This window comes from Myotis myotis, unplaced genomic scaffold (genome assembly GCF_014108235.1).
Source record: "Myotis myotis isolate mMyoMyo1 unplaced genomic scaffold, mMyoMyo1.p scaffold_m19_p_15, whole genome shotgun sequence".
Classification (NCBI taxonomy): Eukaryota; Metazoa; Chordata; class Mammalia; order Chiroptera; family Vespertilionidae; genus Myotis; species Myotis myotis.
The window spans coordinates 23521012-23763563 of NW_023416319.1; the positions used below are offsets into that span (position 1 = coordinate 23521012).

Here is a 242552-nt window from a genome sequence, read left to right on the forward strand (position 1 = left end):
GTCTTCTTTTACTGCCTTTAGTATTTACTTACCAGACAACAATTCCTTATATTACATTTTCCCTGTTCAAATAACATGATTTCTCTCCTGACATATTACATGTGATCATTTTGCAAAAATACATCAAGATTTGCACTTTAAAATAGTGCGCTTTTCCAGGTCTTATTTTTGGTGTACAATTATCTGAATTGATAAATAGATACATTTGAATACTGATAAATGAGTATCAGAAGGCCATGGAGACGTTACCTCTCAGTTTCTGTAATAGGTTCTTGCTAATATTAAATGAGAGACAGTCCTATTTAAGAAGGGCACATCTTCTACTGGCTCGAAATATTCCAAGATGGCCCATGAGTTTGGTTCATTTGTGGAATATAGTAAAAAGTAAAAAAATTCCCACTCTTGCTTCAGCCAGTGTGGCATCCTGTGCACTGGAAGGTCATGGGTTTGATTCCCGGTCAGGGCACATACCTAGGTTGTGGGTTCTATCCCTTGTCAGGGCACATACAGGAGGCAGCCAACTGGTGTATCTCTTTTTCCCTTTGTAAAAAAAATAAAAATAAAAAAATTCTCCCTATATGTATTTAACGTTCTTGTGGTGGTAATACCACAGTAAGACTTAGATCTGTTTGTGTTAAGACTGAACATCTCAAAGCAGGCTCATTCCTCATTTTATCCCGGGGCCCAGGTACTCAACAAATATCTGATAAAGTAGTACATGCTGATTATCCTACAACCACTCGGCTGCAAACCTTCCCTCTGCTCAGGGTATTTGTTCCAGGAAGTTAACAAAACCGTTCATCACTCCAGTTCCAATGGGTATTTGGGGTAGCGGGTAGTAGAGGAGGTAACCTAGAGAAAGGGTTATAGGCAAACAAACCTCTGCTTAAATTGGCACAGATTGAGTTTCTCTGCCTATCAAACTGTCCTTAAATGTTACCTCCCAATAAGCTAGGAGACAGATCTCAATTTTCACTAGAGGCCTGGTGCGTGAAATTCATGCATGGATGGGGTCCCTAGGCCTGGCTGGCGATCAGGACCTATTGGGGCCTTCTTGCTCAGTCCCGATAGGGGCTGGGCTGGCCAGGGCCTGCCGCTGGCTGGGGGAAGGGACAGGGGAGGTTATAGCAGGAGGTTTGCTGGGGGGGAGGGAGGAGGGGGGGGCAGGCGGCGACCGGGGAAGGTTGGCTGGCTGTGGGAGTGCACTGACCACCAGGGGGCAGCTCCTGTGTTGAGTGTCTGCCCCCTGGAGGTCAGTGCACATCATAGCGACTGGACAACTGTTTTTTCTGGTTGTTCGGTTGTAACAGTCATTTAGACTTTTATATATATAGATTTTATTGATAAGGAAACTCATGGTTTTTTTAAGGTAAAGTAACTTGTGCTACAACTAATTTAAAGTATCAGCTAGAGTATGCATCCAGGACTGTCCAACTATGCTGTTTCTCCTCTACTAGTATTAATAAAGTGACCTAGAGACAAAACAATGCCCATGGATGGAAGGGTCTGTATTTGATGTCCTCATTCTAGAAGATTCTCACCTTCTAGAATGAAACTGAAGTTCTTAGTATCTCAGGAAACAAATTGTGTGTGTGCTTCCAATTCACTTAAATATACTTTAAGATATCCCATGGCATGAGACTACCCAGATTTTGTCTAGTTGCTTGTCTAATCATAGTCCATGTAGCTCTGGAGGTAGGTAAGAGGTGATACATTAAAAATATTAGAACATATTTAACATTTAAGCTAGCCTAATTAAAAAATTATGACAAATTCCTCTAATAATTTCTTTAAAAATTCAGACTTTTACTAAAAGAAAAATCTAACTACTGTGTCTATAACTATTATTTAGAAAAAGAATTACGTAGGTACAGAATTAATAATATTTTGGCAGTTGTTCAACAAAGTACACCTAGAGAACAGAAATATTCTTTATTTACCCTAATCCAGCCAGTATTGAGATCATCTATATTAAAAACAAGATGTTTAAAAAAATTACAGCAGTTAGCATGGCAGTGACTAATTAAGTCACTAAGTTTAATTATAAATTCTTCACAGTCATTTGATAATCATGTAATGATGAACAATATTTTCAGCCACTTTGGAGATAAGTTAATTTCTGCAAAGAATTCTAGTTGTCACTGAATTTCATATAAGAGGTTTAAAACAGTAATTTATAGAAATTACACAGTAAAGCAATGTGAAAATAAATTGAAAAACACAAAATATACCCACCTATCCCCAAAGTCTACAGCATCCGTTTAATCTGTCCCCCAATGCCTGCCTTTTATTTCATTCCCTCTTCCTAGAGAGGGAACAGACTATTTAGCAATTAAGAACGGCTGCTCTATAGGTGCTATTTCAAGCCTAAAGTGCCTGTTCCTTTAATTTCTCTTACTCCTAGAAATATCTTTTGAGGATGAGTATTACTTGCATTTCAGTGATGAAAACTGTAGCTGAGAGAAAGATAAGTCATTTAGCCAAGGTCAAGTTATTAAAAGCAGAATTAGCATTTGAACCAGGTCTACCCAACATGAGTCAGCTCATGCTTTTGTTGCTTCATGGCAGTGCAGGCCACCTTGCTAAAGGGAATAGGACATGGTACTTCTCAAGCTAATAAGGCTCTTTAGATTTAAGTGCTTAATTCCAGGGCTAGAGGTCACTCTTGGTCCCCAGGCACTTGCAATTCCCTCCCCACAGCCCTAGAAACCCCACTTCCCTGCCCCCAAAAGATTAGTTATTTCTCTCACCCTCACAAGCCCTGATGCCAATAAGTCTAAGCAGCTACTTCCCCAATTTGGACATTAAAGTAGTAAATGGGGAACTGTGTGCTTTTATAATTTTAGTAAAGGCTGCCTTAAAAACTGTTCTATATAACAAAATTATACAGGAAATATCTAGTGTCTTTTTACCTTAAAAACGAAAGAAAAGCCAATATATTTTATAATCATAGTTATGTAATCTAAGTTACTTTTATATATGATCATAGATTTTTATTTCCCATTCAGAACTATAGCAGTGTTCTTAATAAGGCCCACTGTCAGTCAAATATTCCCTTCCTCCCCAAAGAATGGCAACTTTGAATGTTCAATAGCCATTCACATCAACTTCATATTATAACTCGAAACATTCATACTATAAAGATTCCAGTTTTAAATTACTAAAGTTAACATACATGATTGCAGTCTAATAGAGCTCAATCTCTATTTGCTACACTTCTAAAGAGAAGTGGCCACTCCTCAGTAAGAGGAAATTTATCATCATCATGCATTAGATACTGTAAACAAGAAAGTAAACAGGGTTTTTAGAACTAACTTTTAAAAACTTAATTTTAATTAATGAAAATAACTGCAAAATCATTCAGATTGCTGAATAACATTAAAAGGGCCACTATTAAAAATGGCTTAAAATAAATAATTGCTTCTTAAAAATTAATATAAAACTAGATAAACAGTGATTATTAAGATACTACCCTCATCAATATGACAAGCAATTAAAATCTAAAAACATTAGTATTGGTTTTTAAAATAATAAAATAAATTGTCTTATGCCAAAACCAATGACCTCAGTACTTACTCAAGACTTATTTTCATAATTATCTCTTCACTGACTGGTGTAAAAACAAAGAGCTCCAGGCCTCACCTTGGTTCACCACTGTTGGTTTTCTCTATGTTGAAATTAGACCGTAAACTACATAGAACCAAGTCTGTCGTGTTCGCCATTGTATCCCACAGCACTCAGCATAGTGCCTGGGCAAACAGGAGGTGATCAGCAAATACCTGAATAACTGAATCAATGGAAGAGAAGAGTAAAATAACTTTATTGAATTTTTTGCAAATCGTTCTCTATGCTCAAACTACTATAATCTGGCAGCTCTAATTTCTAGAAATATGGATTTAAAAACCTTACTCCAGTGATGGAAGGACCTGTCATCTCTCTCTCTCTCTCTCTCTCTCTCTCTCTCTCTCTCTCTCTCTCTCACACACACACACACACACACACACACACATACATACACACACAGTAATTAAGACTGCATGAGTCAAAATTACATTTAGAACTATGAGATGTCAACATTATATAAATAATATTTAATAGTGAAAAAGTGATCTGGAAGCCCTGTGAACTTTTACCTTACACATTTTGGAGGACATCACATGGGTTAAAAAAAAAAACAACAAAATCGCATTTGTTCAGATAATCATTTAAATGTTTACATACATTTTTGGTTTGTTATTTATTTATAAGTAATTTAATTTACATTTCCTCATATTAACATGTACTCCTGTTTACAACATGTAATCCAATTATGCCAGTGAGAAAAGTCCTCAGTACCTTCATTGAGTTGCCAATTCTAAGAAAACACTGAACATGAACATGTACAAAAGAGGCCTTTGAGTAAAATAGCATGTGCATTTAATATTTGCACAGGTTGATCCTTACATTTCTGTCTGAAGAAAATATGAACAAAGCCAGGTTTCCCATGCTAATGTAATGGTTCAGACGACTGCCATAAAAGAAGTACATACAGAATAATGAGAACGAATCACATCCTTAGGTTCCGTGATTACTGAGAGGAGTTCTCCGGCCCTAAGTGCTTTCTTTATTTTATTTCTTAAAAATACGAGAGCAGCAGCTTATCACAAGTCTCCACTACTGTGCATTAATGATGGAATCAAAACAACACAACAGACTCATAAGGATGAGAGGACTGCAGAACGATAGGAAGTCACAGTTTTATGCTTCTTCTTGCTCTGGATAATTTAGAATTTTGCGGTGTGCCTGACGTAAATATTGCTGCTGTTTGAAGTAAACCTTGAATGCTCCTTTTATGGCAACAAAAGCAATTCCACCCTAAAATAAAAAGGAAAATTAGCTTTTTCTAATGCACATTTAGAGAAACAAAATAAAAATAAATTTACTGAGGTAGCTACCATTACTATCTTTATTCTACAGGCACAGAGAAGTCAAGAAACTTGTTTCTCAGCAAGACAATATCTGTGATAGGGTTGAACCAGGCAGCCTGACCGAGAGCAGAAAATAACCTTGCTGCAAGAGGGATGGTGTGAGGATTCCTGCATAGCCCGGGAGAGAAGTCACCCACAGCACAGTTCTGGAAGGCCAGCGCTACTGCCGTGGACTCTTTCCATTTTACTGCTATTACATGACCGTGAGGGTCAAATTGAGGAGCCCCAGAATATTTATATAGTCTCATTGGTTTTTTAAAAACAACAACAAATATACAATTCATTCTCTTTCATATAGTTACTTTAAAAAGGTAATATTAAAGCCATCTTACCAAGATTGTCCTTTGTAAATTAGAGTTAACACTACTAAACATCAGTTTACCAACTATAGTCGCAATAGTAGGAAAGACAAGGGCTCCACATAAAATTCGGGTGGCAGAGACATGATCTGCTAAAGGATTAGCCTCAGCTGGAATTCGAGGAACAGGACAGCCAATCCCTAGAGGGGAAAAAATGTAGGGTATAAGTGCCAAAAAATTAGCATAGCGAAAATACCTTTGTATACAGGGTTTCTTCCATAGGATTAATTTGGCATGCTTGTTACCACCACAATTCAGGGCCTTACCTGGAAATATACTGTTCAAAATTTGTAGTTTATTTGAGTATTTGCGCCATAGTCTAAGCACATAATCCTCCCAGCGAATCATCTTGCCTAATATCAGCATGACAGGAATAGTAGGAAGTCCAATTAAAAGGAATAAAGGATCAGCTCTCTCCATAACATCCAGACCTTCTTTATGGCCTACAACCTGTGAAACAGACAGCATTTGCTAGAATCATTTCCTTAGCTAATGAAGGGATGTGGCATGCTCGAGCTCAATTCATTTTAGAGGAAATGCTAAATGTCTAAAGAATACAGAAATAAAAAGCTTAAAAAATAAGCTGGAAAGCTATCAGTCCGGATTTATTTATAATAATTGTCTCGTTCAAGGTGTGGGGGGGCACCTCCCAAGTGATTTCATATTACATAGCAACAAGTTTTAAAAACGGTTGACCCACATTGATTACATTTGAATGGAGGGAGGGGACTTCTGGTTCTTGCTTCCATTCCTCTTAATTGATTTGGTTTGCCTGGGCTATTTTAGGCTGTATTTGTCTTCTAGCAGAGGATCTGTTTTCCTGTTCTTCCTACCTAGGAGGTAGGCATAGCTAGGCAAGGGGCAGGACCTTAGGACAGTGATGGCAAACCTATGACATGTGTGTCAGAGGTGACACGCGAACTCATTTTTTTTTGGTTGATTTTTCTTTGTTAAATGGCATTTAAATATATAAAATAAATATCAAAAATATAAGTCTTTGTTTTACTATGGTTGCAAATATCAAAAAATTTCTATATGGGACACGGCACCAGAGTTAAGTTAGGGTTTTTCAAAATGCTGACACACCGAGCTCAAAAGGTTTGCCATCACTGCCTTAGGAGATAGCCTGAAAACTCACTTCTCTTTGGCTCTTTCTTCCTACTGGTGATGTCTGGAATAGTGAAATCTCTGTGGTTGGCTAAATGCTTGTTCTCCACACCTAACTCTCCTAAAAATGCAATTCCAAGGTCTAGGTTTGGGGGACTGCTGTAAGGAGTTTTGGCTACAGGTTCCAGTCATTATTTCCAATCTAGAACTTCCAGTGCCCTCTTTATGGGAAATGAAACTAAAACAATACTTCCCATCTCCTCTGGATCTTAGGGCTATTTCTCAATTGGTGTAGATGCCATGGGGCAAGAAGTACATGATTAATTGGCATGTGTGAATCTCCATACTTCCCCTCACAGCAGAATCCTTTCCACTTGCTGATCAATCAGCCTTACACTTCTCTCAACACCACCACTTTGTTGGCGAGCTTATTTTTAACTAGACGATTTCCCTGGCAATTCTCTTTTAAAGGTCTCAAATGATGTCCCTTTAGCCAAAATTTTCAATTGCTCACAAATTAAAAATATTTATCTGAGGGATTATTCTTGGCAGTTAATAGGGGAAGGAGGGAGACTACTTCAGAAGCCCACCCAGGTAACACACTGTGAGGCCAACAGCCTGATAGGAGGACACAACTATAAAGGACTCTATGTAAGTTTTTCTGATCACACTTGAGGAAGAAAGGATCAGAAAGGACTCAGTCTGTATTTTTTTATAGGAAGGAGGGAAAAGGGACAGGCAAAGAGGAAGAGGAAAAGAGGTAGGGAGGGCTAGAAACTACTCAGAAAAGAAAGCTCATGAGATTTTTTTCAAAAATGACATGCCCTTTATGTCAGCTATTATAGCACTTTTTTTCAGGTGGACTACAAGATGTGAAATAAAGTCAAGCTGAGAATGATCAGGGAAAATTGAAATTCTGGAAGACAGTCTCCATCCAGGTAAAAATACTTTATAAAAGTATGTGGAGAGAATCGAAATAGGTGCCTTTAAAATTTCAGTCAGGGATAAATCCAGACTTGCACTTGGTTAAGTTCTCTAAGATATAATATTAAAGAGCAGGAGGCTAGCCTCTTCCAAATGGTCAAAAACCATGGCATCAGTACCTGATACTCTTCAGTGTCTCCAGGTAGAAACTTAGCAACTTCACATCTTGCATGTAAAGGGTGATTGTCTTGAGTTGCTCTAAAATGAAATAGTCTGGCTCGAAATATTTCATAAACCTAATCCAATACTGGCAGCAAAAGTAGATTAGCCAAGAGACCATCTTTATCTATAATGCTTTTCTAGGACATTCCATTTTTATACCATCTTATTATTTTCAATATAATGATCACTTTAAAGTTATAACTGAACGTGATTTAAATACTCTCAAAGTGTTAGCAAACACATGTGAAAATTCGTTTGCTGGGTTATGTATTCTGTTTAGAATTTAGGGTTTAAAACACAAAGCAACTTTACAAAGGGAAGATCAACAATCCAATCAAAAAAATGGGCAAAGGACCTAAATAGACACTTTTCAAAAGAGGACATTCAGAAAGCCAAGAGACATATGAAAACATGCTCAAAGTCACTAATCAGCCAAGAGTTGCAGATCAAAACAACAACTAGGTACCATCTCACACCTGCCAGAATGACTATCAACAACAAATCAACAAACGAAAAGTGCTGGAGAGGATGCAGAGAAAAAGGAACCCTCCTTCACTGCTGGTGGGAATGCAGACTGGTGCAGCCACTGTGAAAAACAGTATGGTGTTTCCTTAAAAAATAAAAAATGGAACTGCCATTTGACCCAGTAATGCCACTTCTAGGAATATATCCCAAGAAGGCAGAAACACAATTCAGAAAGGATATATCCATCCCTATGTTCATAGCAGCACAATTTACAATAGCTAAGATTTGGAAACAGCCTAAATGCCCATCAGCAGATGAGTGGATTAGAAAACTGTGGTACATCTACACAATGGAATACTTCGCTGCTGTAAAATAGAAGGAATTCTTACCATTTGCAACAGCATGGATGGAACTGCAGAGCATTATGCTAAGTGAAATAAGCCAGTCGTGAAAGATAAATACCACATAATCTCACTCATTTGTGGAATATAAAGGACATTATAAACTGTTGTACAAAAATAGATACAGAGGCAAAGAAGCATTGAACAGTGTCAAACTACAGCAGAAGACAGGGGAGGGTTGGGGGAGTAAGAGATCAACTGAAGGACTTGCATGTATGCATATAAGCACAACCAGTGGATACAAGACATGGCGGGGGAGTTAATGGGGGGAAAAAAGACATATGTACTATTTGTAATACCTTAAATAATAAAATTAAAAAACAAAACACAAAGCAGAGTGAATATTCAGGTATGTTTATTCTTCATGGATAGCAGTTAAAACCTTACAACCAATTGTCTAAAAATGAGGAAACAAAAAAGGAAACAGGGCAGTGAGCAAAGCCCCATCGTCCCACCTGTTACAGCTAAAGCAGAGAGATGCTTTGTGCTCAAGCTAAGGCTCACCATGCAGGCGCAGTTGCATGCATGCATTCATTCATTCAACTGAACTCTGATTATGTGCCAGAGACAGGCCTTGGTATTGGGGGTTAAGTGGTGAGCTAAACGGATGTCTTCTGGAGGTGAGAGACAACCAAATCAAACAAGGGGGCAAATATAAATGCCGTAAAGAAAACAGAATAGTGTTAACACCTGTAGTACACTACCTACTACTGTCAGACTCAAGGGCAATAAATGAAAAGATGAATTAAGCAATGAGGCTCATTTAACTTTGCTCAATAGAAAACCAGCAAACTTTGTGTATGATCATGTACATTCTGGTTTTATGCTGGAAGATTTAAAAACATAATTTTTTTTGAAACAGACTTAGAAATAACAGTACAGTCTGATGGCTGCCAGAGGGGAGGAGGGAGAAGGACTGGGTGAAAAAGGTGAAGGGATTAAGAAGTATAAATTGGGCCTTGCAGGCGTGGCTCAGTGTTTGGGCTTTGACCTATGAACTGGGAGGTCACTGTTGGGTTGCAGCCTCGATCCACAGTGGGGGATGTGCAGGGGATGTGGGTGGAGCGGCTGATTCTCTCTCATCATTGATGTTTCTATTTCTCTCCCTCTCCTTTCCTCTCTCTGAAATCAATAAAAATATGTTAAGAAAAAAAGTACAAATTGGTAGTAACAAAACAGTCATGGGGATGTAAAGTACAGCATAGGGAATATAGTCAGTAATATTGCAATAACTATGTATGGTGCCAGGTGGGTACTGAAAATGTCAGGGTGGGTGGGAACACCACTCTCTAAACTTTAGAGTCTAAAGTATATGATCATCCAGCCACTATGCTGTACACCTGAAACTTATAAAAATAACATTGAATGTAAATTATAATTGAGAAATAACATTTTAAAAAATATAAGCAGATTATTATTATTTTAAATCCTTACTCAAGGATATGTTTTTACTGATTTAGAGAGAGAGAAGGAATAAGGGGAGGGAGGGAGAAAAGGGGGGGAGATGGAGAGGAGGAGGGAGAGAGAGAGAAACATCAATGTGAGAAACATCGATTAGTTGCCTCCCATATACACCCTGACCAGGGATGGAACCTGCAACTTGGGTATGTGCCCTGACCAGCAATCAAACCCATGACCCTTCAGTGCACAGGACAACACTCTAACCAACTGGGCCACACCAGCAAGGGCAAAAACAGTTAAGACTTCTATTTTGGAGTGAGATTCAGGAATTATAGAATGCCTTCTCTAAGACTTTGTTATCCACGTCTATATATATAAAAGCCTAAGCAACCGAACAATTAAACAACTGGTCGACTGGTCGCTATGATGTGCACCAACCACCAGGGGGCCGACGCTCAATGCAGGAGCTATCTCCTGGTGGTCAGTGCACTCCCACAGCTGGAGTGCCGCTCAGCTGACTGACAGGTGCCAGATGCTGGGCTCAGGGCGGACGAGCACCGGTGGTGCTGCGGCTGCATGAGCCTCTCCCTATCGGGACTGACTGGGCGTGAGCCCACAGCAGACGCAGTGGGGCCAGAATGAGCGGGAGCAGCAGGCAGGAGTGGCAGTTGTACTGCCATTTTCGGCCGATCCCCACAGGCCACACTGAGGGACCCCCACTGGTGCATGAATCTGTGCACCGGGCCTCTAGTATAAAATAAAGGCCTAAGGGGTTGGAGGTTTAGAGAAAAATTTTGTTTTTCTTTTCATTTTTCTGCTAAAGAGCTACAACCTAGATCTTCGTATACAGTTAGGTCTACAGTTCACCAATGCTGAAAGGCCAAGAGTTTTAATTAAAGCCTGGTCTTTTTTTTTTTTTAATATTTTTATTGATTTCTTACAGAGAGGAAGGGAGAGGGATAGAGAGTGAGAAACATCGATCAGCTGCCTCCTGCACACTCCCCACTGGGGATGTGCCTGCAACCAAGGTACATGCCCTTGACCAGAATTGAACCTGGGACCCTTGAATCCGCGGGCCGACGCTCTATCCACTGAGCCAAACCGGTCAGGGCAAGCCTGATCTTTTAAAGCACCGCCTATTAGAACCCTACTTTCAAATGAAAGGGTGGAACAGTGATGAATAGGTTTTCTTAGTTAGAATTTAGGATAATTAAGTGTAGTGTAATTAAGAATGGACAATGCTTATGTGGGATGTCTTTATACTAAATGCAAAAGTGGAACTAGGTTGGATATTAAGGTTCCATTGTTCCAGAATAAATGCTCCAACTGCCTTTGCAACCAGATTTCACTTAAGGAGCCCAAGATTAGGGACAGAAAATGCTCCAACTGCCTTTGCAACCAGATTTCACTTAAGGAGCCCAAGATTAGGAACAGAAGTCTGTTTTTTTTGTGTGTGTATTTTTTAAAAAATATATTTTATTGATTTTTTACAGAGAGGAAGGGAGAGGGATAGAGAGTTAGAAACATCAATGAGAGAGAAACATCGATCAGCTGCCTCCTGCACACCCCCCACTGGGGATGTGCCCACAACCAAGGTACATGCCCTTGACTGGAATCGAACCCGAGACCCTTCAGTCCCCAGGCCGACGCTCTATCCACTGAGCCAAACCGGTGCTGGCTGTGTGTATTTTTTTTTTTAAGTAACTTTTTTTTTTAAATTTCAGAGAGGAAGGGAGAGGGAGAAAAAGATAGAAACATCAATGATAAGAGAGAACCATTGACTGGCTGCTTCCTGCACACCCCCTACTGGGGACTGAGCCCGAAACCTGGGCATGTGCCCATGACTGGAATTGAACCCGGAACCCTTCAGTCCGCAGGCCGACACTCTATCCACTGAGCCAAACCGGCTAGGGCAGGGACAGGAGTCTTAATGCTTTCTCTTGCTGTGTGGTTCTGGACATGTAAACTCTTTGAACCTGTAAACAAGGAATAATTGATAGTATCTATGACACAAGATTCTTGCAAGGATTAAATGCATCAGTGCTTGAAAGGTCTTCAGGCCAGTGCTAGGGAAAAATGAACTATTGTCTTTTCAATAAAAATATAAGTGAAGTTCCTATTTAAGTTCCTCACAATTAACAGAGATTGAACCTATGACTTGTTCATGAAAAAATAAATGGGAATATCTCCAAAATGGACATACAGAGGGTAAAGTCATATGAAAAAATGCTCAAAGTCACTAATCATCAGAGATGCAAATCAAAATGACAATGAGGTACCACCTCACATCTGTTAGAATGACTATCATCAACAAATCAACTAACGACAAGTGTTGGTGAGGATGTGGAGAAAAGGGAACCCTAGTACACTGCTAGTGGGAATGCAGACTAGTGCAGCCACTGTGGAAAACAGTTTTCAGATTCCTCAAAAAATTAAAAATGGAACTACCATTTGACCCAGTGAACCCCCTTCTAGGAATATATCCCAAGAAACTAGAAACACCCATCAGAAAGAATATATGCACTCCTATGTTCATAGCAGCGCAATTTACAATAGCTAAGATTTGAAAACGGCCTAAGTGCCCATCAGCAGATGAGTGGATTAAAAAGCTGTGGTACATCTACACAACAGAATACTACACAGCTGTAAAAAAGAAAGAACCCTTACCATTTGCAACAGCACTAATGGACCTAGAGAGCATTATGCTAAGCAAAATAAGCCAGTCAGAAAAAGATTAAGTATCACATGATCTCACTCATATGTCAAATCTAATGAACAACATAAACTGATGAACAAAAATAGACCCAGAGACCTAGAAACGTTGAACAGACTGTCAAACCTCAGAGGGAAGAAGGCAGGGATGGTGGAAGGTGTGTGTGTGTGTGTGTGTGTGTGTGTGGCGGGGGGGGGGGGGGGGAGATCAACCAATGAACTCATATGTGTATATGCATAACCCATAGTCACAGACAATAGGGTGGTGAAGGCTTGGGGGTAGGGGGTTCAGAGGGCAAGGGGGGAAATAAAGGGACATATGTAATACTTTCAACAATAAAGAGAATAGTTGTGCTGAAACCGGTTTGGCTCAGTGGATAGAGCGTCGGCCTGGGGACTGAGGGGTCCCAGGTTCGATTCTGGTCAAGGGCATGTACCTGGGTTGCGGGCACATCCCCAGTGGGAGATGTGCAGGAGGCAGCTGATCGATGTTTCTCTCCCATTGATGTTTCTAACTCTCTATATCTCTCCCTTCCTCTCTGTAAAAAATCAATAACATATATATATATATAAAAAGAATAGTTGTAATTCCTTAATCTGATTTACTTCATAGTAATAAGAGAACAGAAGGAAAAGTAACAGGAAAGTGTTAAAGAGAAAACCCTAAATACTGCTGATGGCACATTCCCTAACAAATATGCTCAAGTAGGTAAAAGTCTTCCTAATGCTCTTCAGTAACACATAGTACTACCTACTGTCCACAGTAATCTCTCTCATTTCTGAGCTTAAAAAAAAAATGTTTTCATGTGAGATAGTACATGTAAAGTTTATTTCTAAATGGTAACACCTAATATATATGTATTATCATAATTTTAAGATTTTTTTCTTTACTGTCACGATTAACCATCATGTTCATTTTAATCTCTGTACTTATATCATTTCTTCTCTCTATTAATCCAAATTATTTCCTTCAAGGGTCAGCTCAAGACTTAGCTTTTTCATAACTTCAAATGATTTTTTACTTTTACTGAATACAATACTGCTTATGTAGTTTCTACGCTCATCACAATTGTTTATGAAACCATATAACTGTTCTCCAGTTGTTCATTTTGTCCATCTTGTCTTAGACTATGTTCCTTGAGGCTGGGGATCAGGGCTTTCAATTTGTTTTATATTTTACGCAGACTCAGTGTTAACTTTTTGACTGAATCATACCAATATTGTTCAAAATATCATGATACAACTAGTAGCCCTTTTTGGAGGATACAAACTATATTCCTTAATTGACTCCTGTTGAAGTGTTGCATTAATTATCAAAAATCTTTTAAGATTGAGTTAAAGTCTTTTTCTCAAAAAGAGCCATCCCATTTCTTATAGTCATGTAGGTCTTAAGAGAAATCAGTCTCAGAGGGCCTAGTTTTCTCATCTGTAACGAATATACAGTTGTAATGTATTTGTACATTAAATAATGTAAAATCTGCTCTAAGTTTTCTCAGTCCTAGAATTGTCCTGAACTTCCTTGATCTAATGATGTAATGATAATCATTATTAGAAACGATCTATTGGTTAGCTAATAAGTAATCCTGTGACACCTGATAGAACTGATCATATAAAAAAATCAATATTCATGAAAACGTTAAAGTGTTAGTCTCTGTTATATGCTACACAGGAATACATGAGTGCAAGATAGTCTCTACTTTCAAGCAAATTACCTTCTAACAGGAAAAGTAAGGCCTGAATATAGGAAAAGTTAAATAACTTAGGTAATCTATATAAGAAATATATAAACTTTATGTAGGTCAGCACAAAATTACCTGCCATTTGAGGAATAAAAAATGTCACCAATGCAGAGGAAGAAGAAACCACAGTGGGCAAATTTTATGGAGGAAAAGTGGCTGAACTAAGCCTGAAAGGAGGGTTTAGATTTGAATTAGTAGAGAGGGAACTGGAAGCACAGGTATGAGGCAGGGACATAAGCCCAAAACAACAACTACTAAACACATAAGGATGGGTTGGAGGAGACAACCCAACAGGCTCTCAAAGCAGCATGAAGTAAGACTATGGAGGACTCTGCATAACAAAGCAGGTTAAGAAAATGGGATCTTTTTCAAATCAGTGGTTCTCAATCTTTATCCACCACACTCACCACAAATGACATCTTACTATCTGTGATTCATTCCAGTGACTATATCCAGATTTTTGGGTGTCATCAAGATTTTATGAAGAAGCCTTTTAATACTGTCTCACCATGGCTATTGATGGAGCAACTTCAGAAAGGTTGCTTACTATGGACCCTTACATATACAGATTATGTGCAATTTTTGGAATATTACATATATACAGTAAGTCCTCACTTTAATGGTGTCAACAGGATCTGTAACTTTTAAAAATATATATTTTTACTGATTTCAGAGAGGAAGGAAGAGGGAGAGACAGAAACATCAATGATGAGAGAATCATCTATTGGCTGCCTCCTGCACACCCCCTACTGGGGATCAAGTCCACAATCCAGGCATGTGTCCTTGACCAGAATCAAACCTGGGACCCTTCAGTCTGCAGGCCGACGCTCTATCCACTGAGCCAAACCAGATAGGGCAGGTTCTGTGACTTTAAAAAAAAAAAAAAATATATATATATTTTATTGATTTTTTTACAGAGAGGAAGGGAGAGGGATAGAGAGTTGGAAACATCCATGAGAGAGAAACATGGATGAGCTGACTCCTGCACACCCCCCACTGGGGATGTGTCCGCAACCAAGGTACATGCCCTTGACCAGAATCGAACCTGGGACTCTTCAGTCCACAGGCTGACGTACTAGCCACTGAGCCAAACTGGTCAGGGCGGTTCTGTGACTTTTAACTGAAATGATGAATAATGAAACTAACTTTACCATACGATAATTGATATAAACAAGAGTTAAGTTCCTACAGTATCTTTTTTTTTTTTTTAAATATATATTTTATTGATTTTTTACAGAGAGGAAGGGAGAGAGATAGAGAGCTAGAAACATCGATGAGAGAGAAACATCGATCAGCTGCCTCCTGCACATCTCCTACTGGGGATGTGCCCGCAACCCAGGTACATGCCCTTGACCGGAATCGAACCTGGGACCTTTCAGTCCGCAGGCCAACGCTCTATCCACTGAGCCAAACCGGCCTTGGCCCTATAGTATCTTATCAACATAACAAAATGATGTTGAATGAAACACTATTTGAGGACTTGCTTTAACTCCCTTTTTCTTCCATGCACTAATTTGTATGAAAGAAAAACAAATTATAGCATTTATAAACATAAGTGTGTTTATTAAGTTACTTATGAAATGCTTAACCAATCTAGGTGCTACTTTTAAGAAGCAGTACTTAAGACAGAAGAGATGGTAAGCTTGAAGTAAGATGTTGAAGGTATTATTTTAGGAAGATTCATTTGAAAGGACAGGTTGATAAAAGAAAATGCAGTTAGAAAACTAATCAAGAGGCTCCTTTAGTCGCCCAGGTTATGATGGGAGAATGACAAGAAATCATGAGGTAAAAACTGTGGAAAGGAAGCCACAGAGGTAAGATATCAAAATGAAAACTGCTTGGACTTGGTCAGTGGACTGCATATAGGGAGGGCTATGTAGTAGAAAGTTAAAAGCTAAGAATGTAGGCTGTAAATTGAGTAGGTGAAAAAATAACAATAGGAATAAAAAGTATAAATAAATTATAATAGGAACTAAATTTAGGTTTTAAATTGAGAAAGACAAGTTTGATTTCATAATATTGACAGTGAGGTCATAAGAAGTCCTTTTTAAGGAGAAGGGTCATGCTGCTATTGTAGAAGTGGATATGAGGAAAGATGAGGGCAAAAGACATAGATCAGAACACAAAAAATCAGAGATGATAGCTGAAAATCTTTAAGGACGAGGTATAGAGAGAAGAGTCAAGGGCCTGGGACTAAACCTTAAAATGTAAGTCTCTAATCTTCATCAACAGTTACTGGAAGCAACAAATTTTCTAATCAATACGACACTGGTTATAAACTGTGGCAATTCTGGACACTAAACAGCTTTTTATATACTTTCTTATTTTTAGATCACAAGAAAGTTATTACTTGTTCAAAATAAAATTTAAAACTCCTTGCCCTGGCTGGTGTTGCTCACTGGTTGAGCACTGACCTATGAACCAGAAGGTCATGGTTTGATTCTCAGTCAGGGCACATGACCAGGTTTTGGGCTTGATCCCCAGTAGGGAGCATGCAGAAGGCAGCTAATCAATGATTCTCTCTCATTGATGTTTCTCTAGCCCTCTCTCTTCCTCTTTGAAATTAAAAAAAAAAAGAAAAAGAAAGAAAAAAGAGGTAATGTAATTGAATAAAGTAAAATAGTGAACCTGCATTACTGTCACTGCTCCGTAAGTCACAGCTGTCCAATAGATAGAGCCAACCATGATTCCCGCTGCAGCAAATGGACAGGCTTTTGAGATCAGTCTGTCTGCAAGGTCCAAGACGTACACAACTGGACCTATGATACAAAGAAAACAAGCAAAATTTCAACACAGGACAGATTTTTTAAAATTACTTTTTCAGAAAAGGGGAGGGGGGGCGGCGGGGCATAAAATAAATAAATAAATAAATAAAAAATAAATTAAAAAAATTACTTTTTCAATATTTCCCATATATCTGATGGTTGTTCTGATGTTTTGGAAATAACTTTTATAAATGTGATGGAAATCCAGATTTGAATAGATTTAGAATTTCTCAGTCTTTTGCATGAATAGCTAAATGTTACTTCCTGAATTTAAATATAGCCCCTTTAAACTTTTTCTTTAGCAGCAACCCGATTAAAGCCCCATAGTTGCTGCTTATAAAAGAAGTAGTTCTCTCACTTCTCTTAATAATTACATTGGCTACTACAGAATGAAATAGCTGTTTCAGCTTGCCCTTCCCAAACAGTTCTTGGCCACAATTAGATTCTCTAGTATTTGCTAAGAGTATCATTTCTTTGACTTCAATCATTACTTTCTTGATACAGCCAGTGAAAGTAACTAAGGCTATTTTCTCATAGTTACACAAAGTCAATCTATCTTACTTTGATTTTCAATATGCTATAATTAGTTGAGTATTATTCTCTAATAACTTCTTTTAATTATCATAACACCAGTTTTTATGGCATTTCAACAGCTGTGTGCGCCAATTGTGCTTCTATTATTATGTGCTTAACTGTGAAATTTGACTACTACCTCCCTCTGGAATTTATTTGGGATAGCTACATTTGGAGGTATTCTAATTAACAACCATTTAGCACAATAACAAAATTTGGCTCCAGAATTTTCCAGAGCAGTGGAAGGGTTTTAGTCCTGAATTGGAGCAAGGCCTAAATTTAGAACTGAATATCTAAGTTTAATCACAGGATTATGAAACCTTGATTTAGTAATCAGAAGTTACTGAATACCATCTACATACAATCTATTACTTGAGTCATTTTCTTAGAAATGTACAAGTGTTATTACCTACCTTCCGGGAACTTACAATCTATAGGAGGATACTATACACAGAAATAGTTTATTTGCACTGTACAAAGAAATTAACATAGCAAAATGATAAAATAATGACCGCATAAGAACAAGCATTCATCTTTGGAGCCTCTGATCAATACTTCCCCCTGATGACTGGAGCCAATAATATCACTAAGTCACAAAGAAAGACCACACTGTAAAGTAGAAGGAACATTTGGAGAGACGCCAAAGGATCTATTGATTTAAATTTAGCATATTTATTTTACTATTGTCAAATTCTAACTTACCAAACATTTAAAATTATAAGATTATCTTTTGGGACCAAATAGATAAAGTAAGCCTAGTTTAGTGCATTCAGTACATACGGATTCTACGTCCTCTAATGATAGCTATCATTTCTTGAGTGTCTACATGATACCAAATGTTGTGCCACAGGCATTACATGCATGATTATTTAATCTCACAATGTAAGGTTTAATCCTTAAAATATGCAAATTTGCTGGGTTAAGTTTAAAATTCCCTCAGAAGGCACAATAGAAGTCATTTTAGCTCTGGCCAGTGTGGGTCAGTTGGTTGGGCATCATCCCATGTACTAAAATGTTGCTGGTTTGATTCCCAGACAGGGGAGATGCCCAGGTTTCGTGCTTGATTCCCATGCAGGTGGCAGCCGATAGATGTTCGGCTCTCACATCGATGTTTTTCTCTCTCTCAAAATCAATAAAAAAATATTTTTAAAAGTTATTTTAGTGAGTCACCAAAGATCCCTCAAATGCTGGTATTAAAAATGAAAGATAATGCCGAAACCGGTTTGGCTCAGTGGATAGAGCGTCGGCTTGCGGACTGAAAGGTCCCAGGTTCGATTCCGGTCAAGGGCATGTACCTGGGTTGCGGGCACATCCCCCAGTGGGAGATGTGCAGGAGGCAGCTGATCGATGTTCCTCTCTCATCGATGTTTCTAACTATCTCTCTCCCTTCCTCTCTGTGAAAAATCAATAAAATATATTAAAAAAAAATGAAAGATAATACTTCAACTTTCCTATTCTCTGATAATTTTTTTAATTAGAAAACTAAAGCCACATGAGAACATCATCAGATGCTACAGCACATGTACTCATCTACCAGATCCCATCCTCTCTCCAACTCAAATCCACAGCTCCTTCAATTCTCTCCTTTCCCACATCATTTCCCCCTACTATTTGTTGGATGATTTCCAAACAAACGTCATTATTTCTTCTATCTTAAAGAAACTCACTTGATTCCCCCCCGCCCCCCCTTCTCCATGTACAACAAAATTCTTCAAAAGACTTTGTTTTCACTTATTCAATTCTTTCTTGAACCCATTTACCAAAATTGCTCATCAAGGTCACTAATAACCTGTGCACAGCTAAATCCAATCTCAGCTTTCCTCTTATTTAGCCTATAAGCAACAGCTGACAGATATTCCCCTCTTCTTCTTCCTACTACTAGTATATGGTTCTTCACTGCATTTCCAGGGTATCACCATCTCTTGGTTTTCTTTCCATCTTACCAGTCACTAACTTTTTAGTCTCCTTTACTGATTCTTCTTCTTCTTCTTGATCTCAGTGAGGCCCGCCCACCCTGCCAACATACACCTCACTATACTACCTATTTGATTACTCTGCTCTAGTTTTTTTTCCCCAAAGCACTTATCACTAACATACTCTAATGTACTTATTAACTGTTTCCACATATTACAACAGGGGCTGGAGACTATGGCCCAGCTGGCTGCCTGTTTTTGTAAATAAAGTTTTATTGGAGCATGGCTGTATATTCTTTAACAGAAAAAAGTTCAGTGACTCCTGAATTAGAACAAAAGCTCAAAAAAGAAAATCTTTAGATCTTCCTTTTTCATTATTCTCTCCAGAGCCCGTTACAAAACTATTTCCTACCAGTCAGAATCAGAATTTATATGGAAAGAGGTTTTTACATGCTTCCAATGTAACTTCTTTCCTTCCTCTTTTTTAACAGTATACTTGGAATTATCTACTGATGTAGTAAAGCAATTTAATTCCTAAGAAACAATCAACCATTTGGACAAAAACATAATTCTAAAAAGTAATCCATCACTACCACTTTTATCTATCATGAACACAGACAATTTAGAGAGATTTGAATATCTTTCCTTTAACGATTTCAGGTTCTAACAAAATGAGCTCAATTTTCTTGCTGAATCATTAGGCGTGAATTCTTTTTGCACATGCAAAAGCAAACAAAATCTTCACTCTTCATTTTGGAAAATTTCTACTCATCCTTTGGTTCATAAGCAAAAGATATGCTGGATTAAATGAAGACACTGGCTGGATTTTATGGCCCTTAGTTTTTCTGACAAAATTCTATCTAGGCTTTGTCTTAAGTTTATTTTGTCTAAACTTCTCAAGGCTCTTCCAGATAGACTAGTCCAAGATTAGTTCAATAATTAAAAGAAAGATTAAATGTCTAATGGTATATTTACCATTAGACATTAATGGTAAATTACCATTAGAATAATAAGCTGCCACGCAGAGGAGGTATTTCTGAGAACTTAAGATTATCTAAATAAGATATTTGGTGAATAACAACAATCACTGAAGTCCTCTGGATGACAGTCCCTAAAATCATACCCTGCCTATTAGGAAGCTTATGATGTGCTACTACCCCATGATTTGGGGTCACAAAAGGAAACTAATAATAGCAACTAGATTCTTACTGTCATATTACAACACAAAGAGTTATTGCAAGTAAGGAAAGGCATAACTCCAGTCCTTAAAAACCTTAATTCTAATGGGGAGGAAAAAATATGAATACACATACTTTATAAATTAAATATGTGAGGGCATAAAAAGGTTTCAATATTTTAAAAAGGCACATTGAATTTTTAATGCCTTAGTGGGCTTTGCTACTTATGTTTTCAATAGTATTGTAATTACACATGGATGACAATTAAAAGGAAATCCATTGTGAATTCTTTCATACAATAAAAATACTTTTGGCCTGGCTGGATGGTTCAGTTGGTTGGAGTGTTGTCCCATGCACCAACAGGTTGTAGGTTTGATTCTGGGTCGGGGTGCGTATGGGGAGGCAACCGATTGTTTATCTCTCCCTTTCTCTCTAAAATCAATTAAACAACGTATCCTCAGGTGAGGATTAAAAAGAAAACTTTTGTAAAGAAAATAACCACTAATATTTTGGGTAAATTCAAATTTTCACATTTCATATATGAATGACAGCAAATAGTGAGCTGAGAACTACTGGGGAAACTCCTAAGTTCATGTCTACTGAAAAAGTAGTAGTGCAGCGGTTCTCAACCTGTGGGTTGCAACCCCTTTGGCAGTCGAACGACCCTTTCACAGGGGTCGCCTAAGACCGTCCTGCATATCAGATATTTACATTACAATTCATAACAGTAGCAACATTACAGTTATGAAGTAGCAACAAAAATAATTTTATGGTTGGGTCACAACATGAGGAACTGTATTTAAAGGGCCAGAAGGTTGAGAACCACTGTAGTAGTGAGTTTTATTGGACAGACACTATGAACACAGATTTGCTACAGCTGCGATTAAAATTCAAGTCTATGTGTATGAATGGTATTAAAGGCATATCTTGGAAGATACAAAATTAATGAACTAAGGGCAGGCAATACTTAGCATTCAACATCTGCTGGCACTACTTACAATAATACCCAGAATTCCTAGGACCTTTTTCAAGGACAGATACCCTGACCAATTCCTGCAAAATAATTTCTATGTTATGAGTGCTATAGTTTCTAACACAGAACATAATTTAATGAGAATTTTTAGGTAATTCATAAAGTAATTAAGAAGATTATAGCTCCTATGAACTCCAAGATTTCTATTAAGTGGCCAATGATTTAAAGAGAATCAACAAGCAAAAAGTTACTCAAGTTTTCAGGTTTTTATTGTGTTGTTTTTTCCTTTGCATTGAAAAAACAATTTTGCCCTGACCCAACTTAAATGCCAACTTGCTAAGTCAAAACATCAGCCCTACTTTCAGATTCAGAACTACAAGTTTGGGAGGCCAAGAGTCCAACAACATAGGTTTAAACTTCTCTTCTTGCTCCAAGTCTTCTTTTTGTTGCACTCTGTTTCTGGAATGTCCTGTCTCTATTTTGATTGAGTCTGTATGCAAACCCAACTACCCAGTGAAAACTAACCTAACCTGATAGAGGTTGATTGACTTAATTGCTCTACCCACCCTGTTCATGTCCCAAGAGGCTTCCTTTACACACTATTCCACAAAATGCACTTACCCCTTTGCTTGTGCATAATGTTAGTACTTTATGTTCTTGTTCAATGTTTGCTCAGTTGTCTCAATATCCTTTATGTCTGTCCATGCCAGCATCATCTTAGACTGAAAACTCCCAGGGGGCAGGGGCCATGTCTGTTTAACTCGTTTTGTACAGTGCCTAGGATAGAACCATGTACAGATAGGTGCTTAAAAATTGCTTTTTGATGATGATTGGCATCACTCTCAGGACTCTCTAGGCCACAGCTATCTCAGCACATGGTACTTGGCAGTACATCAGGACATTGGTCTGTTCTACAGAGCACCAGAATATAATGGCATAGGAACTAGTTGTAGCACTGGGGCAAGTCTTTGACTCAATCCATTGTTAAAAAAGAATTTTTTAAAAAAGGTATTAATTATATGGTCCCAAATCAACAAATGTGGATTTCATTGAGGACGAAATAATATCACAGCAACCAACTCAATTGAAAGTATGTGGGAATCCTCATGGGACAGTAAAGAGTTTTAACTCTTTCCCTAGCATTCAACACTGTTTTTAAACTTGACTTTGGAGGTGAGGTCTAAGAAGCCTCAGACAAGCTTATGTAAGTTTCATCTTTGACTGCTCTACTTGTAGGTTGAGAGTTGACCATTTTTATGTAAGAACAAACACCCTGCTAAGTTACATTGCTTGATAACAAGTTAGTCATCAGACTGTAAAAAGGAAGAAAGGATATGTTGTTCTTGGACAATTTTTTAGAAAACTAATCTAATAATTGATCAAAAATCTCCCAAAACAAAACAAAAACCAAACAAGCTTGAAGAATAAAAGATCCAGAGTCAAAGCAAATGAGTACTATTCCTCCATGTGAATATACATAGCTTATCACCATGAACAGTAACTAAAGACCATCATAGCAGTTCTTTTATAATTACAGTTTGTGCCAAGGGAAAACTTAAATTTATCCTTAGAGTAGAATAGCCCATAGCATATTTGTGGGTTATAAGGTCAACTACTAAGTACTTATTAAGCACCTATTGTACACATAATATTTTACTGTGTATTAAAATAAAGGCCTCTGCCTCCAAGGAGCCTATAATCTAGTTAGGGACAAACAATAAATTCACATTAAACAACTGAAAAATTTTAAGGCAAAGTTAATAATGTATGATAGTATGGTACAAACTATACAGATACATGTTAATGAAATATTAAGATTAAAGAGTTTTTAAATTGCCATATGTATTTACTAATGAACAGAAGTGAATCTTAACCTAGACTTGAAGTTGATAATCTGAGGAGGGAGAATGCTAAAAGACCTTTAACTAGCTAAACGACTTTATTCAAAAGGCTTATATATTTTTTAAAAGGTGGTATACCAGTAAGGTGGGGTTATTTGATAGAAACCTTGACCAGATTTTTGAAGAACAAGACACAATATAAAAGAGCTAGTTAGAGAAAACTAATCTTATAACAGATTTAAAGTCAGAATAAACTAGAATAGAATCCACAAGATTTCGTATCCAAAGCGGAATACAAAGAAAGAAAAAGTATCAAATCTAGAGAAGCTTAATATAGGAGTTAAGTTAGGAAAGGATCAAAAAACATTAAAACTTATTAGAAGAAAGACAAGTTTCGTCTGCTTTTTGTAGAAAACCATACCTAAGATATTCAATTCTTTGAACTTCAAAATAAAAAGCTGAAAAAGTTCAAAGTGTAATGAAAGAAACACCAAAAAAAGATGATAATATTAATTACTACATAAAAAAATTAGACATTTTCTTTAAACATACCTACAGTTTTCAAGTTTTCCATTATGATAATTACTTTTATTAGTAAGGAAAACTACTTTTTAGAGAATAACCAAGGGTATCATAAAGTTCAGCTTAACCATAACCTCAAGGAAAGTGAACCTGACATTATGGTTTCATTTTCATTACAGGAGCACCTATTAGACTCCTTAGAAGGCAACATAACAAGGTGGGTAAGCATTATGTAGGGTCTGCTGTGTGAATCTGGACAAACTGGTATTTCCAGACCTCAATTTCTGCATCTGTTCAACGAAGATATCTACCCGTTTTTGTGAAAATTAACATAAAGTAAAGAAGCTCTTAATAGAGTACTTAGTGTTATGCAGTAACAATCAAGATTTCCTGGCTCCATGAATTTTCCTCCCCTTTCTTGTCCCAGACCTTTAAGCAAAAAGGATCTATCCTTTATTTCCTACATGAAAATTTCCCCAAAGTTTTGTTTTTATACCAGAGCCATATACCAGTTTTTTTCTCAAACATACATCTTAGATCAGAGTTCTATCATGCTTATTAACTTAGTTTACTGTTTTTGAAAGAGTAGCTGATGTGCATTTTTCTGATGATTAGTAATGTTGAGCATCTTTTCATACACTGGTTGGCAATCTGTATGACTTCTTTGGAAAAAATGTTTAGTCAAGTCCTTTGTCCATTTTTTAATGATTGTGTGTGTGTGTGTGTTTGCTATTGAGTTATATGAGTTGCTTAGATGGTTTGAAAATATCTTTACCTATTTCATAGGGTGCCTTTTTATTTTGCTGGTTGCTTATTTTGCTGTGCAGAAGCTTTTCAGTTTGACGTAGTCCCACTTATTTATTTTTGCTTTTGGTACTTGTATTTTTGGTGTATCTCCAACACTCATTACTAAGACCAATGTCAAAAGCTTCTCTCTTTTTTTTCTAGAAGTTTTACAGTTTCATGTCTTAAATTTAAGTCATTAATCCATTCTTAATTTTTATGAGTGGTGTAAGACAGAGGTCCAATTTCATTCTTTTGTATGTGAATAGCCAGTTTGCCCAACACCATTTATTGAAGAGACTTTCTTTCCTCACCGAGTATTCTTGGCTCCCTTTTCAAATATTAGTTGAACACATATGCACAGGTTTATTTCTTGGCTCTCGATACTGCTCCACTGGCCTTTGTATCTGTTTTTATACCAGTACCACACTGTTTTGATTACTAGAGATTTGTAATATCTTATATAATAAAGAGGTAATATGAAAATTAAACCTCACGCCCTCACAAGATGGCTGCCTACGAACAGGCTGGCAGGGGGGGTTAGTGAGGGACGACCAAATGACTGAACAAGCAGGCTGCGTGGGGTGACTAGGCTGGCAGGGGGGGCACAGTTGGGGGCGACCAGGCCGGCATGCAGAGGCAGTGAGGGGCAACCAGGCTGGCCAGGCAGGTGAGTGATTAGGAACCAGCGGTCCAGGATTGTGAGAGGAATGTCCGACTGCCGGTTTAGGCCCAATAAACCAGCAGCTGGACATCCCCCAAGGGGTCCCAGATTGGAAAGGGTGCAGACTGGGCTGAAGGGAACCCTCCCCCCCAACGAATTTTGTGCACCAGGCCTCTAGTAGTTTTATAGTTTGAAATGAGAAAGTGTCATGCCTCCAGCTTTGTTCTTTTTTCTCTAGATTGGTTGGGCTAATAGAGTTCTTTTGTGGTTCCATATAAATTTTAGGATTTATTTTTACTACTTCTGTGAAAAATGCCATTGGAATTTCAATAGGGGTTATATTGAATCTATATATGACTTTGGGAAAAATGAACATTTTAACATTAATTTTTCCTAATCCATGAATATGGGGTATCTGTCCATTTGTGTCTTCTTCATTTCTTGTATCAATGTCTTATAACTTTGTTTTATTCCTAAGCATTTTATTTCTTTTGATATTATGTGAACTGGCTTTATTTTATTTTTCAGATAACTTATTGTTAGTATATAGAAATACAACTGATTTTTGTATGTTGATTTTGTACTTGCAACTTTACTAAATTAGCTTATTGGTTCTAACAAGTTTTTTTTTTTAATGTGAAAGACACCTTTTTTTAAAAGATGTTTTTACTGATTTTTAGAGAGAGAAAGGGAGGGAGATATGGAAACATCAATGATGAGAATCATTGATTGGCTGCCTCCTGCAGGTCCCCTACTGGGAATCGAGCCCACAACCCGGGCATGTGCCCTGACCAGGAATCGAACAGATGACCCCTTGGTTCATAGGTTGTCGCTCAACCACTGAGCCACCACAGCCAGGCTAACAAGTTTGTTGTTTTTTTGTTTTTTTGTTTTTTTTTTTTTTTTTGGGGGGGGGGATAGTCTTTAGGATTTTCTACATATAAGGTCATATTATTTGCAAAGACAATTTTACTTCATTCTCTCTGATTTGGATGCTTTTTATATCTTTTTCTTGCCTAGTTGATCTGGCTAGGACTTCCAGTACTATGTTGAATAGGAGTGTGAAAATGGATGCCCCTTGTCTTATTGATCTTGGCGGAGAAGCTTTTGATTTTTCAATGTTGGGTATGATGTTTAGCCATGGATTTATCGTATGTGGCCATTATTATGTTGAAGTGTTCCTTTTATTCCCAATTTGTTGCTTTTTCTGCATCTATTAGATTATGATATAATTTTCATCTTTCATTCTGTTAATGTGGTGTATCACATTCATTCATTTGTAGTAAATCATTTTTTTAAAAAATATATTTTTATTGATTTCAGAGAGGAAGGGAGAGGGAGAAAGAGATAGAAACATCAATGATGAGAGAGAATCATTGATCTGCTGCCTCCTGCATGCCCCCCACTGGGGATCGAGCCCGCAACCCAGGCATATGCCCTTGACCGGAATCGAACCTGCAACCCTTCAGTCCACAGGCTGACACTCTATCCACTGAGCCAAGCCGGCTAGGGCTGTAGTAAACCATTTTTGCATTCTAGGTATAAATTCCACCTCACCATGATGTATGATCCTTTTAATGTGCTGTTGAATTTGGTTTACTAGTATTTTGTTGAGAATTCCCATCTGTATTCATCAGGGATATTGGCTTGTAGTTTTCTTGTAGTGTCCTTATCTGGTTTTGGTATCAGGTTAATGCTGGACTTATAAAATAAGTTTTGCAGTATTTTCTCCTCTTCAATTTTTAAAGAGTTTGAGAAGAACTGGCATTTGTTCTTCCTTAAAACTTTGGTAGAATTCACCAGTGAAACCATCTGGTCCTGGGCTTTTCATTGTTGGAGGTTTATGACCTCCTTATTTGTTATTGTTTTGTTCACATTTTCGATTTCTTCATGATTTAGTCTTGGCAGGTTGTATGTTTCTAGGAATTTATTCTTTACCTCTAGGTTATTCAATTTGTTGGCAAATAATTGTTAAAAAAAAGTCTCTTATGATCCTTTGTATTTCTTTTCTTTTTTTAAAAAAAAATATATTTTTACTGATTTTTTTACAGAGAGGAAGGGAGAGAGACAGAGAGCCAGAAACATCGATGAGAGAGAAACATCGATCAGCTGCCTCCTGCACATCTCCCACTGGGGATGCGCCCGCAACTAAGGCACATGCCCTCGACCGGAATCGAACCTGGGACCCCTCAGTCCACAGGCCGATGCTCCATCCACTGAGCCAAACTGGTTTCGGCGATCCTTTGTATTTCTGAGGTGTTAATTATAATGTCTCTTCTTTGTATGACAAGTGTACATTATATGCTTCATGTTGTGATGTAATAAGTACATAGGACCATCTATGAAATATTCTGCAAAAACCACACAACCAATTCAAAACCTCATCAATGAGACCTAACCAATCTCTGGGTATTTCCCTGTCCACTGTTTGTTCTTTTAACTCTACCCTAAAGTTTGCAGATTGTGTGTGTGTGTGTGTGTAGGGAGAGAGGGAGGAAGACAGGGGAGGAGGGGAGGGAGAGAGAAAAGAGAAACACCCTAGAATAAAACACCAGAGATTTGTAACAAGAAAAGTACTTGGCATCATGGCTGGAAGGCCTGGTAAAAAGACTTTTCATTGAATTTTGGTCCATGTGAATGCATTATCTGGAGGGAAAATACATAAAGTAAACTCAAACATTTAAAATAGTTAAAGGAAATACTGATTATGAGATATTGTAGTTGCTGCACATTTTGTTTCACATATTTGTTATTCCTTTCCATTTCCAGCAGGGCAAATATCAAGACAAAAGAGTACACCGTCCATGTTATTCATTAATAGTATCTAAAAGATATTCAAATTAACATTATCCCTATTTCCTTTTATGGTACATAAAACTACTTCTTATTCATATGTGGCCTGGTAGCAGTCTCACTGAGTGACAGTAACAAGAAATTTAGCAATTTAAAATCCTGGCTCCTTCACTTACTTGCTAAAAGCCCATGGGCTTCCATTAAATAAATTTGGTGACTCTGTTTTTCTTATCTGTAAAATAAGAAACAATATCTACTATGCTTTTGAGAGGCTTAAATAAAGCAATATAGGCAAAGTGACCAACATATAGTGTCTGCCAAATAGTAGTGAACTGTTAGAAAATAATAGCTATTGATATCACTATTATTATTTTTTAATTGGTTTTAGAGAGAGAGGAAGGGGAAGAGAGAGAGAGAGAGAGAGAGAGAGAGAGAGAGAGAGAGAGAGCCTCTGCACATGCTCCAACAGGGGACTGAATCTGCAATCTGGGTATGTGCCCTGGCCAGGAATGGAATCCGGAACCCTCTGGTCCACAGGATGACGCTCTAACCAACTAAGTCACACTAGGTGGAGCTCCCTGTTAATATTATTAATATTATTGTAAAATAAAATAAATAAAATTATAACTATTATTTCTGTTTGCTAAACTTTTAGTTTCTCCTAAGAACCACTCCTCATTATCCCTAGTGAGTATCTTTCCTTTCCAAGCTTTACACTCCACTTAACATTTTACAACCATTTAAAATATCTACAGTAATAAAAGAGAAATATGTAAATTGGTTGTCACTCCGCTATGCCCCAAAGCCAATCAGGATGAGTATGCAAATTAACCCAACAAAGATGGCGGTTAATTTGCATACACAGGCACAGAGCGAAGACTTAAGACTGAAGAGGCTTGGCTTCTCTGCTGCGGCTACAGCGGAGAAGCCAAGCCTCACTACGGCCGGAGCAGAGAAGCCTAGCCTCGAGACTTGGCTTCTCTGCTGCAGCCGAACCAAAGGCCTGGGTCCCAGGTGCAAGAGGAAAACCGGTGCCGGCAGCAGGGAGGGAAGGCCTATTGCGCGAATCTTTGTGCAACGGGCCTCAAGTATATATATTTTTGTAGTGATTTCGGAGAGGAGAGGGGGAGAGCAAGAAAGAGAGAGAGAGATCAACGATGAGAGGGAATCATTGATCTACTGCCTCCTGCAGGCCCCCACTGGAGATTGAGCCTACAACCCAGGTATGTGCCCTGACCGTGAATCAAATTGTGACCTCTTGGTTCTTAGGTCAATGCTCAACCACTGAGCCACGCCGGCTGGGCTTACAACCATTTTTTGAGGGTGATTGTTAGTTATTTTCAACTCTATACATAATTTTAAATTGATGCTTTGTTGAGAACAACAATAAAGAAATAACAAAACTGTAATAAAAACTTCACTTGAAAGTAACCTAAGAATTTACCACTAATGTATTAAGACATGAGAGGGGGGGGGGCCTACACTTAAAGTCAATTTTACAGTTAAAATCGACTCAAAGACAAAAACTGTTAGTAGAAACAAAGAAGGACATTTTATATTGGTAAAAGGGACAATCCATCAAGATAGAACTAAAAAAATAAATAAATAATTAAATAAAAGATAAAACAATTAGGAAAATATATGCACCTAACAACAAAGCCCAAAATGAATGAAGCAAAAAATGGGAGGAATTGGAGAAATAGGTAATTAACTAAAGTGGAAGACTTCATATCCCACTTTCAACAAAGGATTGGTGAAAGAGCCACAAGAAAATACAGGACTTGAAAATACTATGAACCAACTAGATATTTATAAAACACTCCTTCCAACAATAGCAGAATACATCTTCTTCTCAAGCACACATGGAACATTCATCATGTTAGACCAATAAAACAAGCCTTAATATATTTAAAAGGACAGAAGAAGTATGTTCTTTGATCACAATGGAGTGAAATTAGAAATCAAACAGAATGACATTTGGGAAATTTATCAACAGGTTAAAAAAGAAATCTAAGCGGTCCTTAGAAATTTAGAGCTGTAAAGGACTACATTAAAAAAGAAGAAAGATCAAGAAAATGAGAAGAAATGCTACTGACTGGGAGAAAATATTTACAAAAGATATACCAGATCAAAGGCTGTTATACAAAATATACAAAGAACATGTAAAACTCAACAAGAAAATAACCTGATTTTTAAAAATTTCAAAAGATTTAACAGACACCTCATTAAAGAAGACAGATATCACCAAATGTCTAAAATCCAAAACACTGACACCACCAAATGCTGACAAAGATATAAAGCAACAGGAACTCATTGCTGGTGGGAATGCAAAATATACAACTGCTTTAAAAGACATTTTGATAATTTTTTTTTTACGAAACTAGACATATTCATACCATATGATCCAGCAATCATGTTCCTTGGTATTTATAAGTTGAAAACTTAAGTCCACACAAAAACCTGCACACGTGCCCTGGCAGGTTTGGCTTTGTGGTTGGAGCATTGGCCTGCAGACCAAAGGGTCTCGGGTTTGATTCCCAGCCCTGGTCAGGGAACATGTGGGGGGAACCAGTTGATGTGTCTCTCTCACATCTATATTTCTCTCTCTCTCTCTCCCTCCCTCCCTCTCTCTCTAAAATATCAATGAAAAAAATATCCTCAGGTGAGGACTGACAACAAAAAACACAAAAACTTTGCACACAGATGTTTACTGCAGCTTTTTTCGTAACTGTAAAAATTTGGAAGAGACTAAGTTGTCCTTCAGTAGGTGAATGGATAAATAAACTGTGGTACATCCAAATAATGGAATATTGTTCTGTGCTAAAAAGAAACGAACTATCAAGACATGGAGAAACTTTAAATATTTATTACTAACTGAAAGAAGCCAATCTGAAAAGGCTATACACTATATGATTCCAACTGTATGACATTCTGAAAAAGGCAAAAAATATGAAGACAATGAAAACACTATGTATTATACTTTAAAAGCAGATACATGTCATTACACATGTGTCCAAATCCATAGAATGTACAATACCAATAATGAATCTTAATATAAACAATGGACTAATAATGACGTGCCAATATAGGTTCATCAATTGCAACACATGTATCACTCTGGCGAAAAGGGTTGATAATGGAGGAGGCTATGAATGTGAGGAAGCAGAGAGTATCCTATATAATAAAACCCTAATATGCAAATCAACCAAATGGCACAACGACTGGTCGCTATGATGCACACTGACCACTGGGGGCAAACGCTCAACACAAGAGCTGCCGCCCCTGGTGGTCAGTGCACTCCCACAGGGGGAGTGCTGCTTAGCCAGAAGCCGGGCTCACAGCTGGTGAGTACAACAGCAGTGGCAGGAGCCTCTCCTGCCTCCGCTGCAGGCGGGTGGTAAGGAGTGAGGAGTCGCGGGCTGCGAGAGAATGCAGGCTGGGCTGAGGGACCCTTCCCCCCAGTGCATGAAATTTCATGCACCAGGCCTCTAGTATAGGATATCTCTGTACCTTCATCTCAATTTGCTGTGAACCTAAAATTGCTCTAAAAAAATAAAATCTATTAAAAAAAAATCAAACCAATAATCTAAACTCCCACCTTTAAAAAACTAGAAAAAGAAGAGCAAACTAACCCCAAACCAAGCAGGAGGAAGGAAACTATCAGAGTGGAAATAAATGAAATAGAAAATAAAAAAAGAGAAAATCAATAAAACCAAAGTTGAGTCTGAAAAGATCAATAAAATTGACAAAACTTTAGCTAGGTTGACCAAGAAAAAAAGACAGAAGATTCAAATTACTAAAACCATGAACTAAAGAGGGAACATTAATACAGTACCAACCTTACAGAAATAAAAAGGATTATAAAGGAATACTATGAGCCATTATATTCCAACAAGTTAGATAAGCTAAATAAAACGGACATATTCCTAGAAAGACACAAACTACCAAACCAGACTCAAGAAGATATAGAAAATCTGAATAGACCTATAAGTAAAAAGATTAAACTAGTAATAATAATAATAAAAAAAACCAACACCTTATAAAGAATGACCAGGACCAGAGAGCTTCACTGTCATCAAACATTTAAAGAATTAACACCAATCCTTCACACACTCTTCACAAAAAATGTGAGATCACTTCCCAACTTGTTCTATGAGGCCATTATTATTACCCCCATACCAAAACCAGTTAAAGACACCTAATTTGGTAGAACTACAGACTAAGAAAAGACACAGTTAAATATGAAACCTTAACTTTGACTTTAGTGAGTGAGATATCAATGTAGTTAAAGATTGCAGCAGTAATTGTTTTCCCCAATAAATTATTTAAAACACTGCTCTGATATTATAATAAAAATTTTTGGATTACTCTTGAGATTACTTTCTCTAAATCAGTGGTATGCACGAAGACACATCTAAATGTCTGAGAAACACTACTTTCTCTACTATGCTACTTTCCTTTCATAGGAAGCTAGCCTTTCTTCTTATGCATTATTCTAGAGAAATAGACAATAATGGAAATTTTGTTTGCCCTTATTATTAAACTTCTCACATTATAAAAGCACTTCATTTTTATTGCCCCATTAAAAAAAATGGGTCTGGCCATAACCTGTTTGGCTCAGTGGATAGAGCGTCGGCCTGCGAACTGAAAGGTCCCGGATTCAATTCCGGTCAGGGGCATGTACCTTGGTTGCGGACACATCCCCAGTGGGGGGTGTGCAGGAGGCAGCTGATCGATGTTTCTCTCTCATTGATGTTTCTAACTCTCTATCCCTCTCCCTTCCTCTCTGTAAAAAATCAATAAAATATATTAAAAAAAAATAAATGGGTCTGATTTCAATATGTACAGCACCTAGAAAAAGCAACATATCTAATAATTCCAATTTCTCCTTGAACTTACTCCCCCAAACGTCATTATTTTCTTCTGACTTTCTCAGAACCAAATTGTCTTCATATACCTCTTGATTACAACCAAGGATATTAAAAATGTTTACAATTGGCATGGCATTAACATCAAACGAGGAAAAAGATATCAGTTCATAAACACATGGCTGGAATGGAACATGCTAACTAAATATCAGTGTTAGTTACTGCTTCCTTTCAACAGTCTGCTATACTTTTTTTCAATGCTAGAACGACTTTTGGTTGTTCCCTGCTCACCAATTTACAGAAAAAGGAAAGCGCTTTCATGCAAGATAACCACATAAATAGATTCCAAAGATGAGTTTAACATTGTCGTTTATTAAATCTTTAATTTCTCTGCTTTTATTCCTTAATATTGAATTAAGAATAAGTATTAGAAAAAAACACGATTGTTTTCTTTTTCTACATCAATAGTTTCCAGAGAATGAGGCTCTTTAGTCAGCTTTTTATTATAGCTTTGTTATTTGATTTTATCCACAAGGTTAAGGTCCAAGTTCTTTATCCACTCAACCAAATGAAAACATTTAATGCACAAACTAATGAATGGATCTGGGGATATATTAAGGATAATGTAAACTGTTAACAAAACAAATAAATACCTGACATTTAGAGGAAACAATAGAAAAAGAATAAGAAATTCACAAAAAAGCAGAGATGGCTCACTTTAAAATAAACCCGAGAGCACAGAATTATGTATAATAACATCATTTATATCTGCATTGCTTTTAAGGATCTTCTTACCCAACTTTGGAAAAACTATTAAGTATTCAGCATTGCACTGAGGACATGCCACTCTGGCGGTACTGTTTCCTCTTTGTTTTTCATCCACCCAGCGCTGTAGACAAGCCTGGTGCACCCATTTTGTAGATCCTCTGCACCTGCATGGTCTCACCCATTCAGCAGTTCTATCATCTTCATCAGTGGCAAAACACACCCAGCAACTTCTGTAAATTAAGAGAAAATAATGACATTATCTTTAAGACCCCAACTTTCTCTCCACTGCAGCCCTCACTTAATGGGATGACCCTACTATGGTATTATAGAACCTCTATTCTACATTAAAAGACTGAGGAGACAAAACCATCAATACATTTCCAGTAAGAAAAGCTTCTTTTTCTGGTTTTCCTTGTATTCATCTGCAGAATCATTGTTTTCTGAATTTTGTTTTTATGTAATTCCCTCCATCTTTCTAGTAATTTATCTTCTGTCATGAACCAGTGGAAGCAAAGCCACAGGCTGCTTTTGTGTTATAAGACTTAATAATTCTTTGATGAGTGGTAAGCACAGAAGTATGTGAAATTCAGTTTTCCCCCCATTTCAACACTAACCTTTTAACCTCTTGAACTTGGAAAACTAAAGTATTGTACAAGTGATTTCACACATGGTCTCATTCAATTTTCAACTGAGGGAAAACCCCCGCCCATTTCTTTCTGGTAAAGCATAACTATAAGAAAAGAGAAAGATGGTTAAATTAAAAAAACAAACAAACAAACAAACACCACACACACACACACACACACACACACACACAAAGCAAAAGGGAAGAAGAAATGAAGACATCAGGATAAATTGTTTTAGGATAATGACATGATAAATTTGGGCCTACATGATTCCATTATAGGTATGATTTGGTTTTCCTTTTGAGTTATATTTATTACACTTGAAGTTTAGAAGCCTCAAGTATGAGATGTTTTCTTTTTTAAAGGTTCAATCACATATGCCAATCAGAGAAGTCCATTTTTTAAATCCTCACCTGAGGATATGTTTATTGATTTAGAGAGATAGGATGGGAGGCGGGGAAGAGAGAGAGGGGGAGAGTGAGAAGGAAGAAACATCGCTTGCTTGCCTCCGGAATGAGTCCCGAAACCTAGGTATATGCCCTGACTTGACTCTAACCTGTAACCTTTTAGTGTATGGGACGATGCTCCAACCAACTGAGCCACTGAGCCAGGGCTGAGATGTTTCTTATGTTAAGAAAAAATTCTAGGGAGATGGTTAAATTTATAACATTTTTCCATTTTGCTTTTATAGGTACTTCAAGAGGTCTAATTTGTTCTTGTGGAACTAGGTTGCCAATTCCTTATTTTTCTCCCAATTAATACAAGTTTCAACACCAAGTTCTATTAGGGCAAATATAATTTAACTCAGTGAGACCATTCACCCTCCACCCTATTAAAGTATGAATGTACAATTGAAAACAACGGCTAATTAAAGCTTCTTACCTACTGTGCATTTTTCACTTAATTAGATAAGTGACTTCTGTCAGAATAACTAGCCTAACTATGCTCAGTGGGAAAGATGATATAGTCAGGTACTATAGATGGGTGAGATCTTCAGTTACTGTAGAACATGAATTTTAATTGTGTGCTCCAATTAAAACTTCTCAATTAGAATAGAGGAAAAAACGGGACTGTATTCATGGCAAAATATCCAAAATTATGATTTTACTCAGCTTTCAAATTCAGTCAGGTTTCAAACAAGCAAGATAAGAATGGGAGGTAGGCAGCCTTTATTTAGCATGCTGATTCTCTAGGACCCACCTCAGCCACACTGTCAGGACCTTCACACTATCTTATGGTTATCCAAAAATGCCTCCTTCTCCTTTATCTTTTTAAAAATTGTATTATGGTAAAATATACATAACAAAATTTATTACTTAACCATTTTTAAGAATATAATTAAGTATACTGACATTTGCAACTATCATCACTATCCATAATTTGAGTTTTAACCTTCAATTTTTGCATAAAATTTCAATTGACAGGTATATAGCAAACAGACCAGTTAATTAAAGTGTTATATATTTTCCCCACAACTGAGGTGATTTTGTAATTATATTTGTGTACACCTGGGAAATGAGATGTATCACTTTGGTAACAAAACATAGGAAGACTATGTAGAAACTCTCTAGCTTTGTATAAATTTTTCTTTTCAACAATGTAATATATATGTAGCTAAGTACAGTTGGACTAGCATAATTAATCAGTATTAAGATTAAACAAATTTTAAATTAAGCCAATTTTAGTCATCAGGAAAAAAATGTAAAAAAATATCTACTAAAACTATCCTATTTAGTAGCATTTTAGGTAGACTTGGAAAACACACACACACACACACACACACACACACACACACACATCTACTCAATCTTAATAATAGGTTGTACCAAATGAAATTGCCTATATTTGTGTTTTTACTTACATCAATGGCAATTTCATATTTCAATCTAACAGGAATATTTGTATGTATATTCCCCATAAATTCTGGATAAGTGTAAGTTATTTTCCCCCAACATTATATTATGAAAAATGTCCAAGTGTCAAAAAGAGGTTGAAAATCTCTGTGAATACCCATATTCCCAATATCTAGATTCTGTAATTCTTATCATTAAAAAAAAATATATATGTTTCTATTGATTTCAGAGAGAGGATGGGAGAGGGAGAATCAATGATTTGTCTCTTGAATGCCCCCTACAGGGGATCAAGCCCATAATCTTCTGGTTTATGGGTTAATACTCAACCACTGAGCTACATTGGCTGGGCTGTCCATTTATTTATTTATTTTTTTTTTGGTAATTCTTACCATTTTAATATATGTGTGGTTTACCACATATTAATTCATCAATCCATTTTATTTTTTGATGCATTTTGATGCATTTTTTGATGCATTTCAAAGTTGCGGGTGTAAGTATAGTTCACCCCTAAATATTTTCACAGTTTACTTTTTAGAAGGTATTCAACTGCTATGTAAAGCAGGCACTTTCAGATTTTTTTTAAGTTCACAATTATGGATTGGTTAGATGAACTATAATTTACAGTGGAAACTTATTAGGAGTCAAGCCTGATGTACAATACAATTTGAGAACTGCTGGTGTGGAGTAATGGCAGGTAAAAAAAAAAAAAATCAAGAGATTGGAGAAAGCCATCTGTATGAAGGAGACAATTATTTGATTTGCTTATGTTATAAATAATTGCTTCTGGTGACTAAATTTTTTTTTAGGAGGAGGAAAGGGAGAAGGGAGAGGATGAAGGGGAAAGGGAGAGAGGGGGAGCGGGAGAGGGGCAGAGAGATGGAAGCATTGATTGGTTGCCTCCCATAGGCACCCTAACCAGAGGTAGAACCTGAAATCTAGGAATTGAATCCACCACACCTTTCTGTGTATGGGACCATGCTCCAACCAACTGAGTAATACTGGCCAGGGCTAAATATTCTTTAACATAAATAACAGTTCAAAAAATGTTAAGTTCTAAAGAATTTATGAATTTATTTACTACCTTACTAGGTATGAGTTTAATCTACCTAATATGGAAACATTAGTCTGTGAAATAGGGCCAAGGAAAATTAACTTGAAGCATATAAAAATGGTCACATAAATGTTTTAGGCAAATAGCCTATAAGACAAAATTATTAGTCTTCAGGGCTGCAGAAAAGGAAGGAAAGGAGCAAATAATGTATATGAACCCTTACTTTCCTCATTAAAAAACAAACAACAAAACAAAAAACTTTTGACAGACTGACCAGGAACATACCTGAGAAGTCTGATATAATTATGCTTCCCTTCTTTGTTTCCCCATACCCTTCTCCCTCCTTTTAAGGAGAAAATAGGTGTTTGAAAATAATGGGTTTACAGTTTCTCCAAACTTAGAATTGAGGGGAGAGTAGAAACTTGTGCTTTAATGCATCAACTTTCCCAGCAAAAAAATCTAAGGTTAACTATGACAAAACCAGCTTTATGTGCTCAGCCTCCCTCCCAATCATTGTAATCTGGGGGATAGGATACTCCTCAAACCACTCTAAGGATTACCCTTTCTAGAGGTGGGGATGGGGAAGGACTAGCTGCCTAAACTACACACAAAGATGATGTTGCAGGGAAGAGTAGTTTTCCCTAAAAAGCATGGGGTACTATTTGTTCCTTAAAAAGAGGAGAAATTGGCATGTGCCCTGACCGAGAATCAAACTGTGACCTCCTGGTTCATAGGTCAATGCTCAACCACTGGGCCATGCTGGCTGGGGTGTGTGTGTGTGTGTGTTAGGTTAACTAGTTTGGGGCAGATTTCCCATCATATATAACCCAAACAATTTTGTTACACGGTGTGAGAAATTGAATATAAGAGATGGCCCCTTTCCTAGCTGGTTTGGCTCAGTTGGTCTGCAGACTGAAGGGTCCTGGGTTCAATTCTAGTCAAGGGCACATGCCTGGGTTGTGGGTACAATCCCCAGTGGGGGGCATGCAGGAGACAGCTATTCAATAATCCTCTCTCATCACTGATGTTTCTATCTCTCTCTCTCCCTCTCCCTTCCTCTCTGAAATTAAAAAATATATTGGGGGAGAAAAAAGAGATGGCCCTAAAACAATCATATAAATAGACCTTGTATTTCAGTGTGTTAAAGCGCATATTACTACGTCAGATTTTTAATATTTTAATAGCTGTGTTTCAACATACTTTGTTTAATTTCAGATCCTATACATTTTGTTTAATTCTTTCAAAACATTCTGAGAAAGATCCCATAGATTTAACTAGACTGCCAAAGCTGTTTGCAGCATAACAAAACATTCCGTTAAGATCCCGTATTATAAAGAATTAACACATAAAGCAATTCTGCTCAGCACCCTGGTATTTAGTGGAGAAAGTCCTGGTTTCCTGCTCTCAACCCCACGTTTTCAATAGGCCGCCACCACTGGTTAAGTCACAGCGGTTCTCAACCTGTGGGTCGCGACCCCTTTGGCGGTCGAACGACCCTTTCACAGGGGTCACCTAAGACCATCCTGCATATCAGATATTTACATTACGATTCATAACAGTAGCAACATTACAGTCATGAAGTAGCAACGAAAATAATTTTATGGTTGGGTCACAACATGAGGAACTGTATTTAAAGGGCCAGAAGGTTGAGAATCACTGGCTTAAGATATTCACTCAAATCCTCTCAATTCATTTTCTTTCAAGCCTCCTGCTTGCTGATGTACACACTATTTTAGTTCCACACCTTCCTACAAGCCAAGCTGGGGCATATTAGTTTACAATGTATGTAAATGGAGATCTGGAAATTACCACGGTAGGTTCAGTGATCAAAGAACAAATTACTATTATACTGTAAAACAGAACTAAACTAAACAAATCTAAAAACATTACTTATTCCTTAAAATAAATGTACAGCCTTACAGTATTGGCCATATCATTAATGTGTATGTATAAAATGCTACTCTATAAAAGATCAGTCACTTGATTCTACATGACTTAAATATAACTTTTTCCAGTTATATATCCATCCTAATAGTAAAATTTGTGAACAATTCAAAGAATGGCTAGTTCGCCTTAAATCTAAGACTACTCAAGATCTCCTAAATCAACTTGAGTAACTATTAAGTTCATCATTTGATGCCACAAGGAACAAATATATGTATAGAATATAGATAGACATACATTTAAACCCACCACATAAAACATTAAGTGCCAAGAAAAGATGTTAGATGCTATATGTAATGCAGAAATGTTATGACAATAAGAAACACAGGGTGAAATAGCTGAGATTTCATGAAAAGGAGAGAACTACAGATGACAATTCAAGTTGGATTGGGGAATGAAAAGGATAAGGGTAAATGGAAGAAATGCAGCATAACCAAGTTTAGAGATGGAAATGAACATATAATGATGGACAATGAGAAGACCAAAGTGTTGAAGTAGAGGTTTTAAGACATAGATATTACAAACCAGTTGCGAAAGGATGGATGACAAAGATAACCTCACTTCATAGGGTTTACTTGTGAGTCATTCCCTCTTTATATGATTAATTAAGTTAACCATTTAAAAAGTATGTGAAAAAAGGGCCAGAAACATCAATAAAATAGTTTCTCACTGGAACATAAGTTAACTAAGCAAGATAGGTAATCTAACAAAACAGCTGGCAGTACAGCCTATCTTTGCAGACTCAAATTGCAGTTGTTTATCTTGGACTAGAGGCCCAGTGCATGGATTTGTGCACCGGTGGGGTACCTCAGCCTGGCCTGTGCCCTCTTGTAATCTGGGACCCCTTGGGGGATGTGGGACTGCCCGTTTCGACCTGATCCAACATCTCCCAAGGGATGTAACAGTGCACAAAGTGGCTTGCCAGCCACGAGCCTGGCTCTTGGCTGAGTGGCACTCCCGCTGTGGGAGTGCACTGACCACCAAGGGGCAGCTCCTGCACTGAGCATCTGCCCCCTGGTGGTCAGTGTGCGTCACAATGACCAGTCATAACAGTCGCTTAGGATTTTATATATATAGATTATTAGAAACATCTAGGAAATCAGACTCCTGCCCTAGAGATCACTGATAAAAACTGGAGTGTACCATAACAGAATAGAACAATTCCAGGATGTAGGAGAGAGAGCAACGAAAGAAGCTTTAAATTGCCGCTCTCTTATTATATGTAGTTCCTTAATGTATTTGCATGGCTGTTTATGGAACAGAACGAACCCCTTAAAATTCAGAACAAGTTTAGAGATCCATACTCTGGTTAATGGAAGGAAGGCCCAACTTGACAATAGAAAAAACTGCACACTGCTTGCTTTGTCTAAGGACTAAAAGCGTCATATCCCATGTATTCTGGAATAGGAACTATACCAACAGGACTAAAAATCTCTTTATGTCTGTTCACTCAAGTGGAATGGAAGTTAAAGTTTCTGGATTCATCAAAGAGATATAACCACAATCATGACACATTACCAAAGGGCAAAGTTAAAGAGAAATACATCACAATGAAAGAAGTCATTTATTGAGCATATACCAGTATTCATACTATACCCTTTGTCTGACCTTCATAAACTCTGAAAGCATAATTATTTCCATCTTATCTAAGGAATCAAAAGCCCAGAAAGGTAATCTGCCCAAGACTTCACAGTTAAGCAGAGAGGTATTGATGCAACCTAGGCCTTGACTCACTCAGCTTTTTTCACTGCACCATGCTGCCATATGTTTAGTGTATTCTGATAAAATTTTCCATTTCTCAATTCTTAGGAAATCGTAGCCAGTACAAGAAATGCTGTTTCATTTTTGCTGCCATAAGGAGGTTTCACCAGAAATCTAAAACCCTTCTAATTGACTCTAATGGGCCATATAAATATTATCTTTTATCTTATGAATTATGGCATGTAAAGAATTGGGAGGCATGCAGGTATGTATGGCAAGTAAAGAATTGCTACATAAGTCTGGATAAGAGGTGAAAAATATTTCTGGCTGAAATGTTCAGAAAAGCTTTATAAATGAGGCAGAACCTAAAGTGGGTCTTAAAGAATGGGTAGAACTTTGAAAGACAAGATTGAAAAGAAAACCTGTTCCAAGGACAATGCGCAAATCAGTTTGGCTTGGGCAAAAGACATGTACTTATGTACTCTTCTTTTTCTTCTTCTTACGTATTCATTCTTAAAGAGAAGCAACACTTTAAAAAGACAGCTAGTGCCAACCATATACCCTGTGTCTTAAACATAATAGGAAACACAATCAATGTGATTACGGAGGGTCCTGAAGGCCAGGCTCAATAATTGATACTCAAGCTTAATAAGCAATAAGAAAACAAATGGTTTTGAACAAATAAGACAATTGTTTAAACAGTGCCTATGAGAATATTCTAAGCACTAGTATGTCATAAATAATGGGGGGAAAAGACATTGATTCAACAGTGTTTTCTTGTAGAGAAATGGGAATTTCTCTTACTAAGGGAATAGTTTCTGTTTTCAATGAACTTCCAGTTGAATGTGCATGCTGGTGGTGGTAAAGGGTGAGTGTAGAAGGCTCTGAGACACATAATAGGTGCATTAAAAAATTTACAGCTCTAGCTGGTTTGGCTCAGTGGATAAGAGCATCGGCCTGTGGACCAAAAGGTCCCGGGTTCGATTCTGGTCAAGGGCACGTACTTCTGTTGCAGGCTACTCTCTGGCCGGGCCCTGGTTGGGGCTTGTTCAGGAGGCAACCACAATGGTTCTCTCTATCTTTCCCTCTCTCTTCCAATCTTCCTAAGAATCAAAGGAAAAATATCCTTAGGTGATGATTAACAACAACAAAATAATAATAATAATAATAATAATAATAATTTATAATACAATGTGACATACTAGAATGAATGCATAAAAGGTTCTATGGAAACAAGAAAGGAGTAACTCACTCTGCCTGAAGGAATTATGCAATGCTTCAAGATGATATATGAGCTTAATTATAAAGATGGGTAAGAGTTAGCCAGGTGTTAAAAGGGAAGAAGTAATTTAAGCAAAAACAAGGAGATGAAGGTGCAGGATATATTCAGAAGACAATGAAGTGGAATGCAGAAAATATCCTTAAGATAGGTTGGGGCTGGATTATATTAGTAGGTTTAAACTCCTTCACTGGGGTCTTGAAAGTTTAGATTTTATCCTATAGACGACATAAAGACTGACAATTTTTAGAGCATGGAAATGACATGATTAAAATTGTGCCATGGCTAATTCTGATACCACTCTGAAAGTCAAAATAGAAGGGAAAAACTGAGTCAGAGAAAGTAGAACCCACAATATTTGATAAAGCAAGTGGATTTGAAGGGAAAGATGCAAAAAAGAAGAAAAAAAAAAAGGACTTAGGTTTTATGGCTGGTAGACTAGAAGAATGGTCTTAATAAAGACCAAACATTAGGAAGTCAAGATAGGTAAAAAGGCAGGGAAATATCAGTTTAGATAGGTTAAGGTGATAGTAATAAGTATACACAAGTAGCAGTATCTATTGAGCAGCTAGAAATGAGACACTAAAATATGGAAAGAGATCAGGAATAAAGACACACATGTGAGAGTCAGTCACTCAAATAGAGGTGAAAATGAGATAGTGAGTATACTTTTCAGAGAAGACTGACAAGTGCTGAGGATTGAACCATACTTAAGTGATTGAAGGGAGTAAAAAGATGATATATGAGGAAGAAAAAAGCAAAAGGTAAATAGTCTGATATAACATAGTTTTAAGAAGTTAGGGGGTGGTGGATTGGTTTCATCTTCATTACATATATTGGTGGGTGACCTTTAGTATACTTTTAGTAGAGCTACGACAAGAAAGGAAAGTGAAAGTCAAATTATAAAGAGAGATAATAAAGAGAAAATAAAAACTAAATGTCATAGGGGAATGAATTAAAAAGAAAATGGTATGTTAAGATAGGTATTTTATATATATATTATTCTTTATTGCTGTATATCACAGCTCAAAACAAGATTTTAAAAAGCAAATGTAGATTTAAATTTTAGAAACAAAAACAAAACTATTTGTTATATATGGTATATAAGCATTAAACAAAGAATACTGGAAAAATATAAATCCATTTATGATAGTATAGTGGGGATGGGGAGACAATACCGGACTGGGGTTAATGGTCAAAGAGGACTTAGTGAAGTTTCTACTTTTTACATACAGATGGAAGTAAATATATAGGAGGCAGGTAGGGAGAAGATTATTCTCCTTGCTTTTCCTTCATCTGACTATTATGGGGACACTGACTACATTCCCTGCTTACTCACCAGGTGCAAGTCAGTGATGCAAAACAACCTCAACACATTCCTGAGTGTTTACTGTGAGACAGGGTACACGAAAGTCAAGTTTCCAGAAGCATTTCTCAGCAGGCCCAGACTTTGAACCTGAGGTCCATTCCTGCAGTTTGTTACCATATTCTTAGTATTCTCTATACATTTAATTCTAATTTTGAGGAACATTAGAGAAAGTAGATGGTGATAGAATAATATATGACAGACACCTCCTTAAAAAAGTGTGGCAATGAAGGAAAGAAAAATTGACCAAGGTTCAGAGAGCTTAATATAAAGGGTTTGAATTTATAAATGGTTATCACTTCAGGGCAATGATTTGTGAACCTAAATCATTCATGACACTAAAAAATGACCCCTTTCCCCCTACCCTCAATTTAAAAGACTCAAATAATAAGTTTACATAAAGTTGTTTATTGTTTATAAAATGAAAGGCAAAAAAATGAAAGGCAAAAAATCTATATCTATCATCTGCCTATCTATCTATTTACCTACCTATCCTTACCACCTACAAATACTGCAATTGCTAAACTAAATTTAGTTACTCACAAAAGACAAAGCAATTCAACTTCAGATATAAATTGCCACTGGTTTAAAAACCCCAAAAGACTGATTGGTATAAACTGAACATACCATTCATGCTACAATTAAACGCCATCTTAATTTTATTTGACAGTTATGGGACACAAATCCCACTAGAATTTAAGTTCCATATGAGCATTTTTTGGTTATGGTTACTACCATATACAAGGGCCTAGAACAGCGGTTCTCAATCTGTGGGTCGCGACCCTTTGGGGGTCGAATGACCCTTTCACAGGGGTCGCCTAAGACCATCGGAAAACACATATATAATTACATATTGTTTTTGTGGTTAATCACTATGCTTTATGTTCAATTTGTAACAATGAAATTGGAGGTCACCACAACATGAGGAACTGTATTAAAGGGTCGCGGCATTAGGAAGGTTGAGAACCACTGGCCTAGAATGATACCGAACATATGTAGGCACTTGAAGAAATCAACATATGGATAAGTTTAGGAGATAAATTGTGCCCCTCAAAAACTGCCACCCAAAGAAACTGGGGGGAAGCCAAAGTCAAGGCAAGAATTATGGGCCCCAACAGGCTGACATTTTAATCTGTTGGGCCTGTCAGTATTCCTCAAACGAACCCATCAAGTATCTTTGTGTTCAACCTGCATACTGAGTCTGCCCAGATTAATATAGTAACTATGAGACAGATGGGGAGAAAATTGCCACACTGGTTTGTTATATTAGAATCTTAAGTAACTTATGTGCGTCTAATATATTAATAACACTTTATTGTTTTGTTTTTTTAAAAATATATTTTATTGATTTTTTACAGAGAGGAAGGAAGAGGGATAGAGAGTTAGAAACATCAATGAGAGAAAAACATCGATCAGCTGCCTCCTGCACACTCCCTACTGGGTATGTGCCCGCAACCAAGGTACATGCCCTTGACCGGAATCGAACCTGGGACCTTTGAGTCCACAGGCCAACACTCTATGCACTGAGCCAAACCGGTTAGGGCAACACTTTATTGTTTTATAAAGTTCTTACACCTCTTCTCATTTGTTACCATCCTGTGAGAAAGAATATTCCCATTTTATAAATGAGATGTATAGCCTCAGAACTTAACCCCAAACTCACATAGCTAGTAAGTAGCAAAATGAGAATTTCAAGATTTTGGTCTCTAAATTAACCCAAGTTTTTCTCACTAACCTGTTACTATCTCTTATGAAAGAATCCCTTATGGTTTAAGGTTTAAGGTAGGTTTTCAACCACATCAGAAACACCTGGAAAGCTTTTGAAACTATAAATGCTCAGAACCCATCCTCCAGAAATTTGTGATCTAATTGGTCTTGAGCCATCCATCCATCCATACTTTAAAATGCTCCCCAGGTGAATCTAATGTGGAGGCAGATTGCCAACTACTGATTTAATAACATAATAAGTCTTTGAATGCCATCTTAAGAATCTACCTTGAGGTATGTCTAAAAGGTAAAGGTTAGGGCAAGCCCGTATTACAGTCACCTGCTTTAGTAAGTGCAGCCAGAATTTCTGTTTCTGTTGAGATGCTTTAAAGGCCTCACTAGCGCTCCTTGGCTTTTTACTTTTATGGAAATCTCCAAAGAGCATATGAAAACCACGTCAGCTTTTGGACACACAAACGCTTCTAAAGTCACTCACATAAGTCAAAGGCCCTCAGTGGGGAAAAAATTTAATTACAAAATACCCTGCACCAGAATAGAATATTATCTGATTGGAATTGGCAGTGATAGAAGGTGGTCTCCTGGGGGCATATTTGCCATTTTCTAAATTGCAATGAAACACACAAACTAAAAACTGGTAAATTATCAGACCCCTAGACACCTGAGGGGGAAAAAAATCACGTAGTATTTTGTTCATAAAACAAATATGTATTGATGACCCGTGGAGTACAAGGCTCCGTTCTAGCTTTCAAAATAAATAATGATGACTACGTTTCTGCCTTCCTGGAGCCTGTAGATTATTTACACACACACAAAAACAAAGTTGTCAATAAATTTGACCTGAATGCTGACCTCATGGTCAGCTGAAGAGACCATTGGGTAATCCCAGCTGGAAAAAAAAGTCAGCAACATGATTTCTATGAACTTTAGATGCCTCAACATTCTCAGCTCCAAAGGAAATGTCCCATTCTGGGGGGAGATGCTCTCTCTCTCTCTCTCTCTCTCTCTCTCTCTCTCTCTCTCTCTCTCTCTTTCTCGGGTGATCTGGGGTCCGGATGCGGTGGATCCAAACAGCGCTTAGCCAGACAGAATCTCCACGGAGGCAGGCCTCTCACCGGACACCTTACGGCGGGACCTTTGCTCGGCGCAAAGAGCAGTGCAGCGCCGCTGGCTGAACTGGGTGGCAAGCGGCCCCTGAGAGCTGTCACCATCAACACGGCACTGGCTGTGCCAGGAAGTTAAGCCCAGACTAGGGGGAAACTGTGGACCCAGGCTCCAAAAATCTCAAGGTAGCGCCCAAGGACTAAGCATTTGAACAGCAGAGGGCGATGCATCCGATGTCACAAAAAGTTTTAGGTACGGGACCCACCCCCGCCCCCGGCCCCCCAGAAATGGGCAAGTGGCCCCAACAGAAGATGACCCTTTCCCGCGAACTCCACGAAATCGTCAGATACGCTCAGTGTTCGGTGCGGGGCACCGGCGGCTGTTTCCCGTCACCTCGACCCTTTGGCGTGACCGTTACAGCTCCCGGGCGGGTCCTCCTGACGGACCTCACCGCCCGGGAGCGGGGATGGGTGAGGGGGGCGGAGGGCGGAAGCCAGCCTATCCGGCTGATCCTGAGGTTTTGGGAAGAGCCTGGAAATTCACTGTAAGAGGATCATTCCCTTTTCTAAGAAGATAGCCTGGTTCTTCTCGCCAGTGACATCGCTGACAAATACGTTACAGCACAGTTAGTGGGGCGGGGGGGAGGAGAGTACAGAATAGAAAAAAGAAAACTCCTTCTGTGGGTTAAAACGACTGCCTCCCCTTTCAGAACGGCGTCCCCACCATCCGAGACGCTCCTCGTTAACTAAGTTTCGCTGTAGGTCCGCGCACCCCGGCCGCCGGCTCGGCCCCCCCGGGTACGGACGCCAAACTTTCTACCCCTCAGCCGGCCCCAGGCCCGGGGACTCCTCCCCGCCCGCCCGGCTCCGCGGACGGTCGAAGCGCCTCGAGGCCGGCGCGGGCAGGGAGGGCCGGGCTCCCCGCGGCTCGCGTGCGCCCCCCAAAGCTGCCCCTACCTGTCCAGCATCTGCTGTAGGGCTTGGTCCGGCATCTTCCGCGGAGCCGGAGCACTCGCCTCTCCGGGGCACCCGGTCGGGGCCGGGCCCAGGGACAATAGCACTGAGAGGCGGCGGAGTAGGCCTCAGTCCCGCGGCGGCCACGAACCCGCCTCCCAGCCTCCGGGGTCAGCTCTGCGAGCCGGGCGGCGGCGCTGCGCGGCCTGCGGGCGTCCGGAGGCGGCGGCGGGGAGCGAGGAGGAGGAGCTTGGGACAAGGAGGCGACGATCGCAGTCCGGGTTCCTGCCCGTCGGCCCGGGGTTCCGGTCCATGGACCGCGGGCGCCGAGTTGCTGCCGGCGGAGGAGCTACCTCTGTGAGGTAAGAGTCCCCGCCTCCGTGCGCGCCGGGGTCACGACGCAGGGCGGCCCAGAGCAGCCTGGGAGATGTAGTCCTCGGACCGTCCCCGCCGGAGGCTGCACAGCCCGCCCCGACCACCGCCGCCGCGCCCATCGCCGCCCGGCCGGCGCCCTCCCGTTTCCTTCCTCCAGGGGGGAAAATGTGCTTTGGGCCGCTTTCCAGGAAGCAGCAGGATGCGCCGCTCCGCTGTCAGTAGCCACAAGGTCAGCCCCCCCAACTCCCCCGTCCCCCGCCCCCCGCCTCTTTCTTCTCAGCTCTTGCCTTCAGGTGGGACCGAGCCAGGTGAGGGGAGGGGGCTCCCGGGCCATTTCTCGGGTCTCCAGCTCCGGCCGCGGCATCGGTCATCGTGGCGGGGGTTGGGGCGGCACGACTGACTGCTGAAGCCCTCGGCGCAGGGGCCGGTCCCTGCCGCGTCGGAGCTCATGTGGGGGAGTTACACAAGCCCCGCCAGGGATCGGATGCTCTAATGCCGATGCTATTCCTGCGGGGCGGGTGGGCAGGGACTGCCTCGACCAGCCGGCTCCCACCCGAATCGGCGTGTGTTTGGGGCTGGGGGGTGGGGAGAAAATATGACCTCTCCCTCTCTACGAGCCTCCTAAAAGGTGCCTGGGCTTTCAAGCGCCCGCCGACGGTCTCCAAAGGGAACACGTTGGTGAATCAACAGCTCTTGCTTACTCAGCTGTGGGTTGTCAGGGGCGTTTATTTCTCTCTCCGCTGCTGGTCACTGTTAACCATTTCTAGTCGCCTTGACACCTCCACGCAGGTGGATGTGTGTGTGTGTGTGTGTGTGTGTGTGTGTGTGTGTGTGTGTGTGTGTCTCGGGGTGGGGGTGATCAAAAGGGAAAAATAATAATAAATCACCGGTCGGGTGATGATCTGACGCTCTAGGGGCAGCTTTGGCGGGAGGAAAGAGCTGTTGGCTAAGACGAATGAGTCTTTTGGACGACCTGTGGCGTTCTCTGGTGCTGTGCTTGGTAGGGCATCTGGTGGTTTTCCCTTGGTTATGCCTCATTTCTGCTGCAAGATATTTGATTTTTCTTTAAGTTAAAAAGTCTGTTTTAAACTTTCCCCCCCTTTTAAGCCCCCCCTTTTTTATGTAGAATTTTAAAATCAACTGCTAATTCTCTGTTTAAAGTTTGCTTCCTGAATATATTTGACTTAGAGTGTACATTGCCAGCGAGGGAAAAATAACTTGTGTCCAGAAGTTTATTTGGCTTCCAGTTTCTGAAAGATGCTTTTATGAAAGGCTTTGAGAATTTACATGACGAATTATAATTAATGCTTCACTTTTTTTCTTATGAGAAACAGGCCCCGCTAGGGGATGGACTGTGTTTAATTTAATCAGGGTGTTTGATATTTTAAATTCCTATTTATTGCTCCTCCTACTGTATAAGCCTTCTCTTACTGTGTATTTATCTCTTAAGCAATTGTTAGCCACAAGAGATGGATATATGCATTCCGTTCAAAAAATAGAATTTGATCCTACTTTGTTAATTAAATAGGCCAGTGCAAGCTCCATTTAGTTTTATGATTTACACTAAATGTAAAGGAGTTCTCACCTCATCTTAGAATATCTATATGAACCCCAAATTGGAAAGTAATATGACACAGTTATTTTGATAGCAAAGCTGTGTGCAGATTAACATTTTTTTGTTTCAAAAAGGTTTTGATATTAGCATTTGCATGAAAATGCTGTTCCCTGGCTATGTCACAAATCCTTTGAAATAGAAAAAAAGGAAAAGCTGTTTTTCATTTTAGGAGTGATTAGCACCTGACCTAGTAATTTCACTCCTTGGTATCTATCCATGAGAAATAGAAACATATGTCTACACAAAGACCTCTATGCAATTGTTTATAGCAGCATTATTCCCAATAGCCAAAAGTGGAAACAACCGAAATACCCTACAACCGATGAATGAATAAACCAAATGTGGTATATCCATGCAATAGATTATTATCAGGTGTTAACAAGGAATGAAGTTCTGATACACGTGACAACATGGATGAATTTTGAAAACATTATGTTAAGTGAAAGGAGCCAGTCACAAAAAAACACATATTGTACAATTCCATTTATGCTAAATGTTAAGAATAAACAAGTTCAGAGATAGAGATTAGTGGTTGCCTAGGGCTGTAAAGGTTGGAGAGAAATGGGAATAGACTACCAATGGATATGAGGTTTCTTATTGGGGTGATGAAACTATTTCAGACTTAAAGTTGTAATGGTAATACACATGGTAAATTCTATTTCAGTTTTAAAAACAAAACAAATTAGATTCTGGTGATGGTGGCACAGCTCTGAAAGTATACTAAAAGAAATTGAATTGTACACTTAAGATGAGTGAATTATATAGTATGTAAATTACATCTCAATAAAGCTGTTAACAGATGTAATTAGCTACATATAAAATGTTCATAGGACAGCTAAGGAGGAACAGATAACTGATAATTCTTCATTATCAAACTTTAATTTTTTAATATTTCTAAATTAGTATGGGAAAAATAATGGTTAATAAGACTCATGAAATAAATTAATTCCTTGCATTTGAAATGAGTGACACATATACCCTGAATTTCAGTATTGTCTGTCAATACTGTCTTGGCTCTTGCATTTTCAAATAAGACTCAGCATAATAGGAATTACAATTTACTTTCTGATTTTGAAGGAAAAGAAGTCTTAATTACTTGAATCTTAGTCTGACCAAAAAAAAGTTAAAATGCACTCCTGCATTTTACATGGGGTTTAGGTTTATGGTAAACTAGAGGCCCAGTACATGAATTCGTGCACCAGTGGGATCCCTCGGCCAAGCCTGCGGGATCGGGCCGAAACCGACTCTCTGACCCCCCAAGGGGTCCCAGATTGGGAGAGGGCACAGGCCAGGCTGAGGGACCTCGCCAGTGCATGATCAGGGCCTGGGGAGGGACGTGGGAGGCTGGCCATCTGGGGAGGGACCATGGGAGGGCTCCAGGGTGTGTCTAGCCTGTGTCACTCAGTCTCCATCAGCCGGACTCCAGCAGCAAGCTAACCTACTGGTCGGAGCGTCTGCCCCCTGGTGGTCAGTGCATGTCATAGTGAGCAGTTGAGTGGCCTTAGCATATCATTAGCATATTATGCTTTGTTTTTATTTTTTGTTTTTAAATATATTTTATTGATTTTTTACAGAGAGGAAGGGAGAGAGATAGAGAGTTAGAAACATCGATGAGAGAGAAACATCGATCAGCTGCCTCCTGCAAATCTCCCACTGGGGATATGCCAGCAACCCAGGAACATGCCCTTGACCGGAATCGAACCCGGGACCCTTCAGTCCTCAGGCCGACACTCTATCCACTGAGCCAAACCGGTTTCAGCAGCATATTATGCTTTGATTGAACGGCTGACCAGACTGATGACCGGACACTTAACATATTAGGCTTTTATTATATAGGATGATATTCAACCAAGAGAGTAACATGACCACAGCCAAAAATATATTTCCCTAAATGATATATTTTGAAATATAAATTAATCTACTGAAAATATTTAAACATTCTTCCAACTTCCGAGGACAAGAACAAGGATTGACAAGGTAGAATTATCCTAAAGAGTTATGGAATATAATATTAATAATTCAGTAATGGATTTAGAATGGAACTGCTCTAAATATGTCAGGAAATTTAAGATAGTATGTTACTTTAATCTTCTGTCACATTTGTTTTGAACTGTCTGCCAAAAGGGGGCCCTGAAGGTATTCCATAAAGATAGTATCAAGTATCCAGGTGCCTCCAAGGAGAATTGTCAATTACCAAATTTGAAAATAAACTGCAGCCTGAGTCCACATTGCTGGCCACAAAAAGTTCTTCATAAATTCATTCAGCAGATATTTCCAGAGAACTTATGATGTGCCTGGGTACTCCTGTAGCAAATTAAATTATAACTACCCTTTAAGCAGTGGTTCTCAACCTGTGGTCGCGACCCCTTTGGTGGTTGAACGACCCTTTCACAGGGGTCGCCTAAGACCATCCTGCATATCAGATATTTACATTACGATTCATAACAGTAGCAACACTACAGTTATGAAGTAGCAACGAAAATAATGTTATGGTTGGGTCACAACATGAGGAACTGTATTTAAAGGGCCAGAAGGTTGAGAACCACTGCTTTAAGGGCATACAAATTACCTAATACTGCTTAAATTTAAAGAATAATAATAAAACAAGGCACTCACATATGAAATATTTCATAATGATACATGGCAGTATATGATGAAGTGCCAAATGATTGGCGTAGAAAGTGATACAGCAGTTTAGAGGAGAATGTTATGGGCTCGTGAATTACAGATAGCTTTGTGAGCCTGGCTGGTGTGGCTCAGTGAACCAGGAAGTCATAGTTCGATCCTGGTCAGGGCACATGCCCGGGTTACAGTCTCGATCCCTCATAGGAGGAGGTAGGCAATCAATGATTCTCTCTCATCATTGATACTTCTATCTCTCTCTCCTTCTCCCTTCCCCTCTGAAATCAATAAAAAAAAAATAGTTTAAAAATTATATATAAAAAAAAGAGCTTTGTGAAACAAGGGAAATATAGGCTCTACCTAGTAGCAATTTAGGTGAAGAGGTGGAGAAAGGTCTAGAGTCTGGATAAAGATGAAAAGATATAGATAAAGGAGTTAACCTTTGTAACTGTAGGTCTCTGTTGAGTAAGAATGGACAATAGGTTGGCCGGTTAAATAGGGAATAGTTAAAAAGCCTTGAATTTATTTCTTTTAACAAATATTTATTGAATAGGCACCATTTATGTGACAGTCACTAAGCTAGACACTGAGGAAACAATAATGAGCAAAAACCTTTGTGGAGTTTATGGTTTATAGTGGGAGATAGGAAATCACATGAATACATTTTTATTTATTTATTTTCTTTATATTTTATTGATTTTTTACAGAGAGGAAGGGAGAGAGATAGAGAGTTAGATGAGATGAGAGAGAAACATCGACCAGCTGCCTCCTGCACACCCCCCACTGGGGATGTGCCCACAACCAAGGTACATGCCCCTGACCGGAATCGAACCTGGGACCCTTCAGTCCCCAGGCCGAGGCTCCATCCACTAAGCCAAACCGGCTAGAGCACATGAATACATTTTTAAAATTACAAATGTGGTACACAGTGTTATGAGAGGTTAAGAGGTAGGGATTTCATCTAGGCAGAGAGTTCAGAAAAGGTTCTCTCAGCAAATGTCCATTGTGCTGAGGCCTGAAGGTGAGCGGAAGTTAACCAGATTAAGGAGGGAAGAGCTTCTTAGGCCAAAGAACAGTATATGCAAATACCCTATGAAGGAAACCTTTGTGATGAATAGGAGTAACTGACACAGAGAGGGGACTTGGGGCAAGATGGGACCAAAAAGGTCAATCGAGTGATAGACTCTGAAGAGCTTCGTAGGCCGATTTTAGGAATTTTGCCCTTCTCCTAGAATCCTGCTAGGAGGAGTTTAGCTGTAAGAAATCAACTTCATTCTGTAGGAAGTATGAAGTTAACTTATAGGTGTTCCTAAACCTGCTGTGATTCAGAGAAATCCGACCCACATGCCTTTAGTTGTGCCCAATAAACTGTTGTTGTTGTTTTTTAAAGCAAGTGTCCGAAGTGATTATTAGGCCAATGGTATCTCTGCAGAAATACTGCAGTGGGTTGAGAGCTTTAACGCAAGCCTAGGTTGAAATCTTAGCATTGCCACTCAGAAGCTCAGCAACTTTGGGTAGGTTATTATATCTCTTTAAGCCAGTTTTCTCGTCTCCGGGGAGAACTACAGAACGTACCTCATTGAGTTACTGGGAGGATTGAATAAGAAATTTCATTTTAATTGTTCAGTATAATGCTGAGTACCTGGTTAAGAATTCCATTGGTGTTAGCTCTTAATTATTACTAAAAATTCTTGAGCAAAATGAGAATGATTTAGGGGGATTAATCTTGGCAGTGATGTGCATGTGTGGATTGGAAACAAAGACAAGTTAGGGCTGGGCTAGGTTTCAGTAACTTGACTATGGTCTGCAACTGTTGTCAAGTTTGCTTTAACACAGCTATAAGTTTTTGAAGATCCTTAGATAAGCTAACTAATTCTCAAATGTATAATGTACAAGTGCTTCTCTGAAGGAATTTTTTGGGGATACCTTGTTCCCCAGAATACATTTTACTGGATTAGCATCTATACATTTTACTGGATTACTTTGATCTGTTTGAAAAAATTACTCCTCTGCCCTGACCAGTTTGGCTCAGTGGATAGAGTGTTGGCCTGCAGACTCAAGGGTTCCGGGTTCGATTCTGGTCAAGGGCATGTGCCTCGGTTGCGGGCACATCCCCGGGGATGTGCAGGAGGCAGCTGATCGATGTTTCTCTCTCATCGATGTTTCTAACTCTCTATCCCTCTCCCTTCCTCTCTGTAAAAAATCAATAAAATATATTTAAAAAAAAAATTACTCCTCATCCGAGGATACATTTTTATTAATTTTAGAGAGGAAGAGAGAGAAAGATAGAGAAATATCAATCAGTTGCTTCCTCTACTTGTCTCAACTTGGGATGGAATCTGTGACCTGGGTATGTGACTTGACAAGGAATCGAACCTGTAACATATTGGTGTACAGTAGCGGTTCTCAACCTGTGGGTCGCGACCCCTTTGGGGGTCAAATGACCCTTTCACAGGGGTCGCCTAAGACCATCGGAAAACACATATATAATTACATATTGTTTTTGTGATTAATCACTATGCTTTAATTATGTTCAATTTGTAACAATGAACTTGGGGGTCACCACAACATGAGGAACTGTGTTAAAGGGTCGCGGCATTAGGAAGGTTGAGAACCACTGGTGTACAGGATGGTGCTCCAACCAACTGAGCTACTTAGCCAGGGTTGAATAGACGTTTAACTCTGGCCAGAGGCTTCACTGCCACTTGTAGAGGACAGTCTAAAACTGTCTTACTTGCTACTCACAAAATAGAAGCCTTTACAAAGAATAAATAATTTTTACTAAAAAATGATCATTTACTAATTTGCCTTTTCTGCCTCCTCATCCATATGTTGGAAGACCCGTTTCTTCACATAATCCTTGCTTAAATTCCTCCCTCCTGCTTGTTTCCCTGGGATACGCAGTGGTGTGTCAAGGATAGGCAAAAATCACAGGATAACATGCCACATCTTCTTGTATCTTGTTCCAGGAGTATTTGTGAGAAAATGTATATGGAAATAATTATTGAGAGTAATATAAAAATAATATTGAATGCCAACTGTAATTGAAAAATAAATTTTTTATCTACTATGTTTATGTTTATTTATTGAATTTTGGGGGGTGACATTGGTTAATAGAATTATATAGGTTTCAGGTGTAGAATTTTATAATACATCATCTATACATTATATTGTGTGTTCACCACCCCAAGTTAAATTCTCCTTTGAAAAATAAAATTAAAAAAAATAATTATTTTTCTTTTAAAACAAACATGGATGTCATAGAGCAGCAGTTCTCAAAATGTGGTCTATCAGACCCCCTCAGGCTCCTTGAGAACTTTTCCAGGGCGGTATGTGAGATCAAGACTATTTTCATAAGAATACTAAAACATTATTTGCTTTTTTTCACTATGTTGGCATTTACACTGATGGTGGAGGAAATTGCTTGTACCTTAGTACTATTAAAGGCATTGGCACCAGACTGTGCTAATGGTTATATATTCTTCACCACTATGCACACGCAGTCAAAATAGAACAAAAGTTCACTTAAGAATCCGTGATTAAGCCACAACCAGTTTGGCTCAGTGGATGGAGCGTTGGCCCGCGGACTGTAAGGTCCCAGGTTCGATTCTGGTCAAGGGCAAGTACCTTGGTTGCGGGCACATCCCCAGTAGGGGGTGTGCAGGAGGCAGCTGATTGATGTTTCTCTCTCATCGATGTTTCTAACTCTCTATCCCTCTCCCTTCCTCTCTAAAAAATAAATTATATATATATAAAAGAATCCTTAATTAAGCAATAATTTTTTTATTTTATTAAATCTTGACCCTTGAATACAGGTGTTTTTAATATTCTGTGTGATGAAATGAAAATATGCACACTTCTGCTGCATCCAAACTATAATACTTGTCTCAAAGAAAAACATATGATTAAGATGCAGGCCAAACTGGCTGCTCATGGCACACTATTTTTACCTCAAAGACTGACAATCAAAATCTAAACTTTTGAGCTGCAAAGGATACTGTTAAGAAAGTGAAAAGACATCCCACAGAATGGGAGAAAATTTTTGGAAATTATGTATTTGAAAAGGGATTGGTATCTAGAATATATAAAGATTTAAAAAATATATATATATATATATATATATATATTTATTTCAGAGAGGAAGGGAGAGGGAGAGAGAGATAGAAACATCAATGATGAGAGAGAATCATTGGTTGGCAGCCCCCTGCATGCCCTCAACACTGGGGATAGAGCCGGTAACCTAGGCATGTGTCCTGACCTGGATTAGAACTGTGATTTCCTGGTGCAGAGCTCCATGCTCACCCACGAGCCATGCCTGTTGGGCTATAAAGATTTTTTACAACTCTATAATAGAAAGGCAAATAACCCAATTGAAAAATGGATAAAGAATCTGGAATAGACATTTCTCCAAAGATATGCAAATGGCAAGTAAGCACCTCCAACATTAGCCGCCAGGGAAATGCAAATCAAAACCACAGTGAGATGCCACTTCACTCTCAGGAGGATGACTATAATAAAAAGATGAATAATAACACATGGTGAGACTGAAGAAATTGGAGCTGTAGTACACTGCTGTTGGGAAGGGGAAATGGCGTGGCTCCTTTGGAAATGGTCTGGCACTTCCTCAAAATGTTAAGCATGAAGTTTTCATATAACCCAGCAATTCTACCCCCAGGTATAGACCAAAGAGAAATGAAAACATATGTCTACACAAAAACTTGTTCATGAATGTTCATAGCTGCATTATTCATGATAGCCAAAAAGTGGAGCAAACCAAATGTTCACCAACTGATGAATGGATAGATAAAATGTGGTATGTTCATACAATGGACTATTATCTCTCTATATAAAAGGCTAATATGTAAAGAGACTGGGAGTACGCTCGCTCACTATGACATGGACTGACCACCAGGGGGTGGCGCGGGACAAAGGGAGGCCCCGGCCGGCAGCCTGAAGGCCCCGATTGGCCCTGATCCCCGGCCAGGCCTAGGGACCCTACCCTTGCACGAATTTTGTGCACCGGGCCTCTAGTTCAATAATAAAAAGGAATGAAGTACTTATAAATGCTACAACATGAATGAACCTTGTAAACATTGTGCTAAGTGAAACAAGTCAGCACATGCTATGATTTCCTTTGTATGAAATTTTCAGGATAAGTAAATCTACAGAGTTAGAAAGAAGAATAGTGGTTGCCAAGGACTGGGGAGATGGAGTTTAGATGGGTGACAACTTAGGAGAGTATTCTAAATTGATTAGAGTGATGATTGAACAACTCTGTGAATATACTAAAAGCCATTGAATTGCACGCTTTAATTGGTTGAATTTTATGGTGTTTGAATTATATCTTCATAAATCTATTTAAAGTAACATCAGATAAAACCTTAAAATCCATAATTAGTACACTGACTCAATAACTAATGACATAGCCATACAGCATAATACTATGGAGCTGAGCTATTGAAACAAATGAGATATTTCTATGAAATTCATAATGAAAAGTTGCCAAAGATACAGTAGCCATCTGTTAGGATTTTTTGTTTGTTTGTTTCACAGACATCAAATCTAGCTAATTCAGGCCCCCTGTCCTCCGCCCCCCCCCCCCCCCACACACACACACATTTGTTTATTTCTGGTGGTGTTTTTGAGTGTTATACTAGGGGATGCTGCTGGCCTCTGGTAGGTAGAGACCAGGGATGCTGCTAAAAATATTATAATGCACAGAATACCTCCTCACAGTAAAGAATTATGTAGCCCAAATGTCCACTGAGCTGAGATTGAGAAACCCTGAGCTAATTTAGGCAAATGATATGCGTGCACTCACAGAATTGAAAATCAGGCAGGAGAACCAGGCTGGAAACCATTAAGTGGCAGCCACCATAGAGAATCTTGGTAGCAGGCATGTTCCATGCTCATATGGGTTCAGCACCAAAAAGAATAAACGTCAATGTTTTTATTCTTCTCACAGTTCAAAATCAGAGGAAGGCGCATCTATCTAATCAATCTCCCTTGCCACTTGACTAAGGCAGGGCAGTATACCTTGAATGAAGGCGATTCCTCAAAAGGAAGAACATTCATTAGCAAACACTTACTGACCATGCACTATGTTCCAGGTGCTTTTTAGTGGAAGGTGAAAGATTTGTATGCTGTGAAAAGAAACAACAGAGTACTTTTTGGATGCTAGGGATGGAATAGGGCAAAAGAGACAAAAATAACCTCATGAACCTTAGATTCATGTGATGCTAAGTCAGGTCAAATCTTTAAGGAATAACTTAAAGAAATTAGAATAGTTGCCAAATACCAAAACCAATAAATACTACCTACATGTTAAGGGGAAAAAGCAGGGAGTAGATTATACCTATAGTAGTATCCCATTTGTTTTATTTAAAAAATTTTGGCATGTACACAAAGGGGACATCTGTAATACTTTCAACAATAAAGATAAATTTTAAAAAGTAGCATGTACATGTGAAGAGATTGCTAGGATACATAGGAAATTGTTTTGGTTTGTTTTAAAATATTACTTCTGGATATGGGGAGAGGCAGTGTCAACCTCTACTGAATGCCTGCCTGAGGCTAGAAGTATCTCACCTAATCTCCACAGCCCCATTTGAGAGACCAGGAAACAGGACTTCTCTTACTCCCACCCCTGCCAGGGATAGGTAGTTAATAGGCATTTATTTTTGGTGAGCTGATAGGTGCAAAGTGAAATTTCATTGTTACAGTCCAGTGATTTTCAACCCATGTGCTGCAAGAGGCACAATGGTGTGCCACAAGAATTTTTAAAACATGCAATACCTGACTGTTTAGTCAGGGGCACTGACCTCTTTTAACTTAGGTTGTCAAAAAAAAAAAAATGACAATGGCCAATAGCCATACTATGTGAATGAATTAAAATCATATCTCCTTTTGTCAAATCGGCAAAAAAAACAATATATATATTTTTTTAGTGTGCCACAGATTTTTTGTAATTAGTTTATATGTACCATGGCATGAAAAAGGTTGAAAATCGCTGTTTGAGTCAAATGTTTACCTTTATTTTATACCATCTGAGTTTTACCTCTTGGGTAAGATGAATTAATGATAGAAGAGAATGTATAGTATAAACTAAAAGAGTAGGACACAGTCTTTTGGAAGTATAGATATTCAGCATAAATTGTTTTCCTCTACTTAGGAAGGTTTAGGCCTTTATGGGACATTATATCTAATTTGACACCCTACAGCTGAAATCTCAACTTGGTAAGTCTGAGGAAGATACCCTTTCAATAATTTATTCAACATAATTTCTTGAGTTCCAACTATGTACCTTTAACACTATAGAGTAACTAATTATGAAGATACGTGTATAATACATTGTTATACTGTTCTTTCCCTCATGTTGTTTACAATTTAATGGAAGCGACATGTCATATATTTACAATATATGGAAATCTGAGCCAATTCTATATAATAAAAGGCTAATAAGCAAATCGACGGAATGGCAGAACGACCAGTTGCTATGATGCGCACTGACCACCAGGGGGCAGACGCTCAATGCAGGAGCTGCCACTTGGTGATCAGTGCACTCCCACAGGGGAAGCGTCGCTCAGCCACGAGCTGGGCTCACGGCTGGCGAGCGCAGCGGCAGTGGCAGGAGCCTCTCCCACCTCCGAGGCAGCACTAAGGATGTCCAACTGACGGCTCCGGATTGCAAGAGGGCACAGGCCAAGCTGAGGGACCCCCCCCCCCCCATGAATTTCGTGCACCGGGCCTCTAGTATATACATATACTACCAAAAACCTGGGAGTCCTCCTTGAGTCATCCTCTCCCTTACCTCATATCCCTATCCTTACTCTTTAGTCAATCACCAGGTATGGTCTATTCATCTCCTAAATATCTCTCAACTCCATTTATTTGTCTCCATTCCCCTGCCTTCACCCCAGTCCTGTTGACTGTCATCTCTTACCTTGGACTACTTACCAGTGCCATAATTGGTCTCCCCACATTCACGTTCACTCCCTTCAAATGATTTGACAAGTGGCCTCTCCTTGTCTTCTTTTGATTTATTAGTAGAATGACTATTTAAGAAATGTAGAACTGATCACGCTACCTGCTTCAAATCCTTCAGTGGTCTGTTTAAATCCTGGTGAGAAGGAGCCAGCAGAAAGCATACATTTAGCAATTTGGAGAAAAGGGGAATAATCCGTAAATGATGACTTTTATAATTTAAGCTTCGTGAGAGCAGGGATTGAACTATATCTGTTTTGTTCACTATTATATATACCCAATGCATAGCACAGTGTCTTGCCCATGGCAAGTGTTGAGTAAATATTTAGTAAATTTTAAAAAGAGAGACACTTCTAAGGCTAGAATGAACCCTGTGATGTTTGATTGGAATTGGAGGTGTCAATACAAACTCGTGATTTTATAGATATGTAAGCACACGGATGGGTGCCTACATACACTTTCTAGCTCTTTTTGCTGAGAGGGACTCCCTCCCCCCCACCCCACCAGAATCAATGACTATACCAACTGCTGTCTCCAATGAAGGGGAACCAGGGCTCTTTGGAGAAATTGCTAATGCCAGAAAATAGGGATGTGCTCAAAAATGATAGGGCCATGTCAAAAGAACCTAGATGTCAACTTGTAGAGACCCCAATGGCCAAATTAGGGAGTAACATAATAAATAATAATAGTAATGAATTATACCCATAGAGTAAAATATGGATTTGTGAGTCCATACTGATAAAAAAAAACACACAAATGAATAAATCAAGCAGAAGGAAAGACTCTTCCTTACAGTAACATTCCAATTAATGTCGAAGGGTTGGTGAAAATAGCAAATCACCACTTGCAAACCCCATAGGAATAATTGATGCAGGCAAGAGTCATCAAACTAGTGGGCAGAAGTATGTTGAGAAACAGTATATTCACATAGAAAGTATTTCCTAAAGATATCTGAGTCAAAAGGGAAAAAGAGCAGCTTTGCAGTGTAATGTGGCAGACACTACCTTAACCAAGCGATCGAAGTTAACATCACCACAATAGGACAAATCCATGTCATGCTCCTTCTAAAATGATGCACTGCAGAGGACACAACATCACTTCTGTGCTGTGGTGGCCAAATATGTCTGACCTGAATTTATGCACGAGGAAACATCAGATGCATCAAGACGGAGGGACATTCTACGAAGTAACTCGCCACCCCCAACAACTTGGATGCAATTGGATATGGGAGACAGTTTAAGTTTGAGGAGATGGGGACCAGCATTGGTGGCAGTGACAGAAAAGGATAGATGAGGGAGTCTTATTACAGAATGAGCCGTAGGATTTGATAAGGGAAAAGGAACAGTAAAAAATGACTGAGGTTTAATCATCAGCTGCATAAAGGCACACAGTAGAAGAGGCAATTGTGTCACTTTTCCAGCAGTATTTTTTTTTAAATTTTTTATTTATTTATTTTTAATATATTTTATTGATTTTTTACAGAGAGGAAGAGAGAGGGATAGAGAGTTAGAAACATTGATGAGAGAGAAACATCAATCAGCTGCCTTTTGCACACCTCCTACTGGGGATGTGCCTGCAAGCAAAGTACATGCCCTTGGCTGGAATCGAACCTGGGACCTTTCAGTCTGCAGGCCGATGCTCTATGCACTGAGCCAAACCGGTCAGGGCCCAGCAGTATTTTTTTTTTAAAGTATGCTTCTAAAAATACCTGAACATTAAGTCTGTTTATTTTAAATAAAAATGCAAAAAAGAAGAATAAAAAAAAGAAAACAACCACAATAACAAAAATGCAATATGCCCTTGGTAAAATACTATATTATGTGGTAAAAACTAGTATTTTAATGAAAATACCAATTAGCATGCTAATTCGTATATTTGGCATACTAAGAATTACTAGAGAATTTTAATAAAAATACTATATTCCCATGCTAAAATCTGTGACATTAAACAATAAACAATGGCCCTAACTGGTTTGGCTCAGTGGATAGGGTGTCGGCCTGCGGACTGAAGGGTCCCAGGTTTGATTCAGGTCAAGGGCATGTACCTTGGTTGTCGGCACATCCCCAGTAGGGGATGTGCAGGAGGCAGCTGATTGATGTTTCTCTCTCATCGATGTTTCTAATTCTCTCTCCCTTCCTCTCTGTAAAAAATCAATAAAATATATTAAAAAAAACAAAACAATAAAAAATGACTATATGAGACTCCCAGAGTATTCCTCTATCGTGGACACTGTGGTGCTCCAACCCAGATCTCTCTTCATTGCTAATGTACTTATCCCTTAGCTGCTATAAATGTTAGTTCCTGATGGTGGGAAGTTTTGTTTTTTGCTGAGCATTGACTTAGGAGGCACAGTTCTATATCCTAAGGTTATGGATGCTCCCAGGAGCCCACAGGCAGTAACTGGCTGATTTAAGATGCAAAGAACAGGTTCCTTGCCTCATTTGAGAAAAAGTCTGGGAAACTACCCCAGCTCCAGAGCTCATCACAGAATCGGCTGAAAATTCATTTGCAACCACTTTGGGAATCAGTGTCTCCCTCTGACTCTTCCTGCCTTCCTCATTTCGTTGCAGGTGTACTTGCCAGTTTTGTCCTGCCCCAGTAAGTCATTTGCATGTAAAACTTAGTCTCAGAATTTGTCTAAGGAACTCAACTTTTGACACAATCTGCCTACTCTCTAAAGGATGCCATCATGGAAACTCTGTGTGTATATGTTTTTGTTTGCTTGTTTTCTTCCCCCCAAAAAAACTTTACAAAATCTAAATAAGTACGTAAATATGTGTCCAAATTAAATGTAGAGCTTGATGAATTTTCAAAAACTCTCAGCAGTATTTTTATAGAGAGAGAAAAAGAAAATGAGTTTGGATAGTGTGAGAACCAACTACATTTACAAATTCCTCATGGTGAAAACTTTGAGAGGGGGTTGTTGCCAATGAACGTTGGCGGTTTCTCAGATTTTAAAAGAGCAAACAGTTATCTTTTAGTTGACTGCAGTGCACTCTGAAATGAGAGGACCAGTCTAAGTATCCTATATAATAAAAGACTAATATGCAAATCAACCGAACAGCAGAATGACTGGTCGCCATGACATGCACTGACCACCAGGGGGCAGACGCTCAACACAGGAGCTGACCCCTGGTGGTTAGTGCGCTCCCACAGGGGGAGCGCTGCTCAGCCAGAAGCCCTGCGCCAGGCTCACGGCTGGCTAGTGCAGCGGCAGAGGTAGGAGCCTCTCCCACCTCTGCAGCAGTGCTAAGGATATCTGACTGCTGGCTTAGGCTGAAATCCCCTGAGGGTTCCCAGACTGTGAGAGGGTGCAGGTTGGGCTGAGGGGACGGCCCCCCCACCCGAGTGCATGAATTTCATGCACTGGGCCTCTAGTCTTCTATAATAATGAAAGCATATGCTAATTAGACCAGATAGCTGAAGACCTTCCGGACATCCTTCTGGACGGCCGTCCAGACGAAGCTGCATCTGTGAGGGCTGAGGCAAGCCACTGTGGCTGCAAGGGCCGAGCCCCTTGCACAAATTTCGTGCATCGGGCCTCTAGTACTTTATAATAAATTTAGGTGAAAGGGGGAAAATAATGAGTATTAAGAACCAGAGGAAAAACTGTGAATCATTTCGTTAGGAAGAAAGAGGAAAAGATAATCTTCCTGAAAGTCAAATATCAGTAAATCAAATATGTCAAAATATTGCTAAAAATGTGAGTACCAAGACTTTCTTATGAATCAAACTTAACACTATACTACTCTTTTGATTTTAAAGTAAAATTTCAAGAACCCTTCTGTAATTTTGTGCATTAGTGATAAACATAGCTTTCACTGAGGGTGTTCACTTTACTTTCTATGTAATTCTCTAGGTAGCTACCACCAGCACCTTTGTGATGATACAGTAGCTGATCTTCTAATCTCTGTTTCCACTCTCATGCTCACCATGGTCTTTTCTTCACACATAACCCCGGTGGTCTTTTTAAAGCATAAATCAAATCATGTCATTGCCTTGCTTAAAACTCCCCAGGGGATTCCAATTATACTTAGGACAAAACCCAAAATCTTAGTTTAGCTCAAAAGGCTCTACATGGCCCTAGTTGGTCTGGCTCAGTGGATAGAGCATCGGCCTCTGACTGATTCAATTCTGGTCAAGGGCACATGCCCGGGTTGTGGGCTCAATCCCCATTGTGGGGCATGCAGGAGGCAGCCGATCAATAATTCTCTCATCATTGATGTTTCTATCTATCTCTCCCTTTCCCTTCCTCTCTGAAATCAATATATATGTATATATATGTATATATCTCTGAAATCAATATATATATATGATGTGGCTTTTGCCTACCTTTTAGACTTCATCTTGTACCACTTTCCTCCTTGTATACTTGCTCTCTAGCTACAATTGATTAGATGTTTTTCCAAAGCTAGGGTCAGAAAACTAAGGCAAGGGCCAAATTTTGCCAGAAGCCTACTTTTATCCTGCCAGGGAACTAAGGGTTTTTACACTTTAAAAGAATTATAAAACAACTGCAACAAAAAGAACAAAAACAAAGAATACACAAGAGACATGTGACTTGCAATGCCTAAAATACTTACTATGTGGCCCTTTTACAAAAAAAGTTTGCCAACCTCTGATCTAAAGGCTTATTCCTGCGTTAGTATCTTCACATTAGCTGTTTCCTTCATATTATCCACCACCAGCCTTCACATGAACGGGTTCCTTTAATTCAGGTGTGAGCTTAATTCAGATGTCACTTCATTATCGAGGCCTTCAGTGACCATCTAATCCAGTGGTTCTCAATCTGTGGTCGCGACCCCTTTGGCGACCCTTTCACAGGGGTCGCCTAAGACCATCCTGCATATCAGATATTTACATTACGATTCATAACAGTAGCAAATTACAGTTATGAAGTAGCAAAGAAAATAATTTCATGGTTGGGTCACAACATGAGGAACTGTATTTAAAGGGCCAGAAGGTTGAGAACCACTGATCTAATCTATCTATCTATCTATCTATCTATCTATCTATCTATTCAGTTACATCAATCTTTCGTTCTTTGTAGCTCTTATACTTACCTGATATTATTTTTATTTTTTCAGCAATTATTTCCCTTTACCCCCATGTAGGAAGGTATTTTTTTTATTTACTACTTTTGAGTATTCTTGATAATTTAGATGGAAGAGAGGAATAGTGAATGTTAGGGAGCCTACTGCATAGCAAGTGCTCAATAAATGTGTTGGGTAAGTGATTTTTGCACATTATTTCTGCATGTGAAGTTTTGGGCTGTGCTTTCTTTTTTTGTCCCCTGTGGGTGGACAGACTCTGTAAACTGCAATGAAGAGCCACTTTAGAAAGGAGGGGCAAAGCCATGCCTTTCCCTTGAGAGGACAGATAAACTCTTTCCCTCCCCCATCCTCGTCCTCGCTCTGGGATCGACCAGTACTAGAAGAAAGGGATGTTTCAAAGCGATGTCTTAAGGACTTCTTATTTTAAAAAGGAAAACAAAAAAAAAAAAGAAAAACTTTCTTCCTTTCACCCTTTTTCTCTTGAAAGAGGAATGTTTCAGAATGATAATTGAGGTCTCGTTCTCTAAGAGGCCCTGAGGATTTTGGGTGAAGAGTAAGTAGAGGCAGCTCTCTCTAGCACACCACACCTTTCCACCCCCTTTCTTTCCCATCGTGCCTTCTCCTTGCAGCATACCCAAGCCTTTCCCCCTTTCCTGCACCCTGGCCTTATATCCTTGCCTTTTTTCTCCTAAGATCCAAGGGCCCTTCTTTTGCCTCTGTGACTTGTTTCCTGAGCCCATGCAGCCCAGCTAGCTCACTTCTTCCATTGCTCACTCCTTCTACCTATGTGACTTTCTAAATAAACTTTTTCTTGTATTTGAAAAAAAAAAGTTTACATAGAGAGGCCTCTGCTTGGGAGAGGGATTTAACACTAAGAAGAGCTGGGCCTGGGCTCAAAAAAGAAGCTGAGAACAATCTGTATAGGACTTGTAGGCGATCAGGTATGGGGTAGGAAGGTAAAGGCCGACCCTGACCGGTTTGGCTCAGTGGATAGAGCGTCGGCCTGTAGACTGAAGGGTCCTGGGTTCGATTCCAGTCAAGGGCATGCACCTTGGTTGCGGCACATCCCCAGTCGGGGGTGTGCAGGAGGCGGCTGATCGATGTTTCTCTCTCTCATCAATGTTTCTGACTTTCTATCCCTCTCCCTTCCTCTCTATAAAAAGATCAATAAAATATATTAAAAAAAGAAAGAAAGGTAAAGGACCAGCAACCACAGGTCCTGGATTTTTCTGAAGTTTGATTATTTCAGATTGTCAGACCACACCTTTTGACTTTTGGTTTAGAAAAAATATGGTCACTAAAGGAAGAAGCAACAAGAAGCAGAAGCTTAATTGTAAAGAAGATGTGGGCTTTGTTGTTAGTCTTCCAGGTTGTACCTGGGTGTGGCATGAGGTAGGGGATGAGAGCTAAGCTTTAGAGCTTGAGTTTTTTAGTCAAAATAGAACTGAGCTTATTCACCCACTAGTTATGTCACTTTGGACAAATTATTTAGCATTTCTTTTTTATTATTGTCCTTTGATTGGAACATTTAATCCATTTACATTTAAGGTTATTATTGATAGGTACTTACTTATTTATTGCCATTTAAATTATTTATGCCTATGTTTCTTTCTATATATTTCTTCCCATTTTAGCTGTCCCTTTAATATTTTTTGCAGTGCTGGTTTGTTTGGTGGTGATAAACTCTAGCCTTTTTTTTTTTTTTTTTGTCTGGGAGCTCTTTATTTCACCTCTATTTTGAATGATAGTCTTGCTGGATATAGAAATCTTGGTTTCAGATCCTTGCTTTTCATTGTCTTAATTATTTCATGCCATTCCTTTCTGGCCTATAGAGTTTCTGAAGTATGGAAGCTCCTTTGTAGGTAACACATTGCTTTTCTCTTGCAGCCTTTAAGATTCTCTCTTTGTCTTTAACTTTTGGCATTTTAATGTTCTTGGGACTCTCTGTGTCTTCTGAACTTGTGTGACTTTTTCTACCATTACTTTTTCAAACACATTCTCTAGCTCTTGCTCACTTTCTTCCCCTTCTGGCATTTCTTTTATGTGAATACCAGTGGCCCGGTGCATGAATTTTGTGCATGGTGTGTGTGTGTGTGTGTGTGTGTGTGTGTGTGTGTGTGTCTGTGTGTGTGTGTGTGTGGGTTCCCTCAGCCCAGCCTGTACCCTCTCCAATTGGGGACCCCTTGAGGGATGTCCGACTGCCGGTTTAGGCCCACCCCTGTGGGATCGGGCCTAAATCGGCAGTCGGACATCCCTCTCGCAATCTGGGACCGCTGGCTACTAACCACTCACCTGCCTGCCTGCCTGATTGCCCCTAACTGCCTCTGCCTGTCTTTCTAATTGCCCCGAACCCTTCTGCCTGCCTGCCTGATCGCCCCTAACCTTTTTGCCTGCCTGCCTGCTCACCCCTAACTGCCCTCCCCTGCCTCTGGTTGTTGTGGATGTGATGAACCCAGGGTTGTTATATATTAGGATTGTTATGTTCATGTTGTCCCACAGCTCCCTTAAGCTGTCTTCCTGTTTTGTTTGTTTGTTTTTGGTTTTTAAAAAAATATATTTTTATTGATTTCAGAGAGGAAGGGAGACAGAGGGAGAGAGATAGAAACATCATTGATGAGAGAGAATCATGGATAAGCCGCCTCCTGTACGCCCCGTAGTGGGGATGGAGCCCACGACCCAGGCATGTGCCTCTGACCAGAATCAAACCTGGGACCCTCCGGTCCATAGGCCGACACTATCCACTGAGCCAAACTGGCCAGGGCTGTCCTTCTGTTTTTTAATTGTTTTTTTCTTTTTGGTTCTCTGACTGAGTGGTTTTTTTTCTACCCTGTCTTCTAATTTACTGATCCAATCCTCAGCTTACCCTAATCTGCTGTGTATTCCTTTGACTGTGTTCTTTATTAGAGCTATGTCATTTTTTATACTTACTGTATTTTTTCTCACGCTGTTGAGCATCTTTGCCATCATTATTCTGAACTCTCTGATAAATTTCTTAGCTCCATTTCACTTAGCTCTTCTTCTGGAGAATTCTATTATTCCATTTGGGGCTTGTTTTTTTGTCTCCCCATTTTGGCTGCCTGTTTGGGTTTGTGAAAATGTATTATGTAGATCTGCTATGACTCCCTGTCCCTCGTGTAGGACAATGTCAGACACTGTGGCCGGCCCTGAGTACCCTGTTTGGAGCTATCAGCAATCCACAGCTTGTGGCTCCCTCTGCTGGGGCTGGGTGCCTTTGGAAAGGACCAAGATGTGAACCAGCGCCTGCTTTTCCTAGCTCTAGGCCTGGGATTAGATTAGACAAAGACTCAAAGCCTCCAGAGACCTCTGCCTGCAGTCCCGTTGACACTCAGACTTTATTAGCCTTAGGCTACCGACCATAGGGTGAGGTAAGAGGTCTTACAACAGATTGGGGCAACTGCCTTCCCTCCAGGCAAAAACTGCCTAGATAGCAAAGTTCCGCTGGAGAAAGTTTTTTTTTTTTCCACAAGGTGAGGGAATGACAGCACAGGAAACTAGGATCGCTGCCCTCCAAGCTCCAACCCAGAACCCTCAACTCTGGGCACTCTTCACACAGCTCCAGTCCACTCTCCCCTCCCTCTGTGGGAGCCCAAGGTGAGTGGCTGCACACAAAATTTTGTGCGTTGGCCCATTAAGAGTGTGCAAGAGCTCTCAGTGGGAACCCCCCAATAGCTGAGATAGCCCTCTGGAACGTCAGCTGCTGTCTGTGAGAGCCCAGTCTGCCCTTTAGCGCCTCTGCACTTCCAATCTCTACGTGGTCTCCACTTTCCATCCTTGGTTATCAGGGTTCTCTCCAGGTAGTCTTCTGCTGATTATTCAGGGTGGATTTTCTGTATTTTAGTAGTATTTCCAGTTTGGTCCTGGGAGAGTGTCAGTATAGCTTCCAATTACTCTGCCCGCCATTATGGAATTTCTATTTAGCATTTCTAAGCCCAGGTTTCCTTATCTGAAAAATGAGAAGAATGATAGTTTTTATCTTTTAAGGTTATTGTGAGGATTAACTGATAAGGCCTGTAAATGCTTAGCTAGATGCCTACATTGACTAAGTGACCTTAGTATAAACATTATCATAGTCATCATCACCAGATGATTAAGAAAGTCTCCTAATCCACAGATTTTGAAACTATTAATGCAATCTGTATCCCGTGGCAGTTTAAAGATATGTCCTACTGTATTCTGCACAGCAACGTAGGATATGGAAGGAGGTGGGATAAGAAACGTCTCAATAGCAAGATCATTGTTGTCAGAAGAAGTATGGGCTTAACACAACTCAGTTGACTCCCAATATTACGTGGAAAGGAGGCAAGGAAATCTGTACTTGAGTGTAGATCTTTCAGATAAACCCATCTGCATGTCAGTATTGGCTTTGGATTTCATACATTGACCTTTAATGTTTTTGCGGTCTATTTAAAATGCCCTCATACACACAAATGCTGATTTTATAGGGAGGATGGATTATCTCTATTTTATTCTAGAAGAAACAAAGACTGAGAAATTGAGAACATGGGTTTTAGAGTCATACTGTATTGCCAGGATTTGAATCCTAGTTCCTCCTCTTCCCAGCAGTGTCACCGAGGGTAAGTTACTTGAACTCCCCAGAGCTTCAATATCTTCATCAGCGAATTGGGGATAATGAAGGTACATACCTCTTAGGGTTGTGTGAAATTGTTCATCATGTAAACAAAGTACATGGCATGTCCAATAGGATGTGCTCAGTAAATATTTGTTGTTGTTATCTCTCAGGGCCATCCAGCTAATAAGTGGTAATGCTAGTGTCAAATTTAGATATTTGGATTTCATATCCTATGTCCTTTCCACACAGCACCTCCCATAATATAAATAATGTTGACTTCCTGCCATTGTGGTGATGTCATGAACCATTAACATTAGGGTGGATGGTCTAATTTGTTTTTCCAAAAAGTGGTAATAGATCCATCTAAAGGATTCCTCTTGGTACAGTTAGCACACATGTGTGTTTCTCAGCTTCCTCAATAAGAGAACAGCTGTGACTCAGGACAGAGCTACTTGTTCAGCTGGTTGGAGCAAGTGCTAAGAATACCAGTCTGCCACATGATATAGCCCACATTAAACTGAACCTATGGAGTCCTGCAGTATAGTTGAAAAAGCATACTAACTAGTGAGTTGAAAGACTTGAATTCTAATCTGGGATCTACCACTTATTAATTATATCTTGCAACATCTCCAAGCCTGGGTTTCTACATCTTTATTTCTTTTTTATTTTTCCAGGTTTATTGTGGTATAAAATCGATATCCAAATCTTTAAAGTGGGGATCCCAACCATCATCCTCAGTGCTGTAATCTGTTTATACAATCCCTTTATAGACATTAGGAGAAGGTGCTTCTTTTTCCAGGCAGATGCAGCTCTAAGGTTCATGAGCTTGGTGAGCAGAGCATGCACTAGGTTTCAGTCTCCATTAGTCTCCTTGGCCCGCCCTTGGGAGTCTTGTACAATCTACAAAAGTGAACACCAGGGCCCGGTCTATGTTGTCTACCCACTGCCCAGGGCTATTAACATCAAGTGAGATAATAAAGGTGAAGGAGTTTAGCAATGTCTAACCCTCTCTGTGAGTGTGAGGCACTGATATTACACAAACACTACTTGGTTTCAAATAGTAGGATCCAAAGGCTTCCTGCGTAGACACACTGACCATTGATTGCCCTTCCATTTGTTCTGATGATCCCTGTGACTCAACATATACGGCACCTATTAATATGGCCATTAAAGCAGAGATTGTGGCAAAGAAAGTTTTTTTCCCATCACTTGCAGGCCTGGGCCAGCCTTGCTTTCTAGAATCCTGAAGACTAAAATCAGTTCTTTTGATGATTCATCATTTTTTATGACAGTCATGCTGTTTTTAAAATGTCCTGGAGTGGGACTGGGTCTCGCCCATTGGTGGAATTTGGAACCCTTTGGTTAGAGCTTACCTCTGGTTTTCAGGCAGAGGTCACTGTATAAAAGCTTTGTGTCAATGGGAGAAAGACAAGTTGCTGAACCACAATGCCCTCTTTTCACACCTTTGAAGCCCCAGCTGTCTCCTGGGCTGTGTGAACCAAACAGCGACTCCTTTTATGAGTCACTAACCAAAGGATAGCTTCAGAGTCAGACAAACAGGCCCTAGTTCTGACACTACCTTGGGTAGGCAAATCACCTTTCTAAATTTTCATTTTTTCATGTGGCTTTAGGGACAATAATAGTATTTACTTCATAAGTTTGTTACATGGATTAAATGAATATTTGAAAAGCACTTAGCATCGTATGTAGCACACAGCAAATGCTCCATAAATGTTAGCTCTTATTACTAAGCTCCCTACAAGCTATTCGACTAGATGTTGAGGAAAAACAAAAGCATAAGCTGTAATGCCTTCCCCCAAGGAGCTTGGAGTTGTAGTTGGGGAGTTAACATAATTGTTTCAGAAAAGGCAAAGCAATAAATGTCTGATACAAATAGATGCTACTGTTAGGGAACTGGTGTTTGAACTAGGGTCTGAAGAAAGGCGAGGTTAGGATAATAGAGTGGATGAGGAGGGCATTTCATTTGGGATTGGCAATACCAGCAAGGTTCAGGACCATTAGTAGACCAGCTTGCCTGGAGAAATGGAGATACTGCTGTTTGGGAACATAGATTGGGATTAAGAGGGGAGACCCCTAAATATTAAATACTAGGGTAAGTACTTGACTTTTGACTCATAGTAACGATGAAGGACATGATGACACTTGCACATGGAAATGTCCAGTAAACAGTGGTAAAGCTGTTGGGAAAATGCTCAAAACTGTAGCTAAAACTTTGGGGATGGAAGTTGAAACTGTGAAAGCTGGGGATACCACTAAGGCCAGCTCCTTGAGAGGTGCTCCTTGATTCCAATTTAATGAGGGCAACTTTTAAAAATATATTTTTATTGTCAGAGAGGAAGGGAGAGGGAGAGAGATAGAAACATCAATGATGAGAATCATTGATCGGCTGCCTCCTTCACGCCCCCTACTGGGGATCGAGCCCACAACCTGGGCATATGCCCTGACCAGCTATCGTTGACTAAAGGGAGGTATGGTGTATCAAAAACAGTTTGTAAAGCAGATGACATTGTGGGAAGGAACTCAATTTGCTATTGGATCAAAACTAAAAATAGTATGGGGTGCTTTTTAAAAGAGTATGAATTTAGTTTCTCTATAAGCTCACAAATTTTTGATGCATAGAACTTTTTATGTAAAAATATATGATCTGAGCATTATTCAGACTCAAGATGAACACAGATATAAGAAATGTATATGAATATTAATTTTTTAAAAAGTTCAAAATATAATTTATATAAACATTATATTGCAAAATGGTAACCACAATAAGTCTAGTTAACATCAATCACCACATATAGTTACAGGTGTTTTTTTGTGTGTGATGAGAACTTTTTTAAGATCTACCCTCATAACAACTTTTAAATGCACAATGCAGTAATATTAACTATAGACACCATTCTGTACATTATAACTTCATGACTTATTTATTTTATAACTGGAAGTTTGTACATTTTGGCCACCTTTGTAAACATTAGGTTTAAAAATAAAATTAGGGGGGTGGGAATGGCCAGGGAGAGGTCAATGAGGGAAAAAAGGAGACATATGTAATACTTTAAACAATAAAGAATTAAAATAACTTAAAAATGAATTACAGTCGATACAAGCTATTTATCTTTTTTCTCAAATGGAATACACCCATGTACACATTTACATGTCATAATTTGAAATAGTGAAATAAACATAGGCTATAGTATTTAAATTTACCTTCACTATTTCATTATCACAAGAAGGTGTGATGAAGAAGAATGACAAAGTATTAAATATAATAGGATGCCGAAAGGGACTTAACCTTATTTGGTGTAGCAAAAGAATAGAGATATTTTTCTACATTAGGTTATCAGAGCAGTAAATATGTTATTCTTTATTGTATAAATTACTCATACATTGTTTTCGTATTAGAGGTTCGTTTCTCAAGGAAGTATATAATGTGCAATCTTTCTTAAACAATTTGTTAATATGTATCTAAAGCTTTAATGTTGTGCCCTTTAACCAAGTAATTTTGTTCTTTAGAAATATGGCTTAAGGAGACAATCAATTTGGAAAATAGTGAAACCTGTGAAACCTTGGAAACAAATGAAATGTCCTACAACATGAGGAAGGGTAAATGAATTACACCAAATTTAGTATGGAATATCTTCATTAAAAATGAAATATAGTGTCATTAAACATAGTGTGTGTTTCTTTTGTAATACCTTTAATGGCAAGAGAATGTCTCTTTTAAAAAAAAGAGAATATCTCTTCATCTGATGTTAAAGAAGTGCTCTCAGCCTCTATAAAGATAACTTTGTTCTTTGATTTGATCAACAAACTTTTATCTCTGTGTTTCAGGCCTGCGTTACAAAAATGAATGTAGTTCTAATCCCGAAGCTATTCTAGGAAAGATGTATAAACAGATAATTACACTAAAGTATGAAGAATATTGCAATAGAGGTATGTGTGTGTGTTACAAAGATACATGAAGGAGGGAATGGGCAATTCTGCTCACGTGGTCAAGGAAAGCTTCAAAGAGGTGACATTTGGACTGGGTTCTCATGGGTGAGTAGACTAGGTCATCAGGAGGTAGGAAGGTATTTCAGGCAGAAGGAATGTGTGCAGAGGCATTAAAGTAGACGAGCATGGGCCATCCAGGGACCTGTAATAGTTTGGTATATTGGGAAGAAGAGTAGAAGATTATGTTTGTATTTTATCCTCTTGGCAAAGGAGAGGTCATTAAAAGAGTTTTAGGAATGGGCATAACATGGTAAAATTGTGTTCGAATGATTACTCAGGCTTTAGTATGGAGAGGCCACATTTGGAGGGGTACCAGATGGGAGATACCAGGATATTACTGCCATAATTTAGGTGAAATGTTATACTGGCTGTGAATGAAGAGGAGGCAATGTCAAGCAGAAATTTAGGAGGAAGAATTATTAAATTTTAGTGACCCGTTGGACACTTGTCCCTCAGTGCGGGAGAAGGGAAGGGAGAAAATCATGTTGAGATTCCTAACTTGAGTGACTAGATGGATGGTGGTGCCATTAAACAGAATAAAGATAAGTAAACCAGGAATAAAGGCAGAAGCACATTTGTGGGAGAAAAGGTGCTGTAGGACCCTCAGATAGAGAAGTTATTAGTTAAACAGTGATTTGGAGCTTAGAAAAAGATTTGATCTGGAAACCTAGATTGTGATGAACTTAATTTCCTGGTTCATGAACGTAACATTGCCTAGGGAGAGTGTAAAATTAGGAGAACCCTGGGGGAAGCTGTATTTAGTGGCCAGGAGACTGAGAAGAAACTTTAGAAGTGATGAACCAGGAAAGCAATGTCTTCAAAGAAAATTGGAGTAGCGTTATGTGTTCTACTGCAGCGTAACAAATTACCACAAGCTTATGGCTTAAAGCAACACTCATTTATTAACTTATAGTTCTGTAGGTAACAAGTCTGATACAACATGACTGGGTTCTCTGTTTAGGGTGTCAAATCCATTTTTAAGCTCATTCTTGTTGACAGAATTGCAATTATAAGGAATAAAGTTCCTGTTTTCCTTCTATCCTGGAGTCTTGGAGGACCATCTTAGAAATGTGCATACTACAAGTGTTTTGAATGGCAAATAAAATAAATTAAGCTGAAAAGTATCAGTTGGTCATTGGTAACTTTAGTAATGTCAGTAGCAAGAGCAGTTTTAGCAGGATGGTAGAGGCAAAAGCCAGATGCAGTAAGTTGGAAGTGAGAAAGTAGAGTTAGGGTTTAGAGTTTTGTTTCAAACAGGAAAGGACAAAGTTGGGAATAATTAATGAACTAGCTCTCAAGGAAACTAGAAGGAAGGAGCTTTAGACTACAGATGGAGGGATTAATTATGGACCTGTATGGGAACTCAGCTTCCTCTAAGATAGGAAGAAAGAAAGTATGGATGGAGATACGTTTGTAAGGGGAGAAGGGGGTTGGTTGGTGGGCAGCTGAGAAATTGAGGACATTTTTGTCAAATAGCCCAGTTTTCTCTTAGAAGTTAGAGATAAGGTCAATGAAAAAGTAGGTGAGATTTTGGAATCGCTACTTTGTGCCTAGGAGGATTTTCATACAATTGTTGAATGAATGAAAGAATGAACGAATGAACTTAAAACTAATGGAGTGGCAAGAAACATAAAAAAAAAAAAAAAACCCAGATGCTCTCAGATTGTCCACCAAACCACACCTGGCTCACCGGGCTCCCTTTTTGCTCCCATTCTCCCTTTCTCTGGTTCTGTTCTCACACTTAATCTGATCTAGAATTGCTTAACAGATCCTCCTCACTCAGAGGATGTAGACTTTCTGCTCATAAATTACTTTAGACTTTAATAATCTAAAATCTTTCTAGGTTACCTAGGGGCTATTTAATTATCATAGCTGACAAAAGTTAACCCCCCCCCCCCCCGCCCCTTCCCCTTTTTCAGGCTTTGAGGTCTTTGAAGTCAAGGGACTTCATCTTTGCATTTAGTGCCTCTAGCACAGACCTGGCATAGGGAACCCTCAGTTTATTTCTCTAGCTTAGATGACCCAGACTTATGGCTCCTCTTCCCGTATGGCCAAATTGTACTATTTTTTCCCCCTCTTTACCCTATGGAAGATAGTTAACCTTTACAAATACATGTATATGTTTTATAAATTTACTGGAAATATAACAAAATGCAGAAAAGTGTATAAATTGTGTTAGGTTTTCTGAATTTTTAAAGTAAACACACCTGTGTGTAAGAGTGTACCACCAGCGTCCCTGCAGTCCCCTTTGATGTCCCCTGCCAATCATTATTTTCTGGCAAAGTTAACCACTATGCTGACTTCTAACCCCATAAATGAGTTTTACTAGAAGTTTATATAAATGGAAGCATATAGTATGTACTCTTCTGTGTTCAGCTTCTTTCACTCTTCATTGTAGTCATGCATTTCATTTATATCTTTCTATAGAGTTGAAGTCTACTCATTATCTTGATATCCCATTATATAAATCTATCACAAATTTGCTTATATATTCTGTTGTAGTTGGGTATTTGGGTTGTTTCCAGGTTTGGGCTATTATGAATAATGATGCTTTGAGCATGTCTTTTGGTGAACATGTTGGCATTTCTATTTGGCATAGGTCTAGATGCAGAATTACTGGGTCAGGAGGTATGTGAATGTTTGCTTTAGAAGATCCTACTGTATAGTTTTGCAGTGTGGTTGTATAACAACACTAAATTATGCTTCCACTGGCAGTGTTTGAGAATGAGTTGCTCCCACATCCTTACTAATATGTGGCATTGTCTGCCTTTTCCAATTTTAGCCATTCTGGTTTTATTTTGTATTTACTTGATGATTGGTTAGGTAGGGTACCTTTTCATATGCTTTTTGGCTCTTTGGATATCTTTTGTTGAAGTCTCTTGCTCATTTTTCTTTGGGATGTCTTGATATCTTCTGCTATTAATTTGCAAGGGTCCTTTGTATGTTCTGATTACAAGTCTTGTCGAAAATATATATATTGCATATATTTCTCCCATTCTGTGAATCTTCACTCTAATCTGGCTTTTGGTAAACAATTGTTCTTGATTTAGCCTATTAAATTTTTCCTTTATGGTTATTACTTTTGTGACCTGTTAAAGAAATTTTTGACTACTCTAATGTCACGAAAATATCCTCCTATGTTCATTTAAAGGCTTTGTTATTTACCATTTACATTTAGACCTACAATCTGCCATATAGATATTCGGTTGACTGCAATATCCGTTATTGAAAAGATCATCCTTCCACTACTATAGTGCTACTGTTTTAATAAATCTGGTGACCATCCATGTTGATGTTTCTGGATTTTTTATTTTGTTCCATTTGTCTACTTTCTGGTCCTTGTGCCAATAGCTACACAGTCTAATAACTATAGCTTTGTAATAAGTATTGATACTTGGTAGTATAAGTCACCTGTAGGTTTATTTATTTATTGCCACCTAGATTGCTTTAGCATTCTTGGCCCTTTGCATATAAGTATAATTTTAATTCAACATATATTTATTGAATACCTATTTATTATGTGTTAGGCACAGTGATAGATGTCAGGAATATAGCTATCAACAAGATAGGCCTGGTATTTCCCTTATAGTTGGGAAAGTCATATATATATATATGCTTAAGCGACCATTACGACTGGTCGATCCCTCAACTGATCGACCGATCACTATGACGTGCACCTGACCACCAGGGGGCAGATTCTCAATGCAGGAGCTGCCCCTGGTGGTCAGTGCACTCCCACAGTCAAGCTCCCACAGCTGGCCAACCTCCCACAGTCCCTCCCCCAAGCCAGCCGGCCCTAATTGGCCCTGATCGGCGGCCAGGCCGAGGGATCCCAACTGTACACGAATTTGTGCTCCAGGCCTCTAGTAGAGAGATATGAAAAGAGGGCCTAGGGTAGAGCCCTGAAGAACTTACTATTTAAAGTCCATTAGCAAAGAAGAGAGAGAGAGAGAGAGACCCCAAATATAAGAAAATCAAGAAAGGACAGCATGAAGAAAGCTAAGGGAAGAAGAGAAGCAGGTGTATCCAGAAAGTGTGGTCAGTTATGTCAATGTTGCTGCAAGGTCAAGCAAGATAAAGCCTGATAAAACCTCCAGTGGACTTAGCTTGTAGTGGCTGTGGCTATTGAGAACTTAATGATGCAGTTTCTAGGGGGTGTGGGGTGTGTGTCTTTATTAGATTGTGAATTCTTACATGGAACGAAGTTTCCTGTTTAATTAGTGAATGTTATTTCATGATATAATCAAATGATCTTCAAATTGTTGAACACCATATGGGCCAAGATGGTTTTCTACTTTATACCACCTCCCTTCATATTTATTCTTACAGCTGATGAAAAAGTAATTGCTCTTCTACATCGAGAATAATTTAATATCTATTCAAACCTTGGCTGTTTTAGATAGTCAGAAATTATATTTCATCCATCCATTCATTTATTCATTCTTCCATCCATTCATTCATTCATTCAGTAAACATATGGAACAACTACCATCTACCTAGGACTTATAAGCATTGTGCTAAAGATGTAAGTAGAGAAGGAAAGGAAGGAAGGAAGGAAGCCTAGAAAGATGTATTTCAGTGAGTCAGCTCTGCAATCTCTGTTTTTATATTCTCCCATGACTATTCAAAGGAGGTATATGGTTAAGCTCTGTAACCTGAAGACAAAATTTCATAAAGTGCCTCCTTTCTGGTTAAATAAAAAGCAGGATTTTAGTACAAAAGTTATTTTCCTTTTTTGGGGAGCCTTCCTATAATTTATTGTTTGCTTAGTATTTATTCACACCTTGGTATTTATGTTTGAGTCTTTTTTTTTTTAGATTTGAATGCTCATTTTAGGGAAGGAAGAACAGAAATTATTTGATACAAGATGATTAGATTAAGCCTGGCCAGCTTGGCTCACTGGTTGAGCGTTGACCTATGAACCAGGAAGTCCAGGGCACATGGGTTGCAGGCTGGATTCCCCATGTGGGCGTGCAGGAGGCAGCTAATTGATGATTCGCTCTCATAATTGATGTTTCTCTCTCTCCCTTCCTCTCTGAAATAAATAAAAAATATATATTAAAAATTATATTAAGTATGTACAGTACTAATTTTTATTATCATTTATCAAGGTTTAAGAACCAAAGTTTATTTTTTCTCCAGGGTGCGAAGTTGTAATAGATCTGTACTTAGGGCCAAATGGATTAATAAATGCCTAAGTAAACCATTTTCAAGCACACCTAACTAACTTAAGAATTTCTACTTTACCGATACAATATTGAAATTAATTTCAAATTATTTTTAAAAATCAAGTCTCTGTAAGGATTTTATGAGGGATTTAAAAAAACCAAAAACAGCCGGAACCGGTTTGGCTCAGTGGATAGAGCGTCGGCCTGCGGACTGGAGGGTCCCGGGTTCGATTCCGGTCAAGGGCATGTACCTTGGTTGCGGGCACATCCCCAGTGGGGGGCGTGCAGGAGGCAGCTGATCGATGTTTCTCTCTCATCGATGTTTCTGGCTCTCTATCCCTCTCCCTTCCTCTCTGTAAAAAATCAATAAAATATATTTAAAAAACAAAACAAAACAAAACAAAACAAAAAACCAAAAACAACTTCCAATACTTGAAGATGTAATAGAAGTTTGGTAGGTTAGGAAGTCTTCAGGAATAAGATTAACCTTGAGGTGATGCTTACTGGCTCTGGAATGCAAATGGAAGTATAGCACCTTGGCAGAGGTGACGTTTCTTTAGGATGTTAGAGGAAGAGAAATAAAACAGGGAATATAAATTAAGTTTATCGTAGTAATAAGATCATTTAGTCCTTTTAAAAAGCTTTTGGCAGATTGATTAAAAATGATTTTTTCCCTCATATATTGTTAGTTTTTTTCCTTAGAAATAACTAGAAACAAAGACTACTAACTGCTATAAGTTGATAGTCTCTGGTAATACTTTAGTTTTAATTGGTGAATAAGGGAAATAGAAAATTAAGACTATCTTATTTTTATTTATTTCTATTTTTTATTTTTAAAATTTATCTTTATTGTTGAAAGTATTACAGATGTCCCCTTTCCCCCCATTGACCCCTTCTACCCTGCAACCCCCCCTCTCCCGCAGGCCTTCACCACACTATTGTCTGTGTCCGTGGTTATGCATATATGCATATAGTTCTTTCTTGCTTAACATTTTTTAAAAAATTAAATGTGCTTTTTTTTAATCCTCATTGGAGGATTTTTTAAAAATATATTTTATTGATTTTTTACAGAGAGGAAGGGAAAAGGATAGAGAGTCAGAAACATCAATGAGAGAAACATTGATCAGCTGCCTCCTGCACACTCCCCACTGGGGATGTGCTCGCAACCAAGGTACATGCCCTTGACCGGAATCGAACCTGGGACCTTTCAGACCGCAAGCCGACGCTCTGTCCACTGACCCAAACCGGTTACGGCAGAGGATATTTTTTCCATTGATTTCCAGAGAGAGTGGGAGGGAGGAGTGTGTGTGTGTGTGTGTGTGTGTGTGTGTGTGTGTGTGTGTGTGTGACAGAGAGAGAGAGAGAGAGAGAGAGAGAGAGAGAGAGAGAGAGAGAGAGAGAGAGAGAGAGAGATGTGAGACACACTGATTGGTTGCCTCCCACATATGTCCCCACCAGGGCTGGGAACTTGCAACTGAGGTTCATGATCTTGACCAGGAATTGAACCCGGGACCCTTTGGTCCACAGGCCAACACTCTAACCACTGACAAAATCGGCCAGGTCTGCTTAACATTTTTAGTTCCAAGTTCAGTCAGCATAGTCATCAACTGACATTTACTCTGAACCCCTTGGGCGAATGTCATTGAGCCAAATACCACAAGAAATAATATCTTCTGTCTACGTGAGCAAACTGGTATTTGAAATATTGCTTTCAGAATCTAAAGATAATAGTGTTTGATGTTAATATGTTGTGAGATTCCAGCCTTGGAGTCATGATGTTAAACTAGGAAAAATGTACACTGAAACTTTAAAAAATATATGTATATATTTATTGATTTCAGAGAGAGGAAGGGAGAGGAAGAGAGAGATAGAAACATCAATGATGAAAGTCAATCATTGATGGGCTGCCTTCTGCACTCCCCCTTCTGGGCATCCAGCCTGAAACCTGAGCATGTGCCCTGACCAGAACCGAATGGTGACCTCCCGGTTCATGACTCAACATTCAACTACTGGGCCACACTGGCCCGGCAAACTGAACATTAATAAAAAATAAAAAAAATAGAAACTGTTTCTACTGTCTGTCGAATAAAAAAGTCACTGTCCTATGCAGTGAAACACTAAACATGTTTTTTAATATTTTAAATATTTCAGCAAATATTACTTTAGCTTAAAAGAGTTGAATTTTATTTAATTGAGCATTGTATGAGTAATGCGAGGTAAACTTTCATTTTGCCAAGTAAAATAAGGAGGTGAGTGGATTCAGAGACTATCAGGTAAAATAAATGATTTGTGCCTTTACTGAAAACTCAAATACAAAAAAATCTTGGTAGATAAGATGTCAGGAAATTTGTGACTGAAACTTACTTTCACCTGACCTCCAAGGTTAATAACACATTTCACACTGAGACACTTTTCATTCTATAATGTTAAAAATGTTTCTTTTATGTATGGTCAGATTTTAAGTATTTATCTTCTCCCATTAGTCCCCCTCCTTTTCTCATCCCTCCCCACCCGGTCTCTTCGGCTCTGGTAGGGTTCCTATTGCTGGGTATCTAGTCATTACCATTCTAATACCATTTAAGGTAGCTCTGCTGGGTTTATTTATTTTGAGCCCTACAATCCAGTTTCTCTTTTAACCTGGCTTCCTAAATCAAGTTGACAAGCCATTTTATTTTTTCTCCTCATTTCAACAACTCGTGATGTAGATTGGTTAGGAAGATATAACGTGCACCGGGGACAACCTCTTCCCCCTGGAATCAGTTATTTTCGAGGTTTCCTCCTTTTCTGGCTGAACGTGCTTCAGTCGGGCAGAGTACCTTGTGAAGGACTTCAGCCCCCACAGTTCCCCGTTTGCGCATGCCCTTTCTTCTTACAGTTGTCAAAGTGCTTTTGCCAGAGCGGTCACATAATCAACCTGAAAGAAGAAAATAAATACTGTACACTTTTAAATTTTATCGATCCTTAAAAACTGGACCCTCAAAGGTAACTGCTACTAAGAATTTGTTACTTGAGATTGGGTGATTGCATGTAAAGGAAGATCTATTGTGTGTGGGGTGGGGGGAGGGGAAGGAGGAGGTATCTATTTCTCGGACTTTGCTGTAAATAAGAAAAAAAGAAAACAGAAAAACCCTGATCCAAACAAACAAACTATACAAGCAGTCACCGAAAGAGAGTGCATATTAACTTTGTAAATGTTATCTTAATCTATTGTTTACCTTTTGTTTAAAGGGTCTTATTTATTAAAGATGGGTCTTGACCTTGACAGAGTGAATTTATGCAGAAAGTGAAATGTATATCTTTAAGGGTATTGAGAAGAGAAATGGGTGTTCATGGTATGATAAAAATCTTTAAATTCAATAAATATGTTAATATTAATTACAGCCTTTATAAAATATTCTGAGTCCAGCTTACTTTTTGGCTTTTTTTTTTTTTGCTATAGTACAGCATTATTTTTTCTACCAAGAGCATGTAGTTTACACTGAAAGTATTAACAAAAAGCATTTGTACAAGCATCAGAAAAGCTGTGAGATTGAAATTAGAAGCAACTGCATCTTTCAGCCATGATGATATGGCTATTGTAAAGACAATTCTAACCCACTGGAAGCATCTCAAATCCCAGATTATAATGGTTTACTGCAGCACTGCTTAAACCAAGTATGAAAATGTCTCTTTCTATCACCATTTCCTTTGGTAGCAATAGAACTTGGTGTTGTGAATCCCAGCCTTGCTTGCCTCTTTGTGTCATATTTTTCAATACTGATCAAAGCATTGTTTTAGACCAAGGGAACTGAAGAACATAAAATCAATCTTAAGTAGATTTTATTGGTAGTAGCTGGCCATTTGTGATGTATGTCATACTAGGTTGGGTTCTTTTGCGGGGGTGTGGGGGGGAGATAGGGGAGAAAGGAGTTGAAAAGGAGAGTAAGGTGGCTGTGAAGCATTTTCTTGAGCCCGCTATTTTGTCTACGTATGGAACTTTAAAATGAAAGATTAACCATTTCGTCTTTTTTATTTTTAAATAACAAAATAAAAAGTTGATGTACAATATTATATTAGTTTCAAGTGTACAACCCCATGATTAGACATTCTGTAATCATTTTAAAGATAGTCTTTAATAAAATGGAACTATTTTTAATCCTATTTCTTGGTTTGACATAATTTTGTTTAATAGTTAAGAGCAGTAGCACCTCCATTTCCAATACATTTATTTTACAGTTATTATTATGAAGATGCCCAAAGGCCAAGCTTCTGCCTGTATTTGAATGCCCTTTCACAAGTGTCCTGAGAAAATTCTTCTCTGTATCTGAATTAACTGCATTAAATATATTCATAACTTTGTTACAATTATACTGAATTCTCATCTAAAATAATTATATGTTTGGTCATATGCTTCTTTAAAATTTCAAAATATTTGTTTCCAGGGTCTCAGCACTGTAATATTAATATAGTTAATACAATTAACATGTTCCAAGGGACACGCTAGCTCAGGGATAACTATATGTATGGCAATCTGGTTTTGAGTGATTACTATTTTCATCCGTGAATGAGAAAACAGGCAGTAGGTAGAGGTGAATATAATAGTCCGTGAATGAGAAAATAGGCAGTAGGCAGGGGTGAGTATAATCCTATTTGAAATGGAAAATACCATACTCTCCTTATATGGCTAAATGAAGCAGTGATGGCAATGCACTATAATTACAATGTATGAGAATTTGAGACTTTGTACTCTGCTATTTTTAACACTTTTGCTAACATATGGTAATTCAGGGTCTTCAAACCATAATCTTTCACTGCTAATACTAGTGATAAGAGAGTGTATTCTATATTTGCTGAAGTCTTGTGACCAAGGCAGCAGCAGGAGGATTCAAAAATGACAATCTGGCAACTCCAGAATTATCTTGACTTTCTACTTAAATCCCAGAAGGATTTTTTACTTTTTTTATTTTCCTCCCTAGAGGATTTTTTTTTTTAAAGCCCCACCCCATCTCACACTCAGTGTCTGCCAGAGTCTTTCTCTCTCTCTCTCTCTCTCTCTCTCTCTCTCTCTCTCTCTCTCTCTTGACCTCAAATACAACTAGAACATTTCTTCACTCTGCAGAGAAATTCTCAGGCTCCTGTTGAGACCTGAACCACTGAGATGCCAAAAATCTCTTGTGCGGCAGAATTGGAGACAAGAAAATTGGAGAATAAGCAGAAAATCCTTAATCCTTAGAGAGTAACAAGGAGCAAGCACTTCCAAACGTTTCAGGAGATTTTTACCTCTTTAAAAAACGGTGTGGGTTTTTTTTTTCCCTGTCTCCTAACAAAATGGAGTGCTGCTGCTACTGGGAGGCCAGAGAACGATTGTGCAGCTGAGTCCTCCTCACAAATGCCAAGGATTTCCTCCCTCGTGGTTCGCTGCTGCTAAATGAAACAATTATCAACGCTAGAAGGCAGTTTGCTAATCAAGAGGGATGAGGCTGCTGTTTCTTTAAAGTGTCAGAATCGAGGAGGGGGGGAAGAAAGGGTCGTGCGCGGTGTCTTTTTAACCTTGCTGAAGGACGCAGCAGTATTTATTGACGTATGCAAATAACTAGGGGAGGGTGGTGCTTGGGAAAAAACAGGAACCAGAATCAGTTTCTCATTGCCGGGTGAACGCTCTTAGTTCCGGTGAAGGGAAAAGAGACGTGGCGAAATTGCTGTCTTTCTGTCTTATAAGCACATCTCTCACTAATCCAGAAAGGGAACCAAGACATCAGAAAGGGTGAAGACGCTCTCACAGTGTTTTTAGAGACCTTGCGTGAGCCCTCCCACCCCAGCCCGACCTGTTCTTCTAAATGGGAGATTATGGATTTGCATTGCAATTGGCTAGTAGCGGAGGCACTGGATTTTCGCAAGTAAAACACCCGCCCGCTTCAGCGAAGGGCATTAACGATCACATTGACAATAACGCGTCTCTCTTTTTTCCCGTTTCAGCTGCGCAAACCATGCAGGATGATTTACTGATGGACAAAAGCAAAACCCAGCCCCAGCCCCAGCAGCAGCAGCGGCAGCAGCAGCAGCAGCAGCAGCAGCCCCAGCCCGAGCCCAGCGCAGCCGAAACCCCGTCCACGCCCCTCTCCTCGGAGACCCCCAAGCCGGAGGATAGCAGCGCAGTGCCGGCCCTGAGCCCTGCCGCGGCCCCGCCGGCCCCCAACGGCCCCGAAAAGATGCAGATGGAGTCGCCGCTCCTGCCGGGCTTGAGTTTCCACCAGCCCCCTCAGCAGCCGCCGCCGCCGCAGGATCCCGCTGCACCGGGTGCGTCGCTGTCGCCGTCCTTCGGCAGCACCTGGTCCACGGGCACCACGAACGCGGTGGAGGACAGCTTCTTCCAGGGGATCACCCCAGTCAACGGGACCATGCTCTTCCAGAACTTCCCGCACCACGTCAACCCCGTCTTCGGAGGCACCTTCTCGCCGCAGATCGGCCTGGCGCAGACCCAGCACCACCAGCAGCCGCCGCCGCCCGCGCCGCAGCCCGCGCAGCCGGCGCAGCCCCCGCAGGCGCAGCCCCAGCAGCAGCGCCGGTCGCCAGCCAGCCCCAGCCAGGCGCCCTACGCGCAGAGGAGTGCCGCCGCGGCTTACGGCCACCAGCCCATCATGACCAGCAAGCCGTCCTCGTCCTCGGCCGCCGCGGCCGCCGCAGCCGCAGCTGCCGCCTCGTCCGCCTCGTCCAGCTGGAACACGCACCAGAGCGTGAACGCCGCCTGGAGCGCGCCTTCTAACCCCTGGGGCGGCCTGCAGGCTGGCCGGGACCCTCGCCGGGCGGTCGGCGTGGGCGTGGGCGTGGGCGTCGGGGTGCCTTCACCGCTCAACCCCATCTCGCCGCTCAAAAAACCCTTCTCCAGCAATGTGATCGCGCCGCCCAAGTTCCCCCGCGCGGCCCCGCTCACCTCCAAGTCCTGGATGGAGGATAACGCTTTCCGGACCGATAATGGTAACAATCTGTTGCCATTTCAGGTAATGCTCCAGTGCACCTGCACTCGCCTTCCTCCTACCTCCTACCCCGCTTCCTCCTCCCCTCCTTCCCTGCCTTTTAATAGTCCACTGATTACCCTCGCCCCCTTCCCAAAGCCCCCAGTTCACTGGGGCCATTGCGCTCCCGAGCCCCGGGATGGGGGAACACTACGACTATTCAAAGATATGTGTCTATACCCCCTGACAAGATAGAAAAGGGCCTTTTTCTTTTAGTTTATTTTTCCCTTCGCCGTTCTTACGCCTCTTATTTTGACCTCCTTTGACAAGTAAAGCGGCAAGTGTGTGGCAAGGTGCCTGCATCGCCCCAGGATGAGTAGGCGGAGATTCCGGTCGGTTTAAGTAGCTACACATTTCAGGTTATGCAATTTGGGGCTCCGGGGGCAGAGTGCGGGCTACCGCTCCCGTCCACTCCTGAAGCGCCCTGGCCCTGCCCTAGAAGAGATGAACAAGCCCGTGAGTGGTGCCATTTCAGACAGTTGCATACGCTCAATTAAACTAATGTGAACACATGTGTTTATGTCTTGCTAAAAGGTGCTGGCATCTTTAATAGCAATCAGCATATTGCCCCTGCCAGGAAAATTATGAGTGTGAGATTTCAATCACCATCGGAACTCTATCAGAGACCGAGATGAAGAGTGGAAATTCTAGGGGTAACCCTTCCTATGTTACCTAGAAGATGGACTTAGAAAAAATTTCTTTTTCCAGAGGAAAGAGACAATAGGACGCGACCTTCAGAGCCATATTGCAATGGAGTCTTTGCTAGTTAGCACTGAAATATTTAAAGCTGCAGTGTCCTTCAGTTGGGTTATTTAAGAAGACAATGCAGATCAATTACACCATTTGAAACTGGGCAAAGTGAAAGTCTTGCAACTTTAATGAAAAACGAGCCTTGTGTCTTGGTGTTAAATGCCAATGAAAAACCCAGGAAGTGCCCCAGACAAAAAGGTTGAATGGAGTGTCCTTATTCTGTTCTTGCTTTCTGATCCGGCCCTCGGCCGGCCGCACTGGTTGACAGTGTCCTGAACATCTTGAGTTGGAAAGGGGTGGTGAGGGTGAGTGTTCACTGGGGGCTTTTGTTCTCAGGCAAACCTTTGTCCTTCACTTATAGATTGTTTTGGCCATAACATTCTAGGCTCAGTTGAAAAGGAAAAGAAGAAAGGAGAGAGGAGGGCTTTGGATGAGACTCACTTTGTGTGGTCAAGGAAAAAAAACAACAAATCCTTTGAGCATTGCTGAAAAATGGCAGAACCAGCATTTGACAGAGATAGTTTAACACATCAGGTGCAATTGGAGCCTTCATTTTATTGTTCTATGTTTCAGATGTGATGTTTGGGCACCTCCCATCCCTGAAGGAGGAGATAGGGTTATTGAGAAGCGCATGATTCTCTCGGCTAGAGCAAGGATTTTTAATCTTGATAGTTGAAGGAGGTCCATGAAACCCATCAGTTGTGTATATGAGGGTTTTTAATGAGAAAGGATCTTAACAAGTTTTCACATGCTGCTTCAGGGATGGAAGATTGTAATAGTAACATTTATTTTTTGCCATTCTAAAGTCTGCTTATTAAAAAAAAAATGAAGAGACACTGCAAGATGAGATCAGTTTGGTAGGCAGAGAAAAGGAGGAATCCCCTTTCTGGAATTTCTCTCTGCATTTATTTGGGGTGGGGTGGGGTGGGATGGGGTGGGGTAAAGCAGGGATGGAGGCTGCATTTGGTAGGAGAGCTCTTTTTCTAAAAGCTGTCCACTTTTTCATAGTATTCTTTTTCTAATAGGCCCTCTTTTTATTTTGGTGCTCCCAACCCAAGTCCCAAACCAAGTCTTAGAGGATAACCTCAAATCTAATGAGGTTTAGGAATTGAGAGCTGACGATGTAGACATCAGTCATCTTTTTCTAGGATTTGAATTTGAATACAACTAGCTTTTGATTAATTATCTCCGGAAATGGGATCTGGGGAGAGATTAAATCCATAAAAGTTCCCCCAAACAGATATTGACAAGTAGTGTGTTGTTTCTCAGCAGACCATTTATCAACAATGCTAATTATAGCCAGACACACTGGATTGCGTTGTGTCTCCTGTCTTTTCGCCTAATGGTGCTATTAAATAGGCAACGATGGCCACAAGATTTGTAGGTGAAGAGATTTGATTTAAAATTGAGCTTTATATATTTGACCAGAGAAAGAACTGCATGGACTTTATGTCTCACTTTGTTTCTTAAAATGGAGCTCCCGGGTTTTGAAGCAGTGTTAGAATAAGAGTAGGAGTAACTAGGATGTATTTTGGCTTGGAATATTACCAGACTTGGTTTGTGTTGATAAGTATATAAAGTATATTTGAAGTGTGTTTGAGTCTTGTGTGGAGAATTTTACATGTTTGTGCATTTACTTAAATAATTTTTCTCCAAAGGGGAGAAAATATCTTAAGTAGTCCTAATGACTTTTAAAAAATTCTGTTTATTTGACAAATAGGATTTTTTCTTTGAATTGAAAAGTTTATTTCATAGAGTGCTAACTTGATTTTTTTAAAATTTCACAGACACTTTGAGTTCAAAGGGGCTTTCAATAGTTATCTACTTTGATGTATCTTAATATTTTAAAAAATCCATGCGCCTCTCCCTTTCCCTTTCCCCAATGCTGCTTCACTTTCGTTTGCCAAACACAATAGCTTTTTTTTTGGAGCTTTACTTCTGTAGTTTATATGGTAAAAGCAATAACTGTATTAAAATGTGTTTTTTCAAAGTGCACATGCTTCCTTACCCCTTCTCTCAATTCTGGCAAGGTTGATTGGTTTCCCTGGATTGGGGTGGCTGCTTCCTTAGGGATTACTTGTATCTATAAGCCATTACATTTCTATAAATTAAGGAAACTGAGGTCCTGAGAGGTAGAGTGACATAACTCAGGCCTTAGAGCTTTTGGCTAATTTTGTTGATGTATGTTCTTAACTTCCCTGTAGCAAGCAAATAGTGCTGATAGAATTCATTTTAAGTCAGGTTTTCTTTGAACTCAATTCAAAGAGACTTAGTTATGGAACTTTCTAGTGAGGTTCCCTACCTGACCGATGCCTTCCACCAAACAGAGCTCAAGAACATGGAGGCACTCTGCTGAGGGAATTGCACAAGACTAGAGACACCTAGGCATGTAAAGGACTAGAGCGGAGATGCTTTCTGTACAGTAGTGAATTAGGTTAAGTAGCATTTTTGTCCAGAAAAATCTAGAAGGGGCTTTTGAGAGCACCCGTCCCACCACTCTGCTCATTTTCCAGAGGAGGACATCAAAGTCCCAGTGTGGAAAATGACTTGCCCAAGTTCAGGTGGGTAGTTGCTGTCAGAAGCAAGCTTTGGAGATAGATTGCCCAGGTTCAGATCTCAACTCTCTGCCATCGTAATCTTGAACAAATTGTAATTGTTGACCTTCAATTTCTTCATCTGTAAAAGAGGAATAATAATTCCTTGCTTCCTATGCATTCAAGTGAGAAACTACATAGAAAATGCTTAGCACAGTGCTTGGCCTGTAAGTAAGAACCATATCAATGTTGGGTTATGATTATTGTTATAGTAATGGTGACTTGAGGCTCTGTATGATCTTATAGTATGGATTACCAATTGTTCCATACAGTGCAATCTGAATAACTCCAAACTTCTGTGTAATGTCATTTAGTCTTTTTTTTTTTTCCTGTCTGAAAATACACTCTGATTACTATAACAATGTGGCAAACCACCGATTTACCTGTCAGCCAGGCCCTGTGCTAAGCTCTTTACATGTAGTTTTTCATTGGAACTCATTTGAGGTAGAGACTGTTATTATCCTCATTATACTGATGACTTGAGGGTTAGTGCATTTATATTATTTGCTCAAGCTCACAGCCAGAAACTGGCCGAGTTGGGATTTGAACCTAGGCAGTCTGCCTCTGAGCCAGGGGAGGCATTAATACTTTGGCTATGATACCTCTTGGACTTCAGTTAACAGTGCGGGTAGAAGCAGGAGCCTTGGCTGAATCTGTACTTGACCTTGTGATATACCCTGGAAATTGTGTTTAAAAAAATCTTTATATGTATAAAAATATAGGAAGAAAAATACAGTTCCCATACATATACCACTACTGGAATTCACAGTAGCCAATATTTCCCACTATTTATTTATTTAGTTAGCTTATATATTTTTGAATATTGTATTTTTTGGGGGAAAAATTCAAATTTTCTGCTATCTGTCTGCATCTCTACCTTTATCTCTTCCCTATTCCCCAACCCCAAATTGAAAGCGACTACGTAGATTTCATGTATTTTGACATAAGTCTAGTTAAATGTAATTTAGTGTTAGTTTTGTTGGTGGGTTATCTATAACTGGAGGAGAAGTTCCTTACATGATGAATTCATGGGATTATGAATTATTTTAAAACTAAATGTGCCTATTTATAATAAATCCTGTGGAAACAGTATTTTTTCAACTTGTCCATGTTCCTTTTTAAAAATATATTTTCAGGAAGTAATATAAATTATCTAGCTTATGTTTGCTCTTAAATCAGGATAGTATGACCTAGATTTAAAACTGGAGATTCTTCTGTAATTGGTTTCTTAACTACCGCTCTAATGCAAAGCCACTTAAAGTCTACCCGACCCCACAAACTGAGAACGTATTATGGCATGGTTAATATGAATGCCAGCAAAGCCACATTATCTATATTCTATTGGGAAAAAGGGGTGGTTAGGAAATATTAGAAGGTTTTTACGCTACTGGAAACATTAATAATATCAACTGTATACTTCAGAATTGCGTGTTGAAAAGTAGATAGTGTTAAACTTTTTATGATCTTTCAGTAAGTTGACACAGAAGTGATCTCTCAGAAATGTAATGTTTTTAGATATTTTCTAAGACTAGTTTTCCTCATTGGCCAGCCTATCCTTCTGTCTTTCAAGGGCCGCATACGGGTAATTCTTGTCCACTTGCAACTTATCATTGCACAGGTGGTTTTTGCTAGTGTCAGAAGGATGAGGAATACAGCCACAGCTCTGTTTACTGCAGTGTGAAAGGTTTGATTAAGCCGCGTGGATTTACTGAGGAAAGAGATGGAGGAGACATAGGGTAGTGTGCAGCTCATGAAACCTGAAGTGAGGAAGACCCTGGTTGAAGCCTCAGCTCTGTCACTGGCGATTGGGGTCAAGGCGTTTAGCCAATGATGCTTTTCCCCAGTCTGCAAAAATGGAGGGAGGGTGGGCAGAGAAAGAGAGAGAGAGAGAGAGAGAGTGCCTCTCTTCTGGGTGTGCTTTATGAGAGGATGAGAACAAAGTGTTCAGAAAAATTAGATACTCTTAGGGCTCGTCAATGCCTGCTTAACTACCGGTAATTACAGTTGTCCATCAGTATCCATGGAGGATTGTTTCCAAGACCCCTGTGGATACCAACACCCGTGGATGCTCAGGGTCCTTATATAAAATAGTGTAGAACAAAGCATATAGTCAGCCCTCCACATCCACTGATTCCAAAAGGTGGAGAGAAAATACCGTTTTCAATCCTCGGTTGTATTCGCGGGTTCGGAACCCGTGTATACAGAGGACCAATAGTCCAAAATTAAACACTAGTCCGTGGCGCCTGGAAGTGGAGAGGGGCTGGAATGCTGTGTGTTATGGTGACTGCCTGTCCTGGAAAGCCAGTCTGGCGCTCAGGGCTGGGGAGTGCAGGCTTACGTCATAGGATGGTCTGCATTTAGCTACCTGCTGCTTCTTATGGCTGACTCACCAATGCAAGTGGAAGAATTTTCCTTGCTCTGTGACTATTTTAACTGGTGATGAGAGAAATGCTTCAACTCTTAATTTCCTGAATGCCACAAGTGTTGCTTTTGTAGTTGTGAATCTCCAAGGTCTGTAATTTGAAGCTCCTTATTACTGCTTCCCTGAAGACAATACCTGGCTCTCTGTAGGGGCCAGTGTGGTTCGCAGAGATAGAATTCTGTGTACAGCCCCAAGTTAGGATCTTGAGAGCTGAGGAATATAGCCACAACTTCAAAGGGGCTTTCCCTGGGAGAGTGCTGTGGCTGCAGTAGCCAGCCTTGCAAGGAATTTTCCACAGCTGGTTCTTATATCTTGTAGATGGCTTGTTCTGAGGGGTTCTGCTTCAGTTCTCTTACATTTATCTTCCTAGCCTTTAGTGTTCTTGTTCTTTACAGGTGCTGAGCATGTGAACTTCTTCATGTGAAAGCATTCTAATGTTTGCATTTTGATTTAACTTGAAATAGAAAAATACAGAATTAAAATAATACAATAAATTGGCATCTTGGAATCAAGCCTATTTTGTCCAGAAGCACTATTATATAATCCTGAGGAATAATAAGTATGATATGAATCCTTGTTGGCAGACTTTAAAGGAGAAAAATAGAAATGGGCACCAAACAGCCTTTATATCATTTGGAGTGATCATAGAAATAATGTACACAAAGAGAAGGAAAGGAAACACTGTGTACTGATTTTGTATGCGTAAGACAGTTGTACAGCCAAATATCTTTATTCCTGAAGCGTTCAAACTTATTTCAAAGTACAAGAGAAAAAAGTATCTCCCTATCTTTAGTAATACAATGCAACTAAATTAAGTGGTCAATGCTGTCAAATGAACCAGCATCTAGAACAGGGGTGGGCAAACTTTTTGACTTGAGGGCCATAATGGGTTCTTAAACTGGACCGGAGGGCCAGAACAAAAGCATGGATGGAGTGTTTGTATGAACTAATATAAATTCAAAGTAAACATCATTACATAAAAGGGTACGGTCTTTTTTTTTTTAGTTTTATTCATTTCAAGCCGGATCTGGCCCGCGGGCCATAGTTTGCCCGCGGGCCGTAGTTTGCCCACGGCTGATCTAGAAGTTCATGAGCACCTGACACTTAGTAGGTGCTCATTAAATGAACGAGTAAACATTTAAACACAAGCTGCAATAGCTTTGTCTTTTCTACAATACAGTATATTTAAAACATTTTTGAGACAGATTTGTCATCATAGCATTTCTCTGCAAGATGTACATAGAATATGGAAGCAGTTGAATGTACATAATGTCATAGAGGACATCTTTAATTTGTTAAAAATAGAAAATATTATTTGTGTTTCCAGATTTTATGGTCATTCCATAGTTTCTGAGCTGTGACTCTATATTTGTAGGTTTGGCATGCCTAGATAGCTTACATCCTATGAGTTAAATCTTTCTTTACCTCGTCACTGTTACTCATCTAATTTTTGTGGAGTTAATTTACTCTGTCATGATGATCTGTTTTGTTCCTGTCTTCACATATCAAGATATTAATATTAGAATTGATCAGAAAGAGGGTCAGAATAATTCTCACAATAGCACTTAAAAATATTAAGGAGAGAATAGGTCTAAGAGTTTGACAGAGAATAGGTTATAGTAGGCCCACTCAGCCAGTCATTCTTTTGAGGAATGTGAGATTGGAAAGCAGAGATGTAAAGGGCAAAAGGCTGTCTATCTTAAACACATGGTAAGGTTTGGGGACTGATTAGAGATGAAAATACTTCAGAGGAAACATTTTAGTGATCTGACAATCTAACCTCCTACTCAAAGGCCAGGAGACCTAGTTCTTAGGTTTCAGATAAGGAGCACGTAAAAAGGATGGGAAGTAAATGTACTCAGAAGCACCTCTCTTGTGTAATCCGCCATGGAAAATTTCCGTTCCTCTTTTGGACTAGAGAAATATAGCCTACATATGCAGGGGATTAAAAATCGTGAAGACCAATAAAGTTTATGAGATACTAGGGAAAGGCTAAGAGAGAATTTTTGGATCCAGAATCTGTGTTTTTCATGCGTTTGCACTTGGTATTACGGGGAGACTATTCCACTCTGCCACATTGTTGTTTCAAGCAGTTGTAATTAGTAGAATCCTCAGTTCAGATAAACGGTTCAGGATAGCATATGCAGTCTTTCTGTTAGCCACATATCACAGAATTCTCTGGTCAAAGGGATGGGATTTCCATTGTTAAGTTTCTTTTGGCATCTTCACTTACAGTCATAATCCATGTAGTTCAGCTTTTGGGGGTTATATTACTTTTAGTGTCCTCCAAATAGATATAGCTAACAAATACAGCAGGCCCTGAGTGCCACGCACTGGCCTCACCTTAAGTTACTTTATTTAATCCTGACATGTTTTTGTGAATTAGGGATTATCATCCTCATTGAGACTCAGAATATTACCTGGCTAATAAGGTGACAGAGTAGAAATGGAAACTTAGGTCTTTTGGCTCCATGTCCAGTCCTTCTATTCTTCTTCATCTGCTTGCCTCGTATCTGGCCACCATCTTTCAATATGCCTTTGATGCTGCATGCTTTCCCCAGATCATCCATGACTCCACCTATCCCACATTTTCTTTGTAGCACGTGTTCCCCTCTGAAATGAGCTGGTTTATTTTGTTTTGTTTCTCAACAAGAATGTAGGTTCCACGAGGCAAGGACCTTGTCACTGCCGTGTTCCCAGGGGTTGTGACAGTACCTGGGGTATTTTAGGCGCATGGTAAATATTTGTTGGGTGAGTTAATGATTTACATTTACAGATGGTTGATTAGGCACTTCTTGGTCATTTGCATGTAGCTAGCAATGTAAGAATAATTTCTTTTATAAACATTTAACTAGCCTCCACCAGAAGTCAGGCACTAGGGATTGAAACTGAATCATATCACCCTTGACGGTTTGGTTCAGTGGATAGAGCGTCAGCCTGTGGACGGAAGGGTCCCAGGTTCGATTCGGTTCAAGGACTTGTGCCTGGGTTGCAGGCTCGATCCCCAGTTAAGGGGGCATGCAGGAGGCAGCTGATCAATGATTCTCTCTCATCATTGATGTTTCTATAGAAACTCTCTCTTTTTCTCTCCCTTCCTCTCTGAAATCAATAAAAATATATATTTTTTAAAAAAGCTGAATTATATCCTGTCCTGAGACAGCTCCCTGGCAGACATGAATTGAAATACAAGATGATAAAGTTTATAACTGTGTGACATGCACAACAAAGAGAGTGTATACTTGAATCAGAGGAAGGAATGATTAAATTTGTGTGTGTGTGTGTGTGTGTGTAGTTGGAAAGGTTCCAGGAAAGTCTTCAAAGTTTAAAATATATTCAAAGTTTTTTTAAAGTAATACTTAGTCACTATTTAAAACTTGAGGGGAAATTTTTCCCTATAACCTGTTATCTAGAGATAAGTATTCTTTTAAAAAAATATATTTTTATTGATTTCAGGATAGAAGGGAGAGGGAGACAGAAATAGCAACATCAGTGATGAGAATCACTGATTGGTTGCCTCTTGCACGCCGGATCAAGCCTGCAACCCGGCCATGTGCCCTGACTATGAATGTAACCAGGACCTCTTGGTTCCTAGGTTGATGTTCAACCACTAAACCACACTGGTCAGTTGAGATAAGTATTCTTAATGATTTGGTACATTTTCTTCCAGTTATCTCTTTTGTATGTGTATATATGATGTATTTTATATGTTGAGATAACTCTGTGTAACAATTTTATAGTCATATACTTTAGCTTTTCATATCATTAAATTTGTAAGCATTTTTACTGCATAAATATTCCATTACAGGGATTCATTATATTGAATAAATTATTTCTGTATTTGGAGGATTTAGGTTGTTTTCAGTTTTTAACTATTATCAAACACAATGCTGTCTTAAACATCTTGGGCTTTTTAAAGCTTTATTTAGTGCTGGATAGGCAGACCAGGGGATGGGTTTTTAAGCAGAGGGAAAGCAGGTACACAGGTAAGAAACAACATGGTGTGCTGAGAGAGCAGCAGATCAAGGGGAGAGGTGAGACAAGTAAGACATACGGCTGGAGAAGTAGGTAGGGGCCAGATTATAAAGGACATTCCAGCATTCTCTGCCTTCAGCTTTCTCCATTAGGGACACTGAAGGATTTTTAAGCTGAGAAAGGTAGCCATTATAAGGTTTTTAAATAGGTGAGTGAAGGTATCATATCTTTGCTTCAGAACGTTTATTCTGGCATATTGATTGTCAGGAACCAAACACAGGCAGGGAAACCAGTTAACATGTAGAGACCTTAAGTGATTGGGAAGAAGGGACAGAATTGAGAAATCAGGAGGCCAACTGGAAGGACTGGTGATTGCTTGGATGCAGAGAATAAAGGAGAAGGAGGAGTTTAGAATGACTCCAGGTTTTGGTTTTCACAGCTGGGGATAACGAGCTACAGGGGTAAATGCTTAATAGCGGCAGATTAGAATTTCCATGACTCATAAGCCAGGTGGGTTTAGAGTAGGGGAACTTCACAGGGAAAGCTATGTGTTGGGAATATTTGAGCAAGTGATTTGACATTTCTTATCCACCCATGCTTTTGTGTGACTCTTAATGCGTGGGAAGGAAAACCTTATTAAGATAGATTACTTTGTGGACTACTTATTAGAACACTAAATCTGAGAGAAGAAATAACTACCATTCTAAGTCAAGAGCTTTTGCTGATTCTAGCCTGATTTTTTTCATTGCATCCTGAGAATTAGAGTACATGTTAGCTGATTAGTCATCTTGTTTGTGGGTTACAGCCTGGCGTTGCAAAGAATTATAAGGAACTGCTAACCAATCAGCAATAAGAGAAATGAAACCTGGCACCCTTTATTATATAAGTTGAATAAACTCAGTTGGGTGGATGTTATTAACCAATTTGAAATATCCTATATAATAAAAGGCTAATATGCAAATTGACCGAACAGTGGAACAACCGGTCACTATGATGCACACTGACCACCAGGGGGCAGACGCTCAATGCAGAAGCTGCCTCCTGGTGGTCAGTGCGCTCCCACAGGGGGAGCGCTGCTCAGCCAGAAGCCGTGCTCATGGCTGGCGAGCACAGTGGCCGTGGCAGGAGCCTCTGCCGACCTCCAAGGCAGCAGTAAGGATGTCCGACTGACGGCTTAGGCACAATCCCCACTGTCAGTCGGACATCACCTGAGGGCTCCCGGACTGCGAGAGGGTGCACGCTGCACTCCCCTCACTACAACCCCCCCTCCCAGTACATGAATTTCATGCACCGGGCCTCTAGTCATTAATAAGGTATAAGCAAAGTAGAGATTAGACCTATGAAATTTATTCTGCTAATACAATGCTTAGTTTTTAAATGAGTGTAAATATAATCAAATGTTTTGAAGCTTAGCATTTATAGGGCCACAGGAGATGAGCTTTGTGGGAAGATAGAGGGGAGAGGAGATAGGAACGAGGTATAGGAACCACCATAATTGTATATTGTTTATTCATTTGTATTTCTAAGGAGAGAGGTGGGCTATAACTCCATTAAATAACTAAAAAATGATTAATAATTATAGATATGGGATAAAAGCACTACTACATGGCACCCAATAAACCTTTGAAAGATTAAAAAACTTAGGCATCTCATAAACGTTTTCTTTCTTCCTCTTCATAGTTGAGAGAAATACTTCCTAACTTTAATTTGGGAACTTTCTAATAAAGGAGTCTAACTCCTCCTTTATCTAGTTTTTTCTAGAACATTCACATTGCTCCTCATATACAAATACTTTCTTGGCAATCATTTCATTGATTTACATATAGTACATTAAATTACATAATTACAATACTACTAAAAGTATGAGTATGAACCCACCATCTCTAGGTAAGCTTGCAGCTCAGGTAATAGGGCAGAAGTTCACGGATTTATTTGTCACAGGTATTGAGTGTGCTATGGGAATTTTTTTTAAATAGGGGAGATGGAACTCATGGGTTAATCTGGAAAGTCAGCTAAGTGAAAGCTTTAACTATAGTATATATTTGAAAGAATAAATGGATTAGAAACTTTTGATTCAAGAGAGGGATGTTGTTTCATTTCTGGTATAGGAGGTACAACGTATAAATATAGATTTTTCAGAAATTGGTAATAGTCATATGACCTACTCTCCTCAGAGGGACATTCCCATTCTCCCATATACCTCTTTGTTGCTACAGCCTTAGAAGGCCCATTTCTACTGTTGTAACTGAAAGAAGAGAGAAGAGAGTAGAACTGGGGAAGGGGGTAGAAGTTGAAGGTTTGTTTCCTTTCCTCCTCACTCCAGGCCTTGCCTGTTTGACATTAAGTTATAATTTCCTTTAAGTCTCTATATTTCACATTTAACAGAATCTAGGCCTAAATTAGAATATCAAATATCCCATTGGATTTAAAAATCAAAATTTTGTGTGATAACTGCATGTGCAGAGGGGTAGCTGTTCTAGATCTCAACGATAGACCTGCAACTCACTGAGAGAAGTGTACCAGACCTTGAGGTTTTTACGTCACAACAGTGATGGCTACGTGAGGTAGGTCCTTTGTTTAACTTTGTAACCAATTAACTACTGATGGGCTAGTGTGGAAACTTAACCATCATTTCTTAGTTTTTTTTTTGTTAGCCATTTTTAACAGCAATATTTTGGAATACAGTTTGTTTAAGATGTCCGACCTCAAGGCCTGGGTAAGAACAACTGACCAAATTTTGCCAGTTCTGAACTCTTTCTCTGCAGGTATCTGAATTAAAACAGAAAGACTCTGTTTTGTTTGTTTAGGGAGGGGTTGTTGTTGTTTTTAATATGACAGTTAAAGTTGAAGCTTTACTAGGCACCTCATTCAAAGGGCAAAAATTATCTGAAGGCAAACAACAAAAAAGTCTTTATTATTTAAATCTATGTCATGACAGTATCAAAATGGTTGAATCTGGTTAAAAAATAGTTGGCCTTTAAGCTGCAAAAACAATTTAAATACCTTGAACCATTTTATACTGCTGATGAAACACTGTTTTGCAATGTTTATCACATTCAACTTTGTGCTTATTTTAAGCAGAATAAAGACAGACGAATTGTGCCAATGCTTCAGGCTGTTGCAAAGTAAAACTGTGGAGAATGGAAAATTTTAAACTCGACTTTCAAAGGCATTATGAATTTAGCATTTTAGAAGATTGGAGACCGGGTGGGGAGAATGATTTTTATCATATTTTGACCTTGTATTCTTCAACATTCCAAAGTCATGAGCTCACTGAAGGGAGCCAAATTATTTAGTTAACGTTCTAGAGCTTACTGCCTACTTCCTACTTACTTGCCAATGTAGGTGATTCTATTTGACCTAGCAGCTTTGGTGTGATCGAGTATATGAAATGTTATTCTAGAGTAGCTATTTTAAAACTGGTGACTCATGCAGGTGTCACACAAAATTTTGATTTTTAAATCCAATGGGATATTTGATATTCTAATTTAGGCCTAGATTCTGTTAAATGTGAAATATAGAGACTTAAAGGAAATTATAACTTCATGTCAAAAAAGGCAAGACCTGGAGTGAAGAGGAAAGGAAACAAAAATCTCTTGATAGTGAATATATTCCTTCACACGGAGGGATATAATGGAGGGCTGAGGCCGACAAGGGGGTTGGACTGACACATTCTGTGAGAGGGACATAAATAATAAAGAATGTATTTAATGCTGAGACATCAAAGGACACTGAAAGACAGTGAAGAAGATTTCAACGAAGAGGACAAAGCTAGATAAAAGGATGCTTCAGCTTTTGTTACAATAATTAAATATTCAAAAAGGCAGCCATTTTATCCTGTCCTGGAAGGCAAGCCGTTGCCCATTTGTATTCCAGTTTTATGCAAGCAAGCCAGAGGCAAGTAGGCTGACATCAGGGAATCATATTGAGAAGTTTCTTCTAGGGAATGTCATAAGCAAGTTCAAAACCCAATGTTAATCTCCTGTGGCATAATCGTAATATTCATGATGCCTCTAAGACACTTTGTGTTTGTTCTAAACCACCAAAGAAAGTTAAACTGTGTGTTCAGCATAATATGCATTCTGTATATTATTAATAATCTAGCCTGATAACTTCTCACAGTGGTCAGTATTGTGAAAAGACAACCTATGTAGAAAAGATATGTTCTGTAGATCTGTGTTCTATAGAGACGGCTGTAGAAACTATCCCTGCTGTGCAAAATTCATAAATCTATAGAAACTCCCATGTGGGATAGGTGGCAGTGTGGTTAACGAGTTGGATTTCAGTAAGTATTTATAAGGCATGTACTGTGTTCTTGGACTTATGTTGGGTATTGTGGATGACACAATTATCTGAATCCTGTCCTTAGGAACTAAAAGTTAGAGCATTATTTGTAAGCAAGTACCAGATTGTGTGATGTGTTAGTTGCTGTGAATGGTCAAGGAGGAATAGAAATAATTTGGCCGGGGGGGGGGGGGGGGACAGGTGATAGAGAGGGTCCCTGTAACTTCATTTTGAAGGGTAGATAGGATTTGGCTAGGTAGAATGGGAGTCTAAAAGAAAGAAAAATGAACCATAAGTGGGATTATGAACAGACTTTCCTGACTAGAGCAAGGGACTTTAGGTCTTACTGGGAGATAAGGATGGATTGATTGTTTCATAGGATTAAAAATAATAATAAATTTTTACTTATTAGACACCACTTGGTTTGAAAAGCATTTAAGATGTCTTTGTATACACTATGCTGCAAGAGAACCTAGATTAGAAGTAGGGGAGAAAAATGAGGTAAGGGAAAATAAGAGGATGCAAAATGGAGTCCAGAATTAAACTATATTGATGATGCTCATCATGATAGTGGCAATCCTGAATATCTGGCTTAGGAATGTGGACTCTTGTACAGACAGTGGAGCCCTGAAGGACTAAGATTGGAGCAGTGGCACCATGGGAATCATGTTTAGAAAGACCAGGCAGGTGGATTGGAGAAGTGTGTGTGCCTGCCACAGTGCAGCTTGGGGGTAGGGGCATGATGGTTATCTTGGGCTTAGCACAAATCTAGGAAGGTATAACTGATAAACCTTTCAAAATAAAAAATGTCAGGAGTGCTGACTGATGGAGTAGAGGATATGACGGAATGCAAGATTGTTCCGAGCTGTTAGGCTTAAAACAGTACCTACTTATAGGCTATTTTTAAAATATTTTTTTCTGCATGGCTTTGCTTCAGCTCACTCTTGGTGACACTGTTTCCTACATCATTCTCCATGGAGGTTCCTATCCATTAAAAGGATTGAGGGAGAAGAGAAGAGGATGGTCTTCCCTTTTCTCTTTCTGACATGCCCAGCGTATCCAGCTGCTATCTTTGACTTTCATTTGGAGCTCACAAAGTCAAAATTGCTATTGCCTATTCCCATTTTTTAAACTACTAATAAGGATGTTTCCACTCTTAAATTCCTGTTGTCATAATAGCTGAGGGGCCATTCAAGTAAAAATGAGCAGCAGGCATGAAATTACAAGTGAGGAAGAACTGATGTAAGTCAGGCCCTGGGAGTGAATGAAAGCATCTCTTTATGCTGTAGTGTTCCCTTAACAACCTCTATTGCTCTTCTTCCATAGATTTCGCAAAAGGGCCATCTTATCTGCTCAGTAATTTATGTTGGCTCACTGTGTGTAGTTAGTACACTTGCAGGTAGGCAGGAGAACAAGATCTGCGTCTGTAATTTTTTGCAATGAAACACATACGCACATCTCTCTCTTTCATATACATATGCACACACACATCTGTACCCTGTGGAAACTGAGTGTGAGACATTTGAGTAGACCCTGTAGCTGTAAAGTAGTATTAATGGTCTAAAAGTAAAAAATTCTCTTAGATTTTGGAATACTGTTTTTTCAGTGGTCATTCTTAATCATGTTTTGTTAATACAAATTTAATTTGATTTGAGCATTCGTGGATAAAGAAGAAAGACTTAAGAAGAATGCCAAACATCAAAGTAAAGCTGCCAAAGGTGCAAAATTGATTGTGGGTCATCATTGGTAAATTAGGTAGATATGTGTTAATATTTAGATGCCACCAACAGTGGTTTTTGTCATCAATGTATGGTTCCCAAGTGGGGAAATATTTTTATTCTGATGTTCTGTAGTTAGGTTGCCATAAATTTGGAGGGTATCTGATGTCTTTGTTTATTAAAATTTTATTTTTACTGATGTGGAGAACACTGGGAAAGTTAAAGGGAAATGGTTAGAATAAGTTTGAGTGGGATGGCTGTTTTGGGGTAAGCGAAAATGTTTTTGCATTGCTTGAGATTAATATATGTGCAATGGTAAAAAGTTGAAAATTGAGTCATATGTATGGTTTTCTGTTTAGTGATTTGGGAATAAATTTAGATTTCATAAATATGGCTTATTTAAGTAGCTATAATTCTGGAGTTCAAATGTGGCCGTTGATGGGAATTAAAATGGCAGGGTGTAATTTAGTCTGTCCCGGGGAGACTTGGTGGACTTCAGCTATTGTGCCACGTCGTAATCCGTCTGGACTAGGGGGTTTACCCTGGGTATTGGGCTATAAAATGTTGTTCCACTGAGCCCTGAGGCTGGAGGAGAAGTAGTAGAGATGGCCACATTTATTCTATGTCTTCCACAGAACCCCACCCAATTCTATTTTAAAGACCCAGTCAGGATTTGGCTACCAAAGCATAAGAATAATAAGCGTTCTACAAAGTCTGAAAATTTAGATGTTTTTAGTCATTCTCTATGGCTCAGAAACCTCAATGAAACTGATATATGTTATTCCTGTTGTTTCCAACTTAATGCTGTCTTCTACTCTGTCAGCAGGAACCTAGTGCCCACATGATTTGCTTGTTCACTCTTCCAAAACAAGGTAGATTGCTACAAATGTTGATTTTAATTTAGGTAATTTACATCACTAGACAAAACAATGTTTATATTATTTTTTCTAACTGTTTCTTTTTGTTATGCATCCTCAACACAACTTACTGCATTTTTTTACAACTCTTATTTATTGACTGTGAAAGTGCTGTACCAAGACTACCAGAGGAATCTGTTGATTATACAAAGCTGGGTTTCCTAAACTTGCTCATAAGCACCACCTTGACAGAATTTCAGAAGGGTATTCTTAGAAGGAGGGAAGTTAAGAGTATTTAAAATTTTGGGGGCTGAGCTTAGTCACAGGGTGGTTTTAGGATAGAAAGTAGTAAGCCAAGTTTGGGCCCGGATTGGTTAAATTTGTAAAATTGGTCTCTGCTGGAATAGTCAGTAGTCTCAACTTGGAACATAGGAATTCAGGCTGAGTTCCCATTAAATTTATTTGTCTGTAGCAGCATTGCCCAATAGAAATGTACTGCAAGACACAGGATAATTTAAAATTTTCTAGTGGCATATTTAAAAAGTAAAAAGAAACAGGTGAAATTAATTTTAATAATATATTTTATTCAACCTGCAGTATACAGAATATCATTTCAACATGCGATCAATATAAAAATTATGGAGACATTTTAAATTTTTATTGAACTGTCTTCGAAATCCAGTGTATTTTACACCTACATGTCTCAATTCATTTTAGCCACATTTCAATTGTGCGCTCTCTCTCTCTCTCTCTCTCTCTCTATATATATATATATATATATGTATATGTATTTTTTGTATGAGCTCATGGATGTATTTAGTCTTATCTAAGAATAAATGGGTCTGAAGGAGCTGTTGTTTAAAACAGTTTGATCTTAACTTGTGTTTTATGTCCTGATTTGGCACAGTTTATCTGTACTGAAAGTAATGGTATAGTTTGATAACTTGTGGTTTCTGTTTCATTTCTCACATTTATGTATAAATCTGTAGTCTTTATTAGCATGCCATTATTAATAAACATATAGAGAGATACAATATATAATCAGAAGGGGAATGTAAGTGTTTTCTTGTATGCTTCATATACTATCTCCTAGAGCAGTGATGGCAAACCTTTTGAGCTCGGCGTGCCAGCATTTTGAAAAACCCTAACTTAACTCTGGTGCCATGTCACATATAGAAATTTTTTGATATTTGCAACCATAATAAAACAAAGATTTATATTTTTGATATTTATTTTATATATTTAAATGCCATTTAACAAAGAAAAATCAACCAAACAAATGAGTTCGCGTGTCACCTCTGACACGCGTGTCATAGGTTCGCCATCACTATCCTAGAACAAGTATGTCAGAATCGCAGCCCGCGGACCGCATGCCTCGTTTATTGGGCCCATGTTTGCCTTTGAGTTTGACATGCTTAAGCCTTTGCTTCCAGTAGGTAAGACGTTTCATTAAGTTTTCTAAAGTTGTTAGGTATTTTGAACAACAAATACTTCCCAGAAATGGCTAAGTGTATATATTGTAGTGCCAGTGTTTCTATTTATTTTGTGTGGTGCTTTCTTTAGTTGACAAAAGCATTTTTCATATTCTCATTTGTTATCCCTTAAAGATATTCCCAGATAGTCTTTCACATTTTAAATAAAATTGCTTTTATATAGGACAGATGAGTTGTCAACAAAATCATAAAATTATTCAAATGAAAAGTATATTTAAAAGCCCTCTCTATATCCATTGAAGTTTTGTTCATATCTATAGTTTTTCCAAGTGACTACAGAGTGTTCAAAAGTTTAGGTATTACTCCTTATAATGTATATGTGGTGTGTGTGTGTGTGTGTGTGTGAGAAAGATATTTTTCCTCATTTCTTTTGGCCTTCAACAAGTTCCCTATTTTCCATTGTTTCAAAATAATTGCTGTAGATTTTTCACATGTCAATATATATATTCAGTGCTACTTAATTGAATGCAATTTATTTGCCACTTGCCTTTTTCACAATCCCATAGTTTGCCTCCTGTAAATTATGCCTGACTTTATGTTGGTTCATTATTACCTCATGAAAACAGAATTGAGGTTTATGCTGAACTTCCATACCATGGTATGTGACCACTATCACTTTCCTGCGTGCTAACAGAGGAGGCTGGCATTCATTTGTTTATTTTCTTAATGCTTATTTGGTGCTTTACAAATATTATCTTCTTAACATCCATATAAGGAGAATATTATTATCCACATTTTTCATATGAAAAAACTGATCCATAGGGAGGTTAACTAGTCCAATTCTATTAAAATTTGGGTGCTTATGATGTGCTCTGATTTATGAAATTTTACTTTAAAAATTTACTGCAGAACAGCACAGCATTCTAATTCTGGCCACCACTGGTCGTTCCTGTGAAAAGACTGATTATCTTGTGTATACAGTTGAACAAATAGCAAGTTCTGTCTGCTTTTTCCTTTTCATTTTTTCTTGGCTTTTCTCTTCTTTTTCCTTCCTCAAATACTTTATTGAGATTCGATTTTTGAGTCTTTGCTTTTAGAATATTGTATGTACGCTACAGTGTCATTGAATGAGAATATAACCACAACACTGCCAGTCTGCTTGCTGGTATTGAGTTCTTCCTCCAGAAGATATAATATATCCCATGGATAGTAGAGCCCATGGAGAGAGGAATACTATGTATTTATGTTTATATACTTACAGTAATCCCCCCTATACATGAGGTATATGTTTCAAGACCCCCAGTGGATGACTGAAACTGTGGATAGTACCAAACCATATATATACTATGCTTGTTCCCTATGATAAAGTTTAATTTATAAATTAGGCACAGTAAGAGGTTAGCAATAATAACCAATAATAAAATAGAACGATTATTACTGTATGTTGTAATAAAAGTTATGTGAATGTAGACTTTCAAAAGGTCTTGCTGTACTGTACTCACCTTTTCACTTAAAGGAAACCCTTTACAGCTTCTCTGTCATTTGTCTGCATTGCCAGCATCATTACTCTTCTGCTTTGGGACCATTAGTAAGCAAAATAAGGACGACTTGAACACAAGCACTGTGATACCCAGACAGTCAGTCTGATAACCAAAACAGCTGCTTAGTGAGGTAGCATATACGGCGTGGATAACACTGGACAAAGGGATGATTCATGCCCTTGGTGGGATGGAGTAGGGCAGCACAAGGTTTCATCACACTACTCGGAACAGCGAGCAGTTTAAAATGTATGAATTGTTTATTTCTGGAATTTTCCATTTAATATTTTTGGGCTGCAGTTGACTGTGGATAACAAACCACCAAAGGTGAAACCATGGATAAGGGGGATGGCTGTATTTGTGTGTGTGTGTGTGTGTGTGTGTGTGTGTGTGTAAATTTTCTTACTTTAGTACCTCACTCTTTAGGCAATACATGTTTCCACAACACTTTGGGAATAAAATTAATTTTTGTCAATTGAATCAGTTTTAAGAACCTTCATATAGGAGGTCCTACTTTAATTACTTTTTATGAGCAAATTATTACTCAAGTTTTTAACTTAAGTAAACTGTTTCCCCCAAATAGGGTTTGACACACAAATTAAAGTTAAGAAGAAAAAAAATGGTTTTTCTGTTGTTTTTTTTTTTGGTTAATCTTTTTAGTAGGTATGAGAGAGAGAGATTTAAAATTATAGACTAAAAAAAACCCCAAAAACAAAACCCCACACTTTAGAATTATTTACCTTTTTGCTTTCCTTTCCATTGTCCCTGGGAATGCAACTTAATGAGTAAGAAACAATAATATAAGAAGGTACATTTCTCTTTCACACCCCCACACTCCCATACACCAGGATGAGTAGAAAAATAATGGTTGGATAGTAACAGAAATGAGAATTATTAACTAGGAATGATTCTTATCCTAGAGGCAGAAGAGCACAATGGTTTTAAGGCTCTGAATTGCCTGGGTGACTCCTGTCTCGGATACTTTTTGTGTGATATCTTTGAGCCTCAGTTTTCTCATTTGTAAGATGGGATAATAGTAGTATTTATTTCCATAGGCTTTTATGAGGAGGAAATGATGATGTAAAGTGCTTAAATCAGTACTGGGCACGCAGCCAGTATCGATCAGTTCTACTATTATTTAATTCCAAGAATTTTTGACAGCCTGTTGTTGATTTCATGAGGAGAAAGGTTCTGGGATATGTTGAAGTGGATAGGGCATGCTAAATAAAGCTCAAAAGACCTTAATGAGGTTCAGATGAGCAAGGATGTGAATGAAAATGCTTTGTGAGATGTGAAGCACTCCTTATAAATAACAAGTAATATGAGGAAATCAGATTAGTATGCTGGAAAGTGAATATTTACAGATCTAGCTCCAATAGATAATGGTACTATTTCCCTCCAGATCCTCAAAATTGAATACCAGGGGAAAGATTTAAAGCCACACACAAAAAAGTTTTAAAAAGAAAGTTGGACTCTCTTCCCCCCCTCCCCCCTTTACATTCCCCCGTTTTTGTTTTTGTTTTTTCCTCCTTTTTTTTCCCCCCTGGACTCTCTTGCAGTAGAATATTGTCTATACATGATCGGTCCTGGAGAAAGGGTTTGCTAAGCCACATCCTTAATGTTAATAGTATTTTACAAATTAAGTCTTATCTATTTGTAGCCTATAGCCTATCTGTCCTTTGTAGAGTTTCTTATTGGGTCCTTACCAATTTCTTGAGGAAGTGGGCCCTCGGCACCTATGCAAGTCTCTGTGCCCTGGCCTTCCTTTTCTGGAAGCCTTTGATCTCTCCGTTTTTGTGCTCCCGTAGTTCTAAGCACACAGCTCTGTCATTGCATTTCCTGCATTATGTAGTAATTAGCTATAAACTGGACAGCTGGCTTCTTGTGGACAGAGTCCGTGCGTCACTTAACTTTTTAATCTTTAATGGCCTGGCATATTAAATTTCCCCAAAAATATATGAGGCATAAATGAAGAAAGAGTAAAAACAGCCTTTGGCACACTTGGCAAAATTTTGTTAGCACCAAGACTTGAAAGTATTAAAGATGTTCTAAAAAATACTCTGTGCTACAGACGTTTTTAAAATTATGATTTAACTTCCCATAATCTAAATTATTACATTTTACTTTACTGTATGATCTGTAAAGTACCTTAACGTAGCATTACCAGAATGACACAGGCTTCATTTTGAAGTAAAAATTTTTAACCTCCCAAATACCAACTGTTTTTAATAAAATGCAGATGCTTTGCATTTTATTTTTCTTAATATTCCTTTTTAAAAATTGATTTCAGAGAGAGGAAGGGAAAGAAAGGGAGACAAGAGTTAGAAACATCAATGCTGAGAGAGAATCATCCAAGGGCTGCCTCCTGCATGCCCCTACTGGGGTTGAACCCTCAACCTGAGCATGTACCCTGACCAGGAATCGAACCATGACCTCCCCTGGTTCATGGGTTGATGCTCAACCACTGAGCCACACCGGCCAGGTGCTTTGCATTTTAGATGCTTTAACATCTAAAAGAAAAAAGTGATAACATTTTAAATGGAAAATTGGGTTAAGGATTTATAAACATATAAAGTTCTTTTCTTCCTGGAATGCTTATAGAACAACTAATTTGTGTCTTCTTCAAGAACACCTGATTTGTATTAAGAACTGAATTTAAAGTTTTCCTCATCTGTAAAGTAGAGGTTGTAATTACCTACCTCATAGGAGAGTTGTAAAGGTTAAATAAGGTAATCCAAGCAAAGTACTCCGCCCAGGGTCTGGCACATGTTAATCATCCGTCATATGGTAGCTGTGACTTGTTATATGACTACGAGACATGTTATGAAAAGCAATGGAGAAATCCATTTTCCTCTCCCCAGAGACAGATTGGTAGCTAATCTTATAAACCAACTTTGTTTTATGTCAGAGATGGGTTGGGCAAAGGGGGTTAAGGAGTAAGCCTGTTCAAATTTAAAAATAATAAAACTTTAGAAATGGTTAAGACAGTTTGGGCTTTTGACTATATGATTCTATTACATTTGTTAGGTTACTTAATTATTTTTTATTATTGGTCTCTTCTGGAATCAGAATTGTACAATAAATCTGAGATGCAGGGTTTTTTGTTTGTTTTCCCTTCTCCTCTGAGATAAAAAAAGGTTCAGAAACAAACAGAAATACTGTGCTCCTCTCCCTCTGGTCCCAGTCCATCAATGTGGAGTGAATTTTGTTTTTGGTACTCACCAGGTTCCCTGCCTTCACATAGACACACGTACACATTTGTGACCGCTTCAGTGGTGGCCAGGGAGGGACTGTGAAGAACTACAGTCCATAGCTGTTAATCTGTGTGTCCTCTGGGCATGGCCTTGTCTGTTGGTTTTTCAAAGGGGGAAGAGCCCTAGACAGCTGCTAGTCCAAATCGGCACAGTGTTGTTGCTTTATCGCTTTCATTGCTGGAGGACTATTTGCCTAAAAGCAGCTGTGTTTTGCTGCTCAGTTTTTAAATACAAGGATCATAGAGGATAACAGGCGGCCTCAGCAGACACATCACAGTCCCCATCAGATTCTGGTGAATCTGTGAATTCTGCTGTTTATCTGTCTCCTCACCTAACCATTCAAGTCAAACCACAATGGAAATGAACAGGGTTAGGGCAGAGTTTGGTGTTTATGCATATAGGTGTCCTTTATGGTCTAGTAATGCTTCTAGGTAGATGCTGGAGCACATTATTCTTAAAATGTGTCATGGTTATAAATGGGATGGGTTGGGTCTCTGAAGGATTGTAAGACAAGACTCTGGGATTTAAAAAAAACTCATCAGAAACAATGGGCGACATGAGAAGATGGTGTTTGTGGGTAATATGGCCAATAACTGCTTGTAACTCTCAGAGGAGCATTAAAGACACTCACAGAAACGTAAATGACACATGTGACAATGGATGGCATTAGTTATTTGACTAATTAACTAATCAGGGTTGTCTTTCGAGCTTTACTGCTCTCTGGGTTAGGTGTAGTTGGCTGGATCTTTTAGTGGTTCCTGAATGGAACAGTTGAAGTCAAGACTTTGCCATCCTTGAGTCATAGTTCAAGAAAGTTCTTAGGTGTTATGTCCTTTACCTAAAGTAGACAGGTGATGTGCAGGTGATGTGATAGTTCCTACTAAAACCTTAGAAACCCAAAGACTGAGAAACAGCAATCAGGCTATCAATCCCCAGAAGGAAAGTAGGGGAGGGCGGGGGTAAGGGGAAGAGATCAACCGAAGGACTTGTATACATGTATATAAGCCAAACCAATGGACATGGACAACAGGGGGATGGGAGCATGAGTTTGTGTGTGGGGGGGAGGTTGGGGGTTAATGGGGGGGATGAGGACACATTTGTAATACCTTAACTAATAATAAAAAAAAAAAAGAAAGAAATAATAGCTTTATCCTATATAATAAAAGGGTAATATGCAAATTGACCAAATGGCAGAATGACCGGTCGCTATGATGTGCACTGACCACCAGGGGGCAGACACTCAACTCAGGAGCTGCCCCCTGGTGGTCAGTGAGCTCCCACAGGGGGAGTGCTGCTCAACCACAAGCCAGGTTCATGGCTGGCGAGCGCAGCAGCAGTGACGGGAGCCTCTCCTGCCTCTGCGGCAGCGCTAAGGAGCAGGCCTAAGCTGTCAGTCGGACATCCCCTGAGGGCTCCCAAACTGAGAAAGGGTGCAGGCCTGGCTGAGGGAACCCTGCCTTTCCACCTCCCCCAGTGCACGAATGTCATGCACCAGGCCTCTAGTTGAGATATTCACATACCAAGATGTGAATTATGCACTGTATTCTTTAGATGGGATCACCCTTTCAAAGTATACAGTGTGGTAGCTTTTAGTGTATTTACAAATTTATGTTCAATCATCACTATCTAATTCTAGAACATTTTCATCGTCCTGAAAGAAACCCCATGCCTGTTAGCAGTCAACCTCCATTTTCCTCCTGACTTCCCCAGCCCTAGACAATGACCAATCTATTTTCTGTCTCTATGGATAAGTTGCCTATTCTGGACATTTATATATATAAAAGCCAAGCGACTGGAACGCCAGAACGACCAGAATGACTGGAATGACTGGTCGCTATGATGAGCACTGTGGCCGGCCAACCGGCCAGATTGGAGGGTAGCCCCTCCCCCTGGCTGGCCCCTGCTGAAACGGGGGCGGGGCCAGCCAGCCAACTGCCCACGGCCCCTCTCCCCCAGTGGGCCCACCCCCAATCGCCCCTACCCCCCGCCTGATCGGGTACGGGACTGGCTGGCTAACCTCCCTCATCCCCTCCCCTCTGCCAGCCCGGCCCGATTGGCCCTCATTGGGGTGGGCTGGCCAGACCCCACCCATGCATGAATTTGTGCACTGGGCCTCTAGTTTCACGTAATTGGAATTATACATGAGATTATTTGTGACTGGCTTCTTTCACTTATCATAGTGTTTTCAAGGTACATTCATGTTACAGCACATATTAGTACTTCATTTCTTTTTATCGCTGAATAATATTCTATTATATGGATGTACCACAATTTGTTACCCATTCACCAGTTCATTGGCATTTGGGTAGTTTTTCATTTTTGGAAATAATGAATAAAGTTGTTTTCTAAAGCTGTTATAAACATTTGTGTACAGGTTTTTGTATGGACATGTGTTTTGTTCTGTTTTTTCTTTTTCTATTTTTTTCTAGGTTTTTTTTTTTTTTTTTTTTTTTAATCTACAAACCATTGTGTCGAGGGCTGATTTTCAATAGATCACAGTGAGGTAGCTGCTGGACGTGTATTTTTATATTTCTTAGGTAAATACTTAGGAGTGGGGTTGCTACATTGTAACAGTGTATGTTTACCTTTATAAGTAACTCCCAAATTGTTTTATTTTGTTTTGAAATAGCTATACCATTTTGCATTTCCACCAACAATTTATGAGATTTCTGGTTGTTCCTTGTCCTAGTCAGCATTTGGAATTACCAGGGGTTTTCTGTGTTGTTATTGTTTTTAGTAATTCTAATAGGTGTGCAGTTCTTTGCTAGTTTCAAGTGAAAATCTTGCAATATGAAACCATCAGAAGGAAAATTTAAATGCAAAGTAGTCATTTATTTACTGAATACCCATTATGTGCCAGGCCCTCTGCCAAATGATGGGAATATGGAAGAAATAAGACACATCTCTGCTCTCATAGAAGTGAGTTTATTGAGGATGACGGGGATATAAAGAAGAAATTATAATAGGTTGAATCATTGCTATAACTGGAGCTAAAATATTGGGGTGGGGAGGGGAGAGTCCAACTATACCTAGAAGTGGTCAGCTTTGTGGAAAGATTTCGACATTTATGATCAGTTAAAAAAGAAAACAGTATGAGGAGCTGCATGTACCTTTGCATAATGTTCCAGGATAGGTTTTGGTTGCAAAGGTCAAGCTTCCCTTACATTATCTTGTCTAATAAATCAATGCCTCATAAGCTGCTTGGAATAATATGCTGCCTAACAACCTTGTGATTTGGAGCAACACCAGGTAGTCTCATGCATAATAACCAGGGAAAGGGCAACTTTAATTTTTGTAGTTTTTTTTTTTTTAAAATATATATTTTATTGATTTTTTACAGAGAGGAAGGGAGAGAGATAGACAGTTAGAAACATCGATGAGAGAGAAACATCGATCAGCTGCCTCCTGCACATCCCCCACTAGGGAAGTGCCCGCAACCCAGGTACATGCCCTCGACCGGAATCGAACCCGGGACCCTTCAGTCCGCAGGCCGACGCTCTATCCACTGAGCCAAACCGGTTTCGGCGTAGTTTCTTTTAAAAATATATATTTATTTTTTTAAAAAATATATATTTTATTGATTTTTTACAGAGAGGAAGAGAGATGGATAGTTAGAAACATCGATGAGAGAGAAACATCGATCAGCTGCCTCCTGCACATCACCTACTGGGAATGTGTCTGCAACCAAGGTACATGCCCTTGACCGGAATCGAACCTGGGACCTTTCAGTCCGCAGGCCGATGCTCTATCCACTGAGCCAAACCGGTTAGGGCTAAAAATATATTTTTATTGATTTCAGAGAGGAAGGGAGAGGGAGAGGGAGATAGAAACATCAGTGATGAGAGAGAGCCACTGATGGGCTGCTTCCTGCACACCCCACACTGGGGATCGAGCCTGCAACCCAGGCATATGCTCTGACTGGGAATTGAACCGTGACCTCTTGGTTCATAGGTCGACACTCAACCACTGAGCCATGCCGGCTGGGGTTGTGAAGTTTCTTGAAGCCTACTCTTCTGTATCCTTCCTCCTTCCTAGGTCTGTCTCAGACCTCCATCTCACTTTCTGTCTTTTACCTGGCACACTGCTAAACTGTATAATCCCTCCTTTTTTAAGTGCATCTGTACTTAGCTCGGAATTGTTTACCACAGCCAGAAGTTGTAGCAACAGGCTTTGGACTGTTTGTCCAGTTGTCCCCTTCAGCATTCACCTGGCCAGATTTGGCCTCAGTAATGTAGGTCATTTCGGGTGAACACGTGATTCCAAGGGCCATCTTTCCCTGTGTCTGATTAACTGGGCCTCTTATCTGACCTGCATGGCAAACCAATGGGAAGAGCTGTGACGGAAGATTGGGGATGGTAGGGAACAAGAAGAGACTAGGTGAACATTGCTGGGTGGTGCTTCAGGCTGTCATGCTCATCTAACTTTTGAGCATCTTTCAGAGCAGATGAATCTCTCCTCTTGCTTGTTTTATAAACTTCTCAAACACCTTTGCTTGGTTTGCTATTCTATAGCAAGGGAAAATACAATCTGATAAGAAGGTTAAAGTAATTGGAATTAGTCATCCTCAAGAAGAAAAAGATAAGGAAGTTGTAATTTCTTACTACAGTGGGGCCTTGACTTACGAGTTTAATTGTTCCCAGACCGAGCTTGTTAAGGAGCTCGTTAAGGAGCTCGTTAACTCAAATTACTCTGTCAACTCAATGCAAAAAATCAGGGAGAGACAGCTGGTATCTCAAAAAACTCGTTAGTCGGGACACTGGTAAGTCAAGGCCCCACTGTACACTGTCATCTTATTCCAGGCTATATTGAGGGTTCTTGAGAATTTCTTGTATGGGAGACTGGGTTTAACAATAATTTTAAAGAATATTAAAATTCACAGCAGGTGGTGATCAATTAATTATTTGTTTCTTTGGACAGAAAAGGGAGAAAGGTTCAACTTCCTAAGAACCTTGAGTTAGATATAAGGAGCATTTGCTTGCTGTTGAGTGATTGAAGGAGAGTCTACAATCATGTTTTCCAAAGGGTTACACATGTAGGGCTAGTCTTATTTGGGATGATTAAAATTTACCACTGACTAAAGAACTTAATACTAACTGAAGACAGGATGAAAATCTGCATTTGAAAGTTATTTTTTCCCCTTCCCCTGAGGTTCACGACATAGGTTTTCCTTTATTTGGAAAAGGTTTTAATCTTAGGGTAATTATATGTCAAGCTGTTCAGTACTATAGGAAAGTTCAGTTTGATATAGGAATCTCATGCTTTTGATAGGTTCTGAAATATAACAGCAGTGATTGGCTTAGAGCATTAAGTAAATGTCCTATCTGTTCTTGTGGTACTTTTAAGCAGATTCTGTGCTTGAAATCACTACATGTTGAGCTTTTGAATGTGTACAGCCTTTTTGGTTTTTACACAGGCTGACAAGTTTCATATATCCTTATTTTTCAACTACAGGCCCGGTGCACAAAAATTTGTGCACTCGGGGGGGAGGGGAGGGGTCCCTCAGCCCGGCCTGTGCCCTCTCCCAGTCTGGCACCCCTTGGGAGATAACGACCTGCTGGCTTAGGCCTGCTCCCGGGTGGCAGAGGGCAGGCCTAATCCCTAGGTGCAGCCCCTGGTCGGGCTCAGAGCAGGGCCGATTGGGGAGTTGGGGCGCCGCCCCCTGTCATGCACAGAGCAAGGCAGATTGGGAGTTTGCGATGCCACCCTCAGTCATGCTCAGGGTAGGGCCGATTGGGGGATTGGGGCACTGCCCCCTGTCACTCTCAAGGCAGGGTCGATGGGGAGGTTGCAGCGCCACCCCCTGTCACGCACAGAGCAGGGCCAATTGGGGTTGGGGAGCACCCCCTGTCACGCACAGAGCAGGGCCCATCAGGGCGTTGGGGTGCCGCCCTCTTATCACCCACAGAGCAGGGCCGATCAGGGGGTTGGGGCGCTGCCACTGTCACACTCAGGGCAGGGCCGATGGGGTGGTTATGGCTCTACCCCATCACACACAGAGCAGGGCCCGTGGGGTGGGGGGGTTGGGGCGCCACACCCTATCACACACAGAGCCGCAGGGCGATCAGGGGGTTGGGGAGCTCCCCCCTATCAGGCACAGAGCAGGGCTGATCCGGGGGTTGGGGCGCTTTCCCCTGTCAGGAACAGAGCAGGGTGGATAGGGAGGTTGTGGCCCCGCCCCCTGCCACACACAGAGCCGCAGGGCGATCAGGGGGTTTGGGCACTGCCCCCTGTCACGCTGATCCCGGTGCTGGGAGGCATATTACCCTTTTACTATATAGAATAGAGGCCTGGTGCATGGGTGGGGGCCGGCTGGTTTTCCCTGAAGGGTGTCCTGGATCAGGGTGGGGGTCCCCACTGGGGTGCCTGGCCAGCCTGGATGAGGGGATGATGGCTCTTTGCAGCTGGTCACACACCCTTCAGGGTGGGGGTCCCCACTGGGGTGCCTGGCCAGTCTGGGTGAGGGGCTGAGGGCTGTTTTCAGGCTGGGACTGAAGCTCCCAACCGCTCCTTTTTTCTTTCTTTTTTTTTTATTCTGAGCCAGCTTTAGCTTGAGGCTTGGCTCCAGCTCTGAGGCCTCCGCTCCTGAAAGCAGGTATCTGGTTTGTTTCGGTTCTATAATCGAAACTCTGTATCAACTCCAGCTCTGAGATCCCGGCTCGCTGAAAGCAGGTTTCTGGGGTTTTGTTTAGCTTCTATATTTGTTACAATGTTCAAACTGCAGGCTCAGAGGCCTGCAAGGCAGGCAGGGAACGTTGGAGTCCTCCATCACTGAAGCAAGCAAGCCTCATGTTCAGTTTAAGCTGCCTGGCTGCCGGCCGCCATCTTGGCTGGCAGTTAATTTGCATATCGCCCTGATTAGCTAATGGAAAGGGTAGCGGTCGTATGCCAATTACCATGTTTCTCTTTTATTAGATAGAATATTAGTGGTGTCCTTCATAGAAAGCAGGGGTCAGGAAACCATTGTGACAAAGTGGACCAAGCATGGAAGAGATGCAGTTAAAGGGCCAGAGCAGAAATGTTGAGAAAATTGGGGGATGGGAAAGATATCTCAAAATCAGAAAATGTTTGCTTGGCCAGAGTGGCTCTGTTGGTTGGAACATCATCCCGTACACCAAATGGTTGCAGGTTGTGGGCTCGGTTCCTGGTCAGGGCATGTATGGGAGGCAATGGATCGATGTTTGTCTCTCACATCAATGTCTCTCTCTCTCTCTCTCTCTCTCTCTCTCTCTCTCTCTCTCAGAATGTAATCTAGTTAGAAAACAAGAGCAATAATGTAGAAATTTAGAAATGGCTAGTTTTTTGGCTTCAAACTCTTATGTGTTGAATGCGTTTAACTTTGAAATGTTTTATCACTACATACATTGAAGCTATATGATAAACAGAAAAACCTTCCTTTGAGAATTCCTTCTTTTATTTTCTATATTATTTCACAACCCCATTGATCCTTTCCTAGCCCTTTCAAACATCTTTCCATCTTTTTTGTTGTTGTTATTAATCCTCACTGGAGGATATTTTCCCCATTGCTTCTTAGAGAGAGTGGAAAGGAGGAAAGGAGGGGGAGAGAGAGAGGGAAGAGAGAGAAACATCGATATGAGAGAGAGACAAAGATTGGTTGCCTCCTGCACCCGCCCCGACTCATGCTGGCATCAAACCTGCAACCCAGGTACGTGCCCTTGACCAGGAATCAAACCCGAGACCCTTCAGTGCTGGGATCAACGCTCTATCCATTGAGCCAAACCTGGCCAGGGCCACCTTTCGATTTTTCACCATGTTTGTGTCCTTTCTTCCTAGCCAAGCCCCCATTGTTCATTGCACACGTGGCAACTGATCAGGGCAGGAACATTGGCATGTTACTGGCGTGGACTGAACAGACCTGGGTTCACGTCCTGGTTTCTGACCAGCTTTGTGACTTGACAAACAGTTGAAGTCTGAGCAGTTTCATAACCTTGTGCGCCTCAGTTTTCTCCTCTGTGAAATGGAGATAATGCCTACCCTGCAGGGTGTGGTAAGGTTTGAGATTATGGCTATAAAGCATTTAACCCAGTGCCTACCACAGAGTAGGCACCATGATTAATTATATCTTTTGGTTCTAGAGCTGCTTTTTTTTTTTTTCCAGATGCTTTTGACCCCTTGTATCTATCAGAGAGGAAATGTCGAGATAAGCCAGAAAGGGTAGAATGTGTTCTGGATTTCTCTTCTAAGGAAAAGGCAGGTGCACGGAATAAGGCTGGTAGAGGCAGGCCCAGGCCTGGGCTGGAGGATAGATCAAGCTCCTTTTTGAGTTTAACTAGTTGTCAGTTCAACAAGGATTATTGACCAAGGGCCAGTAAGAGTGGCAGGGTGGGGTCAAAGAGGCCTCTCTCTGATTGTGCCAGGATTAGGTTGAAGGGGATGTTTATGAAAGGATTTAAGGTGAAGTAGGCCGGAGGCAGGCAGGGAGGCAGTACAATGAATGTCCTCAGAGCACAGTCTGGATTTGACTGGGTTTGAGTCCTGGCTCAGCTGCTTACTAGCCCTGTGACCTTGGGCCAGTTACTTAAATCTCTCCAAGATTTAATAGTTTAATTTATAAAATGGGGATAAAAGTGACCTAACTTGTAGAGTTGTAAGGTAATGCATTTAGCATACTTAGAACAGTGCCAGGCACATATTAAGCACTTGAATAATTTATTAATATATTAAGTCAAGCTGGGGGAAGAAAGAAAGCAGGGCTAATGAGCTGTATAGTGGGGGTGGACTGCCTTTGTGTACCAGTAACTGATAACATCTGTCATTGGTTATATTCAGAGGAAAAGAGTCAATAATGGGATACATTATTTATAAATGTCCTAATACTTCCTGATGTGTTTGTGTGTTAAAAACAAATGAAAAATATGTTTTCCTTATTTTTCCTATATTGGGAAACAAAATGTATGGAAAAAAGATTAAGAAGATTAGTTGCCACCCGTAACCTTTGTTGTGGAAGGGTAAATTGTGGTTAGTTTGTTCTAGTCATAATTTTTGTGGAATTTCACTGCAGAATTTTTAGTTTTTCTATTCTTTCTCTGTTTCTTTCAGGCTTCCTGGTTAATCAGTTATTTCAGCCATGTTTACTACTTGTAAAACGAAAAGGATACAGCAAATAGAAATTGATGAGGCATAGCTAGAATTAATTTTAGTGAGAAATTAAGCCTCTCAGCACGGAAGTTTGTTCAGTTAAAGAAGCCTGGGCACATTCTGTCACGCATTTCACACGTCACACTGCGGAGCACTAGTGGGCCTTGCTAGGTTAGCATCTGCATCCCAGTACCATGACGTGGCATCACAGAAGTCTCTGTGTATTCTCCCTAATATTCCAGTAGCCATCACTGTACAGATGCTTTGCAGTAAATTCTGTCTTTAGCACTGAAGACAGCTATAAAGAGAGAATTATCACCACCCCTATTTTATGGATGAAGATAATCAAGCCTTAAAAATTTGTGCAGAGTGACATGCCAGCATGTGGCAGACCCAGAATTTGAAAATAAGATGTCGGATTTCAGTGTTTGGGCTTTTAAAAACCAGACCACCCATTGTTTCTCTAATTCACAATCCACTGAAAGACTGCAAAGCTGACTTTTGGCAAAGCAGCCAGGCTTGTTTATTTGCTGACGCTGTCCTTCTAGTCCCCTCCCTTATTTAACTGCCCCATTTTACAAATCAGATTCATGAGTGTTAAAGGCTTAGTTAACTTGAAGAATCATCCAGTCTAGTGGCTCTCAAATCTATGCAATCACCCTGGACATTTATTTATTTATTTCATTTTAATTGTGATTAAGTGGGTTTTAGCTGGGGACCAGGAACCTACGTTTAATTTGTTTTACATGTGATTTTGACATTCTGACCGGTTTGGGAACCACTTCAGGTATATGAACCCTCTCCAAACATCCCCTCCAGTTTTCCTGACAGGTAGTCACCTAACATCTGATATTATCTTCTGACAGGAACTCACTACCACCTTAACAGGAAGATCATTTCATCAGTGATTAGATGCAACGCTGTGTTTCTAAAGAGTTTTCATGTAATATCCCAAATGGATTGGATTAATTTCTTGGACAGATTTTTATACTCCTTGGTATTGGCGTTGAGGTCAGATCCAGACTTGCATCATCTCTGAACCTCATCTCCCTCTGTAAAATGAGTATGTTATCTACCTTGAAGATTATACCAAGAATTAAATGAAAAAAAAAAAAAAAAAAAAGAAACTGTCCTGGCTGGAAAGATTCTTGGATTCCTTAAAACAGCCATTTCTTATAGTCCCTTCACTTTAGCAGCCTCTCTTCAAACAGCCCTGTGGGAGGTGTGGATGGGTATGATAGAAGGCTCCTAGACATTTATTATGGGATCATCAGTGCCATAAATAGGTTGTCATTTGCCTCTTCATCAGCACACTTTTTTTTTTTTTCTTAACCTCTGGCTTTTTCTTTGGGCAAAGAATATGATACCTCTTATGGAGAAAGATAAGCCTGCATTTCTGGAAGTTCAGCTTTATTAAGTAATTCAAGTTTCCACTGATAATTTGAACCCAAAAACAAATGATCTCCAGGAAGACCTGAAAAGTAAAGGAAAGGGCCTTCTTAAATTATATAGAGACCAAAATGGAGAACCAAAGAAAATATTCCATGTCTCTTTCTTATCCAACAATAGGAACAGATAACTGATGAGTGTTAAAAGAAAAAATGGCTGGGGGTGGGGGAACACATCAGGAAACTAAGAAATATTGACTACTTGCTCTCTGGCACACACAATGTGCCTAAAATAAACACTAAGTAATTTCAACCTAATTCTAACAGGATCCCATTTTACTAGTGAGAATACTGAGGCCATTGAGAATGACTAAGACAAGCCTTACATCTGGTCACATGACAGGTCCATATTCAAGACACCTAGGACTTGATAGAATGGGAGTTTAAAAAATAATTACAATACACAAATATGTGCTGTTTAAGAAACAGATGTGACTTAGTTTCCGTTGTATTGCATACATTCCTCTGTCAAAGCACTTGTCATACTCTTATTTTAATTGGTTATGTTCCTCTCTGCTAGTTACTTGCAAACAGGGACTAGGCCAGTGGTCGGCAAACTCATTAGTCAACAGAGCCAAATATCTACACTACAACGATTGAAATTTCTTTTGAGAGCCAAATTTTTTAAACTTAAACTATATAGGTAGGTACATTATTATTAACTTAATTAGGGTACTCCTAAGCTGGCCTTTGCTAAAAACTTCCTCAATCTGATTGAGGTATGTTTGCTGAGGTCGACCCCTTCCAACTCTCCCATCCACACTCGTATACTTGTTTTGTAAATCTCCTTCCCGAAAACTGACTTCTGTGCATGGGCCACGAAGTTTCAATCACACTGTACTGCTGGGGTCCCCAAAGGTGTGGACGGAGTCGGTGAAGAAGGAATGACACAGAGACAGCGTTCAGTTGATCAGCAGCCTAGCCAGGATCTCTAGCCAAGTTCTGGTCAGGATCTCCAGCCAGGTTCTGTGTCCATGTTCTCTTGCTAGGTTCTCCAGCCAGGTTCTGTAGCCATGTTCCCTCGCTAGATTCTCCAGCCAGGTTCAGTCACCAGGTTCTAGTCAGGTTCTCTTGCCATGTTCTATCCAGGTTCTGTCTCTAGGTTCTTCAGCCAGGTTCTCTTGCTAGGTTCTGTGTCTAGGTTCTGTGTCCTGTTGTCTTGTTACATCTGTATTTATACCAGTTGATTCCAATCCTATCAATCTCTATTCCAAAGGTTAGGGTGTTTCTTATCTCCATTCCAGGGAGTAAAGATTATGTAGCTTAAGTGTGATTGGTTGTAGTTAAAGTGATTAACTACCTGCCTGGCACTTAGTTAAGGGGTTTTATCCCCTCCCTAACTTCAGGGGAAAAATCCCTACCTGGGGAAACAACCTTTCTCGGAGAGGTGACCTTGGTTAAAACACATAGCGCCAAGAAGGTGAGCAAACATATTAAGAACAGCATGCCATATATGCCAGGTCCCTTGAAACAGCCAGGATGGACCGGCTCCCGGCACTGTATGTGCACGCCCGCACGTGGTATTTTGTGGAAGAACCACACTCAAGGGGCCAAAGAGCTGCATGTGGCTCGCGAGCCGCAGTTTGCCGACCACTAGACTAGGCTACAGCATTTACTGCTGAACTGCCAGGGCCTAGTAGGGCAGTGGCCCTCAACTTGCACATTAAAGGTTTGTAAAGTCTGTGTCCCCCACCCCTACTCCTCATCTATGAGTTGTTGTTGTTCTTTTAAAGAATAGGGTTGCAGAGATAATAGAAATAATGTAGCTCAATCCTCTCATTTGTATAAAGGGAGGAATTTCAGGCACAAACTGGAGCAGTGGATCATAATGTTCCCCAAAGCCCCAGTTGTTTAGAGTTGTTCTAGCACTCTTGCCTCCTGGTTCTTAGGTCAGGGCTCTTCCTAGGACCTGCATGCGTTCATGCTGCATTCATTTATCCAGTAATCCTCTGAGTTCACTGCCAAAATGTCACCTCCCTTTTTGCTTCCCTGGATAGGTATACAGCTAGGCTGTATACCAGAGACCAGAAGAAAACAATTTTCCAATAGTTTAAGACAAACCTGGAAAATGGTCATCGTAGCTGAGGTTTATACCTGTCGTATTATATCGTACTCATCATGTCCTTCTGTTATTCATAGGAGAGGATAAGTGATCATTTGCAAGGCTGGATAAACTGTTCAAGATCCTGAGAATAATCTCTCATTGCTATGGTTTGTTTTGTGTGGTTATTGAGGTGTATGTTTATCTTGCTTTTCTTTAAAAAAAAAAGAAAAAGTATTTTTTTATTGATTTCAGAGAGGAAGGGAGAGGGAGAGAGAGACAGAAACATTAATGATGACAGAGAATCATTGATCAGCTGCCTCTTGCATGCCCCACACTAGGGACTGAATCTGCAACCCAGGTATGTGCCCTGGCTGGCAATTGAACTGTGACCTCCTGGATCATAGGTCAATGATCAACCACTGAGCCACACCAGCCAGGCTGTCTTGCTTTTCTTAAACAAAAACCAACTAAATCTGTTCTCTAGTAATAAATTAGGCCATGGACTGCACTTCCTTTTAGACTCAGACTACTAAAAATAATTGGTAGGTGATGGTCTCCCATGGGCATGAGTGAACTGTGGCAGAACAATTATTTTTCTTCACTTTTTTTGCGTTAGCTTTCTATTTGCAAAATGTTTTTGAATCTAACAGGAAAACACTACCTTGGGTTAAATTTTTTTCATGTGAATGCTTTTCAGAAGGTAATTTTAGTACTTTGGACATGCTGTAATTTTTATAACATATACCGAATGTATAGACCTTATCATATGGACTTTATCAGTAATAAATATGAAAGATATGCAATAAAAATACATTGACGCTACAGTCACTTTTTTGTGGGAAGTAATTTTATGCTTTTCAGGAAAGTAATTTTATACTGAGTTTTTAATTATGGTCTTCCTCCAGAAAAAAACAGCACCTCTGTTCATTTGAGTAGAATCTTCACTTAACGGTGGGTGCAGGGGGTGAAGGGCAGAGGGCAGAACCAATTCATATGACTCTTAACCTTTGAATTTACTTTTTTAATTCACTTGAGAAAAAGTCAGCCTGAAGGAGTGGGACATGTACATAAAAGACGATTAGGGGAAAAGGGTAATAATTTAATTAATTAATGGAAACTTGTATTAAAGGTAATGTTGCCAAGTCATTATTCTTTTTTTAAAATTCCAACATTAATGTAAGTTTAGTGTCCTTTTGAAATAAGCCATTATTCTTAATGCAAAGAATGACTGTGTGTTTATTATTAGAACTATCTGGAACTTTGATTCACGTCATCAGTACATGGCAAGAAGCAAATGCTATGGTATTGATTTTTATGGAGTGATTTTATGTGTTGTCTTATTGTTCTGTGTTTTTATTTTTAGGACCGGAGTAGGCCCTATGACACTTTTAACTTGCACTCGTTGGAGAACTCCTTAATGGATATGATAAGGACTGATCATGAGCCTCTGAAAGGTAAACACTACCCTCCCAGTGGCCCACCAATGAGTTTCGCTGATATAATGTGGAGGAATCATTTTGCAGGTTAGGAATATTCATATGTCCATTCCTTGCTTGGTGTTTTAAACAAAAATCAGCTTTTTAATAATTGTGATTTTGTTTTGTTTTGTTTGTTTGTTTTTTGTTTGTTTTTGTTTGCTTCTGTAAAGCATTGTGGAATGTATTTAAAGTTGATTTTTTTAAAACCTGGGTTCAGCTACCTATGATTTTCAAGGTTGATGGCTTTAATCATAATGTCTGGCAGAAGCATGTGCTGGGCAGCTGAAGTTGCAGTTACGGCATGAGACCAGAAGCCACATTTTCTGGGCTTTGCATTTGGAATCCACAGCCGAACCTGGATAATTCATTTAAATCCAAGCATACTGCAAGGAAATAAGAGATTTAGTCAACTAGTCTCCAAAGACTACTTCAGAAAACTTCATACAAAAGGGTTTCATTTTATTAAAATATAATCAATTTCCTAGTATAGAGAGGTAACACCACACAGACTTGAGAGCAGCCAGCGACCCGTTTGCATTCTCTCAGGCTAAAACATTAAGGAAAATGTCTTAAAATGTGTAAACGTTTTGGCTTAAATATAAGGCAGAAAGTCCCAGCGTCAGCAATATTAGGATTTCCTACTTTTACAACCCATGTAAATTCAGGATAGAGGCTGATGTTACATTCATAATTACAGCTAGTTCTTTTTATGGGTTATAGGAATTTTTAGGGGCCCCAAGGTATTTTTGAATACTGTAATGGAAATTTTCTGTTGAAGTATCTACAGTGCTTGGGTTCAGCGCCTAATATCGGAACACTGTAAAGAGCTGGCCACAGGGATGTCCATCTTGTCCAAACTCTCCTGTCCTCTGGATGGGGAGGAATTTGATCCCCTCTGGTTCTCTGCAGGCTCTTACAGAGGGTAGGAATGACTGTGAACACCTGATAGCCATTTCCTCCAGCCACACCAGGAATCCATTTCATCCTTTTCTTGTCACACTTATGATTTTCTGCTGCGGTCCTCAATTGCCAGTGAAAAGAGAGTAGTTAACAGACTATAAAGAAAAGAAAGGATTTTGAGAAAAGCTATATTTTAAAGCCTTCAGAAGTAGGGAAAAAAAAATCTCTCATTGATTCATTGTTATATTTAGTCACTGTTACCATGTCTGTCTTCAGTTGGGAGATTAGGTACATGGCCATTTAAAGCATATTTCACTTCGAAGTGAGAATGACGTTAAAAAAGAAACCCATGATATTCACAGACTTTTGTGTTTTTAATATCTTCAAAGGCTGCATTTGTCTGCCTTCTCTACCTCGAACAGCTAGAAGTCTCTCCTAACCTAAAATATTCAGCCCTTGTTCTTTATGCGTATTTGTTTTAGCTTAGTCTGTATTCTTTTCATCCAGCAATAAAATGTAAAAGGATATTAGATTACAGCCTGTAAAATAATTTTCCAGAATTTTGTGGATATTGTTTAAGTGGGTGCTATTGTGCCCTGCCTTTTGAGCGTAGCATTATTGAAGTGTGAGGAGGGTACCTCACTACAGTGTAATGTAAATACCTTATTCCAGTTGTGGTGGCCTTTTTAAATATTTCATGTCTAACTGCCTGTGCGTAAATTTTTTCACTACACTTGCAAATGTGAGGTTTCACCTATGCAAGCCTTATGCACTGTACTTATATGTCCTCAGAAATTGGAAGGCATTTAATATGTACTTTTTTACAGCCTCAATAGAGTTGCAACCTCTCAGTTCATCATACCACCCACATTGATTTCCTTATGAGGGGACCACTTCCCATGTTCAGTTACAGCATCGCGTCAGCGTCCTCTGGTGAGGGTGTTTGAGCTTCCTGCTTCCCTTTTCCAGCTGGAAGACTGTTAGGTCTGACTTATGGCATCATGTGTTTGAACCGTATTATTCCTAGTAATATAATTATGATGCTGGTATTTTAAAGGAAAGATTTTAAGTAACGTTTGACTCTTAAAGAGGAGTAAATTATAATAACAAAAAGGTCATTAAAAAAATAAAAGAAACATTGTGATGGCGTAGTCTTTATTTTTCTATTTCCCACATGATAAACATTATCCATGTTTTTATCCGGTCTTTATAATTTATTGATAGGCCTTATACTTTGGATTCTTAGATTGTTCCCAGCTTTTTTTCCTCCATTGTCGGTAATGCTGCCATGGATGAGTTCTTGCACATAGTTTTTTCTCAAGGAAAATTCATAGAGAGGGTCTCTGGGTCAAAAGATATAAACATCTAGTCAGTTAAAAATCAAAATATGTAAGCGTCTAGGTGAATTGCGCTTTAAGAGAAGTGGTGGGCTAGGAGACCTACCCGGTGGCTTCTGGATGAGTCTGTCTAGAAACGCTTCCCTCCACTCCATTCCGTTTTCCCTCTTCTCTCTAGTATCCTCTTCTCCCACTTAAACATGGGAACACTATTTTGAGTATCTCAACACTCAAGTGATAGAGGCCTTGATTTTTTATATGCTTGCTTGTTTTGGTGTTTTCCTCCGAAGCTCAATTTTCTTTAGAAAATAATACATTCTTTCTCATTGTAAGGAATTCAGGTAGTACATAAAAAAACAAAAAGGAAAGTGGAAAAAATCACCTGAGACCTACTACCTAGAGATAACAAAAATTGTTTATTAACATTCTTTCAGACATTTTATATTCTCTATAGAGGAGATGAAATTCCAACTCGGCCTTTCTGACTTTGCAGTCACTCAAACCTGTGTTTGAATTCCGGCTCTGCCTCTAGTTAGCTATTGATCTAGATAAATTAGTTAGCCTCTTTAAAGTCTTAGTGTCCTCATTGTTAAAATAAAGCACCTACTTCACAGAATCAGATCAAGTTTCTGACACCAGAAACCGCTCAAATGGTATCTATAATTTTTTTTTGCTGGCAGTGGTAATGGTATGCCTACAGCCCGGCCTGGGCAATAAATTAAACCTTTATATTCCTACAGTGTTTCCTTCTAGCTAGGTTGCAGCTAAATGCTGAAAGCTTGCAAATGCAAGTTGCCAAGTTTTGTATTTCCCATATGTAAATAATGATTGTCATGATCAAAAACCACCAAAAGGAGAAAGGGAAAGAATCCTCCTAAGTTATGTTGGCTTTCCAAAATTGCATATCTGAATGATGTAAAGAAAGTATAATAAAATAGGATATCACAGTCATGAAAAATAAAGTACCTCATATGTACTTAAAGTGAAGGTGGCGAAAATATGTTCACAGTGATATTTCATCTTAGAAATGTATTGAGTAAGAAATTCCTTTGTTCAATTCTTCTCTTGATTCAGCGGGAAGAAAGGGTTAGTGGGAGAAATGATGAAATAGGAAGTTCAGGAAGTACTAAGATTTCTGCTTCAGTAAAGAGCTTTAACAGTTTTCCAATTTTGTTTATACGTAATACTAGGTCAGCGTTGAAAGTGTTTGTAGGAGATTTTAAAAGACCCATCTCCCCCCTGCCCCCAGTAGTAAAGTAGTAGAGAAAAAGTCAAATTGGTCTTTCTTCACAGCACTCAGGAATGTCTTCTGCAGTGTTGATCAGATCACAGAACCCTATTTAAATAAAACTTAGACTGAATTTTGGCTTCTTAAAGAGCTCAGATTACAGTTCTTGGTTATAACAGAGAAACATTTCATCATTACATTTGCCTCTTACCACATCTTACGTATGACTTTCCCTAATGTTCGTTTGAGATAATGTCTCCAAGAGATGAGAAGGAGAGTTTTGAGATGGGTGATGAACTAATGAAAACGGTTCCTTATTTCTTTTCTAAGTACAAAAGTCCTTGGGGTTGGTCTAGGTATGAGTGAGGCCTGGGTGGGAGGAATTATTCTCTGCCCTCTTTTCTAGTGGACTGAAGGGATATTCAACGCTTCTCATAACTGTGAGGATTAATGGGATTTCTGGAATTGGGAATAAGGGATAAGGGAAGAGGTTCATCCTTATACCCTCCTTACAGTGGTCCACTGACTTGCTGCTAATGATGAGGGTTCATCTAGCCGCTGGGGAACCCCTATGAAAACCCAGGGTCATTAGGTTTGATTAATCATACCCTCCCTTAGAATTAAGATTCAAAGACAAAGTACTGAGAGAGAAGAATAGGGAAATACCAACCACAGTACATTGGGCAGTGGAGGTGACATTGAGAGACAAGATTTTCTCTTCACCATTCATGGAACTGAAATTTGAGAAATGAAAAGAGCAGGTGTCAGTTGAGAACTGATCTTGAAGGGTTTGCTTTTCAAATATATACTCAAACTGGGGAAAAAAATAGCTGTCTTCTGATAATAGTGCTTTAAAATTTAAATTGACAGAAATTTGGAAGGCATAGATGCCACCCCTTTGGTGTTATAGGGCATTTTATTTATTCATTACGATTTATATTCAGTGGCATTTAGCCTTTCACAAAATTGACCCTTTTTGTGGCGTGTTGAGGTTTCCTCGTTTTAGGAAAAGTGCACCTGTCATTACACTTAGTTTGTTCAGAAAAACATACTGTCTCTTCACGAACCTGAATCATTACTCCAGTTCTATTTTGTGTTACCTTCCTTAAGCTCTAGCTTATCTGGTATAAAAGTTAGCAGATTACACAAAGTTTTAGGGCACAGGTTCTAAATTAGAAAAAAAGTGATTGTTCTATACTGGGAGTGAGGGTGGCGGGGGGAGAGACACAATAGATAGAAGTTGAGTGATCTTTTTATAGGTACCTCCCATTAATTTGCCCAATGATCCTTTCAATATAGCAATGTAATCACCTGTGAGGTTGTTTTTTTTCTCCTGAGAATTTTGAAAGAAAAAGACTGAGTACTTTAATCTTGGGTACTACCTCCAGAAATTCCGATTTAATTGTTCCAGAGTATGGCCTGAAATGAGGAAATGTAGGCACGTGCTAAAAATTATCCACTACTGGTATGCAAAGAAGCTAGGATTTGACCTCAGGTCTAAGCTCACAGCTTTTGCTTCTTGGTTCTTTGGAACATATTTAGAATATTATAGTACCAGTCTCTAATCATTTTTCCCTGAAAGGGATTTAAAAGACCATTTTATTGTATTCTTGCATATCATATTATTACATCTTGTGGATACTTTCTCTGAAGGTATATACCTTCAACTTTATAGAGAAGAGTGGTAGGAAACAGAATCCAGTAGAATATTCATTTTGTCTTATAACCTTTTCTAGAACATGGCACTCACATTCTGTTCTGGGAAGGTCTCTTGAAGGACTTGACTTTTTAGAGCAAATGAGGATGATTGCGGGAAGATACAGCAGTTGTTCCCTATCACATAACATATTGCAGAAGTGAAGAGGTGACTTTGCATAATTAAGTATGAATTAATAAAAATTCTAATTTTAATTTTGGACATATAAAAGTACAGCTTTAGTTGGGCTCTGACACTTTGAATAATAGTAGAGATAGTTTTTTAAAAAGAATAACTGTTCTCTTAAATATGAATGTGAATTGAGCTTACGAGACTGATTTTTACAGTCTGAATAACCATATGGAATCCTGTTCTCCAAACTCTCCCTCTATCCCCTCTGACCCCCATTTACCAGGCCCCTTGCAGTGGGAAAAGTGGGACACAGCCTCAGATTTCCACAGCATCATTCAACTCAGCAAAACCAAGTAGGCCTTCCAGTTTTCGAAACCTTATATTTTACACTATACTTAAAAGATAGCTAGCTGACAAGAACAATTTAAAAATAGCAGACCATGGACAGGTGACAAAATGTCACGCTGGCAGCACCAGACTGAATTAACAAAAATCACCAGATGTCACACACTTGATTCTATTTTCACAGCTGATTAAACAGCAGTGTTTGTTGGACAAAAGAAAGGAAAAAGAAATGGCCTCATCTGAATTTGGAATCGGTTTTTCTTTTGCTGTTATATTTTTGTCTTTTCTCCAAAATGCCATAATAACTGTAAGACTTAAGGCATTCAAAATATTAAATAAAAAATAAAATTATAAAATAATCCCCAATTTTAGAAAAGAAACCTTTGGTCATATGCAGTTTCTAAACTGGAAGACTGTAAATCAGAGCGTTAACAGAGCTTGTCTTTGATTGGTGATCTTATTTTCTTTATTTTTCTCTATTGTCTCATTTTTCTCCAACGAAGATATATTGCACTTTATAATCTAAACATGAACTTTTGAAGAGGTAAAGAAAGTAGCTTAAAGAAGCCATAAGTGGTTTTACTAAAAATAATTTGCATTTAGTTGGGAAAAAAATAGATTATTTTTAAATAATTGGTTCTGGTGAGTCTGGCATTGACCCAGAGTTGTTTTTTATAATATATTTTATTGACTATATTGATCCAGAGATCCATGGGTCAAAGAGGCTAACAGAATTAGGGAGGATACCAGGAAAAACAAAAAAGTTTCTGCTTTTTAGCAAGTAGTGATGCCTTTGTCTACAAAACATTGCCCAAGGCTCTTGTTTTTGCTGCATCTTTAGAAAGATTGAATCAGAAGAAATCATTATGAGATGGAGGATGATTAATTAGAAAGCTACCAAGCTTCTTTTCATTTTCATTTTTCCTGGCTGAAAAGTCCTAAAACCTCATGGAAAGCGTCCAAAAAGGATCCAACTTCTGGAGGAGTGCAGAGGGGCATACAGAAACATACAATAACTATTGTTTGATGCAGTGATTGTAAACTACATAATTCTTTTTAAAATGTTTTCTATTGATTTTTAGAGAGAGGAAGGGAGAGGGATGGAGAGATAGAAACATCGATGAGAGAGGAACATCACCGATTGGCTGCCTCCTGCATGCTCCCTATTTGGGATCTAGTCTGCAACCTGGCATGTGCCCTGACCGGGAATCAAACCAGTGACCTCTTGGTTCCTGGGTCAACACTCAACTCAGTCACTGCTGAGCCACATGAGCCAGGCATAAACTACATAATTCTTTACCATTAATGAGCTTAGCACAAGAAATAAAAGAAGTTGAATGAGGATCAGCTAAATTTGGGCTTACTTTGCTTTCTTGATAACCCTTTATTATTCTAGGAATGTTTAGGGAACATACCTAGCTTTTAAGAACCACACTTATCTCTGAATATTCCTTGCTTAAAGAGCAGAGAGACCTTCTCTACATAATATTTCCTGAAGTTTGGATAGGCAGTGATTTTGAACTCTCGTTGCGTTTTTAGGCAGACTTTGCAGTGACTGGGCTATTTACTGTTAAATGTGAATACCTCAGAATATGTGTAAATCATATCTAGTTTTCATGACTGTTAGTATTTGGTGGTAATGAATCCATAGAGTATCTTGGCTATCTGAAAATAATGGAGAGAATATTGATATTGCTAACTAAAATCAGAATGAAATTCTCTCTACTGAGTCAAAGTCTGTTCTGGTGACAAATTTTCCTGTAATAGGCTCTGATCAAGGTGGTGGTAGGAGATAGCACTCCCAGCATATGGTACAGACTATAATTTTTAGGGACTTTAACTTGACTTAGGAGCTGGAAAAACATATGACACATAGATACTGTTAAATTTGTCTTTTAACAATTGGTAGTTTTTGAAACTCCTAATTACTAGCTTTTGGTAAATATGAAAAGATCTTAAAAATTCATTAAAAACAATAAAACAGTCAATTCAGTTAGTAAGAGATGATTTGTTACTAATATGATGATTTTTCTGTAGAAAACATTCAAATATATTATTAAAAAGAATTTTACCATAATATAAATGTTAGCAAAATAGTTTCCACAAAATTGGAGATAGATGTAATATCTTCCTCCGGATAAGGAAGTTTAAAATAATAAAAACTGAAAATAATTTTTTTGGAAAGTTCTTTAATGCTTTATGATAAAATTAGAACAATTTCATCAGAATCCATCAACTGTTGATGATTTTTCCATTCTTAATTACTCTCTCTGTCATACACACATACACACACACATCAATGCAAGCAACTTAAGAGTTTTGTTTTTTCCTTATGCCTTAATATGAAATGACCTTTCACAAATTACTATGATCTGAGGGTCTTTAAGAGATTACGATGGTTTTGATTTCACAAGGAATTCATGATTCCCCCTTTTTAGTTGAGGCAAATACTGTGATTTTTCCCTTTTGGGCCAGAAGAGTTTGATAATGTTGTTTGCCTTCAGTACCCCATAACCGAATTCAATACCAAATGATGACTGGCCTTTTGCAGTTGTGTATAACACTGTATTTGTTGTAAGAGTCCTTATCTCCAGCTTTCTCTGCACCAGTCTCCCCCCAAATGCTGTTGACATTTATTTAAATAATGGTAGTGACCTGAAATTAACATTTTTCTGAGAATTTCATGTTAACTCTTGACACAATTGGACATGAAAACCTAGCAGAGCCAAGTTCGTAGATATTAGCTTTACACAAAAGCATTGTTTCAGTAATGATTTTGTTGCGTGAATTGGTCAAGAAAACTTACTAAGTACATTTTTTTCTCATATAAAACTCTCTCTGTTTCATTTTTGTTTTGAAACACCTCCTTTTCCTAAATAATTAATGAAAAAGCAAATCAAATGTCTACATCTTCCGCTCTTAACCTTGAAGGCTGTTAGTTGAAATATCTGATTTATTCTTGTCACTTTGTCTGTAAAGGACCAGAGAGTAAATATGTTAGGCCTGTGGGCCACATGGTCTCTGTCACACATTATTATTTGTTTTTTAATTTTTGTTTTGTAACCCTTTAAAAATGTAAAAATGATTCTTAGCTCAAGGAGGGGAACAAACACAGGTAGCCAGCCAGTGTGGGCAGAAGTTTGCAACCCCTGTAACTACTATAAGGACAAAGGTCTGAAGGTAAACATTATGCCCGAGGTCATACAACTAATTAGTGATAGGGGCAGCAATAAGAACCCCAGGTTTTTAGCTAGTCATTGTTCCCCAATTCATTATATAAACTTTACCATCTTCCAGTTGCCATTCTGGTAATTGTTGCATTTTTGAGTCACTATGAGAACTTTATCTTTTTATTCCTCCTTAGCTTCAAGTTTATATAGTTCTTGAATTCATTATTTTTCTGCTTGAATTTGAAGGGCACTGTGAATGGTTGTTTAAATAAAATGCTTAATTCAGGGAGTTGGCATGTTTAAATCGGAATGCAGAGATGTATTAAAATTTCAGAAGATTATAATGGGAGCTTATTGTTTTGTTTTGTTTTATTTGTTGTTATTGAGACTTTGGCTTTGTTTTAAAATTGTTCATGTCTATATTTTATGACTTGATTTAAAAACTTTTGTGATCGCTATGGCCTTTGATAGCATTGTTTGTTGTCGATTAATTTGTTTTAGCTTTTTGTAATGTTCGTATTTTACAATGTTTTGAAATGATTATATTAAGCATTATTTTCTTTGTGCTTAAAATAAAATTATTTTATTTTTTAGGACGCATGGGAATAAATTTCCATCATCCAGGAACAGATAATATAATGGCACTTAACAGTAAGTCTTCATGTGAAATATCCTATAAAATTAGCAGTCAGGTTTACAGCATGTTATTTACATGTTTTTTTCTTTTTAATAATTTTTTTTATTTTTCTATTATAGTTGACATACAGTATTCTATTCGTTTCAGGTGTACACCCCAGTGATTAGACATTATATAACTGACTAAGTAATGATTTATTGGGATATTTCCACTTTTTAATTGTTTATTACATTTCAACATTTCAATGAGTAAAATGTAGACCATTATTTTATACTAGTGGTTCTGAAGGTGTGGTCCCTGGAGCATCAGCATCCTTTGGGAACTTATTAAAAATGTCGAATCTCAAGTCCCACTCCAGACCTGCTGAATCATAAACTTTACAGATGGGGCCCAGAAATCTGTGTATTAACAAGTCCTGTAGGTTATTGTGATGGAGGCTAAAGTTTGGGAATGGCTACAGTGTGCCAGGGGTTGACAAACTGCAGCCCTGTGAGCCCACTGCCTACTTTTGTAAAGATCTTTATTGAAACGCAGCCACTCCCATTCCTTTATGGATTGTCTTGTGGCTACTGTTGTGTTACAAAGGTAGAGCCCAAAAAGCCTAAACTGTTTTCTATCTGGTCCTTTACAGAGAACTTAGCTGACCCCTGCTGCATACCATGGGGGTAGAGTAAGGAAAGAGGAGGAGGAAAGGAGGGAGGTGAAGGGACAGAGGGGAGGAGTGGGTTAGATAATGTGAAGGACTAAGTCAACTTATTTATGCATAATTCAGAATTTTCTCATTTTGGTAGGTAGCCACAGTTCAAACTGGACATCCCATTAATAGAGTTTACGTAGTATACAGGTGTCAACAGCTTTTTAGGTTAGAAATATTTTTGTCAGTAATAATTATTGGATTGAATTCTGGAGCATCAAAACCTTGTTAACCAGAAAGTCATTGTATTAGTTAATCCTAGAAGAAATTTCTGGCTGGCATCAATTCTCCTCCCAAGTGTCTATGGACCAAATAAATACTTTGAAGAAGACATCATATTCTCAATCCTGACTTGATGAGAGAGACAGGTATCCTGGTGAGCATTCTCACTTCTCAGTACTACTTCCTAAGTGTGAATGGGCTAATTCCCCATTCTTTGGTGTTCCTAGTACATTCTTTTCCTCTGAGAATTACCACTGCTGAGGTCATCTAAACTGAAATTATCAGTTGTCAGAAGGACCTATACAGCCATTGATTTTAAGTTTTCTCCTCTATCAAATGAGTGATATCAGGTTGTCCACTCTTATCCTTTCAGATATACAAGCTAACTTCTGATACACCTGGTGGACATCGTAGTTAAGTCTAGGGTTGTGTACAATATGGCCCCTTTCCCCCTTGAGTAGGGATGTTAAAATGCCAGTGGAGTTCCTTAGGGCAGATTTCAGGTTATCTCTAAAATATATATTTCATTTTTCTTTTGCCTCCAACATGCAGTCTACCTCCTAGTGAGCTCTGCAGAGAACCCATGACAGTGCTTGACAGTGCGGTTCTCATTCACTGTGCGCACATTTTGTTCTAAAGAGCTAGTATCCCCTTTTTGAGGGTCTTAGAAACAATAAAAATTTACTCCAGAGTATTCACCTCTATGTTCTAATTTCTAAAAGAACGGTCACTTTACATTCAGATTGTGCTACCTCTAATTTTTTTTCTAGATGTAGGTACATTGGGGTGAAGATGAATAGGCACGCTTAACTTGCTGAGCTTCTGCGATTTTGTGAAAGTTTGTGAAAACCCTTCAGCCAGGTGGTTAGATGTAGAGTCGAATGTAAAAGGAAAGAACAGCATGGTAGTGTGTCTGCCTGAAGGAGTGAGTGTGCATTTGAGGAAAGATTGAATCTGACTTAATGTGAGTTCTCTTTTGCAAGAGGGAGAGGATATAATTTTTTATTTTCTGTGTAAAGTAAAAATGAAGCTAGAAGACATTTTTCTTTCTAAAAGGTTGGTTTTGATACTTTGTTTAGATTCTCTTTAATTCTCTGCTTTTAAAGAAGAGATTTTGCTTATGTTCTTTCCACTTGGTGCATGTTACTTAAATTGCCCCCTTTAGCCTCTAAATGTTCTCATCTTTAAGAAAAGGGGACTGAAATTAGGTCATCTTAATGGTTGCTTTCATGCAGAAGATTCTATGATTCTGTAATATATATTAAAACATCAAAAGGGTCACTCTGGCTGGTGTGGCTCTGTTGGTTGAGCACCATCTGTGCACCGAAGGGGTTGCCGGTTTGATTCCTGATCAGGACACATGCTCTGGTAGGAGCCAATTGATGTTTCTTTTTCTCTCTCCCTATCCCTCTAAAACATTTTTTAAGAATCTTTTTAAAAAAGCTCTTTGATTCATTTTCCTTTGCCATTGGGCTACTTTGATAGGAAAGTTGAAAATGATGCTCATTCATCTCATCTTTATTGTAATCTTGTTTAAAACATGGCAGTGTTTTCATTTTCTAAAAAGGGTAAAGGAACTTGCTGTCATGCAGCCAGCAAATCGTCATCTGTGGCTTGGACACACACACTTTATTCTGCCAGTCAGCCTCTTAATCCAGTGTGATTTCTACTCTTGGGTTTTCCCTGAAAGATCACTCAAGTTGCATTTAGCTCCTTTATAAGAGTTAGCTAAAGAATACTTTATTGATCTTGGAGAATTAGTGCACCTCCAAAAGGATCAGTTTTACTTTCAGAACATAGTCTTCCTTGTTAGTGGCGGGAATTTTAACCATACTTCCAACGAGGCCTCTAGTCAGTGCAGACTGGGAGTCTGCTTTCCAGGACTTGGTATGCTCAGGATCCCTAGGTAAACTGAAGTAGATGAAACTTTGCTTTCTTTTCTTTGTTGCTCTTCCCACACAGATACCTTTGATAACTGCGTAAGTTTTTTTCTTCAGCCTAGTATAGTGGAAATAATGCAGTTTGGGGGAGGAAGGGCAAACAGATCTGGGTTTAAATCCTTGATCCATTACTGATTTGCTACCTGGGCAGCTTACCTGGTTTTTAATTTAAAATGAATATATTCCTGGAGAGTATTATACTAAATGAAATAAGCCAGTCAGAGAAAGATAAGTATCACATGATCTCACTTATATGTGGAATCTAAAAATACCTATTAAAACACTAATTTTAATTCATAAAATAACAACTTTAAGTATAATGATGAATAAAAAACTAATGCTATGGTAGTAATAATGAAATGAAATAAAATTTGATTGCAAAGTTATTTTTCATTCATCTTAGATGATGCTACTAAAAGCAAACACTTAGAGAATGAAGTTTGTGGAAACTCTAAAGAAATTTCTGGGTACTTTCAAGGACTTGATAGGTTGAAATACTGGCTCTTCAATGTTGGGATTTAAGAGTAAAGGCTTTCAAATGTCTGTCAACTGGTGTATTACTTTACTGGGGCTGCCCTAACAAAACAGAAGTTTATTTTCTCATAGTTTTGGAGGCTGAAAGTCCAAGGACAAGGTAGCAGCAGGGTCGGTTTCTCCTGAGGCCTCTCTCATTGGCTGGCAGATGGATGCCTTCTTTCTTGACCCTCACATGACTTTTCTCTGTGCAGTCCCAGTATCTCCTTTTCTTATAAGAACACAAGTCCTATTGGATCAGGGCCTTACCCTTATGACCTCATTAACCTTAATTCTTTAAAGACCTTCTCTTCAAAAACAGTCACATTGGGAGTGTATAAATTTTGGGGGGGACATATTTCATTTCATAACCACTGGGGAATGGGTAAACTGGTATTTCCATACTAGTACTATGGAATACTACTCAGCAATAAAAAGAAAAGAAATATTGCCCTGGCCAGCGTGCTCGCTCAGTGGTTAGAACATTGCAGGTTCAATGTCCAGTCAAGGGCACGTACCTGGGTTGCAGGTCAGTCCCCGACCTCAGTCAGGGTGCATGTGAGAGGCAACCAATTGAGGTGTCTCTCACATTGATCTTTCTCTCCATACTCCTTCCCCCACCTCCCTGCCAGTCTCTCTAAAAATTAATGGAAAAAGTATCCTTGCGTGAGGATTAACAAAAAAGAAAAAAATATTAACACAGGCAACATCATGGATAAATCTCAAAAATACTGTGTGCTACATAAAGGAAGCCAAACACATTTATTCCATTAATGTGAAGTTGTCAAAAGGGTACACAAACTATAGTACAGAAAGCAAATTAATGGTTGCCAGGGGCCATGGGTTCAACAGCAAAAGGGCATAAGGACATTTTTTAGGGAGATGAACTGTTCTATATCTTGATTATAATGGTAGTGGTTACCTCACTGTATTATTACCAAAATTGATCAAACTGTACACTTAGAGTGGTTGGATTTTATTGAATATAAATAATACCTCAACTTAAAGGGAAAAAAGAATAAATGCGGTGGAGCCAGTGTTGACCTGGACTCAGTCCCAGCTTTGCTGTTTTAGTAGCTGAGTAACCTGGTCCCAGTCACCTTCCTGGGCCTCAGTGTGTCCATCTGGAAATGTATATTATGGTAGTTGCTTTGCAATTAGAATAGATTTGGTTAACATTTAGCATGCAGTGCCTGGAGCGTGGTAAATCATCAATAGGTTATTACATTTTACTTCATGCTATTTCTTCTCTTTTGTAAAGTATGTCAGTAACACTAGTATTATTTACTGTTTAGTGTTACTTTCTAGGCTTGCAAATGAAATGGAAAGATTTTTCTGAGAAAAATATGAAAAGTCAAAGAGAGAATGGTAGGAAGAAGGGGCTTTAAAACATCCAAACACTTTATGTAAATGTAGCAGGTGAAAATGTACCCCATCCCTTCAAGCATCATTTTTACCTGCTAAGTTCATGTTGTTTATAGAGAAGTTGATCTTTCAAATTACAGTGTGCCAGATTGAGAATCACTCCCCTAAAACTATGTTACCTACCACTATAAAGACAAAGATAGAAGAGGAGCATTTATGAGATAAACTCCCATCATTCCTGCTCTTTGGGAATTTACAATCTAATTAGGGAAAAGGGGACATTCTTTTAGTAACTTTAAGATCTTTAACTCATCTTTTGGTGGAATTTTTTGCATGACTAATAAATACTTAGATGGAAGCTGGACAGGGGCCATTAGATGTTTGAATAGAATTTAATTTTGCTTACTGAAGTGGAATTCAAAAAATAAGTTTGCAAGGTGTTTTTAAGAAACTGATTTTATTGCAAGGAAAGAAATAAACAATTTTTTTCTACAGTTGACTTTTACTAGTCCTGACAGATATTTCCAGGCCAGTTAATAAAATGTTATATTAAGTTCTTGTATCTTGTTCATCTGGTTTTCATCAATTCAGCTTCCCAGGGACTCTGCTTAAGTTCCTGGAAAATAGTGCATGCTCTCCTGATCCACAACAGAATGGAGATCTCAGTCTCCCCACGACCCCTTGTCTTTGAGCCTTTATAGTGGAACCTGTATATAATGTTACTTTGCTTAGAGAAACTTAAGCAAATTTGGGTGAATCCATGTAGTTGAAGAATTACTTTAGATTTTTAAATCAGATCATAACATGCCCTTGGGAAATCCTGTGTATGAGTGCAGCTATTTTAAACCAATTACGGGCCAAGTCATAAGGAGTAACAGATGATCCCTTTACAGCGTTTTCTCGTATGGCTAACAAGGCACCGTTCCATTAACGTGAGAGTGCCATTCACAATGTACTAGTCATTGATCATGTAAACTTATTTTAGAATAACTCTGACCTATCCCACTGCCAACTGCCTGGACCTCTATATATATACAGGGTATGGCAAAAGTAGGTTTACAGTTGTTCATATGGAAAAATAATTATACAAGAATAAACTCTGTATTTCGTGTGCTCACAACTGTAAACTTACTTTCACTCCACTCTGTATATGTATTTTTATACTTTTCCAACAAGTTTTTATTATTAGTTAAGCTATACTTCAGGACCCCAGGGTGGGATGTATCCAGGTCCCCCTTCACCTCCCTGGGAGAAGGTTGGAGGGCAGAGGACAGGTGGGTGTAGCCAGCTCAGATCTTCCCAGGGAACATGCTTTCTGCCTGGTGCAGAGGGACTTGTACACACACTGGTACCATTTGCACACGGAGACATCACCCCCTTCAGTGGTCATTGCCTTCTCACAGCAGTGCAAGTCCAGGTAGTTCTGCCAGCAGTTCCTGCTCTGGTTCTAGTTGGGGAAGCGGTTGTCAAGGGGCAGTCTGGTAGTTCTTGGTTCTGGTCTTGATGTCTTCTGCCTGTTGCTGACTCCTAAAGGTGCCCCTGAAGCAGCTCGTAGCTTAATGTGACCTTCAGCAAAGACACCTCCATCTTGCTGTTTATATTTATTTTGATGGATTAGAAATGATTCTTTACTTTTCTTTTTCAATTTTGGATTATTCAGGTTTATGATTCAAAGACTACAAAAATGGTAGCATGTCCCAGTGAACCATTCTAAAATATTTGTAATGTTTTTATTTTTTTATTGGAGTATAATCTACATACCAAACAATGCACAGATCATAGCTTGATGTGTTATCACAAATTAAACACAGCCCTCTAACCAGAACTTAGATCAAGACCAAAACATTACCAATACCACAGAACCCCTCTTAGACTCCCTTCCAGTGAATACTTCCCTGGCCAAGGGGAACCACTACTTTTGACTCCTAAAAATTCAATGTAATTTTATGAGGTGCAAAATTATTTAATACATATGAAATGATAAAAGAATTTTATCTGTAATGGCTATGATGATTGATAACCAAGAATGAAAGGTCTTAGAGGAAGTAGATATGACTTTTAAAGTATATCAGATCTTATTATATCTGATATAAATCAACACTAGCATAGAATATGTCATGTAGATGAAACTAGTCACATTACCCCCTCTTTCGCCTATGTGGGGTTGTTTTGTGCTGGCTCATTTAAATTTATATGTTCAATATTCTTCTTGTTTAAAATTCCTATTTGCTCTCATGGGAAAGCACTGCCTTTGTGCTCGCTCCCAAGTTTCTCTACTTGGTGTTCATGTCATTACCTCTCCCTTAGGGAAGCGTTTGAATCTAATTAGTCTATTTGCAAATGGCCCTCATATGAGCACATTTTTAATCACCAACAGGGTTGGCCTACATTCTAAAGGCCATCAAGGCATGCGTTCCTCCCTCCCTCGGTTGCATACTCAGCTAACAAACCGTATTTGTTGAATACCAGCTTGGTATAGAGCATTCTACCAGGTTCATTAGAAGATATTAAAAGGAGTAGACGACATCAACCTTGCTCTCTAGGAATTTAACAGTACAGTGTGGTGTTTAAACCTGTGGAATCTGGAGCCAGACTGCTTAGATTTATATTCCAAGTTCACCACTTCCTAGCTGTGTGATTTTAGGTGAGATACTTAATACTGTGTCCCATTTTCCTCATTTGAGAGAAGAGTCTAAGAATACTTATGTCATAAAATCATGGGGAATATTGTTAATATGTGTCAAGCATTTTGAACTGTTCCTGGCACACAGTAAGTACCTCATTAAATTTTAGCTGCTATAATAATCATCATCATAGAGATCATAGATAAAACACTGAAATTAGAACCAAGGTAGCACATAATTAAATTCCATTATGAATGAAGAAAGCAAGTTGAAGCATCTGAGATTACTGAATTGGCTGCCTATTCCATATGCCATCTTGCCTCCATGATACAAGGCAAGGACTCACTCTGTGAGTCCCTAGGCTGACATGAATCCATTTATTGTCCTTGATTAGAATAGAAAAAGCAAAGAATATATAAAAATCATATTTAAGGAAGTTTTGATTAAAACTCCCCAGTATGTCTTTTCCAAATCTTCCCCACTCCCCAATTCAGGGTGCTCTTTCTGTCCCCACACCAGTCTGGATCTGTTCACTGGATCTGTTTCTATTACTGAATATTTAGCAGATAAAGACTTGACTGATCAGCATTCTCATTTGTCCTTTAGGTCTGATGAGTCATTTGTACCTTAGTATTGTAATCATATTCTTTTTCATTGAGTATCTGGTTAGAAATTAGATATAATGAAAGAATGGAAATTTGTTGTTTGGAAGAGAAATGAGTAATTTTGACATACAGAATGCTTTATTTTTTTCTCTAAGTAGAGGTTTTGCAGTGGGGGTGTTGGGTAGCATGACATCATTGGGAATGGGGGAAGGGACAAAAAAATAAGTGGTAGGATGTCAAAACCTATTTAATCTCTTTTGAATGTTATCTGTTATTGTTAATTCATTCATATTATTATAAATGAAGTAGGCTTTTCAGGAGGCCAACCTAAGAAACTAACTACCATTTATTATACATTCTATGGGAAGATGAATTCCAGCTTCCAAAAAATGAAAAGTGTAAAAGTTAAAAAAAAATTTTGGGGGGGAATGCATTTCCTTTGTAAGTGATGTAAACAGTAACTGTTTTGTAAGTGCAAGAAAGATTTTTTTAAAAAATTGAACATTATAGTGAGAGAAGGAGTTAGGGAGGAAGTAGAGCTTGAACTGGGGAAGCATGAGTATGTCTGAAGAAAAGTGAAAACTTACAGAAGATGAGACGGGCCAATTGGTATTTTAAATTTCTAGCTGCAAAGTCTGAATTCTTTCCCTAGGAGGGAAATAGTTTTCTTTATTACTGTCTTATATATACTGCAAATACAACCCCAGATTATCCTTGTTTCTTGGTTGTAAGCTATTATGACACTCCATGATTTAAAAAATTGATTAAAGCCTGACTGATTTGGCTCAGTGGATAGAGCGTTGGCCTGCGGACTCAAAGGTCCCAGGTTTGATTCCGGTCAAGGGCATATACCTTGGTTGCAGGCACATCCCCAGTGGGAGGTGTGCAGGAGGCAGCTGATCGATGTTTCTCTCTCATCGATGTTTCTAACTCTCTATCTCCCTTCCTCTCTGTAAAAAAATCAATAAAATATATTTTAAAAAATTGATTAAAGATTTCATTTATTTTTTATAGAACCTGGGGTTGTCAATTTGAGAAACTTTCCACTTTGAAAATAATTTTAGATAACAGTATCTCCTATCAATTTATGTATGATACCACAGTCTCGCTCTATTAAACACCGTAACAGTGCATTCTGTGGGCCTTGAGGTTTAAGGAAGATAATCTTCAAAGTACTCTATTCTTCAGCATGACCTGGGGTATACCCAGTACACTAATCCCTTTCTACTCTTCCAGTTCACTTTCTAGATGACAAATACAATGTTTTCCCCTCATCTATGATACTGTATGGAAAGTATGGGGAGACCAAGAGAAACTTGGTCACTGAAAATTTTATAGAAACATCTGTAAAGTAAGAGTTAATTTTGTGTAAAATTTCTATATAGTTTTCAGGAGACTCTCTGAAGTGTGTGTGTGTGTAGAAATTCAGAATGACCACCAGTGAAAATTTTTTAGGTGATGTCTGATGGTAATAATATATAGTATAAATGAATATGTATAAATTAGGAAAAAATTTTAAAGAACTCTATCTATATCTGATATAGATAATGGGACACAATGTAAATCTTTATGAATCGTGTGAAACTTAACCACCTAGTGTGTCTTTTCAAATGGCTGCCATGTCCAGTTGAACCCCTCCCCCCCCCCTTTTTTTTTTGCTGGTGAACACTTTTATTTTTATTGTATTTTTTCCTTTTTAGGGGTTGCTATTCTTTTTTTCTTGTTTTTTTAATCTTTATTGTTGAAAGTATTACATAGGTCTTCCCCCGCCCCCCTCCCCCCCCATTAACCTCTTCTAGCCCTCTTCAGTCCTCCCTCCTCCCCCCAGGCCTTCACCACCCCTTTGTCTGTGTCCATGGTCTATGCATATATGCATACAAGTTCATTGGTTGATCTCTTCCCACCCACCCTCCCCTGCCTTCCCTTTTCCCTTTAAGGTTGTGATTTAACTTGTGCTTCATAAAGGATTTTTAAGTATAATATGTCTGCAGTCCATTTAAACAGTATCTCCAGATCAGTTCTGAGAATACTTAGGAAAGGTTTGTGTGAATGTTTTTTTTTATTTTATTTTTAAGTTCATCATTTTGATACAAATACCCATGGTTTTCTTCTGTGTTTACATGCAGCCAGGAGCTATGGGCGGAGACGAGGTAAAAAATTTTTTTTAATGAGATCTTTTGCTTGCCAAATTGTGAGTAAATATGATTGTGTGTATGTTTATATCTCTGTGTGTGTATAAAACAGTTAATGTATGGTATGATGTCCTATCTTAATTATTTTAGTGACATAATTCTCTTATATGTTCATTATATATTTTTTGTTGTTAGTTGGTAATTTGTTCTTTAATCCTAATAAAGACATAGCAAAGACTATTTCTACAGGGAAGTTTTTGTTATATGATTTATCGTGAATGATCTTGAGGGGATACGAAAAACATGTTTTTTTTTGGTCCTATATCCACTGTGTTCTTCTCCTACCACTTAGAAGCAGAAGTTGGGTATTAGAAGGCAATTCTTGATCTTAGTAGGTTGACTGGTGAATTTTTGTGTGTGTTATATCCAGAGGCAGATGTACCTTGAAGCTAAATGAAGCTTCAGTTTCAGGGAACCTCACTTTCATGAGCCCCCTCCATGATCTTTAGTTTTGTGTTCTTTTTGTTAAAGAGGGATCCCCAACTTGTATAGTTGCTAGGCCCCATAGAACTTGCATTTTCTCCTGGTCACACCCAAACAAAATAATATTGCTCTCATTTGTATAATGCTTTAGCCTTTCTAAAGTATTCCCACATCTGTAGTTTGTCCAAATAATTTTAGGAAGTAGGTAAGCTTAATGTAGTAGAAAGAGTATGAGATTTAGGATCAAGGACCTAGATTGCAATCATTGCTTTATCACTTTAGTCTGGGTATCCTTATCTGTACATTATAAGGTAATAGAACCAGTCTTGTTCAACCTCAAGAGTATTAATGAAATTATAGTATAAAAAATGGGAAAGGAAAACCTATCCATGTCAACTAAAAGCATTCCAGAAATATAAATTGCTTTGGGACTCAACTCATTTGTAGAAACTGGGAGAAATGAAGTAATTTACTTGCTATGTGATCTCAAGTTAAGATCAGAGGCAAATCTGCTACCTTTGTCTTTTGGCTGCTTATTGGGTGTTGTTTACCCTTCATTGGCTGTCTCTGACTTTGTAGTTGAATCCTGAAGAGAAGATAACATTAAATTCATAATATTTTATTATTTATTTCATGGTAAATATTTGTTGAATTGATGAATATTGGCAGAGCCTAATATGTATTTGAGTTGCCATTGAAACCTTCTTTCATGGTGGAATCTGTTTTCACCTCATGGTAAAGAAAAACATTTGTGTTGTTGATTATTTTTAACCCTGGAAATAAATACTAGTTAACATTTTTAACCTAAATTAATTATTATTTTGTTTTTATTTTAGAGAGAGAGGGGGAGGGAGAGAGAGAAGCATCAATTTGTTGTTCCACTTATTTACACATTCATTGGCTGATTCTTGTATGCGCCCTGACCAGGGATCAAACCTACAACCTTGGCGTGTTGGGACCATGCTCCAACCAATTGAGCTATCTGGCCAGGGCCTGGGCTAAATTATTTTTAGATTTAAAGTATAGAAAATAACATTACTAGAAATCATTTTGTACCATTTCTTTCTTTGGCTGCTAGAAAAATGATCACTCTCAGGAAGGAGTAGGGAATGGACCGTTTTACATGTAAGATAAACACCATCTGGAGGGTCGATGGCGGGGACTACACAGTGATCAGTCGCCAGATCTTGTTAATATTTTCCCACTGGTTTCTCAGGCTTTGCCCCTCTCCTTCCATTTGTATTATTTCACCTTTCTGAAATGCCACTGTGTCCATGTCACATCCCCCTTTCCATTCAGGATCCCCATCATCTGGCTTCTCCCCGTTTCACCAGCGTTTTCCTCTGCTTCTGCTGCCTTACATTCTTCCTTTCTTTTCTGGGTGCCCTGATCTTCAACTGGAGATAAGTTCTTCGAGGACAGTTGTCTCTTCTCCCTGACACTTTGGTATTTCATATAGTTAGCACTTAACAATGCTTAGTGATGAGGATTGCTTTAAAGTAAACCCACATCTATGCAGAACAGAGTTTGGCATTATATTTTAAAAATTATTTTTTATAAGTTATAGTATATTAAATATAAGATCACCTGTAGTTTCTAAACTCATGAAAAAGAATTACTCTTCCTATTTCCATGTTACCTTCTCGGTATCTATTTGTAAGTTTTGACTCAATCGTTTTCAGAAGCCATGATCATCTTTGCATCAAATGCTAAGCTAAACACTGCCTAGATCAGCAGACCACCGGTGGTCTGTGAGGCCCAAAAGGTTGGCAACTGCTGGCCTAGATGACTTGATCCCTACTTTCTGTAAGTCTGCAGTTTTATAGTTGTAAATGAAAAGTGAGAGAGAGAGAGAGAGAGAGAGAGAGAGAGAGAGAGAGAGAGGGAATATGAATATGAGTGTGTACATGGGGGGAATAGTAAAAGATGAATGTTGACTTTCTGTAATGAGGAAAGAAAGTCTTTGTTCCATACTTCTATTCCCAAAGCTATAAAAGAAGAAATGTCATCTTCTTTAAGCTAGGTGAGATGGGGCAGGTGTACCTCATATCCACTTTCATTCTCAGAAATATACTCATCTGGGTCAATGCTGCATAATATAAATGTGATGAACTGGCAGATTTTCTCATGTTCACATATTTGTGTGACTAGAGATTATATTAATACTTGATTTGTTTCCTCCAAACAAAATTTAGACTTACCCCAAAAAGCTTAAGAAGTAAGCTTGCTGATGTATGTTGTTTTATTCTACCTATGGTTAAGATTTGCTATAACTCACCGTGGCCAGTGTGGCTCAGTTGGTTAGACTGTCGTCCCATACACCAAAAGGTCACAGGTTTGATTCCTGGTCAGAGCACATATCCAGGTTGTGGGTTCAATCCCCTGAATATGAGAGGCAACCAGTCGATGTTTCTCTCTCCCTGTTCCTCTCCCTTTCTCTCTCTCTCTCAAATCAATAAAAATTAATTTTTCAAAAAGATTAGCTATAACTCATAATCTATGTTACATATACAGAGTGTGGCAAAAGTAGGTTTATAGTTTGTATGGAAAATAATACAATAATTAATAAATAATAATACAAAAATAAATTCTGTGTTTCAAGTACTCACAACTATAAACCTACCTTTTCCCACCCTATATATGTCGGTAAATATTTTAGGACTAGGAAGCAAAGGGAATTACCTCGCAGCTTTGAGATCTGTCAGCAAGAATTAGGCCAGTAGAATCTTTCACCTCTCCTGAACCTGGAAAAGCTGCCTTGAATAGGTAGAATTTCAGGAACACTTTTGATAAAGGAAGAGGAGGGGAAGGCAAGGCACTCTAGGTATGTGATTCAACTTGAAAGAAAGCTTTGAGGTGAGATTGGCATGACCAGTTGCTTGGAAGATTTGTCCCTGAGTGTGTGCAGTGGGGGCCAGCTGGACAGGCGAGGTTGGCAATGAGATGGTCTGTGCTGCCTTGATGAATGGTTGTAAAACAGAGGGGAAGACTCCCAAACACAGATATGTCAGGCTTTAGAAGGAGGGTTTCACGAAACAAATAATGAAAACCAGAGAGAACCTGGGCATCAACAGAAGGCTTAGGTGGGGAAACAAGTGTTGGAGGGTAGACTCTGACAAGCCACGTGCTTCCAGTAGTGTAGTTGAAGCGGCAGTGGTTAGGGAAGAAGAAGAATTAGATATGAAAGAATAGGATTTGAAAATTAATATTGATTGTATATAAAGTATTTAAACATCCAGTTACATTTTCTGTTGATACTCATTTTTATTGTAGAAATGTGTTTTAGTAGATACATGTTGATTTCCCTTGTGGAATCAAAAGGACACCAAAGCATTGTAGCATTTTCTTTCAGGAGTATTCTGTTGTTGTTGTTTTTTCTTAGGAGTATTCTGGTTTTCACAAGCTCTAATATGTGTTTTCCTATATAACTGCGCCCCCTGTTAGAAACTAGTCTAACAGGTGGTATACAGGATCTTTGCCTTACATTTAGCAACACCCCTGACCAAAATACATGTTGTGTTTTTCATTGTACATGAATTTTTATGGACTCTGGGAGACTTCTGTCCATATGTAGACATGTTGGGTGTGTGGTAATGCTCTGCTTAACAGCATTTCTTAATTAAAGAGCAACAAGGAAAATAAAAAAGATCTTTTTAAGCAATGTAAATGAGCAAATACAGGTAATGTTTGGAGTTACTGTACTATTGGAGTTGCTGTTGTAAAATGTACTTCTGTGTATATTTAACCCATAAAAACTTTATTGACATTAATGGATGGCTTAGTTGATAACAAGTGGTTCTAAAAAGTCAATAAGACAAACTTGTGTACCAAGTTGGCGTTGGGTCTTTCTGCCAAAGCCTGCCCAAGGGAGGAGAGATCAGCTATAGCAATGGAACCGTAATGTAAGCATGCCACCCTGCTTATTCAAATCTGATTATGTGAGCTTTCTTGTCTAAAGGAATGGTTGGTTCTAGAGTGAAACATGGACAGCTAAAGAAATTTCTGAGTGCTCATGATTAAAATCTCTGAAATGTTACTGTTTATTGTAATAGGAAACTTTGAGCACAGGACATGTTATGAGGAATAGCACTAGTTTTTCACCTTTGCAAGAAGGTGCCTAAAGAAATAAAAAAGGAGGGGCTCTTGGTGGGCCACGCTAATTTCATTCATTACGTGTTTGTGTGCTTACTCTGGGTCAGATGCTGGGCTAGAAGTTAAATGTGTTCTGTCTCTCTGCTAAGTGTTCATTCTAGTAGGAGAGAGACACACAATAAATAAATGAAACAAACATTTTTATACTCAAAAGTTATGATAAGTACTAGGCAGGAAAAATGGGACGGAACTCCAACATAGGATGGTGTTCCCTGAAGAGATGTTATTTAAACTGAAACCAAAAAGATGGAAAGGTAGCTATCTTTAAACTTTTTTATTATGGAAATTTTCAAACATACACAAAAATAGAATAGCTTAATGAACTATATACCCATTACTTAGCTTCAGTGGTTATCAACATTTTTGCCAATTTTGTTTCATATATTCCCCCCCTTCAAGTATTTTAAAGAAAATTCCAGACATTATAAGACAGCTATTTTAAGAGGCTTGAGGCAAAGTATTGTGTGTGTGTGTGTGTGTGGTGGGGGGTTGGGGGGGGGGGGAGTAGTAAAAGACCGAATGTCACAACATTGATAAATCTTGAAAACATTATGCTAAATGAAAGGAGGCAATTATAAAAGATCACAGATCCCTCTTTTATGAAATGTCCGGAATAGGCAAATCTATCGAGATAGAAAGTAGACTAATGGTTGCCTAGGGCTGAGAGATTTGAGGAAAATGGGGAGTAACTACTATTGGATTACATGGGTGAATTGTATGATATGTGAATTATATCTCAATAAAGCTGTGTGGGTTTTTTTTGCAAAGGAGGGATGGGACTTGACGAAAGAAAAGGCTTTGTGTGTTTGAGGAAGTTAATAGAGCCCAAAATGGCTGAGCTTGGAAGGGGAGAGGGGAGAGTGTCTTAAGAAGAGGCTGGAGGAAGGAAGGAAATCTGATCATGCGAGGCTTTAGCTCCTGGTGAGGATTTTGAACTTGGTCCAAGTACAAGAGGAAATCTATGACTGTTTGAAAGCCAGGGTCAAGTGATTGGATTTATGTTTTTCAAAGAGCACTCTGGCTACTGTTTGGAGTGTTGTGAGAGAAGTGGGCTGTCTAGTTCAGAATGATAGGCAAGAGATGATGATGTTTTAGGGTAGGGTTAATGACAATAGAATTGGAAAGAGGTGAACAAATGGAAGATAGATTATGGGAGTTGGAATGTACCCTCTTCGATGGCATTAGATTGAAGAATTGAATGTGGAAAGTAAATCAGAAGGAAGACTGAAAATGATGTTCAGGTTCTGGATTGTGAAGCTACTACATATTGAAATAGGAGTGGGAGAGAATAGGTTTAAAGTAGATGCCAAGAGTTCATTTATAAACAGATAAAGCTTGTGGTAACCAGGAGATACCCACATAGCAATACCAGGAAAGATGCATTTCTATCTATTTGTATAGTAGGGTTTTATGGAAGACTTTTGTGTAATAAAAGGAATTCTGCTGCCCTCAGAGATTTGAAAAATCTCATCTAGTTTAAATATATCAATATGTAAATGAGACTCAGGAAAGTGATATATCTTGGCCAACATCACAGATTAATGCATAGCTTTAGAACCTGACTCTTTTGATTTACGGGCAGTTTTTTTAAGGGAGTCATACCATTTAATCCACTTAAAAAAATTCCCAAAGTGACTATTTCCTGAGCTATTTGCAAAACTAAGATGAAAAGAGTCCGGCTTGGAATGCATGCTCTGGGCCAGAAGCAGCCTGGTGCTATTGATTGACAGCAGAGGCTCTGGTGGGGGCTCCCAGGTAGGTCGGAGCAGGTTTGGCAGTCCAGCTGGAAGGGAAGCCTCCTGGGGTAGAGTTATCTTGGACGAGCCTTCTGTGCTTCAGTAGTGTTTTGCAGGTTTCTTACTTGGCATTTTTTTTTACAAGGGTCCTTCAGGTTTAAGTCATCTCTGCATTCAGAGAGTATTTTTCTAATTACTGGGCCAAAAATGACATTCTGGTTATTTTTTAATATGTTTTTATTGATTTCAGAGAGGAAGGGAGAGGGAGAGAGAGGTAGAAACATCAATGATGAAAGAGAATCATTGACTGGTTGCCTCCTGCACGCCCCACACTGGGGATCAATCCCACAACCCAGGCACGTGCCCTGACCGGAAATCGAACTGTGACCTCCTGGTTCATAGGTCGACACTCAACCACTAAGCCACTCTGGCTGGGCACATTCTGGTTATTAATTGAAAATAGATATCAGAAAACCAGACCATTTGGTAGAAAAGAAAGCCAAATGGCCAAGTCATAGCAGATGAGAAGCTTTTCTCTGGCTTCTGTTGAAATATTGAATATGAATATTTTATATGGAAGTATCATGAGGTTAAAGCAGATTTGTATACTAGATGTATCAGAATATAATTTTTTGTTAGGTAAAATGGCTTACTTTAAATATTTGGTCTTGAGGAATGTTTTCATTAAAGAAAAGAAATACATCAGAAAGATGCTAGTTAGTGAAGCAGGGCCTTTCGTGGGATGCAGTTTGGGTGCAGCCTCTTCAAGGGTCAGTTTCTAGTAACACATGTCCAGGAACTAAACCTTACCAGTCTTCCCAGGGATGATTTGTCATGAGGGGGATGGATTTATGCCAACCAAATGAATGTACAAATACCAGCCTCACAAGGGGACCACTGGACAAATCAGAACACCACTGCTTTAATTTATTATGGAGATGGATGCACTAGAAATACAGCGTCAATGGCTGGTTACTTGTGTACTAGTTCAAGAGTCACCTCTTGCCCTAACCAGTTTGGCTCAGTGGATAGGGCGCCGGCCTGCGGACTCAAGGGTCCCAGGTTCAATTCCGGTCAAGGGCACATACCTTGGTTGTGGGCACATCCCCAGTAGGGGTGTGCAGGAGGCGGCTGATCGATGTTTCTCTCTCATCGATGTTTCTAACTCTATTCCCTCTCCCCTCTTCTCTGTAAAAAATCAATAAAATATATATTTTTTTAAAAAGAGTCACCTCTTCACAATAGCAACACACTAAATTCACTTATAGTCTTTCAGGAGCTTATCATTGGAGTATAGAAAAATAAATGGTTGTCAGGCTACGGAAATAACAGATGAGCCATTCTGTCCCACAGAAGAGTAATCCCATCAGTATGATAAAATCCTTTTATCTCCTGTTGGTCTGCGCTGGGTGAGCACTACAAGTTCTTCCTCTTTACTTCTTTTAAATGCCTCCTGCAGACTAACTTTTTGTTCCATCAGCACTCCGGGCAGTCACGTTACAGTGAGATGGACTAGATTATGGATTTTGCAGTCCATTCCTGAGGATATACTTCCTTTAACTTGATTGAGCATGGATGTTTCCCAAGGCTCTCTCTATACACTTCACACAGCACCTCTTTCGGTGGCTGCCTGCTCTAGATGGGCAATCTCCATGGTTCTTAAATTTGAGCACAGGGTTCACTGGGGAAATCTGTTAAAAGTGCAGATTTTCAAGTTTGACCTCCACAGATTCTGATTACGGAGATCTGGGGATGGGTTTCTTAGTTCTTACCCACAGTTAGGGAAACATCATGTATGTGTGAATTCTTAGTAGTTTCATTTCTAAGGGCCACTTTATTACTAAAGTCTATGGTACTCTAAGTACTAACTAAAACAGAGATTTGGTTTTAAAACCTTGGAAAGTTTAAGTATCCATAACCAATTTTTAAAACAGTCCAGATTTTCACAATTAACTCTTGCTTTTATTTTCTTTGTCAAAATACTCTGGGGAAACTGTGGTTATGTTGGCCATGCAAAAGCACGTTCTCCTTGTTCTAGAATGTCTTGAACATCCACTTCTCCTTCTTCACTGCTCTGGTTTAAGACTTCCTCATTCTCTCACTGGACAGTCACAGATTTCTTCAGACTCTCACCCCACCCCCCCTTCTCCCTGGGTGTAAATTGCTGGTGGAGCTGATGGTAGCTATTGTAGGATCTGGGGGTAGAGGGAATACCATGGTCACAAGCACCTTAGAGAATTCATTGTGACAGGATGGGAGATGGATTAGATGGGAGTATCAGACTTTTCAGGGAGTGAGCGTAGTTTTAAAAAGAAAAAAAAACACCTAGTATGAGAAAGAAATATTAAATTTGGAAAATGGGGGAAATTTGTTTCTTTTGTAATACAGAGTATAATGCAGCCGTGGGCAAACTACGGCCCGTGGGCCGGATCCGGCCCGTTTGAAAGGAATAAAACTAAAAAAAAAAGACCGTACCCTTTTATGTAATGATGTTTACTTTGAATTTATATTAGTTCACACAAACACTCCATCCATGCTTTTGTTCCGGCCCTCCGGTCCAGTTTAAGAACCCATTGTGGCCCTCGAGTCAAAAAGTTTGCCCACCCCCCTGATATAATGTTTGAATAAATAGAAGCAATAGAAAAGGTCTCGATTTTCTGGAGCATGGTCCCATCTCTTGCCATCGTCACAGCGTGTGTTGTGTTCCAGCCTTTACTTGCATCCCATGCCTTTGCACATGCTGTTTCCTTTCCTGGATACTGCCTCACTAGTAACAGTTACTGAGTACCTTTTACGTGCTCTTATTAGAACATGAAGATACAGTGATGGACAAGATTAAATGGGTCCCTTTCCTAATAGAGCTTACAATTGAATGGGGTTTTGGGAAATGAGATACCAAATAAAAACCCATACAAAAGTGCTATGAGTGGATAGAAAAGGGGGCCTTAACCGAATCTAGAAGGTCAGGGTCGTTCCACCTGAAAAAATGACTTTTCAGCTGAGACCTGAAGAATTGTAGGCATTACCTAGAAAATTAGGGAGCTGGGAAGAGGGTGTTTGTTGGTTAGGGGAACACTCTGTCCTTAGAGCGTGAGGCAAGGAGGAATAATCAAGAAATTCAAAGGAGGTGTGTGAGATCGGAGGTTAGTGAACCAGGAGGAGAGGCAGCAATTATGATGTAGGAGAGGCAGGCAGAGGCCTTATGGTTACAGAGATGTGTCTGCACTTGATCGAGAGCAATGGGACGTTATTGAGGGGTTTTACAGGTAGGGGTGAGGAGTGAGGTTACATGTTCAGGTTAATTTTTGAAAATGATGACTTTGTGGAGAAAGCACTGTAGGGTTCAGGATAGAAATCAGTAGACTAAGCAAGCTAGTGTGTAGAGCAAGCTTGTCAAACTCAAAGGCTAACACGGGCCAAATAAACAAGGTCTAAATTTATGTGGGCTGCAAAAAAAAGCTTCAATTTTCATAGAAATGTATGTTTACTTCGACAGAGACATGCTGAATACAAAGGGCTGAAATAAATGAATAATCGTTAACATAAAATAATAGAACATTTTAATAAAGTTAATATTTTTTCTTGAACACTTACCAGATACTGAGTAACTGCACAAATTAATAAGTGTAATGTAAATATTTTTCTTGTTCTCCGAAAGCTGAAATATTTCCTGTTGTGCACACCAAACAAGTCAGTACAAGACTAATGATGTAGCAACCGGCTGCTAAAATATTCGCTGCTAGTATTGGTAGAGAGAAATGGTATGCCTGTGTGTAAGGCGAGTAAGGGAAATGAATGCAATATGATTACAGTAATTAGTCATTAGCGAACGTTGTAGTTCATTATTAATAACTAGAGGCCTTTTGCATGAAAAGATTTGTGCAATGCACCTTCCCTCCCCCTGGCCGCTGGCACTGGTTTTCCTCTGGCACCCGGGGCCCAGGCCTTCACTCCAGCCAGAGCCGCCTTCCAGCCCGCACTGCTCCGGCCGGAGCCGCTTTCCAGCCTGCCAGCCCCAGGTCCCCCGCTGGAGGGCCGGATGAGGGCGGGGCGGGCGGCGGGGATCGCTCTGGTGCCGCTCACCAGCCACAGGGCGGGTCGCACACAGGATGCCCACCGTCCCGGGTCGCAGATAGCAGGCCCAGATGGCGGTGGGGCAGGCGGGATGGCGCTGTTCCGCTGTGCCTGCAGTATGCAAATTAGCCACCGTCTTTGTTGGCAGTTAATTTGCATATTGTGCCAGTTAGCCTATGGGAGGCGTAGCACAGGTATGGTCAGTTACCATGTCTGTCTATTATTAGATTATGTGTAACAGGATATTGTAAAAATTAAGTTACGAATTTTTTTATATATATATTTTATTGATTTTTTACAGAGAGGAAGGGAGAGGGATAGAGAGTTAAAAACATCAATGAGAGAGAAACATCGACCAGCCGCCTCCTGCACACCTCCCACTGGGGATGTGCCCGCAACCGAGGTACGTGCCCTTGACCGGAATCGAACCTGGGACCTTTCAGTCCGCAGGCAGACGCTCTATCCACTGAGCCAAACCGGTTTGGCAAGTTACGAAATTTTTATTGAAATGTTTCTTATATACTGTTCTATTGGCTGGGCTGCAAAAATTTTCCTTGTGGGCCACGAGTTTGACATACTTGATGTAGATTCATTAGAATGTTACTTCAGGGGAGAGATGATGGTGATCTGGACTAAGCTGTTAGGATCGAACATGGAATTGACTGGATTGAAGAATTTTATAGCTTGAGTTGGTAGGACGTATGGAGAGATGGATTAGAACTGGAGTGTGAAAGAAACAGAGATGTCAGGATGACACCTGGATTTTGTGGATTGAATTGGATATGGATAATAGTAATTTTTATTGAGAGGAGCAGGTTTGGAGGAAAGATCCAAACCGCGTTAAAAGTTCTTTCTCTGTGGATTCTTGCTTTTACGTTAGGCACTCCCACAAGATTCTGCTCAAATCTGCCCTCCTGTGAAATCACTCTGAAGGTCCTTTTTTCCCCCATCTCCCATCGGGCAGTAAATTGTGCTTTTGTGTCATTTAGTAAAACATCTTCCCTTAGTACTTATTCCTCTGTTTTATAATTGTGCACTTACCTGTCTCTCTGACCAGACTTGATTTCTTTGTCAGGGACTTCCAAATAATGATCTTATTTATTTGATGTTCGTGGATGTGGATAAATACTTTTTCACAGAGTTATGTATGTTAAAGATTTCTTTATCTTTTTTAAATGTGTCTTTACTAATTTCAGAGAGGAAGGAAGAGAGATAGAAACATCAATGATGAGAGAGAATCATTGATTGGCTGCCTCCTGCATGTCCCCCACTGGGGATCAAGCCCACAACCTAGGCATGTGCCCTTGATCAGAATCGAACCTGGGACCCTTCAGCCCGCAGGCTGATGCTCTATCCACTGAGCAGAACCAGCTAGGGCGATTTCTTTACCTTTTTAAAAAATACATATTTTTATTGATTTAGAGAGAAAGGGAGAAAGAGAGAGAGAGAAACATCAATGACGAGAGAGACTCATTGATCGGCTGCCCCCTGCACACCCCACACTGGGGATCGAGCCTGCAACCCAGGCATGTGCCCTGACCAAGAATTGAACTGTGACCTCCTGGTTCATAGGTCGATGCTCAACTGCTGAGCCACACCAGCTGGGCAAGATTCCTTTATTTTAATCCAGGTAATACTGGAATAAATTGTTTTACCGTGGAACTTTCCGCAGCCTTTTGTATTCCAATGTGGATTGTTAATCTATGGGAAAGGCATAAGCTGGGCAATGTTTTCCAATATAATTTACTTCTCCCTTCCCTCCTCCCACACACGCTTTTGTTTTCTGAGCATCTCATGTTACTAGTGTTGAGGGTCAGAGGCGGGGATAGGAACAATCTGTGGGAAATGTGATTGGGCGTGTTCCTATCTCAGAGTAGGCACATAATTCACTGAGTGTGGATTACGTGAAAAGCAAAGCTGACGGCCGGGGGAGAACAGCTCTTCGTGTCTTTGGGAAACTCATTTTGCCTATAGTTGCTGCAGATCTATTTTTCCCTCCGGTAATCAAAACAAATAACAAGGATGAGAATTTACTGTCCATTGTTTTTTCCTGTCAGGCTGGAAAAGCTAGGTGACATGAGGTGACCAGTTTTGTTCTGTTTCTTTGTAGCTAAGCTGGGAAAAGCTGAACAAAAATTTCTTTGGTCCTTTTATTTATTAACTCCCAACATCAAAATAGTGCCTTTCTTATACCACCTGGGTTCATAAAATAAACAGAGTTATATTAGTAACTATTTTTTTTTTGTAAAAGAAATAAATGTTCAGTACTTTTCTAAGGCTATTTATATTCTGTTTCAGAGAGTTGACTGTAGTGACGCAGAACCTAGGTTTCAGGGAAATAAAGACAGGCTAACGACAGGATAGACTAAATGGGGGAGACTTTTTTTTTTTTTTTAAGAGTTGTATGAATTTATTTTAGAGGGAAATTTTTCTTTTAAAGAGTGCTCAAGACAGTTTGTTTTTAGAGGGGAACCTAGTGGAAAGTTTTACCAGGAACTCACTGACTCAAACAGGAAATGTATTTGTTTTTAAACTTAGATTTTATTTTGTTGCCAGATGGCATTCCTGTGTTACATTTATTAACAGACTCTAACTGCTGGTATCTTTCTTATACCATGTGGCGTGGGTAGGTAACTCTGCTCTGTACACTTTCTTTGGCTGTAGAGTTAACAATGAGAAAAAATTTTTGCGTGATATCAAATATGGCCTGCGTTAGGAGGGTTAAAAATGTCATAACCACGTCTACATCTGTCCTCCCACATCTTAACTGACATGTTTTCGTTTACCTGTCCCACCTTTTACTATTGCAGATGTTTATTTTCAAATTGGAGTAGCTTGAAATGGCAGAAAAAACTTAATCATGTTTAGTCCAGCTCTCAAAGAAGTTATCAGCCTCTGTCATCAGTTTAATATTCCCTCAGCCATCAAGTGTCCATCTTTAGAACTGAACCTGTGAGCTCACCATAAAGAGCAAATAAAGATCTGTGAATAAAGATTACTTTTTCATTTATTTTAAGAAATGCTTAGGGAAAGGATACACAACTTGCTGAATACTCTTAGCAGCAAGTGATAGGGACTCTGTGAGTAAGATGTGGTGAATTTTTAGCAGCAAAAACAGCTGCAGCATTTAATGCTTCTTCCTTAGTATCAGTCTAGTCGTGTCTGTGGGTTACATACCTTCACACAAAAATGATGGCACAAATTCGTCTAGACCTGGTAACCTGCCGTCGCTCGTTGTATTGAAAACGTCACAGCTCAGGAGTTACCTTTTTATATGCTTTACTCTGCATTTTGGCTCCTAATAAAACGTTTGTTGTCCAGGAAAAGAATTTTAACTGTGCAAACTCCCACATTTGTTTCAGGTCGGTCTTCTCTCTTCCCCTTTGAAGATGCCTTCCTGGATGACAGTCATGGCGATCAGTCCTTGTCCTCTGGCTTAAGTTCCCCCACTCGCTGTCAAAATGGGGAGCGAGTAGAGCGCTACTCTAGAAAGGTGTTTGTTGGAGGCCTTCCTCCTGACATCGACGAAGGTACTGTGCGTTCATTGTTGACTTTATAAAGGCCAGGTTGGTTCTTTGTGTGATCTGACCCTGCATCTCCTCTCCAGGGCAGTTTTAGGACATTCATATCTTAGTGAGCAGGGGGTGAGACTATTCAATGGATGGAGCGGCAATAGATGATGTATTTCAGGTCTACTGTTTATATGCGTTTTATACATAGCAGTCTCCCAACAGCCTCCCATTTCCTAGTTACTATATCAGAGCTAACTTTTCTGAAACTCTTAGTACGAGCTCATAATTGTGCGAGGTGCTTCACATTGTAGTATCTCATTTAATCCCCATAGCCATCCCAGAAGGCATAGCCTACCAACTCCATTTTATAGGTGAGGAAGCGGCAGATCAGAGAGAAACAATTTGTCCGGGGTCATGTAGCTGTGGTGCAGTTGGAACTCGACATCACAGCTTTTGCTTATGTCCATTATATCACGCCATCTCATATTTTAATATAGATGGCCTATTAGTTAAGAGCTTCCCTCTTATCTGTAAGAATGAAGATTAAGGAGAAATTTTCTTAATCATATTTTTGAGATCCTACCAATCCAAAAGTAAGTTTTTCTCTTATGCCTAAAGCCAGTTAGCACACAGAAGGTTGTCAATAAGTATTTGTTGAGTGGATAAATGAAACAATTATAACAGTTAAGGGGAAAAAACAACAACTCTAGTTCTAGGCCTTGGACCTGCTATAAAATGTTTACAAAACCTGTTTTGCCAGCATTAGTCTAGCTCTGACATTTCATCCTTTTTGTGTGTGTGTTGAGAGAATAGTCTCTAAAAATAGTTTTATTTTAGACTTGCTCCTTTAAAGTTGTACACAAATGGAGACTCACTTTCCTCTGAACTATTCTTGTACTAATGTTAATTTTATTTATCAAATGGATTTTTCTTTAAGACAAAGTTTTGATCATGACTAAGAGAGTGGCAACTTAAACCTGGATAGGAGCTAAGTTATAATCTCCTGCTTTGAGTCAAAAGTCAGAAGGAGCCCTAACCAGTTGGCTCAGTGGATAGAGCATCAACCTGCAGACTCAAGGGTCCCAGGTTCAATTCCAGTCAAGGGCATGTACCTTGGTTGCAGGCATATTCCCAGTAGGGAGTGTGCAGGAGGCAGCTGAGAGATGTTTCTCTCTCATCAATGTTTCTAACTCTCTATCCCTCTCCCTTCCTCTCTGTAAAAAATCAATAAAATATATTTTTTTAAAAAGTCAGAAGGAAAAGATAAAGTTATTGAATTCTAACTTTTGAAACATTTTCTTTATAGGATGTGTAGTAGGTGTGTATGAAAGAAACCTTGGCTTTTAAGTTTTCTTAACCCACCAAATAGAATTATCTACTTATTTCCCCTACTCCTCACCAAAAGAATTAACTATTTGTAAAATAATTGTACAGATTAATACTCTTTAGATTAATAATAATAATCCAGGGTTAATAATCTGAGAGATTATTTTACACAAGTAAAAATATTTTAAATATTCTGTGTACTTTGGCCTTTTTTCTTTTTTTTCTTTATTGATTAAGGTATTACATATGTGCCCTTACCCCCCCTTAGCCCCCCCCACCCCCACTCATGTTCTCACCCCCCTGATGTCTGTGTCCATTGGTTAGGCTTATATGCATGCATACAAGTCCTTTGGTTGATCTCTCCCCCTTACCCCCACCCTCCCCTACCTTCCCTCTGAGGTTTGATGGTCTGATTGATGTTTCTCTGTCTCTGGATCTGTTTTCGTTCATCAGTTTATGTTGTTCATTATATTCCACAAATGAGTGAGATCATGTGATATTTATCTTTCTCTGACTGTGCCTTTTTTCTAAAAGCAGAAAACATTCCTATTTTTAGAATCTCCATTTTATTTGACAGGGAGGTCACCTTAGCTAACGTCAGATTTTTTCCCTCCCAAATCTTTATATCAGTGAATTGGCAGTGAAGGGAAATGAATTATAGTTAGAATCACATTCTGCGTGGGTGAGAGTGAATGACCAAAAGTATCCCCCCGAATGATCGGTATTTTGCTTCGTAGGTTTGCCTTCTGTACAAATGCTTTACAAAACTGCTCTCCAAACATTTCTTACATGAAAAGGCATGTTTTATGCTATTCAGTTTGCAATGTTCGTTTCTCTTTTGCTAAGATTCCTCCTCTGTTTTGCAGATGAGATCACTGCCAGCTTCCGCAGGTTCGGACCTCTCGTGGTGGACTGGCCTCACAAAGCTGAAAGCAAGTCGTACTTTCCTCCGAAAGGTAATGCCCTTGAAAGGTCTCCTCTGCCGGCACTTAAAGTGTCTCTGCTGCCTGCCTGTTGGAGAGCTAGCTCGATAGTTCAGTAAAAAGCAGCCTTTTAACTCATGAAAGAGCTGTTGACATTTCCCCCCACAATTGAGAAAACATTTAACATTGGTCATCTGCTCGTGTCTCACTGTTTTTCACTTGAAGACTGTTCCCAGGAGCACACTGATTGTTTCGGGGCATCTATTCTACTGACAGTGAGGCCTTGCGAGTCTGTTGTGAATGAAGCTCGTGCTAACTATTTGAGAAAAAGGATCTAGGGTTTTGAGAAATGGCAGTGATGGGAAAGGAAAAGATTACCTAAAGTCAAATTTTATTTGTATCCCATAGCCCTGTGGTTTTATAGATCTTATAAAGCCCAAACTTGGAAAATGTCGTGACTAAAGAATGACATTTTATGAAATTATCTTTATTCGTGTCTGTCTCTTAAGCAACTTAATCTGTTGATGGGTGCAGAGCAAGCTAGCAAAGGACTCTTCACATAACTTTGCTTCTCTTATTTTCGGTAGGCTTTTCTTTTTTACAAGGCCATGAAAATGTATTAGTTTGTTCATAGTTTGCCATTTTTGTAGGATCTAGGGATCTTTTCTGGTGATATTAACTCTGGGTATGCATCTAGATGTATACAGAAGAGTGTTTGGGTTAAAGAGAAGTGTCCTTCTCATGTTATGTTCTGTAGATATGTTTTAAGGCTGCCTTTCATCTCTAGGGAATTGTTTTTTGGGATAGTTGTTGTGTAAAACATTACCCACCACTAGAAGATGGGGTCAAAATACTTGTCCTTCTTGTGCCTTTTCCAGGAATCAAAGATAGCTTAACTGAGGAAAGGCAAGTGGCTTCCTTTCATGTTTGGTTTCTTTGTCGCCTGTATTTCTCCCCACTCTCTTTATAGCCTATGAAAGTGTTATTCACTAAAGAGGGCTATTAGTTTGCTTTTAACATATGTCCGTATGTTAGAAGAATTTTTAAAGTAAAGAATTTAAGTTTTATATTAATCAGAAAAGATAAAAATCATCATGCTGATTATTTCAGCAAAGGAATGTGTTCATGCGGTGCATGTATGACACTGTCTAAACACACGCCTTTAAGACATATTTTTAAAAGTGCTCACCTGAAATCTATATAATTTTATTAACCAATATCACTCCAATAAACTCATTAAAAAACAAACAAACAAAAAAAACACAGTCAAGGCAACACCAGCTCCTGACCCAGCAGTGAGCTGTGTGTTGGCCCCAGGGGAACCCTGGACAGCTTAACCACACTTTGACAGCAGGCCTCAATCGGAGAAGAAAGGTTCTGGAAAAGTTGTCTCTGAAATAAATTTATTTTAGTGTTAAAAAAAAAAAGGTGTACTAATAATTCATTGAATCAGAATAGTGTTATTTCAGTGAATGAATAAGTTTACTACACTGTACCATATATAATATACTCTTTTAAGTCCCATGTGTAAAAAGATATTCCTCAGAGTACTAGTTGCCTATGTGAATCATGACAGTGTTATTTCAGTGAAAGAATGTATTCATATTGTGGTTATTGTAACATACTGTGTAAAATGACAAGTATAAAAGGTACGTCTAAGGGTGCCAGTTGAAAAAAAAAATCATGCTGAGGTTATAAAAATAATTCTGGGATAAAAGGTGTCAGATGATCATTATAAAAATGAAGATAAATACATATGATCATATCCAAAGAAAATTATCCCATATCTACCTCTATCAGAAATAATCACTGTATACATTTTATTAAATATCCTTCTGATATCTCTGTGAATATATACATTTACATGAAATTTAAAATTTTACATAAACAGGATCACATTATGCATGCTGTTTAATAACCTACATTCCCCCCACCCCTCCCCCAGCAATGTCAGCACCTTTCTATAAGAAACCTACATTATTGTTAATGACCTTATTTTATTTAATTAGTCCTACTGATGATGGACATTTAAGTTACTTCCAGTTGTTTTCACTCATGGATGATGCTTCAGTGAATATCCTTATGCCTTCATCTTTTTGTCCTTTTATATAAATATTACCTCTTAGGGTGAACTTTCAGAAGTGAGGTATATGTTTATACATATTGCCAAGCTGCCCTTAAGAAAGGTTATGCACATTTATATTCCAAAACTCAGGTTTAATGAGGGTTTGGGGATATGGCCTTTTCCATCTTTGCCAATCTGTTGGTGTCCAACCCCAGCAGGTCCAGGGGTCCCCAAAGGTGTGGACGGAGTCAGCAAAGAAGGAATGACATGGAGACAGCGTTCAGTTGATCAGCAGCCTAGCCAGGATCTCCAGCCAGGATCTCCAGCCAAGTTCTGGTCTGGATCTCCAGAGAGGTTCTGCTTAGGATCTCCAGCCAGGTTCTGTGTCCATGTTGTCTTGCTAGGTTCTCCAGGTTCTCCAGCCAGGTTCTGTAGCCATGTTCCCTCGCTAGGTTCTCCAGCCAGGTTCTGTCCAGGTTCTCCAGCCAGGTTCAGTCACCAGGTTCTAGTCAGGTTCTCTTGCCATGTTCTATCCAGGTTCTGTAGCCAGGTTCTGTCTCTAGGTTCTTCAGCCAGGTTCTCTCGCTAGGTTCTGTCTCTAGGTTCTGTGGCCAGTTTCTGTCCAGGATCTTTTGCCATGTTCTCTCGCTAGGTTCTGTCTCTAGGTTCTGTGGTCAGTTTCTGTGTCTAGGTTCTGTGTCCTGTTGTCTTGTTACATCTGTATTTATACCAGTTGATTCCAATCCTATCAATCTCTATTCCAAAGGTTAGGGCGTTTCTTATCTCCATTCCAGGGAGTAAAGATTATGTAGCTTAAGCATGATTGTTCGAAGTTAAAGTGATTAATTACCCGCCTGGCATTTAGTTAAGGGGTTTTATTTCCTCCCTAACTTCAGGGGAAAATCCCTACCTGGGGAAACAACCTTTCTCGGAGAGGTGACCTTGGTTAAAATGCATAGTGCCAAGAAGGCGAGCAAACATATTAAGAACAGTATGCCATATATGCCAGGTCCCTTGAAATAGCAAGGATGGACCGGCTCCCGGCACCAATCCAATGATTAAAATAACATATTTTTTGGCATTTTTTCTTTTGGGGGCATTTGAATTTATTTTACCTTTTTACATTGCCATCTGATTTCTATCTGGAAGTTATAATGGAGTAAGGCAGAAGAAAGGATCCAGATTTATTTTTCCAATTATGCCACTTGTTCCAACAATTGCTTGTTGACTGTTCCATTTTTCCTCATTGATATGAATCATTAGAAGGTCACCTCTGCTATTTCTCAATGCTAATGAGTACTTGAAATGTGACTAATTTATTGATTGATTGATTTTTCTTGATTTTAGAGAGAGGGAGAGGGAGAGGGATATAGAAATAGAAACATCAGTGATGAGATCCTACTGGAGATCGAGCCCACAGCTTGGGTATGTGCCCTGACTGGGAATTGAACCGGTGACCTCTTGGTTCGTGGGTTTACGCTCAACCACTGAGCAACCCTGGCCAGGTGAAATGTGACTAATTTAAATTGAGATATGCTATAAGTGTGAAATGCACTGATTTCAAAGACTTAGTTTTAAAAAATGTTAAAAGGTTCACTAATTTTCTTCACATACTAAAATGATAATTTTTGGATATATTGGATTAAATAAAATATATTAAAATTAACCTTACCTGTTTCTTTTTACCTTTTTAAATATAAATATTAGAAAATTTTCAGTTACAGTTGAGTAACTGAAAAATGTATGTGAGTAACACTTCTATTGGACAGCACTCCTCCAGAACACGGATCAGCAAACCACCTGTTTTTGCAATGGCCCCCAGGCTACGGATAGTTCTTATATTTTTAAGGGCTATAAAAATGCACACACAAGGAAGAATATGTAACGGAGACTGTATGTGACCCTCAAATTCCTTTACATAAAATCTCTCGACTTCCTACTCTAAAATAGCCCAGAGAATTACTCAATTAGCTTCTGAGGCATCCAGTTACAAAGGAGGCAGGTTATTTCAGAGGAACTCTATATACTTGCAGACCTAACTAATTATTAAAGTTTGTTTTCTGTTGAGTCAAATGCTTCCCTGCAGTCTTCATCCATTAGTCAATTGTGTCCTATAAAATAAAACAGAATAAGTCATCATTGTGACATCTATTCATGGTACTTAAAGGACTATCAGTCTTCTCTTTTCTAAGTTAAATGTTTTCACTTCCCTTAGTAATACCTTACATTTAATGGTTTCTGGATAACCATTCTTCTTATCTGCCAATATATATACACATGTGTGTGTGTATTTTTTACAATATCCTACTTAGATTTGTTACTGAAAATTGGAGAGAACATTGGATTGGTCTGAGCAGTGGAGAGTTTATCAGCTTTATAAATTCCATGTTTTTTTGTACCATTTATATATATAAAAGCCTAAGTGACCGTTCAACCCTTTGACCATTCAACCAGTAGCTATGACGTGCACTGACCACCCAGGGGGCAGATGCTCAATGCCCAGGCATGGAAACATGGAACAGACTGATGAATCTCAGAGGGAAGTGGGGAGAGTGGGAAGAGATTAACCAAAAATCTTATATGCATACTAGAGACCCGGTGCACAGATTCATGAACTGTTGGGGTCCCTCGGCCTGGCCTGCAGGGATTGGGCCGAAACTGGCAGTCCGACATCCCCCGAGGGATCCCAATTGCAAGAGGGCGCAGGCCAGGCCAAGGGACCCCTCCGGTGCACGAATCTGTGCACCAGGCCTCTAGTTCCTATATAACAGCATAATATAAAACTGTAGAACACTAGAATTGGTGCCCTTATTTTACAGCTGAGGTTAAGTTTGGAGATGAATCAGTGAGAGCCAGGCTATGAAGGGAATCTGGATCTCCTGATTCTGGTCCTCAGGCTTGTGTCCTCAGAGAGCAGGTTGCATTTTTTGGTGATTGGGGTCAAGGAGGAGAAATAATAATTATGCTTTTGGCTCCTGTCTTGTTTTGCTCTTAGCTAAAGTTTGACCTATTTGGGAAGGACCTAAAGAAATTTGGTGTTATTCCAAGACTGAAGTTAACTTTGAGCATCAATGCCCATTGCTTTAAATGTTGGGGCCATCTAAGCAGTTCACCCCAAATTATTCTGTGCCTTTTGAATAATGCCCCTTTGTGCTTTTTCTACTTTTCTTTAAATCCCTTAGGGTTTTAACACATTGTATGCAGGAAACGTGTTTACACGTTTTACGTATTTATACGTTCTACCCGTGTAGTAGAGCGCGGGACACGTATTAATACGTTTTTTATAGACTAGCGGTAGAATGCGGGTAACGTATAAATACGTAAACTAAAGTTATCGTAATTTTACTGAACGTTGCCATTTGCGCAAAAAATTAGCAAAAATGGCCTGCGCTACCTCTTAGCGCGCGATAAAAACTACCTGCAAACAATGTGTTAATTGAGTTTTGTGCCTTCTTGGTACTGTCTCTTTCTCCCATTGTACTTTTCTTTAGGTCACCTGAGGTTGGCCATTAGGTACAGTTTGTTTGGCTATATGTTTTAGACTTACATGTAAGTAGAGAGGAAAGCATGAACGATCCACTATAGTTTTCTTTGGCCCTTTTTAAAAAAAAGTATATGCCTTATAAAAAAAAGAATCATTCATTCATTCATGTATCAGGTTTACTATACAGAGCTGGAGTAGTTTGTAAAACCATGATAATTTCAATGAACTCTAGAGGGCTTAAGTTCTACATAGAGAGACAGTGGCCAGATATAGCAACTGCCCCCTTAAGTGTTGTTGGGTCAAGCAGAGTTGTAGGTGATGGAGACGAGGGCCACTGAGGCATTTGACCAACCATTCGAAGGTATGTAGAGCTCTATGGACACTTAGTCTGTGGCTACAAGCAGGCAATTGCTTGGTGTTCTCCAGAGCACCACTGAGAACATGGGAGGCGGAAGAAGCATGGAAGTCAGATTGTGTGTCTTTATGATTCTTCTCAGACCACATGAACTTATAGTCCTGTGGGGAAGATAAAAAAATAATCAGATGGTCACAAAATAAACACAATTACAAATAGTGATCGTTCTCTAAAGGAAAAATAAGAGAGTGCAGTGACTTTAAAATGTATCAATTTAGATTGGGGATATGGAGAGAGCTTCTCTGAGAAAATAGTGAAGCAGACCCGAAAATTGAGGTGTTAACTAGAAAGTGTAGGGAAGCAAGTTCCAAACAGAAGAGTACCACATGGGAAGTACTGAGTATGAAGAGCTTTAGTACTTTGAGGAAATGAAGGAAGTGTGGTTGGAATGTTATGAGGAGGAGAAAATGATGCAGAAGAAAGAGCCTTGAAGAAGTAGGACTTTTTTTTTTCTTCACTAAACTGATCTAGTCCCCCTGAGAGAGTTGACATCAAGGCATTTGTGTGGTGTTTGGCTTTGGGATGGAGGGAGAGTGGAGTTGGGTCAAGTAGAAATATCAGTTTAAAATACTTTTAAATAGCTATTGGTAAAATTGAAGCAAAGTCTTGCTCTGAGTTTTCTGAATTTCCTTCTTGATGATGAAAAGAAATCCACCTCTAATAAAAATATTGAGGAAAAGTTTCCTGAAATTGCATTCTCATGCACTTTAGATCTGGAATAATAGAGCTGAAATCATGAGTCCTGGGAACTGGGATTCTCCCAAATGTTAGGGCATGAACCAGATCTCGAATTCATACAGAATACTAATCAATATCATCATGTCTATAATAGCTTGGATGCAGGTACTGTATTTTTCCGTGTATAAGATGCTATTGTTTACTAAAATCGTTAGACTGAAAATCGAGGGGCATCTTATACACAGAAGTCAGCCTAGGAGGGAGCCACATGGGTCATACTGCCCATACCAGCCGTGGGTTTGAAATGAATAAAACTATTGAAATAAAAGACCGTACCCTTTTATGTAATGATGTTTACTTTGAATTTATATTAGTTCACACAAACACTCCATCCATGCTTTTGTTCCGGCCCTCCGGTCCAGTTTAAGAACCCATTGTGGCCCTCGAGTCAAAAAGTTTGCCCACCCTATACCTTGTCAAACAGGCTTCCTCTAATCACAAGCCTTATTTTACTAAAGTCAGCTGATGCCATAATTGAAGGTGGAGGTGGAGAGTGTGCAGATGCAACAGGGACCAAGCATTCTGAGCCCATTAAGATGTCAAAAAATAAAAAGATAAATACCGGTAAGTGGTTGTCTTATTCTGCAAAATTCAATGTAATCAGCTATGCAAAAGAGCATGGAAATAGAGCTGCAGAGAGACAGTTTGGACCTCCTCCCACTGAGTGTCTGATCAGACAGTGGAGAAAACAGGAAGAACAGCTCCTTAAGATGCCAGAAACGTAGAAGAAGGCCTTAAGAGGAAGACCAGCAAAATGTTTAAAATATTGATTTCTTAATTTGGGTTTGGAAAAGTAGGGGCATCTTATACATGGGGGCATCTTATACACGGAAAAATAAAGTAATTTGCAGATAGTTATTGAAAATGGATGCAGGAGAACAATAAATACAGAGAATCTAGCTCCTAGTTCAAATGATCATGCAGCATGATTAATCCATCTAATATTTGTACATCAGTCTATGCAAGAGTCTGTGCAAATCAGTCTGTGGAAGAGTCTGTATATGGCCTATTGGGATCAGAGAAGACACCATTCTTGTTTTGGAGAAGGCTATAGTTTTCCTGCAGAGACATGAAAACACAGATGTAAAGCATTAAGGGATGGTAAAGAGCATGAATTCTGGAAATGGACTTGCTGGGCTCTCCCACTTATTAGTTGTATGACTTTAGGCATGTTGTTTAGCCTTTCTGTGCCTTACTTTCATCACCTGCAAAAGAGGGATAATAATAGTACCTACTTTATAAGGTTGTGATGAGGATTAAAATAAGTAAATCTGTGTGGAGTACTTAAAGCAGTCCCTACATACAGAAGGTATCATGAATGGTGATGTTATTTTTATTAAAATATACATCAATTTATGGTCAATGACAAGCAAGTAAAGTATCCTAGGTATCCAGAGGAAGAAGAGATTCCTGTGGACTGTGGTTTTATAAGCTGGGCAGGAAAAGAATAGGCAGGAATTGCCTGGGGCTGGGATTATGATAATTAGATAGCTACCGTTTACTGAGGGTTTGTTGTGATCCAGAGAACAGGTTACTATTATCCGTGCTTAATCTCATTTAATCTTACCAACTCCACAAGGTAGGCACGCTTATTATTTCCATTTTATAGAGGAAGAAGCAGGTTTAGAAGAGGGTAATTAATTTGTCCATGGTCATGTGTTAAATGTTAAGACTTGGATTTGAGCCTAAATAGGCTGACCTCAGAGCCCAAGTTTCTTAAATATTACACTATACACTATCACATTCAGGGGAAAAAGAATGGCTTAGAGATTAAGAATGGTCCTGCATGTTCAAGGCAGGGTTAGGTGGTAGCTTCACTCCCAGGCCTAGAATCTGTGCCTGGTAACTAATGATCACAAGTATAAGCTCTGGCCTAGACGATATGGCTCATTGGTTGAGCATCTATGAACCAAGAGGTCATGGTTCCATTCTCAGTCAGGGCACATGGCCAGGTTGCGGCCTCGATCCCTAGTAGGGGCCGTGTAGGAGGCAGCCAATCAATAATTCTCTCTTATCATGGATGTTTCTATCTCTCTCTCCCTCTCCCTTCTCTGAAATCAATAATATATGTGTGTGTGTGTGTGTGTGTGTGTGTGTGTGTGTGTGTGTGTGTGTATTTTTTTTTTAAAGAGTACAGGCTTTGGAGTAAGCTATCTGTGTTGAATTTCTATGCCACTTCTTGCCATTGCAAGTATCTTTGGGCTGATTATTAATCTTCCTAAATCTCTTTTGTAAAATCTACAAAATGGAAATAATAGTAGTGTCTACTTTGATTTGCTATGAGGATTAAAGGAGAAAATACACATAGAATACTTTCATAAAGCCTAGATATTATTTAAGGCTTTTTAAAAATTAAAATTATATATATATATATATATATATATATTTTTTTTTTTTTTTTTTTAATAAGGGACAGGCTGGGTTTAGACAGGATCAGTAAAGCCATTTAGAAGTCTTCTATAATCAGGCTTATAAGCAATGATGAGGACCACGAACAACTAAGATATTAGAGTTGAGATAGTACTTGAATGAGGGGAGAAGGGGTCCACAGTGATCGAGTAGATAGATCATGTTGATAGCAGGGTTGTACTAAAAATCCCTTCCACTGAATGGGAGCATCATGGCACTGCTGAATGTAGGGGAGTCCGTAGAGAGAAAACCATTTGGTGTAGTGATGATTTGATTAAAGATGTGGAGGTTACTAGGCCCTCGCCTCTTACCTGAGGAAGCATTCCTAATGAGCAATTGGAATTGAGGCTGTAGGGACTTTGGGAAAAGAGGCTGAGGCTGTGACTGGAGGTTACATCCTTCAAGAGTCATCTTTATAGAAAGGAGGGAGAAGAAAAGGAAAAACAGGTAAGAAGTAAATGTTGTTAGGAATCAGAAGGAAGAGGACATGGCAGTGGAGATGTGGGGAGTGTATCTATGGCTGCTGAGCTAAAGGAAAGAAGCAGCAAGAAAGAATAGTCAACACCATCAGATGGTGCAGGGTTACTGACAATCCTTCTGGCGTAGTGATGAGTGTGTGGTCCTCTTTGTCAGGTACATAATCATAGTAATTTCTATTGTTATCCCACTTATAGGCCTTCATATTGTGATAAAGTATTAAAACCAGAATAAAGCAATCTGGTTTACATTGAACAAGTGTTATCTATCTATCTATCTATCTGTCTATCTATCTATCTATCTGGCTAAGTGTCCGTCTGACTGGTAGCTATGACACGCACTGACCACTAGGGGCAGACGCTCAACACAGGAGCTGCCATGATGCGCACTGGCCATTTAAAAATAAACGGCACCACAGACCTGGCACTGACAAACCAACACTCGGCTTCCTCCAAGGGGGACACCCTACCAAATCGCAGCCAACACTGCCATGGCACAAAATGCGGCCCACAGCCCAGCCCAGAAACGATTGCTGTGGGTGCCAGGTAATGACATCACATAGCAACACTCGGCTTCCTCCAAGGGGGACACCCTACCAAATCGCAGCCAACTCTGCCATGGCACAAAATGCGGCCCACAGCCCAGCCCAGAAACGGTTGCTGTGGGTGCCAGGTAATGACATCACATAGCAACACCCGGCTTCCTCTCCCTAGCGACTAGCCTCCTTGGAGTTTCTTCAGCCCAGGAACCTGACTTGCTTTACAGCCAGATGCAAACATTTTATAGTTCAACCAAATGTTTGTGAATCGTTTTCCCATTCCTCATCTCCGTTGATCCTCACAGAAGTCCTAGAGTACATAGATAGGAGACTTAGGCAGAATCCTATTTTTTTTTTTTTTTTCATTAGCGAGACAACAGAGATTTAGAAAGTTTTGAAACTTGACCCAACTGAAAAGAAGTAAGAAATGGTGAAACTCGAAAATGACTGCAGGTTTTCTCACTTGCAGAATATAGTCAAACATTGCTACCGTTAAATATTTTACCCTTTGTTCTCCCTGTGTGATCTACAATAATAATCTGCTTCATGTTGATATTTACTTTTGTGTTGCTGACAGTTACCTGAAAGAGAAGTTGGGGTGCTTCACTGAGCTGGAAAAAGTTTAGCTAAATCTGAAAGCAGGTCTAATTAAGCAAGTTTATTCTATATCTATAAAAGGCTAAGTTGACTTGCGCATGTGCAATACATATAAAGCTCTTGCTGGTGCCATTTGCACGTGTGTATTTCGACCTGTCATTGTCGATCGTGAATTTGGTTGACACTTCTATTATAGAGAAAGGCCAAATAGTGATATGAAAATATTTCTTCTAATTAATTTCCTTTCAGTGTGCACCAGGACACTAGTTTCATAAACAATAAGAATAATTCTGCCTCCCCAGAAGAACTAACTATCATCATTTTTCTGTTTCCTTCCAGTCTTTATTTATTTATATATCTATATCTATATCTATATCTATATCTATATCTATATCTATATCTATATAGATAGATATAGATATATTTCTATATAGATAGATATAGACATATTTTGGAAGATATAGTAATAGCAAATACAGTTTTCTATCCCCCTTCCTCCCATGTTTTTACATAATTTTCATATTTTTAAAGAGGCTGCCTAACCTATTACTGTGCCATAATGTACTTGCTTGTTGGTCATTTAGGTTATTATAAATAATGCTTCTGTTAATATATCCTGTATTCATATTACTTTTTTAGGATAATTTTGCAGAAGCTTAACCAAAGCTAAAAGAAATGAAAATCTTAATGACTCCGGATTTGATATCACATGGCTTCCCAAAGCAATTTTTTTTATAAAGTTTATGCTAATTTGGACATCTGCAGAACTTTTTTTTTTTTTTTTTGCATATTTCCAAGTCAGATAAATGGTACATTGCAATTGTGGACTTACTTTTTGCCTGTGTGTTTGGAAAATAGGGGTCCCCTGCAGAAGCCAAGAACACATTAGTATGGATCTTGAACTTGAAGCGTAAACCATTTCCTCTCAGGGGTCTGCTGAATCTTGGGTGTTCTTTGACATCATCTCCTATCATTCTCTCCCTTACCCTCTGGCCACACCGACTTCTTTGTTGTCCCTTGAAGTAAGGGATAACAAAGGCTTCTCAGCGTCTTTGTACTTCTACTTGTCTTAAACCACCTTCCCCCAGGTTTCTGAGTGGCCTGCTCATCTCTTCCCATAGACTTCTGTTCAGATGTCACCTTAACAGAGAGATCTTTCTTGACTTCCTTATCTAAAATAGGCACCCCTCCATCCTCTTTCTCTCTGTACCTCTTACCCTCATTTTCTTCAAAGTGTTTTTCATGACCTGAAAAATTATGCCTTTCTATTTTCCACGTTGGAATGTAAGGTTTAACGAGAGTAGGGTTTTTATTAGGTTTTGATCCCTGCGCTCTACCCAGTACCTTGCATACCTGCCTCAATAGCTGGCCCTCAGATATTTGTTAAATGAATGAGTTTTATCTTTGCAAATGATAAGTTCATCACTTGCTAAGAGAATAGAGTCCATCAAATTCGGGATCTGGTAAGTTCCTTAAAGATCATCTCATTCTAACACAATGTAAATTGAGACTCAAAGAGGTAAAGTATTTTTCCGAAGTGCACACAGCTCTTACAGTATTTTACCCCGTGAATTATAAAGGAAGTAGTTTTTATTGGTTTTGCTAGTGTGTATCATTTGAGGGAAAGGAAGGTAGATTTAAGCTATCTAATCTGATAATTTGTGCTATTATTTATAAGGCTGTATTTTATATAAAAATTAGCAACTTAAGCTATATGACCTAGCTCAGTGGCCGGCAAACCGCAGCTCGTGAACCACATGCAGTTCTTTGGCCCCTTGAGTGTGGCTCTTCCACAAAATACCACGTGTGGGCGCGCACGTACAGTGCGATTGAAACTTCGTGGCCCATGCGCAGAAGTCGGTTTTCGGCCTGGGCGAGTCTATTTTGAAGAAGTGGCGTTAGAAGTGGGGGGTGTCGGTCGGGCGACAGGATACGCAGCACGAGGGAGGCGCGCGCGCGTTTCATGCACGAGTTGAGTGAGCCAGTCAGTCAGCAGTCTCATGTGCAGTGGTTAGTGCTAGTCGCATCCTCAAATCGTGTGTGGGTGACAAAAGTACCTACTCAAAGCATAAAGTTACCTGTATTTTCCAACCAGGTGAAAATCCTACAGGTATTTTTGTCATCAATTTAAGAATTGTAATTATTTTGTGTTGGTGGCTTTATTATTATGTTAGCAAAGGCCAGCTTAGGAGTACCCTAATTAAGTTAATAACGATGTACCTACCTATATAGTTTACGTTTAAAAAATTTGGCTCTCAAAAGAAATTTCAATCGTTGTACTGTTGATATTTGGCTCTGTTGACTAATGAGTTTGCCGACCACTGACCTAGCTATTTAAAAATGAAAGTGATCCTTGGTGTTTTCCTGAATTCTTTTATTCTGTTATTCATACATAGCTGGGGTATTTCCAAGAGCTGGTTTAGGATGAATTTGTAGTTCTGAGCTGCCTTTTAGCTGTAGCCGGACTGTGGGATTATGCCTCTTGGGTAATGTCACACCATTTTGGGACATGAGTACACTGCTTTGTAGTTGAATTTTGTTTTGCTTTTCCTACTTTATTTATTATTATTTTTTAATCCTCACCTGAGGATATGTTTATTGATTTTAAGAGAGTGAGGGAGTGAGAGAGGGAGAGAGAAAAAGAGAAGAACCAAAAAGGAAAGGAAGAAGAGAAGAAAGGATGAAAGATGAAAGGAGAGGGAGGGAGGGAAGGAGGGAGGGAGGGAGGGAGGAAGTTAGGAACATGTGAGAAACATCAATCAGTTGCCTTCAGTACATGCCCAGACGGGGGATCAAATCCACAACCATTTTGGTGTATGTGACGATGCTCCAACCAATTGAGCCACCCAGCCGGGGCTGTGGTTGAGTTATTGACTGCAAAGGTAAGAGGTACTCTTGTGCTCTCTCAAATTGGGCATGTGATTATGAATAACAAGGAAGCCCAGAAATAGGACCTGTGATAGAACCAGGTGTCATGGAGGAGACTGTGCTGGGGATGGCCGGCTGCAGGGATTTGAGCAGGGGAAATTATTCTTCATTATAATGTCCCACCATTATCATGACTCAGCTTTTTTTCTGCACGTATGCTCCTCTCTGTTTGCGGGCAAATTGTTTTCATATTTCTAGTTGAAATCCAGAGAGAGGGAATCTGATTGACCCAGTTCATTTTTAACACCTAGCTATGACATAGGCCAGTGATGGTGAACCTATGACACGCGTGTCAGAGGTGACACGCGAACTCGTTTGGTTGATTTTTCTTTGTTAAATGGCATTTAAATATGTAAAATATCAAAAACATAAGTCTTTGTTTTACTATGGTTGCAAATATCAAAAAATTTCTATATGTGACACGGCACCAGAGTTATGTTAGCGTTTTTCAAAATGCTGACACGCCGAGCTCAAAAGGTTCGCCATCACTGACATAGGCCAACCTAATTACAGCAGCCTTAGAGTCCTTGACTGCTGATTTAAAAAACAAAACAGCTTCGCTCTGCTTCCTTGAGCATGGGGCTATGAGTGTGGCAGCTAGGAAAATAAGTTGGGCATGACAGGCTTTTATGACGATAGATAGGGTTTTGCATAACCTCCTTCATTGCCTCCCGGGAGAATAGCCCATATCCTAAGCTGCTGTCACTGGAACTACAAAAAAGATGTCTACCCTCTCTGAGCCTTCTGCCCCTGGTCCTGTACTAAGCAGCTGCTCCTGCCATTACTCTCACCTCTTGGGGGGAGGGGGAGCTGGGGCCAAGGAGAGAGCTGGCATCAGCAGCAGCACAGCTGCACTACCACTGTTGGCAGAGACATCTGGGGCAGAGGCGAGGACAGCAGCCAGCTGCAGATGTTGGACAGGAGACTGGCCACGTGGCTCTGAAACTGTTCAGGAGTCGGCGATGCCGGCAGTGGAATGGCGGAAGCTGCCATCCGCAGCCCACTCGGGCAGCCAGCTTCAGCTCTGGCAGTCCATGGGCACAGGGTCCAGTGAGCAGGAACAGAGGCAGGCATGCGCATTTATGCGAGAGGGACGCAGGCCTCGTGCTCTGTTGGTTCCCATCCACCTGAGCGAGTGTCCTTCTGAGGGGCTGTTGGTCCTGGTGATCCTGTCTTTTCCTCTGCACTGGCCAGACTGGCTGGACTGCTGGTCCTTGTGATCAAGGTCAGGCAGTTGTGGAAGTTTATACTAAATACCCACGTGGTTTGTGAACCTGGCCTAAATCAGGCCACACCAGGAAAGAGGGCTCCACTTTAAATGGACAGAAATAGGTCGTGTGAGGCTGCAGTGCTGGGTTCACGGCATCCATTTCTTTTCCCTTCAGTTTGTCTAAAGCTGGCCTTGGAAAGGAAAGTTTTCAGACTTCACATTCCCCCCTCCCCCTCATAGCATAACTTGAATGGAAGTAAGTCAGTGTTGTTTTAGGCCCAGATTCCAAGCGTTTCCACCTTTTGAGTTACATAAACCGACCAAATTGGGAAGCTGAGGCCTTTTAGCCTGTACTTAACCTTTTGCAGGTTCTAAGCTTTTGAGTAATACTTTGTCCTCCACCCTTTTTTTAAGGCAGGTCTGGCTTGCAGTATTCACACTCTTTGGTCAGTCCTACATTTTAATATCTGACCAATGGAAGTTTTATGCTCGGAAGGATTTTCTTATAAAAACACGGGAGCTGCACGCAGAGCCGCGGGAGGGGGCTTTCTGTCAGGTCCTATTTTGACAGATGGAGCGGCATCCTCTTGTTGCATTTAAAAACTGAGCATGCCCCCAGTTTAAATTGTTTTATTAAACACTTACCTGAAGATAAACTATAGGAGTTAGTCTTGCTCTAGCCAGTTAAGCTCAGTGGATAGAGCATTGGCCTGTGGACTGAAGGGTCGCAGGTTCGATTCCCGTCAGGGGCACACGCCTGGGTTTCGGGCTCGGTCCCCAGTCGGGGTGGGGCAGGGAGGGGGTGCGTGCAGGAAGCAGCCGATTGGTGAGTCTCTCTCATCATTGATGTTTTTATCTCTCTCTCCCTCTCCCTTCCTCTCTGAAATCAATAACAATATATTTTTTAAAAAGCGTTAGCCTTTGATTTAAAAGCATCTACAGTTTCAGGGACAGTACAGAAAGGAGCAGGCAGTAGGAGTGTCCAGGCCATGGGACAAAGTCTGAGCAGGCACACAGATAGCAGGGACATCTTACAGGCCCTCACAGCAGTGCCTGCTGTATTATGCCCGGCAGAGGTGCTAGAAAGGCGGGGAAGCCAGAATCACTCCTGACGAGAACTTTCTTTGGAAGAGAGCAGGTTTCAGAAAGTGAAGTGGAAGGTATGAATTTGGCAGGCTGAGGCTGAGGCAAAGAGGTTGTGTTAGAAGAGTGCGTAGCTTGGGACAGGACTTGCTGACAGTCATTGGATAAGGGCTAGGCTATGAGCAAGTGAGACCAGGAGAGGATATGTCGGTTGAAATTTTGGTATGGGAAGCTGACTGAGAGGATCTGGTGAAAATTTTTGAAAGTTGAGAACAAATTTGGATTGTCCTTCACCATATAATGGATAGCCCTGACCGAGTAGCTCGGTCATTCTGATACCCCAAGGTTGCAATCCCTGGTCAGGGCCCATACAAGAGTTGGCTAATGAATGCATAGATGAGTGGAACAAGTCGATGTTTCTCTCTCTCTCTCTCTCTCTCTCTCTCTCTCTCTCTCTCGCTCTCGCTCTCTCTCTCTGTCTCTCTCTCTGAGGTCAATAAATAAGAAACAATGACCTTAGCCTTGACAAGGGAAAGTAGTGGCACAGAGAAAACCCACTGACAGCATTAAGAACTCAGAGGAGTAGTGAAGTGCGAGGGAGAAGAGAAATTAGATTGTCAGAGTTTGGCCAATATCCAAGGCCAGACGAAATTGTCACTGTAGGAAAGCGTTCTCTGGGTTAAAATGTAGAATTTGCCAGTTGTCTGATGCTACGTGAGGGAGAGAACAAGCAGTGGGCCAAGAACTGAGTGTTTGTGGACTCAGATGTGGGCACCAGTCGCTACCACCTGTATGACAATGAGCCAGTGACTTAATCTCTGAACCTCAGTTTATTAATACTCCTCAGGGTTAATACTACTTGAGATATTAAAAGGATTATGTGAGACACAGACACCTACGCACCAACACAGTACTTAGATTTAGTAGATGCGGAATAATACTAGCGTCCTTCACCCTGATGAAAATGTAATGCTCAGTCATAATAAAGTTGCCCAACTGGTTTGAGCAGTTCCCTCCGACACCTGTAGTCTGGTCTCAGTTTTCTTGGTCAGGTGCTTGTTGGAATTGACTATGACTAGAACTGACAGATTGGCAGATTTCACAAAGACCTCTTTATATGGGGACTGCAAGGTTACATAAAAAGAGCAGACTTTAAGGCGGAGTGCCCCAGGGCACTGCCCTGGGCTGCAGGACTTTACTAAGAACACAGGAAGTACATTTCCAATTTCAACTCAGGTGAGTCTACCCAACAGATTTTTTTTCTTGTTCTTTCCTACCTTCCCCCATCCCTGCCTGCCAAGCAACTAGCCCACAAAGCAACAGTTATTAATGTAACACAAAACACCAAGAACCAACATATTTGAGCCTCAGCCCTCTGGAGTAAGTATAGTCAAGGAAATACCATTGGTTCTGAGCGCAGGGGAATGTTTAGGAACCCATGGACGGAGGCAGGACCTACAGAACCATCTCTGCACTCGCAGCTGAGGCTGATTCCTCTCCTTGGGATGCGCTTCATCCTGTTTTCACCTGTGCCATCCCATTAAGGTCTGGCTTTTGTGCCACCATCTACGGAAAGTCTTTACTGGTTTTTCTAGCCATGTCTTCCCTGGAAAAGTCTGTCGTCTTTCTATGAAGTTCAGTTCATTTGGAAAAACAGTGAAATGTGTTTTTTAAAAATGCTTCTTTGGGTCCTTCATGCATTGTTCCTAGATCAGAGCTCTGTCTGTGCATATTCTTTCTGACCTTCTTGCACTAGCGTTTATATTCCTTGAGAACAAGGACTTGCTGTCAGATCCCCCTGCAGTGCCCAGGACACGTGGAAGTATTCAGAAAGTCCTAGAGATAGATGTTCTCTTCCAAGAGGAAAATGAAAGAGGAATCCAGTTCAGAGACCAGGCAGCAGGCAGGGGGTTGGTGAGCTGCGTTCTCTCTTCCCACCCTCTGCCCCCAATCCTGTATCTAACTAAGGAACTCTACTCACTGTTTTCCAAATGAACCGATCCTTCGACCTTTCAGTGCCTTGGCCTGTGCCCTTTCCTGACCTTGGAATGCCCTTCCGTCCTGGACAAGTAGTTCTTCTCCAGCTCAGAGATGGCCTGCGCTCTCTGACTTCCCGTGGTGTTCGGATGCCTCTGCTCCATTTGTCTCTCCCCAGCGTCCTGTGGGACATACCCCCAGCATAACACTTTTCATGTTGTTTTTTTAGTTATTTATTTACAGGCTGAGTTTTTCTAGGGCAGGGAATCTTCCTTAGCTTCTTCATCTTTGTAGCTTCGGTGCCTAGCATCATGCTTTGTACCTCCTAAATATTTTTGGTGCCATTGAATTGAATCCAAAGACAAAGACTCCTGAGGCAAACCAGGTAAATCCTCTGACCTAAAAGCCAAGGTCAGAGAGAATGTTTGGAACAGACTTCCTGTGCCAGAAGAAAACGTCTGAACTCAGGCAGCTCTGGCGGGGGAGATGCCCTTCATGTCTCTTTAGGAAGGTCACGGGAAAGCAGGGAGCCTGGACTCTGTGTGAGGAGAGGTTTCTCTGTCTGTTCAGGCCGTGGATTCTCCTCCTGGGGCTGATCTCCCTTAATCAGTAGCCGACCATTGCTTGATCAGCCACTGCTTTCTGAAGGCAGCAGCAGGTCAGGGCACAACCTTATGAGCTGGAATTGTTTTCCTACTGCAGTCTGTATGGAAACATACAAATCACTAAGAGCAAGTTAGTTGATTTTAAGAACTATTTCAAAAGACCACACACCTCTTTGGAGAATGGGAGAGTGTATTACCCTCTTCTTCATTAAGACCTCGTGGATTTTCCTTTTTTTCACAAATCTTTATTTTAAAAACTGTGAAATTTTTAAATAAAAATTTAAAAATTGTGAGTATAGTATAATGAATATCTATGTAGCCATCCTCTAGCTTCACCAGTTACCATTTTGCTACATTTGCTTTCTCTCTTTTTTTTTCTATTTGTATGTGTATATATACATGTATATATTTTTAAAAATATCTTTATTGATTTCAGAGAGGCGGGGAGAGGGAGAAAGAGACAGAAATATCAATGATGAGAATCATTGATTGGCTGCCTCTTGCATGCCCTTCAATGGGGATCAAGCCCACAACCTGGGCATGTGCCCTCACCAGAATCGAACTGGTTCATAGGTTGATGCTCAACCCCTGAGCCATGCTAGTTGAGCTATACAGGTATATTTTTGATGAATCTTCTGAGTCTAAGTTGTAGATATCAAGACCCCTCCTAAATGTAGTAGCATGTCTCCAAGAAATATCCAGATTGTTCCAATAATGTGTTTTAGAGCTGTTTTTTTTTAATAAAAAAAAAATCCAAAATGCAGTCAAAGTCTAGCCTTGCATTTAGTTATCATATCTTTTTACTCTCCTTTAGACAGTTTCCCAGGCTTTTTGTCTTTTGTATCATTTGAAGAGTCCATGCAAGATGTTTTATAGAATATCACTTAATTTGGAAGTTTCTGATTGTTCCCTCCTGATGAGATTCAGGTGAAACCCTGTTAGCAAGAAGACTGCGCAGGTGATGTTCTACACTGAGAGAGACACAGTACGGGACGGACGCAGTGCAGTGGTGTCAGCTGCCCTGCGGTTGCTGATGTTGAGTTTGATCATTTGGTTAAGGTGTTATCTGTCAGATTCCTCCATTGTGAAAGTACCTTTTTCTCCCTTTGCCATACTTATCTATGAAGTGATACCTTAGGATTATATGAGTATCCTGTATCCCCTGCCCAGATTCACCCTGTGGTTTTAGGATACATTGAGAATCCTTAAGTTGATTATTACTGTTATGGTGATATTCATTTTATTAAAATCCAATTTAATTCAGTGATATCTGCTCTCTAAATCCCCCAAGAACCTTCATTCTAAATATTCAAACCAATAAGCATCTTTACTAAATAAGAAAATTTGATTGACCTAAATAAAACTAAATCTAAACTTCTCCTGGTTATTTTGAAATTCATCATTTCAGCTCTTCTTAATAGAGTCTTTATGGGCTTTAGAGCAACTATATCTGCATAGGCCTTAAATTTTAGGACAAAAGCACAGGTCACCACTTCTTGCTACTAAAATAATCGTTTATTATTATTTTTTGTCACTTTTGTGATAGTTAAATGGCCACTGTTACAAAGTGACAATAATAAATTGGGAAGTCCTTATTCTCTAGTGATAGTGCAAATTTACCTTAGCGTTGTTAGGTGAGATAGTGTAAGTTGGTGGCTAAAGAATGAGAGCTTTGGAAGCTGACCTAGATATTAAACCTAAGTTTAATTTTTAGATTTTAATCTGTGTCCCTTAATCACTTGGAGTTCTGTAAAATGGTGACAATAACAACTGTATTTACCTTATAGAATTACTGTGAGGAGGAGAAGAGCTAACAGATGTACAGTACTTATTAGCAAAGTGCCTGGCACATTGTAAGCGCTCAGTAACTGGTGTTTGTGGTGGTGAAGTTCATGGTGATTGTTATTTGTACTAGGGATCCATATAAAAAATTATAACACGCGAAATTATGTGTTTAAGCACTCGGGACGCTTTGTTTTTGAAACGTAGCCAAGAACATTTTGAAGGTTGTTATACTTAATGTGTTCTCAGGTATTAAGAGAAAAGATCTTTTAATTAAATTTTTCCTTCAACAACATGGCCAAGTAAAATGGAATTTTTCTAATTTAGCACCTCTTCCCCCCCCACCCACCCACCCCTCATACCTTCCTGTTCCTCTTTACCCTAGGGAAGTGCATTGGTCGGTTCAGGCTTGTCCAAAAATCCCTCACTATTCTACCTTCCTCCCCAACCCGTTTGGCACCAGTGGAAAAGCAAGCAATTTTCTGCCATCTATTCTGCCTGTGACCCAGGGTCGTGATGGTGACAGTGCTGAGTTCCTCCTGCTACCCCCAGAGCCCATATTGACCCCGTCAGACTGGCTCTGCATTGAGGGCCTCTTGTCGCCCACCACGTCTCCAAAGCCCCCGCATACTCATCAGGCATTTGGGAAACAAGGTCACCACTCCTGAAATATGAGGAGTTTTATAATCCTGTTATCTCTCTCTGGCTCAGAGGGGAGGGAGTTTATGAATTTTTGGCCAAGATTTTTTTATACCTTTCAAACTAATAGGATAACCTTCCATCATAGTGACAGTTTGAGGAACTTGATTTATAGGTGCAATAGGCTTTTATTTAAAGAATGTATTCACATCAGCAAATAATACCACATCTGATCATTCTCCTGCTGGGAATGGCTAATGATATATGAAAGCAAATGTTCAGTCACTTGGTTTACAGAAATATTCAGCCTGTCATTCAAAAAACTTTGTTTTTCTTTAGTATCTGGATGACTGCCCTTTACTCACCAAATGCTTGCAAATGCGAAGTAGAAAGTATATGTCATTAACTTGAACTCTAATTTTGTAATGAGGCATATGCAAAACTCAATTTTACATAGCACATAAATAACTGAAAATGCAGCAAAAGAAAAATTGACACTTTCATGATATCCTAATTTACAAAGCATCCTCACATATATTATCTCATAACCTACATTTCTATAAGATAATCAGGACACGTGTTTTCTTCATTTTACAGAGAAAAGAGCCAAGTCAATGTTCAAGTTCGTGGTTTCACCAGTTACTAGGTGACCTTGAATAGGTCTCTAAATCACTCTGCAAGTGCTTTCCCCGTAAAACAGCATTTAAATAGTGCCTACCTCCCAGGTGTGTGTGAACATGAAATGAGTTAATGCGCATAAGGTCCATCAGCTGTTATTACCACACACAGAAAATGCTGGACTTAGACCCAAATCCAGTCCTTCTGACTCCCAGTCCAGAACTCTTTTCATAGTACCATGTGGAATTTGCCTCTTAGTAAATCATTGATTTAATTTCTATCACATTGACCTTGTTATTCTGGAAGGGATCTTTTTCTACTTTGTTTCCTTTGACCTTACATTTCTGAAGATCAAGAGGGAAATGTGTTTGAAGGAGTCTTCCTTCCTGTTTGTGTTTTTGTTTTAATCCTCTGGTTTCTATTGTCCTGTTGGTTTACTTGACCTAGAGGTATCTACCAGAAGGTGTTTTAGTTGGTGAAAGTATCATAAAGCTGTTTTCATGAGTGGCTTGGGGTGTTTCTGGTGTATTTTGTTTTGGTTGGAAGGCCTTTTCATCTGATGCCCAGGTTGAAACCAATGCAGGATTTGATGTGGGAGATTGTAGAGGGTGGGCAGTGATGTGCAGGAAAGGCGCAGTCGGCCTGGTGGCCTTGCAGAGGCAAGGAGCTGGAGACCGTCCCAGCTCACCGAGTGTGCCCCAGGCCATTTTTTGAAATCCTCGCCTGAGGATATTTTTCTATTGCTTTTCAAAGAGAGTAGAAGAGAGGGAGGGAAGGAGAGAGGGAGAGACAGAGAGAGAGAGAGAGAGAGAGGGAAAGAGAGAGAGAGAACATCAATATGAGAGACACATCAACTTTTTGCCTCCCGCACACACAGCGACTAGGGCTGGGGAGTGAACCAGCAACCGATGTACATGCCCGTGATCGGGAATCGAGCCCACGACCCTTCAGTGTGCAGGCCGATACTCTCACCACTGAGAAACACTAGCCAGGGCCCCAGGCCTTTTTGGTGTGCCTGTGCATCGTGTACACAGACAGGGTTCTTCCAAGAACAAGACACCCAGCGTGCCCCTCAGGACCTCTGTGGAAGGAAGATCACTTTAACCTGGTGAGGCAGGAGGTTTGAGAGCACATGCCAATACCTCTTCTTGGTGATTTTTGCATTTTCTAACTCACTCATCTCTAATATTCTCTTTGGCAAGTGGAATTAATGTTTTCACATTAAATGAAAATACTGAATTTTTAACAGATTCCCTGGGGCTCGGTGCCCGTTTGATACTATTTCTGGAAGAGAAATGACATGAAGAAATGATGTATTATCTTTTCTAATTGCGCAGTTAGGTTTTATTTTTCTTGCCTGGCCGCCTGCTGAATCCTCTGACCCATCTAGCCTGGGAGCAAAGCCCAGAAAACAGCTCTGGGTCCTACCACATAGGCAGCCTCCCTCTGGCATCCACATACCCGCTCCTGTAGGCTTGGGGTCCCCCTTGTTGGTTGGCTGCTACTTGTTGCAGTGGTCACTCCTGGTGTGCTGGGTAGTACTTGATCTCTTTCCTGTTATGTTTACTTGGATGCTCTGTATAGTAGATGAGGAGTTTGGAAAAGGGATTTTAAAAAGAGCACCCATTCTTCATTATCCACTGCCAACGTTGTTACGTGCTGCCCAGGACTTCAGAGAGCTTTGCTTCTAGGCCAGTTAATTAACGTCTTTGATGTATGAGAATCTCCTGAATCTGAGGGTTCTTATCTCTTCCACTGCTTCCATCTTCCTGGCACGCAATGCATCAGAGCAGAATTGTGTTGGTGACGGTCTCTTTTGAGGTAGTGGCAGGACCGGGAGTGGAGGCGACAGCTGAGAGACTTAGCCAAGCTAGAGGGGTTGTAGAGAGGTTGAATGGTTGAATGCTCAGGCTTAGACTAGCTCATGATGGGCCCTTGCTCAGCTGTCATTTGCGAGTGCCAGTGTGGCAGCAAGTGTCAGAGTTGGCCCCTTGAACATCTGTTGCCCTCTTTGAAGTCTCTGCTGATTCTCCCAAGTCAGAACCCTTATTCTTCTGAGGTCCCAAGGCACCTTCTGTCTCCACCCATCTCCCTCAGCTTTGTTGCTAGTAGTTCATTGTCTACATGTCTGTTTCTTCTACTGAAGAAGTCTCTTGACAGCAGAGACCTACGCTCAGTTATCTCAGTTTTATCATAATTTATAGGTTGTGTCCCACTTGTCAAGTTGCTCAGTCCATCTTACTGAACTGAACTGAACTGAGCTGGCTGTGTCCAGGGAAACCCTGCCGTTAGTGTCCTGTTTCTAGATCATGTGCTCCGTCATGAGACAGGAGAGTGTCCTTGGCGAAACAGAGAGTCATCAGAAGTAACACACTGGCCTATTGTGTGGTTTTGGTTTTTGGACAAGTTTTGTTGAGATATAATTCACACACCCTATGGTGCCTCCATTTAAAATGTATAGGTCAGTGGTTTTCAGTATGTTCACAGATGCATCACTACAATTAATTTTTTAAAGCTTTCATCATCCCAAAAAGAAACCCTGTACCGATTCCCTCCAGCCCCGCAGCCCTGGGCCACCACTGATCTATTTTTTGTCTCTATAGATTTGCCTCTTATGGACATTCCATGCACATGGAATCATACAATATGTGGTATCGTGTGCCTGGCTTTTTCCCCTCAGTGTAATGTTTTCACGGTGCAGCCATGCTGCTGTACGTATCAACCCTAAGGCAAGGTGGTGTGTATAGAGCACCTAATGCAATGCCTGGCAAGCGAGGGTCTCAGTAACTATGACTTCCCTGTGTCCCACTTCAAGTTCTTAGCTCTTAGTAAGAATTGGCCGAAGTAAAGCAATAGATAGCATTGTAAGTGGTGTTCTGAGTTCAGTGTACTGATTCCTCCCCCCACCCTTTGTTTTTGTTCTCCCCAAGGCTATGCCTTTCTGCTGTTCCAGGAGGAGAGCTCTGTGCAAGCTCTGATCGATGCCTGCCTGGAGGAAGACGGGAAACTGTACCTGTGCGTGTCCAGCCCCACCATCAAGGATAAACCGGTAGGTAACAGGCAGCCAGCTGTTGCTTTTCTAGAGCACATGTGCCATTGTAATGGGAATGCTGGTAACTGGGATCCTCTTACCCGGGGTGACCTTGCTGTGCAGAGGAGCTGGACTGTCATTGATGGGACGCTAATAACAAATTACTCAGTATTTCGTTTTATACCTTTGGGACCGCATGTAAACACATGTGCCCTTGTCTTTCACTTTTAAGCTAATTCCTATTCAGAATCTCTTAATTGAAGTAAATAATGCTCTTAATGGTTTTGGCAGCTGGTTTGTATTATTATTTCAGATCAAGGACAGGAGTAATTTTTTTTTAAAGATCATAATTGTCGGTGTTTATGTGCCTTTGAATGCGAGGCATTGTGCTGAGTACCCACAGCTGGCTAAATCGAGCCTCTGGGCCAGGAGCATACACTCTACAATGGAGAGCTTGGAACAGGGCAGGGGAGGGGAAGGACAGGGAACACGGACCCAAAACCCTAAACAAATGTACACTAGTACAGGGTGTGGTTACTGAACCAAAGAGTGTAAGTCCTTGGGTGAGAGAGGAAGCTGCTTCCTTTCTCCTGGCAGAGTGGGTATGAGTGGAGAAGGGGCAAACCTATGTTCTGAGCAGAAGAAAAGAACTCAGTTAACACGGAAGAAGTAAGGATCTGTGGAAAGTTGGGGGGGGGGGTGAGTTTGTATGTTGAGACTTGGTGCTAGGAGAGGGAAATAGAGTACAAATAGTGATGTGGTCCAAGGCATGGATCTTCCTTGGGGCCTCAGCACCCCCGGTAAGACTTACACCAGAAGAGGGGGGGCTCGCTTGTCAACTAGATGCACTCTCAGAAATGTGCATGGGGAAACAGTTAAGGTTGGACATAAAAGTTAGAGTCTTGCCTCTAACATTTAAATAGCTTCTTGGCTGTGATGAATAAACTCACCTAATCCTTGCTGAATCTTGGTTTCCTCATCTGTACAATGGGAAGAATAATGGTCCCTCTCTGGGATGTCAAGAGGCTCAGATAAGAGGGAAATGATCGTGAAAACATCTGGTGAGGTCAGGTACTTGTGTAACTGGATGTGCTGTTAGTCTAGCGTAGTGCTTTTGGATTCAGAAGAGTGAGGATAGAGTTTATCTACATGGTAGCATCTGTTGAAAAGAGTGGTGACATCTAGGACAGGGTCTACAGTTGATTGCACAAGAATGATGCTGGACTTGGCCACCTCTAGGAGGGAGGCTGCAGTATGTAAAGCAGAAGGGAGGGTTAGTAAAGAATGGAGATGTTGAGCATAATAGAATAATTGATGCAGAAAGAGAAGCCAGGGTTTTAATACATGTGAAGTGCTACTGTGATTTTCAAATACTGGGGCCATTAAACATTTTTTTATAATAACAATTAGCAGTATTAGATAAGGTAGCATATGAGGCAGGGGGAGAGGAATAAAGAAACAGTATGTGGGGAAAAGAAGTAGGGGACCTTTGTTAACTTTGGTCTTAATTTAAACAGTGTGGAGAGGCCGGGTGTTATGAGGGAGACACGGGGACTGACTACCAGGGGAGCGTGCAGGGTTTCATCTGAGTGAAAAGCAAGAAAGCTGAAATAACTTCTCTCAATCTCTGTGGAATAGTGTGAGATTAGGAAGGCTGAACCCAATTGGTCAGGGTCAGATGTCTGGCAGGTAAACAGCCAACCTCCAGAGATCATCTGCCACTTCACATCAGTGGAAGGGGAGTGGAGTGAGCTAGAAAGGGCTAAGGTGGGATTGATTGGTCATACATTCTAGGAGGCGATTAGCAATATATTTATTTATATATAGAAAGGCAGAGGTACACATTGAGTTATGCCCATAGTAGACTAAGAAGCAGTTGGATTGAGGGGAGGAAACTAGAGATGAGCTGATGGGTCTTGTATACCTCGGATGGCTCATCACTGGCTCTGTGGGAGGATAATATTCCTTGTGGGGCAAGCCTCGCCAGGACTGGGCATCTCTTGAGAGGGGAATGAGCAATGGTGGTTGCAGATGGAGGTGGTGTGGAGGCAACACCATTACTGTTGAGTGTTTTCACTCCAAACACGTGTTACCTTTGGCTCGAGGGACTTCTGAAAATAATTAGTGTAATTATCTGTCTTGGAAATGTTTATGGAGAAACTAACTTTCCTTGTTTGTGTTTTCTACAAATTTTTGCCTTTTTGCAGTTTTCACTTTCTGAGCTCAAGTGAAGCAGTTTATTGGAGCTCAGTGAATTCTGAATGGTGGCTGCTGATCACATATTTCTTTGACCCAAGCACACTCAGAGTTTCCAGCATAAACAATTTGAATAAAATTTAGGCTGGGAAACAAAGAAATCCCCAAACACCTGTAATTCGAAGGAGCGGGATCCCATTTTGGGTTCCAGCTCTTTTGGCTCCATTTTTGAAACCTTCTCTTCCTGTACCTCAGCTCCATGTCTCTCCCTCCTGGCCTCGTGTAGCCACACTTCCCTCCCAGGTTTCGACACCTCCCACCTCACTTTGGATGCTCCCACAGAAAGTGAGAGCTGGGCGGACCTTTGGGAGTAAGTGAGGACCTTGGCAGTAGCTCAAAGTCAAGTCAGCATTTGGAGCTCATTTGCCAAACTCTCTGAGCTATGGCTCTTTCTACTTTTTCTGCTCCTGAGCTTGGCTCCTTTCAGTATCCCAGTGCCCTCATTCTGCTGTTTAGTTCTCTCCAGTCCTCCCTGGATTTCTCCTTGGAACTATACCGTGTTCCAAAATGACCTCACAGATCTTCTATCCTTTGTCCTTCCCCTAACCTCCCTCCCCAGCCCCCACCCCCACCCTGCATCCTCCTGCATCAGACCAGAGTTCCCTTTGTGTGGATTAGGTTAATCAAGATTCTTTTCCTAGTACAGAGCCTGATAGCGAGGTTCCCTCTGACTTAAACATTCTGAGATCATGTTTGTTTTTAACTCAAACGATTCCCTAATTAGTGGATTTCAGGTAGTGTTCGTGTTTTTGGTCTGCGATTACCTTTCATTAAATGGCTCCACTCAGACTGCTCTGTGAGCTGGACTGATCCTGAAAGGTGGCAGAAGAAACTTGGTTCGTGGCCTGATTGTTTGACTCCTTAGGCCCAAAGAATGGGTAGTCAAATCGGCAAGAGCAGGAACTATGACAAAATTCCTAGATATATGATTTTTCCTCGTCCAGGCCCGCGGTGAAGCGGACAGACATTGTGACCGTGGTCCCTCTTGTTAAGGTGACACTACTTTTTGAATGTATGAATAGATTGAACCTGAACGTTCAGGACGGCAATCTGATAGAGCAGGAAACCTGGGAGGGTCTAACAGAGATAGGGGCTGAAAAAGAGAAACTTGAAAAGGAGGTGAGGAAGGAGAGGTTTATGCTTTTTACCTTCTAGCACAATTTGGCCAGGGATGTGGGATAGTAAACACCTTGAAAGGCATATCAGAGAAGTTTCCTGCTTCCTTCTCCTTGAAGTTTATAGCACAATCACAATGATAAATATCCTGAAATATGACTGACTGATTTTCTATACAGTATTAAAAAACTGTCTTACCAGACAGTGTGCTTACATCAAGTCATTTCTTTAGGTTATTGCTCAGGTAACATGGTCATCCACTTAAAACTTGAAAGCAAAAGTTGGAAAAAAAAAATGTTAGGAGCAAGGAAGCTGGAAATAGAGGCTGGCTTAATTCTTTAATTTTTGCTTCTGTCCAATCTGCTTATCATTCTGGCCTCTCTTGCCCCCATCCATATATGAATGAGATTGCTAGCACTTTCCATCCCTCCTCTTTAGTTACAAAAGCAGTCCAGTTCCTTTTGCCTGGGATTTAATGCCTTCCCAGACTGGCTTCACATTTTTTTCCAAACTTAATCTTTTTCTGCTTTCCTTATAAACCCCATATTCAAATAACTAAGATATTTCTGTTCCCATCCTAATTTCTAATTCTTGTCCTTATTTGAAGACCCCTCTCAAATGCCTTCTGTTCCCTGAAGCCTTCTCTGGTCACTGCACCATCTACTGTACCTGCTGCTCGAGCTGTCGCCAGCCCACGTGTAGCCATCTTTCTACAACGGTTTGCCTGCTTTCCTTCAAACCACCTTTGAGTGTGGATTGTGGGCAAGGCCTTCGTACTGGTTATTATGAATCAGAACTTATTCTGAATCAGGCATAAAACCCTGTGTCAAAAACGTAATAGTGTCATGGGTAGATAAAACAATATTTAAATACACACTAATATGGAGCCTGGTGCATAAAAGCTTCTTAAATATTTGTCAAATTAAGGAAAAGAAATACAATGAGGATATGATCTAAAGGACTTTGGAGAGTTTATATATGCCTGGAGTGATAAAAGAAAGCTTCTTGAGTGAAGTGTCATTTGAACTAGGCCTTGAAGGATTAAGAGAGTTTGGAGATTGGCCGGGAGAGGGGAAAGGGGTGAAGGGTGGGTAAACAGACATTTTTGAGAAATCCAACAGTATGAACACAGAAATGAGAAATTGTGTGGTATGAATGGCGAACATTTAGGCTGGTTAGATGGAGCACAAAAGTATGACAGGAGTAGAAGAAGATGAAATTGGGAAAAGTAGAAAGGGGCTAAGTTATAGGGCATCTTGACTGACGGCCTCAGTCCTTGCGTTTGTGGTATATTTACTCAAACTCTTTCATTCTCCATCTACTACCTTCTAAAATGACAACTGTGTTTTTATCTTGGCTCAATCAAATCTGGTTTTGTTATATCCCCCTTGGAAATCTTTAGCATTTCTGACCTTCTTTGTTTGTTTGCTTTTTGAATCCTTGGTCTAAATTTGTGGTTTGGGCACTTTCCATCATAGAAATTTCTCCAAAGGAGGATTCCTCCTCTAAAATGAGAGGGAACAGAAGGCATCCTCTTCATAATAAATCCTATTTCCCCCCCCGAATCTCTGATTTTGATATGGGTCCAGAGTTCCTTAGTGCTTGCTTGAGTCTTTGGAAGCTGTTATTATTTATTTTTTCGAAGCTGTTATTGAGGTCTAAAAGATGCTGCAGTTCCAGTGTACTAAGCAGTACCTAGTGGACAGAACAGCCAGTCCGTCCCCTAAGGCAGTGGTCACCAACCTTTCAGACCTCACGACCACCAGTGGACCACCGGTTGGCGACCACTGCCCTCAGGGACCATACTCGGTGTTTTCCAAAGTGCATTCTGAAGAACACTTGTCCCACCAACACTGATCTCTTGAGAGGAACACTAACAAAAGGTTTGCTCAGAATAATAATGGGTGTCATTTATTGGCCACTGACTTTGTGCCTTTTATATCTATTTTCTTCTTGAATTAAAGGTTCAATAGCCAAAAACATTTGGGGGAAAATTGATATATTATAATTCTGACAAGTCTTGCAGTAAGTAAATTGTTTAACCCAGCATATTATATACCTGGTTGGGAATTATACTGGTGAAAATTTGTATAGAATTACTGTTCCATGAAACGCATGCAAAGAATAGGCTTCTTCCCAGGAAAAACTTAGGTCACTTGAACTTTTATGTGTACATTCCTCTCAAGAGTCTTAGTGACCAGCATGCCAGTAACAACATCCTTGTCCTCGTACCGTGGAGCTGAAAATACACACTGGACAAAATCGTGTGGCTACAGAGCATGATTGCTTGAGTCTGTGAACCCGGAAGATAAAATAGCTGAAGACTATGCCAGTTTCATTGCGAAGTCATCCTCTTGAACTTTTCTAATGGCTAGGTTTGTTAGGTGTAAGAAGAGTCCATCTGTTACTTCTTTAATGCATTGAAAATGGGTAGAATAAGTTTGGAAAGAAGAGAGGGGTTAATCACTCACAAATAAACATGCACCGTGACTTGTCCAGGAGACTATGAGCAAGTATGACTGGTGGCCAGTAGCCCGGAGGACAGGGAGCCTTGCAGGCACACGATGTCATTGCAAGGGAAAAAGTACATAGTATATAGGCTTTGGGTTAGATAAACATGGGTTTCAGTCCTGAGTTGACTTTACTCTTCTGATTCTTCCTTTTCTTATCTCTAAAGTAGGTATAATTTTGACAGCATAATAGTTTTAGTGAGTTTAAGTGTAACCATGTGTGCAGAATGCCTAGCACAATGGTGCAGTGTAGGTGCTCAAAAGTCCTAGTTTCTTCTTTCTTTCAAAAGGGACTCGTCTGTCATGTTTACCCTTTTTAAGAGATGTGGAAGTACCAGCAGTAATGATGAGCACTAGGTACCTGGTGGCATCAGGAATTTACACTGATTGGGCCCAAGTCTTGGGACATCTACTGGTGACCAGACATACTGTATTTCCATGCCCACAGAAGGTAGCTTTCAGTGTAGTGAGGGGAGTGATCTGGGAGATAGAAGGGCAGCTGCTGGACACCCATGTCTGTCCCTCAGGAAAGCCTTTGTTCATTCACTGTGGAGCACTGAGCACTCACTAAGAGTTGGGTATTGTGCTGGGCAATTGGGAAGCTTGCAGAGATATGGGCTCAGCCTTAGAGGACCCTAGAGGCCAATGGAGGAAGATAGACAGGTGAATAGTAGGCGAAGTAAGGAGTCACAGGTGCAATGATAGAAGCTTTGTAGGAGGAGTTGGGCTGGGGAAGGCAGGGACGGGCTCAAAGGGCAACGTGGTCAGATGTTCCTGCAGGAGTCAGGAAGGCCTTTAGACTTTAGAGGAAAGGCTTTCCATTGAGTCTTTCGCTTAGAGGTACAGTTATTAATCATAGCATTTAACTAAGAATGGGTTTATTAAGTCAAGCATAAAGCAAGGATATGCATAGCCGTTTTGGGGGCACAATTTATGCGTGCTCTCTTTTTGCATTGGGCGCCCTTATGAAACGGTGTACAGAGTGCTGTCTGAATTGTTCAACAGTGACTGGAGGTCCTAGAGGGGCTGTAAGCCTGTGGTTTCCATGCATCCGGTAGGCTGTGCAGCTTGGTGTAGCTGGCAGGGCTTCCCTTTTTGTTCTTGGACTGTTTCTGACCTCGACGGTGGACCAGGAGCATTCTGGGATGGCATGAGAGAATTCCCAGGGTTACTTCTGGCTTCCTGTCTAGGGAGAGACCTGGCTCTGACGAGGCTCTGTGGGACCTTGATCTGCAGTCATGCACCACCTAATGACATTTTGGTCAACAACAGACCACATATACAACAGCAATCCCATAAAATTATTATAGAGCTGAAAATTCTTATCCCTTAGTGATGTCTTACCCATCATAACATCATAGCCCAACACATTACTAACCTCTTTGTGGGGATGCTGGTGTAAACAAACTACTGTGCTGCCAGCCCTATATAAAAGTATAGCACATACAATTACAGCAGGAGGCTGTACCATCGAGGTTTGTTAAGTGCACTCTGTGATGTTCACACAACGACGAAATGGCCTCCCAACACAGTGCTCAGAACATGCCCCTGTCATTGAGCAACGCATGACTGTACTTTTATCTAAGAAAAGGGAGGAATGGCCTGAGTGTAAGACTCATGGCTTTATGCTTTAAGGCCCGATGGAGTTCTGACTGGAGGCCCCATGGAGTTCTGACTGGAGGCCCCAGAGCTTCCCAGGACACATAATCTTGTCAAGGCCAGTGACTCTGGTCAGCTCTCAGGTTCCTTTCTGGCCGCATCCCCCAGGAGATACAGGGAAGGCCTCTCCTTCTCATCTCCATTGGTTGGAGGGCAGCACTTGGGGATAATAGGCAGCATCTAAACTGGAAACTGGCTGACCTTTTTGTTAGGGAGCCATGTGGCACACATTAGGTTGAAATGAGATATCAAATATGAATGTACTTTGAAGAGTCCAAACCACAGTTATTGCTGTGTGGCTGCTAGTTTTGATGGTCAGTATTAATAAAACAACCCCTTATGCCGTGGAAGAGAGAAAGATGCCTCACAAACCACACTCTAGTTTATTTGTGGGGCACTCCAGTCATCCTGTGAGGCCTCTGGTGCTTAAAATAGGATTGCTGACAACTGGAGTGGGTCTGAGTTCATTACCACTACAGCTGAGCCGTTGCAGCTGTATGTCAGCGGACCTGGTTTTAGCTGACTCATCCTGGTTGTCAGAAGAGCCGGGATGCTGAGGCTTGCTGGGGAGAGCAATCCTGATAGTTCTGCAGTATTGTTTTTCTGACTCACGTAGATTGAAAGGATTGTAGGATTAGGCAGCGAAAAATGGAGACTTTTTCCTGAAGAGCTTGAGCAGGAGTTTGAAGGGTATTGAAAAAAGGACAGAGGAAACTGGGGGTGGGATCTTAGCCCTGTGCTTTATGGGAAACAGCACATGGCAGCGAGGCTGTTTTGGGGTTGGGTAGTTTCCCCGAGCCAGCCACGGGATTGCACTGTGGACTCTGAACAGTTTGGTTGCTTTTTGAAGCGGCCTTGCGATGAGCAGATGAAAAGGAGGCACTGAGCATAGGATGTTCATGTGACTGCTGTTTTTAGTCTAAGGAGATGGCCAGACAAGGATGAAAGATAGGGCAAGACATTCAAAATGAGCTCAAGAGAACATTATTTATTGGTAGATGAACATCTAAATTCTAAATAGTGGTCTAAACTGAGAGAATTCTAGAGCTATAGGGAGGCTTAGTCATGTTCAGAAACTTGTAGCCCTAAGGTTTGTATTAAAAAGTATTCTTACTGCCCTGGCCAGGTGGCTCAGTTGGCTAGAACCTCATCCTGTACACCAAAAGGTTTTGGGTTCGATGCCTGGTCAGGACACATAGCTAGCTTGTGGGTTTGACAGGAGGCAACCAATTGATGTTTCTGTCTCTCTCTAAAAAATCAATTTAAAAAATTTCCTCGGGTGAGGTTTAAAAAATAATAATAAAATAAAAACAAAAACTGGTCTTTCTAAAACTCATATCCTGTTATTAAAGTTACAATAAAATGCATTTTGTATTTAATTATAACATAAAGACTTTTGAAATCTTCAATAAAGTTTTCTTTTGGGGAAATGATGTTATGCTTCCTGTCAAAATAAGTGACCCATATTGCATTTCTTAATTTTTTTCTCTGCCTAAGATTAGCACGTGGCCTAATCTTACCCCTATGAATAATGACTTTTAGTTGCATAACTAGGATGAAACTTTAGTTTCTATATAGAACGATAGTTAGGTATTTTATTCTATTAGGCATTTTTCTAGAAAAAATAGCCAAACTGATTTGGTAACATCTCTTTTGTGTAGTTTAGTCAGAAAACTCTCAATTCTTTGAACAGCAATCTATTATTCAAGTTTATTATACATGCTTAAAAAAACCCTAAAGGAAAGCCGTTTTGTATTGTCTCTCCGAAGTGCTTATGGAACACAGCATTCCATTGTGAGCTGTGTGGTAACTAAGCCTTTCCAGCCACAGCATAGACTGGCCTGCAGATCGTTGGGTTTAGCCTACACAGTGATTTGAACATTTGAATTAGTTCCCAACATTTTAAAATCTTGAAGTTTCACATAAAAATCTAGCTACTCTTGACAAATGGGGAAGTCTGACAGCACATTTGCAAATTATAACTACTTGCTGGAGCTGAGAAGTGCCTGCTTTCTTTAAAAGGAGTGATTTTTTAAAAAAATTAAAAGAAATTTTTTAAAGGGAGTGATTTATCCAGTGTGTCACTGACTTCCTACATTGCCTGGTGGCTTGACACAGTTATGCTCCCTGCGAGGCCCTGCAGACATTGGTTTTGTGTAACCTCTGCTGTAAGGGCCTGGCACACTGAAGAGCTGGTGGGTGGTGCATCTTCCCAGAGTCCCCCTTATAAGCAAGTCTCTCCAGGAAGGAGAATTGGTTTTAGAATCAGTGTCAGCTCATTTATGAGAAACTTCACCATTTCTAGTGACATCCGTATGTTTGTCCTCTGAATGTTGAGGCTTTTCCTGCCCAGAGTATAGCCTGCAATAGCCTATTTGACCACACACACACACACACACACACACACACACACACACACCCGTGATTGTGTTGCGGTGTTAAATGTATATTGAATTAGGACAGAATTCTAATTTTATCCATTCTCAAAACTAATTAAGGAAACGAAGGTTATGAAAAAGCTGTTCTCTCATTTATGTTTTACCCCTTTCTCCAACATATTTGAGTCAGCTTAGAAAGTATGGTATTTAAAAAGTAGCCTTAACCGGTTTGGCTCAGTGGATAGAGCGTCGGCCTGTGGACTGAAAGGTCCCAGGTTCTATTCCGGTCAAGGGCATGTACCTTGGTTGCGGGCACATCTCCAGTAGGGAGTGTGCAGGAGACAGCTGATCGATGTTTCTCTCTCATTGATGTTTCTAACTCTCTATCCCTCTCCTTTCCTCTCTGTAAAAAATCAATAAAATATATTAAAAAAAATAAATAAATAAAAAATAAAAAGTAGAGAAACATGGGGGTGGAAAATATATTAAAGGACCAGAAAACATATTCAAAGAGTAAGTCCAAAAGGAAAAAAAACATGGCTATCAGACCCTGAGACTAAGCCCTGGTGATGGAGAATGCATTGCCTTGTGTGTGAGCGGACTTGTAGTTCAGAGATACCAAAGTGCGAATGGAACGTCTGGGTGCAAAGAGGACCACACGTTTCCCTTTTGCTTGGTGTGCAGAGAGCGGAAGCTGGCCTATGCGGACATCGCTCTGACTTTGCAGCAGCGTGAGCTCCGAGAAGCTGCTTTCTAGTGTCAGCTGGGGGATGTGGGTTTTCTGAATAGGGTTAATTATTCCTGTCTCCTGAGACCTCTTCCTGTATTTTTACCTAAGCTATAATGCCAAGAATAGGGTAGTGGAATGGGTCATGTGTGATGTAATGAGGCGAGGGTGGGAGGAGGCGGGCAGGCACGAAGCTCTCAGCAAGAAGGTGTGAGGCCTGCACAGTTCTTTGGAGCAGCAGTAACCTAGAGCTGGTACAGAAATCTGCGTTTTCTGTAATCGGATTCAGTGAAGCCAGAACAGTATGGGTACTGCACAGGAATTGTTTTCATTTGTGAAGCAAAGCGATTGAGGATCAAACTCAGTTATTGTAAAGTGATTGGAATGACAGGTCCTGAAGCTGCCTTAACTGCTTTATTAGGGATAAGACTAAACGAAGAGACGGCTCTGTGTAGAAAAAGATGCATCCTACTTTTTTTTTGTTGGTGGTGATATTAGAATTCTTGTTATTACAGTGTCTGGAAATTGAGTTTTTAATTGAAAATTAATGGGCGCTCATGAAGGCATTTTTTGGCTTTTTTTAAATGTATTTTTTAACTCCCTCCCCCCCCCCCCATGTGATGTAGGTGGAGCAAGGCCTGTTTACAGAATTGCAAACAGGTCCAAGTTTTCAGGAAAAAAATGGAGACTTTATGGCTTCTGGCTAACTAGTGAAGGGAGCAGGGTCATAAAAGGCAAAAAGTTAGGTGGGGGTGAATTTTGTAGCAATAATAAGGAATGTGTAAACTGTTTCTGAGCAGTGCCAGTTTTAGAGTTGACATTCAAAGTGTTTTGAAAGTGTAATTGGCAGATTTTACTACCTTTCAAATGGGAGTACTCCTAGATATAAGCCAAGCCACATAAGACATTTTCTTATGCCTTTCCTTGCATTAACGGTTGACAGTCTAGCATCGGCGGGAAATGAAGAATTCTGTTGATGCTAAGGAAATGAAAATTCAGCTGTTTTGTTTCCTGTCCTAATCCGTGAGAGGGAAGGAGGGGCATGTTCCTTAAGGACACACAGTTTTCTCTGCTTCTACACCTAGCCACCTCCTGGAACGCACGTGACTGGTCCTTTTTCAGGCAGTGCTGAAACTCACCTTTCAGTATGGGAGGGTTTTGTTTTTGTTTTTAAGCTTTTCTTTGATAATTCAGTTATGGATGGAAAGGAATATATTTTAAGGTTCAGATTCTGATGAAATACCTTATTTTTTATCATTTGATAAAACAGTACAAACAATGGACAGGAAGTTGGTTTCCCAGTCAAGAGACATAACAAATAGAACTATGTCATGAAGATTCCTTTTTCTACTCTTTGAGAATTTTCTTCAGTTTCTATGCTTGCCTTTATTTACCCGGACTTGTTTAGAAAAGTCAGATAAATCCGAAGTAGGTAACTTCACTATTTGATATTACTGGTAATTCTGTGCTAACTTGATGAGTGTTAATCCATGTGAAATCATATTGCTGAAAGATCTGTGTTTTAATTTTAGGGGGTGATGAGAATTTAAAAGCCAGACATACAGATAAGTTTTAGAAAAATATTTCTAATGTTTCCATTCCCTTCCTTCAGATGAGCTCTTACAAAGCCAAGTGCTGTACTACGACAGTTGATAAATAGTCTGTCTTTTGCTAATATGGATCTGATCCAAAACCCAGAATCTCTCTCTAAAAGACTGCTTTTTTTAAAAGCCACAGATGGTTTTTGAAGGTTTCATGGTATATGTCTCCAGTGTTGAGTATAGTACCTACAAGTAGATTTCCCAAGAGTTCTATCGAAAGGCACTTAATGCAGATTACATTAAATAATAACTGGATTTTGTTTGGGTTGTGTATGTTGTAAAATGCACAAATCAGTGGGTTTGTCTTTAGTCACCTTATTCTCATTTGGGGTTGATGGAAATGAAGTAAGGACCAAGTAAACAACTTTTTTTCAGGTGCAAATTCGACCATGGAACCTAAGTGACAGTGACTTTGTAATGGATGGTTCTCAGCCTTTGGACCCCAGAAAAACTATCTTTGTTGGGGGAGTTCCACGACCCCTTCGAGCTGGTGAGTGGAAATAGTAACACCGCAACAACAAAATCCAACAACAACAAAATTCCCAATGCATTTAGTCTTCAATATTTTCTAGGTTTCCGGTCAATTATACACAGTCTCCAAAAAAAGAATGCTCTCCTGTCAGTTTCGCTGAGCTGATGCTTTCAAAATTGAATGTTTCCTCCCAAAATGTTCTATTTCCTGATGGTGCAAGAGTGAATTTCATTAAAATGTTATTTTGAAAGGATGAATTCTATTTAGTGCTTTCCTATTCAACCACATAGTTTAAAAATAGTAACAATACATTTGGCAGTGTGCGTTCTTATGCCAGTTAGCATTGTAATGTATGACAGAAAGAGAAGTTACCCATATGTCCCCAAGCAGCCGTGTGCCCTCAGTGACAGTCAAACCACGGCTGGAAATCGTGCCACTGAGTGTCAGACTGAACTCTTTCCAAGTGAAACAGGTTCCTATTTTTTTTCTTATACAGCTTGAAAAATGAATTATGTATGCAGGCATCTTTATGATGACTTTTCATAAAGCTTCCCTATTTTATTTTTTGTTATTTCCCGATGAGGAAATCATTGTTCCTGCTGGGATTGGGCCGTCATAATTGACTGGGGCAGTGGAAGGGATGCTGAGCTGATGACATCAATATATAAATCCAAACACAAGTCTCATCAGTTGTGGATCAGTGCTATTGCCAATGGAATATAACAAAATTACTTGCAGGAACTAAGTTTTTAAAGTGTTTAAAATAATTGAGTTTGTGTTTTTAAAGGAAGATGAAAAGATAGGTTACTGTTGCCACCATAGCTGTGAAAGCACATTATCTCTGTGTGATTTGTAAGCCGGTAGACTTGATCCTACCTAAAACATAAAAGAGAAAGCAGAGATCACTAAAACCAAATTGTGAGAACAATTATGAAATGTAAAATGTGCCTACACCTATCTGGCTCTATGACTTTGATGAGTTCTTAATTCCAAACATCCCTCAACATTTTAAATATATTTATTTAAATCTCCATTTCAATCTAGTTCTAAGTGATCACTTTGGGCCTGCATAAAAATATATGCATTATTCTATTTGAAGGATTGTAAAACATCTTCTTTGTGACTGTGGAGTTTGCAATTTTGTGGTATTTCAGAAAGTCAAATACCTTTGGGTCTTACTTTCATTTTCCTGGAAACTATGTGAAAGAACGAAAGCAAAGCAGCAGAGCTGCCCCACCCCTTCCATGATCTGCTGTCAGAGAAGAAAGTCCAGGGAGGGCCACTCCACCAAGCAGCACTAGGCGCTGGTAGATGCAGCCCTTTGTGTCTGAGCTGCGTCTGCTTTAGAAAAGGACATGTAGGTGGGGGCCTTATGGAATATTCCTGACTTTTTCCAACTAGTGTTAGATTTAGGACTGGAGTGAGAGAGAAATCCCTTTTGCTGTCTTTTAACAGTGTAAATGGACATTCATTGCTAGTATTCTAGCTGTTCTTTTTTGCACCTAACTGCGAGCACAAATTTGTTTTAATATTCTAGCCCCTCTCTTTTTTTCCTAGATGGGAATCTGAAAAAAAAATTCTGAAAGAAAAAGCCCCACAGTTATAAAAATAACAGAACCGGCTTTAGCTTCTAATGTCTATTTTTAAGTCACTGACACAATAGCTTATAAATTAAATTTCCTTTTTTATTATTCACCCTTTACTCTCTCTGTTTTAATGATTTGAAGGGATAGGCAAGGGCTTCTATATGGTTTTCCCTTTATAAATCCATTTTCACACTTTTCTAAGATCACACTGACACCATAGGGCAGGAACTCCAAGGTGCTAGATTATATTCTTTCTTCAACATCCCGTGTCTGCAAGATGTTGCAAGTTCTAGGATTAGGCAAGAATTATGTTTAATTTTCTCATCAGAGGTGGGATTTTGTGTTCCCCACCTAGATGCTTTCCTCTTTGTAAGTCTCTTAAGTTATTTTTTTTAAGCTAAGCTAAAATTTTTGTCTTTCAGTTTTATTTTTGCAATTATGTGGCTAGTAACCCACAGTCACTTTGTCTGATGGAAGTGTCCGTCCATGCCAGCACCTCCCATAACTGTAGCTGACTAAGTTATAGTTTCTAGATGGCTAAGCCATCTTTGTTGGCCTCTTAGAATGTTCCTATCTATCCAAGACTTCCAGATTGGATGCCATGCAATCTGAACGAAAAGAGCTAACGTCTGCAGCTTTTGCCCATGTGCAGAGAATTGGGCTTCCTTGGAACACACTGAGCTTCATGGGCTGGTGTGTGCCTGGAATAGAAGGCTGTGTTTGAAGGAATTCATTTGACTTCACTAGACCATCTTCAACTGGACAGTGTTCTTGTTCAAGTGCAGTTCACTTGAACAATAACATTTATTGAGCATCCACTGTGTGAGCGACACTGGGCGAGCGCAGGTCATGCCAAACCGAGTGAACGTCTCGCTGTCCTGTTAGACAGGTCATCATCTGCAGAGCCGCCGATTTCAGGACAGAAGGCGAGAAACGCGTTCATAGAATGCAGAGTAACTCAATGAAGTGGATGCTAAATTATGCTCTTTAACATAATGTTTCTCAAATTTGGTTTCTAAATACTTCGGGCCATTTTTTATTATTTCCAGAGGGCATTGTGGTTATGGAATTTTGAACAGTCTCATACCTGTTTCAGGTACTATATACAGGGTGATCCTGGACCAGAGATGGGTGACAGTACTCAGCAGGTGAAATTTTAGGTGTCCAGACTGATTTTCACCTCATCCTGGGCCAAAAATGGTCCTTTAACATGGAATGGAGACTGAAATGTTATCACTCAAGAATTATTCCTTTGGATCTTGTGAGGCTATTTTTCTTTGCTATTTCCCCTAAGACAAGATCATTGTCACTAATAAATTACTGTAAATATAGTCCTTACCCCACCAGGCAGAAACACACAAACACTTCTAAAGAAACAAGGCAACCTGTTTTAAGCAGTATTAGCCTGAGTTTAGCTTGCTCTTTCTGGTCATTTAACAAGCCTTCCTTTTTATAAATTCAAGTTGGGAGGAGAGGGGGAGTGAAAAAAATCACAGGCCCAGATAAATGAAAATGGGAAAATATCAGTGGAAAAATCTAGATGAGTTTACCCAAGGCTAGATAGATTGCCTGTTGGTTTCTTTAGGTCAAATAATACACGTTCCTACTGTCTCCTCTCCCTCCCTCAGTCTGCTGCAAGCCAAGGACAGCTTGCCTGAAGTCTCCTGGTGTTTCTCGGCTCCTGTTCCACTTCCACTCCCCACCTCTTCTCACCCCCAGGCCAGGGAAGGCGATAGGCAGACTCACCATGCCACCATGTGGCTAAAATGCAGATTCTTCTTCAGAGTGAGCACAGGGAAAGGGGTAGGTAGTCTGTCTGGTTCTCCACCTGGAAGTACACAGCGTATTTTCACTCTTCATTCCGTAATGTAAGCAGCGGGTCTTCCTGAGTCTCCCTCAGTACAGAAATGGCCCTGTTTTGCATATCCCTAGGGCCTTAGGGCCTCTCTAGAATGTATCTCTGCTCTGAGAGGAAATAAGTGCCAGGCTTGGGGATTATGAGGCTACCAGGAAAGAGTAGGGAATGAGGCATCTGGCCCCTGTACGCTCCCCCACTTTATAAATATGAATATTCTCTGACTCCACCTTCTTGGCTTAGATGTCTAATTTGAATATCGCCTTGGTGATCAAGCTTTGGGACCCAGCGCCTTCCAACTTCGATCAGGCTTGAAAAGCCCTCCGTGTCCTCTGATGAGAGGCATGTGAGCTGTTCTTCGCCTTCATGACTTCCTCGTGACAGTTCACCAGTCCAGGTCCTGCTAAGAGCTCGATCTTCAGAGATCCCATCTCAGTCCTTGGAGCCGACCTACCATTTGCTCATCCTTAGGCCTTTCCTAACTATGGCTTTCACCATTCTTTCCTGTCTAATATTCTGTGATGAATCCTAAAATTTCCTTCTCTGCCTTTCCCCCCCTCTGACTGTTGTGAGCATGAATTTTCTGTAGAGGGAAGAAAAAAAAAAACTGAGGTAGATAGTCAGTGATATGTGGCATACATCTAGAGGACCTACAGCCTGAATTTTTTCCAAGAGCACTTATTTCAGACATTCTGTGCAGGCATTCTGATAGTTCACTTGTAGCAGGAGTCACATTCTGATTTGTGACTCAGGAAAGAGGAGTAACGGTAGCTTTTGTTGTTGTTCTACGAAGTGGTGGCAGGCAGAAACCATCTTATGTCATGCTTCTCAGTAGTAGGAGCTATTTCTTTTACTGAGTCCCAGGTTCAGTACGAGTTGTCCCAGATAAACTCCAGATTTGGCATACAGACTTGATGGACTGCATTGCCCTGAGGGTTAAGGATTTTCTAATGTTAGTATGCATTTGTGTTCTCTCTCCCCCACAGCTGATGTCAAACTTTGCCATATCATGGGCAGGTTGAGTAACGTTAGCATAAAGCCAAAGTAAGACTGGGAAGAATTGGTGCTTATGGAGCAGAAACCAAGCCAAGCCAGGATTTATGAGTAGAGGCCAAAACCACCCCGGGACCAAACTGAACATTCGAGCCCCACTCCGTGCTCAGCAGTGTGTTCAGAGCGCTCATGGATGTTTAATCCTCGTGATAACCCTGTGAAGTTGTCAGTGGTAGAATTCATTGTAGAGATAAGGAAGCAGGGTTCAGAGGGAGTGATCAGCCAAGGCCACTATAAGCAAAAAAGCCAAGACTCAAACTCAGATCTCCAGACAACAAGTTTGGGGCTCTTTGCACAGAAATGAGCTTCTTTATCAAGCTGAGGTCTGAGATGTTGTCTCTGTAACAATAGTAACAGTTACCTTGGTACCAGCTCAATTTAATCAAGTTAAACACTCTATCTCTCTGGCTTTGTTGGTTGTTCATATCATTTATTTGAAAATATTTTTAATTTCCCAACATCTGATGCAGAGTGAAAGCTTGTGAGCACATTTCCCCATTTAAGATGCGTGAACTGTCTTGTGAACCAACTTGGCAATTGTAAACCTAGAAAGTCCACCTTCAAGTTGGATCTTCCTTTCATTCCGAAGTCCAGACCCCCTCCACCTCCTCCCCCTGAGGTGCCTTCTGCCTCTTTCCCGCCTGCTTCGTTCTTATGTCCAGAGAGAAGAAATGTGGCTTCTAGATTCACAATTTAAAATCTGGAAAGATGAATGTGTTGATATTCCCCCTTGGGAAGCCTCATTCCTGCTCCTCCTGGTTCTCATAGTATCTGAGTCTTAAACATTGCCTGATGGCTGGCTTTCAGATCCAACTAAGTGATAGGAACAGGACCCTGGGGTCAGATGAGGGAGTCATCATGATTTCCTCTCTGGTGAATTAAAACCCCCTTCAGAACTCTGTGAAGAATCAGGAGCAAATCCAAGGAACTGTAATTGGGGTTCAGATTGAACTTCAGAGGCATAGTGACCACTGAAGGACTTCAGGGGGATGCGCTGTGCTACATACAGCTGCAGTATTCTTGTTTCCCTCTCTGGTGATGGCACAGTGAAGGTCATCACAAGAGCCAGTGTGTGAGCTAGCCCCATAGTGGCGTTGCTATTATAATGAAACAGGTATTTATGACGTGACTTGAGTGTCTTGGGAACACAGAGCTTATCCAAAGTGCAGAATGCCCTTGGCTAGAGCTACCAGACCTGCTCATTTCCTACCCCTGTGCTGACCAAGCAGACCCTGTGAACACTGTCTCGATAGGAAAGAAAACATAAAAAGTAGTTTGGAGACTCCTGGCTTCTTCATGGACTCTGTCTATGCCTGCTGTCACCTCCATCTGTCTGAATCCCAGCCTTCACCTGTATTGCCTCACCTTCCTCGGGTTAAATGTAAAGAATGTGGTTCTGGGAGCCACACTGTCCTTGGCCTCTACAGAGGAAGGTTGAGAATGAGGAGTCACTGTCACAGGCTTAGTAGGTGGTTTGCCCACACTCTCCAAGTAAGTTACACCTTCGATCAAAGGCTCACATTTCATGAGCAGGGTTGAGATCACACAACATCAATAGACCCATGCAGGTTTTAGTTGACTTCTGCCACATCCTTTTTGCCTTTCTTCTAATTTTCTCTCCTCCTCCCAAGTACTGGAGTCAGTAGCCCTCTTCCTGGTTCAGCTTGCCCCCATCAGAGGAAGGGAATTTATATGGGACTTCCCTACGTGGACTGATGAGACTTACTGTAAAGAAGCCTGTAAAACCCAGGCTCTAAAAGTAGTTGTACATTCTGACATCTGTAGGTGAACTGGTACTTTCTTTATAAAAAAATTATTTCAGGTTGAAAACTTAATAGGCCTTGAGGAAGGCTTGCTCTGCCTTTCTGTTAGTCATCTACTTAGTGGGTGAATTCAATTACATTCTCCCCCTAAAGCTGTATTTACCAAGTGGTTACTTTTCTCAGTAATGTCACTTTAAGTACTAGCAGAGTTACTTAAATGCCATATCTCTGTGGTGTTTGAGTGTAGCCCACCGGAAGTGTGCTATTAGTGAAGACTTGCTAATTGAGTAAAGCACCAAACACAAACAACATTTCTTTGACCATCATTTATTTACCTTTCTTCAGGGGTATTCACCGTGTTAGATGTTTTGTCATTAAAAGAGAGATTCGGGTAGAAAGAGAGATGGAAAATCTTCATACTCTTTCCCCCAGAAGTTCTTTCTTTAGTCACGTTGGTTGCTTCTAGCTTCTCAACGAATTGCTCTTCCCTTAAGTGAGGCTTCACTGGCTCAAACGTCTGCAGACTTTTTGGTGGCCAAGAAAATGACTGTGTATAATCAGCTTATACGTGGAAATGATTTATTCATAATTTTCATAAAAGCATAGTGAGTGAGGGTTTCTGTTTCTTATCAAAAGTACCTAACTGCCAGCAACATAAGTCACGACCTAATCTTTGGCACGTGAAGATGATTTTCCAGCAGCTACATCTGCGAAGCAGTGGAAAGTGTCTGCTTGTGGAAGGAGCCTTCTCTGGCATCTGGGAGCCCCCCAGATTCCTTTGGAGACCACTATGCTATAGAAGCAGCTGTGGCTAAGTAACTCCCCGCGTCAGCTGGAGCTGCAGGCATACAGCCAGTGTACCTTCTTTCTAAATCAGACACTTTCTCGAGTGCTTCCGAAGGTGGAAGACAAGTGCCATTCGGTCCTTGCCAGCATTCTTCTCCTGGTCATCCACCAGCCTGAGGGGGTGTTTATTCCATTCCAGAGGAAGCCAGGTCTTTGGAAAATCTGTGCTTAATTTTTATTAAGCCCATTTGACCTTCAGGGAAATTCATGAATGACTACAATGAATGAATTCTGCCTTTAGTTTCTTCGTGTCTGTAGCTGGAATAACATTAGTTAGGTAAGGAGGCCCTCAAGCCATCAGAGGTTGTTGGGGTGAAGAGTAAGGACTCACTAAACTCTGACATTCAGAGTGTGTGCACCATCATGATGGCATTTGAGTGTGATTCCTGGGTCCTGCCTCAAGACTGTAGTCAAGGTCTACTTAAGTGCTAATCAGCAGTGTCCCCTTGGCTGGTGTGACTCAGTCATTCTGATCATAATGGGATCATTGGGATGGCTTTCTGCCCTAAGCACATATTCTTGGACTTAGTGATTGCTAGCTTCTTTCCTCACCTTCTGAAAATTACCTATTGGTTGTAGGTCACTCTTACTATTAAAAATGGGCACTTAGAAAAATCATCAATATTAGGCACTCTAGAATGGGAAGAAATTTTGAAGTTAAGAAAAAAAGACAGGCCCATTTGGTGTGTCTCAGTGGTTGAGCGTCAACCTATGGACCAGGAGGTCATGGTTCGATTTCCGGTTAGGCCATATTCCCAGGTTGCAGGCTCGATCCCCAGTGTGGGGCATGCAGAGGCAGCCAATCAATGATTGTCTCTCATCATTGATGTTTCTGTGTTTCTCTTACTCTCCCTTCCTCTCTGAAATCAATAAAAATATTTTAAAAGAGAAAGAAAAAAGACAGCCTTTCTGTCATGGGGACATAGCTTTTCTTACCTGCCTCAGCAGCTTCATAGTACAGGAACCCGGTAGTACTTGGCTTTCCTTCTGCTTGTAAAATCCTGGTGGGGTTCTTGTACCTTTCGTCCCTTGTATCTGCTGCAGATTTCTTCCTCTGCCCCACCAGGCTGTGCTGCTTTTCTTCCCCCAAGATCCCGATTCCTGTGGGGCTCTGCTCTGTGATGGACGTTGCCCACCGGCGGTGGCCAGGTCATCATCTTTCCTCACTGTCTTTTCCTTTCCAAACACCATATGTCGGTGTTTGTAGGAAGTGGGTTCATGAGTCATTCCCCAGGGTTAGGGCTAAGTATTTTGGACTTAAACTATGTGAGTTGCCTGAAAGGAATGGTCGTACCTGGAGGAGGTGCCGTCCAGTATCAAGTAAACAATTACCTTCAGGCAATTTGAATCCAGGTAAGTAACTGCTACATTTCTCTCCATGGTACCTTTTTGGTGAGATCATTTTAGAATGTCACACCTTTGGAATGGATCATTTTCCAAATGTTTTCTGTATATATATCTTAAATATACAAATATAAAGATTTCTATAGGAGAAATGTGACAAGGATTGCAGACTAAACCTCTGGATTTTTAGCAGGTGCAGGATGGGTATGTTTTTACTGCCTTGGTAGCAGCTTAGTGTTTCCTGGCACATTATAAGTGCTCAATAAATGTTCATTGCATTACTAGTATTACTAAGAATTTCCTGTGAGAGGTTAGTCTGGAGGTTTCCCAGTTGGGATAAAATATAACTCTAAAAGTCATTTTTTTAAGTGTAGAGTTTTACTTTAAGGCTCTAAACATATTTCCTCTAGCTAAAATTATGACTTCATTCTTTCTACAGTTTAATCTTAACTGTAGCAGTGTAACTTTAGTAATTGCTTTCAGTCTCAGAGGTCAGTAAGTAGGGCTGTCTCTTAATAACTTGTTAGGGCATCGTGAAATGCTTTGCCTACCTAGGGCCCACTCCAGTAGACTAAGCAGTTAGAACAAGAGGATTACTGATAGATCATTCCTTTAATCCTGTTGCTGAAGTTCTGATTATGTAAATTTGTGTGTGTGTGTGTGTGTGTGTGTGTGTGTGTGTGTGTGTAAATTCTTTTATTTTTTAATTTTTTTATTTTCAAATAGCCTATGAGGATCTCCCCTACTTGAGGTTGTAAGACTGATGTGGACACTCGTCACAATACTTCACATGGGTTTTCCTTTTCTTAGTTACACTGCATGATTCTTAAATAGTTCTTCCTGCTCCTCGTCAGGAGTTCCTTCTAAACATTTATACAGAATTGTGTTCATTTTCTTGCAGTTGAACTGGCAATGATCATGGACCGTTTGTATGGTGGTGTCTGCTATGCTGGCATTGATACGGACCCAGAGCTGAAGTACCCCAAAGGTGCTGGCCGCGTGGCGTTCTCCAATCAGCAGAGCTACATCGCAGCCATCAGCGCTCGCTTTGTGCAGCTCCAACACAATGACATTGACAAACGGGTAAGCAACTGCTCAGGGCGTACTTGCCACAGGAAAGAAATGAAGTTTGCTCTCTCCGCACCTGGGAGGAAAAGCACCTTGTGCTGCTAAGCGAGCAGCTCTCCCTTGCCTGGGGTCAGTCCACAAGCCCACCTAGGCTGCCTGAAACAGAGGCACCCTTGGTATTGAAGGTGTTAATGAAACCTCCGCCTCGCTCTCTCCAGGGCGATGTCACACTTATGAAAATAACCCTGCAGGATTTAGCTACCACGCCAGTGCTGTGCAAAAGATGATGCCAACATGCGTTCACGAAGGGTGAGAGCTGGTGACCTGTTTGACCCAGGTGGTGCTCTTACAACAAGCAAACTTGGACTAACATTTAATGCTGACCCATAAAATGGTGATCTTGCCATTTCTCTTGAACCAAGTAGCTGCTGTCCCCTCCAGTGCCCCCTGCACCTCCCTGAGTTCTACAGCCTCTCCCTGCCTCTCTCCAGGACGGGGTGCCTCTCCAGGACGGGGTGCCTCTCTCCAGGTCGGGGTGCCTCTCCAGGACGGGGTGCCTCTCCAGGTCGGGGTGCCTCTCCAGGAGGCACTCCCCCTCCAGTGCCCCCTGCACCTCCCTGAGTTCTACAGCTCATACCATATACACGCACGCATTACCTGCCTGCTCCTTGGCATTACCTGCCTGGCCACCGGGGGCATTCGGATTTTCTCCTGATCTAAAGGGGGACCCCAGGCAGGTTTGAGGAGCTGGTGCGCTCAGTTGTTTTGTGGACCGGCACAGCTTTACCTCCCTTAAATCCCAGCGCTGTCATTCTCTGGGAGCTCGGGGGAATGGAAGGCGGTAGGTGTTACTCCGGGGCCTGTGTTAATACAGCAAAAGAGCAGACAGGAGAAGAGCATGTTCCTGTGCAATTGTACGGTGCTTGTTAATGCTCCCAGCAAAGGATGCTCTTGGGGGACACACTGAGCAGGCACCTGTCCTCAATGTTGGTTAATTTTGTGCAGCAGACTTAAGTTTCTGAGAGGGTGAAAATTTCAATTGGTGAGGGATTTTTAAATATTCAGCAAGATTATATTTTCAGTCTTGTAAAAGCCAGTGCTTTTAAAAAAAATCAATTTGCTACATCACTGAGCTCCTTAAAAGTAAGTAGTGGTGGTGTGTTTTTTAATTAAGATGAATAAAATAACTCTATTTCAGATTTTTGAAACACCCCGATCCCACAGAGTCCAATACTTTTAACACTTTGCTGCACCAGCCGCTGGTGACCCCAAGCAAGTCCCTTAATGCCAGGAGCCCCGGGTCCTCCTCTGTAGCACCTCCTGGGGCGGGTCTGAGGTCTCACTGGGATCTGAGGATTGAACAGCCAGAGCTGTCGGGCAGTTAGGTAGATGTGTGACCGGCACTTGCTGGTTTACATATCCACCTTGCTACAAATGCACGTGATACTGATGTCATTAACATCCCATGGCTTGAATGCTGTTGGTTGCTCTGCTGAAGCTTCGGTGGAAAAGGTCCACGGGTTGGTGACTAGAGCACTAGGCCAGAGTCACATTGCTGGGCCCAGACTGTGTTGTCCCAGGGGCTGTGTGACTTCGGCAGGTCACTTAGGCCCTGAGCGTCAGTGTGTAACGAGGGCAGTAGTAGCAGCCTTTTGTATCTTCCAAGATTGTTGAGGGTCCCAGCAGAGGTACTACCTGTCACACACTATCCGGATGTACAGGGAACCGTTGTTGTGGGCACAGAATGCCATCTGCATCCTCATGGAGTCAAAAGGGGGCCTGTCCGTTCCTTCCTTCAGTGCCTGGGGTGAGTCATCCAAGTGGGAGACTTGGAAATCCTTGAAAGTGGGAGTCCCCCCACCCTGCTTCATGCTCCTGCTCAGCCCTGAGCACTGTGGAGGCCGCTTTCTTTGCTTTGAGAGAGAAACGCTGCTTCCACCTCCAGTTGGGCTCCTGCTTCACTCCCTGTTCTGTGACCCTTACGCTTCCTCCCCCCAGTCTGTTGTGCTGTCCTCTTGTTGATTTCTTTTGGCTTTGAACACAGCCAACACTGCCTTATGTTATTGTCTCTGGCATTCTGAGCCTCTGCTAACTGTGCCCTTCACAGATGCTTTTTCAAGTTCATTTCTAGTTTTTTGTTTTGTTTTTTAAATATATATATATATTTTTTATTGATTTCAGAGAGGAAGAGAGAGGTAGAAATATCAACGATGAGAGAGAATCATTAATTGGCTGTCTCCTGCATGATCAGGGATCAAGCCTGCAACTCGGGCATGTGCCCTGACTGGGAAACGAACCATGACCTCCTGGTTCATAGGTCGACACTCAATCACTGAGCCACGCCGGCCAGGCTCAAGTTCATTCCTAGCTTTATTGTTATTTACCTTTCTCCTAAAGCTTGCATTTGAGCTTGGCAGAGAGCTCCCATTATACACAGGGTGGGGCAAAATAGGTTTACAGTTGTCATGCAAATAAATAGCACAATAATTAATAAACAATAATACAAGAATAGACTCTGTTTGCTGTACTCACAACTGTAAACCCCACGTTGTCCACCCTGTACAAGCACGTTAGTATTCCTCAGATGGTGGCCTTTTCCTTTCTTGGGGGCTCTCTTCGGGATTGTCTGCAGAGAATTCCTTCTTTCCTGCATAACCCACCAGGTTTTTGGCAATGGTCTCATCACTAAGGTTTTGGAACTTGCTGTCCTCAAAGGCGGGGGCAGATGTTCACCTGTGTCCACAATCCCTTTTTCATGCTGTTGCAAATTCCAAGAGGCTGCAGTCTATTTTCTCCTTCCTTCGGATGTAATCCTAGAGTTGTCTTTTTAACCAGGACTGTGGCTCTTTTAAATAACATCAATTTTTATTACCTTTCTGGTCAGAGGGGCCTCCTTTGCTGTCTGCATCATTATAAGTGCAGAATCAGTGGCGTCAGTGAATTTTTTTAGCTGGCGATGGAATGATAAGGGCCACTTGCTTCCTGCTTGCAGCCCTCACCCCTCACTGTTTGCCTCTCATGGAGAGTTGGAGTGGTAGCCCACAGAGCAGTGTGCCCGAGACCCTGAGAGCTCGGGGACGGTGCGAGGTGGGTGCTCTCAGCTTGCACCTTCCTGGGTAAACGGGGGAGGGACATGAAGAAAAATTTGGTATGTTCCCTTTACCTCTTTTGTATCAACCGAGTTTTTTCAAAAAGACATATTTTTGGAGAGTTTGTATGGTTATGCATTTATTATTATTATTACTATAATTGCTGCTCTTTAGCTCAGCCTTTTTAAAATGGATTTCAGAGATAAAGGAAGAGGGAGAAACATCAATGATGAGAGAGTATTATTGAACAGCTGCCTCCTGCACACCTCCCACCAGGGATTGAGCCCACAACCCAGGCATGTGCCCTGACCGGGAATCGAATGGTGACCTCCTGGTTTATAGGTCGACACTCAAACACTGAGCCATGCTGGCTGAGCTGGCTAAGCTTTTAGATAGAGTGGTTTGTGGGGAAAATACAATCTTTATAGGTTTGATTTCTTCTCACCGTCTTAGAGACTTTGGGGCTTGCTTGTGAGTAGGAAATATGTCGATGTGCAACATGTATAGGAGCCGTTGACCCTGAAGCTTTAGTGCTTTCATCTCTGCTGTCATTTCTCTCCATTACGTCATCTTTAAGAAGGAGGTGGTGCTTTTCTTTTTATATGTTGTCTTGGTAACAGCTCTATGGAGATATATAATTCACATACCATACAAATCACCAATGTAAAGTGTATGGTTTAACACATAGTTCCACAACCATCACCACAGGCGGTTTTAGGACATAGGAAGAGGTATTTTCATGTTCAGCCTTCAAGTCTGCAATAAGAGGATCAATTAGACAGTAACCCCTATGGAAGGGGCACAGCATTTGTCCTGTATAATTTCACTAAGCTCGTTACAGGGAGGGGGACCCTACTTATTTAAACAGTACTCTTCCAAGTTCCTGGAACAAGGTTGCCCGGGCTGTTAGGGCAAACTTCTGAATCCTGCAATAGCTGTGATTAGGGTCCCCGAGAATGCGTGACTTGTTAGAGTGGGCTGACCAGTGTGCACATCAGCAGACTCTTTGCCATGGTGTGCCTGGAAATGGAAGCACTGGCAGGTGGAGGGGCTGGTGCTGATGGTCCCTTACAAAGCTGCCATGATCTGGACTCTGCCACCTGTGCCCGGAGGCCTTGGGTAGCACTCAGGAAATGTGCGGAAGAAGTTAGGGTGATAAATGGGAGGAGAGCGAGGACTGGAAACAACCATGGGAGTTTCTCGAGGCTGGTGGAGTGAGGCACTCTCACCGATCCCCGGGACGCCTGCAGCAGCTTTCTCATCGTCTCCCCGGTTCATCCTTAGCCCATCTCCCTTCATCCTGTGCATGAAAACCAGAATGACCTTGTGAAGTCATCTGTGCATCATGTCTTCCCTCCTTTACACCTTTGGATTATGTTCTACTGCCCTTAGGACAAAGCTCAGAGTTCTCACCTACCATGGCCTACACGACCCTGTGTGGACTACACCATTCGCCTGCCTTAGCTCTCTCTTCCTTGGCGGGAGCCAGTCACAGCTGGCCTTTTTCTCTCTTTCTCAGGAGTACTATACATGCTGTTTCCTCGGCCTGCCCAATAGCCACTTTTCCTTATGGTCTCAGCTTCCCTGTAATATTTTTAGTGGAGCTTATTTCTTCCCCATAGATCATTGTCATAATACCAGCTGCACTGCTTAAATGTCTTGTTAGACCATACAACCCTTGAGGCCGATGGCTGTATGTCTTTCATGTTAGTTGCTGATACTTAATACTTGGTACAGTGTGGGTACATGTTACTGGTTTGCAGATGAATGAGTGAGTTTCTGAATGAAGGCTGACTGAGAGGTGGCTCGGGGAAAGCCCTTATAGACCAACGTTTGCTATATCCCGCCATCCACCAGAGGGCACTTTGCACAGCATGCCTTTCCTACTTCATTATGAACACTTCCTTGAGTAATAAAGAAATCTAGGCTTTGCTGTTCAAACCATCAGAAAGTGTTCTTTGATACTAACATTCAAGCTGGACTGAACCTTAGGCATGACCAGATGCAACCCCCTTTATTTTGCAACAGAGGAAACTTTAGGAGAGCTTTAGAGACTCTGAAGGCGCCTGTCCATTAAGGGCAGAGCGGCCTCTGCTCTCGGGACTCCCCTCCTGAATTTTCCTGCTTATCCAGGGTCTGATGTTGGTTCAGACCCACTTATTCTTGAAGTGCTTTTCCCACAGACCTGGGTTAGGAACCCGCAAGTCCGATCACAGGTCCCGCAGTGAGTTTTACATATGTTTCAATAGTTCACATACTTTTAGGTAACCTGTTCTGCACAGAGCAGGGCACAGCTAGAGTTTATCAAGATCTTCTAGTATGTCTGTCGGTTATTTTGAACATTAGCAAAAGGAGTTCGAAATTTTCCTGTGCTTTTTTTAATCGTTGCTTTGCCTTTGTTTTTTACTTTTATGCTGTCTTCATGTAACACCTTTTTTCAAGTCAGTATGAGCCAATGCAGCTCCAAATTAACATCTTGAAATAAATCCTTTAAGGGTTACATTAAGCATATCTTATGGCCGATATTCACCAGTTATCAGCCAATTGGTGATAGTCCCTGTGTTGACGATATCAAGGTTGTGTAGCACCCACCATGGTGGCTCTCAGTTTTCTTCTGCCTTAGCACACATGAGGCATGTGATACACTCTCACGGGATAGAGGTTCCCTAGAACACTACTGGAGGGGGGGGGTATCTGTAGGGTATGAGCATAAGTACCTAACGGGGGTTATACCCACACCCACTCCGATCCTCACCATTCAGAGAACCATGGCTGTAGTGAAAAAGTGTCCTGGCTTGGGACTTGGGAGCTGTGAGCTACACTCCTAACTCTTCTCCCAGTCATGGTGTGATGTTGGGCAAGTTTCTTAACCTCTTAGAGGCTTAATCTTATTGTCTCATAGTAGTAAGAAACAGCCTAACTATCCTATTGCTTATTGCACAGGTAAACAATGATAGATGAACCACTTCAGAAAGTTATTAGGCTGTACGGGTGTTGATGTGTATTATTGTAGAGCCTGGCCTATCTAAATTGTGCTGTTGCCCAATCATATGACCATGGCTAATGGTTGATGCTTTTTTTTTCCCCTTTGAAAATGCCTACTCAGTTCCACTAAGAATCCTTAATATAAGAGTAAGCAGTTGAATTTGACACTAGAAAAAACAAGAAATGAACATAGGTGCCTGTCTGCCAACCTGCTGCTTAGATGTTAGTCAAGACACACATGTGGAGTCTTTTAAGCTCCTTTTATAGAGGTAAACACCTGGGTGCATTTTCCATTTAAAGAATTGAAGGTGGTTTCTTTAGTCTAGAAAGAGGTGTTTTTACCAGTATCTTTTCTATGATAATGAACCGATTTTGAACTTGAAATTCAGTAGAAGGTTAGGATTACATTTTGCTTATATTCCTTTGGATGGTGTTTCTGTGAAAAATGGAACAGTTTAAAGTATTTAAGTGCAATAAGGGCAAAAGAGGGCCCCTGTACTCATTCTGTCCATTTTTGTGGTATTTTTAGAAGTGGCTCCAAAGGAACACCTAGGATGTGAGAGCTCTGCTAAAACCAGTTTTCCTTATAACTCCAGTCTAGGCCACTTACGTAGGACAGATTTGTGTAGTGTGAAGAATGGGATCATATGAACATGAGTCATCTTCCTACATGGCCATTTTTTCTACCCCTTTGTCTATTCTGGGGTGTTCTGAGAAAATTTGTAAGGGTAAAGTCAATTGAATCTTCCCCAGTCTAACAAAAACATACGCTTTAACTTGTATGAAAAATTTTCTTTATAAAAATCTGAGAGGTCCCCACTACGCACACACACACACAACTATTGCTTAATATCAATTGGTCATGTTGTCTCCTGGAAATGTGTAAATCAGATGTTTATTACTTGATCTGCCAACTCAGCCCAGTGAGACCTTTTTTTTTTTTTTAACTAGTCGAAAGATACTAGACCACAACCAGCCAATCTGGGGGTTAGTCTTGACTATACCACTTATTAAATAGCTTGAAGGAAGGAGGTGTGTACGTGGTAATGACAGTGCTTTTGAAACCTGTAAAGCACTCTCTCAGTGTGCAGTGGCCCTGTTAAAAGTAAATTCCATGAAATCACAAATGCCTAATATTCGAGCTCTTCTGGAAGAAGCTTATTAGTTTAATTGGCATTTTTCACGATAAAAGGTGTTAAATATTTCAGGCAAGATAGGGGGAAAGTGGATTGATTATTTGAGTTTTTGAAATAGGAGGAGGAGCTCTGAGTAGCCAGGGTTCCATCCCTAAAATTAGTTCCCCTAAAGCACCATTTCTTAAGTCGCTCTTCATAAAGCATGAGTCCCTTGGGATTTTAATATCTGTTTTGCAGAGAAGCCTTTTTCTGAGTCAAATGAGTTTGGAAATGCTTTCTTGAAAGAACATAACGAGGCTGCTTTATTCTAGGACTTCTTAGAATCTTTTATATGCTAATCTTCATGGTGAAGATCCAAGGGGACACGGTGCAGTCTTTCACAGATTCTTTTGAAATGCACCATCTCTCGGGAATAATGTTCCAAGGGGCCCAGTTGTGAAAATACTGTTTTCAGCTTCTTTTCTTTGTTTCATGCTCAAATTCAGAAGTTTCATGCGCAGTTGATCCCCACCCTTCTCCAGTCCCTGTTTACCAAGTATGCCACACCCACCATTGAGGTGAAAAACCCCTTGAACTCTATCCTCTCAACAGATGTTTAAGTGTGCAGCACACTATGAACTATAAACACAATGTTGTGCATCCCTGGGATTTATACCCTTTGGCCAGCAGTTCCCCACTTCCCTGCCCCAGCCCCTGGCAACTGCCAGTCTGCTTTTTGCTTTCTGTGATTCACTGGTCTAGATGCCTCCTATAAACAGAACCATGCAGGTGTCCTCCTGTGACTGGCTTATTGCACGTAGCAGAATGTCCTTAAGGTTGTTCATCCATGTTGTCACATGTGACAGAATTTCCTCCTTTTTTAAGGCTGAGTAATATTCCACGGTGTGTATAGACCACATTTGCTTTATCCATTTATCTGTCACGGACATTCGGTTGCTTCCACACCTTGACTATTGTGAACAGTGCTGCTGTGAGCATGATAGTGCAAATACCACTCCGAGATCTTGATTTCCATTCTTTTGTATAAATTCCCAGAGCTGGGCATGTTTTCTATCCGCAAAGGGGTAGGGTGGGGCAGGGAAACAGCAGCTGTGCATTCATGGTAGTGGTGGGCATGGGCGGTGTGGTTGATATTCCCTGTGGTATTTATCATTTTTTGTATTTTGATTACTTGAGATTAGCTGTTGTATCTTTCTAACATATCAGTCTCTATATGAAAGAGAAAATAGGTTGAAAATCAGTATACCGTTGACAAATAATGTTTTCATGCCTCTGTTTTAGCTTAATTCAGAGGACCAGAGAGACTGATTGTCAGTTAGCTAAGGTGGGGCTTTCTGATACATGTGACAGCTAAGCTATAACATACTCTTTAGAAGAATTCGTTTTTATTGATTTCTTTATTTTAAACATATATTTTTATTGATTTCAGAGAGGAAGGGAGAGGGAGATAGAAACATCAATAATGAGAGAGAATCACTGACTGGTTGCCTCCTGCACCCTCCCCCTCCCCACTGGGGATTGAGCCTGCAACCTGGGCATGTTCCCTGATAGGGAATCGAACCGTGACCTCCTGGTTCATAGGTTGACACTCAACCACTGAGCCACACCGGCTGGGCGTAATCTATTTTTTATTTAATAAGATGTTCTCCATTGCACCTTTCTTTGCAAGTACTTCACACATTTGATCTTTTTTTCTCTCTTCCTCTAGACCTGAATTTTAGCTAAAAACTATCAGAGTCTTTGTATTTTTAGCCTGTGTGGAGATTAATATGACCCAGTAACCATACTGACAGAAGTGAGGATCATACCACACTGTCCCTGGCCACAGCTGGAATACATAAGATAACTCAATAGCAAAAGAAGTTAAGGTTCTGATGACCTGTTCCCAGACAATGTCTGCTCCTGGCCTCAGTGGGGGCCCCATGACCCAGCCTTTATTTAGCTGCTGTTACTGGCCCCTGCCTTGGTCTGGCTTGAAAGCTTCCCAGCTGTAGCTTTGGCTGTGTTGGATTGGATCCTTTAAGAAGCAGGGAGTTCAGGTATTGTCGGAACTAATCCTACCTGAGCTTATTTTGAAGCACTGGGCGTCTCAGAGCCTTTGACTATAAATAGTTTTTTAAATGGAGTTCGGGTCATCTAAAGAAAGCGAGAGAGATATTCCTCTTCTCTACATGGCATAGAAACTTTTTGTCCTGTCTCAACTTCCTCGTCTTGACCTCTGACCTCTCCTATCCTGTTCTCTCTTTTTATGTCTTCTCTCTTAGAATTGTGGTTTTCTTTTTATAAAATTGCCCTAGCCAGCTTGGCTCAGTGGATAGAGCGTCAGCCTGCGTATTGAAGGGTCCCAGGTTTGATTCCAGCCAAGGGCACATGCCTGGATTGCAGGCTTGATCCCCAGGGGCGTGCAGGAGGCAGCCAATCAATGATTCTCTCTCATCGTTGATGTTTCTATCTCTCTCCTTCTCCCTTCCTCTTTGAAATCAATAAAGAAATATATTTTAAATAAAATAAAAATTTATTTACTTTATTAAATTTATTGGGGTGATTGGTTAATACAGTGGTTCTCAACCTGTGGGTCAAGACCCCTTTGGCGGTCGAACGACCCTTCCACAGGGGTCGCCTAAGACCATCCTGCATATCAGATATTTACATGACGATTCATAACAGTAGCAACATTACAGTTATGAAGTAGCAACGAAAATAATTTTATGGTTGGGTCACAACATGAGGAACTGTATTTAAAGGGCCAGAAGGTTGAGAACCACTGCGGCCTAGCCCCTTCCCTCTGGCAACCACCACACTGCTGTATGCATCCATGAGTTTGTTTTACATCCCACAAATGAGTGAAATCATATGGTTCGTAGGTGTTTCTGACTGGCTTATTTCACTTAGCATTGCTGGGGTCCAGCCCCAGCAGGTCCAGGGGTCCCCAAAGGTGTGGACAGAGTCGGCGAAGAAGGAATGACACGGAGACAGCGTTCAGTTGATCAGCAGCCTAGCCAGGATCTCTAGCCAAGTTCTGGTTTGGATCTCCAGCCAAGTTCTGGTGCCAGGTTCTAGTCAGGTTCTCTTGCCATGTTCTATCCAGGTTCTGTTGCCAGGTTCTGTCTCTAGGTTCTCCAGCCAGATTCTGTAGCCATGTTCTCTCGCTGGGTTCTCCAGCCAGGTTCGGTTGCCAGGTTCCGTGTCCAGGTTCTTTCGCTAGGTTCTCCAGATTCTGTAGCCAGGTTCTGTCCAGGTTCTCTTGCCATGTTCTCTTGCTAGGTTCTCCAGCCAGGTTCTGTAGCCAGGTTCTGTCCAGGTTCTCTTGCCATGTTCTCTTGCTAGGTTCTCCAGCCAGGTTCTGTAGCCAGGTTCTGTCCAGGTTCTCTTGCCATGTTCTCTCGCTAGGTTCTCCAGCCAGGTTCTCCAGATTCTCCAGCCAGATTTGGTCGCCAGGTTCCTATTGTCTTGTTACATCTGTATTTATACCAGTTGATTTTAATACTGTCAATTTCTATTCCAAAGGTTAGAATTTCTTATCTCCATTCCAGGGAGTAAAGATTATGTAGCTTAATCTTGATTGTTTGTAGTTAAAGTGATTAATTACCCGCCTGGCACTTAGTTAAGGGGTTTTATTCCCTCCCTAACTTCAGGGAAAAATCCCTACCTGGGGAAACAACCTTTCTCGGAGAGGTGACCTTGGTTAAAACACAGCACCAAGAAGGGGAGCAAACGTATTAAGAACAGTATGCCATATACGCCAGGTCCCTTGAGACACAGGCTGTGCAGATGTTTCTTCCCTGCAGCAACTGTGTCAAGCAGCAAGGATGGACCGGCTTCCAGCATAGCATAATGTTCTCAAGGTCCAGAATTGTGGTTATTTTTAATATGAAAGCACTTTAGAGTGATTAAATGTTCTTTACTGCCCATATTTGACTGTAGAGGCTGTTTATAAGATAACTAATGGGAAAAAGTCCATCATCCCCTTTTACATCATTATCTCAGCAGGATATTCATGTTCTTTAACCTCAGAAGTCAGGGCTATCAGTCAACTAGCAATTTCTTGTGGGGTGCCTGTTCTTAGTTGAAAGAGCTGGTCCACATCTCTCATAGGGGAGGGGAAACTGAGGCTGAAGGTTGCGATGTAGCCAGGTAAGGGGCACCGTCAGGGCGCTCTGCCCTTCTGTGCTCTGGTGGAGTGAGAGGGGTGCCGTGGCAGTTATGCATTTCACAATTTTTTTTGTTTTGTTTTAAATATATTTTTATTGATTTCAGAGAGGAAGGGAGAGGAGAGAGAGAGACAGAAACATCAATAATGAGGGAGAATCAGAATCACCAATCGGCTGCCTCCTGCACGCCCCACACTGGGGATCGAGCCTGCAACCTGGAATGCCTTGACCAGGAATTGAACTGCAACCTCCTGGTTCATAAGTTGAGGCTCAACCACTGAGCCATGCCAGCTGGGCTGCATTTCACAGGTTTTGTTTGTTTGTTTGTTTTTTAATTCTTTATTGTTTAAAGTATTACATATCTCTCCTTTTTCCTCTCTTGCCCTATTCCCCCCCCCCCGCCCCAGCACATGCCCTCACCCCCCTAGTGTCTGTGTTCACTGGTTATGCTTATATACCTGCATACAAGGCCTTTGGTTGATCTTTTACTATCCCCCTCCCCCCAAACCTCCCTCCCCTGCCTTCCCTCTGAGGCTTGACGGTCTGTGGGATGCTTCTCTGTCTCTCGAACAGTTCACAGTTACTAATGATTGTTTTACCCTTTGTTCTCCACATGATACATTGTTCTGCTACTAGAAACTGGTTTGGGGCTGATTTACATCCTCATCTCCAGCCCCACTTCCATGGAGGGAAACCAGGCTAAGGGTGGATTTATGGATTGTGCAGGATACTGTCAGCCGGCATGGAAAAAGTTCTTAAGGCCACACAGACACTCCCAGATCCCCTGTGCTCTGTAAAGGTAATGGCAGCGGCATCAGCATGAGGACACACAAGCACATTCTGAACCGTGGGAAAAGCAGTTATTTTTAAATCTTTCTGCCCTTAGCCCCTGAAAATAGGAAACATGATAAGGGCCATCCTTTGAAAGGTAAAAAGAAAATGAAATCCAAACCCTTTCCCCTATGTGCTTTTAAAATCCCGGATAGCTTCTAAAATTAATAGCTGTGAATCTGCTAAATCTGGAAGGTTGTGCATAACTTCGTTGCTAAGGAGAAGCTATCTTCACGTTGCTGACAGATGCCTAGGAAATTAAACAGCAGGATTCCAGCTCATCGTCAGTGGAAAAACTAAAACTTGACGTTTAAACATTCTTAGTGTTGCCTGCGGTGGAGGGCGCCGTGTTTGGTGGGAATGGTAACAAGGTCACTGTGGTTTTAGGCTGGATGTACTCTGTGACACGTGTCATGAAGATGAGAAGCACATTATATTTAAAAGCTTTGAGCACATCAAATGAAGTTATACTTCCAGGAAGCATGTTGCTCTAGATCAGTGGTTCTCAACCTATGGGTCGCGACCCCTTTGGGGGTCAAACAACCCTTTCACAGGGGTCGCCTAAGACCATCGGAAAACACATATATAATTACATATTGTTTTTGTGATTAATCACTATGCTTTAATTATGTTCAATTTGTAACAATGAAAATACATCCTGCATATCAGATATTTACGTTACGATTCATAACAGTAGCAAAATTACAGTTATGAAGTAGCAACGAAAATAATTTTATGGTTGGAGGTCCCCACAACATGAGGAACTGCATTAAAGGGTCACGGCATTAGGAAGGTTGAGAACCACTGCTCTACATGATAAGAAATGGCCTCCCTGACTTCTGAGCAAGCCTTTCCGTCTGTCCCTGATCAGTTATGCCTCTTCCCTTGTTCTCCTTCTCCAGTTTGTTCACTCTTTTCAAATCAGCGCGGGGAGCACACATTCAATCTTTTCCATGATATTCCATGGGGCAGATGTACCACATTTTATTCAACCATTTCCTTTATTTTTAGTTATTTGCCGCTATGAACAATTCCTCAGTAAATATTCTTTAGATGTGGTGGTTATGTTTATAGCACTAACAGTCACCAATAGTGGGATTATAGGGTCAAAGAGTATATGTATTTTTAATTTTAATCATTTGCTTTTTTTTTAAATTGATTTTAGAGAGAGGAAGGGAAAGAGAAACATCAATCAGCTGCCTCCCACACACACCCCAGCTGGGGATCTAACCCGCAGCCTGGGTGTGTGCTTGGACTGGAATGGAACCACCACCTTTCTCCGTATGGGACGGTGCTCCAGCCAACTGAGCCACGCAGGCCAGGGCGTTTGTTTGCTTTTTAAAATGTTGTAGCAAGTTACATCTCCATCGACAAATGATAAGTAGTTATTACCCCCTTTTAAATGTTTGCCAGTCTAAGGAGAACAACGTGATATTAATTTTCTTTTTCCTACTCACCAATATGAAAATCTTTTCAAGTGGATTGCCTTTGAATTCTCACATGAATTATTCTCTACCCACTTTTCCATTGTGTTGTATGTCTTTTTCTTGCCAGTTTTTAAGAGTTCTTTATATAATATAAATAATAATTTGTAATTTTTCCCCAAATCCATCATTTGCCTAGTGACTTTTCTCAAAGTATCTTTTTGCCATTTATAAATGTATTTTATTTTTACATAGTTTAATATATTTATTTTCTTCTGGAGCTTCTAGAATTCTAGTCCTTATTAAAAAGGTCTACCTTGCCCTTAATAGGTACATATAGACCTAGTGGGGTTTTGTGTGTTTTTTTAAGATCATTTTCTTTTCTTTTCTTTTTAACATTTAAATATTTCTTCATGTAGGTCCAGTGTCTTTATGGTCTAATTCATTCTGAGTAACATAATTTTTGTTACAAATGTGAATAGATTATTTTCTTCATTTTTATTCCTAGAATATCATAAAGCTACTAATTTTCTTACAAGTCTTCTTAGGGAAATGATATCTTGATCAGATACAGGATTTTGGGTCCTGTCTTTTTCTCTCAGCCTGATAGGTAGTATTTCTTGGTGTTCCACCTTCCAGAGGTGCAGATAAGAAGTCTGATGCGTGGCGGTTTCTTTGCTTTGCAGGAGACCGTACCTAGCTCTTTTCACTTGGAAGTATGTAGCGTTTTCTCTGTACCTTCAGAGTTCAGGGATTTCAGCTAGTGACTTCCCGGGATGTGCCTGGTGGTATGTTCCTTTTTCATCCAGTCCAGAGTGGACCTGCTGGTATTTTCTATATGTAGTTCAGGACTTTTACCTTTCCTCATTTCTTTTTCTCCTCTGGAACTTCTGGATTAGGTTCTCCTGGATCTATTCTAAAATTTCTTAACTTTTCTCTCATTTTTTTACTTTTCTAAATTATACCCCCCCCCCCCAAGCTTTGAAATAGTTCCTCACTTGATCTTTTATGCCACTAAACTGGATTCCAACAGTGATTATCCTGTCTTCATTTCATCTGATAACTTAAATAGTGAAAAAGGCACACTTTACATATTTTAGCTTCTTAATAATAAAGACGATTGGATACATTCAAAAGTATAGAGGAGAGTATAATGAACCCCATCTTCCAATTGCAAGTTATCAATAGGGAATGTTTCTGTCATCCAGTTTCAGTAATTATCAACTTGTGACCAACCCTGTTCATCTACACCTTTGCTCACTCTCCCCACCCTCACCCAGACATCATATCATTTCATCCTGAAATAACCGCGTTAAATAATTCATAATATCACTTAGAGTTCTTTAAAAAACAAAGCTGGGAGTTCCAGGTTTCCTTTTGCGGTGATGAAAATGTGCTGGCACTAGCTAGCGGTGGTGGTGGTTACCCAGCACTGTGAACTTGCCAAACACCCCTGGATTGTTCACTTTAAAATAGTTAGTTTTTATGACTTGAATATAAAAAAATTAATTTACACTTTTTAAAAAATAAAAAAAACCTGAGGGAATAAAAGCCATATAACCACTGTTTTTATACTTAAACAAAAGTAACCTTTTTTAAAATTGAATTTATTGGGGTGACATTGGTTAATAAAATTATATGTTTCAGGCGTACAGTTCTATAATACATCATCTGTATATTCTATTGTGTTCACACCCCAAGTCAAGTCCTGGTATTTTTTTAGTATTACCAGGAAGTCTCCTTTGTGCTAGACTTGAATCTCCTTAAGTGCCCTTTTCGTGGCTGGATATGCTATAAATGGCTATTGTCTTTCTCCCCAGCACTCCTCTTTTGCTGAGTGTGAATTCTGTTCCTTCAAACCAGTCTGTGACTGCTGGATCCCCTTTTCTAGGCTAGTTGGGGCTCAGGTCTGGTTGCTGGAACACTCTGTGCACTGGCATCTGCCTGGTGGTAGAAGCAAGCAGTCCCCAGCGCAAGAATTGAGGGAAAGCGGGCTCCGCCCAGTTCCTGCCTGCCCTGCCTCCACCGTGGCCCAGCCTCAGGGCACAGAGGGGTCCGGCCAAGGTTCTGACTCCTTCCTGGCCTTCGATGCAGGAGCCGAGGCCAGGTTAGATGCACTGATAAGCTGCGCTCCCTTCCCCAGGAGCCCACAGTCTCCACAGACCGCGTTCTTCCCGGATCTGCCACTGCCCTGTCTCGCTCCAGGACTGTGGTTTCAGCTAAAGAGAGATGCTGGCCATGGCAGGACTATCGATAGAAAATGCCCGATGAGCAGTGTGCAGTATGAAGTCCACAGGAGGAAGGAATAGTTAAGGCTGGGTCTCTAATTGATTTTTGACAAGGTTGCCAAGACCATTCAATGGGTAAAGAATAGTCTCTTCAACAAATGGTACTGGAGCAACTGGATACCCACATGCAAAAGAATAAAGTAGACCCCTTCCTTACACTACATACAAAATCAACTCAAAATCCCTCAACCTAAATATAGGAGTGGAAACCATGAAATTCTCAGAAGAAACGTAAGGGTAAATCTTCATGACCTTGGATTTGGCAGTGCCATCAAAAGGAGGAGTAACAAAGGAAATAAATAAATTGAACTTCATCAGTATTAAAACCTTTTGTGCATCAAGAGGCATTATCACGACAAGAAGGGGGAAACAGAAGACATATATAATACTCTTTGCAATACTTTAAGCAATAAAACAAAATTTAAAAAAAAAAGAGGCATTATCATGAAAGTAAAATATAACCTACAAAGTCAGAGAAAATATCTGCAAACCATCCTATCTAATAATAGACAAACATGGTAATTGACCGTACCTTCGCTACGCCTCCCATGGGCTAAAGTGCGACATGCAAATTGACCACCAACAAAGATGGCAGCTAATTTGCATATTGCAGACGGGGCCAGCAGCGCACGACGCTGCCCGAGGGACCAGGGCCCTGGATCCGTGACCTGGCAAGGGAGCAAAGCGGCGGAAAAGGGAGAGAGCCCAGATGGCAGAGAAGGGAGGGAGCCGAGGTCTAAGCAGTGAAGGGAGGGAGCGAGGCAGCGGAGAAGGGAGCAAGGCCGCCTAGGTGGGCTTCGCTCCCTTCTCTGCCTCGCTCCATTCTCAGGAAGCCCTATTCTTGCAGGAATCTTCCTGCAACGGGCATCTAGTGTGTTGATAAAAGTCTAGTGTCTAGCATATATAAAGAATGCTTAAGCACAACAACAAAAAGATAAACAATCCAATTAAAAAATGGGCAAAGGACTTGGAATAGATCTTTCTCCAAGGAAGGTGTACGCAGAGGGGATAAATGGTGCTAGAAAAAAGAAAAGAGAAGCTATACAAATGACCAGTAAAAGCTGCTCACAGTCATTAGTCAGTAGGGATGGAAATGAAAACCACACCTACTAGCACAGCAGCAATCACAGAGGTGGGCAACAGCAAGTGTTGGTGAATGTGTAGGGAAACCGGAACCCGGACATGTTGCTGGTGGGCATATAAAGCGATGCGGCCTCTGTGGGAAGCAATTTGGCAGTTCTTCAAAAAGTTAGACATAGAATCGCCGTGTGTCCCAGCAATTCTGCTCCTAGATAGATACTCAAAAGAATTGAAAACAGGGATTCAAACAAATACATGTCCATACCTTGATGACAGCACCATTTACAGTAGCCAGAAGGTGGAAACAACCCAAATGTCCATCAGTGAGTGAGTGAGTGGATAAACCAGGTGTGATGTATACATGCACGTGTAACGGAACATCAGTCATAAAAAGGAGTGAAATTCTGCAGGGATGCACCTCAAAACGTGACACGTGAAAGGAGCCGGATACAAAAGGTCACGTATTGTGTGATTCCATGTATAGGAACGATCCAGAATAGGCAAACCTTAGGCAGAAAGCAGGTTGGTTGTAGCCAGGGAGAGGTGGGGTGAGTGGTTGAACTAGACAGAGGCAGTGATTGTGCAACATTGTGAGCGTATTAAATGCCACTGGGTTGTTCACTTTAAAATGGTTCATTTTATCTTAAGAAAAAAAAACTAAAAAACATGAAATTGTTGGGTGGGATGTCAGCCGTGTCATTAAAGCACGAAGCCCAGAGCCTCAGGGCAGTCCCACCCTTCAGCTGCCTGGCCCATCTATCTCCATGTGCACCCCCTCCCCCCGCCCCCAGCCCCTCCAGCCTGGCTCCTGCCAGACCAATCCCCAAGGACATGCCCTGCATTCGCCTGCTCTGGGCCCCGTCCGGGCTGGTTCCTCTCCCCGAAATGCTCTTCCTTGTCCCACATTGTCTGGTGCTGCCTGGCCTTCAGGGTTCAGCTCAGGTGCTGCCTTAGAATCCTCACCAGGACCCTTTGAGGTGGATGCTGTTACCCCCATCTTACAGAGAGACAACTAAGTGTGTGTGCATGTGTGTAAATGTTACACCCACTTCACAGGGCTCAGGAAGAGCACACAAGCACAGAGGGGTGAGAATCTGCCTACAACAACACAACCAGTAAACAAAGGAGCAGGCTCCAGAGCCCATTCCCTCAGCTACAGCCCGACACCAGCTGAGTTCCAGGTGGCATGGGACTGAGACGCCTCAGTAGCTCTACCGTAGAGTCTGGAAAGGAGGAACGGGAGGAAGCCTTGCTAAACCTTTTTCCTGTCTCTCCTCTTTGGGTGCAGGTGGAAGTGAAGCCATATGTGCTGGATGATCAGATGTGTGATGAGTGCCAGGGCACACGCTGTGGGGGGAAGTTTGCCCCGTTCTTCTGTGCCAACGTCACCTGCCTGCAGTATTACTGCGAATACTGCTGGGCCAGCATCCACTCCCGCGCCGGCCGGGAGTTCCACAAACCGCTGGTGAAGGAGGGAGGCGACCGCCCTCGCCACGTCCCGTTCCGCTGGAGCTGAGCCCAGGGCAGACCTGGCCACAAGTACTGGAGTAGATGACACGGAGGGAAACGAGAGGGCACTGCCTCAGGGCTTACAGTGTTCTGGAAATCTGTGCATTCGTTCTCGATTTTTAAAGAAGAAATGGGTCTTTTTATTATTATTATTATTTACAGTCATATTACTGAACTCAATGTCCAGTATAATGCAAAATTGCAGAGTGTATAACGGTACTGATTTGCACTTTGATTCACACCTTTGTCTGCTTGGTACCTTCATTTCTTATACCTGACTTGTCCCTCGTGACAGTACGTAGACTGCCATTCTCATCAGCGGCCATCAGGTTGACGTCTGTGATTTTTTCGTTTGTTGTTGTTGTGTTGTTGTTGTTCCGATTGTTTTTGAACTGGAGCATGCACTTATTTTCAGAAACTTAGAGAGTTGCCCCTAGGAGAAGACTTACCAAAGGTAATACTCGTGAGTAGGTGGCAGATGTAGCAAAAACTTCACAACAATTCAGCAATCACTAGTTGGGGTCATTTAGAGTAAGGATAACCCTTAATGAAAATAAGCCTTTAGTTGCTCTCTATCTTGACATGTAAGGATACCTCATAAGCTGAATCTTTATTTTTTCCTTCACGTTTGATTTTTTGTTTTGCTGAGGACTTCAGTTAGATCTTTTAGTGTTACGTAAATTTATGCTGCAATAGCTTTTGCTGCTATTAAAATGGTATTATTAATACCATAATACTCTATTCAGGCTAAGGTATCAATGAAAAAAAAAACCCAACAACACACTTCTGTGATTTAGGGATAGAATCCGCTGCCGAAAGGAGATGAGAAGAGACTTCAGAAGGCTTCAACGGAAGGTCACTATTTTCGACTGCATGTTTACTTAATCAGGTTGCTGCATGCAATAAATTTTATATCCAATGTCTAGTATGAAACCTTCCCACAATGCACAAATTAAGAATCTATATAAGCTATAAAATACTGATTTTTTTAAACAAAAAAAATAAACACACAAGATTTTTTTCATTCAAAGAATTGGTAATTGACTGGAGGAAGGCATGCCTCAATGAATGGAACGCTTCTGAAATTAGGAAGAGCCCCTAACAGAGTGACCTATATTACAACCAATATACAACCTAGGTGTAGGATATTCTTAAAGCAAACTCGTGGATGGTAGATGAAGTACTTTGCGGTGCTCTGTTATATATTGTGCAATTTATTTTATATAGTAAAGTGATTATGTCTAACTGTGATCAAACTTAACTGTTTAAAGCCTCTGTGTCAGACGTTAATGAACTTGACAGTTCACAACTGGTATACTCTTAACTAACACATGAGCTCTTAGTTCCAATCTCCTAGTGCTTGCACCATTTTACATAGCTTCAGACCTTGTCCAGAAAACCAAAGAGCTCATCTTAGCTTACAAACACTAGGAATATATACAGTATATAGAGATAAGTTGTCAGATTGACAAACTAGGCACACTTTAAGAAAGTCGCGTGATGGTGATGCTAAAGAAATGTCTGTACAAGAAATGATGGCCTGGGTGGGGCTGGTTGTCTGGGTGAGAAATTCACTACTTAATTCCCTGGATTTATCCTGTAAAGCTTGAATAGAATTAAGACCTGCTAATACTACCGTGGACATTTTTTTAGCATTCACTCTTGGGCTGCAGATAGTAATATATAAACACACACGATGATTGTGAGACTATGTAGATTTTTTTTTAATCTTCTTCCTATGTTTTGGAAATCTGGGGACAATCTGACTGGATATGACACTGCAGACTAGGTTTAAATCGCTGTGTTTTACGTGCTGTGATGTCCTTGTACTGTCTTAAGTTAATATTGCTTGTTTTCGTCCCATTCTGTTTTGTTTCTCCAGTGTTCCGTTGCAATTAACAGCTCTCAAACTATAGATTGTTTCCAAAAAGGAAAAACAAAATAGTTTTTTACTGGATTAAAAATGCTTATTAGAAATTCTCCCCTTTTGAGGTTACCTCTGGGCTTTTTGGTAAGAATTGCTTTTTTCCAGCCCAGCTGTGGTTTTTCTGTTTGTTTGTTTTCTATGTTTGTGGTTTGTTTTTTCATCTGTACAAGAAATTTTGTTATGCACTACTACTTTTTGTATTCTAGACAGTTTTCAAAAGTTGGCTGAAGATTTTTTTGTTTGTTTGTTTTTAAGGAAAAAGGCATGCTTTCTGACTGACATGATCTTTTGCAATACCTCAATTTTGAAATATAGGAGAGAAAATGATATTTTCTAAGTAAGTTTATTCAGAAAAATATATATTAATTTAATTCTGCAAGAAAAATGATTTAACAGATGGGTAACTTTATTTTTTTCATGCTTATTTGTGTTTTTTGAAAATGAAGAAGTTAGAGCTTTATAACTATAATATTAAAGATCATATCTAACCTACAGAAATCTACCTAATTATATGAAAGAAGCAAAACTTTTTGAAGAAGCACCCCTCTTTCATGTACTAAAATAACACTGAGATTTAAAAAAACAACAACAACAACAAAAAAGCTGGAAGATTGTACAGCATAAAGCTTAACGTGAAAGTGAGAAAACGTGGTCATGAAGAATAGGTTACAAAAAATAAACTCCATTTGGTGCTGAAAGTTGTGAATAGATGGTGGAAACTACTTTTCCTTAATTTGTATATTTATAATCAAGCGTTGATTGTGCACGACTGGCCAGGATTGTGAAAGAATTCTTCTGTTTGTATTTTTTTAAAGAGAACTTTTTTAGTTTATTAAATTATAACATGTTCCCTTTTGTTTTGTAAATAAATGTGCCCCCCTCCCCCAAGTTGTTAATGTTATATTAAAAGAGAGGGTCCTTCAAAAAAAATTATTTTTTAAAACACAGAGGTGTTCTGACCTGCAACTTGACTGGGAAGCCCCTGGGTATCACAGGTCCTGTTGTGGCCTTTCCTTGATGTGACACTTGAACTAGTCGATTTTTTGAAGGCTATAACCTAACCTCGACTATTTGTTGTTATGTGCAATACTGTTTGTACTGTTTGTATAAAAAATAGAAAAAAAAAAGAAAAGAAAAAAGGCATAAATCTTTATTGCAGATTTATTTTCATTGCAAACTTTAGACATTGTGATTCACTGAAATCATTTTTCTACTGTCAAATATGTACCTTTTCTTCATGCTGGTATTTTTTCAATAGTAATGTAGCCTTTGTACTGAGACAAATTTTCATTGTTATTTTTAGAGAGATTTTTTGCTAAGAAAAAAATTAAACATATTTACATATTTTTCATTTTATTTCGTATTTTCTTTAAGGAGTGCTTTCTCAATCATTAATAGAGTTGTTTCTGGGAGGGACTTTCATATCTGGTCAATGTCATAATATTATTTTGTATTTTTACTTGGAATAAATTAATTTTATGATGCTAATTCTTTAAAAGTTTATTTTTTTCATTTTCAGTTATTTTTGAAGCTAAAACCTTTGTAATATTGTTACTAAAGTGTCTAGTTTTTTGAAATGCAAAGCTTTATGTATTAACTTGCTGATGTGGTTTACAATAGTGTGACAACAATGAAAACGGTTGGTTATGTAAAGTGATTGGAAAATGTAATGAATAATTGGGTAATAAAATGACAGAATGAGCAGAACATGTGAGATTTTGACAAGCCTTTTCCTTTGTTACAGTGGTTTAGTGTAAGCTTAGGGATGTCACAGTACAGTCCTCTAGGGATGTCACAGTGGATTTATACAACACCAGGTGCAGCCACATCTGTGGCCCTGATCATGGTCACCCTCACGAGACACCACCAGGCTGACACCTGGCCAGGTCAACAAAATGACTCATTGCTTTCCCCTCTGACTCTTCATTATGTCGTGTGTGTGTGTGTGTGTGTGTGTGTGTGTGTGTGTGTGTGAGAATCTGCCCCCCACTGCTGTCCATGTGTGAGTGAGATGGTGCCTTTCGCCCAGGCCTCACCTTTTCCATTCATTCACTGTGGTGACGTCTGAGAGTAAAAGGAATTGCTGAGAGGACACTGCCTTCTGGGTAGTTAGACACAGATTGCAGGGTCTCCCTGAGTCACCCCAGTTCCGCTGGGGGGTGTACCGAGGAGGCACTCTCAGCCGTCACCACGGTCGTGGACAGTCTCAGACTTCATCTTCCTTCACCTCCCACCTGCTCCCTGCTATGGTGCCCCTTGTTTGTCCCTAATTGTCCCTTATTGTGGCAACACATCTGGCAACCCTCTGAGCATGATCTATCTGCCCTCCTGCTTCTTTTCCAACACCCACCTCACCTCGAAGCTGTGCTGTGAAGGCAGCGTGCCATTGTAATGGCACCTAAAATTAAGACGACAAAAAAAACCAACATACAACTGCAAAACTGGTGTTGCGTAAACAGAACATCCAATGACTTGCTCTAGATCGATGGTGTGTTTCTACTAGTCCTTGACGGCCTCTTCCGGCCCCGCTGCCAGGGAGGCGAGGTTGTCAATGGCTCGGAGAAACGGGTGTCCAGCGTTGGCTTTGGGAATGCTCTCTGTATTCAGTTTTGTAAATAATATATAGATTAGATCAAGTCGTGATGTAAAATTTTAACTCAAATTGGGTATTACTGGGTTGGAATTTTACATTAACTCACAAATACGTGATTAGGAACAGAAGAAACGAAATTGGAAAATTCTTGCTTAGTGGTATAAAGATTATGCTTAGATTTCTGCTTATATCTTGTGTTTTATAGCTTGTTAGTGAGGCATGGGCTAATGCAGAATGTATTGCATTGATGCAATTAGCAAATAACTGCTAGTTTTAATTTTATCTATTGTATTAGCAACAAAATGGTATTTAACTGGGTAAGGCTCCTACCTAAATATTTGAGTATTGTGACATCTCTACTTGCAAGGTTTGAGTGAAAGATTAGTCACAGATTAGTGAAAAAAAAAAAAGTATCTTTTTGTTAAAACTGGCTTATTTGTATGGATTGTTGCTTTTTCACCGGTTTGTATGGTATGTCAGCTAACATTTTCTGTTTCTTTCTTTTTTTAAAAAAATAATAACCAAACTTCTCTATCTCAGCTGCAATAGTGTTCCATTTTACCACAGAGTATTTTATAATTAATGCTGTTGGCTTTATACCCCAAAATGGGTCAAGAAGTGGATATATGATTCGGGGAGGTTTAAATTTGTATGACGGTGAAGTTAATCGCCACAAGTAGAAAACTAGGGTGCTAATACAGGACAACTTCTGCTCTTTTTTCTTTTCTGGATATAGTTCTGTTGGGGTATAAAGTATTAGGTATTTGTATTTTTGCTGTCAAAATAATGGACATAACTTTTAGAGTGTTCACAGCTAAGATCTCTGTATTTGTTTTTCAACTAACAACTAATTTTAAATGTATTGTATCTTTTATTACCTGTTCTCTTAGATTGTTTTTGCTAGTAACCCTTACTCAGCTTCTGCCTTTGGGCTTGGACTAACATTGCTTGTATGGAACTGCAGTACTGTGACTAAACATGGAGCTCAATGCAGCTACTGCTTCAACTGCTTAAACTTTGTAGTTTGGACTTCATTTTTTTCTGTAATAACAACTTATTAAATCTAGTTGTATGAAGTACTGACGCTTGTCATCCTTTGCATTCGCTGAGGAATAGCGTGGCATCTATGGAGCGCACCTGGGGACACGGCGCGTTCCATTTGCCTGATTAGCGTTTGGAGGGAGGGGGACACGTTCCCTTCGGCGGATTAAGCACTAAGCACGCGACATTCACCCGTTTTCTGCCGCAGCAGCGCTCACCCAGAAAAAACGAAAAATAAAAGCGGGAAGCCATGTGGTGGGTTGACAGTGGGAACCTGTACTCAGTGCCGGGTTCTGAGAGGGGCAGTCGGCCTTTTATGCCAGGCACTTGCCACATGAAACCAATGTTCAAAATCAAGAAAGTCAATGAAAGCGTAAGTATGCCCCCTTTCGTTTCATTTTTTACACGAGGCTCTCTCTGATCATTTCAAAAAATGGGTCTTTTTTAAAAATCCCGCACGGACTCGGGACGCGCTCGAAGCTCGGGCGCCAACTTCCATCCTTTTAGAACGCGGGTGGCGAGTGGCCGCGGGGAGAAGCCGGGCGCCGGGACCTGCAGGTGCGGCGGCGCCAGGTGCGCTTGTTGGCCGGGGGCGGGGGCGGGGGCGGCGCAGGTGTTTTAAACTCCGGCTTTCGGCTCCGGCCCGAGCCGCGCGGGACTTTCTGCCTCCCCGGGTCCCCTGGGCCCAGCGCCCGGGCCCCGGGGAACCCCGCTGCCAGGAGGGTGGCCGCCATTCTCCCGCCGGGGCAGGGGGTGGGGTCGGCAGGGCGGCCCGGCTCCCTCCGGCCCCGCCTGGACCGTGGCCCGGGTGCCCCGTGTCGCCCACGCCCCTCCGCCGCAGCCTCCCTCGCGGGCATCGCACCCCCTCCTGAGGCCGGCACCCAAACGGCCCCCCACGTCTGCCCCCTGCACCCAGGGTGGCCCCGGCGTGTGGTGGCGGCCCATCCACTCCTCGCTGCCGCCCAGCAGGTAAGCTAAGCCGGGCGGGCGGGGGGGGGGGGGGGGGGGGCGGGAACGCAGCTCGGGCGCCCGGGCTCCGCGCCGGCTTCCCGGTGCACACGGGTGTCCGGGGCCTGGAGCCGAGGCTGGAGCCCGGGCGCCCGGGGGCAGCACCGAACACTCGGCGCTTCGTGTCCCTCCGGGAAGAGGAGAGGAATGATATGTCTCAGTCCTTTTTCTGTCTGACGTTCTGAAAATGCACGACACACGGAATCCTCTTCAGGACGCTGGTCTGGTTGGGCCCCGCAGGTGCCCCCTGAAAAGGGCTCTGCGGTCCCAGCTCCGGGAGGGGAGCGGCGGGGGGAGCCTGTGGTTTCCGGCGCGGGAGCAGGGGGACCCCAGGCCCCGCTTGCCGAGGAGGCTGGGTCTGTGTCTAAGGCCCTTGATTGGCAGGGAAAACACCACCGCAAACACTGATGAACGCTCGGTCGGCTTTAACATTGGTTTTGGGTGGTTTTCCCCAGACGCTGGGCGCAGGGGTCCCTGGGGCACTCACACTGGAAGACTTAAAAGTCACGTATTTGAACTGGAGCAGCTGTGCCAAATCGGCCAAGGATTTCGTCATGGGGCGAGGGGCGTCCAAATCGATGGGTCCTGCTGCCAATCAAACGGTTGTTGGGAAGGATAACAGTTTATCAATTTAGATTCAGTGTTAGGAGTCTGCAGATGAACTGATGAAGATTAACAAAAGAGACAAAACTTATTCACATGCATATGAAACGCACAAAATAAATGACTCCTATAATATAATTTATATTTATTCTATTCTATTATAAATATAAGGGGGGAGAAAAAGGCGTTTATGGAAAGACTGGGTTTGTAGAGGAACAGAGGGGAGATAAGAGAGTTGGTGATAATGTTTGTTTACGCAGCTGTGAGCGGGTTTTTTTCTCCCCCTTCTTTCTGGCCAGGGAAACTCCCCGGGAGAGGGCTTTGATTAAGCCTGGCTCTCAGAAGATCCAGCCTTTAGTCAGATAAGGGAAGCTCTGAAAAAGCTGCCTTTTGCATCTGTTGAATCTCAGATGTCTTCAGTTTAAAATCATCTTCCTGTCAATTCAGGGGTCCGAGTGGGTTCCTGCAGGTTAATGGCTGGAAGGAAGCTGACACTGAACACATAACTGAAAGTTACCTTTATTCTGCCCCATTACGCCGTGGTGTGGAGGGAATGGCATGCAAAGTTTGGGCACTGTGTGTATTTAGATCCAGAGGACTTGGCTGTAGCTGCATGTACAGGCACCTCCACCGTGAATTCTGGCCCCTCACAAGTCACCCAGGCATGTCACGTGCTACTGGTTACTGGCCCAGTCTTTGGTCCAGATGGTTTGAGCTGAACTGTTAGGCATAAGGGAAACATTCCAACTTCTCACCTTCAGTGCAGGCCTAGACCAAATGAGACTCTTTAAATCAGTGGTTCCCAACCTGTGGGTCGTGACCCCTTTGGCGGTCGAACGACCCTTTCACAGGGGTCGCCTAAGACCATCCTGCATATCAGATATTTACATTACGATTCATAACAGTAGCAACATTACAGTTATGAAGTAGCAACGAAAATAATTTTATGGTTGGGTCACTACATGAGGAACTATATTTAAAGGGCCAGAAGGTTGAGAACCACTGCTTTAAATGGAAGAAAAACTCCCTGGGCAAGTTTTGGTCCCTAAACCTAGGAGTTGTCTTGTGTGCTTGGCCTCTCAAAACACAGGGCCCTTGTACTCATCATTAAAGCCAAAACACAATTCCGATGGGTACCCACAAGAATGACTAAAATTTAAAAACCTGCAAATACCAAGTGTTGGCAGGGTCTAGGTCAGTACTGGTAGAAGTGTAAAGTGGTACCATCCTTTGAGAAACTGTTTTAGGAGAGCTGAGCGTGTGCATATGCTATGACTCGGCGTTCTCGCTCATAGGTGATGACCAACAGAAATACATAGAGTGACCCCAGAAGACATGTATGAGAATGATCAGAGTAGCACTACTCCCAAACGGGAAAGTATCCAAATGTCCTACAGCATTACAATGGATACATTGTAGTGTCCATGTAACAAACTGAGCCAAACTGATAACATGTGCCAGGGAACAAGACCTCAGATGCTCCGGAGAATAAGAGTTTTGTAGCTTCTTTTATGCCTTTGAGATGAAGGAGGGAGCTAAGGAAGATTACATGGAGATGGGAGAAAGGCAGGTGAGGATTGGATTACAGGATAATTAACAAGGTTGTGTGCTTTTTTTCAGGGTTGTTAAGGCTTATTTCAAAGATGTGTTAATCCAGATGCACAGAAACAGTGGACAGGGCTAGTTTAAAACCTTCCTTTAAAGAAGTTACAGGTGTGGCGTGTGACTGCCCACCAGTACCTGTCCAGTTAGGAATTCCTGACCAGTACCTTGTGAGGTTACTCTTTTTTTTTTTTTTTTAATATATTTTTTTGATTTTTTTTTTTTTTTTTTTTTTTTTTTTTTTTTTACAGAGAGGAAGGGAGAGAGATAGAGAGTCAGAAACATCAATGAGAGAGAAACATCAACCAGCCGCCTCCTGCACACCCCCCACAGGGGATGTGCCCGCAACCCAGGCACATGCCCCTGACCGGAATCGAACCTGGGACCCCTCAGTCCGCAGGCCAACGCCCTATCCACTGAGCCAAACCGGTTTCGGCGTGAGGTTACTCTTATTCGTCCATAGTATATCCATAAATGGAATACTGTGCGAGTGAAGACCTACAAGTATAAGCAACATTACAGAAGGATTTTACAATGTTGATCACAATAAGCCAGGCTAAAAAAAAATGTATCTACACACTTTGAATAATTACAAAGGCAGTGTTTATTAAAATACATTTCATTTTCAAAATTGAGCTGTCAGCTGTTAAAGTGTGCATACATTGTGGGGTCACCCTGTATATGACTCCACTCATGTAAACAGGCAAAAGCAGTAACCGAAGGTAGCTTCTGGGGTGACTTTCTTGTGCTGGGGGGTTGAATACACAGGTGTGTTCAGTTAGTGAAAATTAATTGAGCTTATACACTAGGGTCTGTGCACTTTTCTATGTTCCAGTGAAACGTCAAAACAAACAAGAAAGGGGTCTGTGAGAACTGAAAGCTGATGCTGAGGCCACGTGGAATTCTTTCTTTCCAGGCAACCTCCATGTAATTCACTTTTCACGCTCCCGAATAGTCACATTTCCCTTCTGCCTGTCATTGCTACCAGTGGCCCACGCAGGCTGGCCTGCCTTCCCAGTCCCCCTGCTGCCACTCTCCCGCCCCGCCCCCCCATCACCAGGCTCCTCTCTGGTCTTCTTTAAGCCTACCAACACAGAGAAGGACTTTAAAAATATATATATTTTATTGATTTTTTTACAGAGAGGAAGGGAGAGGAATAGAGAGTTAGAAACATCAGATGAGAGAGAAGCATTGATCAGCTGCCTCCTGCACACCTCCCACTGGGGATGTGCCCGCAACTAAGGTACATGCCCTTGACTGGAATCGAACCTGGGACCCCTCAGTCCGCAGGCCGACGCTCTATCCACTGAGCCAAACTGGCTAGGGCTTATAGCATTTTTTTAAAGTCAATTTGGAGGGAAAGGTGGAGTGGAGACATAAAGTTAATAAAACTCCATTAATCTTCAGAAGTGGATGGTTGAGCACCAAACACTGAAAGCCCATTACTCTCACAGCGCATGTGCTGACTGGCTTATAGAAAGTCTTGTTTACCATCCAAGATCTGTTGGCCCCACGTCCACCTTATAATATGATGGGGTTTTTTGTTAATATTAATGTTTTTGAGATACTTGTTGATTCAGATACTGTTGTAAGAAGACAGACAGAGAGACCCATGTATTATTTACCCAGATTCCCTCTAACATCTTTTTTTTTTTTTTAATATATTTTATTGATTTTTTACAGAGAGGAAGGGAGAAGGATAGAGAGTTAGAAACATCGATCAGCTGCCTCCTGCACAACCCCTACTGGGGATGTGCCCGCAACCAAGGTACATGCCCTTGACTGGAATCGAACCTGGGACCTTTCAGTTTGCAAGCCGACGCTCTATCCACTGAGCCAAACTGGTTAGGGCTCCCTCTAACATCTTGCAAAACTAGATTAAATACCACAACCAGAATATTGACATTGCTGCAGACACTTCAGTAGTGTAGGGAGAGAAAGGTGCTATTAACCTGATGGTAATGCCAGGTTGGAGGCCATGTGATGGGAGTTACAATGCAAGCTGGGACTGTTGCCACCTGTGCCAAGGTTGGGGTACAGGGCATATCCAGGCCAGTGCTGCTTGACTGGAGTTTGTAGACTTTTGAGAGATTGTAGGAAAGTCTGCAGCAGAGCCGAGGAAGGCCACTTGTGTTGAGCAGCCACGGGAAAGGAGGGGAGGAGTTGGGTAGGGCAGGGTTTCAGGAACTCACCAGGGCAGGGTGAAAGGTCTTAGCCAGGTTAAGGGAGAGCACAGATTTGGCACAAAAACTGTAACAAAGTTCTGTCCTTGGAGAGAGTTGTGCCGACCTCCAGCCCTCCAGCCCTCACCCAGAAGCTAAATTCAGTTCCTCCCCATATGTCCCTTGTGCTTGGGCTTTGAGCAGGTGGGTTTGTGAGCAAACGAGCGGGTCTGTGAGCAGGCCCCTCAGGAAGGGTGTCCTGGTCTCCAGAAGCCCTTTCTCACTCAGACACAATCCCCGCTGGTCCCACAGCCACAGGTTGTGGGGACTCTTCTCCCTGGCACTGGTGCCCTAGGCTGGAGAGCCTGGTGTGGGGCTAGGACCCCTTGCTTCTCGGAGGGACCTGCACAGCTGAGATACCCCTCCTGATTCTTTTATTTTTTATTGATTTCAGAAAGGAAGGAAAGGGAGAGAGGGAAACATCAATGATGAGAGGGATCGAGCCCACAACCCAGGCATGTGCCCTGACTGGGGATTGAACTGTGACCCTCTGGTTCATAGGTTGATGCTCAACTACTGAGCCACGCCAGCCGGGCTGATTCTTTTTTTTTAACCCCAAGATTTGATTGTCACATAAACAAAATAGGAACCTTAGAACTGGATCACTTGTCCCTTTCTCTTTTTAACTCCCCCCAGTTCAAAATGCTTGCATCGCTTAAGAGCCAGCAAAGAAGATCTCTTAGATCTTCTTTGTAAGTTTAGCCTTTTTACAGAAAGTTGGCTTATTCTGCCCACCCCAGCTACTCTGCCTCCTGTCCTAACTCGGCTTTCCCTGCACATACAGGGACTCCTCGCCTTTCCTGAACTATTGTTTGTGGGGCTGACGCTTGCCACACTTCTTACAGAACGCCGGCAGGTCTAGGAACGTTCACCATGCTTCCAAGGGCACTAGCTGCACAGAAAGGAAGCACCGTCCTGATTTTTAATTGCCACATGAGGGTGTGGTACCTGCCCACTCCCATCCGCCCTCCTACCAGTCTCCATTCGACTTTATATCTTTAGTTGTAGGAATTCTGTTCAGCTAGTCCTCAGGTGCTTCTCAATGGTGGTTGATCTAGAGTTGTAATTTTGATGTGGTTATGGGAGGAGGTGAGCACAGTATTTTTTTTCTTTATTGATTAAGGTATTACAAATGTGTCCATATTCCCCCCCTACCCTATCCCCACCCCCCGCTCATGCCCTCACCCCCTGGTGTCTGTATCCATTGGTTAGGCTTATATGCATGCATACAAGTCCTTTGGTTGATCTCTCCCCCTTACCCCCACCCTCCCCTACCTTCCCTCTGAGGTTTGAAGGTCTGATTGATGCTTCTCTGTCTTTGGATCTGTTTTTGTTCATCAGTTTATGTTGTTCATTATATTCCACAAATGAGATAGATCATGTGATATTTATCTTTCTCTGACTGACTTATTTCACTTAGCATAATGCTTTCCAGCCCCATCCATGCTGTGGCAAATGGTTAGAGTTCCTTCTTTTTTACAGCAGCGTATTCCATTGTGTAGATGTACCACAGTTTTTTAATCTACTCATCTGCTGATAGGCACCTAGGCTGTTTCCAAATCTTAGCTATGGTAAATTGTGCTGCTGTGAACATAGGGGTGCATATATCCTTTCTGATTGGTGTTTCTAGTTTCTTGGGATATATTCCTAGAAGTAGGATCACTGGGTCAGATGGGAGTTCCATTTTTAGTTTTGAGGAAACTCCATACTGTTCTCCACAGTGGCTGCACCAGTCTGCATTCCCACCAGCAGTGCACAAGGGTTCCTTTTTCTCTGCATCCTCGCCAGCACTTGTCGTTTGTTGATTTGTTGATGATAGACATTCTGACAGGTGTGAGATGGTACCTCATTGTCGTTTTGATTTGCATCTCTCGGATGATTAGTGACTTTGAGCATGTTTTAGTATGTCTCTTGGCCTTCCTTATGTCCTCTTTTGAAAAGTATCTATTTAGCTCCATTGCCCATTTTTTTGATTGGGTTGTTTATCTTCCTTTTGTTAAATTGTATGAGTTCCCTGTAAATGTTGGAAATTAAACCCTTATCGATGATAATATTGGCAAATATGTTCTCCCTTGCAGTGGGCTTTCTTGTTGTTTTGTTGATGGTTTCTTTTGCTGTGCAGAAGCTTTTTATTTTGATGTAGTCCCATTTGTTTATTTTCTCTTTAGTTTTTATTGCCCTAGGAGCTGTATCTGTGAAGATATTGCTTTGGCATATGTCTGAGATTTTGCTGCCTGTGGATTCCTCTAGTATGGTTTCCCGTCTTATATTTAAGTCCTTTATCCATTTTGAGTTTATTTTTGTGTATGGTGTAAATTGGTGGTCTAGTTTCATTTTTTTGCATGTATTTGTCCAATTTCCCTGCACCATTTATTGAAGAGACTGTCTTGACTCCATTGCATGTTCTTACCTCCTTTGTCAAATATTAATTGAGCATAGTGGTTTGGGTCGATTTCTGGGTTCTCTATTCTATTCCATTGGTCTATATGTCTGTTCTTGTGCCAGTACCAGGCAGTTTTGAGACCAGTGGCTTTGTAATACAGCTTGATATCTGGTATTGAGATCCCTCCTATTTTGTTGTTCTTTCTCAGGATTGCTGCAGCTATTCAGTGTCTTTTTTTTATTCCAGATGAATTTTTGGAGAGTTCTTTCTAGATCTGTGAAATATGCCGTTGGTATTTTAATGGGGAGTGCATTGAATCTACATATTGCTTTGGGTAGTATGGACATTTTAATGATGTTGATTCTACCAATCCATGAACATGGTATGTTCATCCATCTGTTTATGTCTTCCTTTATCTCTTTTTACAGTGTTCTGTAGTTTTCTGAATACAGGTCTTTTATCTCCTTAGTTAAGCTTATTCCTAGGTATCTTAATTTTCTCGGTGCAATGGTAAATGGGATTGCTTTTTTAGTCTCTCTTTCTGTAAGTTCACTATTGGTGCATAAAAATGCCATAGATTTCTTGGCATTAATTTTGTATCTTGCTACATTGCCGAATTCATTTATAAAGTCTAATTTTTTTGGTGGAGTCTTTAGGGTTTTCTCTGTACAGTATCATATCGTTTGTGAGTAATGACCGTTTTACGTCTTCTTTTCCAATTTGGACACCTTTTATTTCTTCTTCTTGTCTAATTGCTATGGCTAGCACTTCCAGAACTATGTTGAACAGGAGTGGTGAAAGTGGGCATCCCTGTCTCATTCCTATTCTTAGGTGAAATGGTTTTAGTTTTTGCCCATTGAGTATGATGTTAGCTGTAGGTTTGTTGTATAAGGTTATGTTCAAGTATGATTCCTCTATTCCCACTTGGCTGAGGGATTTTATAGAGAAAAAGTTTTGGATTTTGTCAAATGCTTTTTCTGCATCAATTGATATGACTATGTGATTTTTATCTCTCAATTTGTTTATGTGATGTATCACGTTTATTGATTTGCAGATATTGTACCAGCCTTGCATCCTTGGGATAAATCCTACTTGGTCATGGTGTATGATCTTTCTGATGTAATGCTGGATCTGATTTGCTAGAATTTTGTTGAGGATTTTGGCATCTATGTTCATTAGGGATATTGGCAGGTAATTCTCTTTCATTGTGTTGTCTTTGTCTGGTTTTGGTATTAGGGTGATGCTGGCTTCATAGAATGAGCTTGGAAGTGTTCCTTCCTCTTGAATTTTTTTGAAATAGTCTGAGGAGGATAGGTTTTAGTTCTTCCTTAAATGTTTGGTAAAACTCCCCTGTGAAGCTGGAAGCTTTTTGATGACTGCTTTAATTTCTTCCATAGTTATCAGCCTATGGAGATTTTTAGATTCTTCCTGATTGAGTTTTGGAAGGTATTTTTCTAGGAATATGTCCATTTCCTCCAGGTTGTCTAGTTTGTTGGAACAGAGTTATTCATAGTATTTTTTTTTTTAAACAATCCTTTTTGTATTTCTGTGGTGTCTGTTGTTATTTCGCCTCTATCATTTCTGATTTTGTTTATTTGGGTCCTCTCTCTTTGCTTCTTGGGGAGCCTGGCTAGAGGTTCATCAATCTTGATTATCCTTTCAGACAACCAGCTCTTGGCTTCATTGATCTTTTGTATTGGTTTTTTTTTTTTGTTTTTTGTTTGTTTGTTTTTTTTGGTCTCTGTGTCATTTATTTCTGCTCTGATTTTTATCTCCTTCCTTCTGCTCACTCTAGGCTTTTCTTGTTGCTCTCTTTCTAATTCTTTAAGTTGTAGAGTTAGATTATTTATTACAATTTTTTTCTTATTTCTTGAGGTAGGCATGTAGAGCTATAAACTTCCCTCTCAGGACTGCTTTCACTGTGTCCCATAGATTTTGGATCGTTGTGTTTTCATTGTCATTCATTTCCAGGATGTTTTAAATTTCTTCTTTGATCTCTTTTGGTAATCCAGTCATTGTTTAATAGCATGCTATTCAGCTTCCAAGTGTTTGAATTTTTTTTTTAAATATATTTTTTATTGATTAAGATATTACATATGTGTCCTTATCCCCATGTTACCCTCTACCCCCCCCCCCCCGCTTATGCCCTCACCCCCCCCCCCCGTTGTCCGTGTCCATTGGTTAGGCCTATATGCTTGCATATAAGTCCTTTGGTTGATCTTTCTCCCTTACCCCCACCCTCCCCTACCTTCCCTCCAAGGCCTGACAGTCCAATCAATGCCTCTCTGTCTCTGGATCAGTCCTTGTTCATCAGTTTATGTTGTTCATTATATTCCACAAATGAGTGAGATCATGTGGTATTTATCCGCTCTCCAGTTCCATCCATGCTGTGACAAATGGGAAGAGTTCCTTTTTCTTCTTCCTCTTCTTAAAGAATACCGTTCAGCATTTCATATAATGCTGGTTTGGTGGTGATGAAGTCCTTTAGCGTTTTCTTATCTGTGAAGCTCTTTATCTGACCTTCTATTCTTTTTTTTTTTTTTTTTTTTATTGCTTAAAGTATTACAAAGTGACCTTCTATTCTGAATGATAGCTTTGCTGGATAAAGTAATCTTGGTTGTAGGTTCTTGGCATTCATCACTTTGAATATTTCTTGCCACTCTCTTCTGGCTTGCATGGTTTCTGTTGAGAAATCAGCTGACAGTCGTATGGGTACTCCCTTGTAGGTAACTGACTGTCTTTCTCTTGCTGCTTTTAAGATTCTCTCTTTGTCTTTTGCTCTTGGCATTTTAATTATGATGTGTCTTGGTGTGGTCCTCTTTGGGTTCCTTTTGTTTGGGGTTCTCTGCGCTTCCTGGACTTGTAAGTCTATTTCTTTGACCAGGTAGGGGAAGTTTTCTGTCATTATTTCTTCAAATAGGTTTTCAATATCTTGCCCTCTCTCTTCTTCTGGTACCCCTATAATTCTGATGTTGGTACGCTTGAAGTTGTCCCAGAGGCTCCTTACACTATCTTCATATTTTTGGAATCTTTTCTTTTTTCTTTTTCGGTTGGGTCTTTTTTGTTTCTTCGTATTTCAAATCTTTGACTTGATTCTTGGGATCCTCGTGTCTGCTGTTGGATCTCTGTATATTATTCTTTATTTCAGTCAGTGTATGCTTAATTTCTAGTTGGTCCTTTTTCATATCCTCGAGAGTCTCACTAGATTTATCGAGGGTCTCACTAAATTTATCGGCAGTTTCCATAAAATTCTTGAAAAACCTTATAAACGTGGCCTTGAACTCTATATCCAGTCATTTGCTTTCCTCCATTTCTGTCATTTGTGACCTGTTTCTTTGTCTCTGCATTTTTTATGCTTCCCTGTGTTGGTAGAGTGGTTTTGTGTTCTAGGTGTCCTGTAGGGCCCAGTGGCTCAGCCTCCCCAGTTACCTGAGGTGGACACTCTTGGTGTACCCCCTTGTGGGCTTTTTGCACAGTCTTATTGTAGTTATGCCTTGGTTGTTGTAGGATCACTGGGAGGAATTGACCTCCAGGCCAATTGGCAGTGAGAATCAGCTGTGTCTGCAGTGGGAGAACTTCTGTGCTGAAGACACCCTTCTGGGGCAAGACTTGCTTCAGTGGGGTTTTGGTGCTCACTGAGTCTGCACCCTGAGTGTGTCCCTTATGGATCTGAGGAGTTGTAATCTGGATGGTCCCCCTCTGACCACTGGGTACACTGGCTCTTGGATCTAAGGAGGTGCTAATTTAGCCTCTGCCTGAGGTTACCCAGCAGGAGCTACGAAGAGAACTGCAGATTCCCCTTCCTTTTTTGGAGTTTGGATGCGCCCTGATGAGGCCCAGCTGTGAAGCAATGCAAGCCGCTGTGGGGCCTTGGGCCTTCTCTTGGAAGTTCTGGGTCTGTCTGGCCCAGCTGCAGTTAGGTAATTTTCAGGTTACAAAGGGCCGGGGCATTCATATGCAAAAGCCTCTGCCACAGCCGTGGTGGGGCGAGGTCTCAGGGAATCAAAGGGCGGAGCAAGCAGCTATGGCGGATCCTCAGCCCTGCCCTAAGGGGCCACGCCGTCTCAGTGTCCCGGTAATTGCTGCAAGCACCGCTGAGGGAAAGTCGCCCTCAAGTTCCGAGTTCTGCCCGCTGCCAGACAGTCCAGTTTCTCCCCGTATGAGTCCTGGGTCCCCAGAGACTTCCCGGAACCGGAGTTCCGAGCAGTCGGGAGCTTGTGACTCCCTCCCAATTCAAAAAGACAGCCGTGTCCTCATCCCGCGCACGCGAGAGCCTCCGTACCTCTGCACTTTACTTCCGCAGCTCCTCTGGCTCTCAGTGTGCTTTTCTTTCCTTCTAGTTGTAGAATTTCCACTCAGCCAGCTTTCCTGTAGTTCTGGATGATGTCTGTTTTGTCTTTATGTTGTTTTTTTTGAAGTTGTTCTGGGAGGCAGCAATTTCCTGGTGTTTATCTATGCCGCCATCTTAGTTTCTCCTATATGTATATCTTTTTTTTATTGTTTTTATTGTAGTTTATTTCTAATATTATGCCATTGTGATCTGAGAAGATGCTTGATATGATTTCAATCTTCTTGAATTTGGAGAGACTTTGCCTGTGACCCAATATGTGGTCTATCTTTGAAAATATCCCATGTGCACTTGAGAAGAACGTATATTCCGTGGCTTTGGGGTGAAATGTTCTTAAGATGTCAAGTGCATCTGATCTCGTGAGTCATTTAGGATTGCTGTTTCTTTGCTGATTTTTTTGTCTAGAGGATTTATCCAGTGATATTAGAGGGGTATTAAAGTCCCCTACTATGATTGTATTGTTGTCAATCTCTCCCAGGAGTTTTTTTTATGTATTTGGGGGCTCCTGCATTGGGTGCATATATGTTTACCTGGGTTATATCCTCTTGTTGTATCAATCCCTTTAGTATTATGAAGTGGCCTTCCTTATCTCTTGTTATGGCCTTCACTTTGAGGTCCATTTTGTCAGATACAAGTATTGCTACCCCAGCTGTTTTTTAAATTTTCATTTGCCTGGAAGATATTTTTCCATCCCTTCACTTTCAGTCTGTGTGAGTCCCTTGTTCTGAGGTGGGTCTCTTATAGACAGCATATATATGGGTCATGTTTTCTTATCCATTCAGCCACTCGATGTCTTTTGATTGGAGCATTTAGTCTGTTTACGTTTAAAGTTATTATTGATAGACACTTGTTTGTAGCCATTTTTATTGCCTGTGTTCCTTCTTCCCTTTTTCTTTCTTCTTTTTACACCAGTCCCTTTA

At 40.4% G+C, this 242552-nt stretch overlaps 2 protein-coding genes across 13 annotated transcripts; one reads left to right on the forward strand and one right to left on the reverse strand.

Moving 5' to 3' along the window:
- Positions 1-4070: 4070 nt before the first annotated feature.
- Positions 4071-47683, reverse strand: MARCHF5 (membrane associated ring-CH-type finger 5). Its single transcript, XM_036336611.1, has 6 exons — positions 47544-47683; positions 33966-34168; positions 16926-17056; positions 5593-5776; positions 5300-5466; positions 4071-4854 (listed from the first exon to the last, which is right to left on the reverse strand). Exons 1-6 carry the CDS (start codon positions 47576-47578, stop codon positions 4738-4740), a joined length of 837 nt encoding a protein of 278 aa, XP_036192504.1. The 5' UTR covers positions 47579-47683; the 3' UTR covers positions 4071-4737.
- A 96-nt stretch (positions 47684-47779) lies between these two features.
- Positions 47780-229505, forward strand: CPEB3 (cytoplasmic polyadenylation element binding protein 3). 12 transcript variants are annotated; one of them, XM_036336608.1, is made up of 11 exons: positions 47780-47902; positions 84912-85933; positions 122722-122881; positions 132239-132295; positions 142371-142394; positions 156184-156351; positions 158526-158615; positions 183078-183196; positions 195801-195915; positions 205246-205427; positions 223685-229505. In XM_036336608.1, the coding sequence occupies exons 2-11, from the start codon at positions 84923-84925 to the stop codon at positions 223910-223912; spliced, it is 2154 nt and encodes a 717-aa protein (XP_036192501.1). In that variant the 5' UTR covers positions 47780-47902; positions 84912-84922; the 3' UTR covers positions 223913-229505. The 12 variants fall into 12 exon arrangements, 11 of the variants coding, with proteins under 11 accessions (XP_036192501.1, XP_036192500.1, XP_036192499.1 ...); XM_036336607.1 differs by lacking the exon at positions 47780-47902 and adding an exon at positions 47962-48144; XM_036336606.1 differs by lacking the exon at positions 47780-47902 and adding an exon at positions 81840-81938.
- Positions 229506-242552: the final 13047 nt, after the last annotated feature.

Bases quoted from the DNA above. Each gene is read 5' to 3' on its own strand.
- MARCHF5 (XM_036336611.1), bottom strand. From the start codon at position 47,578: ATGCCGGACCAAGCCCTACAGCAGATGCTGGACAG. The intron at 34,169-47,543 runs GTAGGGGCAGCT...CTTAATTTACAG, and splicing joins CTACAGCAGATGCTGGACAG to AAGTTGCTGGGTGTGTTTTG. The intron at 17,057-33,965 runs GTAAGAAGATCC...TTTGTATCATAG, and splicing joins AATAGTTTTTCCAAAGTTGG to GTCCAGTTGTGTACGTCTTG.
- CPEB3 (XM_036336600.1), top strand. From the start codon at position 84,773: ATGGGAGATTATGGATTTGCATTGCAATTGGCTAGTAGCGGAGGCACT. The intron at 85,934-122,721 runs GTAATGCTCCAG...TTTTATTTTTAG, and splicing joins ACAATCTGTTGCCATTTCAG to GACCGGAGTAGGCCCTATGA. The intron at 183,197-195,800 runs GTAGGTAACAGG...ACTTTTTTTCAG, and splicing joins CCACCATCAAGGATAAACCG to GTGCAAATTCGACCATGGAA.